The following is a 243,793-nucleotide window of genomic DNA, read 5'->3' as shown; positions in this document are numbered from 1 at the left end:
AGCAGAAGGTTTGACAATATCAAAGGGAAAACCAGATAGGCAGAACTGGTAATTTATAAGATTGGATAGCTAAAAGAAGGATCACAGGATAGCAATTAGAGAGGAAGGGTACTAACGCAAGAATCTACACAGACAAAGAGCTGTTGGCACCTTCATCGAATGTTAGGTTGATAATGTCCTAGCCATCCGTTATCTCAACTAAGGAGGCCATCAGTGTGAGAACTGAATTTGTATATGAATTGTAATTCCAATGCCTCTCTGGGTACGTCTAGAGTAGACTATATCTCTCTGTCAACAGAGAGATGTAGATTAGGCACGTCGAAATTGCTAATGAATCAGGGATTTAAATATCCTGCACTTCATTAGCATAAACATGGCTGCTGCTTTTTTCTAAACAGAGCTTTTTCGAAAAAACAAACAAACCCAGGCAGTGTAGATGAGGATCTGTCGAAAAATAAACCCAAAAATAAATGAGATTTACAGGATCTTTCGAAAAAGGGTTTATATTTTTGACAGATCTGCATCTAGAATGCCATTTTTTTCCAAAAAAGCTCAGTTTTGAAAAAAAGTGGCAGCCATGTTTATTCTAATGAAGCAGGGAATATTTAAATTCTTGCTTCATTAGCAATTTCGACATGCCTAATCTACATCTCTCTGTTGACAGAGAGGTGTAGTCTAGACACAGCCTTTGTGTATTTGGCTTGTAGAACTGGTTTGTGACAAGACAGCCACTTGATGATCTTTTAAAGAGTGATTAGGTAGATTGAAGTGTTTTCCAACAGGTTTCTGTATGTTCCCTTTACATATATCTGATTTGTGTCCATTAATTCTTTCCCAGAGGGACTGTCCAGTTTGTCCAATATATATAGCAATGGGGCATTGCTGGCATTTGATGGCATAGATCAAATTACTGGATGATCCTCTGATTTGGTAGCTTATGTTGTTGGCTCCAGTAATGAATTTGCTTGTATAGATATGTGGGCAAAGTTGGCACCGCAGCTGATTGCAGGGCTGGGTTCCTGGATGCTTATGATGTGGTTGAGTAGCATGGTTACCGGAAAGAATTTGTTTCAGGTTGGGGGGTTGTCTGTAAGCAAGAATAGGCTTTTCCCCCCAAGGCCAATTCATCCACAAATTCAATTCTCACAGTGATGGCCTCCATTTTTTCCTTCCTCCCTTTTCCTTCTCCCCTATTTATTTTGGGTCTGCACATCCTAAACTCAAAACTCTGGTCATCTGAAGAAGTGGGCTGTGCTCACAAAAGCTCATGATAACATCTACATATTTTGTTAGTCTGTAAACTGCTACCTGACCATTTGTTGGTTTTTTAAGTTTATCCTGTCCAGACTAACTTGGCTACCCCCTGAAGCTAGGAAAAGGAAGAAAGACTCCTTTTGTGACAATGTTTGGGATAGACTGATGAGGAGCATAATTGGATTAAAATAGGCCCAGGAAGAGGAAGATGCCACTGTATAGATCAGAAACATCCAGAATAAAGGGAGAGTTTTAGCCACATAAGCATGAAAAGTAAAGAAATGTGGTGAATTCCTGGCCACACTGAAGTCAATTTCAAAACTTCAATTGCCATGAATAATATTTTACTCATGGATTTGTCAGATAGTATTTTTAAACTCAATCTGCACCACTCCAAAATTATATTCTGAATTGTGATACAACAGAGAACAAATTTGGTGTGTCCTATAACATGGAATAATCATCTGAAGAATTTAACCCTGGTATAAAATAAGTTCCTTTCCCACTCCTCATCCTTTATAGACCTGAGGGCATTCTCTACACTAGAATGAAATATTTGATACCAAAATATCAATGAATCATACAAAAAAGGCCTGAAAGCCCAGAGAGATACATGTAGAGAGAGGGCAGAAAGTGAAATATTAACTGTTAGATTTGAAAAGAGGAAAGGAATCACTTTTTGAACACACTAAAAATCACCTAGAAGAACAAAACAATTCATCTTCCAACTGTGTAAGAGTACACTCTAGAGACCTTAGGGGAAAGTAATTTTAATTCCTGCTCTTTTGTTTTTATAAAGGGCTGATCCCTGACAATGAATGAAATTCTCCCCTGTGCAGTGCAAATACAGAGTCTGTGCATGACATAAATCTCATTTAAACTTTCAATATTGGGTTTAAGTGGGACTATAAAGTGTTGTGGAACTATTATGAATTGTGCCATATAAGCACATTATCTTGGTTTCATAATGAGGTTGCAATATAAATCATTATTTTTTTTAAATGAGCAGCAAAACATTATCACCACCACAGGTCAGCAATGCCCCATTGTTTGCTATCACCTGCATCCCACAGACAAATATTTCACTTCATTTCCACTCTCTGTAATGCATATGTTCATTACCCAGAGATTTGTCTGAGTTAGGTTACATTTACATTTAAATGACAAGTTATGATTCATTTAAAAGATCTTTTGGTAGCATAAATAGCCTAATTAGAAATATATCATTATGGCACATTATATCATCCAAGTCTTTATGAGCCAACATTCAGGCAGCCTTTAGTGTTTATTTTCAGTGACGTCCAGAAACTGAATCTGATGCCAAGCTTGGTCATGCAGAGAATGGAAATCTGAGGAGTCATTTTCATTTATAATAAACATTCCCAGCTGGGAACACAGCTGCTAACTAAGGAAGCAAAGCTCATGCTCTATGCTACCTGGGAAGGTCTAATTATTAAAACACCTAGGTTGGGTCTCAAGACTATAACTGAACGAGATTGGTATTCATTTAGGAGTATCCCTGAACACTGGAAAAACAAGACAGCTGAAACAACATCATAACACTTAGCAGTGGGGGTTGTTTTATACAGTGTTAAAAATTGAAAGATCAGTCAAATGAAGCTGAAGTAATAAGCTTCCAGGGGTATGTAACTTGAAAAACCTAAGCCCTGGTCTACACTAGGGAGTTATTCGAAATAATCTCCCTCAGGTCAAAATAATAAGTGGAGCATCCACACTACCAAGCCTTATTTCGAACTAAGGGGCTGGTTATTTTGAAATCTGTACTCCTGCTTTCCTTGGGAAATAACATTTCTTTCAAAATAGTTATTTCAGGAGTTATTATTTTGAATTTAGTTATTTCAAAATAATTTCCTAGTGGAGACATGCCCTAACTGACGTAGTTTGTCTGCTCTCCTTATACAAAACCATTTAAAACCAATAGTTGAGCAAAACACACAAAACATTTCTGCTCCTACCTATTTAGCACTTTTAAGTGAGGACTCAGAAGAGCAGGTGGAAAAGAACATTTATGAAAGTGGATCCCCTTTGTCCTGTTTCTAAAAGCAAATGATGTAATACATTAGTGAGGGAAACAATTTTGTGTCTGATGGCAATAAAGAAAATAATCTCTTTAAACACAAGAGTTAATGTTTCTGTGTTCTTTAGTGGAAGTATGGACCTAAAGCAAACAAATCCAAAAGAAAATAAGGAATTAGGCTCAAATTCGATCAGAGGAATAGCTGGCATGGTACAACAAAACTGGTCTTATATTTACCTATACTGCAACCATTATTTCCCCAAGTTTCATGCCTTTGAATATCTAGAAGGGAGCTGGTCCCCCAGGTTTTGAAGTCTGCATGCAGGATACTTGCTGAGCTGATTTCTCCAACTACAATGCACTTGCTATTTAGCATAAGACTTGAATTGCTGAAGAGCTTTGGTTTTGCAGATCTCAAAAGCTGTGCAAAAATCACAGCTCCTGGGCCTGGCCTACACTAAAGGGGAAAGTCAACTTAAGATATGCAACTCCAACTATGTTAATTGCTTTTGGGCCATCCACACAGTGGGAGGTCAAAGGGAGCAAATGCTCTTCTTGACTTCCCTTACTCCTTGTGAGGAGCAGAATAACTAGCACTGACGGGGGTGTCCTCTCAGTTTGAATTAGCGGGTCTTCACTAGACCTGCCAATTTGAATGCTAAAAGGATCAACCTCCAGAGGGTGAATATTCTGTGTAGTGTAGACAAGACCTTGGAGACCTCATCAGTGGTTAAAGAAGTAGGAGATTAGGATAGAAGGGGAACTTACTAGTTCTGGTGGCTGCCACGATGTCTCAGAGGAAGCTCGGCATCATGTTGCTGTGATGAGTTGTTCCATAGGGAAGAGCATTGGGACAAAAGAACTATATCTGAAAATCATTTTTGTCTAGGGTGATGATATGACTCATTTTGGCCAAGACAGTTCCTTCTTTAAAGTCTCAATCCATTTTTTTTTCAAAAGGAGGCATTTGTCCTGTTTGCTCTTGCCTACCCTGCAACAGGAAAAGAATTAATTAGCAGGGCTATTTTTTTGCATCTGTGTTTTTTTGTCCATGTAATAGACAGGTTGCTGGTGATACTGGTGAATTTCTTCCTCTATCCCTATCTCCCTAAAGACTGGGGAGCAAAAGAGGAACTGTTGAGAGGTCAGCTCTTCATGCAGAATCTTCTCTCATTACCTCCAACTGTAGCTTCACTTACATGCAATGTAACTCTGTGCTGTGCAGTTCAGTTCTAGAACTCTGTGAAGCCCAGTTCTGCAGAGCTCCTAACCTCTGCAGGATGGATGTTCATCCTATGATATATTAGATTAGACATTCAAGAGATCTGCAGGATCATAGCTTTTGTACAGTTTAGGACATATCAGAACTTCTAGACATCCTCAGGGAACATTCTAATCTTTGCATAACAAAGATTTGTTTAAGTAGGATTTTGATACTCCTATTTAATTGCATAAAATATACACACAACTATAGACACATAGGGCCAGAAGGTACTTCGTTAGGTCATCTAGTCGTCTAGTCCATCTCCCTGCAGTGAGACAGGACCAAGTATATTAGAACATCCTAGACAGGTGTTTAAAAGAGACAAGATGGGCGAGGCAATATGTTTTACTGGACCAACTTCAGTGAGTGAGAGAAACAAGCTCTGTAACATGTTCTTGAAAAACTCCCTTGGAAACCTGCTCCAAAGCCTAACTATCTTTATAGCTAGAAAGTTTTTCCTAATACACTAACCTAAATCTCCATTGCTGCAGATTAAACAAGTTCTTTCTCATGCTACCTTCAGGGAACATGGATAACAATTGATCACTACCATTTTTAAAATATCTCTTAATATATTAGAAGCCTTATCAGATACTCTTCAGTCTTTTCTCAAGACTAAACATACCCTATTTTTTTGAACCTTTTGATCAGGTTTTCTAAACCTTTTATCATTTTTGTTGCTCTCCTCTGGATTCTCTCTAGTTTGTCTAAATCATTACTAAACTGTGGCTCCCATATTGGACATAGTACTTCAGCTGAGGTCTCACCAGTGCTGAGCAGAGCACACAATTAACTCCCTTGATTGACATACAACACTTAAATTAATACATCCTGGCTGCCTTCCCACAGCCTCCGGCCCTTGACTGATTTTTCTGTGGGTCAGTGGCCCCCGACCCATAAAAGGTTCTGTACCTCTGTTCTAAATTATAATAATTTCCTTTGACCCATCCCCGCTTGAAGTCAACTAGCCATTTTATAAACACACTCTCCATTCCATTGTTCAAGTCGTTAATAAAAATATTGGCTAGTTCCAGACCCAGGACAGAGCTTTGAAACCACATGACTAGATTCATCCCCCAGTTTAACAGTGAACTATTCTTTGAATACTCTCTTTCAACCACTTTTGGATCCACCTAATAGTAATTTAATCTATATCAGAGAGGCAGCTGTGTTAGTCTGAATCTGCAAAAACCACAAGAAATCCTGTGGCACCTGATAGACTAACAGATTTATTGGAGCATAAGCTTTCGCGGGCAAAGACCCACTTTGTCAGGTGCACGAAAATGTGGACTTGCCACTGTTTGCAGGGAGCTCATCTCAAGTGTGGTGGCATTCTAGGAGAAAGCATGAAGGGGCTTGTCAGTTCTAAATTTACAGCTTGTAAGTGCTCTAAGGGTTAAGGGAGAAGACTCCCGTAGATATTAATGAGAATTATGTTTACTTACTTGCAGTTGTATTGATTTCTTTGTACAGAAACTTTTCCTTCCTGTAAATATTCTAACTGTAATTTCCCAGCCCCAAAGAATGTATTTTAACCCCTTTTCCTTGCTATATTTTTCTGTGGTTTGCATTATTAGTAGCTAAATAGAATACAGTTTTATATTTACTCTGGTATGCAATGTTGAGACCACTCTGTGTCTTCTGCTCACCATTATGCATTTCATAAATCAGTATCTAATCGTTCAAGAATAGATACCCTTCCTTTTCTTTTCTAAAGATGCTATAGCACCAGAGTGACCGACCCTATGTTCAAGATTTTCTCTGCTTAGTGCCAAGGTCATGTTAAACCCAAGGGCTAATCAACACCTTTTAGTTCTCAATCTATATCCATTTTAGTTATTTAGAGTTAATATTGCCACTTGATGGTCTAGCATGAGTAAGGGGCAACTCATAACCATGCTGCCCAAAGAACAGATTAAAGAGAAAATTATGACTTTGACCGTCACAATTTGGTCTCTGCTTTTCCCCTGGCTTTGGAAGGAGGGAAAATGTCAACCTTTATCAGGCTCAAATTATTTTTCCCTCTGCACTGTCCATAGTATTGGTAGGGAGGATTTAAACCTACATCCTTCCCTCCCTGCTACTTCCTGCTTATCTGTGTGGGAATGCAGATAACACCTGTGTTGAAGGTAATGCACCTAGAGGAATACATCCCCTTAATCCCTTGCAGAGATGCATCAGACAACCTTCATTCTTGTCCTTAATGAATGAAAAATTGAGAGATAATGCAAAAATAAAATCTGAGCAGAGATTAAAAGGCAAAGAACCAGGCCAATGGGACTTTAAATTCTAGAAAGGCTGCTACAGCCACACATATCTGTATTGTAGAACAATAGATAACTGTACAACAAATGTTTCATACTGCCAAATTCTCAGTAAAAAGCCTACTTAAATTACAATGAAAGACTCAAGTCCTAGCATAATATTTATTTGGAACTGTGGCCTCTTGTGTTGTAAGATAGAAGGAATTTCCTCTGCTGTTTTGCACTAGTCTTACCCTGTGCAGATGCAAATGTAACTAACAGTACCAATTTGGAGAAGGTGAGTAGGCTGAGGAAGAGACATGCAAATAAAAGGCTTAAGACTGGGACCTAAAGGAATCTATTTAAATGGCACAAATTATTCTTAAATTTGAGGAATCTTTTCTCTTTTAATTTGGGTGTTTTTTTCTAACCAGATGGCTAGTCCCAAGTTCTCATAGGGTATGTCTAGAATACATGGCTCTGTTGATGGAGCCACGTAGATTAGTTTATGTGAAAAAGGGAAATAAAGCAGCAATTTAAATAATCACCGCTTTATTTACATCAAAATGGCTGCCGCGCTGTGCCAATCAGCTGTTTGGTGGCACAGCATGGTAGTCTGGACGCTCCGCGGTTGACAAGGGAAGCCCTTGTCGACTGCCTCGTTATGCCTCGTGGAATTTCCCTTGTCGACCGCAGAGAGTCCAGACTATCGTGCTGTGTTGCCAAACAGCTGATCAGCACAGCACGGCAGCCATTTTGATGTAAGTGAAGCAGCGATTATTTAAATCGCCGCTTCATTTCCCTATATCTAGAAACCTAATCTAAATGGTTCCATCGATGAAGCCATGTAGTCTAGACATACCCATAGGTATATAGTTTGAAAACAAACAGCAACAACAACAAAGAAATTATCTATGGATTTTGTGTTAAACTAGTAGGGTTTGTGAAACATTCTTTCTGGTTTATCATGCCAATGCATTTAATATTAATTTCTGTACAATTTTCCTTTTTGCAATAAGAGGCCATTTATTTTGAAATCTGTATTCCTGCTTTCCTCGGGAATAATGCTAATTTTGTAATAGTTATTTCAAAATAGCATTAGTGTGGATGCTCTGGTGCTTCTATTTCGAAATAACTACTCTCAAGAATAATTTGAACTAATTACACCCCAGTGCTTCCTGGGGCTCTATATCGAGGTAGCACATCCTCATTAACAGAGCCTGCCTCAGACTAATTTCAAAGCTTCCTTATAGTGGGGGCACACTATTTCAATTTTATTAAATAAGGAGTTTTTAAGTCAAATTTAGTTGTTCATAATAATTTCTTAGTGTAGACATGCCCTAACTCTTGGGCTGTTACATCAGGGCTGAAATCTTGAGGCAGTAGCTGGCCCAAGGAATGGGACTGGATACTGAGCAGATACACTGGGAAAGGGAATGAGGTGTCTCTAATGGAATGGAATGGCTATGGAGCTGTTCCAGTCCAAGAGAAATTAAACTCTTGGGGTTTTATCTTAACCTCTAGCCCTGGGCCACCTCTAGTGCAGCCGTAGCTGAATTTATCTTTGTTGTACAGCTAGTATCAGTCTGCAGAGAGGATTTGCATCCAGAAGCCATCCACTTCCTCTCCACAGAAATATCTGTAAAAATCTCTGACACATCTCCATCACAGCTGGTGAGGGGCTAGATTTGTCCTTTGGGTTCTGAGCACAGACAATCTTCTCACCCATTTAATAAAAGGAAACATTTCGTAAAAGAAATCAAAGGGGATGCTTTATTTTTATTATTCCATATGCAAGATGGAGTGCAAAGTAAATATTATCAAGAGAAAGTGAAGCCTTTGTTTCAAACTTGGCTGTTCCAGGAGACTATAACCTCCTCTACAAATAAGCTGGATATTCATGCCACTGTTGGGTGTTTTGGATCCTGCCCCTTTCCCTTATTGTTTCCATAGAATCATAGAAGATAGATGTAGGGAAATCTGTTTAGGTCATCTACTTTGTCCCCTGCCAGGAATGGATTATGTTCACTGGTGTTGCGCCAGCTCCCCGACTACCTCCAAAGCAGCACTTATTTTTCTTCTGTGTCAGGGGTAGAGTCTTACTAGCAAAATATTGTGAAAAAAATACTGCAGTATTTTCAGTGGAGGCCAGCCAGCAGAGGGAAATAAAGTGAGGGGAAGAGACAGATGGGGAAGAACACAAAGGAGAAAATAATGGAGCAAAAAACAGAAAAGAAACGTAGTAACCGTACAGAAGGGAAAATAAGCATAGAAGATGAACAGAAAATAAACAAGTGTATAGGAAACATTTTAAAAGGATAACCCTCCCTCCCACTCCCCGCAAGATTAAACTGAATGAGTGAAAAGGGAAAAATAATAGAAGTCATGTGGAATGAAGTCAAATGATGACAACTAATCTCTGGAAAGAAAACAAAGGAAGAACTTTTACTTTTTAACCTCAAGGTTTTTATCTTGGAAGCCCAATCAGCCAGGGCAGCTGCAAGATAAGACAGGTTTATCAGCCTTTTCCCTAGCAATTGAAAAGAGGATAGTTTGGGTCAGCTAAGGACACCAGAGTCCAATTAAGGGCTGCCTGTAACCTTTAACCACTATTCCTCCCTTCTTCCCTCCCCCTCTCTGGTGAGAGAATGTGAGGAGAGATGGGAGATAAGTTGCAACATGGAAAAAGGCTTCTCCTGAGGGGAAGTTTGCTCCCCACCACATAGGGGAAGGACTGGAACCTAGAGGTCAGCATAATGAGGCAACATCCCATAGAGGATGCTGGGAAATATATTCCCTTCTTTGTGTTATGAATTTATTTCTTTTATTGTGGCTGAAAAGTACTCTTTGGGCCTCTCCTTATAAATAGGGAAAACCTGGGGGCATATCTGCACTAGGAAATTATTTTGGGTGTGTCTAGACTACATGGCTCCATTGACGGAGACATGTAGATGAGTTTACTCGGCAAAGGGAAATGAAGCAGTGATTTAAATAATCACCGCTTCATTTACATCAAAAAGGCTGCCGCGCTGTACCGATCAGCTGTTTGTCGGCACAGTGCAGCAGTCTAGATGGGGATCTGCCAACCACAGAACCCTTCATCAGCAGATCTTGTAAGTCTTCGCATGCTTTGCACTAGACATATATTGTGAAAGCTACCAAAGTCAGAGAACAAATGCAAAACAAATGTTTTTCCTAGTTAAAAATGAAATTTTATGTAAAATATAATTCATGATTTACCTAATCATGGGATCCCTACAGGGCAGCCTGGACCCCACCAAGGAGCACTTCAACATCAGACTGAGCAGGTACTGCATGGTAGCGGAGTGTGCAATCAACCATTTAAAGGGGAGGTTCAGGAGTTTCCTCACCTGCCTGGATCTCAGCAAACACAACATCCTCTTCATGGTAGCAGCCTTCTGTGTGCTCCACAACTTGCGTGAGAACAAGGGGGTAGACTTTTCTGCTGGGGAGGGGGGGAATAGTAGCTAAATGACTGACCACGGAATTTGAAGAGCCAGACACTAGCACAATCAGGAGAGCACATCAAAGAACTGTGCTCATCAGGGAGGCTGCTAGGGAGAGTTTCATCCAAGGCCAGCTGTGACCCTCTCCCTGCACCTCTCTACAAGCAGCCCCTGCATTGCCATCTGTCTGCCTTTCCTCCTCTGCCCCTCCTTTCCTCCCTCACTTCCCATGTTCCTCTTCCCCTGTAGAGCAAATAATAAAGCCTTTTCTGAAAACACAGGACTGTTTATTGGAGGGATATGCTATAGGGGTGGGACTGTGGAAAGAACCTGCAATGGAGGAGATGGAAGGGGGTTCAGGGATGGGGATGAGAGTGGCACCTGCCTCCAGGAAGTTGGGAGGCTTTGGCTGCCCAGGAGATCACACCACTATATGATCTGGGGCCCTGGCAGCCCCTGGTGGGGAGGCTAAGAGAGGAACTCATAGGGGTAAGGACAGGGAAGTGGATGGTGGCCCACTCCATGTGCAAGGCCATGTGCTCCATCACCAAGGTGAGGGAGAGCATATGGCCTCATGCTGATACACCAGCTAGTCCCAGGCAGCCTCCCTATGCTCATAGCCAGTGGCCCACTCCAGGCGCTCCTCCTCGAGCCCCTGGATGAGGGTCCTGCAGTATCTTTTTCACCTACATATTCCATAGAGCCATGCAGATGGCATGGGAGGTGGGGGACACTCCAAGCTCACAACTGGCCCAGCTGTGAAGAAACGTTTTAGGGGCAGTCATCTCAGGAGATATTGTGTATAAAGCCTAGCCCTAATCTCTGAGCTGACACCGAAAGTCTCATTTCAGATGATGGTGATGTACTTTGAGAAGGCCATCTGTTGCCTAGACAGCAGGCACTTTCCTATTGGGGCATAGATGTCCCAGGGGAGCATCACTACACCCACAGCCAGGAGACAAGTAGGCATGGGAAGGTGACAGCTAGGCCTGGAGCCTGCGGGCCAGAGGGGGGGAAATGGGGTGGCTTAGCTCCTGTCTGTGTCCCATACCTGCTGAGTTTGGCACTGTCAGCATCCTGCAGAGAGAAAACTTCTATCCCTGCCTGCTGGAGAAGGGGTGGGTATTGGGGGAGGTATGTATGTGTGGCAGACACTGCTTGCTGGAGAGAGTGCTACTGGGTTCCCCTCCTCTTTCTCCCCCAGTAGGTTCCCATGCACAGCAGGTTCTCCTCCAGAGCACCATGCTTGACCGGGAGCAGATGCTGCTCAAGTGCAGGCATACCCTGTGCCGTGAGCAGCACTGCTGTGTGGTTCCATGACCCCAGACTACTTAGTGCTGGCTTGTCATGGGAAGGTGTCCCACCACAGAGGCTGGAGTAAGGCAGGCCTCTCCAGGACCCTTGTAAGAAGGTTCGAGGAGGTCCTGCGTGAGAGCGACATGGGGCTGAGTGCTCCAGACTGGTGCTCCACGTGCACCCACGAGCACAGGCTATTGTGTGACCCCCCAGGCTGAGTTGGCCAAGTGAGTAGGATGCAGACCCTTGCAGCCTGCCCCCATGCATATATAGAGAAAATTATAGAACTCACCTCAGGTTCCTTCCCCGGGTTCATCCAAAGCCTAGGAGACATCTGGGGAGGGGAGAGGAAGAGGAGGGAGCAGGTTGGCTCCAAGGTGAGGAGCAGATCCCCTGGCTGGTAGGCATGGTCACCAGGCTGGCCTCCTCCTCCACCTCCACCTCATCTGCAACCCTGCACAAAGATTCTGGAGGTTGGTCTTCTCCCCTCAGACCTCAGTGAGGTCTCTGCATCAGTCCAGGCCAGAACTCTTCTGCATCCTTGGCCAGTGGCAGCCAAGGGAGCAATAGGAGTGCTGGCAGCCATGAGAGGCTCTGAGGCAGCATTGCGATCAGTCATGGCTCCCTGAGATGCTGCTGTCTCACACAGGTATTGCAAAGCTGGCCACATATGAGAAGCCCTTTTCCTACTGCCTGGAGTTATAAGCTCTGCAGGAGAAGAGGAGCAATGGAGATGTCAGGTGTGGCCAGAGCAGTCAGAAGTGCAGCTGTGAGAAGCCTCTGGAAGCAATTATTTCAAATTAGCAGCACTGAATCACCCACACTAATGCTATTTTGAAATAACAATTTTGAAATTAGCATTATTCCCTGAGGAAAGCATGAGTGCAGATTTCAAAATAACTAGTTCATTATTTTGAAATAGTCTACATCTACACTGAAGTGCTATTTCAAGATACCAGAGGTATCCCAAAATAGCTCTTCTGCATTTTTTGGGCATGCCCATTATTTTGAAATATAATGGGCTTGCTATTCCTACGTCTGGAATGTAAACCTCATTCCACGAGGAATAAGGGACTTTTTGGAATAGTGATTTATTTCGAAGAAAGTGTTGTGTAGACAGCTATTTCAAAATTAACTCAAAATAGACTATGCAACATGTGTAATTCAAACTGAATAGCTTGTTTCGAGCTCCAGGTGCAGTGTAGACACACCCATAATGGGCTTGGTAGTGTGGACACTCTGCTTATTAATTTGACATAAGAGGGGTTATTTCGAAATAACTATTAGTGTAACCCATGGCTCAGAGAGGAATACAAACTCTCCAGCTCGGAATTGGTTTACTCCAGCTTTCCCCATCCTTCCACCCACCCAGCAGATGGAAAAATGCTGTGCCTGGTATGGCAAAGAAGTTTCCCTGCCACACCCACACCAATCAGATCTTAGAGTTAGCAATAAGACAAAGAACATTTGAGGAAAATATTCCTGTTTTTCACCATCCAGGCCCTTTTTCTTAAACTAGATGCTTTTTTAGCAGACTTATAAGATTACTGGGGATCTTTTTATTTGTTTTCATGTGGCATATTTATCCTGGAGCCTTTCTATCCATTATTCATCAGAGGTATTGTGTTTATTCAGTGATGTAAAGCTGACTTTAATTTACCTTTTTAGTAGGATCTTTTAGGATGAATATTCTTCTGCACAGTGGTTTTTCTGTTGCAATTAGATGGGAAATAAGGAGCCAAAGAAGGCTGGAGAACAATAATGTGATCTGCATTACAAATGATATTCAATTTCTAAAGCACACATTAATTGTATCTTGTTTGGCTTTAGATTTTGGAAATAATAGTTGTAATAATTTATTAAGTCATTAGTAACAGTACATGTACAGGCAATAATGCTGCATCAGCCAGCTGTTATAAAGCCATTAATTAGTACAGAGAAAATATAGCCCTAGTGCATAGTTGTCAATATGTATAGTCAACATCATTAGTAAATACAGTAAAAGTATTGGCTATGATTAAGATTTTCTAAATTAAGTAGTAATGTTAGGTACTTCAGTTTTTGAGTGTCCAACATGACACACTTTAATGGGGGGCTGATTTGCAAGAAGTGATGTTCAGCACCTTCTGCAACACAGACCTCTTTGAAGTGTCCCAAGTTGGACCCCTAAATCACTAGTCAGTTTGAAAATCTAAGGGAATCCCAGCACCACTGCAAACAATAAATAGGCATGCACATACACTGAGGGTATGTCTAGACTACATGGCTCCGTCGATGGAGCCATGTAGATGAGTTTACTAGCCATAGGAAAATGAAGCAGGGAGTTAAATAATCGCCGCTTCATTTACATCAAAATGGCCACAGCGCTCTGCCAATCAGCTGTTTGGTGGCACAGCGGGGCAGTCTGGATGTGCCATGGTCGACAAGGGAAACCTTTGTCAACCGCTCTGGTAAACCTCATTTACCCAAACGTAAAATGTCAAGTTTAAGCATGAATGACAGTTCAAAGGTTTCTCTATCAAGTCTGGTGTTAAAACAGAATTATTGGACCTAACCAATTCAGTTATAAGATCAAAAACACATATTCCTGCTCATCCAGAAATATAATTTATACCATCATGTGCCGACAGTGTCCGTCTGCTATGTACATTCGACAAACTTCTCAGACACTTCGCCAAAGAATTAATGCACACAAAACGTATATCAGACAGTATCACAAAGAAAAAAACAGTTTCTTGCCATTTCAACCAGAAAGAGTATTGTCTCAATGATTTGATTACCTGCATCCTGCTTCAAAGACATTTTAACACCAGATTTTAAAGAGAAACCTCTGAACTGTCATTCATGCTTAAACATGACACTTTACGCTTGGGTCTCAACAAAGATACTAATTACCTTACCCATTACAAAGATAGCTTTCCCAATTATCACCTCTAATATCATTAGCTCACAGACATTCACTTCTCCCTCCATCCCCCCTCTGTTCTGAAATTTGATTTGTCCTTTTTATATATGTTCACTTTTTTTATTGTATCCCTTTGGTATATATGGTCATGCTAATTTTCTTCCACAATTTGATCTGAGGAAGTGGGTCTGGCCCACGAAAGCTCATCACTTAATAAACCATCTTGTTAGTCTTTAAAGTGCTACATAGTCTTGTTTTTTGTTTCAGCTAAACTAGACTAACACAGCTATATCTCTATTACCAGTCTAATGAAAAGAAGAATGTAGTCCTGACACAGGTGTGGTGCTCATACTATTACCTAGCTTCTATATTGACAGACTTGGTGTTAAAACTTTATGTAAAGCAAGTAAATAGATAGATCTGTGGTAACAGGCTGAGCCCACACTAGAGCAGAGTGAAGCGCTGAAGTTCTGTTCTTCAGTATCTTCTGCAACATATATGGAAAAAGAGGAAAGAAAGGCAAAGTGTATAGGACACTTTTCCCACACTGCAGACTGAAAACATTCAATACTTGTCCTGTGTCTCTACTCAGTGGATATCCTTCCAAGGTGTGTCTACACTTCAGGGCTTAACTTGAAATAAGTTCCGCAAATTGAGCTACGTCAATAGCATATCTTATTTAGAAATAGCTTATATCAAAATAGAGAGCGTCTATATGGCACTTATTTCAAAATAGAGCACTCTTCCTCCAACTTCCGTTATTCCCCATACAATGAGGGTTACAGGAGCTGGAATAAGAAGACCTCCAGCTTGATGCTATTTCAAAATGACTGCCTGCTGTGATGATGCGGACTAAATTATTTCGGAATAGCACTAGTTATTTTGAAATAGTGTTGCAGTGTACACATATCCTCAGGGGCATAGTGGGAATGTTGACACTGAAGTTATTTCAAAATAACTCCCCTTATTTTGAAAAAACAAGGTGAGTTTCCACACTGCCATGCTCATTATTTTGAAATAAAGGACTTCTTATTTTGAAATAATAAATCCTGCTTGTGAAGAGGAATAGCTTATTTCGAAATAGTTATTTCGGGAGTTACCATTTTGAAATAACTTATTTTGAAATAACTCCCTAGTATAGACATAGCCAGTATGTCCCCCCCAAAATAGGATTTATTTAGGAAAAATATATGAGTTCTATTAACTGATTTTATCTTTGTCAATATTTTCTACTCTAGAAAATATACAAATATCATATTTGTATAGGGATATTTAATACTTCATGAGAATGAAATCATAGGTCAAAATCAAGATTTTCTTCCAAAGTTAGAGTAAATTATCTTAATAATAACAAGTGGCATGAACTTCAATTCCTAACATGGAACATTTAGGGTACTTCTAGATAGCAGGGCTACTTTGAGATACCGGAGGTATCCCAAAATAGCTACACTGCATCTTTAAAATGCACCCGTTATTTTGAAATTGTTTTGAAATAATAGGTGTGCTATTTTGGCAAGCCTCTAACCCTTGAAGGCTTAAGGGGTCTGTCAAAATAGTGCATTATTTTGAAATACAATCGAAAGAAGATGTACAATTTGCAAAATACAAATTATGTATCTTATTTCGAGTTTAGGGTGTTGTGGAGACACACCCTTACATTTCAATAGTTCACATATTCCATTCAGAATGTCCAAATTGTAGTTAGTGAACTTTGCTTTTCTAAAAATAGATGCTATTCTGCATAGGGATTAGATTGGTTCTTGCCATGCCCTTTCCTTAGTAGAAAAATGAAAAAAGCAGTTTTGATTTGTGGTCTGCTTTGCTAATATATATAAAAAAAGTAATTTGTTTAATTTCATAGTCTCAATACTTAATGACTAGGAACAACATATATTAAACCAAAAAAGTTTGCACACAAGCTGACAGTTACAACAATCAGGACACAAAAGTGATGATGACACACCACATACACTATGTAGAATTTTGCAATAATTCTATTCTATTGAACAAAACTAATCTATCACTATTCTACACAAATTACTGCCTTTTGTTTTGATTACTGAAATTTAAGCTAACCTTTTTACTTTATGTTTTGACCATCCCAAAATACTATCTTTCTGAGGCAGTTTTTCACATCTTTCAAATGATTGCTGCAATCATTTTTTAAAAATGTAGATATTTACAGTGGTAAAACTAAAATCAATCTAATTATCCACAGCAATTCTACCTTCCATCAATTTGCATTATAAAGGCATAAGAATTGGCCATTATTTAGCACTTCTGACTACAGTTTCAAAGAGGTATACTTATGTACACATACCATTTGTTAGAATTCTGAAAGCAATTGTTTCATCTTTTAGTGCACATTTTGATAGTAGAAAATGGAGAGTGATTACTGAATAAGAAATCCATCATAAAATACATCTGTAAACTACATAGCCATTATAACAGGATTTATTTTCCTTGAGACACACACACTGAAAAATTAGCCCACAATATGTCCCAATCTCAAGCAGGGAGGTAGACCTGAAAGGCATGGAATATTAACGGGAGTTGCAATGAAAAGAATCAGGGCTTTGGGGTGGCAAAAAAAGTGAATAGTGATAGAAATGTAGCCATGTTAGTCTGGGGTAGCTGAAGCAAAATGCAGGACAATGTAGCACTTTAAAGACTAACAAGATGGTTTATTAGATGATGAGCTTTCGTGGGCCAGACCCACTTCCTCAGATCAAATAGTGGAAGAAAATAGTCACAACCATATATACCAAAGGATACAATTAAAAAAAATGAACACATATGAAAAGGACAAATCACATTTCAGAACAAGAGGCGGATGCGGGGGGGGGGGGGAGGAAGGAAGGTAAGTGTCTGTGAATTGATGATATTAGAGGTGGGGAGAGTGGGATGTTTGTGAGTTAATGGTATTAGAGGTGATAATTGGGGAAGCTATCTTGGTAATGGGTAAGATAGCTTTGTAGCTGTTTATGGTTGAATCACCAAGTGATTATTTTATGTTATTGGATAGCAATGGCCAACTTGAGGTAGACATTACTGAGTGAGATTTTTTGGCCTATGGCAAGAGGTCAGACTGAATGGTCCCTTCTGTCCTTAAACTCTATGAATCCATTAATTTTATGTATTGAAAGGCACAATATAGGAGCCTATTACATATTCATCTTTCATAAATAGAGGCTCCAATTCAGGAAAGCATTTAAGAGCATGGTTAAGTTTGACAGACTTTGATGCTCAGACATGGGCTCAAAGTTAAGCACGTGCTGAGGTGTCTTTCTTCAGTAGGGATATTTTTGTGAATCAGGGCCTGAAATAGTAAGGCTAAAAAAAAAAGAAGACAATTATAATATAATGTTTGGACATCAAAATAAAACATTTTGATGACGTCATTTCAGTGTTTCCATATTGATTGAAATATTTCTGAATATTTTGAGATTTTGAATTTTGTCCTCATTTGAGATTAAAAGAAACAGATAGATGGAAATTCTGTTTTCTGACTAGCTCCATTACACCTATCTTCATGGTGGGTTTTAACTGATGGTTAAAGTTATCAAGTTGCAGTATGTGCTTGCCATGGAAAAAGGCTATGTAGAACTCCACACCACATAACTCACCATCTTCTTCTGGTCTCCCGCTCTATGTTTGCTGGGTTAGCTGGGCAATGTGTAGGCCCTACTTGAAGAAAGTTTTGCAGTATTTGAGCCTATATAAAAATAAAAGATGCTTTATCATTAATTATTATTATTTTATTTTATGATTATAAATTATTGCAAAGTCTATTGACAAACATTGGCTCTTCTCCACTTCTACTACACATGGGACATAATAGTGATGGAAAGAAAATAGAAGTAGTGCTTCTAATATCATAGCTTTTTATCAATGCAATCATTCTTTTATAGGATGCAATGTTTGCTAAACTTTATTTACTTCCCTAATTAAAAATATGTTAATGTATGGTACAAAAACATGCAAAAATATTTATATGAATTGAAATTGGTATTCTGTTATTATTCATGGTGTGATTAAAATTGCAGTTAATAACACTTTTTTAAATCTTTCAGGTATTTGTGATTTTTAAAAAATTTGACAGCCTTAATATATATATAATTAAATTAAATAAATTTAATGTCCACGCAAAGACCACCTAGGTTGGCTGCAATCCTGTACAACATTTAACAATGAAACACGTACTGCATAGGATACCTCTGCCCTTCACTACCTACCGATGTACCTCTAGCATGAACTGCTGGGACTGCTAGGGTAATCAATGCAAGAAAATGGATTTAACCTTATGATGGCAAATAGTAACAACTACTGTTTAAATGGGAATTCATTAGTGTTTGTTCACTTTAATGAGGATGCATTTAACTAAATAACAGTTAAAAAGCAGTTAAATAGTATTTACTGGATTTTAAATACATGTGAAATACACACATTACAAAATAAAAAACAAGAGTTTTATTTTCCTGGCTATTCAGCAGGCCTCGGTAACAGTGCTGAGCTTTCATAGGCACCAGCCTATCAGCACAGTGGTGTTTCTTTTGATAAAGACAAATGTTCACGAGGACCTTCATCAAGAGAAACAAATTCATTTCCAATTAGTTCTCAGCCAGCTATTCAGTTGGCTAAACCATTGGGCTGGTTTTTGCATCAGTTCTGGGAACTAGCAAATCCAGCACAAACTCAGCTTTAAATTACAGATAACACAACAAAACTGTTCACAAACCTTTTTTTAAACTCTGAACCATTGTTTGCACCCTGTACTGTTTATGAGACTTCATGTTAAACTTTTTTTTCAACAAGCATTTGGGGAATAGCTGTTCTTCAAACTGAATTTACATAAAAAAGGGGAATTTATACATCATCAGAAGTATTTGGTACGCTTTACTATGTATTGGAAATTTATCTTTCATTACTCATTCATGGTCACACACTGTGAATAATGAATAGCAATCAAATAAAGGCCCCAATTCAGTAAGGTCCTTAAGCATATGTCTAACTTTAAAAATGTGAGTATTTCCATTAAAATCACATACTTAAATATACCTTGCTGAATCATGGGTCAAGGAAAACAATTTGCAAACTCTTTATAAACTGACATTTGTTCTTAAATAAAATACACAAAGGTTTGCAAAAAAATACTTTCTCGTGAATTGTTCACAAATACTGCTTTTTGAGAGAGAGAAAAATGGGATGTTTGTTGGATATTTATTCACAACAAATAATTTGACCAGTTCTACTTCTCAGGGCAACACTTGCCTTAGTGTATTCAATATACTATACAATATGTTATATGCTAAACAAAGGCTATTCAACATGCGGCTCGTGGGCTGAATGTGGCCTGTGGACCGTTTGTTTGTGGCCCTCAGTGTAGTTTGGGTTTACACGGGGCTCAACACATGGCCCACGGATGTTCCTTTGAACATGGTCTCCACTGGGAACACACTTCACAATGGTGAGTCAATATAATGGTCTTCTGTTGATAAGCATTTTAGTAGTTAAATTCCTGGACAGTCATTGCTCATTAAAAGTACTGTCACATGGATGGAAATTCAGTAAATATTGCATTTTATTAATATCAGCAGAACTGACTCAAATGGGGCCTGTGTGTTGTGTAGTCTTGCCTTAATCTTTATATTCGTGCCCATTAGTGTGAAATAAGCTATTTGCATATATTTTTACATGTTTATATAACCACACTTAAGTTGCGGCTGTCTGCACGTGCTGTGAGTATCATTGTGGCCCCTGGGGCTTCCAAAGTTGAGTAGCCCTCCTCTAACTACAAAGCATCTTAGTTTTAAAAAAAGACTTCTAAGCAGTACTTAGATACCACAGTGATATCACTGGAAATACTATAGATGGGAAAACAACAAGGAGCCTTGTGGTACCTTAAAGTCTAACAAATTTGCCCATGAAAGCTTGTTGGTTTTGGAGATACATACTATAGATAGAGAGACAGGATGGTTAACAGTACTTTGCACAGTCAGATACTTGTATTTGTTTTTAAGACTGAAGTTTGCTGTTAATTTTATAAGAAGATTTTTTGTTCCAGCTTAACTTTGTTTTCCTTTCTGAAATGTTAGGCACTACCAATGCCCCTTGGTATTGATGGAAAGAGTCCAAATGACTTCAGTGGACTTTGGATCAGACCCACCGTTATGTTTCTTTTAGAATCAAAAAATAAAGTGAGAGTCCCCTGTTGTGTGATCTTGGCCAACACTGGTATGGTTACTGGGGACTGATTTGAGGAAGCTCCAGACAAAAACCATGAGACTCTGTATCTAGTGTTGTGTCTTTTGCTCTTTATGCAAAAAAGGTAATAGAAAGCAACTACCTCGGTACAGTGGAGTCCAAATAACTATGCAAACTATATACAGCATTCAAGGCCTAAACACATAAATTCATTACTGTTCTGGCAAGTTCCTAAACAGAATATAGAGGGCTTATGGACTTTTTAGAGGAAAGCTATTCAAGTCCTAAACACAATACTCTTCTCACTTTAATGTAAAAGAACATTTAAAATGATGCAAATACATAATTATCACTAAATATGTGATCTGTTAAAAGTTAAGTCTGAGAAGTGGATTATGACTTTCCTCTGGATACTATCTTTTAGACATCATAATAGCCCTTTCTGGTGTAACTGTAGCAGCAAAATCTTCCTTCTCTGTAGTGTTAGGGTCACTTGTGGTAGAACCAGAGACATGAACTCACTGGTAACATCACAAGTCAGTATATGATATGTACTGTAGGCTCAGTTTTTTCAACAGGCATCAGTGAAGTAGAACATCCTGCTGAACTTGTGCTCAAAAAGATGGTTTATGTATCTTCTCCATGACATGTGCGATGCCCCCTCTACCTAATGAAAAAGGGGACCAGTCTGTGATTCAATCACTCAACGTTTCCATAAATTATCTCAGCAGGTATCTTGAAACTCTTGGGAGGCGTTTTGAATTCAACTGTCACAATCTATTCAGGAACTCTAGTCCTTGAAGACAAGAGTCAACACTACTACGATCTGTGCTGAATTAGTTTAATTTATACAGAACATTTCTGTCCATTTAGAATAGGCATCTACTGCAATCAAAACATGTGTCTCATAAATAGTCCAAAGTAGCCCATGTGGACTTTTTGTGTGGGTTTAAGTCACCCCCAAGGAGGCAAAAGGAGCCCGTTTAGGCATTAAATTGTAATTGCTGATAAGCTTGATGTTCTTTTGCTGCTTTCTGTATTTGTGTATCTTTCTCTGGTCAGTAGCTAGCACACAAACTCATGGCAAGGACATTCATTTTACACTTTCCAAGTGGCCCAGATGTAATTCTTAAAGAATGCAATACTAAGATTCATAGAAATAATCATATTGGTACCACACATTGGATAACTTTGGTCAGAAAGGACTGTTATGTATGTATCATACAGTTGTTTGAACCTCCACCAACTCACTATGATCCCATCCACCATAACCAGCACTGGATCATTTTTAATTTCACATTATACCATGGCATTTATCATCAGAGGAGTGGGGAGACAGGAGTCAGTTTGTGTCAAATAGGACATAACACTGGTCTGATCTCCTTCTTATCTTCTACTTCCAATAGCAAGCAACCAACATTTGCATGTTGGTTGGTACTTTTGAACTCATTACTATAAAAGTGAACACACTATAATATTACCCAGCTCTGCACCCATGCTGCAAGAACTTTTTTCAATGAAAATTAGAAAGTAGAAGTTGATGATCTGTAATAAGAATAAACTGTTTCCTATACAGATATTAGTGAAACTCTTTAACTCTCCAACTGAATTCAAATCTTGCCTATCAATTTGAACATAGTTACCATCTGCCAAGGTAAGAGATTTAGAAACAAAGGCAATAGTCCTTTCGATATGAACTTCCATCACATGGGAAATTACTTTTTCTGTTACACTGGGGGAAGTGTCAGAAGATAACTTTATAGTAAAAAATATGTTGAAACATGTAGAGGTCCCTTCAGAGAGTTGCAGCTTTTTGGTATGCTGCGTTGAATCAACAACAATTCTGTCCAGTATGTGAAAGTTATTGTACCAGATGTAACACTGTTGGTGTAGTGGCCAGAAGCCCTGGTAATAATAGAACATCACCAAAAAGTAATGCAATTATGAGACATTAGCTTTGTCTTGTTGTCTTCATGGATTGGTATTACCCATAGTATCACAGACCATCACAATGATGAGTGCTAAGGACTCAAGCTCCCATATATTTACTGTATCAGAATTACCAGGTGAGAATCACCAATAGGGAGAGCATTTGGTTTGGAGACTTGAAGAGCACACGATGAACCATGAACATAAGTAATGACCTCACAAGTTATCAGCTGTCACAGCTATTGGAACATGTGCAAGGTGTCACGCGTCAGAATTTTCAACAAGGTTTCATACTTACACCCCCTGGAGAAACATTGCAATGAGTGAGGTGATTATCTGGTGGCTGTCCTGTTGGATGTTTCACACTATGGTTCTTTGCTTATTTAGACTAGGCAACCATTTTAAATAGAGTTTCTTTTACATCATCTACGATCATAAATATGAATGAGCATGTCCACTCCTTTTTCTTATTTTCACTTCCACACTATGAATGTTTCAGTGCCCCATTTCTCATAGGGTACCACCTTCATTACCCTTATTCTTATTAGCATCTATGTCAATGAGTTCCCATAGCAACTTCAGGTTATTACAGAATTCCACACAATTTTACTATTAGGCATCTTGCAGTATTAACTCATACCATACAGTATATTTTCCAGCATATTGCTGCACAGTTTCCAGAACATCAGCACTTAAATCTTGTACTATATTCTTGTAATTTACTGACCCAGGGTTATCCCTCAGTCAACTAGTCAGGTCAAACTGTTTCAGGCCAGAGGAAATTGCTCAAAGGTCTAAAACCTATACCCTTATGTTGCATCCTTATCTTACTTATCCTTAACCCACAACTTATACCCATTAACCACACATAGATTAACTGCAAGCAAGAAAAATTCTATGAATACATAATCCAGTCACATAATTATAAAAGCACATCAAATTATTACCGTTTTATGATTTATGCAACTTTTTATTTTAATGATAAGGCTACAATATGTAACTCCAACTTTAAACAAAAAAGAATATGATTTTTTTTTCACTCTGAGCCCATACCTTAGGCAGCTTCACAAGTGACTTTCAAAGGCTCTTAGGTGCTCTTCCCCACTAGCTCCAATGAGCACTATAGTGTGAGGAGTATCCTGCAATATGTTGGTCATGGCTCATTGCCAAATAGAAAGTGTAATAATGAGGTACTTGCTGTCTGTCATCAACCTTCATATAAATGTTGGCTTAAACTAGATTAGTCTTGGAGAAATGGAGTGAATGAAGTAAGCACATCCTATATCTAGATGCAAAACCAAGTTAATGGTAACCTTTAAGTCACTTCAGCTATGGACACACATTTTCATTACAGATAGGGATGTTCCCTTTTGCTCCAGTTACATTTTGATAAAGTTCCAGAGTCCAGAAAATGCTGAAGTTCTACCTCTAACCTTTGGGCATATCACAAGAGGTACTGCACAAACTTGTAATATTTAGAAATTGTACCACATTCTTTGCTTTAACATGAGTTAAGATTCCAGTGTCATCCTGAAAGACATCAGCTGCCTTGTCCAAAAGTTCAGCTAATTTTTATTTTGGGTAGGATTCCTAATTATTTTTAAAACCTACAGCATTTTATGCTTTGTTAATCCCACTGAATCTCTCAGCCACTCTCTACCAAACAACAGCAGGACTCCTTTCTTTGCAACATAGAGGTTTAGCATATATCCTTGCAGTTATATGTTACATTCACTATAATAATGCCCCAGAGTGCAACACTCTTCCCAGTACGATTTTAGTAATACTGAGATTTTCTGCAACTTCACCTCTTTAAAAGTCTCTAATAACCCTGCTGTGAAATTACAGAAACAGCAGACTCTGACTTAAGCTCAATTTTAAATCTTACTTCTTCTACTTGAAAAGAAACCACCTAACAACATTGCATTTGTCTTCTAAATAAAAAAAGAAAGTTATAGAATTGCAGTCACATTCTCATACTCCATGTTGTCATCCAGGAGCAATGGGTGAACCTATGACTGGGGAAAGCAAATCTCCCATTCTCATCTGTAATGGATCCACCCATTTGTAGGCACCCCTCTGTGGCTGATTAACTACAAGTTCTTTGCCTGGTCATTTGGTACTTTGTAGCTCCCTTGGTCACTTCCCCCAGATGTTGCCCTGTCTGATCATCACAAGGTTCTGAGGCTAGAATCTCACTAGCCCTGTCTGCGGTACCATCAGTTCTTGTATTCAACTGGTGGCCAGTCTTCAGGCACTGGACCTGGGCCTCACCCAGGTCTAGAGTTCATCTTGCACTTGGAGCTGTCCATAGTGCTGCTGTTATCCCAGTCAGTATATAGAACTACCTGGGTCAAGCTCCTGTGAGGAACTGCCAGGCCCTAGCCCAGCAGCTTCTTTTATACTGAACTGCTGGGCCCTGATTGGTCGCCATGGAGACAGCCACTCTATCCTGCCTGGAGGACCTCTCTTCTGCTCCTCTCGCTGGGATGGAGTGTGGCATGGCCTCCAGCCTCCTGTAGGGGGTACTGGGGTCTAGTCCACCCCATCGCACCATCCCTTCCATCCAAGGCAACCCCCAGCTGTCCAGGGCCCTGTAGGAGCCAAGCACTCTCCACTGTATGGGCAGGCCACCCCTCCTCAAGCAGGTGGCATGTGCTCCCAGACTTCACCCCTCCCCCCAGCCCAGGAGGATGGGGAAGAAGGAGAGCAGGCAGCATGTTGCCCCAGCCTTCCTTGGAGCATGGGGAGGGTGGACCCCCTCAGTCCTGGAGGGCAGGTAGTTCTCCTGGATCTTGAGCATGGGCAGCACCTGGCCCCAGCCTCAGGAGGGCTGGTGGCATAAGCCCCAGTATCAGAGGAGCTGAAACCCAGACAGCCCTGTAAGACTGAGGAAGATGCATTGAAGAGGAGCAGCAGCTGGGGCAAAGTGTGGTTAGAACTAGGCTGGCAGTTTGGAAAGGCATTGCCTTTCCCTGTCTCTCATACCCGCCGCCCATGTTGCCATCTGCTAACTCAAGATATTAAAATCATGAAATAGAAAGAGGAGTGGCTATCCTAGGAGATTGACACTGAGGGGCATCCAGATGCCCCCGGATGGACAGAAATAGAAAGGCCATGTTCTCTACACTGGAAGCAGAGGGGCGGCATAGGAACAGGAAGTATAAAAAGGTGGGTCTGGAAGCTCAGCTGGGTGCCAGCTGCTGAAGCAGTCAGATGCCTCTTGTGTGTCCCTGTGTTGGAAGACTGCCACAGGCTCTGTGATTCTGAGGATACTGACACTGCTGGAGCCACCTGTGTACCAAACTGCCAGTGGCCTTCTAACCACAGCCCCCTAGATTGTGCTGAGTGTTCAGCCCCTTTTCCAGAGTCTCCTAGAGTTTGGTGGGGGCTCAGCTGCTTTGCCAGAGCCCCAGTTCCTCAACCCTTTCCTGCTCTACCTTTCCTGAGGGTTTAAGCCCTGGAGTCAGCTAATTCCCTCCCTGTCAAGGCTGCTGGTCCTAGGTGTGACAGTGAAAAGGCATGGCCACCCCGGAGATTGACAGCAAGGGCCAACCCCACGATATATATGCTGACATATGCTGTTGCCACTTATGCTAGAAAACTGTAGCGAGGACTCTTAAAAGGGCCGGGGGATGAACAAGGAAGTCTAATGTGTATTTTCCATTTCTTACTTCTATAACTCTCCACCTCTATGAAATACAGACTGAGAACTAATCACTCTCTGAAAATGGACCAGGAAACTCAATTTAAATTAGCTTTTGTAGGGTCATTTTCTCCTTCGGGGAAAAAAACAAAACAAAGCTGTAAAGGCCAACAGTTAAACTGGCTGCACAATGCAGAATCTGTCATTTGTTCTTCCCCTTTCAGGGAGAAAGATGTAGTGATGAGAAGAAGCAGAAGTTGAGATTTTTCACCTTTAATGAACGTGCGGTCCCTGAAAGGAATCCAACGCAAATCCCAAAGCTCTTAGGATGTCTATGTCATATGCCTGCCTTCCTCATGCTGTCCTGTTCCCCACCCTCACATTTCTAGGTATATGACTGACATGGGAGCCAAGCTGACACAGGCTCCCTAATCACATCTCGACAGTAGAAGAGACTATAAAAAGGGCATTCATGCTGCAATGAACAGTGTTAATTTATGTTGCAAACACAAAGATTGTTGCTATGGGAACATGTCATCCCCTTTCTGACTGTCCACTTCCTGCAACAATGTAATTTAATATTATGTTGCTACCTTGGAGGGGCTGCTTCCGGCTACATGGAAGGAGGTACAGGGCAGATAGGGGCTGTTCCTTGGGACTGCACTGCTGTGAACAGCGTGTGTACTTGCCCCTGTGCCGTGAAGAGAAGGTAAGCACATGGTCCATATTTTGAAGTTTCACATTAAGAAAAATCAAGCCTACAGAAATAATTCAAGGTTCATGCTCACTGTGGTTGCAGATGCAGTGAAAGAATTGGGTTTTCCTAAATAGGCTGCACCTATATTTCTATTTTAGAATGTGCTTCAAATAATCACTTTCTATCATGCTGTATAGAGGGAGATATGTAGAACTATAGCTCTTGTGTCTAAGTCTTTGCACTGATCATTTATCCACAGAAAATAAGAGTACACAGAAGGCTTACCTTGATAGCAGGTGGGCTGTGCCAACCCCTCCTTTGCTGGACACAAAGGATGGCAGATATCCTATGGTCGTGAGACTGCATCTGTTCCTTTGGATTCAGCATTGGTTCCCTTTCCTTAAATGGACACTGAGATCCTTTACACAGAGAAGAGTTTGAAACCCATTTATATAAAGCAATATTAGAGGTACATGCCAAAATGGGGATAGGGAACAGTAATAGTTAAACAGTAAAACAATAGCACAAACCCTTTTTCCACCTCCAAAGAGACCAAAACTTTCCCCCATATCCCTGCCTTCTCCCAAAGCCTCTAATCCTACCCATGGCATATACAGAGGGAGGAGATACACTACTAGGTGTGGTAGCTGGGCCCCTTGCCTGTAGAGGTGCTGCTCCTTGACCATCTGGCCTTCAATTGCCATCAGAGCACCCATGCATCTAAGTCCAAGATGCTCGCAAATTCCCATCTAGCAATGTCCATTATAGTCCTTTCTCCAGGCTTAGGTACCCTCACCTAAGGTGCATCTACACTGCACCCATAGGTCGAAATAAGATATGCAATTGAGCTATGAAAATTGCATATCTTATTTCAATCTAATTTCGAAATAGCTTATTTCAAAATTTGGCACTGTCTACACAGCATTAAATTTCAAAATAAACCACTGTTCTGAAATGTCTCTTAACCCTCATGGAACAAGGATTTCAGGGATGTCAGAATAGCGATCCTGTTATTTCAAAATCTGTTTCAAAATAACGAGCTGGTTCAAAAGACGCGGAATAGCTATTTCAGGATACCTCACGTATCCCAATATAGCGTCATAGTATAGATGTACCTGTCGAGAGCAACAATGTTCTCCTTTTCTCCACAGAGCCCCACCCAATTGTGCACACTACAGCCAAGAGGACTGGACTCCTCCAACTCTTTACCCATCTGGATTGTTGAGCCTCCGGGAATAAGTTGGTCACACTTAAGCTCCATCTGCTGATTTGTTATAATACACCGGTCGCAGAGAAGAGTCTAGGTGGTTTTTCAGATCAGTCCATAGGATAGATTTTTCAATCAAAGCAGAATTCTTTGGTAGGTAAAACTACAGCTTCTGAATTTAGCATGCATCTTGTGTACTCTCAGTGATGAGAAAGCTTAGTTTTGAATAATGAATTCTGCCCAAGCCACAAGCTCTCAGTCTTTTCCCTATAAATTACTGATAAATTGGTACTACAGATCTAAACAAAGAGACAGAGAAACTGACAACTTCTCCTCACAATGTTGACCTCATTTTGCAGATGCTAAGACTCGCAAACTAGCCACATTCTTACTATTTTAATTAAGGACAAACATTGTTTTACTTCTCATTACTATTTATGGCTTTTCAAGGACATGTTTGGGTTCTAACTCCAAATAAAATCATTTCCCTTAAGGGGTAGTGCTGATTTGTGACCTCACGAAAGGGTAAAACATTGGAGAAGAATACAGCATAAGTTAATTTATTTACAAGTCCTTGCTTCAAGTGATTAATATCCATCTGAACCACAAGGAATCTGCTTTCAAGTTTTTTTGTCTATTAAAAATGTGGCAACATTTCTTTCAACATACACTTGTCAGATATTCACAGTAATTCTCCCGTCTACAGCATGTTTGAAAACCAGTGTTTTACTGCTCTTAAAATTATATGACTGTCTTTCATCACATTCAAATTGTCTTCGAGCCAAAATCTTTGGTCTTTGATGTTCCATCCTTAAGATCCAATAGTGTGGTTTACTCCCTTAATCCAAATTTACTCTTTTAGGGTACGTCTACACTACAGCGCTAGTTCGAACTAACTTAGTTCGAATTAGTTAATTCGAACTAAGCTAGTTCGAACTAACGCATCTAGAACTAAAAACTAGTTCGAACTAGCGTTTTGCTAGTTCGAACTAGTAAGTCCACATTGAGTGGACTCTGGACAGGGCTTAAGGATGGCCGGAAGCAGTGCCGGCAGGGCATAAAAGGAGGACTTAGAGCATGGAGATACTGTCTCAGGCTAGCCGAGGGCTGCGCTTAAAGGGTCCCGACCCCCACCCCGGACACACAGTTCTAAGGGGTGCCCCGCTTGCAAAGAAGTTCTGGCTTGGAGTGCCCTGAGTGCCCACACTGGGCACATCACACCACTCGGCCATCAGCCCGGCTGCACTTGCCGCAGGCTGCCATCTGGGGAGAGGGAGTAATTGGGGGGCTGCAGGAGAGCTTCCACCCCCAGAAGCCCGCAGAGCCAGCCCAGTCCTCCCCATCGGGGGCTCGTACCCCATTCCTCCCTCACCTCCTTCCACTTGCCCTTCCCTAGCCCCCCTTCTTATTGATGTACAAAATAAAGATAACGTTTCTTCCAACATTGACTCTGTCTTTATTGAACAAAACTGGGGGAGACTGGGAAAAGGAGGTGGGAGAGGGGAAGAGAAAGGCTGGGAGAGGGGAGGGCAACTAACATGATCAGGGGTTGGGAACAGGTCCCAGATGAAGAGAGGCTACAGAGACTGGGACTGTTCAGCTTAGAAAAGAGGAGACGGAGGGGGGACAGGATAGAGGTCTCTAAAAGCAGGGGTTGGGTGGAGAGGGTGCATTCAGAAAAGTTCTTCATGAGTTCCCATAAAGAAGGACTAGAGGACACCAAAGGAAAGGAATGGGTAGCAGGCTTGAAACTAGTAAGAGAAAGTTGTTGTTCTTCACAAAGCAAATAGTTAACCTGTGGAACTCCTTGCTGCAGGAGGCTGTGAAGGCTACAACTAGAACAGAGTTTAAAGGGAAGTGAGATCAAGTCATGGAGGTTGGGGCCATGGAGTCCTATTAGCCAGAGGGTAGGAGTGGTGTCCCTGCCCAAAGTTTGTGGAAGGCTGGAGAGGGATGGCACGAGACAAATGGCTTGGTCATTGTCTTCGGTCCATCCCCTCCAGGGTCCCTAGGGTTGGCCGCTGTTGGCAGACAGGCTACTGGGCTAGATGGACCTTTGGTCTGACCCAGGACGGCCATTGTAAGCTCAGGGCTCAGTGTCGGGGGTCTCAGTGGACCCCCTTGATTTTCATGCACACCTGGTCCTGGGTGGCCAGGCTGGCAGCTCTCCTGCCCTAGACGGCCACTTTCCTGTGCCTAGTGCGGAGATCGTGGACGAGGTCCACGATGTCCGCACTAACCCAGGAAGGTGCCCGCCTCTTGCGGTCCAGGGCAAACTCCCGGGAGCCGCCAGCCTGGTCCCGGCAAGAGGGGGTGGGCTGGGGGGCATCGGGTGGGTGGCTCTGTGCTGTGCCAGGTGCAGGGTCTGCTAGCTGGGTGCTGGCAGGCTTGCACCTGGCACGGGCACCGTAGCCAGCCCGTGCCCCTTTAAGGGGTCCGGGGCCGGGAGGGGGGCATAGAGTTTCCCTGGTGTTGGCCAGAGTGGCCACCAGGGAAACCTGGGGAGGGCTAGCCTCCCACTAGTTCGAACTAAAGGGCTACACAGCCCTTAGTTCGAACTAGCTAGTTCGAACTAGGCGTTAGTCCTCGTAAAATGAGGTTTACCTAGTTCGAACTAAGCGCTCCGCTAGTTCGATTCAAATTCGAACTAGCGAAGCGCTAGTGTAGCGCATAGGAAAGTTAGTTCGAACTAACGTCCGTTAGTTCGAACTAACTTTCTAGTGTAGACATACCCTTACAGAGCTAAATCAGGACCCTATTTCCCTAGTTCAAGCACAAGCAATTGTGTTTAATAGTGTTCGTGTATATAGTAGGGGAAGAATAATTCTTCAGAAATCGCCAGGTGAAATTCTATGGCCTGCGTCATGCAACAGGTCAGATTAAAATGATCACAGTAGTCCTTTTTGTCATTAGAATGTGTGTGTCAGATCTTCAGCTGGTATTGTTTGGTATCACCCTGTTAGAGTCACCAGCAGGTCACATAATCTTCATCTGAGTGTTTACAACTCTGAGCAGCACAGTAGAAGATAAGGGACTTTGCCCTGTGGCATGGAGCTTTCCTCTGCAAGGACCCTAAGCAGGAGCCCAACCCACTTTCTCAGACATTGTTATTTTACAGGAACTGTGGGCTCATCTTAATATGCTGTTTGATCAGAACGGAGCTCTTCAGATCCAGGTACAAGCTGAAGCAGCATCTGCCAGCTCTTGCATCCACTCTCTGAAAGCCTAAGCTGTCCCTACCTGATAAGTTTGATGGGGATCATGCCAAGTTAACCAATGTTGGCTCCAAGTCCTGTTGGGGCCACAGTCAGTACTGATCCATAGGGTATGAATGGGTTTAGTACTGATTATGCTCAATGGAGATACCTTGAAAGTGAGTGTTTCAAATGGGTCCAGTCCAGATGGATCCAGTCCTGTCCATAAATAATTTAAGAACTTTGTACAGACACTGACAGATATTCTTCAGTGTCTCTTCAATTACACTATTCAATTGTTGCTGGCCAGAATTCTACCATCTCACGGGGCTCCCAATTGTGCTATGAGGTCCCAAATCAATGTAAGTTGAACAAGCCCAGCCAGGCCCCACCTTTGCCCTGACAAAGAGAAAACTCTCACTGAGCATTGTGGTTGGGCCTGAATTGTTGCATGCCCAGGCACATTTCAGCAGGGTGCCTAACCAAAGACTAGGCTATCTCTGGGTCATGGAAGGCCCGAGTACATTAAGTGGGCTAAGGTTGGTTTACACTCCACTCCTCCTCACAGCATACCATGTTGCTGCCTGCCTGCCAGAATCTTGGAAATCCTTAACCAGCACACTACCCTGCTGTGTCTCCCCCTTCCACTTAGACATCTTTTTTATTAACAACTAGGAGTTCATTAAGGAGCATAGATTTCCCATTCTTTGCAAGGATTCCCCTACTCTTGTCAAGGTCACTGATGAGTCATTTCTGTCTTCAAGCCCCTTCTTACATCAGACAGTCCCCCTTGGAGATTGCTACTCTTGGTGGTCACCAAAAGATCTTGCAACGTGGAATCCTCCATGCTCACCAATTATCGTTTATGTCCCCTGGTTCATTATTCATGACCCCAAATCAGCTAATACTTCTGTAGCGATTACTAAAAACAGCCACAATGTGAATCTGCAGGAGATGTGGTCATGATGAGAAAGATACAGTTCTTTCAGTTATGAACCACACAGCCATACTACAGTTGTGTGCACATACACTATGTTACATACAGCAGGGCTGACAGTCTCAGTAGGCCGCTGAGCAACGTGGGAGGGGGCCCTCTCCATGTCTCCAGAAGGGGAGGGGCCTTGGGCAAAGGAAACAGAACTGGGGGCATCCAGACCTCAGCACTGCCCAAACTATGGTGCACCCCCACAGCCCTCCGCACTGCCTGGAGTGCCCTGTGCAGCACTCTGGCAGAGGTTTAAAGGCCCCAGGGCTCTGGCCACTGCTGCTGCCGCAATAGTAGCAGTGGTATTGGGGAGCTCTGGGGCCCTTTTATATCCCCAAGCAATTGCCCCCTTTAACCTCCCTGTTGGCAGGTTTGGTTACATATAACAACCACCAACAGCCGGGAAAGATTCAACAGCATTATAGGTGTTACCTGCTTCAGAAAACATCTTTGCTATTTTCTGTACTTAGCACAAGAAAAATTGATGCTATGATGATCATTCCTGTGCATTGTGCCTTTGCCTTTTCACCTGGTGATACTCTGGAAAGGCAACTCACTGATTGAGATGTAATCTATTCATGGGGGCACTTCTGGACGATTGCTCTTATAGGCTGATTTCTAATTCTACTCCAGTGGAGCCACTGAATAACTTAACCGGCATCCTGCAAAGCGACAGTGCTCACACATAGCCAGCATGTAAGTAAGTGACCATATTAAGGGACTCAGTGCAGCAACCTGTGAAATACCAGACAAAACATATATAACCCTCATTGCTGCTCTCATAAATTTGCTGTCCTTTGAGGTGAATTTATTTTTTCAGACTGGTGGTCCTTGCATAGGCAGGAAGTCTGATGGGTATTCCAATTTTAATCATGGGACTACTTATGCCATGCCAACAATTATTCAGTACACTCTTTCCTATGGAATTTTAATGCAGGTGTAATGAATCACTATGTTGCTACTCTGCAATGCTTTGCAGATCTATATGCACCATATGCACAAAGGATGAAAAGTAAATAAATGTATGCTGTACTCATTCTTATTTGTGGATATTAGTGTTATTTAGTAATATCTTCCCCTGGCAAATTGACTCACTGCGCAAAATGCACAAGAGTACTTTAGAATAGATCCCATTATCACGCCTACTGCTGAAAATCAAAGTGCTGTTACTGCTTTTCACAAGGAATAACTGCCAGTAGCATTTTCCATTCTCCAGTGTATCAAAGATGTACTCCCACCATGGGGCTGGCAATTCAGACAAGCTAATGAACATGAATGCATGACTATCATATTACTCTATAACAAATACATACAATGTGGTGCATCAGTTTATGACCAGAATATTGTTTCATGGGACCTTTTCACTTTAATAGGCCATTGTACACACCCTGAACAATAGGATTCTCAATTTTGTTTGGTACCTTTAAGCACTATTGTAATACAAACAGCACCCGGATTCATATTTACAAACAGGTGAAATTTTTCAACCAACATTTTTGATTGAACATTTTAAATTCAGCAACACAAACATTTTGTGAATTCAGGTCAATTTTGCCAAATTATTGGGGTCAAAAATTCTGAACAAAAAATTAATTTGTGATAGATATGGTAATCTCTGTAATAGCCTTGAAAAACCTTAATGAATTAAATTTAATTATCTTTAAAGCCCACTCTAATAAATGAATAGTTTATGCATTATTCTGGTTGGGCTTGGACTTGGTGGGGCTGATTTGTGGTGTAGGAAACTCCATGAGGGCAGGGGAGAAGCAGAGTTGGAGTGCATTTGGGAGAGGGGAAGGGATGAAATGAGCGGGGGCTGGGACAGAAGGGGGAGGAATTAGGGTGGGGTGGGACAGAGCAAGGGTGGAAAGAAGCAGGGAAGGTTGGTATATTGAAGGGGCAGAGTGGAGGCATGGGCTGGGGTGGAGGAGTGGGTCCAACACCCCTCAGTTAGAGAGGAAGTTGGAACCTATGATTGGGCATATAATCTCTTTATTGGGGAGAGACATGATGAGAACCCTGGGAAGTCTTCTGAACTTCAAAAAACTATAAGAAACAATGTGCCAGGATTTTCAGGACAGTGTCAAGACAATTGCCTGGGGAAACTCCATAGGGACATGAATGCAAACTTTCCTACCTCTAGTTATCACAAATTCTGTCTTTTGAAGTCACATACTGAGGAGAGGGCCACTGTCTGCTGATAACATGTTCCCAGAAACTGAAGATCAAAGGTTCCATCTGAATAAAGGAAAGACTGAACTGCTCCATGAAGGTGCGAGTTCTCAGCATAGGTTATTATAAGCATGCAACCATAGAGGAAAACTAGCCAGCACACATATACCCTATTGTAGTGTTTGGACAGCTGATTCCTACCAAGCCTCAAGTTGGAGGTTAATCTCCAATAAGTTTTTAATGTTTATGCAGGTTCTTTTACTATTTAATATGTTCTCTCTAATGATTTCATCTTAAGAATAAATGTACATGTTTATAAGTTACCACATAGCCCTGTATAAGTGCTGGCTATTACAGCTGTTCATAGCCTTCAAAGACAAAGCAAAACACAGACGCAGGATTGTTTAGGCAGTCTGTCTTGCAGGGGATATCACAGCATTGGATGAAATTGTGCATTCTGAAAAAAAACCATCAGAAGGGAGAGATTTCATAATTGAGGTAAAAAGCTGGGTGTCCCAAGAGTCTGTACTGGGACCTGTGTTGTTCAACATATTCATAAACAATCTGAAAAATGAGGTACAGTAATTACTCGTTTAACATGTGCCCGCTTAACACATTTTCACAATAGCACGATTTTTTATTAGGGAACGTTTTCGAATAACATGATCATCCCCGAAATAACACGAAAATAATCAAGTGGCGGACTACTTCACGCAGTGATATTCGTTGGTGAAAATCGTGGTAATACACATGAGTGGATGAATACGTGTGGGCACAGCACTCCTCCACTCACTCACGTGTTTACAAACCTCTGCGACTTGTGTTGCTAGATATCTTGCAGTGCTAGATATCACCAAGGTGATCAGCAGTGAAATCCAATGATCTGGATGTCACCAGGCCCACTGCTGGGAGGTAGCAGGGTTCGGGGACAAAACAGGCAACTTCCTTAGGGCCTGGTGATTGAAAAGGGCCCAGGGCTCCCAGTCACTACCGTCACCACTGCTGCAGCGCCCCAGGCTCTTTAAATTGCCACTGGAGCACCAAACAGCATGCTCCATGTGGTCCTGAAGGCTGCCTGGGGGAAGCCCCCAGCATGGCATGCTCTGGGTAGCCCTGTGGCCTGGCTACCCCCATCCCTTCTGCCTGAGGCCCCTCCCTTTCCAGGATCATAGAGGTGGGCCCCACCCATCTTGCCCAGGCAAGGCTGTTGCCCCCTGAGTGTCACTAAACCTCTGATTACCAGATGCTAGAACTGACCTACAGGGAATGAGTTACTTGACAATGATTGCCCTGTTCTGTTCATTCTCTCTGAAGCATCCGGTATTGACCAGTATCAGAAGACAGGATACTGGGGTAGATGAGCCATTGGTCTGACTCAGTCTGGCCGTTCTTATGTTCTTATGAGAGTTACACAGATCTCTACCCAAAGAGGTAACAGCTGAGAGCTGGAAGTTTAGAAAAGGGTCTCCTTAAAAGATGACTGAGAGGGAATACAGATGCAGTGGCCCTGAACTGTGACACACATAAGACAGCACATGCCAGATCTATGACAGTGTGAATTGCTGTAAGTGCCAGTAACAGGGAAAGCAAATACTGTCAAAGGTAAAAGCAAGGACAAGAGTGTCTCAGAAGAGAATAGCAAAAAGCCAAGAGAAAATGAATTCTGAACTTCTGAACAACAGTCAGTTAGTTGAGCTATGCAAAGAAATGCTACTCAACACCAAGGAATGCCTGATGCTGATGCAGGTTGATTTGCTATATTCCGATGACCAGAAGAGAAATGATAGTCCAGGTTAGGCAGAGGGAATCTTGGCCTCAACTCCCTGGATGGAATAGGCCACAAAGAAGCTGACAGGCAGAAATCATGTTCCATTGCAATCAAATGCACCATTGCAATCGGGGCTGTGTGCTGATTGACAGGGCAGGAGAAACTGCAGCTGGATAGGGACAGAGTATGACTGGAAACACAGCTGCACAATGAGAGAAAGGAGGACAAGGAACATCAGCATTAGCACAAGACAGACAAACTGTGTTAGGACTGCAATCAGGTATCATTCTCAGTGGGTGGCAGAGACTCCAAATAACTCCTATATTTTAGGAATGGGGGCTGATATGTATATGTTTCCATTTGCTTTTGAAATCTGGCTTTAGTGCTGACTGGGATAAAAGCTTTGGATATTTCCACTCATATGGACAAAGATTATGATTCCAGTAAACCAAGCTTTGCTAGAAAGTTTAACAGCCCCTTAAATGTATGGAAGCAGGTTTTGGGCATTCAGAAAAAAGACATGACCTATGCTTAGATGTCAACTCAAATTAAGGGTTAACTAAGAAAATGAGTTACCACAGTCAGTGAGGCTTATGAATTAATAGGGTTAGAAGAATTCTATAAACTCTGCCATCCCACCCCAGATTAATGGACAAACCCCCTAGAGATGTGAAATCTAGCTGAGAAATCGGCAGCCCTTATGTAATCAGAAGGCCTGAGTTTGTTAGAAAACTTAATAGTGGTTGAATGAGATAATGAGATTGGAGGACAAGGATTGGGCCAGAGCTTGCGGTTGGGGGAATATCTACTCCAAGAAGTCCTGGAGCATGTATTCTCTAGGTTGCCAGCAAGCTCACTTTCTTTGGGATTGCTTATTCCACCCATTGAGGCCAAGTGCAGTGCTGGGAGAGCCAGCTGCACCCCATTCTTACATAATTGAGAGACTAAATGTCCACATTGAGGGCTCACGCATCCAGTCTGTGGAAGGCATGCAGTGCCTATATGAGCCATTCACATGGGCCTCCTCCCCCACATTTGTACCTACGCTCCAGGGTGCAGATCCATTGGACCACCAATAGGAAGACCGGGTGGTAGCTAATGGGGAGATATTCATTAGGTGGAGATATACTGGGACTGCTAAGACTGTTCAGCTCCATGTTGTGAAACCCCCTCAAGTCTCTCAGGGTATGACTACACTACAGGACAAAGTCGAATTAAGATACGCAACTTCAGCTACGTTAATTGCATAGCTTAAATCGAAGTATCTTCACTCGGCTTTGAAGTAAGGTGATTATGAACTGGTAACCACAGAGAAAGTCCTTGGCAGGGTATAAAGGATGGACTGTGACCAGAGCCCTTTTTGGAACTGGGAGGTGACCTCTGGTAAACTAATGCACATAGAGAGAGAGAACGTATTAAAGAGAGTAAAAACGTAGGCTGCGTCTAGACTGGCATGATTTTGCGTAAATACTTTTAATGGAAAAGTATTTGCACAAGAGAGCGTCTATACCGACATGTGCCTTTGCGCAAAAGATTTGCTTTTGTGCAAAAGCATCAGTGCCAGTGTAGATGCTCTTTTGCACAAGAAAGCTCCGATGGCCATTTTAGCCATCGGGCTTTCTTGTGCAAGAAATTAACTTGGCTGAATACTTGTGCAAGAGGGCTTATCCCAGAGTGGGAGCATCAGAGAATTTGCGCAAGAACCACTGATTTTGTACAGTACAAAGTCAGTGTTCTTGTACAAATACTTGCGGCCGGTGTAGACAGGCGGCAAGATTTTGCTTAAAAGCGGTTGCTTTTGTGCAAAATCTTGCCAGTCTAGATGCACCCCTAATGTTTTCACTTTATGAATACATGTGGTTGCTCTCAAGGAGCTGTGTGGTAACTTAACTTCTGTCAGTTACAGCTCCATAGCCTTAAAGAGAGACCAAAGCACAGCCAGTTAGCAGTCTGGCTTGCTGGGGACAGCAGTGCAGGCATGAAAGAAATCCCAGTCAAAAGGGAGACAGATGTAACCCACACACTTTCTGTGTGTGGTATATTGTCCCATGTAGTGGCAGAAAGAATGAGAGAGCTCTACAGCCTTAACTGAGAGCCAGCAGGCTTTTAGCTCAAGTTGTAAAGGGTTATGCACTAAGCCCGGGAGCTCGTAGGTCCGGTCTCCCTGTCAGCATTTCAGAGACATAGGTGTCCAAAAAAAGAAAGGAGACCACTAAGGAGACAGGAGGCTCAAAAGGCTGCCATTGGTGGAACTCAGAGAGATGAAACATGGGTGCAACAGCCCTGATTAGGTCATTTTCATTTTGACATTTTCAAAACAAAATTTTATTTTATTTGAAATGACTTAACTTTGAAGTTTCCTTTCCTTTAATTTAATTTAATTTTTTTAAATCAATATTCAATATAAAACCAGGGCTTAGCTTCAGTTTGAACAAAAACATTTCATTCAACCTTTGAGTTGCCAAAACGTTCACATTTTTCCTAAAGTTTTGACACAAACATTTTTTCCAGAAACCCCAAGGAACTGAAAAATCCATTATTCACACAGCTGTCCTCAGAACATAGGTTAGATTAGAGGCTCTAGGAAGCACTTCTGCTGGCTCCCTCTGCATTCCTAAGTGCACCATCTGAGGAAGAGAACAGCTCCTCTCTGCCAGTCTCAGGGTCAGCTGCCAATTTAGAGATAATTGCAACTGCTAAGCACTGGCAGGGGGTGTTACTTGGTAACTATTTTTTTATCTTTCTGAATGCTAGGCTTTCTGCAAGTTAGTGGAGGTGAATTAAAAAGCACAAAGGAGCATTAGGGTCCCCACCGCCCACCAACTTTCACTAGTATTTAGGCACTTATCTGCCCTTTGTACCTTTGAAAATCTCCCCTTAGTGGCTATTAAAAGAATTCAATTTACTTCTACTTTTATGATTGTGCTTAAAAACTGTGTTTTGTATTTGTGTTCTCTTTTTGCTCAATACCATTATATTTGTAATTAAAGAAAAGAATCGTCATACTTATTTCTCCATAATTAAAGATAAAAATCTTTCCACTGCAGTGTGTTGTTCAAAAACTTTATTACTGCATTTGTGGAGAGGTTCGGAGAGCACTATGAACTGCATTGTTTATTAGTTCAGTGATGCTGCATCAAGGTCACTGGTTCTAAGTTAATCATAAAAACCATAACGCTAGAAAATGTGCATGGAAATCACAGGATTGCCATGTGTATATTGACACAGACATTCTTCTGAAATCATTTAGGGGCATCCATTATCGAGAAACTACAATAATTGCGCACTTCATTGACTTCTCCTAAAGATGGTCCAGCAGGAATCAGCATGCAAGTAGAAGACCGTTTAAACAATTAAGGCTTGTAGCTAGAAAATCACCACTTCCTCTTGGACACTGTGGCCGTGTCTAGACTACATCCTTTTTTCAGTAAAGGGATGTAAATTAGGCACGTTGATATTGAAAATGAAGCCGGGATTTGAATTTCCCACGCTTCATTTGCATAATGGCGGCCGCCGCTTTTTTTCAAAACAGGGCTTTTTTGAAAAAAACTGGCAGTTTAAATGGGGGCATTTTCGACAGAAATGCCCCATTTCAAAAGATCCTATACGGGATCTTTTTTGACAGAAATGCCCCATCTAAACTGCTGGGCTTTTTTCCGAAAAAGCCCCATTCTGAACAAAAAGTGGTGGCCGCCATTAAGCAAATGAAGCAAGGAAAAGTCAACTCCTGGCTTCATTTGCAATATCGATGTGCCTAATTTACATCCCTTTACCAAAAAAGGGATGTAGTGTAGACGTAGCCTGTTGGCCCTCCCTTCCTGTATAGCATTTCTACCTTCATTTATCTCTAGTGAAAACCTGTCCATCACCAGTCCTACAGAGAACAGTAGCTCCTACAAGTCTTCAGTTAGAAAACAAGAAAGTGGGAGAAGTCAGCAGAGGAGCAGTCATTTAGTATTAGTTATTTGATGACTATAGCTATTTAGGGTAGCAAACAATTAAAATGTGGTACTGTTCCCAGGTTGCTACTCAGAACTAACACATCTCCTTAAACAAGGCTAGAATGCAGCTTTTACTGCCCTACAAGCCCTCTTGCTGCTCACTCTAGGAGTGTCAGCTTGGTGGGACCAGATGCCCATTGCTGTAAATGGTGTCCAATCTAACTAATTTGACACTCCTTGCTCACTCTGCAGTGGTCTTTTTTTACTGGTAACATGTCTCTCCAGTCAGGTTACCATGTAGCCTGCTCCTTTGAGGATTAGGAAGTCCAACAGGACAACTGCCCAAGTGTTCTTGTCAGATAGCATTCAGCCCCTCCAGCTCTGTGTCACTCTGCTAGTGACTGGCAGGGGAACCCAGGCCTACCTGTTACACCAGGTCTCAGCCCAGGGACCATACAGACAAGAATCCAGACACTCTGTGCCCATCCTTCTTGCTCTTTTCCTGGGCATCTTGGCTACATCTAGACTGGCATGATTTTCCATAAATGATTTTAATGGAAAAGTTTTCCGTTAAAAGCATTTGTGGAACATCTAGATTGGCATGGACACTTTTCCACAAAAGCACTTTTTGTGGAAAAGCGTCTGTGCCAATCTAGACGTGGTTTTGCACAAGAAAGCCCCGATCGCCATTTTCGCGATCGGGGCTTTTTTGCGCAAAACAAATCTGAGCTGTCTACACTGACCCTTTTGCGCAAAAGCTTTTGCGCAAAAGGACTTTTGCCCGAACAGGAGCAGCATAGTATTTCCGCAAGAAGCACTGATTTCTTACAGTAGGAAGTCAGTGTTCTTGCGGAAATTCAAGCGGCCAGTGTAGACAGCTGGCAAGTTTTTCTGCAAAAGCACCTGCTTTTGTGGAAAAACTTGCCAGTCTAGACACAGCCCTTCTGTCTAACCCTCCTTAGCTTCTCTTCCTTTGCTCTGGATTTACCATTGGAGCCTTGTGGCTAACTTCACCTCCCCTAGCCTCTTGCCAGACTCCTTACTACAGGGCAGAATCCCAGTGCTTATACTCCCAGCCTATGTCTATACTTGTGGCTTCTTGCACAATAAATATGCAAATGAGGCTAAGTGTGGAATACAGGCAGTCCCCGACTTACGCGGATCCGACTTATGTCGGATCCGCACTTACAAACGGGGCTTTCTCGCCCCGGAGGTTGAAGTGGCGGATTGCTACCTGCGAGCTCCGGGGCGAGAAAGCCCCATTCGTAAGCTGCTCCGGTGCCTCTGGTCTGCTGGAGACCATCTCCAGCAGACCAGGGGCACCGGGCGGGTTCCCGCGCTTCTGAGGCTTTGCCAGAGCAAAGCCTCAGAAGCGCGGGGAACTGCCGCTGCTGCCGCTTCAGTCCCGGTGCCTGTGGTCTGCTGGGGACCGTCCCCAGCAGACCACAGGCACCGGGACTGAAGCTGCAGCCGCGGCGGGGTCCCGCGCCTCTGAGACTTTGCCAGAGCAAAGCCTCAGAGGCGCGGCACCCCGCTGCCACTGCGGCTCTGCTCCCCATGTCCCTGGTCTGCTGGGGGGAGGCGCAGCTAGTGTGCCCCCCCCAGCAGACCAGGCTTTTGTTTTGGACCCTGGGGCAGAGCAGCTGGGGCGCTGCCGATTGGTCCTGCAGCGCCGCTCTGGGCACTACTGGACCAACCCGGCAGCACCCCAGCTGCTCTGCCCCAGGTCCTGATTCAGCCGCTGCTGGTCAGTTTCAGCAGCGGCTGAATCAGGATGCCTGGGGCAGAGCAGATGGGGTGCTGCTGGGTTGGTCCAGTAGAACCGAGGAGCAGCGCTACTGGAGCAACCCAGCAGCACCCCAGCTGCTCTGCCCCAAGCGTCCCCAAGTCAGCTTCTGCTGAAACTGACCAGCGCTGACTACAGGAAGCCCGAGGCAGAGTTGCTCTGCCCCGGGCTTCCTGGAATCAGCTGCTGATCAGTTTCAGCAGCAGCTGACTTGGGGACGCCTGGGGTTCTTAAGTTGATTCTGTATGTAAGTCAGAACTGGCGGTCAGTTTCAGCAGCGGCTGAATCTGGACACCAGTTCCGACTTACATACAGATTCAACTTAAGAACAAACCTACCGTCCCTATCTTGTACGTAACCCGGGGACTGCCTGTATTGCTGAGCCTCATTTGCATACCTCATGAGCCGTCATTTTTGCAGAAGAGGCTCTTGCGCCAGAAGAGCATCTACACTGCCCCTTCTTGTGCAAGAAAAACTCTCTTGCGCAATGCCGTTACGCCGATTATTTTCAGGAATAGCCACATTGCGCAAGAGGGTTTTTCTTGTGCAAGAAGGGGCAGTGTAGATGCTCCTTCTGGCGCAAGAGCTTCTTCTGCAAAAATGACGGCTCATGAGGTATGCAAATAAGGCTCAGCGATATTCCACATGTAGCTTCATTTGCATATTTATCACGCAAGAAGCCACGAATATAGACAGAGCCCCAGAGATTTGTTCCAGATAACTTCCTTCCTTCCCGGGAATCACCATGGACTCCTTCCTCTATAGTCCCTACCCCCATACTCTTGCAGTTACTTGGCTTTACATTGCTGGCCCAGTTCTTATAAACAGCACTCGTCATTAACCATGACCCTCTCTCAAGTGATTCTGGGTGACCTCTAATTGGCCTCTCATGCCCTCATTACCTCTATCAGAGCTGGCAGGGGGAAGGGAGCTATGCAATGTCACATATATCTCACACATTACAGTAGTGATCTGGGCTGGCTGTTAAGTTCAAATGCTCTAGTTTTGCAATTATTAATATTTTTCATGCATAATGCACAGTTACACAGGCTGTTTTATTTACAAATTCTATAATGAGAAAACAAATGCAGTTTTCTTGGAAGGGGCATGCAAGAGGTCAAATTAATATGGACTCAATGTGAGGCATGTGGTGCACTTTGCCCTTCTAGTCAGTGGTTGCTGATCCATAGCATTTAACAGGGTACTTCACCCTTTGTAATCCTGATGCATGATTGAGCACCTGCATGTCACACACTTACTACTTACCGCAGATTCCTATAGGCCTAATTTCAGAGTGTAACCCACACACCTAGTGCGTGTGGTTCACTGTCCCATGTAGTTGCACTTAGACCACTTACAGCAAGAAAAAAGAATGAGTGAGCTCTATAGCCTAAACTGAAAAGCAGCTAGATTTATAAATCAAGCTGTAGAGGCTCCTACACTGAGGTTCTGAATTTGAATCCACCTGTGCTCTTCATTGGCTTGCACCAACACTCCTTTTATGCTTTGCAGAGTTATGTATGCCTAGTATAACACAATGCAGCATCTAGGCCAGGATTGCTCTGAATTAGAAGGCAAAATAAAGGGAGCTCATGCACATTTAACTTCAGCATGTTTTGGTTTGGGGGTTCTTAACTTTGCAACCTAAACATTTGCTCACTGTAAGTTTTGGTTTGTTTTTTGTATGTCTATTCAAGGCTTTTGTTAAAGCCTTTAAACTTTTTAAAATGACCTTCACTAGGTAATTTGGCTAGGCAGCACCATGAAGTCAGAATTGGAGCTGGCTTTGTTTGCCTTCACACTGAAAACATCTGTTGTATGCCTGCAATGGACAGCAGTGCCAGGTTCCCATTACTTCACATGAAAAAAAATTGTGAAGGAATCAAGGTACTCCTATTTTATAGATTGAGCACTTAATTACGGAGGGTAAGAGATAAATGCCTGGATTTGCACAAGTAGTTATGCACTTAAGTCACCTATGTCCCAGTTTTAGGTGTCACTGATCTGCCACTTGGCTGCCTCTTAAGACCATAGGCACTTAAACTCACTCAGCACCTATATTCTTGTAGTAAAAGTTTCATTATCACTTCAGTTCCTGCCCCTGGGCATGTCTACTATAGGTAGACAGGCACCTATCCTTTGCCTAAGACCTAGCAATCCACAAACCATGGGGAAGAGAGGTATTCTTCTACTTAACTCATGTGTAGGGCCCAATGCAGAAGGGGGAGCTCAGAGGCCATTTCACTCCACACAAAATAGCCAGAGTGTGGGGAAGCTCTCCCTCATAGCCTTTCATCAAGTGTTTTGTACCTTCCTTTCCCTCCTGCCCCCCAGAAGGTGGGAGACACCAGTTCGATTTCTCCCCCTCCCCCCCACACACATTTCTTGATGAGTAGAAGGAATTTGACTAATAGGTCTCCCCCTTTTCAACAAGTGTCCTAACCACTTAGCTAAGAAATGCTCTGAAATGGGGCTCTCCTATGGAGGTTTTTCCATTGTAGTCAACTAATTAAATCATATTTGAACCAGACGAGTAAAAATGACTCTATAGTCTTCTGGTTAGAGAGCTCACCTAGAAGTAGCACATTCCTAGTCATATCTTTTCTGCTCATCAGCCAGAGGGGGACTTGAAAAGTTGTAATGAAATCCTTGCCCATTAGAGTTAGAGAGTCTCCAAGCGTACTTACTGGATTGGTCCTTGGGACTTACCACATGACAGAGGTGGTAGAATGCCACTTCTAGTTTGTGGGTTGCTAACAGAGACAGGTGCTTCTCTGTTGCTTAGACTTACACACGTATCTCTAGTGAGGGGGTGGAGCTTAGAACTTACACCTCCCCTCTTCATCTTTCACTGGCTAATCTGCTTGCTTTGGGGATCACATTGTAAGTTGCCTTTCTAGCTACATTCCCTGTACTTGGAGCATAGACACCTGACAGACTCTGTGGGCTAAACTTTGCAAAGTTGTTGCAGACGTAAATCTTAGGCACAGTAACAGCTAAGCCCCTTTTTTGGATCCAGGCCAATCACTATTGCAGAGCTTTTGCCTCATTCATAGAGAGTGCATTTAATTGTATATTTAAAACTCCTGGAAATATGCATTGAGTTGCACAGGGCAATCAGTGAACAACACCTACAAGTGCATGGTAACCAAAGAAGGTGTAGGACCTAGTGAGCAACAAACGTTGCATGCTTTCAGGTTTTTTTTAATATGCAAAAAAGATGTCATATACTCCCTGCAGCACTCTTCCGTTGGTATTGGTGGTTATTAGAAAGTGCTATTGTCATTAATTTACTGCAGACATGCTAACTATGATTTTCAAACCTCCCTAATTTGGCAAAGTCAAATGGACTTTCATTATAAAATGAAAGGCATTTCTCTCTCTTTAAGGGTTATGATCTTTCGTGTCATTTCAACTTTTTTCTTCTTCAACTGGTTCAAACCTAGAAGTATTAAAAAGGTTGCAAAATGTGTTTTGAGTGAGAAGAGTGTGCTCCAAAAGACCCGAACTGTTCTTTGTCAAACTTGCAAAAAGTAAAATCATGCAAGACCAAGGACCTTTTATCCACTACTACAAGTGTTTTACATTCACTTTTCTCTCATCACTTTACACAAGTGCAATTGATCACACAAGGTTTATGGCAATGAAGAAGCAGGCCCAAGTCCTAGACAATTTCAGCACAATGGCTAAAGTTTCAGAAAAGAATAAGCAACTGAAAGAGGGTGTTAGAATGAAAATGTTTAGGCAACCTTAGCTAACGCCAAGGGGTACTGGAACAATTTTTTATAGTGGGGATGCTGAGAGCCATGGAACCAAACTGTAAACCCTGTATACAGTGGAAACCCCTTTGAACCAGCAAGTGTTGCAGCACCCTCTACACTTCTAGTTCCAGCACCTATGGCTAAAGCTGTTGCTCCAACTGTTATTTTTATCCATCTATTATACTCACACACCAATAAATAAACAGGTCAATAAGAAAGCAGGACATGTTCTATTGGAGAAGCAATTAAAACACAGAAGCTTAGAACTTCAATTTACAAGCTAATTACAGAGACACAGAAAACCCTCTATATTATTTAAAAACTAATTACGCTGTATGAGATTGCAGAAGTTCACTGAGAGTATGCAGGTAAATTAACATTAACTGTCCAGTAAATATGGATCAGATTTTGTACTGATATAAGCTGACAGGGTTCTTTGAACTCAATGGCATTTTCTCAATTTACAAAAGCAGAGAATTTGGCTCTATGTATAGAAAGACTAGAAAACAGTTCACATCAATAGCAGTAGAGCTCACTTTCTTTACTGACATCAAGTTGTCTTTCAATAGCCTTTTGTTAATAAAACCATAGTCACTGTGATCTGAAACATGATAGACAGACATCGCTCAAGGGGTTTCTCTCATTTATCCGCTTGGAGCTATTCTCTAGATTCTCTTTATGCTCCACTCTGTTTTAGAGGAGTCTGTGGCTTCCTGATGGGAAAACATAAGGACACTCCAAAGCATCAACTGTAACAACCTGTTCACTTTCTGGAAATGGCAGATAATCTGCTCTGAAGTCTCCCACTTTGTGGCAATTTCTCAATCTAGTAGACCATACCTTCCACAGAACCATCTGGAACATTTCCTCCATATCTCTGTAACAGGACTGCCAATTTGCTTCTTATATACTACGTGTGCACTGTTGGAATCATTTTTGGAAGTGTGAGAACAGAAGCTAAATAACAGGCTTTTTGTGTGTGCAATTTGTAAATATTCAGGGTTGAATTCTCACATTTATGGATACGTCAGAAATCAGCAGATACTAACTTCTTTTTAAAAGCTAATGATTTTTAGCCAAATCTAATGATTGGCTGGGTTCTAACTCACGATTGTTGAACCAATGGAGTTGGCAACGGAATGAGGAGAGGAAGAACCATACATTAAAAATCACACAGTGAACAATTAGTATTTTATAATCTTCTATTTAGCAACATGAAACTAATGGCCTAGCACAGTTTTCTTCAATCTTTCATGCAGGGATGTGGGGGAATGAAATAGCATGGCACAAATGGAAAAGTACAGTCATCATGATTTGGTTTTGGAAGAAGTATATCCAAAACAAAGCAATGTGAAGCCTGATAATTTTTAGCCTATTGTCTCTTTACATTTAATTTAATTTATTTATTTATTATTTATATATTTAAAATATTTTACCCCACCTCTCTATTTAAAATATTCAAGCCAGCTTATATTTAAAAAAAACACACAATATAAATATGTATAAAAAAATTAAAATAAAAAACAAAAAAATTTGGTTCCACTGGTGTTATATATATAGGAGAGTAGCAGAGGGTTGTTATTACAAAAATAACAGCCTATAGAATTCATTTTGGTCATACTGACCAGACAAACAAAGAAGCTGAGAGAGGCTAAAGAAGTGCTGTCACCCTGGAATTCTGCTTTCAGATGGAAGAGATCTGAGGTATCATGAGCAAAGTAGGGGGTGGCCATAAATGTATGTGTTTTCAGTCCCAGCCTGTCCCGATCTGTAGAACCCCTAAATCCATGGACAAAGAAGCTTCTGCAGGTTCAGAGGGAAGGTGAGGATTCTGCAGAGTCACTGCTCCTACAACATACATCCATTGGCTTCTGGTCACATTGGTAAAGAGGACTGTAGACCTAAATATGCAAAGTTATGAAGCACACTGAGGGTATGTCTACACTACCCCGCTAGTTCAAACTAGCGGGGTAATGTATGCATACCGAACTTGCTAATGAAGCCCGGGATTTGAATTTCCCGGGCTTCATTAGCATAAAGCCGGCGCCGCCATTTTTAAAAGCCGGCTAGTGCGAACCCCGTGCCGCGCGGCTACACGCAGCACGGGCTAGATAGATCGAACTACGTAGCCATTCCGAACTATCTGTACTCCTCGTTCGGAATGGCTACGTAGTTCGAACTATCTAGCCCGTGCCGCGTGTAGCCGCGCGGCACGGGGTTCGCACTAGCCGGCTTTTAAAAATGGTGGCGCCGGCTTTATGCTAATGAAGCCCGGGAAATTCAAATCCCGGGCTTCATTAGCAAGTTCGGTATGCATACATTACCCCGCTAGTTCGAACTAGCAGGGTAGTGTAGACATACCCTGAGATAGATAATGACTCACTGTGTTATAAACACACTAACTCCTCTAACAACACACTTTTCTTTGTTTGCTTAGCCAACAGGGATAACAAACACACATAAACACAAACACCAACTTATGTTCTTTCCTCAGAATCCCATTGTCATCTTCTGCATGTTTTCCTTTGGAAGTAAGAGCTTTGGGATATGTTTTGTTTTCACTTTGGGAAGCACATATTGGAACTTAATAAGGAGAATCAATTAATAACAATAGTTACATCACTTTGCATCACACATTTTCTCTTCAGTCTGTATTTACTATGTTGATAGTCCTTTGATGGCAAAGTTGTAAGATGTCCATTATTTCCTTAAATTATACTTGTTTATTAACATAAAAACATAATATAGGGGGTTTGATTCATTGCTGCCCTGTACTTTCTGTAATCATTTGCCCTAATGCAGAGTGAGTGGAAAGTGAATATAAAATACTGCCACATCAGAATAGAAGCTTTTTACACTGGTATTGCATTGGTGGAAATGGCTATACAATATGCAGGACAAAAGTATCAGGCGTTGAATGTATCATTTTTTAAAATGAAAAACATTTAAAACTCTCATAAAACATAAACATAACCCTTAACTATTTATTTGATTTGTCTTATTGATATGTTGTGGAAAATAGGGGAAGCTCTGTATGAATCTTTCCCGACTGAGGGACGTGGATGAATACAGCAAATATTTTTCCAAAATAATTAGTGGAATTACTAAAAGCATTTGGTCAGGCCATGTTTGTATCCCTTTTGTGTTTTTTTCCCAACAATTCTAATGTGATCAAGTTGTGCTGAAGTTCAGCAAAACCACATTTCAGAGCTGCCCACACAAGCATTCAGAGCTATCAGCTACTAAATTTGCACAGGCAACTATTTGTGCCATAAGTGCTCATGGAGCTCCTTCAAAAAGGGAATAGAAACATGCAACATGTAGCTTATCTGAGCAATCACAACTAGCCCAAGTCCCTACCTTGTAAAGATTTACAAAGATTATTGGTTTTACACACTCCAAGTAGCTTCATTGAGGTCAGTGTAACTACTCACACAGCACAGAGTTTAATGTGTGGAAAATTCTTTGCAGGATCAGGGCTCTAGTCAGTTCTGATAGTGAATACAGAATACCTACACACAACTATTCACTATCAATCCACAAAGGTAAAATATTTAGCAGAAAATTCTCTGAATAGTTTTGAATCATGAATACACTGAAGAAAATCAGTGACAATGCCTCAAAGAAAAAAATGTGTAAAAACACTGGTTAAATGATTTGCAGATAGTTTAATATTCAGTTCTGCCTTTACACGGTTGCGTTTCGAGCCTTTTTATGACTACATACTTCTTTCACTAATCCAAGATTCCGCCTTTTACAATGTTAAGCATGCCACTACATCCTTATGGCCTAATATCCCAAATAGTATATTTTGAAATATTTTGTGCAATCTCTGCTCTAGCACTGTTAGAAAAATGTTGCTGTAATACTAACAACAGTAAATTGATTTTTTTTTCTGTACACAAAATGGGGGAGATTTGTACTTTGCCTGCACAAATGCAGTTCTGCCTTTCAGGAGACATATTTAGTAGTTACCTTTGCTTTGTGCAGTGTTTTTTTCTGCAGTGACAGCAGGTAGTGGTTTAGTGGCAATTTTAGACTCTAGCAGTACTGTACATAATGTACAGTACAATGGGGGTTTGCAGAGCCACATTTCTTAAAAAAATAGAATGACGTTCCTAGTTTGCTTACTTTGTACTGTAAAACTTGCTCTTGCTGTCTATCTTTGGCAATTCTTCATTATAAACCAGAGGTGGGGAACCTTTTTAGGTTCACTGACCCACAGAAAAATCAGTTGGGGGCTACACACAAGTGAGGAAAAAAAACCCCTCACTGATGTACCCCTGACTGAGAAGGAGAAAGACACTCCCCTTGCACACCGGAGCCTAGGGGGACCCAGCCTAATAGATATTGTGTGCTTCAGCCCCACGGTGTGGCATCAGGGCATCTGGAGTACCGGTGTCAGCTCCCAAATGCTGGGGGAGGGCCCAGAGCTTCGGGGGCCCGATCTAGTCAAGCCTGGGGACACTTTCGGCCCCCAGGCCTGAGGTTTCCCACCCCTTTATAAACAAAAAGCAATCAACCTTTTTAAAAAAAAATCATATAAAATATCAAACTGAGTATATTTAAAACAATTAAATGTTTCACTTGAGTTACTAAACCCACAAAACACTGCATTGTTATTGCCTTTCACTTAGCCCTTTCACAATATAGATTATCCCCAGAGAAACACTAAGTACACAATATCATTTTTAATTACATTTTTTGCATATTTCATGCCTAAGATGTCCTACTAATTTCTGAGATAAATGTTTTTAAGATCTGAGACTTTTAGAATGTCATTTTTAAATGTATTGTCCTGTTTTTATTTCTTTATCCATCGTCCATTAAGCAAATAAAAGGTAAATCATCCTCTATTTTGCTTAATGGAGTTTAGTGTGAATCGAGGAGGACTAAAAGTAAGAACACCCAAACAAAGAGACTATAGTCAGGCTGCTACAATGTACATTTCAGAAAACAGTCAGAAGTGCAAAAAGTCCATAAAGTAGAGCACAGGGATAAGCCACGAGAAGCTGCTGGCCTTCCATCGCCAATGCAGAGATAAAAATTTTGGAAGCTGACAAGCTGCACCATCCAATAATAATCAGAGCTAACAAGGTACCAAGTATCCCCCTAAGAAGCAAAAATAAAACAAAAAGAATCCACTGGTTAATATGTGCAGAATAAAATCTTACCGAACTCTAATTCATCTCTAGGATCTTATTGTTAACAAGACAGTAGTCACAGGGACAAATAAGAAATGATTTATGTAATGAAAGTCAAGGTTGAGCAGTGAATTAGAATACAGCATCAGGCAAAATGGCATTGCTCCATTTCAGGTGGAAACAGCTTTGTCAGTGATATTACTTGGAAAACTAGCAAGCTTCCAACTACTTTGTTTAGGGCTGTAAGCAAAACAGGACTCTGAGCTTTTACATTCCAATCTGAATAAAGTCCTTGCAGCTAAAATTAACATGGACGATATGTTATGATTAAATGGGACTGAACAGATTTGCCCTTTTTGCCAAAGCAGCCTGATGATCTAGACTGAGGACATTGATATGAGCGTGCTCTGACCTTCAGAAAAGACAATGTCTTGTATCATGTATCACTCGCTTGTGATCATTACACGGGCTCACACATCATTCCTTCTCTGTCTCATTGGCATAGAGTGCTTACTAGAGGCATGTCAGATGCATGCTGTGCAATGGCAATTCCCATCTAGCAACATCATACTTTGGGAAACAATGAGAAACTGATGCAATTTAGAGTAGGACTGTGGCTGCTCTACCTGGCATGGAGGGCCAAATTGGCCACCTCAGGCTGGCTCCAGGATTGATAGCGATGGCATCAAGTCACCATTGGTTGGCCCAATGAACTAAGAACTGATTTGGTGCACTTCAAGATTCAGCTGTCAGTCTAACCGCATATTTCTGCTGGAATAAATGGGTTAGCTACTATATGGGCCTGGTACCTGTAGTGTCCATGACAGCCAAATTCTCAGGCACATTGCAGGAGTATGAAAGTATTTAAAATCAATTTTGTGCTTATAATGCATCGATGGCCTGGACAACACAGCCTATTCAGGTAGGCTGGATTTATGTCTCATAGAGCCAAGCTCAGAGGTAGCAATATGCACAGGAACATGGAAGGGGATTTGTGGGATAGCTAGGTTAGTACCAGGTTTGCAGCTCTATTGACCAGAGCATGAAGTTGAGGAATAACTGCTGACCACAGCTTCATATATCCTGCACATGTGCCCATAGAGCAGTGTCTTTTCACCAGTTGATGCAAACTGGGAACAAGGAATCCATTTCTCAGTCTCTTACCACTCCCCTTCACAGACCAAGAAAACAGGATATTCACTCTGTTGAAGGACTTTGTGTAAAGAAGGGCTTTTCTGCTGAAGGGGGAGATCTGCAAACTATGTATTTAAATCTATTCTTATCGGACACTATTTATGTCCAGACTAATTATTCAAGCAACTTGTGATCAGACATAGTGCCATTTTATACTGACACATGAAAAAATAAATTTTGTTTCATAAATTTTTGCATGAAAATATTGGCCATTTCTTTTGTTTCATTTTGCTACCTCCTTGTCTCAAATTTTGATTCATTCAAAATTAAAATGAAATGGCTGATTTTGTAAAAAAAATATGACAGCTATTTTTGGTAAAAAAAATTAGTTGTTTTTAATAACATAATTCTCTTTCTTTGTAACATGTATGTTCTTCAACTTAGGTAAATTTTCTGTGGAAAAGGACCAAACTAAAGTTATTCACAAAATTTAAAATTACAAATTGACAAATTGTTTCATCAAAATTTCAAGCTTTGACCAAAACAGATTTTTAAAAAAATCACAAAATATATTCTACTTCTTCTCTGCTATTTTTGATCTGCTCTGTTAAAAAAAAAATCTGAAAACTGCCAGTTGCTATTAATAGCTGTCAGTTAGATGACCCTCACTATTTGTTGTATTTAAGGCATTTCCTATAAAGTATTCAAGGACTCACAAGGGAACATTGCAGAAACTGATGTAATCCTATCTATTTCTGATAAAACTGGCAAGTTTTAAGAGCTACCACTGCACAATATATTGAGATTTCTAAAGATAGACTTTTAGTAGGTTTACAGCATATTACAAATGTACTGTATGTGCTTGGGAATTTTCTGAAGCAGACACTAGCATCCTGATCAACTGTAACAGCTGCTTTGAAGTTAGCTCCATATGTCCTGTAAATACATATGTGCACCTTTTATAAATCCAAGTGATTAATCAGGTTAATTGAGTAAATATGCATATTACTGAGACAACAGAGGGTTCCCTGACTGTCCATCATGAAACTCTTGAATTCATGGCTTAAGGCCAGGATAGACTATAGCAGCTCCATGGAAATGTTGAGTAAGGGCACTAAGTCAGCGTGCTAAAAATACTTATGCCAACACAAACATTTGCTGAAAAACAATATTTATACTTAATTGCTGCTTTTCTAAATAAAGTTACTGAGTATAGCGTTACATTTTTAGCTGCAGTCGTCTAACCATGCAAGGCACATTCCATACCTACCATGCAAAATAGAAAAGTTTAAAAAGCAGAGAGGTATTGATTATTATATGCTAGAAGATTTATCCAGTATTGCTTGGATCCTTAACTCAATTAATTTTTGGTTTTTGGAAAATAAAATTAAAATGTACATGCTTCATTTAAATCATTGCTCTGGGATGGGGATGGGGATGAGGGGTTCAGTGTGCAGGCTTCTCAGGGAAAAGAGAACTATCCCAGTCCTCTCTGACTGCAGCAGGTTGGGGCCAAGTGAGAAGTGCCTTGCCATGGTTACTGCAGCTCCAGCGGACACACCTTGGAGAGGGATGCATGTCCTTTGGCTGGGGCAGGTCCAGGTTCATCTGCCCCCCACACTCCACAGCCAGAGTGAGGAAATGCAGCAAACTGAGCACTTTCCCCTCACTCCCTGATGAAGGGGAATAGCCGGCAATGTTCTCATACAAATTGCTGAAAAATTGTTTCAGCTCCCCCCTCCAGCCCTCTCTAAAGGAGTCTTGGGGCTCAGGCAGTCCCGGACAGGGAGGAGTGTGTGCCCCCAGTCAGCCCCTTTCACCTGCCTGAAAAGTCTGTCTCTTTTCTGTATGGTTAGATGAATAGCAAGCCCATTCCAGGTACATCCCATTTTCCTGGAACAACCAAGCCGTTACCTTGCTTAGTAATAATAAGACTAAATATGCATGGTCCTAGCTCTTACCATTTAGGAAGAGTTCTTGGACACACAGACAGAGGGCATGTCTACACTTGCACCCTCTTTCAAGAGAGGAATGCAAATGAAGACATTTGAAATTGTAAATGAAGCCGGGATTTAAATATCCTGCACTTCATTTGCATATTCATGTTATGGCGCAATTTCGAAATAGCGCTATTTCGAAATAACAGACGCTGTTAGGACGCGATTATTTCGAGAGAAAACCCTTCTCTTGAAATAACTGGTAAACCTCATTGGGAAACAGATATAATGCAGTCTGGAGTGGCTCACAACTGTGAGCGTCAACCTCATTGCATGGTGGTTGAGGTCAGCTCTTTTATTAGACCACCTTCTGTTGGTGAGAGACACAAGCTTTTGAGTTTGCACAGAGCTCTTCTTCAGGTCTGCGAAACATAGGCACTCTAAGTACATTTCCCAGACCTGAAGAAGAGCTCTGTGTAAAATGGAAACTTTATGGCTACGTCTACACTGGCCCCTTTTCCGGAAGGGGCATGTAAATTTCAGGAGTCGTCGTAGGGAAATCCGCGGGGGATTTAAATATCCCCCGCGGCATTTAAATAAAAATGTCCGCCGCTTTTTTCCGGCTTTTAAAAAAGCCGGAAAAGAGCGTCTAGACTGGCCCCGATCCTCCGGAAAAAGTGCCCTTTTCCGGAGGCTCTTATTCTTACTTCAAAGTAAGAATAAGAGCCTCCGGAAAAGGGCACTTTTTCCGGAGGATCGGGGCCAGTCTAGACGCTCTTTTCCGGCTTTTTTAAAAGCCGGAAAAAAGCGGCGGACATTTTTATTTAAATGCCGCGGGGGATATTTAAATCCCCCGCGGATTTCCCTACGACGACTCCTGAAATTTACATGCCCCTTCCGGAAAAGGGGCCAGTGTAGACGTAGCCCCCGAGTCTCACCAACAGAAGTTCGTCCAATAAAAGCTACTATTTCATCCACCTTGACTTTCTAATAACCTGAGATTAACACAGCTACAACCAGAGCTGAAACTAAGGTTTTCTGCACCTGGGGCAAGCTACTAAACTGCTTCCATCCCTCCCCTCCCCAAAATGATAAAATTCTTAGTTTTTTGTATTAATTTTATTCATTGCACATGTTGTTGTTTGCACATATATTGAGATTGCAAATAGATGATAGTAAATATATAAATGAAATAATATTTTAACTTTCTAATTTTTAGTGTTGTGCCCCTAAAGGTACTGTGCCTGAAGTAAGTGTCCCACTTGCCCCACCCTTGTTACAGCTCTGGCTACAACTATACGGCAAACCACAGGGCAGACTGTTAAGATGTAGGACTGAGACTCTAAACTGGTTGTATCTATCATTATATTCCACCAACTCAATAACAAGTGTGAACAAGTATAACAGTCTTACTATGGAGTCCGAGATAGTCCCCTTAGGCATTCAATCTATCTTGCCACCCAGAAAAAGTGGACTTATTGATAGATGGTTGCTCTACCTACACAAAAGATCACAAAATATTCCTGTTATTCCCAGTCCCAAAGGGCCACCCATTTACCCCAGGTCAGACTGTACCTTAGATCTCATACTAAAGACAACATGTATTGACAAACAATCTAAGAATGTATTAACTAAGAAAATAAATGAAAGGGTAATTTCAAGGTTAAAGCAAGAAAGCATATATGCACAAATGAGCTATAGGCTACAGTTTTAAAAGGTGACAGTGTTAAAGCAGTCTGTCAGCTCTGAATGTCTTTTAGGGCTAACCCAGATTGCCTCTGGGGATCTATGCATCTGTTTTGTAGTGCTGGCCCCATGAAAGTCCAAACAGCAAAAAAGATTTAAAATGTTCTTGCCGGTTATGTTTATTTCCTTCCAGAATTCAAGCTGATAGGATGAACCTTTTACAAGTAGCCTCTCATGAATGTAAGAGGGAAAGTAACAATGTCTTTGCAGTGTGATGTCTCACAATGGCCCATTCAGTTTTGATAGGCCCTTTTGATGGGCAGGAGACAATCTCTCCTGACTGGGTTCACAATTTCAGACCAAACATCTATTATATATAAAACAAAAACTTAAACATTGCTTTATAGCAGGTGATAAAGAAATTATAAGCAAGATTAACATGTGCAGCAACTTAGAAGCATTAATAAAGGCCAAATACCAAACATATTGCTAAAAGGCCAATACCAATGTAAAGCATACCAACACATAGGTGAAACATGCTGGTTCCAAGCAATGAATTTGCCAGGGCTGGGATAAGGCATAAAGCCTTGATAAGAGTTGGCACCTGGTCTGCCAGCATCACAGAAGTTAAGGCAGGTGAAATTAGAGTTAGACCAGTGTTAAAATCATTTATCCAAACCCATGCAAACACCGAGTGTTGGTACAAAGATCTGAAACCTGGATCTGAACCACAAAGTAAAGGAGATCTGTTAAATCAAAGCTGGTCTCAGTTTTGAGCATGATTTTATTTTAAATAAAGATTGTTCCAATTGGAATTATTTATCACATTCACCACATTTTGAGAGTTTGTATAAAGTGGGACACATCTCTGAACCATTCTAGAAATAAAATCCCACATACACCCTCTTGTTCACATACATGCTTTGTCCATTTCCACATGAAGATACTACCATTTTTTTTAGATCCTTCTTTTACTGATATTTTTCTTCCATTTTTGGCAATATAAAGCATCCCCTAATCTTAGCATTAAAAAAATCTGTATAAAACTAGACTTAAATACAGTAATCTTTATGAGTTCTGCCCTAATACTCTGATACTTACTGTAATGAGAAGAAGATTGCACAACTGGACAGGACCACCATGGGTAGCAGGCAGTAGCCCAATACACTTGCAACACAACCATAGGAGACTCCTGCTATGCTCATCAGGTTCAGTAAAACATGCATTCCTAGGCACCCAATAGCACTGATGCCGTATACATAGCCAAAGTGAACTTTTCCTGCCTGAAATAAATATGAGTAAGTACAAAGCAGCATACATGTACTATAAATCATGAAACAGTGGGAGGAAAAGGAATGAAAGCATGAGCTATGATCCTCTGGACCCAATTCTCCATTGCCTTGTACTAATCATGCTCCAGCAGGGACAAGAAATGTTATGGAGACTCGGGAAGGCACTTCAAGTACTGAGAAACAAAAAAGGAAATTAAACTTTAGGTTGAGTACCAGGAAAATCTTTCAGACTAGGAGCTGTGAGGCTATGGGTCTCCCAAGAAAAGTGGTGGGAGCCCTATTTCCTTAAAAATTAATAAGGCCCCAAATCTGTTTGCTAGATAATAAGGAAACAACAAACCTGGTAAGACTTGGTGTCTCTTTTCTCTACAGACCCAAAACTCCAACCAGGCTTGCTAAAAGTTTGTTAACATTTGAGTACCTATGTTGAATTTATCCCTTTATTACCTTAGCCAACCTGGGGAAGTCACAGTTTACTCTTAAACCTAAACCTAGCATGTGTGGCACAAAATATTATGATTCTGCTGCTTCATGGTATATGTTCTTGGACACATTCATCTTTCTAATAACTATCAGCAAATCTTTTTTCCCCTCCACTTAGTGAGTGATTCTCTAGCTCTTTTTCAGATAGCCTGACAGCTCTTGTGACATATATATTATAATTTATCCACAAAGCAAGTACAAGGTATGCATCAGCCATAACACAAATTTACTCGTGCTGTTCCAACTCTAATTTATATAAATCACCTCTAGATGTGAGGGGTCACTCCATACCTATTCCCCATGAAATCTTTTGGCTTCTCAGGCTGCAAACAACTAGACTGAATGCTGGCTGCAGGGGCAGTATAGAAATTTTGACATCTGCTTCTTTTGGAATGAATTAGAGTTCTGGGATGTTACCTGAGATCATCAGCTTTGGGCCTCTGGCACAATGGAACTTCTTACTGATCATGGTAAAGCTTGTCTATCCAGGAGACAGAACTTTCTCAGAGGCCAGCTCATGATAGTCCAACTAACTTCTCCAGGAACTAAAGACCTTCACAAACTTCACCATCTTCTATCCAAGTGAAAGGCACATTTCTTTGACTTAGTTTTTTTTTATACAAACATATAGCAATGTGTGTGTGTGTTCTAATTCATGCGCGCGTGCACGCACACACACACACACACACACACACACACACACACACACACACACACACATTCTTTTATAGGTAGTAAAAATAATCCCAAACAAGGCCTTCTGTTGCATACATAGTTCTCTCCCTGGAAACAGGATGAGAGAAAAAACATATGAGAGATATTAGTTATTTTGCTTAACATATTACTGTACTGGAATGTGCTCAGATACTATTGTGATGAGCATGAAATAAGAACCTATGTGGATTAGACTAGACTAGTGTTAGAATATAACTATTCAGGCATGCCTTTAAAAACCGATGCTTTAAACATTTATGTGTATTGTTATCACTTAGCTAGTTATGGAGATTTAAAAAAACCAAAGAATCAAACTCACAAGTCTGCCTGTGTATGGGCCTCCTCTCTCTACGATAGTCTGAGGCTCCTTGTTCCTTGGCTCAGCAGCAGGGATAGCCATAAGCCTTTGTCTGCACTTCAGACTTCTGGTTTTGTGGCTCTCTCTCCACATAAGAAGGGAAGTGGGGGGGGGGGGGGAAGGTGAGGGGAGTCAAGGGAAACTCCCTTAAAAATCAGAAGTTGCACCTACACCGCCACCACTATTCCAATAGGCCAGTCAACAGTCTTTGCATTAGATAGCAACAAACTGCTGGCACCACAGATCTGGGACAGATTTGAAATGGTGAATAAGAAGTAAAAAGGTATAGTTTCCAGTTCAGTTAGATATACCCATACTAGCTCTGATTGTGCTTGTGTGTTAAAGGTAGAAGTGTGGCTGCCAGTGGCACAAGCAGCTAGCCTCCCAAAGTCTGATTCTATCCAACAAGTTAGGCACAGACATGATCTTGCCCAACTTGCCACTGTGGCTACTCTGCTATTTTTAATGCAATTGCTCAGAAAGAACTACTGCAGATACACCAACCCCAGCTGGAAAATACACTTCCAGTTCCAATGCAGAATATTGTCTTTCTCCATCCTGAGATAGACCAGGCTGATATTAGTTAAGGCACCTTTCGTCTTCTCAAACATCTGTTCAAGCCTGTTAACATTAACCTAAAAACTATGCATATTTTTAAAACCCTAATTACAACAGATTACTAATAACCACCATTGCAGTCATTCCAGGTTTTTAATAGGTTTAACATTTTCAGTTGTTTTTGGCAATAGTTTCTACAGATCAGTTGACATGCTGTATTGCAGACAGATGCAAAATAATAAACTAATATTTTATATTGTTTGTTACAGAGTATTTAATTAATTGACACAGCCCTACTTAGATGCTTAATCTAAGATTAACAAATTACTGTACTGTGACAGAGACAGAAAATAAATGAAAATTTTACTTCAAGCACTATTTGATTTACAGAGAGTTTATGCAATAGAAAGGGGGAAAAAAGAGGATATAGCTGAAGAGGATGATTTTCTTCTCATACCATTTTTGCACCAAAGAAGTTTCCTTGAATTTAGTGGAGATACTCCTACTGTCCATGAGATCAGTCAGGCCCAATTAGTTTGACAGAATTTGAATAGGGATGTGTTAAACTTGCTGAATTCAATCTTGTGGAAGGAACAAAATAAAATAAAGATCTTGGGCCTGGATTCTCCATTGTCTTTCATCCTGTGTTTTCAGTTACACCTGTATAAAGTGGGTTGAAAATGCTACCACTTGCAGAAATGAATGTATACATTTGATTTGGTGACATTTTATACACATTCTCCATGGATGTGAGTATACAAAGTGAAGAGCAGAGGAGAATCAAGGCCCGTGGGTCTGATTATGTTGTCTATTATGCTAGTTTTATTCCACCAGCGGAGGCAACAGCTTCTGTGAGGCCCCCAAGGTGTGTGTGTGGCGGGGAGGGGCGGGGGGGAGGCTGGCTGGCTCCTCACTCCTGGAAGGGGCGGAGCCTTAGGCAGAAGGGGTGGGGCTAGAGGCATCCAGCCTTCAAAGCCAGGCGGAATGCATGGTGCAGTGCTCCGCTCCAGTAGCTAGAGCTCTTGCCACCACTGTTGCCACAGTAGCAGTGGTGGCAGCCAGAAGCTCTGCACCCCTGTGATTCACTGGGCCTTGAGACAACTGACCCCTTTGCTCCCCTTTGTTACTCCTCCTACTGGAATGAAATTGCCTGCATGAAGAGAATCAAACATTGCTGTCATTCTCACAATTCCTTCCTTTTTTCCTATGCTTTGAAAGAAAGGTTACCTTATGAAAAATATTTACATATTTTTCCATAATAATATGTTAAAACAAAATGCAATTTATGAATTATTTACTGGAACAAGTCTTCAGTTAAATTATGTTACTATTGATATTATAAGAATTATTTAATTAGGATTATACCACAGCTTGCAAGACTGAAAAGCCAATGCAGTATTCAAAAATACTGGAGATAAAACCAAGCAACTTGAAATTGTTAGCTGGCATATGAAATCCTACATACTGGTGAGAAGTTTTGACAAGAGCCTGGTGAAACCATATGGGTTTGAACCATTTTTTATTTATTGAACCTTATCAGTATTATTTGCATTATTGTAATTTTTATGAGGCTCAGTCCTGGAACAGAGCCCCATTGTACTTCGTAAACACAGCTTGTGCTTCAATTTGCCCATTGCCCCTGATTCGCTATTGCATTATCAGTTTCACTCACTCATTGTAGTCATCCTGAGGGTAACAGTGGTGAATTAGGCTGCATATTTCTATACCTCAAGCTGAGTAATCACAATGTCTATATTTCTAATGATGTTTTAGAACATACTATTTTAGTAACTTTTGTTATAAAGAAAAGGTGGGTATGCAATAACTGAAAAACCAACAAAATCCCTGATATTTTCTCTCCTCTTCTTTTTTTCCCCTAGCATTTCCCACCAGTATAATAATAAGAATTTAATAGCATTTCTCTTATGGCTTTCTTTCTCTGGAAGCAGAAACCTTTTTTTCCCTGGTTCTTACTTTTTCTCCTCCCTCTTCTTCTTCAGCTTTTTTATTGATAAAAATAAAAATAGTCGATACTTGTATTGCAGTTTGCATATTCAAGGCACTGCACAGATATTCCTAGGATCTGTAATATTCTTCTGATTCACCACTTTATCATTGAGGAAACAGAAAATTAAAGTTTCCCCAAGAATTAGAGCACCACATTGTTAGGGGACAGACCCACTGACAAGCCACACCTGTGCAGATATGGTTCCCCTGGCATTTGAGTTGTGCTACACCTGTGTTGGCTGGTGCTGCTGGCCGTGCTACCGGGCACACTCTTCTGGCTAGGGCTTCTACATGCCCATCTGGAAGGGTTGCCAACTGTTTAATCGTGCAAACCCTTTTACTGCGCCATGCCTGCCCTGCCCCACCCCTCCTCTGAGGCCACACCCTGCTCCACCCCTTCTATGAGGCCCCACCTCCCATTCACTTCATTCTGCTCCCTCCATCTCTTGCTGTTCCTCACTTTCACCAGGCTGGGGAAGGAGGCTGGGGTGTGAGGTTCTGAGACAGAATTTGGCTGTGGGAAGGGAAGCGGGGTGCAGGTTGTGGGAGGGAGTCTGGCTTTGGGATAGAGCAGGGGGTTGGGGTGTAGGAGGAGATCAGGGCTTTGGCACTTATCTCAGGCATCTCCCAAAAGTGACGTGCACACTCCTCTAGCAGCTGCTCCTATGCAGAATGGAGGAGGGGCTCTCCAAACACTGTTGCCTGCAAGCACCACCCTCACAGTTCCCACTGGTTGCAGTTCCCAGACAATGGGAAATACGGAGTCAGTGCTTGGGGGAGGGGCAAAGCATGGATACAGTGCTGGCCACCTCTGGAAGTGGTGGGAAAGAGAGAGGGCAGGAAGCCTGCCTTAGCCCCATTGTATTTCTGGTAATGGTGGCCAGGGGCTCTTGGGTCTTTTAAATTGTCCAGGCCCCATGGCAATTGCCCCACTTGCTCCCCACTCTTGGTGAACCTGCTAGGGAAACATTCCATTCTTCAAAATTGGGGCACATTTTCACTCTCTTTCTGATAAACACTTTCTGATAAACAACCAGTGCAATGCCTTCCTAGAAATGGGGTGCCCCCTTGTCTCTCTCCAATAGTTGAATGAGATGTCTTTAAGAGTCTTTAGCTTTCTTGCTATCAAAAAAGATATGTTAGTAGAGAGGGAGTGGGAAGCAGGAGGCTGGGGGGCGGGAGGGGAAGGTTGAGAGTAAGAAAAAAGGGAAAAGTTTAAATACAGGCCTTTTTTGTCTTTGCAAGGAAATCTGGAAAAAAGTACTATCAACATTAATTGAGAAGTATGCAAGTTTTGAGAACTAAGCTACTTTGAAGATTGTTTACATTTTCTTTTTGTACTGACTTCTAGCTGCACAAAGAGATTTTTAAAAAATCTTTCCTTCTCCACAATGATGTTGACAAAGTTTCATTTTGTAATAGCAACAAAACTGAGGGCGCGTGTCATACTGGAATATCTTCCTAGGGTCATTTCAATTTCAATATTGCCAAATGCAACAGATCAAAAGTCGTGAGTCAGATTTTCAAAACTCATGAGAGGTTATCCCAAAAAAGCATTCTATTTTAAAATAATAATCATAATCAAATCAAGTTTTTTCATCTGTCTTTTGACTTTAACTCTCCTCTATTCCTCTGCCAATGTGTATGAAAATTGAAGGTTCAAAAGCTAATCTTTAATGCACACAAAATTACATGCCTCTCTGACTGATCAGTTATAGACTTCACTTACCTTTTCCTCAACCCTGAGGTAAGGGAACTGTCCTACATTTCCTCCTGCTGCCTCATGACTTCTCTACCTGGGAGTCACCACCTCTTCTCTGACTGCACCCTTCTGCTCCCTCCTGCTACCACAGGACCCTCTCTTGTGTCTAGACTATAGGGTTTTTTCGAAAAAAGTGGCCTTTTTTCAAAAAAAACTTCCCCTGCATCTAGACTACTGCCACATTCTTTTGAAAGTAAATCGAAAGAACGTGGCAGTTTTTTCGATCACAGAAAACCTCATTTTATGAGGAATAACGCCTTTTTAAAAAAGTGTTCCTTTGAAAAAAGGTGCTATTGAATGCAAACTGTGCTTTTTTGAAAGAGCATCCAGAGTGCATGGGTGCTCTCTTTGGAAAAAGTGGCTCACTTTTTTGAAAGTACTGTCTGTAGTCTAGACACTCTCTTTCAAAAGAGGCTTGTAGTCTAGGCGTACCCTCTGTTATAATCTCACACAGAAAGGGAGAACTCAGTGATAGGACAGTTCTGTGTCCTTAGCTCCCAGGCTTTTACGCACAATTCTGTCCAGCACTGAAAATCATGGAAACAGAGGAGTTTCTTATGTTATCCCTTCAAAATACTGTGACCTGTGAAAAATTTCCAAAGGTTGACAAAGCTGCATTCCCCTTTGGCTACACGGAGGGGACTTCTCTTACCCACCACTGCCACCAGGGTATGGGCGCTATCATTCTGTCACCTCACTCTCCCAATCCATCACTGTCCTCTGCACTCCCCCCAGCCTCCTCTTTCCTCTCCAAATCCCCTCTTCCCTGGCAACCCTCTAAACCTGCTTCCTTTTCCCCCCAGTGCTCTGCTCTGCCTTACGCTCCCCATCCAACTTTCACAGTGTCTCTGCTGGGGATGGCTTCAATCTCACTGGAAAAAGAAGGAAGTAGCAACCAAACTTATCTCACTTCCACATGCAGACAGAGTGTAGGGAAATAGAGGCCATCTTTCCTTTTTTTAGCCTCTTTGACAATAATAAGAAGTGGTGCAATTTTGCAGTAGGGGAAATCATAACTTGGCACCTTTCATCATATTTTCATGAAACAGATAAAAACACCCCAATAACACTAGAGACACATTAAAATTGCTAGAGTTGGTCATACTGCAGTTTAGGTCTTGACCTGTAATCTGTACCACATTGAGTGTGTCGAGTCTCCTTGACATATACCCTGTATAAAATATTTCTCTCCATATAGGCATATATTAACTTTCCAGAAAATGTGCCCTGTTGTTATCCCTTTACTGAAAACATTTTACATGTGGTACATCAAGGTGTAATTTAAATACTGTACATATAAGCTGCACAGCAAAGAGAGGTTCTTATATCCAGTCTCAATAGATGCTAAAAGCAAATCTACTTAGCATCTTCCAAATCTGCACACAGTTGTTATTTTACAGTTATAAACTGCCCTACTGTACCAGTAGCAGTGTAGCTCCAAGGGCCAAACAGAAAACCATAGGTCCAGTCAGGTCTGTCTCATTCATAATGCTGCCATCCGCTGGTTTTATTGGGTTTAGAACTGTCAATGTTTTCTGCCATATGTGATCAAAATTAATCCCAAGCTCTGCAAAGGAAAGTTCCATAATTATGCATGATTTTTAAAATCCTTTATATAAAAATCCACTAGGTACTATAAGCTCAAAATACCAGAATGAGCCTCTCTGTTTTTTTACTAAGAAATAAGAGTGCAATAGAATGTCTTCTGATTCCACCTACTCATAATACAGGTATTCAGGACTGCGTTCTGACTTCAAGCTGGGATGATTAATATACTAAATTGAATCTTCTATGATAGAGCAAAAATACTGCCAACACTGTCCACATAATATTTGGATTTTCCTATTTTTACAATAGATATGTTTCTAAAACCTTATTAATTAGGACCTCAAATAATATGCTGATCAGCAGTAACTGCAAAATTCCAGGCTTTTTAGAACACTGAGGACATCAGAGATACATGCTTTGTGAACATCTGACAAGAGGTATATCTTAATGTTGTACTGCTAGAGGAATTTAAAAATGACACATTTTTCTTTGAGAAAGAGCAGAAGTAACTTATGTAGTGTTTTATGAGCTTTTTGCACTTTAAGTGGGTTTTACCCATGAAAGCTCATGATACAATATGTTTTTGTGAGCCTCTAAACCTGGTCTACACTAGGGATTTATTTCGATATAACCCCCCCTTTATTTCAAACTAATAAGACAGGTGTCCACACTACCAACCCTGTTATTTCAAAATAACAGGCTGGTTATTTCGAAATCTATACTCCTGCTTTCCTCAGGAAATAAGCTTATTTCAAAATAGTTATTTTGGGAGTTATTATTTAAAATTTAATTTATTTTGAAATAATTGCCTAGTTTATACATGCCCTATGGTGCCACGGGACTACTCTATAATTATTCCTGTGGATCACTGGATATTGGATGAAATCTTAGCCCATTGAAGTCAATAGTTTTGTCATTGACTTCAACGAGGCAAGGTTTTCATCGCTAATCTCTGCAGAAAGATTCAAACTCCTCAGTAGGGATGTTAAATTTAAATTAATTAACTAATTGAATGGTCATTGGGATTATTTCCTGCTGTGCCTCTACCTCCCTTGCCCCTCTGTGGAGACGGTTCTGGGGGGAGCCGGCTCCCCCAAGCATGGATCCTGCTCCTCTTCCCCTTGATGCCTCTCTCTGATACAGGCAGCAAGGGGGGAAGCAATTAGTCGCATCACTAGTTGACTATCCGATAAGCTTCTGCCTATAAGCTTCTGCCTTTCAACTAGTCTCTTTTACATCCACACAGGAGTAACTTTTTTCCTGTGATGCCCCAGTACTGGTTAGGGCAATATTGGAATTGGATAGCCAGAATTTGTGGAACCAACACCCAATTCAAATCTCCAAGTTTTGCATCTTTCCAGCCCATTTTTTTGAGAGATAACACTGAGGTTTGACATTTTGCATACTATTTCTAATTATGTTACTGTACATATACATTTTAACTGGAAATGGGCCTACCCCTCACCCCACATCTGTGGGACTTTGTGGATCAAAACCGCCTTGTCACTGGGTGAACTGCACATGGTGCTTGTAGGGTTGGAACTTAAGTTTTTACATTCTATATACAATAGGTACAATAATCTGCCTCTTACTGAAGTCAATGATAAAATTCCCATTAACCTCAATGATGCAGGTTCAGGCTGAATGTGCCTAGAATTTACTTTGCTTCATTATGTTAAATCAGTGACAAACAAGTCTAATTTTATTTTTATCAATTTTTTATTTATAAAGCAGCAATATTTCTGTAAATAGAAATAATCTTCACCTGTTTATTTGCTTCAAGTATTAAGACTTGAGCATACTATGTTTATAATAAACAGTACCTTTTTTACAGTCTAACAGCTGAAGATATACAGGGTGCACAAACTTTCTCAAGTTTTCCATTGAAATAAACAGCATTAAGTCTTTTTAACAAGTAAATTTATTGCTAGAAATGCAAACTTTATTATAACACATGTTTGTTGGTATTATAATATTAGTGGTAGGTACCCTCACATGGTATCTTACTGTGAGATATAAATACAAAGGGGAAAAATTGTTATGAAGTTGGAATACAAAATTTATTGTTTTGCTGTCACCTAGTGGTAGTAAAATATATGATCTATGTACCATAAAAATGAATTAATACTTTTCTATGCAAATTGTGGCACTGCCCTTCCAATCATAACATGGCCCCATGTTAGAAATACCAGATAACAAATCAGCAGTTCATTTTTCTGATTTGACAGCCTAGGATTGATGATTATTTCTTAAAATGCACAAGTAAGGATTTTGATTGTGTGTTGTCAATTAGCTAAGAGTTAGTTTTTATTAGGGCTGTCAAGCGATTAAAAAATTTAATTGTGATTAATCGCGTGCACTGCCCATTTGAAATGCTGCAGTGGCGTTTCTAAGGGGGCAGTTCTGTGGAAACTCGGGATCAGCTGGAGTCACCAGCTGACCCCGGTTCAGTGCAGCACTGCCCTTTGGAAAGGCCGCCCCAGTGTTCCACGAGGCAGCACTGCAGAAGCCCGTGATCAGATGTAGTTCTCAGCTGACCCCAGGCTCAGTGCAGTTGACCCTTGGAAAGGCCGCCCCAGCGTTTCCAAGGGTAGCACCATGGGATGCCAGGGTCAGCTGGAATCCCCAGCTGACCCCGGCTCCGTGCCTCGCTGCCTCTTGGAAACAATGCCCCAGCATTTCCAACAGGCATCACCACGGGATCCCGGGGTCAGCTGGAGTCCCTAGCTGCACCCTGGCTCCATGCAGTGCTGCCCCTTTCAAGGGCACTCCAGCTGATCCCAGGCTCCTAATGTGCTGCCCGTTTGAAATGCTGGAGCGGCACCTCAAAGGGGCAGTACATTAGGAGCCTGGTGCCCAGTTGATCCCTGGCTCCATGTGCGTTGTCTCTTTGAAGCGCCGGAGCAGCACTTCACAGGGACAGGACAGCATTAACACCTGCGATTAATACATTAAAAAAATTAACGCGTTAATCCTTCCCTGCATTAATCACGGGCATTAACGCACATCGATTGATAGCCCTAGTTTTTATACAAAAGCTTACCAAATGAATTTAACAAAAAAAAGGGGGTGGAGGATCTGGTTTTAAGACTGGATATGTCAAACAAATGTAAATAAGGTGATGTTTGGTTGTTTGTATTCATTTTGAAGAAGCTAGGAGATTTAATATTATTTCCAGTTTAGGACAATACCTAATACCTATTAGCATGTGCCTTGGATTTAGTCCTGATACAAAGATATGCCTTAATGAATCGAATGAAGGACCTTTGACACACTCTCTCTTTTTATTCTCTAAACCTGATTCTGAAATTCCCACTAATGAGTATTTGGTGTGTGCAAGAACTGCAGGATCCATCTCCTGACAGAGATGCATCCTGCAGAATCCAGGGATCTTGGTTGAAGTGATGGAGAAGAACAGGACAATATCAAGTCTCACTATTGGAGCAGTGGCTCTGCTGGATGTTACTGTTTCTCTAGTGACTTTTATGAGTTAGCAAAGAGAACCATATTTACAGCTGGTAACCACACAAAGTTAATATTTTAATTTTTTACCTTCTAGCAAAGGAGGCTCTTCATCAAAATTGTCAGCATAACCAGAGTGAGATAAAATCCCTGGATTGTAGGTTGGTTGCCAAATCTGGCCTAGGTAATTTTGAGAAGATGAAAGCATTTCTAGAGGAACAAAAGCACCAGCTTGAGGCAACTCCTGTGTCTGCCACCTACAACAATAAGTACAGTACATATGGGTAAGTAGTCAATCAAACAGGTACCTTGTGACAATGTATCTCACAATATCTCACTAGTGTATTTAATCTGTAATCAGACTCCCAAGTTCCTCCCTACTTAAAAACCCTGCACTCCTTCCTCTTTCATTGTATACCTCACCCAAAACACTAATAAGGAAGGGGCCCTCAGAGCAAAATTAATTTTAACTTCATTTTTACAAATGACAATAACACAGGCACACATTAGAGCATTTTAGGTTGCAAGGTCAATCTGAGGGTTTTTGTTCTTCCTGCTTTGCAGCCTCAATGACACCCTAGAGTTATGAATCTGTATTAATGAAATATATACATGATCTAGAGGCATCTAGATAGACTTATGTGTAGTGCTGGGGAGGAGCCGGTGGTCATGGTACATGTAGGTACCAATGATGTAGGGAAGGGTAGGAGAGATGTCCTGGAGGCCAAATTTAGGTTGCTAGGAAAGAGACTGAAATCCAGAACCTCTATGGTGGCATTCTCGGAAATGCTTCCAGTTCCACGTGTAGGGTCAGGTAGGCAGGCAGAGCTTCAGAGTCCCAATGCGTGGATGAGACGATGGTGTAGGGAAGAGGGGTTTGGATTTATTAGGAACTGGGGACACTTTTGGGAGAGGGGGAGCCTATACAGGAAGGATGGGCTCCACCTAAACCAAGGTGGAACCAGACTGATGGCACTAAACATTAAAAAGGCCGTAGAGCAGTTTTTAAACTAAGAGATGGGGAAAAGCCAATTGGTGCGGAGATGCATGAAAATCGGATGGAGACTTCTCTTAGAGGAGAATCCATTGATAGAGATTCTCTAAGCTGTAGTCAGAAAGGGAGGAGAGGAAAGGACAAACCATGGGCCAGCGCAGACAAACAACTGCATATAAAGGAATCCAATGCATCAGGGAAGGGCAGACAAAACGGCAGTGGCAAATTTCTAAAGTGCTTCTACACAAATGCTAGGAGTCTGACTAATAAGATGGGTGAACTAGAGTACCTTGTATTAAAGGAGAAGATTGACATAATAGGCATCACTGAAACCTGGTGGAATGAGGAAAATCTGTGGGACATAATCATACCGGGATATAAAATATATCGAAAGGATAGAACAGGTCGTGTGGGTGGCGGAGTGGCACTGTAAGTGAAAGATAATGTAGAATCAAATGAAATAAAAATATTAAATGAATCAACATGTTCAATAGAATCGCTATGGATAGTAATTCCATGCTCCAATAATAAGAAATTAGCAGTAGGGATATATTACTGACCACCTGACCAGGACAGTGATACTGACATTGAAATGCTGAGGGAGATTAGAGAGGCTACCAAAATAAAGAACTCTATAATAATGGGGGATTTTAATTATCCTCATATTGACTGGATACATGTCACCTCAGGAAGAGAAGCAGAGATAAACTTTCTCAATGGCTTAAATGACTTCTTCTTGGAGCAGCTGATACAGGAACTCAAAAGGGGAGAGGCAATTCTCGATTTAGTCCTGAGTGGAGGGCAGGATCAGGTCCAGGAGATAACCGTTGTAGGACCGCTTGAGAATAGTGACCATAATATAATAACATTTAACATTCCTGTGGTGGGAAGAACACCTCAGCAGTCCAGCACTGTGGCATTTAATTTAAAAAAGGGGAATTACGCAAAAATGAGGAGGTTAGTTAAACAGAAATTAAAAGGCACAATGACTAGAGCCAAAACCCTGTAAGCTGCATGGAAACTTTTTAAAGACACCATAATAGAGGCCCAACTTAAATGTATACCCCAAATTAAAAAAACATAGCAAGAGACCTAAAAAAGAGTCACTGTGGCTTAACCACCATGTAAAAGAAGCAGTGAGGGACAAAAAGGCATCTTTTAAAAAGTGGAAGTCCAATCCAAGGGAGATAAATAGAAAGAAATATAAACACTGTCAAATCAAGTGTAAAAATGTAAAAAGAAAAGCAAAAAAAAGATTTTGAGGAACAGCTAGCCAAAAACTCAAAAAGAAATAACAAAATGTTTTTAAGTACATTAGAAGCAGGAAGCCTGCTAAAAAACATGTGGGTCCCTTAGGCGATTGAGATATAAAAGGAGCAATCGAGGACAATAAAGTCAGTGCAGATAAACTAAATGATTTCTTTGCTTCAGTCTTCACGGCTGAGGATGTTAGGGAGATTCCCAAATCTGCACTGTCCTTTGTGGGTGATGAATCTGAGGAACTGTCCCAGATTGAAGTGTCATTAGAGGAGGTTTTGGAACAAATAGAAAAACTTAATGTTAAGAAGTCTCCGGGACCAGATGGCATTCATCCAAGGGTTCTAAAAGAATTCAAATGGGAAATTGCTAAACTATTATCTGTGGTTTGTAACCTATCCTTTAAATCGGCTTCCGTACCTAATGATTGGAAGGTAGCCAACATGGCACCAATATTTAAAAAGGGCTCTCGAGGCAATACTGGCAATTACAGACCGGTAAGTCTAACTTCAGTACCGGGCAAATTAGTTGAAACAATAGTAAAGAATAAAATTGTGAGGCATGTAGAAGAACATAATTTGTTGGACAAAAGTCAACATGGTTTCTGTAAAGGGAAATCCTGTCTTACTAATCTATTAGAGTTCTTTGAAGGGGTTAACAAACATTCAGACAAGGGGGATCCAGTAGATATAGTATACTTAGATTTTCAGAAAGCCTTTGACAAGGTTCCTCACCAAAGGCTCTTGTGTAAATTACATGGCCATGGGATAAGAGGGAAGGTCCTTTCTTGGATTGAGAACTGGTTAAAAGACAGGAAACAAAGGGTAGGAATAAATGGTAAATTTTCAGAATTGAGAGGGGTAACTAGTGGTGTCCCCCAAGGGTCAGTCCTGGGACCAATCCTGTTTAACTTATTCATAAATGATCTGGAGAAAGGGGTAAGCAGTGAGGTGGTAAAGTTTGCAGATGATACCAAACTGTTTAGGATAGTCAAGACAGAAGCAGACTGTGAGGGACTCCAAAAAGATCTCACCAAACTGAGTGATTGGGCAAGAAAATGGCAAATGAAATATAATGTGGATAAGTATAAAGTAATGCACATCGGGAAAAATAACCCCAACTATACGTACAGTATCAGGGGGCTAATTTGGCTATGACAAATCAGGAAAGAGATCTTGGAGTTATCGTGGCTAGTTCTCTGAAAACTTCCACACAGTGTGCAGTGGCGGTCAAAAAGGCAAATAGGATGCTAGGAATTATTAAGAAAGGGATAGAAAATGAGACCCAGAATATCTTACTGCCCCTGTATAAAACTATGGTACGCCCACATCTTGAAAACTGTGTACAGATGTGGTCTCCTCACCTCAAAAAAGATATTTTGGCCTTGTAAAGGGTTCAGAAAAGGGCAACTAAAATGATTAGGGGTTTGGAACAGGTCCCATGTGAAGAGAGATTAAAGCGACTGGGACTTTTCAGTTTAGAAAAGAGGAAACTGAGGGGAATATGATAGAGGTATATAAAATCATGAGTGGTGTGGAAAGGGCGGATAAAGAAAAGTTATTTATTAGTTCTCATAATAGAAGAACTAGAGGACACCAAATGAAATTAATGGGTAGCAGGTTTAAAACTAATAAAAGAAAGTTCTTCTTCACACAGCGTGTAGTCAATCTGTGGCGCTCCTTGCCAGAGAAGGCTGTGAAGGCTAGGACTATAACAGAGTTTAAAGAGAATCTAGATAATTTCATGGAGGTTAGGTCCATCAAAGGCTATTAGAAATGGTGTCCCTGGCCTCTGTTCGTCAGAGGCTGGAGAAGGATGGCAGGAGACAAATCGCTTGATCATTGTCTTCGGTCCACCCTCTCTGGGGCACCTGGTGCTGGCCACTGTTGGCAGACAGGCTACTAGGCTAGATGGACCTTTGGTCTGACCCAGTAAAGCCATTCTTATGTTCTGTTATAATATCTGAATGTATGTTTTTCTTAAACACTTGTAGAAAGTTCTAACACTATGTGATTAAAATCAGTATTAATAACACAAGGCCCAATTATTCCCTATTATTAGCATACAGTCTATTTGTATTCTTATAGTACGCAAATAAGGGTATGTCTACACTGCAGAGGTTTTTTTTGGGAAAACGGCTATTTTTCCAAAAAACACTTCACTTACATCCACACTGCAATTGCGTTCTTTCAACAAAAAGCTGAAAGAACGGAGGGGTTTTTCCAACAGCGGTAAACAGAAAGAAGCCTGCAGTCTAGACGTAAGCTAAGACTAAACCATCGTTGGACTTAGCATTGCCAGAGACCTAATACTTTAGATAGAGAAGACAGACAAAAGGTAGGAAAAAGCCATGTTGCTGACATGGAATGAAGTCCAGAGAGAATAAAGTGAATGGCTGAAAGCCACCCAGGAGGTAAGTGGCAGAGTTGGGAGCTGATCACATATCCTCTGATCCCCAGTGTTAACTCACAAACCATTTTTATTCCCTGTGGTTTTCAACATGAAGGAAGCTTGATCCTTGGACTGCTTGTGCACAGCGAGAGGATTAATTGTTTCACTGGCATCATTCCCATTTAGCTGAAACAGTGTTGAGGATATGCTGCTGGTAGAATGATTGGCTGACAGCATCAGGGAATGGGCTTGATGGTGGGGGTCCCAGAGGTGTTGGTGGCTAGGGGAAACCAAATGAGTTGTGCAGTCAGGCAGCCCAAAGGGAATGTACGGGGGAAGTGTCTCTGGACTACCCTGGCCTTAAGTGATCACCCTGCCTATAAATTTGCTAATTAAGGGGCTGTGAGCAATATCCCATCTATTATGACAGCATCATTTTTGGAAAATTCAATAGAACTTCCCAGAGGTTTCCTTTATCCAAGCCCCTCCCGCTAGGAAAGAGTAAATAGTCCTATCTGGGAGAGGGCTAAAGGGGATGTTCTCTGTCTTTCTATTGCTATTGCATCCATAAAACCTTAAATGCCACTGAACATTTTGACATTATTTCTGGCAATTCTACTTTGTACTTTGTTGCTAAATTAAAACCCTTTTTTCAAAAATAAATCAATATTTTCTTTCCACAGGGAGTACTTACTTTTGGCTTCCATAAAGATTTTCATGGACTCCCGAATCACTATAACCTTGTTCTTGAATATCAGTGGCATAGTTAGATGGATAAAAGTCTGATTCAGATTGCTCAAAGTTTGACATTCTGGAAAAAAAATATTTATAAGACTAATGAATTAATATCCATTAAAGTAAATACCTATTTTTTTAGAAGGACTAAATTGAAATAACAAATGGTAAAGTCTAGAGCACCAAACTTAGAGATGTAGTTTCTCTGGGTAAGCTAGCATTAATTTGAAGTGACAGAAATAAATTGAATTTGAGCTCACTTTTGGTATCACCACAGAAATAATTTCTTGCCTGCCAGCTCTCATGTGTGTTAGTGAGTATTACTTTAAAAACATATGGAGATGAAAACAATTGCTAATGCTGAAGAAATCTAACATGACTGTCTGCCTGACAGTATTATCTAAAGTAACTCAGTAATTAGTCAACTTCATAGTCAGCATCTCAGTAAACATTGGTTGAAAGGGGTTCATTTTCCTATTTAAAACAAAATGATGGCCATGCCTGAGACTTTAATAGTAAGATGAGCTATTGTTTTTTTTAAAAAAATCAGTGGTTTGGGAATGGAAGACAATGGCTCATTGACTTATGGCCAGAAGGGATCATCATGATAATCTAGTTCAAGGGATCTCAAAGTGCCACCTGCGGATTGAGGCTCAGAGTCCTCCCACCTTGTAGCAGGGAGCCCGCACTAGCGCTTCAGCACCATGGCCCTCCTCTACAAGGTTGGAGTACCCGAACTGACTTCCTGCTATGGGGTATGGGGATGGGGAGGAGCCCTGACCCTTACGGGCCAGATGCAGTTTTCAGGGCAAACAAGTGGTTCCATATGCTGCCGTTCCTCCCAACCTGTACCCTCCCTCGCACACAAACCCCCAGAAGAGGCAGACCTGAGGGCAGTCATGAAAGAAGCTGGAGTTCCTAGAATGAGAGGGCTGACAGGACGGGAGGACAATGACAGAGACACCACCAGAGAAGGCATCAGCAGCTGGAAGAGATAATCCCAAGAATCGCCAGGAGGAGGCACCACTAGCACTGAATGGACCCATGGAATGGGGCCATGTCATATTTGTTCTGTAAATTGTCTTTCATGTTTATGGCATTATGGAAATTAAATACAATATTCTACACACTGCTCATGTCTTGAATTAGTAAGTCGGTAGCATTCTCAAATTTGACTGAGGTGCTTCCTCGCTCTATTTACAAGTAATGATGGTCCCACATACTGGTTCCAAACCTTCCACTCCTAGTCACATATGTAATCCCATCTTCTTTATTGGGCCCACTACAAGATTAAGGACTGAGTCCTTTATGTACAATTAGAATGAATATGCTGTTACCCAATGACTGGCAAATACATTCGCCCTTGTGCAGCTTCCTGAAATCTTGCAGTTCTTACTCAGAACTGCATTAGTTCTGCTGCATCCAGGGACTTAGGCAACGCAGAGCCAGTAAGTGAACCGAATTTTCTTCAAATGTGTAGATGAATGTACTAATTTGGCTAGCAGTCTAGAAAATGCCAGCATTTACGGAGTTAAACTCTTTCAGAATATTTATAGAAGTTAAGCAGTGTGAGTCATAACCATGACCATGTCTAATTTGTTTGACTTCATACTGGCTTTTAATGTTTGATTTAGATTCTGTATTATTTCTGCACTCTTCACTTTGTACTGCTTTCTTCTGCCATCCTGCAATCCTGATTCAAAAATTTTCAACTAAATTACAATTGCTCCCTAGGCTTTACATATATCAAGCACATCCTGTTCACAGAAAAGCACTTTACCTAAACATCTTAATAAAATTAAAATTTAAAATATTGTTTTATGCATATGGCATATTCAAAAGTTTCATATTACATCCCATAATCAGACTACTCTACAAGAACCTGATTCCTTCGTTTATCAGAATCATTTAAAGTAACAATCACACCAGTCTTTTCTTAACACAAAACAAATCACACAATAAAATTGATTTTATGTTTTGTAATTTGAGTACTACATATTTATTAGAAATTTGACACTAGCTCTGAGTTATGCTCAATAAAAATTAGAAGCTCAAATGTAACATATCTTATTAAAATTTAGAATATTTAAATTAAATGTTCTTTCTAGCACATCTTATGCACTGAGATTCTTTTCACATTCCTCTGAAGTATAAAATAACTTCACAAGCCATTATTTTTCATAGTATACTAAAATGTGTGTATTACACAAGGTGTAAACTCAATTTCTGAAACAGTTTGAAGCTAAATGTAGGCTACATACCTCTTAATATATTAAGTAAAAAATCCTCTTGTACACTGAACTTACATGTTGGAAAAACAACTATGATATCCTATTGCATTAACAGATGATCTTGTGCTATTTATAATGTTCTAAATTTATCCTTTGGGCAAATGCAAATGACTGAAAAGAACCTGTCAGTATCATGGACAACATTTAATACCACATGCAAGGGTTCACTAACAGGAATACTTAGCAGAAAAGATCAGCAATCACTGAATAAAAAACGTTCTAGGCTTTTAAAATACAATTTCAACCTAAACTATAAAATATTCAGGATAAAGGTTCTGTTTTTTTACTACACGATTATATAAAATTCAGTAAAATGAAGTTCTCAACCAAGCCTCCAGGTGCTACTGTAATAGTTATAATAAATAGCATGCATATAACTTTCATAAATGCTGAATAAATGAATATACATGGATGTGTGTTCTGACTGCTGAGTGCCACAAAACTTCTAGTATGGTAAGGATTTAAAAATAGGATACTTCAGCAATTCCCACATATAACTCTTGAATGGCATGCATTTTAGGATCAGATACTTAACCAGTCTTAACAGTCTCTGTCTTTCTTGAACCATTTACCTGATTGTGTCTTGAAGAGCACTTGGCCTGATTAGAGAATGGGACATTAAATGAGATGTATTACTGGGTCATTAATCCATGCCTCAGGTGCATTTCAAACTATTCAAGGCTAAAGGCCAGCTTACTTCAATTCCACAAGAGGTGTATTAATGGTCCATTAATATGTGCCCTACAGTGCTTTAAAACTAGCATATTTATATAGGTGCCATTTCATTTTTTTAAAAGAAAAATATGGTCATATTAAACTTTCACTGCATATATGCCTACAGAAAAAAATAGTTGAGAGGTGAAGGTTAGGAGAAAGTAAGAGAAAAATATAATATCAGTTTCAGCTCATTAAAAATGGTTTCAAAAGTAATTTAAATTTTAATAATTATGAGGGTTTTTATTCAGGGCTTGTCTACATTGTCTCAGAGTTCAGCTTGTAGGAGAGTGAATAGCAGTGCGCACCAAAGTACAGTCCTGTAAGTGCACTGCGTGGATGCTACAGATGTGATCTAAAAGATTCCTAGTTTAAGTAATCCTTAAACAAGGAACTCACAAGTAACTGTGAGTGAATAAGGATCCTTTTAATTTTTGCCTCCACCATCCACGTGAGGGAGTTACAGCACAGGGCAATTCACACTCCCAGGCTATTTCACACTCCCAGGGCAATTCACACTCCCAGGCAATTCACACTCACACTACAAGATTTTGGCGCAAAACCTGGCAGAGTGTCCACAACACAAGTGCGTTTTTGCGTAAGAAAATCGACAGAACAGAGGGTTTTTGAGAGTAGAATTATTCCTCTCCCCACAAGGAATAATGCCTTTTTGTGCTACAGCTTTTGCGCAAAAAGGCAGGCATGAACGCTGGAGGGGGTTTTGCGCAAGAAACCCCTATTGCAATGTTTCTTAAACTGACTCCGAGGCAGTCAGAGGTGTGCCACGGAGACCAACAGAGTTCAAAATGACCTCCCTTACAGGGACAGACGACCTTTTTTTCTTCTTCTCGATAACTTTTCCCTGACCCATTTTTTTGTCAATAACCCCCCCCCCCTTTTTTTTCCTCAACAAAAAATCCTTGGTGTTCCTCATAAAAAAAATTAGTGTTTGGTATTCCTCGGTCCTAAAAACTTTAAGAAATACTGCCTTATTGGAAAAAGCACAGGTGCTCTGAAGACCATTCTGTGAATGGCCATCAGAACTTTCTTGCACAAGAGTGTCCATGCAGTGTGGATGCTGTCTTGTGCAAAAGCACATCGCTTTTGCAATGTGCTTTGAGGTCTGGATACTTTTTTGTACAAGAAGCTTTTGCGCAAGAACTCTTCCACAAAAGGCTTCTTGTGCAAAAACCCTTCAGTGTAGACAAAGCCACATAGTCTGAACTGTGGAGCAGTGTAGGCATTGCCTTTCTGGACGTCCCTTTTGTGCTGCTCAGCTCCTTTTCTGCCCTTGGTGCACGAATAGCATTCACTAGAGCTTCAACTGGCAGCAAAGTGTCTTTTCAGTTTCAGAGCAAAACAGTAAAAAAGTGAATAGGAATGCTCCAAACTTTGGTAGCATGGACTTGACTCTTTTAATATCTAGTTATTTTAAGAAAATGTGTTGTGATCTATTTTGTTAAACAGTTCTTTATCATCATCTGTTAGGGCTGCAGCAATGCTCCCAAAATGAGCTGTTTTCCAAAGACAGTGACAGATAATGCAATCTAACCAACATTTGTTATTGTCTGCTTGTAGGAAAGTCACCAATCATAGGTCAACAATCATAATCTTAACACAATTGAGTGAAGGAAATCTTTGCTTAAACTTTCTCTGGAAAAAAAAAATCCAACAACAGTGTTACAAGAATCAAACTGCTCTAGACAGACAGGATCCTTCAAGTCATCCCTTTGAAATATCTCTAATATTTATATTTCCCTCTTTAGAATGTTCAAAAGCATTTCCTTTACTTGCAACTCATATCTTGGATTATCAGCAGTATGAGATTATAATTGCCTGCCACTCTACCATTGGATAAATCTAGCTGTGTAACACAATTTACTCAAGAGGAAAGCAATTAAAATAAGGATTAATGACCTTGACCTGATCTGTGCCCGAAGGGAATTAAATGGAAATAGCAGGGAACATGGATTTTATTCCTTCACACATGGATCATATGCACTCATAGATTACTGATTTGATCGTCCCAAATGTCCCACACAATGTGACCCCATTTACAAGCAACAAAATGAAAATTTCTGACCATATCGTAATTTATTTATCATTTGTGTTTCCATTTCAAACACAGAGGGACTAAAGAAAAGAATAACAATACTTTCCTCTTCCAATAACTTTGGCTGGTGAATTACTTGAAAGTTGTATTTAATCATTAGGTATAGTGACTATATTATAGAAACCAACGTTCAGTTGTCATAAATTTCAGACACTGTTTAGTTAATTTATGTTTTTCTCTCAATACATAGAAGGGGTACACAGAGAGAGAGGAATAATATAATTTGAAGAGCAAAGCTATTGGGACCAACATGCAAAAATGTTGCTGACAAGTTTCTGCACCAGAGTTGTAGGATTGATAGGGTACTACTAAATGCATACATATGCAGTCACCAAGCATGGCTATTGATAAACAAACTACCATTAACCAGTCCAATGATCATACACTTCCATATCAAAAGTGACTGGCCTCTTGCCTTTGGCTACTCCATATGAACATGTCTCAGTTCGTTTGTCCTTTTCCTTCACTGCTACCAACTCAAAGTTAGCTATTCCTCAAGGATCAGGATCAATTGCAGCCAGACAACACCACCTGTGAGATTCATGACTTTGTAATATTCCCCATCTTTTTCTTTATGACATCATTTATCTTGTATCTCATTGATTATTAGAAGCCCTTCCTGTAGCATTGACAGCAAGTGAACGAACTCCCTATATTGCTCTTTTCACATATTGTGTGCCACCAGACCTATTCAGAAAAGAATATTCATTTTATTTATCTCCTTCACCATGAAGATGTTGCACTCATAACTAAAACTGAGATTTCTACACTTCCCCGTCTCTGAATTCTTTTCAGTTTGATGGAACACAACTGGTAGAGAACCATTCTGGATTGTTCTTGAATTCCTGCAGGGAGAGTATTGTGCAACAATGGATTCTCTGAGAGGCCAAATGTATGCAGAGCCCTGGATGCTTGCTCCATATGCTCTTTCACTTACTGGGTGTGTCTAAACTACATGCCTCCGTCGACGGAGGCATGTAGATTAGCCAGATCGGCAGAGGGAAATGAAGCCGCGATTAAAATAATCACGGCTTCATTTAAATTTAAATGGCTGCCCCGCTCTGCCAATCAGCTGTTTGTTGGCAGATCGGGGCAGTCTGGACGCGACGCGCCGACAAAGAAGCCTTTCTTGATCGGCACAGGTATGCCTCGTGAAACCAGGTTTACCTGTGCCGATCAAGAAAGGCTTCTTTGTCGGCTCGTCGCGTCCAGACTGCCCTGATCTGCCGACAAACAGCTGATCGGCAGAGCGGGGCAGCATTTAAATTTAAATGAAGCCGCGATTATTTTAATCGCGGCTTCATTTCCCTCTGCCGATCTGGCTAATCTACATGCCTCCGTTGACGGAGGCATGTAGTTTAGACGTACCCACTATGACCTGACACGTATAGGTGCTGCAAAGCTGTGGGATCTAAGCAGAGTTTGCAACAGCAGCATGCAATGTGTTTACATCTTTCACTAGGAAATTGCATCATTGTTTCACAGCTAAAGACATTGTCATACAAACTTTTATGTACAGCTTATGACAGTGATTCTCAACCTTTCAAGACTACGATACTCCTTTCAGGAGTTCAATGTGTCTTGCATACCTCCAGGTTATACCTCTCTCAAAAAGTTCTTGCTTATAAAATTACACATACAAAAGAGTCACAGTGCACTATTACTAAAAATTGCTTACTTTCTCATGTTTACCATATAATTATACTAGAAGATTTATTTGGCATTGCTTGGGTCCTTAATTCAAATAAGTTTTGTTTTTCTTCATTTCAATCATTGTTCTGGTCTGCTTCCTAAGTGGCAGGACAATGACTATAGAACTTCTTGCCAGTAGATGTCAAATTGATCTCAGGCCTGAATTTGTTTATGACTATGCTACCTTTTAAAGAGAGAATAGTATCTGTTATAGTGTCCAAAGAATAGCACCTAAACACAATATTACTGACCTCCCCTCCCCCAATAATATAAAATCTTACCATTTATACTCACACACTTCGCTATAGTAGAAAGAAGCACATAATATCATTTTCTCCAGAGACTTGTTAATCTTAGATATTGGGAACCATGGTGACAGGCATTTTAGAAATACCTAAAGTAGATAGATCTGTAGATTAAATTAATACAGGATGCATCACAGAGCAGACCTCTGGCATCTTCATGATACAGCTTCAGGCCTTGCATACTGCTGATAGTAATGATACTCAAAAAAACAATAGCCCAGCAGAAATGTTTGCTTTCGCTGAAGGACAGGTAATTACAATCAGTATGTTCACTGACTGAGCCATCACTTCTAAGGTTTAATATTAAATGGAAATTTGAAACAGCAGCATCCATATTGCACAGTGAAATGAGATTCATATTGTAGAAGATGTTTTCATTTTGTTGAAGATTCTGTGCAGCAAACTAGAGATCTCCTTACCAAAACATTTTTAACAGATTTGGTCCTCAATTTCTTCAGCTGCAGGGCAGTCTATGGTGCTGTCACTTTATTAATTAATGCTCTCTGAAGCGGGATGTGATAGGACTATTAACTTTTTTAAAAAATATTTATTATTTGTGTAATAAGGCTCCAAAATTTTTTATAAGTTTGACATGTATCTATTAAGTGGCTAAAAGAATTGGCATCTGATAGATAGGGATGGTTTTGTGGTCTTTAAACAAGATACAAAGTAGTATTGTAATTCAGGCCCTGGAAATGAATTTCCTATAGTGCTGAGCAAATAAATTGACTTGTCTACCTCACTTTCTCCATGGCTACGTCTACATTGGCCCCTTTTCCGGAAGGGGCATGGTGATTTTTGAAATCGCAATAGGGAAATGCGCGGGGGATTTAAATATCCCCCGCAGCATTTAAATAAAAATGTCCGCCGCTTTTTTCCGGCTTTTAGAAAAGCCGGAAAAGAGCGTCTACACTGGCCCCGATCCTCCGGAAAAAGCGCCCTTTTCCGGAGGATCTTATTCCTACTTATTTGAAAGTAAGTATTTCAAATAAGTAGGAATAAGATCCTCCGGAAAAGGGCGCTTTTTCCGGAGGATCGGGGCCAGTGTAGACGCTCTTTTCCGGCTTTTCTAAAAGCCGGAAAAAAGCGGCGGACATTTTTATTTAAATGCCGCGGGGGATATTTAAATCCCCCACACATTTCCCTATTACGATTTCAAAAATTACCATGCCCCTTCCGGAAAAGGGGCCAGTGTAGACGAGCCCCATATGTAATAGCTGTACTCTTTCTCACAGCTTTCTTATTGTAACACTAACACGTAACTGATAATCAACAAACAGCACATAACTTAAAGCATACAAGTTTTAATAAAGGAAAGGATAAGAACAAGCTAAAATGATTCTATTATAAGTACATTGAAATAATATTTCACTCCTTAAATGCTCAATTGTCTGGTTAAGGAGCTCAACCCTCACCCCAAACTCTTAATTCTATATCTTCCCTATCCTCAGGATTATTCATAATCCTGCTAGTTTTACTATTTGTTTTCCTTTCACCATTCTCTAGCAGTAATTCAGTCTCTGGACTGACCTACCTATTACTTCTATTAATGACTCTAAAAAACAGAACTAAAGGCATGACGTTTTTTTATAGTTTCTTATTTTTAACTAGTCCTTAGAAGAGGCTGCATTCTTTCCCCCATCCCTATTTGTAACAGTAAAAAGATCTACCCAAGCTAGTCAGACTCTAAAGCATGTACTCTAAAGTTAGTTTTAGAAATTTGAATTTTTTTCTGGGGGGAAGCAGAGGCAAGGATAAACATTAAATTAAATTAAAATAATAATAGCAATAATAAATAACTAAAAATGTTTCATACTTAACCATTAGCTGTTTTTCTTAATAACACCTATAAACAAGAGTATAACTCACATAGACCTAATGAACAAAGTTCTCATTTCAGTTTTTTCAAAGTTTGGGAATGTTCAGATCCTGGATTTTGGTTTATTGCCATGTCTTCTATATAAGACAATTTACTTTGTTAAAGTTCTGATTCCCTATGTACCACACCATATGCATCACTTGCAAAATATCTGTAAGTTTTAGAGCCTCCCTGAAAGATGAATCTGATAACACTAAGGTGAAAATTCATTTTAAAATGTCACTATGCAAAAGAGGATACATTCCCTCTAAAATTCTTCTCCTCCATTACTGGTCAAATAGTCTCTTCAATATGCTGTTTGTTAAACTGAAGCAGGTATAAATAAGTTTGAACTATTTAGAAATCATAGATCCAGGAGACTGTGCCAACACTCATCAGGCACACCCAAATACTTTGAACCAATTTTAAATGAAACTGGTTAGGTCATATAAAGCCACTAATTAAACTTTATATCCTAAGAACTTAATTTGGCTTCTGGGGGAAAAAATAGCCTTCCAAATGGCTGAGTAGGATGTGCTAGAATTATGAATACTGGAAAGTAAATTACAAAATAACTCTGATATGCTGATATTCCACCAAATGGACCGTGGAAGATGAATGCTACGTAACAAGAGTCCTTCCTGACCTCTCCTTTGTTTATCAAATATCTGATTGTCTTAATTTTCGCTGGTGCATCCAAGAGGAACTTTGATATCTAAAGAGTAAAGATTCTGCATTTAGGGATATTACCAGGGCTCCACAATTATGGCAATCTACTCGCCCGTGGCGAGTAGATTTTAGCCCAGAATGGTGCCGCAGCGCAGTCTGCACATGCGCAGCGTGCCAAACCATGCGGCTGGCGAGTGGGGCTCGCTGCCGCTTGTCAAGCCCTGGATATTACAATATCTGTTGATGGTCTCCAATGTGAGAACTTGGGAAAGTCCTTTTATTTATAAGTAGCTAAGGCTACGTCTACACTGCAGCGCTATTCCGCGTCTTTTGTGAGCGCCCATTATTTCAAAATATAAACCTCATTCCATGAGGAGTAAGGGACGTTTCGGAATAGTGATTTATCTTGAAATAAGTGCTGTGTAGACAACACAAAATTTCGAAATAAGCTATTTTGAAATAACATCAAAATAAGATATGCAATTTGCATAGCTCAAATTGCGTAGCTTATTTCAAGCTATGGGTCCAGTGTAGACGCATCCTAAATGACAATCTCATCCTGGAACTCAAGAGATTATGCCACACCCCGCTTTTCACATATGTTCACTATTCTCATTGACTTCCTTTAACTCAAGGTGGCATATTCATGCTGATCTCCATGATAAAAGACTTACAGACTTGTCTTGCAAATTTCCACTCATTTACCTTTCATAATGATAACTGGGTTATAAAAATCACGGCAGCACACCACGACATATCCTCCCCCACCTTCCATGGCTCTGGTCCTATGATCTTATCCTACCACAATGCCCTTTACCCCCAAAAACTTACCCAACAGCCAAGTCGTTGGTGCTGGGATAGGTGAGTCTCACATTGCATTCTTCTCTTTCTGCCACAAAATGTTCTGTTAGGATGGCATTGACATCTATCCCCACACTCCAATAACTTTTGGGTGTGGTTAATGTCCTACTAAGATGCCCAGGGCAGTTCACATCTTCCAGAGTGACTGTTTCAGGTTGGTTACACTCATGTTTTCAAACATATCTTCACAACCACAAGTGTTAGAGAACTTACCTGTTTTTTTTAAATGAAAGCTCACATTCTTAACTTCACCACATGACTCCAGAAGCTGGGGCTTTAGCACAGGTCTATATTATCTATACTGTATTCTGGGCCTGCTGATAAATATACCTTTTACATTGATCATGAAGCATCCCGCCTTTAATCCCTAACCTAAAATATGGCAAGAAAGTGATTCTGTGTGGTGAGCCTTACATTTTAACTGGAAAGAACAGGAATAATTAGACTTACTGATTGCCACTTTGTGTGCTTTGAAGCAGCGCAAAATTGCAAAGCAGCTTCCAAAGCATCACTTTCCAAATAGATTTATTGAACGCTTCTTGAAGCACAATTTATTGAGAGTGTCCTTTATTTCCTATTAATCAAAGCTCATCAAACCAAGGGTCTTGATCCAGAGGGGTGTGCCTCTGTAAAAGAGATTTTTAAAGTGGTCCTTTAGCATTCCACCTACCCATATATTAAGAATTAGAAATGAATGCTAGTGCCTTGTCTCACGTGCTGCTTGGCCAGTTTTCTAAAGCTCAAATTCAGTAGTTGATTCTTCCTCCCTTCCTTCAGTCAAAAGGTATATTTTCTCCCCACCTTAATTCAGCTCCTTGGCAATGCTGCTTAAAGCCTATGAATGTGGATTTTGGTGAAAGGGGGATTTCCCCTTGACTGTTACGTCACTTCTCAGTAAATTAGTTCAAGTTATCCTTATGCTAGCCCAGTTGTTATTTTGAATAGCTAACATTTGATGTCAACTCATTCTGTGAGTGTTAGTTGTAGAGAAATCACTTTCTTCTGTGCTCAGCACTAGTGATCCCATGGGGAGAGAACAGAATCCGTTGCTATGGCTTATTAGAGAGAGACAAAGAAACCCATTGACAGATTAAAAAGAAAAGTACTTTTCTTTTTACTGGCATCCTGGAGACTATTTCTATTTTTCACCTTCTTCATCTCCATAGTCTCACAGTACCATTGCAGATTGCTCCCAATGCTTGTATCTGACTGAATTGAAAGTGGCATGTTTTATACTATTCTTAATGGATACTATCTGTTACTGATCTGCTTCTTGTTGTGTATTCACCTATATTATGCTAAGCAATTTTGACTGCATTTAATAAGCTTGTACATTACCATCAGGGGAAAAACTTGTTTACTTTTTATGTTATGTACCACATTACAATATGCTCTTTTATCTCATATACTCTTTGAGTAGTTGCACTTGTGGGTATTTTGTGGATGAATAAAATTACTGGCTTATGTAAATGCTTACTCTAGGAATTTGGTTAACAGATAAAAAACAATACATTACACTTCCTGTCAAACCTGAGGTAATTCAGGACATGACAGCATTTCATTTAGGAGACAGATTTGCTTCTGTTGCATTCAATTGCCTATATTTCATGAAAATGAAATTGCACTGATGAGCACAAATTGAATGCTAATTAATATTAAACTCTTTGATAGCGTTTCATTAACCCTTTGATTCAAAAAATTGACAGTCTTTTCAGCATTTCATCAATGTGTAGTTGCATGAAACATTTACCTTGTAAATTACCTAGGAAATTAAATCAATGTACTGTATATTTGCATTACTTGGTATGGAGCTAATTAATCCTAAATGTTATGAGTTTTACATTTTAAATCCCAGTGATCAAAAAGTATCTACATTTTTTAACATAATTTGCTGCTTTCATGTTATTTAACATAAAGTAATTTGCATAGACAAGTTTTATTCACGGTACTTTCATATCCCAAACAATGGCGAATGCAGTACACAGTGCACTAACTGCTGTGGAATGCACATCAAATTTAAAGAACCTAAATTCAAGCAATGTACCACTTGGTCATTTATATTTAGGGAAGCATTTTGCTATCTGATAAACAGTTCAACATTTTTATTTTCCTTTTGAATGGGGGATATTTTTGTTATCTTATTCATGGCTTGTGTGTTGCTATATTATGACTGCATATTAACTGTCATTAACATTGCCTATATATTATATCATGAGTTTTCATGGGCACAGACCATTTCTTCAGATGACCAGAGTGTTGTATGTCCGGTTATCTGAAGAAGTGGGCTGTGCCCACAAAAGCTTGTACATATTTTGTTAGTCTTTAAAGTGCTACCAGACAATTTGTTGTTTTTTTAAAAAAAACCACCAGGAATCCTGTGGCATCTTATATTCTAAGGGTGCATCTAGACTGGCATGATTTTGCACAAAAGCAGCTGCTTTGGGCAAAATCTTGCCGCTTGTCTACACTGGCCGCAAGTATTTGCGCAAAAACACTGACTTTGTAATGTACAAAATCAGTGGTTCTTGTGCAAATACTCCGATGCTCCCGCTCAGGGCTAAGCCCTCTTGCGCAAATATTCTTACGCAAGGACACCAGTGTAGACACCCACATTAATTACTTGCACAAGAAAGCCTGATGGCTAACATGGCCAGTAGAGCTTTTTTATTTATTTATTTATTTATATTTTTTATAATGGAGATTGCCTATCTCCTAGAACTGGAAGGGACCTTGAAAGGTCATCGAGTCCAGTCCCTTGCCTTCACAGCAGGACCAAGTACCATCCCTGATGAATTTCTGCCCCAAATCCCTAAATGGCCTCCACAAGGATTGAACTCACAACCCTGGGTTTAGCAGGCCAATGCTCAAGAGAGCGCAAGAGAACACAAGAGAGCGTCTACACTAGCACGGATGCTTTTGCGCAAAGGCACATGCCAGTATAGACAAAATCATGCCAGTCTAGACGCAGCCTAACAGATTTATTGGAGCATAAGCTTTCGTGGGCAAAGACCCATTTGTCAGATGCATGTAGTGGAAATTCCAGGGGCAGGTATAAATATACAGGCATAAGAAAAGAGTACCAATCAAGAATAAGGCTACATATAATGAGGTATCAGGTGGTTCCTCAGTTTCCTTGAGAGTGTATGGCATAATCTCTCACCATAGTCTGTGCAGTATGTTGATTGCAATGGCTTTTTCACCTTCAGTCCATTTGGTATGATGTCCATGGGTTTGCATTTGGAGATGGAAGAGAGAAACTCTTCCATTGCTTACACTTCCCTAAGGCATAATTTCTGTTGATATGAGAGAGAGAGATTGGTGGTTGATTTATCAGGTTTTCACTAGACCCACTGAATCAACTTCCAGGGGAATTGATCTCTGTAGCCCAGATCTCCTAGTAAGTGTAGCCCTGCCTTTATTCATCTTCTCTTTCTGGGGAAGGATTGCAGTCCGGAGCCAGGGGTGGTTGATTTAGTGGATCTAGTGAAGACCCACTAAATCGACCCCCAATGGATCGATCCCAGCAGCATCTATCCACCCTATGGTGGAGGTTACACCCAGGAGTTGCTACCTGTACAACTGATCTTAAGTGGAAGCCTCTTCCGCACATGCGCAGAACTAGCTGGTCGTTGTCCTCCTGCCACTGGGTCTGCCCTTGTACTTCCGGGTCAGGCTCTTACTAGTAGCCGCCTGCCCGCGAGGGTCTGACGGGAGCCGGAAGTGCGACTGTGCCCTGAGCCACTCCCTCCTGTTGCACAACCCGCCTACTGGTAGCGGGGCCCAGCTACGGCGCGCGCCGCCGGAGGGTGGGGGGGAGAGCACCGCGCTAGCAGGCGTGCGCCGGCGGCCCGGGCTCGCGCTCCGTGTCCCCTGCCGCTGCCGAAGTCTCCCCCTGGATGGATCCCGAAGGGCGCCCGAGCCGGGCGGACCGGAGGCGGCTCGGCGGGGCTCGCGGCTGATCCCACGCGTGGCCGACCGCCGGAGCACGGGGCAGCATGTTGTCCCTTGCGCCCCGGGCGGCGGGGGGCTGGGCCAGGCTGCCCAGCGCCTGTGGCGCTGCCGCCGTGTTACGCCCTTCGCCGTGGGTGGAGAAAAGCCCGGCGGATCATGCTGCCTTCACCAGACCCTGTAGTTCCCAAAAGAAGGTGACGCGCGTTTGTGTTCGGAACGGATACAGCTTCGGCAGACTAGACCTGCTGGGGCGGAGGGGAAGCCCGTTAGCCCACGCGAGTGTCTTTTGCCCCTTTAACTTGCCTAAATACAAGGTACATTCGTAAGGGAGTTAATCCTCTCGGATAGGCTGAGTTAGGCCTTCTTGTTAAACAAGGGTCGGGTAGTGACCCCTGTTTCGCAGTGCGAGACTGGCGGGAGAGCTGCGGCTTGCTGACCTATTCTTGACAGACCCCCCACTCTCTTCATTATGAGAAGACCTTTTAAAAAATATACTCACACAAATAGCATGGCAGTACCATTGGCATTGCCAGTAGTATCTGTATTGAGTGTCCAGCAGATGTTTTCTTTTCTCTTACCCGACCCCCAGTATAAAAGGCCAAGTCAACACCAAAACTTAGGTTAACCTAGCTATATTGCTTACCAGGGCAATACAAATTTCAAGCTTCTGTGTAGATAAGTCAACCCCCACTGTAGACACTAGGGATGTAAGTGACTAGTTGACTGCCTGTCCTGGGGGGAGCTGGCAGATTTCCCCCAGCCCTGTCTCCATGCAGGGCAGGAGAGGTAGAGGCACAGCAGAAACAGCACAATCAGGGACTGAAGCAATCTCTGCTCCTGCCTGTTCTGTTGTGATTCTGATTTTGAAATGTACAAGAGCCCTGCTGGGGAGGTGCCCTTATCACCCAATTGAATACAGTAGTTGATGGAAATCCCATCGGCTATTTGATATAAATTTAACATCTCTAGTAGACACAGCCAATCATTGATCTAGCTACTACTTCTAAGAGAAGCGTATTCCCTAAATTGATAGAAAAACCTGTTATGGGGACCTATGAAGCATCTGTAGCAGCACACCTTCAGCATAGTTGTTGTGTAGATACTGAGGAGATACTTAAGTGAGGAGCTACCATTTGTGGTCCTTGGTTCAATTTGCAATGTCATCTTTAAAAAGTTTATTGTCCCTTTTATAAGCGAATGAGAAGGAACTCCCATACAACTCAAGCTTTTACTTTCATGAGGAAGAGAGTGGGGAGTATTAGTGATTGGGGTGGCACTGCTATGTATATCAATTTTCTATATTTTCATTCTTACCTTAAATTACATTTGTTGTGGCCAAAGGTGGTTTATACAAAATCTTACAACTGTTTCAGCTCTGTCGACTGATCTTTCAGTACTTCCATAAACCTACAATATACATTCTGACTAGCTGATTATTTTATTAATGAAGAAAACAGGCAACTGTATTGTGTTTGTACAAATTTAAATGTGAATTAGAGTATGTAATTGTCACACCAGGGGAAAAATACTAAAGTATCAGGTTTTGTATTTTTCATGAAAGTATAGTATGACCAGTATATTCATAGCAAGCTTAATGACTGATCTAGCACCTTTTAAACATTAAGGAGGCTTACAATAATATACCAAACACATCTAATTTGATTGGAATACAGAATAGTACAGGCAGTCCCCGGGTTACGTACAAGATAGGGACTGTAGGTTTGTTCTTAAGTTGAATTTGTATGTAAGTTGGAACTGGCGTCCAGATTCAGCCGCTGCTGAAACTGACCAGCGGCTGACTACAGGAAGCCCGAGGCAGAGTTGCTCTGCCTCGGGCTTCCTGTAGTCAGCTGCTGGTCAGTTTCAGCAGCGGCTGACTTGGGGACGCCTAGGGCAGAGCAGCTGGGGTGCTGCCGGGTTGGTCCAGTAGCGCCCCTCCTCGGCGCTACTGGACAAACCCAGCAGCACCCCAGCTGCCGGGTTGGTCCAGTAGTGCCGAGGAGTGGCACTGTGGGACCAACCGGGCAGCGCCCCAGCTGCTCTACCCCAGGCGTCGCGAGAAAAGCCTGGTCTGCTGGGGGGGCGGGGGGGGAGGCGCACTAGCTGCGCCGCTCCCCCCCCAGCAGACCAAGGAGACGCGGGCGGCGGCACCGCCGAGACGCGCCGCGGTCCCGCCTGCATCCTCCGCGGCTTTGCTCTGCGTCTCCCTGGTTTGCTGGGGGCTCCTCCCCCCAGCAGACCAGGGAGACGCGGATCAAAGCCGCGGAGTACGCGGGCAGCAGGACCGCGGCGCGTCTGGGTGGTCCCGCTGCCTGCGGCCTCCGAGGCTTTGCTCCGCGTCTCCCTGGTCTGCAGCTTTTCTCACCTGTACACGATATCTAACATGCCTATTTTTTGTAGCTGAAAGAAGACTAAAAGTTAGCTGCAGAACAAGGTTTGCTTTAGAAATGTATAATAGTAGGACATTCTACCAAAGACAATTTGATGTACTTTCATGGCCTGCTGACATTCAGATTCTGCAGAATTTTTTTATTCATGTAAAAATAAGGTTCTGGTGGTCATAGTTGTGAATGTATCTTCTAAATGTAAACAGATACATTCTTGTGTTCCTGCAAAAAGTTTGAAACCATAGCTCTAAGGTGTGAACGCCCTATAACTCTAGTTAAATGTATTGGGATGTTAAGACCAAAGACTATCACTTTAAAAGGAAGTATTATTTTATTTTGCATATGTTAAGAGATAGAATGGTCAAAAAGTTGGGTGGGGATAAATTGGTGCCTAAAAGCAGATGTAGATGGGGGAAAGAAGGAGACAAGTTAGTGACCCACAGGAGTATGAGGAAGGAAAGAAGGAAGAAATAGGAGGTTTCTTGAAGCTCAGCATATTTTCTTGCTCATGTGTCAATAAAATATAGAATACTTAATATGTAGAGGCATAGCCTTTTCTGAATCTTTGCATGCTACTTGTTGATATTGATAATTCTACTTCGTACTTTTAGAATGCAGGCTTCAATTTATACCCTGGGATTCAGTTGGACATCTGTTCACTAATATATACACAGTACCATAAGCAAGAACCATGTGCACAGTTGTGTTTATTTTGTTTTAGGAAATTTGGCCCTTTTCCAGCTGTCACTTCTTCCAACTTTCTCCCTCCAGTGCCTGAACTAGCAAGTTGGCCTGTTTTGAAAAGCAATTTGTGGGTTTTTCTTTGTCCTCTAACCCTCCTTCATCTTTGTGGTTTCTAATAGAATTTATTTGTAGTGATTATTGGGGGAACTGATCCCAAAAGTCTAATTTATATAATGGAATTAATTGCTTAGCTTAAATTTCTGTAGCTGGAAATTAAACTTGACAGAATGAAGAGTGAACTATAGCCTGATCTCAGCAACCTGATGTCTGAAACACTTACCCTAGTTATACTTTTCCCTAGCTTGTCCTCAGAATTATTTTAGAATGCTAAAACATTTGCAAAGCTGCTTCAAAATATACTAGTGATTGTTCTATCAGGACAAAAATTTGAATAGATTTAATAGTAGCTGTTCATGTATAAACATTTTGTAAGATTAGTACAAGTAACTGAAACACACATCTATGGTAATGCAAGCCTTGATGGGGAAAGAAAGAGAAAGGAGATGGGGGAGAAGTAAGGATTAAACTATTTTTCTCAAGTTCCAAAAAACATAAAGGAATGGAAAGTCGGCGGTTTCATGTATGCAGATGGCATTCTGGTTTGTGAAATTACACCCTAATCTCTTTGTGAATAGGAATCTGCACATTTTATGTTTTTCAGGGAAAACTGGATATGTCTCTATTTCCTGTTGAAAATATTAGAAATTTCAGTATCATAGCTCATGTAGACCATGGCAAAAGCACTCTAGCAGACAGGCTGTTGGAAATTACAGGTAAGCAATATGATTTTAGACATTATGGTGTTTATGGTTGCCTTTACTTCTCCTGTGGGCAGGCATTGTGGTAGAACTATAGGAGGAAGTCTGTACAACATCTTACATCAGAGTTAAGCCTCCAATATCCTTGCTGTTCTATTGATGGGCTTTTCATGCACATACACAGCAGTTTTACAGCAGTATAGATTTTGGCAAATGGCAGACAAATCTCAACTACAGAAAACAGAGGTGAGAGGAAGGTGGAAAATGAATGAGGGAGGCATGTGTTGGGGTGTAGGATGAATATATTATATTTAGAAATGTAGCATTCTTTGTGCAACTCATGGCAAACAATTACTAGGTCAGTACGTAGAACAGGGGTTGGCAACCTATGGCTTGTGAGCCAAATATGGCTCACTAGGGAGTTTAGATGGGGCTTCAAAAGAGCCATAACTTAGTCCTCTGTAGCAGGGAGCCAGTGCTGGTGCTACAGCCTTATGGACTCCCCGCAAGATTAGAATGTCAACGCCAGCTTCCTTTGAGGCAGGGAGAGAGAGCCCCGAGCCACCCCACCAAATCCAGTGTGCAGGGAATGTGCCCTGCCCTTTTCCTTTCCGCGGCATGTGGGAAACCAGGAACCAAAAATGTCTCCGTGCACATTGCCATTTTCTTTCCTGCGGGACACACTTCCTGCAGGCTTCTCCTATGAATCCTTCTTGGTGAATGGGAGCAGCATCAGGCCGTGTTACATGCAGCACAAAGCAAGTAAGTGGTCTTCCCAACCCTCATTATCAGACACCCTGGCCCTAGCCCCACTCCTGCCTCCTTGCCAGACATCCTGTCCCCAGCCTGCTCCTGCCCCCCTCCTCCTGGCCAGACTTCACCCCTCACCCCCTCCTACATCTTACGCCAAGATCCTGCACCCCCATTCCTAGTCCATTCACTGGCAGCCCTGTCCTGTACACGTAACCCCTCATTTTTGACCCCACCCCAGCATCTGCAGACCCATCAAAACTACTAACCCTGAAACCGCAGAAGACTAAATCTGGCTGAGGCCTTGAAACACAGTTTTCCTTGCTCTTGCAGCACCAGTGGAGTGTGCTGTTTCAATTGGGAGCCATATCAGTGAGGGTTGGGGGTTTTGTAGGGTTTGGGTTTTTTTTGCTTTGCTTCTCACTTCTGTGGTCCCCAATCCTGCCATAAATAAAGACGATGTTGAAACCTTTTGTGTTGAACATAATATTTTACTTTATTAAAAATGAAGCCTTTTAACAAGCCTCCAATTGAGGCTCAGTGTCACCCTGCACTCCTGCACCCTCCACGCACCAACCCTGAGCCCATCACTTACCTGAACATCCTGCCCTGAGCCCCTCATAGCCCCACATTCCCAGCCTCTTGCCATAACACTCCTGCATCCCCACGCACCCCAACCTTGTGCCCTGAGTCCATCATACACCCCCCTGCCCCTTGCAATAAAATTGACAGAAGACAGCCTGAATGTGTATGTGAAGCTGGATTTTACCAGTTCTGATGTAAACTTCAAGGAAATGTCTGAAAAGATGTCATAGAAGCCCCATTAAATAAAGTCTGTGAGTACATTGATATTAATTGTATATTTTCAGTCATGCAAATTGGCATTCTTATATGGCTCTTTGTTGACCTCTTGTTCTGAATTTTGAGGTAGTTTGGCTCTTTGGTTTGAAAAGGTTGCCGGCCCCTGACCTAGAATATTTATTGTACTTAAGCAAGTGGAGTTTGAAGGGTACTGATTGTTGGAATTTGAGAAACGCATACAATTTTAGGCAGTCAGAAGGGGACTGTTGAAACCTGGAAAATTAAGACAATGGTTTTGGGGATAAAACTTAGCATAGATGTTTCAAGGTTATCCATCCCATTTCAATGATGAGAGGTAGTTTACACTAGACCTGACTGACTGGTGCAAAAAAAATCTTCTGTATGTTTTTGTGAAAATGGAATTGTCAGGGGAATGTGTGTGTGTGTGTCACCTAGTCCATAACTTAGTGGTTCAGATACTAGGTTGGGATGTGGGAGATCCAAGTTCATCTCTCTGCTCTGATTTACAGCAGACTATTTCTCTCTTAAGTGCCCCAGGCTTAAAAACCATCCTGGCAGTTAGAGAGATGTAGTTTGAGAGTCAAGATGTGGGAATCTATGCTGGGAATGCACACCCACCTGTTGACCTGGCTCTGTGTACATTAACAATTAAATGCAGATTCTGTGGCGTCTCTGCTGTTATGCAGATCTGTTAACCTTTTCACGCCCCAGTAGAAAGGGTGCATGTAGTTGAGATGTTGCTTCATTTTTGAGGATGGATTGCTATTAGACATAGAGGAACTATTCTACTATTGAGTGATTCATGGGGGAAGGATTCCTTCAGCCCCACGCCAAAGGAACTCCCAGGTTATGGTCTGGGAATATGATATATGTCTTACTCTTAAACCTCCCTCAAAGTGTCTGTCGATTGAAAGATAATATGCTTGAATTTCTTTAATCTGGAAACTTTGGGAAATAGGCTCTGCCGGATTATGGAATTTTCTAGACCATGGGTGTTCACCATAATGAAGGGTAAACAAAGTCTATTACTAAAGCTTTTGTATGTACAAACCATTATAGAGTACTGTATATGTATAATATGTTATAAGCTAATTATTCAATGCACTGTATTTAAACTGTTCCTGGGAATGGAGGCGCGAGGTCTGGGAAGGAGGTAGTTTGCAGAAGTGTGCAGAGTGAGGAGGAGGAGGACTGGAGCAGGATGCAGATAGGGGTACAGAATCTGGGAGGGAGGGTGCATGAAGGAGATATGGTTACAGGATCTGGGTGTGAGGCAGATGGGAGTTGGGCATTGGAACCCCATTCCTGGGGGCACATGTGGTTCTGTACCCCCTGCCACTCTCTGGGAGCAGCAGGGGAAACATCTCCAGAGACATGTGCTTCATGGTGCAGTCCTTACCCCCAGCCAAGCATATGGGGAAGCAGCAATGCACAAAGCTGCTTCCTCTGCCAGGCATAGCCCACAGTCTGGATCCAGTCTATGGCCTGCCTGGATTCAGCTTCCCAGGCTCAGGACTCTCTCGCCCCTGCAACAAGGAGCCAGCACTGGTGCTCTTGCCATGAGGGGGTCCGAACCACAGGGCTATGTCTAGACTGGCATGATTTTCCGGAAATGTTTTTAAAGGAAAAGTTTTCCGTTGAAAGCATTTTCGGAAAAGAGCGTCTAGATTGGCACGGACGCTTTTCCGCAAAAGCACCTTTGCCGTGCCAACCATTTTCGCGATCGGGGCTTTTTTGCGGAAAACAAATCTGAGCTGTCTACACTGGCCCTTTTGCGCAAAAGTTTTGTGCAAAAGGACTTTTGCCCAAATGGGAGCAGCATAGTATGTCCGCAAGAACACTGACAATCTTACATGAGATCATCAGTGCTTTTGTGGAAATTCAAGCGGACAGTGTAGACAGCTGGCACGTATTTCCGGAAAAGCGGCTGATTTTCTGGAAAAACTGGCCAGTCTAGACACAGCCCAGGTGTTCCCTGATCACAGATACCCAGATTAAAGAGGTTCAAGTATACTATATTATTTCACATATAAAAAGTTCTTTTTGCAAGCACAAGATTTTGAAACATAATATTATTTTAATTGAAAGTTAAGATTCTGCATAAACAGATGCAGAAGCTCTCTCATGAAGAAAAGTGTCCTATGTGCCTTTGGAAAGTGGATTTGTCAAGCTTGCTCTTGTAGAAAGTCACCATTTTAGATCAATATTTAAATTTTGGGGGAAGGAATTCTTTCCTCTAGGATCACTAAATAGTTTGCAATGGCCTGTATTAGAAACTAAATGGAAACTACCATGCTCCTTTCAGACAATGTAAAATTGTTTTTGAGTAAAATATTATCTTTGTGTAAAATACAATTGTGTAAAATTCAATTATTAAAACATTTTTTAGGAACAATTGCTAAAACTGACCAAAATAAACAAGTGCTGGATAAACTGCAAGTGGAACGGGAAAGAGGGATCACAGTTAAGGCACAGACTGCATCTCTCTTTTACAATTATGAAGGAATAAACTATCTCTTAAATCTCATTGACACACCAGTAAGTTAAGTATAAATATTCGAAAATCACATGAACCTAAATGTCCTTACCTCACTTTAAAATGCTCTTACACTTTTTTTAAAAAGTTAGTTTTGTCCATTATTCTATGGTATTAAATTTTGTAAATTAATCCTGAATATTTTTCCCTCACACAAGCTTGAGCTCCTGTATTAATATCATACAGAAGAAATCAACCAGACACTCTAGTTAAAGTTGTACGTGGAGTTCTAAATATCAATTTTTCTTCACAGGGCCATGTAGATTTTAGCTATGAAGTATCACGGTCACTGTCTGCCTGTCAAGGTGTCATTCTGGTAGTGGATGCAAATGAGGTAGAGTTCCAAATTCTCATGTTCTACTTATGAAACCTCCTTCATAATTTGTTTACACTTTCATTCTTTTATTATCCTTTTACCCTTTGGAAAAGTGCTATTGCCATCTCACACAAAGAATACAAAAATGACTTGTGACATATCCATTAGATATGTGTTTGTGGATATACAGGCAGTCCCCGTGTTACGCGGATCCGACTTATGTCGGATCCGCAGTTACGAACGGGGCTTTTCTCGCCCCGGAGGACGGGAGCGGCGGGATGCCCAGATGCGCCGCAGTCCGCTGCCCCCTTCTCCGGGGTGAGAAAAGCTGCTCCCCGTCTCCCTGGTCTGCAGGGAGATGGGGAGCAAAGCCTTGGAGCACGCCCGCAGCGGGACAGCCCAGGCACGCTTGAGCTGTCCCCCTGCGGGCGTACTCTGCGGCTTTGCTCTCCGTCTCCCGACCAGCAGACCAGGGAGATGGGGAGCAAGCCTCGGAGCACGCCCGCAGTGGGACAGCCGCGGCGTGCCTGGACTGTCCCGCTGCAGGGTGCTCTGCGGCTTTTCTCCCCGTCTCCCAGGTCAGCAGACCAGGGAGACGAATCAAAGCCGTGGTGGACTTGGGCGGTCCCGCCACCCCCGTCTCCCTGGTCTGCTGTAGGGGTTGCAGCTAGTGCCCCCCCCCGCCCCCCAGCAGACCAGGCTTTTCTTGCCTACCCCTGGGGTAGAGCAGCTGGGGGCTGCCGGGTTGGTCCCGCAGCACCGCTTCGGACCAACCTGGCAGCACCCCAGCTGCTCTGCCCCAGGCGTCCTGATTCAGCCGCTGCTGGTCAGTTTCAGCAGCGGATGAATCAGGACGCCTGGGGCAGAGCAGCTGGGGTGCTGCTGGGTTGCTCCAGTAGCGCCGAGGAGCCGCGCTACTGGAGCAACCCAGCAGCACCTCAGCTGCTCTACCCCAGGCGTCCCCAAGTCAGCCGCTGCTGAAACTGACCAGCGGCTGACTACAGGAAGCCCGAGGCAGATTTGCTCTGCCCCAGGCTTCCTGGAATCAGCCGCTGATCAGTTTCAGCAGCAGCTGACTTGGGGACGCCTGGGTTTCTTAAGTTGAGTCTGTATGTAAGTCAGAACTGGCGTCCAGATTCAGCTGCGGTTGAAACTGATCAGTTTCAGCAGCGGCTGACACCAGTTCCGACTTACATACAGATTCAACTTAAGAACAAACCTACAGTCCCTATCTTGTACGTAACCCGGGGACTGTACTTGTCCTATGAAACAAACATGTAATAAGCTTAGTCAGTAAGGGTATGTCTACACTACAAAGTTAGTTCGAACTAACTTTCATAGGCGCTACACTAGCGCTCCGTTAGTTCGAATTTAATTTAATTTAATTCGAACTAACAGAGCGCTTAGTTCGAACTAGGTAATCCTCATTCCACGAGGATTAAGCCTAGTTCGAATTTACTAGTTCGAATTAAGGGCTGTGTAGCCCCTTAATTCGAACTAGTAGGAGGCTAGCCCTCCCCAGGTTTCCCTGGTGGCCACTCTGGCCAACACCAGGGAAACTCGTCTGCCCCCCTCCCGGCCCCGGACCCCTTAAAGGGGCACGGGCTGGCTACGGTGCCCATGCCAGGTGCAAGCCTGCCAGCACCCAGCCAGCAGACCCTGCACCTGGCACGGATCGAGCCACCCACCCGATGCCCCCCAGCCCTCCCCCTCTTCCCGGGACCAGGCTGGCGGCTCCCGGGACCTTGCCCGGGACCGCAAGAGGCGGGCACCCGCCTGGGCTAGTGCGGACATCGTGGACCCTGTCCACGATCTCTGCACTAGGCACAGGAAAGTGGCCGTCTAGGGCAGGAGAGCTGCCAGCCTGGCCACCCAGGAGCAGGTGTGCATGAAAATCAAGGGGGTCCAGTGAGACCCCCCGACCCTGAGCCCTGAGCTTACAATGGCCGTCCTGGGTCAGACCAAAGGTCCATCTAGCCCAGTAGCCTGTCTGCCGACAGCGGCCAACCCTAGGTACCCTGGAGGGGATGGACCGAAGACAGTGACCAAGCCATTTGTCTCGTGCCATCCCTCTCCAGCCTTCCACAAACTTTGGGTAGGGACACCACTCCTACCCCCTGGCTAATACCACTCCATGGACCCAACCTCCATCACTTTATCTCACTTCTCTTTAAACTCTGTTCTAGTTGTAGCCTTCACAGCCTCCTGCAGCAAGGAGTTCCACAGGTTGACTCTTTGCTTTGTGAAGAACAACTTTCTGTTACTGCTTTGAAGCCTGCTACCCATTCCTTTCCTTTGGTGTCCTCTAGTCCTTCTTTATGGGAACTAATGAAGAACTTTTCTGTATGCACCTGCTTTTAGAGACCTCTATCCTGTTCCCCCTCCGTCTCCTCTTTTCTAACCTGAGAAGTCCCAGTCACTTTAGCCTCTCTTCATATGGGACCTGTTCCCAACCCCTGATCATTGTAGTTGCCCTCCCCTCTCCCAGCCTCTCGCTTCCCCTCTCCCACCTCCTTTTCCCAGTCTCCCCCAGTTTTGTTCAATAAAGAGAGATTCCAGTTTTGAACACATTTGTCCTTTATTTTGTACATCAAGAAAAGGGGCTAGGGAAGGGTAAGTGGAAGGAGGTGAGGGAGGAATGGGATACGCGCCCCCAATGGGGAGGACTCGGCTGGTTCTGCGGGCTTTTGGGGTGGAACCTCTCCTGCAGCCCCCCGATTGCCCTCTCTCCCCAGATGGCAGCCTGCGGCAAGTGCAGCCAGTCTGATGGCCGAGTGCTGTGATGTGCCCAGTGTGGGTAGTCCGGGCACTCTAAGCCAGGACTGCTTTGCAAGCAGGGCACCCCTGAGAACTGTCTGTCCGGGGTGGGGGTCGGGACCCTTTAAGCGCAGCCCTCAGCTAGCCTGAGACAGCATCTCCATGCTCTAAGTCCTCCTCTGATGGCCTGCCGGCACTGCTTCCGGCCATCCTTAAGCCTGGTCCAGGGTCCACTTAATGTGGACATGCTAGTTCAAATTAGCAAAACGCTAATTCGAACTAGTTTTTTAGTCTAGATCCGTTAATTTGAATTAGCTTAGTTTGAATTAACTAATTCGAACTAAGTTAGTTCGAATTAACGTTGTAGTGTAGACGTACCCTAACACTGTAGGATTTGCCCCCTGCTGAATCCATCCTGTTGGACTTTGAGTGCCTTCAACTCTAGTAAAGTCTGTGGAGTTGAAGGCACTCAGCTTCTTCCAGGAAGTGCTCAGCCGCTCACAGGATAAAATCCCCAGTGTCAAATTGATTCTGGAACTCTCATGCTGTAACAATGCAAATCAGACCAGTATAAGACAACTATATCCATATTGTTTATTTTTGTGATACAGTTAGGACTTCAAATTGTTAGAGATTTTGAATTTGGAATTTTGCTTTGGTGAGACATTCCTACCTCTAGCAATTGTGTAGTATTGCTAAAAACATAACTTTGGTTACATTTGTGCTTGTGACTGTTTTGAGGTCAGAATAGTTATCTGGTAAACAGTTATTTACAAAAAACTCATCTTGTTAAAGCAACATCATATCAAATAACATTAGATGCTGCCATATTGTTGAAAGCATACCCAAACCAGTTACAAGCAGGTAAATAGTGTATATTGTATTTAATTAAACTTCAGCTTCATATAGGGATGTGCAATTGAAACCTAAATTGATTCCTACCAATGGATCTATAGAACACTGAAATAAGATTGATTTGTACAATTATATGTCACACATTATATTCAGTTTTCATTTACAAATAGTTTTATAGTAGGATTAATAAATGATTATTAGATCTTATAATCATATTTCAAATGTTAGAATCTGCAAATTTAAGTGTATTCTCTGTGCTGTTATCCAAATCATTTATGAGTATGTCGCATACATATTGATAGTGAATTATATTTTCTGTCTTATTAGCTATACTTTTTCTAATGGTTCCTACCATTCCATTAGGTTTTTGACTGTAACTGCACATTGAACAAGTGTTTTCAGAGAGCTATCCAATGTTTCAAGATCTCTTTCTTGAATGGTTATAGCTAATTTAGACTGCATCACTTTGTATGTATAGTTAGGATTGTTTCCTCCAGTTTTCATTACTTTGCACGTATCAACAATGAATTTCATTGTCTAGTCACCTGCTTTAGTGAAACGCCTTTTTTAGATCTTCAGAATCAGATTTGGTCTTAACTATTTTGAGTAATTTTGTATCATTTGAAAACATTTCTTCTTCCTGTTAGCCCTCTTTTCCAGATCATTTATCAATATTTTAATCAGCCCAGATCCCAGTACACATCCTTGGAGGTCCCTGCTATTTACCTCCCTTTATTGTGAAAACTGACTCTTCCTATCTTTTATTTCCACTTTTAACTAATTGCTGATCCATGATAGGACCTTCCCTCTTATCCCATAACTGCTTATTGTATTTAAGAGCTTTGGGTGAGGGACCTCGTGAAAAGCTTTCTGAAAGTCCAAGTATACTATATCTACTGCTATAACAGAGCTATATCAAAGCTCTTGGGTAAATGTCATCTGTTGCTGGTAACTTAAACGATAAGTCATTGGTTTCTTCCTAAACCTCCTGTGTTGACACCTCAGTCTGCGACTGTTCCTGAGATATGCCTGGGAATCTCTCCCTGTATCTTTTTCACTGAAGACCAATGCATTGAAATCACTTAGGCTACGTCTACACTGGCCCCTTTTCCGGAAGGGGCATGTAAATTTCACTAGTCGTCGTAGGGAAATCCGCGGGGGATTTAAATATCCCCCGCGGCATTTAAATAAAAATGTCTGCCGCTTTTTTCCGGCTTTTAAAAAAGCCGGAAAAGAGCGTCTAGACTGGCCCCGATCCTCCAGAAAAAGTGCCCTTTTCCGGAGGCTCTTATTCTTACTTTGAAGTTTTGTTTGTAGTGGACTTATCTTCCTTGAGTGTTTCTTTAGCACCTCAATCATCCAGTGCAGGCTTCCTGCTTCTGGTATACTTAAACTTTTTGCTGTTAATTTTTCTGTCCTTAGTCAGTTACTCTTAATTCTTTCTTATCCCGCCACCGTATATGTTTATGCTCAACTTACCAGAATTTATGCTGCTTTTTATTTTCCTGAGTAATATTTGACTTCCAATTTTGAAAGGATGTCTTTTTGCTTCAGACAGCCTCTTTTGCTTTGTTGTTCAGCAATGATGGTATTTTTTGGTCAACTCACTGTTTTTCTTTTAATATACATTTAGTTTGAGTCTCTACTTCAGTATCTTTTTTAAATAGTCTTCATGCGATTTGCAGGCATTTTACCAGTATGACCTTAACTTTTAATTTCTGTTAACGTATCTTCTTCATTTCAGTATAGATCCTCTTTTTGAACTTAAATGCTAGTGTAGTAAGTGTTTCATTTCTTTCCTTCCCTTTCCCCTAAAAAGATGTTTATGATTGTTATTACAGAGCAGTTCAGCTATATTCACCTTTTAGATTAGATCCTCTGCTCCACTTAAGATCAAAGCAAGAATTGCTTCTCCTCTTGTGGGTTGCAAGAGAGGCTGCTCCAAGAAGGAGTCATTTATGGTGTCTGCATCCATTCCTGAGGTGACATGTAAGTAGTCAGTATGAAGATAGTCATTTGTTATTGTAGGGTTTTCTGTTTTGTAGTCCCTTCAATCTCTCTGAGCATTTTACTCAGTCAGCCTGGTCAGACGATAAGTAATATATTCTTATAGCTATTCGGTTCATGTACAAGCATGACATTTCCATCTTTATAGATGCTATGATATAGCTTGAGCCAGTTAAGATTTTTGCTTTGACTGTTTTTTTTTAATGTATAGTGCCACTTCCCTACCAGAATAACCTACTCTCTCATTTGTGTATATTTGATATCTTAGTATTACTGTGTGCCATTGATTATCATCATTATTTCACCATGTGTTCAGGATACTTATTACATCAATATTTTCATTTAAGTTTACCCATCTTAGTACTTGGACTTACATAAGAACGGCCATACTGGGTCAGACCAAAGGTCCATCTAGCCCAGTATCCTGTCTGCTGACAGTGGCCAGCACCAGGTGCCCCAGAGAGGGTGGACCGAAGACAATGATCAAGCGATTTGTCTCCTGCCATCCTTCTGCAGTCTCTGACAGACAGAGGCCAAGGACACCATTTTATCCCCTGGCTAATAGCCTTTTATGGACCTAACCTCCATGAAATTATCTAGCTTTTCTTTAAACTCTATTATAGTCCTAGCTTTCACAGCCTCCTCTGGCAAGGAGTTCCACAAGTTGACTACACGCTGTGTGAAAAAATTTCTTTTATTAGTTTTAAACCTGCTACCCATTAATTTCATTTGGTGTCCTCTAGTTCTTCTACATAGGGAACTAATAAATAACTTTTCTTTATCCGCCCTCTCCACATCACTCATGATTTTATATACCTCTATCATATCCCCCTCAGTCTCCTCTTTTCTAAACTGAAAAGTCCCAGTCTCTTTAACCTCTCTTCATATGGGACCCATTCCAAACCCCTAATCATTTTAGCTGCCCTTTTCTGAATCCTTTCCAAGGCCAAAATATCTTTTTTGAGGTGATGAGACCACATCTGTACACAGTATTCAAGATGTGGGCGTACCATAGTTTTATACAGGGGCAGTAAGATATTCTGGGTCTCATTTTCTATCCCTTTCTTAATAATTCCTAGCATGCTATTTGCCTTTTTGACTGCCGCTGCACACTGTGTGGAAGTTTTCAGAGAACTGTCCACGATAACTCCCAAAATCTCTTTCCTGATTTGTCGTAGCCAAATTAGCCCCCATCATACTGTACATATAGTTGGGGTTATTTTTCCCGATGTGCATTACTTTACACTTATCCACATTACATTTCATTTGCCATTTTCTTGCCCAATCACTCAGTTTGGTGAGATCTTTTTGAAGTTCTTCACAGTCTGCTTCTGTCTTGACTATCCTAAACAGTTTGGTATCATCTGCAAACTTTACCACCTCACTGCTTACCCCTTTCTCCAGATCATTTATGAATAAGTTGAACAGGATTGGTCCTAGGGCTGACCCTTGGGGGACACCACTAGTTACCCCTCTCAATTCTGAAAATTTACCATTTATTCCTGTCTTTTTAACCAGTTCTCAATCCAAGAAAGGACCTTCCCTCTTATCCCATGGCCATGTAATTTACAGAAGAGCCTTTGGTGAGGGACCTTGTCAAAGGCTTTCTGAAAATCTAAGTAACAAATCTAGCATTTGTATACAAGCAGTTATACATATTGTCAATATGCACTAGCTCTCTTTCCTGTACTTTACTAACATCTTTCCTGTCCTCTTTATTTGGACATAGAGTTTCCCCTTTAATAAATTGATTCTTAAAGAATGTCTCTGCTCACATAGTGTGTACCTCTATAACTGTTAACTTTCTTTTTGCCCTTAATTTAAAAAGTCCTTTACAGTTTTTTAATTTTACATGCCGGAAGTTTTGTTCTTTGGAGGTGTAGGTGAAGTCTGTCCTTCCTGTTATATACTCTTCTTTTCACACAAGATTCCCCAGTTACTAATACATCTAAACCCCTCCTCCCTATACTATCATCTCATCCATGTCTTGAAACCATGCAGTTCTGCCTATTTTTCTAGTTCTGTGTGTGTTGCTGGAAGCATTTTGAAGAATGGTACCATGGAGGTTCTGGGCTTACATAAGAATGACCATACTGGGTCAGACCAAAGATCCATCTAGCTCAGTATCCGGTCTGCCAACAGTAGCCAATGCCAGATGCTCCAGAGGGAGGGAACACAACAGGTAATCGTCATGTGCTTCCAGACAAACAGAGGCTAGGGACACCATTCTTACCCATCATGGCTAATAGCCATTGGTGAACCTACCCTCCATGCATCTATCTAGCTCTTTTTTGAGCCTTGTTAAAGTCCTAGTCTTCACAGCATCCTTTGGCAAGGAGTTCCACAAGTTGACTGTGCTCTGAGTGAAGAAAAACTTCCTTTTATTTGTTTTAAACCTGCTGCCTATTAATTTCATTTGGAGACCCCTAGTTCTTATGTTGTGGGAATAAGTCTATAATGTTTCCTTATTCACTTTTTCCACGCTAGTCATGATTTTATAGACCTCTATCATGTCCCTCCTTAGTCTCCTCTTTTCTAAGCTGAAAAGTCCAAGTCTTTTTAATCTCTCTTCATATGGGACCCATTCCAAACCCCTAATCATTTTTGTTGACCTTTTCTGAACCTTTTCCAATGCCAGTATACATCTTTTTTTGAGATGGTGACCACATTTGTATGCAGTATTGAAGATGTGGGCATCCCATGGCTTTAAATAAAGGCAATAATAAGATATTCTCTCTCTGATTCTCTGTCCCTTTTTAATGATTCCTAACATTCTATTTGATTTTTGACTGCCACTGAACAGTGAGTGGATATTTTCAGAGAACTATTCACGATTCCAAGATTTCTCTTGAGTAGTTGTAGCTAAATTATATTGTATGTGTAGTTGGGATTATTTTTTCCAATGTGCATTACTTTTAGGCTTAATTTAGGCTGCTTGGTAACAGATTAATTTAATTGCCCAAAACCAAATTTATTTGTTGTAAGTTGAATAGGATGTTTTGTTTGCCCTAAAATGTTTTCAATTCACCAGAAATTCTGAAAAAATTCAGGTATAGTTGACCAGAAATGACTTTTTTTATAGAACTGCCAACAAACTAACATCCAATTACCTGTACAACTCTATAGTTATTAGCATATCAGTAGACAGTGTTATTAGCAACCTATTGACTGCCTAGATTCTAGAACATCTGCTTTATTAAACCATCTATTTAACTTTTTATAAACCAAATGTTAATAAGTGCCATCCAGTTATCTTCTAGACATCGATTAGGTTCATGCTGTATTGTAGAGGGGAATTATTTTTAAGCATTAATAAATTTATTATTACTTTGAGTGTCCTCTGTTACCCTTATTGCCATATATTCTGTATTATCATTACCTGAAAGTGTTATTGAAACCAGTTAAAGGAAATAGGAGATGTGTGTAATAGGAAAATAAGCTATGTATGTGATAGTATCTCAAACGCAGAACTTAGTAGGATTGGGCAATAAAATGTTGTTTATAAATACTTTCCAGGGTATTCAAGCACAAACAATGGCGAACTTCTATCTTGCTTTTGAAGCACAACTGGCAATAATTCCTGTTATAAACAAGGTAATAATATTTTAGATTTTTCTGTTAGTAAAAATCTTTAAAAGTTCTCACTTTCTTATTTACAGTGTCACCTGAATCAAGCAGCATTATCTCCCATGTCTTAGTGATTGGTTGAACAAGTAGTAGTACTTGTAGACTCTTAAGATTTACATATTTTTTTGAGTGCAATTAAGTAACAAAGATTTAAATTTTTAAGTTGCACTCACAATAAAGAGTTTGCCCTACAGTAATTGTATGTGGTGAATTGAAAAATATTATTTGTTTATAATTTTTACAGTGTAAATATTTGTAATAAAAACATAGCGCTGCACTTTTTGTGTTCTATGTTGTAACAGAAATCAGTATTTGAAAATGTAGAAAAAATCCAAAATTTTTAATAAACAATAAAATACCAATTGAAATTTAACAGTGCATTTAATCAGAATTAATTTTTAGTTATTCAGATGAATTAATTGTGATCAACACCTCTAATTTTTACATTATCATGGGACAATTATGAAATACAAGAAATGTATTACCAAATTGAAGAATGCAACAAAGATGGAGTGAAGTTTACTTGTGTTTTATGCTGATATAAATATGGTTGCAAATAGAGAGTTACTTTGTGTTTAGTGTTTTGAGATATTTACAGTGAATTTTAGTTTCAGTGAAAGTTGACACTTTTATATTGTATGATAGGTAGAAACTTTACTGTTGTGACAAAGCTGAAAGATTCCCCATACAATAGGCCAAGGTCCAGGTCAGATATGGTATGTAAGTAACCTGTTGGTAAATGGATCTGCAAATTTGACTTGGTATAATTGATAGGCTAACAGACTATAAGGGCAGCACTATAGTAAGAAAATCAACTAAGGATTTGTCTTGGCTAGGATGAAAGGTATGGTGTTAGAAAATATTAGCTAGCTGACTTCGAATCAGGGAGAGAAGAGGAGGGCTAAGTTTCAACTAGCTTACAGGATATCGCGCAACAAATATTTTGGTGGCCTCAGTAACAGATTTTCCAAATAAATATGAATGTACAAATATTGTAATTTATTTGTGTAGGTCTTTTATTTTTTTCAGACTCCATAATAAAAATAATGTACAGTTGTGTCTATTCTTTACTGGACCTATGCAGTATAGCACAAGTAAGGTACTTTGGATGATTTTGTTCTGTTGCATTTTTTAGACTTGTTAGCTTGTATGTCTGCTGTTGGGAAATCACTTTTTATAGCTTCCAAGTTAACTACTGAGTCTGTTGTGAAAAGTGTTAATAAGCATACAACTATCCCTTCTGATGACAGACTTACTCAGCCACAGTAAGCCTGGTAACAAATAAAGTCTGGTATAGAGAGGTGGATAGAGAGACAGTGGGAGCAGGCGCCATGAGAGGCTGGATAGTGGAGCAAGGGAGACAGTGGGTACTAGGAGAGATGTGATGAGGGGCTAGGGTAGCAGTGGGGGCCAACACTGGCTGCCACACAGGTAGCAGGGCTTTGGCAGTGTTGTGACTTGAGTGACTCAGGTTGGAGCCTGAAGCCCCACCACTGTATGGACATAGGCCAAAGCCCTGCAGCTGGCACCTGCTGTCTGTCACCCCAGAGCTGAAACCTGATCCCACCTCCATGGGGAAGTGGGGAAATCATTGGCTGCCTGCTCCTCCATTGTTTGTGTCTCCAGAAGGGAACAGGGGCCAACCCCTGCTGGTGTCTCTGAAGGAGAGGATGCTGCTTTGTCTGCCTCCCTCAGATTCTCCAGGAGGCTGTGACTGCAACAAAAGCCCCTGATGTCTGCAGTTGAAAATTGCTGGGATAGAATGTGTTATATTTATACAGCCTTGTCTATGCTAGAATTTTAGGACACATCAGAGAGTTCTAGCTAATGTGTACACCCTTTAAACACTGGTAAAGGCAAAACCAAACTGGGGGCTGTAAGTTACACTTTAAAATAAGGGGTCAGTTTATCTTTAACCCATTGGGATGTAAGTTGTGCTAATGTACGGTTCTTGGGAAAATGTAATGTGCATCACTTCTGAGCTTGACTCACTCTGAACTAGGGATGTTAAAATGTATGATTTGGTAACCATGTGACTATTGAAATTTTCAATAGTCACACTGTTACACATGGGGCGGCAGCCTGGGAGGTGGTGCGCACTGGGAGCTGGCTTTTAAGCAGCATCAGTATGCAGTATCAGAAGCAACCTCATGGAGTGGTAGGTGGCTCCCTGGGAGCTGGTGTGTGCCAAGAGATGTACTGGCTCCCACGTGCTGCTCCATGCTGCTTCACTTGTTTAAATAGCTACACTCTTACATCCCTACTCTGAACCGTAAGTTGGAGAAACCAAAAAATTAGCTTTGTGGGTGAGATGATGTTCCCTTATTCTGTACAGTTCCTTAACTCTGCTGAAACGATGAAGAAAGTTGAAAATTAATGTTAAGTGTGATACTATTTCCTTTGATGGAATAGCTCCATAATATTGTAGCCCATCATGATGAAAATACACTTGTTTAAAAGACAGTAAGTGTGTTACATAATTTTGTCTTTATTTGAATTTCTGGTAAATCATAGAACTTTCTGCAAAGATCCCTAACTTCCAATGTGAAGTTCATTGCATTCCAGCATGCACTTCAGTTCCCCCTCACTTCCATTTTCAAAGGTGATACATGTGTGAGTGGTTTATCATCTAATCAATATTCAATATATATACTTAAAAGAGATTTTTAAGAGAAAAATGCTCCACAAATAAGATTTACCTGTCAGGTTGTGTGGGTGAAAGGCAGAAGATAGGGTATTGATTATCTAGATAAATTAAATTAAATGTATATATGTAAAATTTTCTCAATATCTGAGCTGGAAAGAAGGCTGGGTAGTGTTTACCCTTTTTGCAAGTCTGGATCTGGCACATCACATGATTTTTTCTAACAGAGGTACAAAATCTACTTGCCTTTTTTATATTAATCTATTTTGGTTATATAGTAATAGAGAGGTAGCCGTGTTAGTCTGATCTTGCTAAAACAAAAGGAAAAACTATGTAGAACTTTAAAGACTAACAAGATGGTTTAATAGGCAGTGAGGTTTCGTGGGCCAGACCTACTTCCTCAGATCATATTCTGGAAGAGAATTGGCATGACCATATATAAGCATGCCCCTCAAAGGCACGACAGTGGGGGGGAGGGGAGGGAGGGATCCTGCGAGAAACGAATAAGCAAATAGACTTTTACAGTGCAGTTTATAAAGCTATTTTGAAATGCACACTCTCTCTCTCTTACTAGAAATCTTATTAGTACTAGTCTACAAGAATTTCTGTTATAAGCAGATCTCTAAAAGATGGAAGTACTGTATTAAGACTAATTTTTAGGGGTTGCATTAATATGGATCTTTCAGCTAAAGATGGCTGTTTGTTTACTTGCAGTATTCAAGATCCAATTTTTTTTTGTTCCGTTTTGGTCAACTAGAATTCTGACAAATGAGAAGGGAGAGAGACTAATATTTCAAATGTGTAACAAGAAAATTGTTTTGTAGATTGATTTGAAGAATGCAGACCCTGAAAGGGTTGAGAAACAAATTGAAAAGCTATTTGATCTCTCTAAGGAGGAATGTATTAGGGTAAGATCTTTTACATTTTTAAAAATCTTGATGTTTAGCAACTAACTATTCTTAAAATCCTGTTTGAAACACACATGAAAAAATTGCACACAATTTTGTAAAGAGTGAATAATTCCTGAGCTTTCATTTTTCTTGGACATTTAGCTAAATATTTTAGAATTGTGTATCTGTCCACGTGAATCCATTTATTAAAGAACTCCTAAATAAGAGCTAGGACCACCAAATTTTGTATATAGCTTATCCTAACTTAAAGGAAGGTCAGGGTTTGGTTATGCCAGGACAATGTGCCTAGACTTTGATTTTTCTCATAAAATGGAAAGGGAGGGGTCTGGCAAAAGGGAGTTATAATGTGAAATGACCACAGAGGGGCAGCAAGTGCCCTGGTGGGAAGCTACTGGCTAGCAGCAAGCAGCTGTGCAACCCCTGCTATCCCTGGAGAGCATTGGTGGGTGGCCTGCACTGCTCCCCTGTCCCTGGGCCAGGCCTGGAAAGTGCCAATTAACTGATAAGGAAAAATATACATTTCTCCCCCCCCCCCCCATCATCTCCCCCAACTAGTAAATTTTTTAGCAGGCTGGCCAGCAGCCCGGCTCAGTCCTGGCATGCGCTGGGTCCAGGAGCTCAGACCCGTCCCTGGACAGGGGCTGCTGCCACCCCATGCTACTGCCTCTGTATCAGGCAGCAGCATGGCATGACAGGCAGGCACAAGTGGGGATGGTTTTTAAACTGGCTCCCCTCACGGATCAGTTCCCACCTGGCCCCCCCCAGGCTGCTGCCTCTGATACGGAGGCAGCAGCGTGGGGTGGCAGGGGGCTCCTCAGGAGTGGTGCCAAAGTACACTGGCTGCCAGCCCTATCTCCAGGGACTATAGAATAGTTGAGTAACTGATAGGAAGTCATGAGGTTAATAGATTATTCAATTAACTGATGTTTAGCATCCCTATCCTTGACCCTGGGGTAAAGCCAGTGGCTAAGGTGTACGGTCCCCTCCCCACTCAAGCTGACCCAGAGAAAAGCCAACAGCCAAGGTTCATGGCTTCACTCCTTCCCCGGGCTGAACCCATGCAATGATGGGTAAGCCTGCTAATGCAATATATGTTTCTTCTTGCTGTGTTATGATGAGGGAAAAGGTACTTTTTAGAGATTCATGTCCATCTAGACAACAGAGTAATAAAAATACTTTATAATAAAATATCAATTTTTGGGACTAATGGACAGAGGCTTCAAGGAAAATTTTGACATTTCCTGTACTTTGTGTATACCAGGTTATATCATGTTCTTGTCTCTGACATCTTTTCTACTGCTTGAGATATCTCTGTTTCTCTACTATGGAATGTGATAAATCAAGTTCCTTTTAATAGCGTTTAACAGAGGCTTGAGTTAACATGCCTAGCAGCTTGTCCTCTGAGTCTGTAGCTGGCTGTTGTGCTTTTAACATGTCAAAATTAAGACAAGGTTGTCACTTTAATAGTTAATGCATATCAGCAGATTAATTGCTAGTGAATTTTTTTCTGAATTTGTTCCAGATTTCTGCTAAACTAGGAACGAATGTGGAAAAGGTACTTCAGGAAGTTATTGAAAAGGTTCCACCGTAAGTATTGGTGTCTTATGAGTTTTATGGTACCAGTACGAGACTTTATTTATGATGGTAACTAGCCCTTTGTTAACTAGTTAGATTTTTGACCTTTACTATTAAATTTCTTATACCAAATCCAGTCTGCATGAAATGTACTTGTTGTTTCCTGTTACCTATCAAAGTAGGAAGGCAGGAGTCATATTTTTTAGGTGAATAGAACAAGATTTCATTTCATTTTAAAGAATGAAATTTATAAAAGAGAAACTTTTCATTGGCTGCTAAGTCCTTTAAACTGCGTGGCTACGTCTACACTGCCAGTATTTTTGGCAGAAAATATGCTAAAGGGGGGACTCATTAGCAGGGCTCGACAAATAATAGTAGATTACACCCCGGAATAGCCAGTGGAGAGCGATCTGCGCATGCATAAAGCAATATGCGCAGAGTGCAGAACCGCACGGCTGGTGAGTGGGGCTCGCCGCTGCTTGGCAAGCCATGCTCATTATTATAAGTCGCGATCTCCTTAGCATATTTTCTGCCAATCCATTTTTGCGCTGGGGTTTTTATGCAAAAACAAGCAGTGTGGATGTTTTCTTTTTGCTCAAAAACCCCTTTTTCCACAAGATCGATATACCTCCTTTTTTGGGGCATAAGGATCTTGTAGAAAAAGGGTTTTTTGCACAAAAAGAAAACGTCCACACTGCTTGTTTTTGCGCAAAAACGGATCAGCAGAAAATATGCGAATGCGATTGTGACTCATGCAAATGAGTCTCTGATTTGCATATTTTTTGCTGAGAGAACTCGTAGTGTAGACGAATCCTGTGTGTATGTGTGTATTTACCCTCTCCCGACACTGAATGCACAGGAATTATTAAAGATGAACAGAAGATGAAAACCATTAACATAGGGAACATTATATGAAGTGTGGAGAGATCAAATCAAATATACTCTAGCACTGCTGGTGTAAGCCTACAAAGAAGGAAGCAGAGAGAAAACAAGACAATTTTTGTGATGGGTTATTTAAATTTCCTTTTTATAAATAATGTACTTTCCCCAGATGATATTTTGTATGTAACTGGATCTCAATCTAAATATAAGTTAGGGAGCTCACATTTTGGAAGTATTTATGTTTAATAAAATGTTCTAATTTTTTGTTTTGTTTTTCTAAGCATTACATTGTTTTAGGCCTCTGAGTTACCAATATGTATTTTCAGCATTTACGGCCTGAACTGCAGTTTAATCAAGACTTTTATTTGGGAATTTGACCAGTGTCAGCATGACAAGAATGCCTGCTAAATCCCTGTTCAGCTGTAGCTTAGTATTTTGCTTTTCATTTTGTTTTGTTTCTTATTAAGTAATACCTACAGTGATAAATGCCAAACAATAATTAAGTCAGTTGGGGATGGAAGACTTATATCAGTGTGTTGTTCTTGATGAACAGAACTTTAGTGGAAAAAACGTTTTAATGGTTTAAAATTGTTTTCTGCTATCATGAAATAAGGTTGAGGGACAAGAACAAAATATACATTTAATTTGGTACATTAACAATATTAGGAGATCTATCTGTTGCACATGTTTATTATTAGAAATGGACGTGTGGAATATCTTAAAATCTTATATCTGTGCAATGAATAGCAAATCTGTGTCACACAGCTTCAAGATTTGTTTGTTGCACTTGGGACACTTAGACTAGTGTCTGTTTTTGTATGAACGTTTTGTTCGATTTGAAACAAATGAATTTACATTTTACTTTCATTGAAAAATAGTCTACAGTTCATGTGCTTATTTAATAAATACTAACTGTGTTTTGTGTGTGTTTCTTAATAGACCTAGTGTTAACATTGATGATCCACTGAAAGCCTTAGTGTTTGACTCCACCTTTGACCACTATAGGGGTGTGATAGCTAACATTGCACTCTTTGGTGGAGAGATTCAGAAAGGACATAAGATTGTGTCTGCTCACACAGGAAAGACCTATGAAGTTAATGAAGTAGGAATTTTGACCCCAAATGAAAGGCCAACTCATAAATTGTAAGTAAGAAGTTGTATGGGAGAAAATATTTCAATACTCATTTATTATGTAATCAGATATAAAGTCTTGACTCTCTAGATCACCTGTTCAATTTTAGCTTTGGATGTTTGAGATTGTGTTAAAGGGAGATTTTGGAAAGCACTCAGCATTGTTTCTCACTGTTCCACTTAAAATTTCTCCACTGCTGAGCATTTTGAAAACCCAACTCTGAAATTTTGTCTAGGAGCTTCACTCCTTGAGTTGCAATTTCTTAGTGCAGTTCTAGTAAGCAAGTGTCCACAACACCTACATAAAGCCACTTACTTCACTGTTGGGACCCTTTGCAGTGTGAGCAGAGAGGAATCAAGGACAAAATGGCTGCGTCTCCACTGGCATGATTTCGCGCAAATACTTTTAACGGAAAAGTATTTGCGCAAGAGAGTGTCTACACTGGCATGGATGATTTTGTGCAAAAGACATCTTTTGTGCAAAAGCATCCATGCCAGTGTAGATGCGCTCTTGCACAAGAAGGCTCCGATGGGCATTTTAGCCATCGGGCTTTCTTGCGCAAGAAATTAACTTGCCTGTCTACACTGGCCCTTTTGCGCAAGAATACTTGCGCAAGAGGGCTTATCCCTGAGCGGAAGCGTCATAATATTTGCACAAGAACCACTGATTTTGTACAGTACAAAGTCAGTGTTCTTGTGTAAATACACGAGGCCAGCGTAGACAGGCAGCAAGATTTTGCGCTAAAGCAGCCGCTTTGGCGCAAAATCTTGCCAGTCTAGACGCACCTAAAGTGTTTGGTAACTGAATTAGCCTTTTATCTATAGAGCTGGTCTTCCTACCAGTCTGACTTAGGCACAAGTTTACATTAGGAGCTTACTGCGTAGCTGCTGCTCATTGTCATACCTATGCTTCAACTAAAATGATTATTTAAAATAGGAATGTTAAATTTAGATTAATTAACTAATCGAATAGTCGATGGGATTTCTATTGACTATTCAATTAGTCTGTAAGGGCGCCTCCGCCTTTGAACTGTAACAGGAGCCCTGCCGGGCTCTTGCTACAGTTAAAAAGTGGAAGCCTACCCTGCTTCCCTTTGAAATGTATAAGAGCTCCAGAGGGCATGGGACCAGAGGGGGAATCTCTGTCACATTGCCGTCACATTTCAAAAGCAGAATCGCAACAAAAACAGAATTGCTGCAGAAACCGCACGAGCAGAGACTGCTTCAGTCCCCACTTGCACCGTTTCCGCTATGCCTCTAACTCCTCTGCCCCCCGTGGAAATGGTGCTGGGGGGCGGAACTGGCTTCTAAGCCAGCATCTCCCCTCCCCCAGCACTGGGTCCTGCTCCCTCTCCCTGCTGCCTCTCTCTGATAGAGGCAGCAAGGGGGAGAAAGCGACTAGTCACATCACTAGTCGACTATTGGATAGTTGACTAGTGTCTTACATCCCTAATGTAAAAAATACCCAAGTGACTTAGAAGTGAAAGCCATTGTTGACTTCTAATGAAACTTGTGATCGTATGTCACTAGGCACGTCTGGAAAGCTTTGTCAGCCTCCTGAGTTACCCATTTAGTACCTTTTAAAGGTCAACTAATTCACACACTTTTAATGTGTAATATATGATAAAAGCTTTATTACCAAGGACACACAGTCCCTCCTATTTAGTAACATGATGCATTGCTGTCACACCAACACGTTTGGCATTGTGGTATCACATTAATGTAATAAAACTGACAGAACAAAATGAAATGAGCCACCATCTAAAAATCTTGATGTCTTTTTTGTTTTTTAATATAACAAATATGCACTCTGAATTCCTTTTAAAACTATAACTACTCCTATGTATGGTGGCGAATCACACCCCTTGAGATCAAATGGCCTTTACTCCCTTCCACTTTTTAACTGGGAGCCTCCTGCCGGCCACTTTAACAATTATTGGCATCTACTTGGAATTGGAGACTGTCTGCCTGCGAGGGCCGTGGTGTCCAACTATTTCTGAAGCAGTAGTCGCTACTGCTACAGTGAACTAGCCACACTCAACTGGCCAAATAGCCATATATGGCTAGTGGCTAGCATGTTGGACACCATGGTGCTAGGGACAGGAGAAAGGAAGGGGAATGGCAATTTTAGGTATAAAAATAGGTAGAGGTTTTATTTAAAGTAGGGAAACCTGATTTCTTTTTAAATTGTCTAGAGCTAAATGGGCAGCCTAAGTGCTGATGACATTTTAATCATAATTCTAGTGTTTGCACTTGTTATGGAACAAATGTAAATTGTGCAGTAGGTTTTTTTTATTAATTTTGTTATTGTCCAGTCCCTTTCTACCTAAATTTTCTGGGGGAAGTGATCTGATATTTGGGACACAGAAGCTATCAGAGCAGTGCTTGAGTTCACTGAACATTCATTATGAGCCTCCCGTTCACCTGTAGGAGCTGTTTTGGATAAGCATAGAAGATGTCTCATCTAATAGATACTGCTGGGACACCTATTGAAGGTCTGTACATAAATGCAGTGCAGAACAGTATGGAGAGGGATGTGCATTTGATCCTTGGAACAAGTGAAGCTGGAAATTATTCCTTTACCAGAAGAGGGAAGGCATTTAGTTTAAGTCTCCAGGTGCAACTGCTCCTGGAAACTCATTGAAGGAAAATAGGTAGCCATAGTCAAAGAGGGAGGATAATTTCTGAAAAATTTGCTGCTGAATGCTTATTAAAGGCCCTTCTCAGAGATTTTCAGTGAAGGTGGGAAAAGCTGAATTACCTGTTTTGCTAGCTGCACAATTTTGCATTTAACCATTTGCATTGGATTCCCAGGTCATCGGCAACATATGATGGTCATCAGCAACATATGATGTTGATCCTCCTTGCTCAACAAGCCTGGTAGTTACTGGGGTTTGAGGGCAAACAGAGGGGTGTCGTTGCTCTTTGCCCAAAGCATTTCTTTCCTAGTATTTGAAACTGGCTTTTTAGAGTGTGAGTACTGCTTTGGCTTCTGTGTCCTACATGTCAGAAAATTACCTTCTATCCTCTGCCTTCAAATTGGAAATGGGGCAGGGCTGGAAATCCAAAAACTCATCCTAAAATGGACATTAATCTCTAATAGTAACTAGATCCTCCATATGTAAAGAATATCTTTATGAACGCATAAGGGAGGAATAATTTGGGTATGTGCACTTTGGGGATAGAACTTGTGCTCTTATTCCTAAGGGGGCTTAACTGCAGAGGGAGAAACTTGAAATATTGCTAAATATGATAAACATTTCCATATCATGACAATTTTATTTAGATATGCTGGCCAGGTGGGCTATCTCATTGCTGGGATGAAAGAGGTTACGGAAGCCCAAATAGGAGACACGCTGTATTTACATAAGCAGCCCGTGGAGCCTTTGCCTGGCTTTAAATCAGCGAAACCAATGGTCTTTGCAGGTGAGGAGTATACCGCTTCAAGAAGTAGAAGCAATTTTATTTACAGGAGTAGGAGAGCTATCCAGGCAATTGAAATTTAAGAGCATGCACCCACGTTAAGGGGATGTGAAGATGGTGCATAGCAACAAATTGCCATAGAGTGGTATGTGATGCCTATATCGCCTTGTAAAAATTTCCTGTGTTTGACTTGGATAGACAAGACTAACAAAGCTTGCAGATTACTTTTAAATAAGAGGCTAACACTTATTTTCACTATATGAGGATCATCTTAGAACACGTAGGCCTTTCATGGCAGAAAATAAATTTGTACATCTTCAAGAATCATGTAGCTAATTTGGACTTGTTCCTCCTGATAAGTAATTTATACCACTTAATGTGAAATATTTTGCAAGGGAAGAGCTTTATTTTATCATTAGCAGCCCTTGTTTTACACCCTTTTATTTAAAAAAAAAAAAAAAAAAAAAGTGACCAAAACTGGTTGTCAAAATGATCCTGCAAAACATTTAAGGATGTGTTTAACTTTAAGTATGTGAATAGTGTCATTGATTTCTGCTCTAGTAAGTTCACAGGAATCAAAATTTCTGCGTATAGAAGATGGGAAAATAATTGAAAGGAAAAGCAGCAGAAAGAAAAAGCTACACTAATTACCTAATGAACTGGTGTTGACAGAATGGAAAAAGTTCACTTACTTACTCAGATGCATGATCATGTTGGAGGCTATACAATAAAATAATTACCTTAAGATAATTTATAATGTGCTTCTGCAGTCTCTTTTCTGTTTTGCAAGATAAAACGCTAAAACATATCTTTATGAAAAGATTGAATACAATATGAAAGTAAAAAAAACAAAAACAACAAACAGACAAACTAGTCCCTCCTACCTCCCTGAATTTCAGGATTAGGCAGTTCGCATACAAGTCTTCCTTTCTTTAAAATCTTCAGGTCAATCTTTCCCTTTTGGCAATTGCTTTCTTTTACTTTCCTCTATTCTTTGCATGGGCCCTTTAGGCTTGTGCTAGGCTGCTGCTTGACCATTTGCATCTTTACTGTGTTTGAGGGAAAGGAGTGGTTTACCCATCTGAAACACAAGGGAATGGAGAAGGAACTCCTTGATATATATACTATTAGGTACCAAAGATAAAAGAATAGGACACACCAAAGGTCTGCAGTGCTTGAGGCTCCTCCAGGGTCAGGAAACTATTAAATGGGATATACCCAGATAATCCTGGTAAGTGACCCGCACCTACGTGCTTCTAAGGGAAAAAAAATCCCAAGGTCGCTGCCAATGTGACCTGGGGGAGAAATTCCTTCCTGACACCACTTAATGGTGGTCAGTTCGACCCTGAGTATGTAAGCGAGAACCATCCAGCCAAGCTCCTGAGATGAAATGCTAGGTGCCAACTCAGAGCCCTAGCCCACCCTGCCTAGTATCACATGTACATCTGTGGCCATCCCTGATGCTTTATAGGACATAGATTGAAAAACCCTCCCAGAATATATGGGCACAGGGAGGAGATGAGGTTGAAGGGAAGAGAAATCTCCTTATGATCTCTGCAAGCGGCTGGATGTAATCACGACACATGAGCTTTTGGAACATAAACTGGAAGTAAACCACAAGACTCCTGCATCCCATCATCACAGGTAGTCCTGTCATGCAATTGCATATTTAAACTCTCTCTCTCTCAAAACTAAGGAGTTTGCCGTCATAGTTGTTAGTGGGAGGGTATTCCATAATCTCACCCCTTCAATAGTTGAAAAACCTTTGAATTTCCACCCTGCATTTGTTCATGACCATTTTGTATTGTTTGTTTTTGTGCCAATGTTATCCTTTAGCTTAAATAGCTGTTTGCTGTCCATAAATCTTAAGGGGATAAGTACCTACATTTTATATACACTCTCAGTTTTCTTTTTGTGAGACTATGAGAGGGGTAGCCATGTTGGTCTGAATCTGCAAAAGCAACGAGGAGTCCTGTGGCACCTTAGGGTATGTCTACATTAGCCACCCTAGTTTGAACTCAGGAGCAGTAACGGTAGTCCGAATTAGGGGCTTTAGTTCGAACTACCTAGCCTGTGCCGCAGGGAGTCCGAACTACCAGGCATTTAAAAATGGCAGCGCCCGGGAACATGCAAATGAAGCCCGGGATATTTTAATCCCGGGCTTCATTTGCAAGTTCGATTGACTACATTAGCCACCCTAGTTTGAACTAGGGTGGCTAGTGTAGACATACCCTTATAGACTAACAGATGTACTGGAGCATAAGTTTTCGTGGGCAAAGACCCACTTCGTCAGATGCATCTGACGAAGTGCGTCTTTGCCCACGAAAGCGTATGCTCCAGTACATCTGTTAGTCTATAAGTTGCTACAGGACTCCTTGTTGCTTTTGTGAGACTGAGCAAGCTAATACTTTTTAGTGTCCTCTCATGAAATGGAAAGTCTGTTTTTCTGTTCATCATAGTAGCTCTGATCTACCCCTCTTCCCGTTTGAATTCATCTTTCAGGTGGATGGGTGACCAGGATTGTATACAGTATTCCAGATGAAGCCTGACCGATGCCTTGTACAATAGCATTATTATTTCTCAATCCCAATTGGAAACATCTCACCAAATATGTCCTAGGATCACATTTACGTTTTTCACAGATGCATCAGGTTGATTGCTCATCCTCTAATTGATCTCCACACCAAGGTCTGCCTCTCTTCTATCATTTCCAGTTGTTGATCTTGTAAGCAGAATATGTGATTATTCCCTAAGTACATGACCTTCCATTTTAGATTATTGAATTTTATCTTAATCTTCAAGGTCATTTGGATTAATTTGTGGAATAGTCTGATCTACCTCCCTATGATGATGCCTCTAAACTTTGTCTCAATAGCAAATGTCATTGATACATTCCTGCCTTTTGAGTCAAGGTTTTTAATAATGGCAGGGAATAAAAGTTTAGTGCTTATACTGATCCTTGAGGAACTCCACTACTATCCTATTTCCAGTCTGATAATTTACCTTTCATCACAACCTTTCTCCCTTTTGGCCAGTTCCTTACTCGCTTTACAATGTTTGTACCAATTTCATAGTCCCTAATTTTACTAATTTTCTCTGTGGTACCATGTTTAATTTCTTACTGAAATCCAATTATATTCAGTCTTTTAGATAAGCAAAATGCAGTAAAAGTTTTTCTCAAAGGACAAAATCAAGTTAGTCCAGCATGATCTACTATTGGCAAATCTATACTGCTTTAACAATATAGAGCCCAGTTGCACCTTAAAGATTCCACTTTGTCAGATGCACAAAAGCTTATGCCAAATAAACTTGTTAGTCTTTAAGGTGCCAGAGGACTCTTGTTTTAGCTGAAACCAATTAATATGAATGCATCAAGCTCTAAGTTTTTCATCCATGTCATTTGTGGTGATTTTCATTTCTAGATACTCATTTCCATCAGTCATAGTGCCTTCATGCATATGTTCTCTATTGTCATAATTGAAAACTGAGGCAAAGTATTCATTTAGTATTTGGGTCATGCCTAGATTATCTTTAGTCTCCTTCCTATCATACTGCATAGCTGTCAACATCAGCCTTCCTTTTTCGCTCTTTATATAACTAAAAAACGTTTTAATTTCTTTGGTAAGGGTTAATTCAGCTTGATTTAGCTATTCTCACTTTATTTCTGCATTTTCTAACATCCATGATGTATGTATCTTTGCAAAGAATCTATTTTTGAATACCTTGGTGGTCTTCACTTACTCCTAATATGCTTTGAAGTGGCTATTCATCCAGCTGAATTTGGAGCCTTTCCCTACAAGTTTTTTCCTTTCTTTTCCAATGCAGATTTTTCAGTTTTTGTATAGCTTACTTGAAGAAATACCAAGCTTTTTGCACATTTGTCTCTGATTTCTTTTGTCCAATTGCCTTCTTTGAAAAATTAAGGCAATTAGTTAAAATCTGCCTTATTGAGATAAAAAACAGTAGTTGACTACCTGACTTTGGTTATCCTTCCATTTAATGTGTTAATTTGTGAACACTTGATCCAAGGCTGTTTCTTATAACCAGCTCCTCTTATTAAAACCAAGTCTAAAATTGCATCAACCCTTGATGAAGAAAATTGTCATTTATCACTTCACGGAATAACTGGACTTAGCTTTTATTCTCCAATCTGTACCTGGAAATGAGGCTTCCATTATGACACAATATCCACAATATTTATCATTGATATTGAAGAGATTGCTATCTATATCTGAATCTGTTCTAGTTGTAGGTCTGTCAGTTATTTTGAGTATAAAGAGCCCAATCACATAGACCTGTCTCTTCCTGGAATTTAGTATGAATTTTTATGTTCTCACACATTTATCCTCAATTTTCCTTAGGCTCCAATCTCTTGCTATGTCTATCATCTATCTCTATCTTCTGCAGGTATTGGTTTCCCTTCTTTTCTTCCTTTCTCCCCACCTGTCTTTCTCAGTATCTGGAGCAGCAAAAGTGTTAATGAAGTCAGTTAATCATTATTAGCAGGTCTCTTCCTCTGCTTTGTCATTGTGATTATGTTTTTCCATGAATCTGACAGTCCACCCTCCAGATCCTTTTGTTCGGCAGGTGTTGACAGATCTTTAGTTGCTGTGCCACGTTCTCTATCCTCTTCTGCATGACACCGGTCAAATCGCTTTTTAAATTGCATCATCTCTAACTTCATCTCTGCTTCTTGGATCTTCTCTGCCATGAGATCTGTCAAGTGATGTTTTAAGCACTTATGGCCCATAAGTGTGCCTAGTCCTTATTTGGGCATGTGCAAATAAATGAAGTAGTAACATCTCACTTCTGCCATGTGCAGTCTGGCATTGTGCATCGGAGAAGGTGGGCCATGTTTTCAGTCCTCTGCATTGGCCCTCAGACTGGTATCAGTGCATGGGAAGTAATACTGTTGTGGAGGATAGCAGAGGTTGGATACTCCCTGCATTGAGAAAATATCAAGAGATAATCTGCATTCAGGAGGGAAGCTTCTTGGTCCAGAGCAATTTACACTATTTCCAAGACATGGCTGTGCACAACAGATCCTGTAACTAGCACTAATTATGTTAACGGTTTGTTTTTCTGGAAGTTTTATTATTTAAATATTTTCATTTTTGATAATTTGATGTGACACATTACTTTCTTGCTTTTTGTGCTACACAAAAGGAGCATCTTATCAAAAGGCATTAATTCTGTTTGTATGGTATAAATTGTGTATGCAGGGCAAGATACAGGATTTGTATAAAACTACAGAGGTGGTTTTACTGCTTGGAAGGCATTTGAGTATTAATCTTTTACAATGATAGATGTTCTGCAGTAATTCTGCAACTGTGTTAATAGACCAAAAATGTGTGGGGGTACCTTTCAGAGCCATTCAGTTTTCTATAGAGCAGCAATTCTCACACATTAGTAGCACAAGGACCCCCATTTCGATTTAAAAATTTCTGGGAACCTCCTATCCTGCACATTCTCTGAGACCCCCACCTATACTCACTCCATTCCCCTTTCCCTCTGTCACTTACTCACCCCAGCCCAGGGACAGTGCGTGAATGTGGGGGAAAGGAGTTGGAGTGCCAGAGGAGGTTACACTTTTGGTTCAGGATGCGGGCTCTGCAGTGGGGCTAGGGAGAAAGGATTTGTGGTGCAGGTTGGGGCTCCAGGCTGGGACACAGGATTGGGGGTTATTCAGGAGGAGTTATTCAGCAGAGCCCATGACTCCTTTTGGAGTTCTCTTGTGGACCCCAGTTTGAGAAATGCTGTCATAAGTAATCTTATTTGTCGGGTTTGAGTTTTAATTATTTTTCATGATCTTTCTATCTGAAGTAGTCCTAAAACCGTGAAGTTGCAATTGAAATGTAATCACCTCTTCCTGGTGAATTTTTCAGATTGTGACCTCTGGGCATTCAGTTCTTTTGAACTCTTTTATAGAAGATGAATATTTCTGTAGGACAGGCAAATTGGGATGAAAGGAAAGTATTTTTAATTCAGATTTCCTTATTCATTGCTTTACTTTGTGGTGTATATGAAAGATAAAACCCTGTTTGTCAAGAAGTAGCTAAATCGCTCAAAAGGTTTAAATTGGTTCAGCTAGATCAGGATCTTTGTGATGTTGTTTGACAGAATGTGAACAGTGTAATGTGTTGCTACAGGAATGTATCCAGTAGACCAGTCAGAATATAACAACCTGAAAAGTGCTATAGAAAAACTGACACTAAATGATTCCAGTGTAACTATTCATCGGGATAGCAGCCTTGCTTTAGGAGCTGGATGGAGGTGAGACTTACTACACTTACTATTCTCTTCAATTTTAGGTAGTATCTTATAATATTGTTTTTTACTTCTGGGGTTTTAAATTCTAATTCATAGTAAGCCTAAAGTGAGTGGCTGATCTTTTTTGTAATCCATGTTCATGTACAGCACACAGTTTGTCTTGGTTAGCAGTCCTTGTTCAAGAGAAGCCTTGCAGTAAAGTTGGGAGAAATTTCTCAGATTTGATTTGCCAAAAGAGATGAGGTTTTGGGGGGAGGAGGAAGAGTGGGTGGGAAAGAGCGCATGTCTGTTTCACCAACCACTGGGTTAAGGTAGTATCCCAATTGGGCAGAAAGGAGATTTGAATTTGCATCTCTTACCTGCAACCCAGGTGAGTGCCTTAGTTGCCAGGTTGTGGAGCCATTTTCACTCTGGCTCAGTGAATATTTAGTGAGCCTAGGCTCATTGGTTAACCCTCTAGGTTACAAGCAGGAAATGGGAGCCGATGCTCACAGGGAGCCAACTTAAAAGCGGATATGCATTTACACAAATAAATGAATTTAAACATCCCTATTCTGTGCTTGACATTGCCAGATGATTTAATCTTTTAGAACTTCATTAAATAATGCATAGGAATACAGTACACATTTGTGAATAGCAAAAGGTGTGTTTTTTTTTTTTCTTCAGATTGGGGTTTCTTGGTCTTCTACATTTGGAAGTTTTTAATCAGCGATTGGAGCAAGAATACAATGCATCTGTCATTTTGACTGCACCTACAGTTCCATATAAGGCTGTTCTTTCCTCACCAAAACTGATAAAGGTATTTTAATTGATTTAATGGAGCTTGAAATGAATAGCAGCCTACATTTTTTTTCTAAACCAGTAAAATACATTTTAGATCAGTATCTTATTACAGGTGAAGCAGCAGCAGTCCTCTCCTTTATTTGTAGATTTCTTAGTACTGTACATTAAAAAAAGTATTTGGGCTCTTTTTTCACTATGGACTCCAGTGTGTCTATGACTTGGAGCACAACTTTAGAATTTGACAGGGGATAGTTCTGGGAATAAGAAGTTTTTTTTTTTTTTTTTTTTTGCTGTCTCTTTTTGTACATGTTCAGAATTGGTTGAGTTATGAGCTCTTGAAAATTTGACTATATCTCCTGCTGTGACAGGGTGGAACTTCACTCTGGTGCCTCCTGCTAGTTATCATGGGAAGTAGTCTTCTTGCCAGTGTGCCCTCTTCTGGTGGTGCCTTGCTGCTGTCACTTCTGCACTGGGACCCACCTCACTCCCAGGACTTGCAGTGTCCTCTTCAGTGACACAGCTGTGTTCTGTGCTCCCCCGTCCTGGGAGAATGTCGCAGTCCCTGAGCCCAATTACTTCCTCAGGGACGAATGGGGGCCGGAGGAACTACTTTGGGTACACCCCCTCTGCCTCCTCAGTTATACTTTCCTGGGCCACCTTCCTCTTTGCCCTTGCTTCATGGCCTCAGCCTGCAGATCCTTGCAGCCCACCAAGAGCTTCTCTTAGTTCCCTGTGTCTCTGCCTGCAGCACTGCTCTGTCCATGGTACTTGTTCATCCTGCCAGACAGCCAGTCCTTCTCCCTGCTCAAGTTTCAGCATATGACTGAAGCTGCTCTGTTCTGCAACCCTTCTTATATGGGCCAGCCTGGCCCTGATTAGTTGCTCCTTGCAGTGCCTCTCTTATTGACAGAACCCTTGAAAGCCATGCAGGAGGTAATTAACCCCTTTAGAGTCCAGTGTGTGGCAGGCACCCCATCACATCTGTCTTTGTCTTGCTGTGAAACCTACATGTTCTATAGTTGCCTAGTCATAACTCCATAATAATGTCTGTATGGGCATGCAAGCCTAATCTGTGGGAGTGGATGCATGCAAACCTGATTTGAGGAAGACGGATGCACATAAAGACCTCTCCACTTGGAGAGACACTCTTCTATTAGATTTTGTGCTGCACTGGAGAAGCTTTCATGTGGAGCTGCTGACAGAACAGAATCTTTCCAGTGCCAACTTTCAACTGAGTTTAACAAAACAAGGAAGTTAATATACAGACTTTGTTTGGAAGCAGTTAGGGTTGCTAAACACCTAGCAATCACAATTACTATACACTATAGACCATACATCACAATCATTTCTGTTCTTCAAAAGATGCCAACCTTCCCTCACTCCCTTTATCGACTCTTCAACACTTATCGCTCCTTGCTAAATTATCCTCTAGCATATCAAGCATCCACAACTACTAATGTTGGAGAAAAAAATCTGGAAAAGGAATGTGTGCAGAAGGGTACAAATAGGGAAGAATTAAGGCTGCAGTAGATTGCATGTGGTATTACACTAGGGCTTTGTCTAGGCTCTAGGCTTCTTTCGGAAGAAGCTTTTCTGGAAGAGATCTTCTGAAAAAACTTCGTCCAAAAGAGACCATCCAAACTGCCAAAGCACATCAAAAGATAGTGTCCACATTGAATGGACACTAACTCGCATTTCATCTGTGATTACTATGGATGGAGTGGTCATCAGGGTACCTGTGCTTTTTCCTCTTTCCTCTTCTTTTGAAAGAACTCCCTCTTCCCTGTTCACACACGCCTTTTTCTGAAAGAGCTCTTTTGGAAAAAGGCTTTTTCCTTGTAGAAAGAGGTTTACCAATGTTGGAAAAACCCCTCTGTTCTTTCGATTTTTTTTTTTTTTCGAAAGAACACACAGTATGGACGTAACTGTTTTTTTCGGAAAAACAGCTGTTTTTCCAAAAAAAACCAAAACCAAAAACCCTCTGTAGTGTAGACATATCCTAGTTGTGTAATGGTAAGTTGTATGCCTATGGGTGGAGGGGCAAGCTGGTCAGGCCAGAAGTGAAGGTATTTATTCTATTTCTCCTAGATTGTGTCTTAAATTTGCATCTTCTAGCTTTTATAGGTTTGTGCTGGGATGTGTGTGAGTAGCAATTTTAACTCCTTCACAGATTAAAAAAAATGTATATTTATTCTGTGGGCATGGCACATATGCTCATGTGCCACACTTAGAATACTACTGCACAGAATACTGATAATACAGATTCTGCACTTGTTGCTATTGGGAACCATAGAATCATAAGCTCAAGTCTCATTTGTTCTACTGAGTTAGTGTTTTGCGCTCTTCAAAATATTTATTGTTGAGCAAGGCCTCATATCCATTGAGAGCTTATGTAAATTAAGATTAGAATCTATGTTCGTAATATGGTGGGACCCTAGTATCAGGTAAGCCATTAAGTAGTAGTAGCCATTAAAAAAAATTTATAAAAATTTGTCAAATCTATAAACACAGCTAAGCTGTCTGTAAAATGGGACTACTGCATATTTAACCCACTATTTGGAAAACATAATTTGTAATCATGTAACTAAAAACCTATAACACATCAGCATAAGGGGGCAGAGTTAGTGTAGTAGAAGCAACATTAATTCTGGCACTTCCTTACTTTAGGCTAGGAAACCCAGCACTGAAAATAACATATTATTTTTATATACAGGCAGTCCCCAAGTTACGCGGATCCGACTTATGTCAGATCCGCAGTTACGAATGGGACTTTTCTCGCCCCGGAGGACGGGAGTGGCGGGACGCCCAGATGCGCCGTGGTCCGCCGCCTCCGTCCTCCGGGGTGAGAAAAGCTGCTCCCCGTCTCCCTGGTCTGCAGGGAGACGGGGAGCAAAGCCTTGGAGCACGCCTGCAGCGGGACAGCCCGGGCGTGCTCCGTGGCTTTGCTCCCCGTCTCCCGACCAGCAGACCAGGGAGACGGGGAGCAAAGCCGTGGAGCACGCCCGCAGTGGGACAGCCTGGGCGCGCTTGGGCTGTCCCGCTGCGGGCATGCTCCGCGGCTTTGCTCCCCGTCTCCCTGGTCTGCTGGGGGGGGGGGGGTGCAGCTAGTGCCCTCCCCCCCCCCCCCCCCCAGCAGACCAGGCTTTTCTTGCCTACCCCTGGGGTAGAGCAGCTGGGGGCTGCCGGGTTGGTCCCGCAGTGCCGCTCCGGACCATCCCGGCAGCACCCCAGCTGCTCTGCTCCAGGCGTCCTGATTCAGCCGCTGCTGGTCAGTTTCAGCAGCGGATGAATCAGGACACCTGGGGCAGAGCAGCTGGGGTGCTGCTGGGTTGCTCCAGTAGCGCTGAGGAGCCGCACTACTGGAGCAACCCAGCAGTACCCCAGCTGCTCTTCCCCAGGCGTCCCCAAGTCAGCCGCTGCTGAAACTGACCAGCAGCTGACTACAGGAAGCCCGAGGCAGAGTTGCTCTGCCCCAGGCTTCCTGGAATCAGCCGCTGATCAGTTTCAGCAGCAGCTGACTTGGGGACGCCTGGGTTTCTTAAGTTGAATCTGTATGTAAGTCAGAACTGGCGTCCAGATTCAGCCGCGGTTGAAACTGATCAGTTTCAGCAGCGGCTGACGCCAGTTCCGACTTACATACAGATTCAACTTCAGAACAAACCCACAGTCCCTATCTTGTACGTAACCTGGGGACTGCCTGTAATTATGTCTACATTGTGCTCCCTGTGGGATCCTGTTTCTAAATTACTTTGGATCTTAGTTCTGAAAGATTGATGCTATATAGACAGTAGATCCTCTCAAAAGCCTCATATCTTTCTTTGAAAAGCTGTAACAAGATTTCAATTAAACTGAAAAGAATTTTGTGATTCATATGTATCATTTTTGTTTTGGCAGGAAACACAGAGGGGAATTATTTTAATTAGAATACAGTCAAGAATAAAACAGCAGTTCTTTCAGTTTTTCATGACTTTAGTGCTGTCTCATGAGAAAACGAGCACTTCTTCAGCATGCCATTCAAAAACTCGTAAATTTCCTGTTGATTTTAATTGACAACTAGAGTATACCTGTTCCATGGGAACAATGTACCTTTCAGTACCCTTCATCATGGGTTGCAGTGATACAATTATGCAGAATGTTGAAATGTCACTTTCTTCTGAGCTGTAGATTTTCAGTTACAGTTTAACCCAAATCATTGCATGCTGTCCTGTCTCACTTTCCTGAAAGTGACTAAAACTGGCATTCACTGATGTTCAAAGATGAGAGAAGAAATGCAGTCATGCTATGAAGCAATTTCTTATAGACCATGTGGTTCAGTGAATCCCTTTAGATGCACACAGCCCCTAGATTAAAGGGTAACTTTCAGAAAAGTGAAGCTGATCAGGCCAATGTGACTTTTAATCCTTAAATCCACAACTTTTTGTAAGACCAGTGCTAAAATAACACTCCTTCAGTGATGAGACTAGTGACTGATTTCAGGTCTAGTGTCTTGTAGACCATTCACACTATAAATGTTATACAATGCTGGACAGCTTGAAAATGATCTAGTAAGCAAAAAAATTAATAGTACAAGAGATCTGACTTTAAAATAACATTTTTGGAGAATCATCTTTCCTTTTACCAGAATCTTCAATTGTGAGTGTTTTTGGTGGCTCCTATCTCAAATTGTTTAAATTAGAAACAATTTTATACCACCTAAAAGTCTGGGATCCCTGCAGTCAAATGGTGTAAAGCATTAATTTATAACTCTGTTTGATAATGTTGACTCCTGATCCTTGTAGCAGAATGTAGTCAATATATAGTGAATAATGAAAGTACCGTTTTTCAGTGTTAGGTTGAATGTATTACAATGACTAAGGCAACGGCACTGTACCAAGATTGTGACTTACCACTATAACGCCTCGTGCTGGTCACTCTGGGAATTAGCTCAATCCAGCCTTGAGCACCCTCTCCTGGCGGTCTCATCTACTCTGTAAACTTTATGTGCATTCTTTACTACTTGTCTGGACCCGTGTCTCTCTCCGACCACAGTGACCTTCCCTCGAGGTACTGCTCTGTGGCAGCACCCCCAGGTTCTGGGGGTCCTTCCCTCCAAAGGAGTCCCAAACCTTTATATCAGCCTTGCCTCAGTGACCCACAGCAAGTTGTCATCTAGCCCCTGCCTCACGGGCAAACTTCAGTCTGAAAGGGCTACTCATTGTCCAGTGTGTTTGGACTTGCTGTCTTCTCTTGCCTTGGCTGCTCCTCTGCAGCTCAAGTACCTCGTTGGATCCCTGTTGCTAGGTCTCAGCCTAGGATTTTAGGCCTGAGCTCCCGTCTCACCCTGCCTTCCCCTAGCACTGCTCTCTCCAATGTACCCCTGCTAGCAGGAAGCTAGGTCCCTTCAGAGCTGGAGGGAGAGAGAGCTCTCCATCCTTTTTTATACAGTGCTGCTGGACACTGATTGGCTGCTACAAGCCCTATCCCAATTGGCTCCTAGTCATAGCCCTCTCCTAAGTCTGTTTTAACCCTTTATACTCCAGTGTGGGGTTACTTGCCCCCATCAAAGGGACCTCATTGAACAATGAGGATAAAAAATAAATTGGGCCAAATGTCTTATTCATCGATTTACCTTTAGAACATAAGGAGGATCTTATTAGGTCAGATCAAAGGTCCATCTAGACCAGTATCCTGTCAGTGGCCAGTACTAGGTGCCCCAGAGGTAGTGAACAGAACAGGTAACCATAAAGCAATCCATTCCCTGTCGCTCTTTCCCCACTTCTGGCAGACAAAGACCAAGAACACCGTCCTCCGTCCATAACTATTTTTGGACCTATCCTCCTTGAAATTTATCTAATTCTTTTGTGAACCCATTTGTAGTCTTGGGCTTCACAACATCCACTACACAGAGTTCCATGGGCTGACGGTGTGTTGTGTGAATAAATACTTCCTTTTTTTTTTCTTCAAACCTGCCTATTAATTTTGTTTGTTGACTGCTAGTCCTTGACAGGGATGTTAGCGTGTAATTGAATAATCATCTAACCACATCAAATTTTAGCAGTTACACATCCATTCAATAGTCCTTGGGGGCGGGGAGGCTACCAGTGTGCTCCAGCCCCTCTCCCAAGGAACACCCTACCACACTGCACTGCTCCCTCTTTATCAGAGGCAGCAGTATGGAGTAGCATGCAGGAACTGGTCCAGAAGGGGAGTTATTTTTAAAACCAGCTCACCGCAGACAGAAACTGCTCTGTGGTAGCTTGGGTCTAAGCTTCCTGCGGACAAAGGCTGCTCTGTGGCAGCTTCTGTCTGAGCTCCTTGCGGAGAGAGAGCAGCCTCTGTCCGTGACAGGCCAAGGCTCACCACGGAGAGAGGCTGCATTGTGGGATGCCAGAGCAGCCTCCGTCCACAGGGAGTTGGACACCCCACAGACAGGGGTTGCAGCTGCGGAGCAGCCTCTGCCCATGGTGATCCTGGGATCACCGCAGACAGAAGCTGCTTTTTGGCTGCCTTACACCTCCCCTCCTGCCTCTTATAGAGGCAGCAGTGCAAGGGTTAGGATACAGGTGGCACCATGGAGCCAGCTTTTAAGGCAGGCTCCTCCCAGCTCCTGCCTGCCCCCTCTCCTCCCCCCATTGCCTCTGTAGGAAAAAGCAAGAGGGACAGGTAGGTCTGCGGAGCCAGCACTTGTGGAGAGCCAGCTTAAAAGGCGGCTCCCCACACACATTGGTTCCCGCCTGCTCCCCTCACCTTTCATGCTGCTGCCTCTCTATCAGAGGCAGCAGTGTGTGTGTGTGTGTGTGTGTGTGTGTGTGTGTGTGTGTGTGGAGGGGGGGGGCAGGTGGATTTGGTGCTTATGGGAAGCTGGTTTAAAAGCTGGCTCCCCATGGGCACCAGTTCCCACCTCCCTCTCTTTCTTGAGGCCTCTGATACAGAGGCAGCAAGGTGGGGAGAATGCGTGTAGTTGACAAGATTAATTGATAAGCCCAGCCTTATCGGTTAATTGTCTATGCATTTACATCCCTAGTCCTTGAATTATGTGCTGTGTTTCAGCCTTAATGACCTTTAAATTTAGTTTGCGTGAAATTTTCATTGGTATTTATGAATACCTTTCAACATTTATGGCTTAGATGGAGCATGAATTTTCATAGGGAAAACTTGAAAGGATTTTAAACTTTTTTTTTTTTTTTTTTTAAACAAAGGTATAGTGCTCTTGTATGTCAGTTCCTTTAACTTACTGCTATTACAATAACCATTGACAATAGATAAGGCTGCATGGAATTTAGGCAATTCTAATTATATTGTGTTTTTTATTCCCATATTTCTGAATTGATGAGAATTCAGTATTTAAGCGTACTAATCCAAATGACTGACTTTTTTAAAATTTGCCAGTCAGAAACTGAAATGTAATGTTTGGTAGTGCTTTAGAATCGTACTTGCCATGAATTTGGGATAATCACATCACTCACAAGTCTATCCTCCAACAATTGCAATAAAATGTATATACTCTCACAGCGTGGAATTTTGTTCAGCTTCCCCCCTTTTTCATGTGTTGTTTTAAAAGGGGAAAATCTTCTAGAAATACTGTGATTGACACACACAGGTTGGAAATTAGTGATATTTGTAAGTGCAGTATAAAAACTCATTTATATGTATGGAGGTCAGACTAGATGATTATGCCAGTCCCTTCTGACCTTGAAGTCTATGAGTATATATGTTTTATGTGTCAATTTTTCATTCACAATGACATCCTTGTAGATTTTTTACAATTAAAACTAACACCGTTTAATAAATTGATAAGTTCTCACTTCTTCATTCCCCTTTACTTTCTGTGGATTCAAATGAATCAAAATTATATATTGGTTTGTTGTAAGCCAGCACAACATTCTGAAGAGAGGTTATAGCTGCTCTGCAGCATAGTTTGTTTGATTGAAAATAAACATTGATTTAATTCTGGGGTGACAAAAGGCTGGATTTTAAAGGGAAATGCTTGCAGAATTGGGACCATAATCATGATGCCTATTTGTTTTTTGTTTTTTTAAAGTAAATACTCTTTTGTTCCACTATATTTGGGACTATATTAAGTTAGAGATAAAATTGTGCTTGTGTGTATGGTTTTTAAACTACTGATATTGGACACAATAAGTGACTTGCCTTACTAGACCAAACAGTGATTAATATCTGAGGCTGCAATGATAGCTTTACAGTCTAAGGATGCTGCTTCTTTATACTCAATGAGCATCAAAAATTTATGAAACAAGAAATAATAATGTAAGTGTCATTTTCTGAAAGATATTTCCAAAAATGTATTTACTCTAGTCAGTGACTTGAGAATAAAGTTCACTAGAAATACTTGTAAAAGGATTCTTGTGGAAGCAAGTTCTTGGTTCAGCTGGTTTATGTATACTTTTGCAGGAACACAGAAAAGAGGAGATTACTATTATCAATCCTGCTGAATTTCCTGATAAATTTTCAGTATCTGAATATTTGGAGCCAATTGTTTTGGGGACTGTCATAACACCTGATGAATATATTGGAAAAATAATAACTCTGTGTCAGGTTTGTATAGAATTTTAATTTTGTGAATACATTGTTAAACTACTTGTGGTATCTAGATAACACAGTCATGGGCACCATAGAAATATTTAGTAATAACAACTCTCCCGATAAAATCAAAATTAAAAGCTCTCTGATCTGATTCATCACTTTTCTGATTTACAAGATCATCTAGTGTGGTAATACCTTTTATTGGACCAACTTCTGAAGAAGAGAACTGTGTAGCTCAAAAGTTTCTCGCCAACAGACATTGGTTCTGTAAAAGATAATACTTCACCCACTTTGCCTTTCTAATGTCCTGTGCCTGACATGGCTACAACATTGCATACAAGATCAAGCAATGAAAGATGCTGCTCTGGCTCAACCATGGAGAGTACTTTTCAACAACTCCAGCTCCCAATAAGAGGGAGGAGATTTTGCCAGTTTGCTTTCCTGCTGAAGACTATTGACAGCAGGAGATGCTGGAAGTATTAGGTATATCATATAAAGGAGTACAGTAATGAAACTAGGGATGTAAAATCCCATTTCAATGGTTAACTGATTTATGTAGTGTCTGACCAATTAAAGGAGGCACCGGTGGAGAGAGCCCCTCCGCCTCTCTCTGCTCCCCTCTAACCCCCGGCTGGAGCAGCCCCTGACTGCAGCACACCAGGGCCCGCCATGGACAGGAGCTGCTCTGGCTGTGCTGGAGTACCTCTGTTCATGATGGGTCCCACAGGGCTGGAGCAGCCCCCCAGCCTGTAGCAGATGTTAACCTTTCACATCTCTAAATGAAACATAATTTTTAGTCGCAGACCTGAACAGCAGCAGTTTCTATTGCTTGACTTAGGGAGTCTTTCAGTTTCTTGTATCTCTGACAAGTATATTCGGGATGTAAAATTCTGTTTAAGTAGTTAACCAGTTAAACGTTATGTTTACCTGATTAATTGATTAAACAGGGACAAGTGGGGGAGCCTTGTCATGACTGGGCTGGAATGGCAGCCCGGGAGGAGGACTCATGGGCTCCCAGGCTGCTACTTCCAGCTCTGCTCAAGGCTGCTGATTCCCAACCCATGTGGGCTGGGAGCCAGTCTGCCGCAGACAGAGGGCTGCCCCCAGATAATGGTTCGTCATTACCTGGTAATGGTGATGCTTACTGGATAACTGGCTAACTATTCACTTCCTTAGTAGATACGATGTGCTTCACCTGACTCTGCCATGTATAGTAGATGTAGGAAAAAACAGGAGGATGGAAATTGTGGTCAGCTATTCAAACAATTCCATTTAAGAAAACTAACATATTGCTTCCCTTAATAACACAATACATGTTTTAAAACCCATTTTATTTGCAGTATTTTTTTTAAATTAAATTAAAAAAGAATTGTACCTAAATGCTATATTTTATGTACTGTTGTATGTACAAACTTTTGTTACAAAACACTTTTATGTGTACAAATAACAGTGTATACAATTCAGGATCATATGCTATAGGGATGTGAAAGTGTCACCATGTACATAGTTAACTGAAGAGTCTAGGCTCATTGGTTAGCTTTCAGTTACGCAGAGGCTCCCGTTATGCATAGGGGACTTTCAGAAGCAGCAGTGTGTTGCAACAGACTGTAGTCAACCTGAAACTTTTAGTAGTTAAATGGTTACTTAATTATACACATTTCAACATCCCTAATATACTACTACATCTATTACATTTGTGCCCAAAGTATGTAGTATGAAGGCATTTTGTAATAAAATAAATACATATATAAAAATCAGACTGTTGAATCATAGGAATAATAGCCAAGAGTTGGGCGTGATCTTAAAAGCCCCCGAGCATGGCTGGTTTCCTGTGTGTGAACAGAACCTTGTCTTTGCTGGGGCTCCTTGAATGTGTAAGGCTGACCCACAAAGAACTACTTGCAGCATTAGGTAGCAACAGCAGAAGCTCTTAAGATTTTCAATGATGAGGCAAGAGGCATTAGAAAATATGTGCATGAAATGGATTTATGGACCATTTGTCTTAAATAGCCACTTATTGAATGCTGTAATTCTCCATGAATTCTGGGCATCTAAACAGAGCTACTAAAAAAAACTACTCAAAACTGTGTCATGACTGGTTGCCAAAATCTGTGTAATAGTAGCCCCAAATTGCCTGTTTTTTTCTTTATAGTGTTGTGAGACTTTTCTACTGAAGAGAGCATATTTTTTAAAGTGTCATATTTATTAGGCTCGCAGGGCTGTTCAGAAGGACATGGTATACATTGATGAACACAGGGTTATGCTGAAATATATCTTCCCGCTCAATGAAATTTTGGTGGATTTCTATGATGCTTTGAAATCACACTCTTCAGGATATGCCAGGTGAATTTTTCTCTTTCAAATTATAGTTTAAGAATTTTGGGTGAGATTTTCAAAGGCATAGTTGTAAAGTAAATGCTCTACTGTCATTATCTTTAAACAATATATTGAGGGAAGAATATTCTTGTGTAATAGCATTTCATCAAGGAGTTTGTAATGTAAATTAAACATAACAGAGAAGGTGATGACGGTGGGGATGGGGATATGGAAAAGGGCAAGAGATTCAGTGGGAGATCAGATTTACTGTTATGTTCATGTTGAGCTAAAACAAATACATCTTTGCTCAGATGCGCATGAGGAAAAAAAAGGGGAAAAAAAAGGGGGGGAGAAGGTTTTAATTGTTGAATGTTTAACCAAAATTGAGATTTTGTAAAATGCAAGAAATCTTAATTATCTGTAATAGTGTGTGGGGATTAGGGATATAAAATCCCATTTAATCAGTTAACCTGTTAAACATAATATTTAACCAGTTAACTGCTTACTTAGGATCCCATGGGCAGAGATTCATGCAGGGCCAGGCCAGATGCATCGCAGGCAAGGGATGGCCGGGGCTGGGATGGCCATACTGTGTCACCTTACTAGGTGGTATTTACCAGTTAACAGTGGCCCAGCCGAGCTGGACCAGCCTCCAACCTGGGCGGGAGGGCTGCTCCTATTCGGGCTGGGGTGATGCTTACCAGTTGAACTGTTTACATCCTTATTTTGAGAGAGAGAGAGAGAGAGAGTGTGTGTGTGTGTGTGTGTAGGATAATTTACTGCATGTCTTTAGAATTTTTTTATACTTAAGGGCAGTGTATTACAATACAGTAGTACCAATCTATAAAGGAAATACGGACAACCTGGGATATTAGACTCATCAGCTTAACTCCTGTAACCAGAAAGATAATGGAGCAAATAATTAAGCAATCATTTGCAAACATCTAGAAGTTAAGGAGGTGATAAGTAACAGCATGGATTTGTCAAGAACAAATAATGTCAAACCAATGTGATGAGTTTGACTGGATAACAAGCCTTGTGAATGGGAGGAAGTGGAAGATGTGATCTATCTTGACTTTAGTAATGCTTTTGACACTGATTACCACTTTCTCATAAACAAAATAGGTAAATACAACTAGAAAAAGCCACTATATGGTGGGTGCATAACAAGCTGATGTCTCTGTTCTTGATTCCTGGCACTTCCTTTTCTTGTAAAGCAATTCTGAAATAACAATGACTAAATAACACACATGTTGTAGAGAGGAAATCTTGTATAAGGTTGAAGCCCTGTAGCTTCCACCCGTTTTGAGTACTGTCATCATTATTGGGCATGAAATAATCCTATTATCAGTTTCTTCATTAAGTTAATCATACCTGTAGGCAGGGATTTTTAGAGTTTGGTGCTGAACTCTTCTAACTTTTTTCAAAAACCCCAGCCTAATAAATCAAATCGGGTAGTCATCATAGAAATCAGTTCACATAATTTACTGTCATATATGACTCTCTCCCCTTGCCAGATGTCCATTGTGCAAGTGTCCAGCATACTCTGTGAGAAATAGCATTATCTATGTATCCAAAGGAATAACGTATTTCCACTTGTTAGTTCTTTGTTCCAGTGTGAGAAGGAAACATTTCAAAATGTTAATCCACGTTCTTAACTTTATTCTGGCAATTAAGCAAATAATTCAATCAGTGTGCAGAAAATTATGTTCTTTTAAGTTAAAAATCTTTACAGTGGGTGGTTATAAAATGTGCAGATACTTATACAGCCTTTGGGAGTTGAGCTGAATAGAATATGTTGCTAGATGGATGGCCGGCAAATATAAGTGCCTCATTATGGAAACCTGATCCCAGAAGATTTAGTAGTAAGATGCTTAAATGCTTTGATGCTGGGATCATGATTTATTTTTTTGATATCCACAATTGTGTTAGATACATTACTGTAGTAAGAATGACAGTTCCCTGCCAAATGAGATTGCAATTTAATGGAAGTTCCTATAATTCAGTGGGTAGCAAAAGAGAACTCTGTGGCTTATGTGACAGGATTGAAAATTTGCTGTGGTGGTTCTGCTTGTTGTAGTGAAGTGTTTTGTTTTGGTTCTTAAAATGTTTTATGAATATAGTATTAATATTGCGGAGACAACACCCAATCATATGTGGCTGAACTGGAAGAGGGAGAGAAGATGGGGAAGAGAAGAGCGTGGATAGAAAGAAAGAGGAGAATGGGGAGAAATGTGGTGGCTGGAGAAAGAAAGGGGTCTGGCAGCAAACTGAGTGTAAGAACCTGACAGGAGTAGAAGGAAAGCAAAGGTTCTGCATATAAAAACCAGTCCAGAGTTTGTTTTGAGGTTTAGGATTCTTATGGCATCAGAATGTATAAAGGCGCTGCTGCTGCTGTGACATGGAGGGAGGAGAAGCTTCAAAGGAATGAGGCTTTTAAGGTTGGTCCAAAGAAGCTCCTCACTGCTACTTTCATGCTGAGTTGTTGGGAAACAGATTTCTTATATCTGGCATCCCTGAGGGGATCCTGAAGTATCCAGTGGAGATAATGGATCCTGCTCAGTGGGTAGAAGAAAAGGTGCTGCCTGCCTGTGTGTTAGAGCAAGGTTTTGCTTGCAGTGTACTTAGCATTTAATTTTGGAGAGAGAACAGATAAATTAAAATACAGTTAAAAATGGCAGCATACCTTCTATAATGAAAATCCAAATGTTTTGTATGCATATTTTAGTAAGACAAATACTAAAAGCCTAAAAGGGAGAGAAAATATAGTATAAGTTACAACATAGCAGTTGACTTTAAACTTTTTCCCTTTAGTTTTGATTATGAAGATGCAGGGTACCAGACAGCAGACCTTGTCAAAATGGATATTCTTTTAAATGGGAACTCTGTGGAAGAATTGGGAACTGTAGTACACAAGTAAGTATGTTAGCTGAAGAATATTTCTCGGTAAATAAAAAGGGCTTCTTATTTATTTATATTTTCACAGTATTTTAGTGAAAGAGCAATCAGGATTTTATCATGCAGCCACCTTTCAGGTATCTGCAAAAGAAGGGAGACATTTTGTAATTAGGAGGGAACTAAGAATCACATGTTTGACTTTAGAAAGATGCAAATTCTTAACTAGAAAAAGGGGAAGATGATAAGAGGAAAGGGTAATTGCCTACAAGCAAAGAGTTCACATTAAGGAAAAATTTGTCAATCATTTGAAGAGCACTTAAAATAGGTAAAAACTAAAAAGGGGCCCATAGACTTTGTAGAGAGAATCATTGAAAATAAGGGACTCAAACTTACAAAGATATACAATTAACAGTTGTCAATTGTTTTATACTCTAGATTACATCAATGCCATGTAAACTTGCAATTATCTAAATTTAATTAGTTAATGAGGTATTAGATACAACATATGGAACTTGCATAGGAACATGTAAAGTCAGTCATTTGGTTGCAACTTCCCGCAGTACATGATGTTTTGGTTGTTTCCCATGAAGAGTGTCTATCCTATTTTAGGACAATGTCTCTAAATTTGACCCTTTATTGGTTTTGGACCCTGAGGGAAGTTCACCAAAAAGACTTAAAAATGATTTAAGTTTGAAGGCCTCAAAGGTGAGTAGAGAAGCCACAGAAGGCTGAGAAAATGCATCATATTGGGGGTAAACTTTTACAAAATGAAGGCAGAAACAACCCCATTTCAGAATAACATTTTTGTAATACGAGATTCATGAATTAGGTTTATGAAATATAATGATGACAAGGAAGATGGTGTTTCCAGATTTCTGCATTCCTCAGTGGACTCCTACCTTTCTATTTGGTGCTTTTTATTTCTACTAGTCTTTACAATTTTCCACTTGTTCTTCCAATTATTATCTTGAGTAGTATCCTTAGTTCTCTTCTTTTAGTTTCTCTTCCTTCCAGGATGTCTCAATTTCAATCTGCAGTTACTGAAAATCATATTTACACTTTAGTTAATTTCTGTCATGACAAACTACAGTCTTTTCTAAATTATTGGATTTTTTTTTTTACTTCAGAGTATCAGAATAACAAAGGAAAACTGTCTTACTCTAAGAAGATTGTTTCATTCATCTTTGCAATCAACTCTCTAATTTAATCTGGTTTTCAGAATTTTCCATTGGTTCCCTAGCCTCTCTTATTAAACCTATGCCTATTTGTTGCTCCATTTGTTCACTCTGTTCCTAAAATCTTGGTATTTTCTCTCATCTGCATCTCTTCATAATTGGTTATTACTTCTAAACACGCACTTCTCTGTGGCTATGTCTACACTGCAATGCAATTTTGGGATTCACAGTAAGCCCATTATTTCGGGCTTGCTATTCCGACATCCCTGTAAACCTCATTCTACAAGGAGTAAGAGACATTTCAGAATAGCGCTTTATTTTGAAATTTGGCACTGTGTAGACAAATTAATCTATTTCGAAATATCATTGAAATAAGATAGGATAAGCAATTTGAGCTATGCAAATTGCCTATTTCAAGTTACGGTGCAGTGTAGACACACCTTCTGTGTTTGGGAACTCACTCCTGAATTGCTTCCTTTAATCAAAACTAACGTTAAAAACATTAGAAACTTCAGGGGGTAGCTGAGTTAGTCTATAAGTGCTATCAGCCCATTTGTTGTTTAAGTTTATCCAGTACAGACTAAGAAAACATGTAGATGGTATCATGAGCTTTCATGGGCACAGCCCACTTCTTCAGATGACCGGAGTCTGAATTCCAGTCATCTGAAGAAGTAGGCTGTGCCCACGAAAGCTCATGATACCATCTATGTTTTGTTAGTCTATAAAGTGCTACCAGACCATTTGTTGTTTAAGTTAATCCTTAAAAACATTTTTTCTTTTACTCTTAAATCGCACTCAGTATCATTTTCCCTTATGGCTGTATCTTTTCAGGCTCTCCTCACACTATAGATTGATTGCATATGTTATAATGGAAAGAATTAGGTAACCTAAATTCTTGGATTCTACCAGTATCTCTTACCATAAATATACACACCTATCTCTATAGCATTAAACTGAAGCTATGTATTCTTCAGATAAAGGGAATCTCAACTGTTGCTGTATTAAACTCTGTAAAACATTTTCAGCAACTGCTTGCTATCAAATGTTTTGCTACATGATAATATAAAATTTTCCTTTGTTTTCAGACCATAAAAAAACAGTACTTTCAAAATCTGAAATAAGGGGTGTTTGTGTGTATATATATATATTTTAAAAAAGATAAAATGTCTACTAATAAATTAAGAGAAACTTTTAAAAATGTTGCTGAAAGCAATTGATTTGGGAATAAAAAATACAAATGTAAACAATAGCGAATTTGTCTTTCAGAGACAAAGCATATGCTGTTGGTAAAGCTATGTGTGAACGTTTAAAAGATGCTATTCCTAGACAGCTGTTTGAAATAGCCATCCAGGCTACTCTTGGCAGCAAAGTCATTGCAAGAGAAACGTAAGTTACATCTTTTTTCTTGTCTTTGGCTATCTTTAAGATATGAGGAAATGTTTATCTAATTTTCTTACATATTTTTTAAATTTGTCCATGCAGCCATAATTACAGATTTTGTTGTAAAATCTACCTACTTGAGGGAAAACAGCAGGAAGTTTTCCCCTTTGGCATCCAGTGGAAAACTTGTGTGTGTTGGTCTACATTTTTTTTTCTCATTTATGTAGAAGACTAATATTTGATCTTCAGATTTGAATCTAGTATTATTTTGATATAAGTAAAGTTACAGAAGAAAATTGTCATACAGGCAGTCCCCGGGTTATGTACAAGATAGGGACTTTGCCAGAGCAAAGCCTCAGAAGCGCGGGAACCCGCCGCTGCTGTGGCTTCAGTCCCGGTGCCTGTGGTCTGCTGGGGACCGTCCAGCAGACCAGGGGCACCGGAGCAGCTTACGAACGGGGCTTTCTCGCCCCGGAGCTCGCAGGTAGCAATCCGCCACCTCGAACTCCGGGGCGAGAAAGCCCCGTTCGTAAGTGCGGATCCGATGTAAGTCGGATCCGCGTAAGTCGGGGACTGCCTGTATTATAAACTTATTCGGTATAAAACCAGACAATACAATGTTGGATTGAGCACAGTGAATCACAATAGAGTGATTTCTGGGATGGGTAGAATAGTTTCCCACCAACAAAACAAGTAGATGGTGAACACTAAGACCCTGGGAATTGAGCAAAGGCCCACTCCAAAGAAAGTGTAATGCATGCTATACCAGCCAGCTGTTCACTCCAAAGCAACTATGGTTTCTTGGTGTGATCCTTGTGCAGTCAGCTTTTGTTGCTGCAAAGGATTGTGGGATTTGTGCTGTGGTAAGTAACCCGAGGTGGCTTTTGAGTGTCAAGTGGAAATGATTACGAATCACTGCTTAATATACGCTAAAATATTAATAATAGAAATCACAGCACATTTAATAAGCTAATCATATAGATGGTAGCCCATTTTTATCAGTTCATTTGCAATAAAATTGTGCTACTGGCTCCATTAGGTTTTCTATTTTTGCATAGTGACATATTGTAAACTTTCAAGTGTGAAAGTCAATTTGAAATATCTATACATGCTTTGATAGATGCCTCCAGAATTCAAAAATATCATAGTTTGAGGCTTAGCTCTCTAAATGACTTGGACTAGAAGATTTGAAAAGAAACGGTGATCTGTATACATACCATCCAAGCAACTTAGAAAAACTACCTCCAAATATTTTGCCACCTATAGATTTGGGGCTAGTACTGGGTACTTCATGAAATAAAGTTGGTCTTGCATGCAGGAAATGCACTGATATATTGATATATACAGATATATGGTATCTTCTCTCTTACAGGGTAAAAGCTTACAGAAAGAATGTTCTGGCAAAATGTGTAGGTATTTCTCAATTTGAATATTGACTGCTGAAGTGGCTCAGATGGGGGATATAATCTTATTTCTTTATTCTCCCATGGCCCTCTCCTCCCCCTACCACACAGTTTCATTTTTTGCACTTAGTTTCTCTCATGGCTCACTTCTCTCTCACTCTTTCAAGCCCCAGTGACAAGATAATCTTATTTATCCCATTATATTTAGATTTTCATTCTAAACTAGTTTCCCCTTTGTAGTCTGTTGTAACTACTTTCATTGTACTTGCACTGTGGTTCAGAGAAACTGACCACTTTTTCAAAGCTGCACATCTATTATACACAGAGTATCATTCATTATCCCACAGTTTTCCCAAATGACATGGATGAGCAGATGGTTTGAACATTTCCCTGTAGAGACTGGTTGTGACTAGGCTTGAGTTTGGCTGTCAAGATTATACAGATTAAAGGATGTAATGCTTAAACATGGCAGGGGGTACATCTACACTGCACTGCTATTTCAGGATACTAGAGGTATCCCAAAATGGCTACTCCCCCCCATCTACACAAGTCTCTTGCTATTTTGAAATATTTTTCTAAGTAACCTGCGCACTATTTTGATATCCCGGAAAAGTTACACAACACAACTTTCCTTAGTCATAGCAGGTATCAAACCACTATAGCCTCTCTTGACAAGCTTGTGTGATAGATGAGATAATGGAAGAAATCATCTCCTGCTTGTATGAATGCCTAAATTATAGATTGTTCACTGGCGCCTCTTCTTCTTTAAATATTGTAATTTGGGGTGACTGTTGGGAGTTGAACTGATCTTAGGTTACATCATTTCAAAAACTGATTTCTGTATAGCACATCTTTTAATGTTTTTAAACTGTAGTATATATAAAAACCTAATGCAGCTTTCCTATTTAATAGTATGGTGGAGATATTACACGGAAAATGAAGCTTTTGAAGAGGCAAGCAGAAGGGAAGAAAAAGATGAGGAAAATTGGCAATGTGGAAGTGCCAAAAGATGCCTTTATAAGTGTTCTTAAGAGACAATCTGAAAAATAAGTGGCAATAAACTCTGCAACTATGATGCTTCATCTAGTTTTTGCTGGGCAAAAGGCAGGATGACAATAATATAACTTATGGCTTGGGGTATGTTAGCATGACCTGTCATGTTTAATTGTACATTTTTACATAGGGCCAGAGCTATAATGAGAACACATTTTAATTGGAAGAATACTTGAAGTCTACATTTCAGATTTTGCCATACACTATTTTGTAATATGTTCAAATGCTTGTAAATGTGACAAAGTAGAATTAGAATTATTTTGGGTTACATGAAATCCAGGCCCAGCAGGAGCTTGTTTCCAGATACTGCACTCTTAACCAACCCCCAACTTCCTTTTCTGACCACCTTCCCCTGAAAGTGCACTTTGGCTCTCAAATTCCTGGAACTACATTCTTTGGAGTTTAGGGTAATAATTGTTTTATGTATGTACAAAGAAAAGGGCACACCAGTTCTACATTAGTGAAGCAATAGAACCTAAACACTTACTGCCTCAGCAAGAATAAAACAATTTAGGAATTGATAATTAGAGAAACAATACAGCTCTCCACTTGCACATAGATAATTAGCCCAGTAGTAGGAGATTATGTAAGGGACACTACTCATCGTATTTTACTCCTTTTCTGATCATCTACCTCCTGGATACAGGTAAATAGCAACTTGTAGGGCATACTTCTTGTCTAGGTCATATTGAAGATATGCACCTAATTTATGGCAAGAATTTGAAAAGTTTGAGATGCTTCTGAAGTATCTGTCTGTTTTGAAGTGTGTGGTGGGGAGGAGGGGAGGGCACAGAGTTGTTATACATTTAGCTTTGTTTTTTCTTGAAGTCAGGGTAAATACCTGTATTTTGTGTTTATTAAAAGAGCCAGATCCATGATAAAACAGCATGGCATGGGACAATCAGAAATACTCCACTACAAACAAGGGCACACAGTCATTTAGAAATGCCGTAGGAAATGTAAAGAAAGAAATCCAGTTATGAGCCTCAAAACAAATGTCTCTCACCTACCCATGTAAATCCTCTCCCCAGCAGAGCACAAACATAAACCAGCTGAACTGTATTGGTCCCAGAGCCCAAATCATGCCTGTCACTACCCCGCTGGTGACCTACTATTTTTTCCACCACAGCCAGCCACCTAACAGCTACAAAAATCTGGTTAGCTTCTACAATGGGAAAGTGGGATTGCTACTGAAGATGCTCTTGGCAACCGCTTTGGCAAGGTGATAAACACTATGGCATTTATCAGGCACAGCATGTCCCTTGAGACTTATCCATTAGAGGGTGGTTCTTCCTGCAGCTGATGCAGCCTGTTCTGTGGCTGGCCCATGTTCATCTAGGAACAACCCTAAGGTTACCTACAAATAATCCTGTCCGACCAACTCCAGCAACTGCCATACTGAAGCCAGGAGCCCCCACACCTGCCAAGTAAAAAACCAAACCATCAGACAGTGGTCTATAGTTTTAAGAGGTGCTGAGGCCTGACGGTGATAGGCAACTCATGAGCTACACCTGCTGGTCATGCACTCTTGAATGGACATAGTTTCCCTGGAAGATGTGCCATCACACATCTTGATACTTAAAAGGGCATCTATACTATTTACAAATGCTTTAGGTTCCAGTCAGTAAGTTCTGGGGACACTTACCTTTAGGGGAATCTTCCAGAAACTGGCCTGCATCACCCACTCATACAAAGACCTACACACAGACTGCACCCCGGGGGGGGGGGGGGGGGGAGAGGAGAGAGAGAGAGAGAGACTCTGCTCCTGTGAGGGAGCCTATGGCTGTGGTTAAAACCATCCTGCCATTACTTTCCACTGAGCCACCCGCTGAAAGAGTAGGAGTGGATAGCCTGTTTTGCTGGCATAGAGGGAAGCGGACTAGTTGAGGCAGCATATCCATTCAGAAAATAGTAGGATATACGCCATGTTATTGATCATAGGGTTAGGAACAACTTCTAGAACAGTTTAGTAAACTATTGCACATACAGCAATGAATTCCTTAACATCCTTTAAGCGGGGCAGACAGGCTGCACAGCTCATCACTTGCAGAGCCTTTTCTTACTGGTGAAAAGCCAACTATTCTGTACTTAGCTCCAGCTAAATATTGAAGTCCAGACAAACACAGATAAGTGTCCTTTGAAAAGACTGTAAACAAGCTGGTGCAATTAGCAAACTTGTTTTAGAGTGAACAGTTTAGAGGAAGATTACATATGGCTTTCTGCTTTAATTCAAACAATACCAAAAGATAGATCAGGCTTAATTATAGCTATAAAGCAAACATATCAAGTTACTATTACTCTGAGAAAGTATTGTCAGATGTAAAATTAAAATTAATTTAGTTCACAGCATTACACAGCTTGTCTTCACTGGCTGTGATTTTAGGAAAAAAGTGTATGTATGTCAGCAGCTCTTTGACCAGTAATAGATTTTTTTTTTTTTTTACTATTGCAGCATTCATCTACTAAGCATGTGAAATCCTGAAATCTCTCTCACACAGGTCATCATAGGCTGGATCACACTGATAAGTCTTTCTGGAAGAGTTAGTAGGATTCTTCAGTCAGTCCAGTAAACAGAGAATTCAAAATATGAAGCACTTCAGCAGGAAAGGTTATTTTGTGTTTAGTTTCAGTATAACTATGGCTAACAAAGCTGATAAAAATATCAAAAAGGAAAATCAAATATCAATATCCAGTTTTTACTTAGGTATGTGTTTAAAGGAGACAGGTAGAAAAAAATTACAGCTCAAAGCTTATTAAACAAATCCACATTTATGGTAAGTTTATGGTTAAATAATGGATTTCACTTTTTTCCACTAAAGAAAATGCTATTTTGAAAGTGAAGACTTCTATTTAAATGTTATACTACACAAAGAGGAACATACCATCATGGTCAGTCCATCTCTTTCCATGGATTTTTAAAAGGGAATTTTACTGCTGGCATGAAGGAGCTGGTTTGGCACAATGTTAATTTTGCCCACACCTATAAAAAGGCACAAAATACCCTTTCACCAAACCTGTTTTTGAAACCTGAAATGTTTATTCTCAGACCACAGTTGACATCAAAAACAAAACAAATGTAATCTTTTTGTGAATTTCAACTTTACTTGGTGTAACAGTAGAAAAGAGTAGCATTCTTAGTTCAGCATTTATACCAATCTCCGATGCAAAGTAATGGCTAGTAATCTAAAGCAATTGTTTACAATCTCTTGTTTCAACTCCAGCCATTTGGATTTTTAGGTATTAACTTACTGCATTTAACTCCTTTCCCCTCTTTACAGTTTTTCGATTACAACATCATTAATGTAACTAGACAATCACCAAAGAGGAACATATTGAATGTATTCATTATCTATAGAGCTCAAATCCGAGCTCAATTCCCAAAATATAAATTCTTAAATAAACTTTAAACGTGTAACAAAAGTGCTATGGCAGAAGTACAATATGCACATAATTGAAGAATAAGTTATTGTAACAGTTTGAAGGGGTCTATTTCAGTTTTAGGCACTGTTTCCATACCATTATTTGCTTGAATATTGTACAATCGGACTTAAATGCCCAGAAACTATTGGCATAAGATTAATTTAAGGCAACCAAAATGCAAAATGTGTATTAGATATAAACAGTGCACTTCATAACCAAAGTTGTGCATCTGTTACAAGTCCATAATGTTTAACATGTGAAAGGCCAAAAGCATTGTGCCTGTACTGGGATACAGAAAATGAGAAGTGTATTTTGCACTGTTGGAGCCAGAGAATGATGCTTAAGCTAAAGTGTAATTTTCTTCCATGTAAACCATACATTGCTGTGCTAAGAGTATGCTGCTGATTTTATTATTTCTCATAGTATGCAACTTCCCTTTATATTTGCTCTGTTCTTGTTTACTTACTGTGGCTGCCAATGAAATCACAACTACAAAATATTAAAACAAAATGCACAATACAACACTGATTCTATGAATACAACACTGCACAGATATGGAATGTGAATGTACAGATACTGGATTGTTTTAAAAAAATACAGTACTTAAGATTCCCCATTTTAGCCAGCTTTCAGCATATATGCATAGCAGTATTTTTGTCTGCTACCTAAAAATGTTGTTTTGTTTACCCACATGGAGTACCTCCTCAATTCCTTCTTCAGTTTTCTTCTTTCATACTGTACAGTGGGTCCACAAGTTTATTGTGAACATGCATTAAACCTTAAGGGGGGAAAAAGCAACAGTGCCAGTTTTACTTAGTTATCAGCATACATTTTCTATCTGGATTGTTTATTTGCTGATTTTACTTCACATAGGTATATTCATTAATACTATGGATTGAAATAGAGAAAACACAAATGGGCGCTCATAAGGCCAAATAAGCTCTATACAGGCAGCTAGCTATTAATTCAGTTAGGCAGAAGCAGTAACATGCTATTCCTGAGTTATTCTTAGACATTATCCCAGTAATACTTACAAATGAACTAAATAGGGCTATGAATTGGGAATGTAACAATTCTGTAATCAATTATTAGATATGCATGCAAGTCCATTATTTAAAACAAAGTTCCAGTTTCAAGTAGAAACTTATAAAAAGACCAACAAAAGCATCTGTGTATTTGTGTTTAAGTTAACGAGTGTTTGCAATATTGTCGCATGAGTCTCTTAATCCAAAGCTTTTCACCACAAGAAATTCAGATTACACAATGCTTTGATATGTTTATAACAGCCTGAGTTTTAAGATTACTAACGGAAGATGTTTATTACTACACCTCCATGATCTCAGACTCTCAGAACAAAGACCAATGACCTGAAAGATCAAGAAATATACAATACAGGCGGTCCGGTCCCCGAGTTATGCAGATCCGACTTATGTCAGCTCCGTACTTACAAACGTGGCTTTTCTCGCCCCGGAGGATGCGGACGGCAGGACCGCCCAGACGCGGCGCGGTCCCGCAGCCCGCGTCCTCCGGGGCGAGAAAAGCTGCTCTGCGTCTCCCTGGTCTGCTGCCCGCCCTCCCTCCCTCTCCCCCCCCCCCCCCGCAGACCAGGGAAACGTGGAGCAAAGCCGCGGAGGACCCAGGCGACGGGACTGCAGCGCATCTGGGTCCCGCCACCCGCGTCTTCCCTGGTCTGCTTGGGGGGTCCCGCCACCTGGTCTTCCCTGGTCGGGCCCCCCCCCCCAGTAGACCAGGCTTTTCTTGCGGACGCCTGGGGTAGAGCAGCTGGAGCGCTGCCGGTTGGTCCCGCAGTGCCGCTCCTCGGTGCTACTGGACCAACCCAGCAGTGCCCCAGCTGCTCTGCCCCAGGCGTCCCCAAGTCAGCCGCTGCTGAAACTGACCAGTGGCTGACTACAGGAAGCCCAAGGCAGAGTTTCTCTGCCCCAGGCTTCCTGAAATCAGCCGCTGATCAGTTTCAGCAGCAGCTGACTTGGGGACACCTGGGGTAGAGCAGCTGGGGTTTTGCCGGGTTGGTCCCGGCCGCGCTCCAGCTGCTCTGTCCCAGGTGTCCAGATTCAGCTGCTGCTGAAACTGACCAGCGGCTGACTACAGGAAGCCTGGGGCAGAGAAACTCTGCCTCGGGCTTCCTGTAGTCAGCCGCTGGTCAGTTTCAGCAGCGGCTGAATTTGAACTCCAGTTCCGTCTTAAGTACAAATTCAAGTTAAGAACAAACCTACAGTCCCTATCTTGTACATAACCCGGGGACTACCTGTATATTATGTGCATATGAAGTGCTCAATTAACTGTTACTACAGATATAGTAACATGAATTTCCTTTAATGTTCTATTATGCAAAAGGAATCATATTGAAGAACTCCTTACACAGCATCTGCTCCCAATGTCACTCAGAGTCATCTATTCATTTAATAGCAAATTTTCATTTATGATAACTTTTTTCACCAATACAATTAGGACACAGAGTGAAAGATCTAGCCTTAAGAGAATTATTTACTCAGCTTCATTTGGCTCTTTATGTGTAAACCCAAGGAAGGCAGTATATATTTTACATTGTCTGAAGACAGTGGAGGTGAGAAATGGAAAAAGTCAAGCCCACAATCAAGGCTACAGGTTGTAGGGTAAGCAGCTAAATAAATAAATAAACTAGAAGCATGGTAACTGAATACATTTGGTACAAAAGATGCATGATACAGAGGGAAACCCGCAACGGCAGACAACCACTTTTAAAAACTTAAGAACAGTCACACTGAGTCAGATCAATGGTCCAACTAGTTTAGTATTCTGTCTTCTAACAGTGGCCAATACCAGGTACTTCAGAGGGAATGAATTGAACACGCAATCATAGAGCGATCCATCCCTTATCATCCATTCCCAGCTTCTGGCAAGCAGCTAGGGACACTCAGAACATGGTGTTACATCTCGACCAATAGCCATTGACAAATCTATCCTCCATGAACTTATCTAATTCTTTTTTGAATGCTTTTATAAATTTTGGTCTTCACAATATCCCCGGTAATGAGTTCCACAGCTTGACTGCGTGTTGTCCTTTAGAACAGAACCATACTTTAAAGTTGCATTTATATTTTTTGCATTTGACGTCCTGGTTTCCTTTTACTAAAAAAGTGGGGAAAGAACACACACTCATCTGTATTTCCTGGAGGCACAAATTTTGGTAAGTACTATACCGGTGCTTTTATGAAGCATATTCAATTTCCCCATTAGTAGATATGCATTTCAGTGAGAGTACATTCAGAGGCACAAGTCTTATATTTACAAGCTTCACATATCAAATGAGAGTAAATATCCATTCTCCACAGAGGAAGGAGCAAGAGTTTAGCATCAGGATCACCCTCCCAACAGGTATTGGCTGGGGACCCACTTCTTGATGATAGATTTCAGGTTTCCTAGATTTTACAAGTCCCACTGAATTCTGGGATTCAATGCCCAATGTATTTCAAACAGATGATCCAAATGGTTATGCTTTTAAAACATTACCTGGAGTAGGAGGAAAGGCCTACATTACTGGGTAGGTTGGATTATGTCCAAGTGAAATATAACAACTGGATAGTGTACTGCCTGTTAACCTCTTTTGGAAAGAATAAAATACCTTAAATTGTGCAGGCACCTTCCTCCATCCTTCCTAAAGTGTGTATCCCACAGATGCAGATGGTACAAATTTTAGAAGTGCTCTTAAAAGTTTAAGAACTTGAAGCATTCACTCCACTCCTCTGAAAATTATTTGCTGTCAGTTTTCACAGTTTAACTGATGTTGCTGTATCCAGATTAAAATAGTCTGGTTATTTGTTTTGGGCATACATCAAGTTTTTTCATTCTACAGAAAAAGCATATGAAAGCTTTCCTTTCCTCCTACACATGTGCTTTCAACAAATATTGTTAGACACCAAGTATGGAAGATAGCAGGCCAAAAGGTAAGGTACTGAAAAGTTATGAATGAGTGAAAAGAGGATGTGGGGCTACAATAAGATCTAGCTATTCCAGTTACTGTTAACTACTTCGATACACAATATTGGCAGAGTTACTGTGCTAGAGTTTGCACATAGCTGAAATTTTGCAAAATGTCTGAAAGCTTTGAAGATGGTGAAAGAACGGTAGGTAACTAAAACAGGATAGTCATTTTTTAAACATATCTTGAGGCCCTGAAAAGAGTTAATGATCTGAAGATCAGGACTCTAATTACTAATCCTGGCTGACACTGCCTTTTCTCAGTGGCCTGAGTCAGAAGTCTACCTGTCTCTTCCCATACTAGTTGAGGTTACGACAAGTAGTAAGTTTAACATGACTGATGTTTTTTAAAAAATACTTAAAGAAGCAAATACATTATAGTGTAACCTAACAATTAAGTATGAATACATATTCATACATATATGTGCATTTTTAAATATAAATGCAGTGTTTTCATTAACATCTTAAATTTAGTTATAAGTTTGTAAGTGACACATTTATCAAGAGCTTGCTCTAACTATGGCTTTGAGTCAAGTTTTAGTATTCATTATGTGCCCAAGCAATCTTGACTAGAATTCTAGATTATAGACTAGTGATAAGAAATTACATTCAATAGACGTTCAACACTGTTAAGCACTAAATTTACTTTTTCAACATATAGCCAAAATATACTCAGAGCAACGAGATACTCATAAATTAATTCAAAAAACGAGCTACTGATGATAACTGTGGTAAAAAGAAAACAGAGTAGTGTGTGGAAATCCCAAAATGTGGCCTTCTTTTCTTAAATTGACAGTATACATAGAATTATTTGTTTGGAAGAAGAAAAAAAGAATATTTTCAATTCAAGTAAAAAAGCCAGTAGCCCAGATTTCATAGACATCTCAAAATAGTAAGTGTCCAAGAAAGATGTTCAAAAAATAAAGAAACTTCAGTTTCTATCTACCATAAAATTAATTACATGAATGTCTTATCCTCAAAATCCATAGCATAATAAGAGAGAACAATAAAACAAGCCTGATTGGTGTGAAACAATCTTTGTTAGCAGCAGCAGTTTATGTAATTAGTGTAATTTTTAAAAGGCACTCGTTGAAAATGCATTAAGGCTCATACAAAAACAAGGCAGTGAAATTAGTGATAAGAAAACAACTTTAAACTCAATATACTTGATATAATTATTGATACATGTAAAATCAATATAAGGATCTCATTAGATTACATACCAGGTCTGAACAATAAGCAGCCAACAGGCTGAACGCAGTTCACCAAAAGTATCCTGGGAGCTGTGGGAAGCAGAACAGCCAGGCCACCACTTTCCACAGCTCCCATTGTCTGGGAACAGCAAACTACAGCCAATGAGAGCTGCGAGCAACCAGACCTGTGGATCAAGAGGTCTGTCAGCCCACCGGGGGCTAACCCAGGTGAACTCTGTCCAGCCCATGAGTCACTGAGGCTACATCTACACTGCAGCTGTTTTCCGGGATACCTCTGGTATCCTGGAAAAGCTATGCTATGTCCAAGGAACACGTTCGCTTTTCGAAAAAAAAATTCAGAAAAGGGGACACGTTCTTTTGCCATCCCTGTAAACCTTGTTATATGAGAAAGAAGGGCTGTGCCAAAAGAGGACATTTTTCCGAAATTTGGCACCATGTAGATACACCAAATTTCGAAAAAGCCTCTTCTGAAGGAAAAGCAGAAAAAGATATGCAAATTGCAGATTCTTTTCTTTGTAGTGTAGACACAGCCTCATTGTCCACCCAATTTAGAGTGCACAAGATTCAGTTATGCAAAATATATGGTAGCCAAAACGTCTTCACAAGTGATTTCAAAGGCTTACATTTTGGCCTTAGAAACTTCCAAAATTCTAGTTCACCGAACAATGCATGAGAAATAAGTTAAAATGGCAAATACAGCAAATCATAGCAGAAGCAGCCGTTTGAAATGATACAGAATTAACCTTCATTATTTATCAAGTTTTCTATAACCCAAATTTTACTTTCCAGCAATTCTAAAATCAACACTTCTGAAAGCAACAAGCTATATCCTCTAAAGTCACATTTCCAAAAAGTGCTGTTGAAGAATATATGGCCAATAGAGCAAACTGCAAGTGACAAAGGAAACAGTTTCCATTCAAAGAAAATGTACTGTACATGAAGGATCATGTACTTTGTTTCCTGCATGAAAGGAATGAGGTTAAGTCCATTAGCCACTGTAACATATTCAAATACTAAGTTCAACATTTCATATTTGAATATGGTAACTGTTTTTAGTTGTACATGGTGCACTTGGAGACAGGGATTTAACCCCCAGCCATTTTTAACTGATTAGTCACACAGAGAACCTATTCTGTTTCAAATCAGTGCTCACCTTTGAAGTATTTCACAGTTTTAACTCTTAATTCTAAAGTAGCATCTTCATCACATACGAAGATAGTTCGGGGGTGCTGTTGAAAAGCAGAAACTGTCCACATATGATTGACCCCTTCTTCAATTGCCTTGTACAAGGCAAAAGCTTTATGGGCACCTGTTATGAGAATCATAACCTGGTAGATAATACAAACACACATAAAGAGGGTGAGTTTTCAATTTACCTTAAATTCCCAAATCAGTTATTACTTACAGATTGAACCTCCAAAATCTGGGACACTCTGGTCCAACATCTGCGGTCTCGCAGGACCACGGATCTTGCTGGATCAAAGAGCCCCGGTGCCCAGGAGCAAAATCCCATACCCGAGGAGCCCTAGACAGGCAGGGCAGGAGTGGGACTGGCGAGTCTCGTCCCCAGGGACCCCCGGCATAGCGCAACAGAAGCGGGGCAATCAGCAAGCCTCATCCCCGAGGATCCTCGACAGAGCATGGCAGAAACAGGCAGTCAGCAAGCCCTGTCCCTGGGGATTCTTGGTCAGGCAGAGGAGAAGTGAAGCTGCAGCGATTGCAGGGAAACTCTGCTCCTGGGGAGCCACAGTGGGCCAGTGCCCAAGTCCAAGCTCTGCAGGCTGGAGCCAGTGGCAGTGGGGCCGGAATGGGGCCAGCCACAGGGAGAGGGAGCATCCTGGGATGCTGGTGGCAGGGACTTCCCTTGATCTGACAAATTCTCTCATTCGGGATGGGTCAGGTCCCAAGGGTGCCGGATGAGGGAGGTCCAACCTGTACTGCTTAGCTAATGGAATCCTATAGTATTGAAAAGATGAACAGTTCTTTTACATATTCTCTACTGACCACCTACTACTTTTAACAGAAAAAATATATTTACCTTCATATTTTAACATGTGCACCATAATAGCTAATATCCAAGCACCAAAATGATTCCACTTGATCCCACACTTACGAGATATCAGCCAAAAATGGTGATACCTAATAGTCAACAACTTCCACAAGCGCACCATTCAAGGTGACAACATACATGCATTTAGATACCATACAACATAACACTGAGCTACTCAAAGTATTCATTGTTTATTATTATTATTTATTATTGTGTGTAGTGAAAGCCAGAAGTATGCCAGAAAATTCCTTTGGTTTAGACTTTCAAGCAACTCCAGTCATCTGAAGAAATGGGCTGTACTCACAAAAGCTCATGATACCATCTACATGTTTTGTTAGTCTATAAAGTGCTACCAGACCATTTGTTGTTTTTTTCTGTAACAGACTAACTTGGCTACCCCCTGAAGCTACTTTAACTATACAGTTACTAAAGCTGATCTGTAAAAGCTGATCAAGTTCTAGTAACCCTACCAGTAATGTACTTATTGTCTCAATAATCCATGCCAACAAGGACATGGAACACATTACTGGACAACACTTAATTCACAGTTCCAGAGATCGCTGTACAAATCTTCCTTGTAACAAAAAATATCTTACAGCATTTTTTTTATAAAATAAAACTAGATGGGACTTAAAAAAATACAGAAACTATACATATGATTAGTTTAGTCATTACTGAAACGGCCATCCCGAGGAAGAAACGATAACAGTTGCACAAGAAATCCAAGCAACAGTTTCAGATGTTACAGGAAGGACCAATGTCGTCAGTTACAGTTCTATAACTTCCTATTACAATTACAGGGTAAATTTAGGTAAATCATATACATGAAAATATATCCAAGACCTTTAGACATTTTTGAATGAAGAATTATACAGGTACTATAGTTATATATAAGTGATCAGGATCTCAATTTAAAATCTCATCTGCAAGAGATCTCCAAAAAGCACAGTGCTCTCAATATGACAATTTGATTAATTATACAGATTAAAATCATACCAGTATAACTGTTATACTGACATATTCTTTCTGCTGTAAGTGTGCTACTCTGTGGTATAGAGTAGACTAAACCTCTTCTAAAGTTACAAAAGCTAAACTGAAAAAAATCCCAGAATTCTATAATATGTCGGAGTGATGCCAGTATTATATTGGTTTAAATTCTCTATCAAAGAGAATACTTTCCCCACATACACAATCCAATAATGGAGAATTGGTTCAGTACTGCTTTGGAAGAGCACAGTATTATTAGTAATGGCATAAATAAAAACCCCAAACTCAGAAAAAATCAGGCACTATTAAAAAAGATCCTTTATTCGCTATGGGCCTTCTTAATGGATCACCTAAATGTTGAGAGTCTACTGTTGACATGTTTCACTATAAAGAATGTACACTACTCCCACTATTAAGAAATGTATTCATTCATAATAATATAAAGCAGCCACAAAAACTTGTAATAATCACTTACTACCAAATGCCTAGCTGAAATAAACCTCTAAATAATAAATAAAAGCTTATTAAAATCAATTTCAAGAATGTATTGTTAACTGGTTATTTATTCCTTCAAGATCTTTGCATTAATTCTAATTATGATTGCATGTAATTATACTGATGAAGCTTTGCTTGGTGTCCTGAATATGGACACGTGCAAATTAAACTAACAATGACTTCTTACCTCTCTAGCGTCCATCACCGTACCAACACCAACTGTTAGTGCCATAGTTGGAACTTTAGATAAGTCTCCATCAAAGTACTTAGCATTTGCCAAAATAGTGTCCATTGCTAAAGTCTTTAATCTTGTTCTTGAAGCTAAACTTGATCCCGGTTCATTGAAAGCAATGTGGCCATCTGGACCAATGCCTTTACAAGACACACAAAAAACAGAAACAATTATTCAGGTTTCCTGAGAAGACTACAAAATATTTAAGAAAAGATTTGTGGTTGAATTTTCTAACTTACAAATGAAAATAAAGGCAGGAGTCAAAACTGGTATATTATTAAATTAATTAGTTATTAAAATTTGGATACTAACAATACTATAATTTCAGGTTCAAACTGATTCTCCATGTTAGTGTAAGACAGGGAGGTATCTAATACTATCTGCTTCAAAATAAAACACAATTTTAGTTTTGGAAGTGACGTGAAATGATTCAATAATGTATTAAAACAGTGACAAGTTATCACTTCTACAAAGGTTTCTCCTACCTCCAACAAATAGATCGATTCCCCCGGCTTCTTCAATTTTTTTTTCAAATGCATCACACTCTGCTTGTAAGTCTGGAGCATTCCCATCAAGGATGTGAGCATTATTAGGATCTATGTCAATATGCTTAAAGAAGTTATTCCACATATAAGAATGGTAACTCTCTGGATGATTTCTTGGAAGCCCTGGAAACAACATTTAAAGCAAAATGTAAATAGATTTTACTAAAACTGAACTTCCAGTTTTATAGAAAAACATAGTGGGCAAGAAATGTACAGTGCATTTCTTAAATCTAGTCTCACCAATCAAATAAATGGAAGCATTTTATAGACTGCATATGATTTTCCATTTCCATGCACCTTATGAATACACCAGTGTAGAGTGAATAGTGTTTTAAACTCACTTGGCATAGTCACATACAACTATACAAAATATAATAAAGAAAAAATTTGGCCCAAAAATCCATGCTGAAGAAGTTTTCATAAGAAAGTTTCAAAACACTTCACAAATACTGAATTTAGCTTCAACATCTACTCAACTATTATTCTGATTTTGAAGATAAAGACACTGAGATATGGAGGCTAAAGAGACTTGCCTAGAGTAGGGATGTTAAATTTCAATTACTGAGTTAATCGAGTAGTCGATGGAATTTCCTTTGACTACTCGATTAGTTGATAAGGGGAAGGTGGGGCGCTCGCTATTCTGGCTGTGCCTCTGCCTTTTAAATGTATTAAGAGCCACTCAGGGTTCTTACTACATTTCTAGGCAGAAGAGCAGCAGGAACACAGGTCAAGTGGGGACTCAAGCAGTCCCTGCTCGCCCTGGATTCCAACTGCTGCACTTCTGCCTTTAAAATGTAGCAAGAACCCTGTAGTGCTTTTGAGAGACCCGGCACGCACAGAGACTGCTTTAGTCCCCATTCGCGCCATTTCCCTGCTGTACCTCTGTCTCCCCTTGCCCTCCTGCGGAGACAGTGCTGGGGTGAACCAGTTTTTAAGCCACTTCCCACCAGCACCACCGGCTCCTGCTCCCCCCCGCTTGCTTCCTCTCTCTGACAGAGGCACTAAGGGACGGGGAGAAGCAAGTATGCGAGACACTACTCGACTACCTGGTAAGCATATGCTTATTGGGCAGTAGACAGCTTGCTTACATCCCTAGCCTAGAGTTATACAAAACTTGCAGCAAAGCCTGAATCTCATAACTCTCAGTCCTGTGCTTTATTCAAACCTCAGGAAGATGATTTATCATTTTAATGCAGAAAATAGTTATCAGAATAGGCAGTATTTCTTAATATTTGAAATATAACTTACCTACATATTCATCCATATTGAAAGTCTTTACATATTTAAAAGAAAGATCTCCATTCTTGTGATACTCTATCAATTTTTTGTAGCATCCCAAAGGTGTGCTCCCTGTATAAAATAAGCTTATTAGTCTGATGTTTTGTATGCCACTAAGCCATTTTTAGATGTATTTGCAAAGCTGAACAACATAAACCAGGGTTTCTTAAAGTTTGTTCCACGGCTCACTAGAGTGCTGCGAGGCAGTTGGAGGTGTGCCGTGGAAAGCAGAGTTCAAAATGGCCGCCCTTAAAAGGGTAATGACTGCTTTCCTGATAAAAGGGCAAACTGTTTTGGTTTTTTTTTTTTTTTGCTTAACTTCTTTTCCACGTCCTTTTTTGTTTGTTTTGCTCTGCTCAACAACTTTCCCCTGGGAATGGCTGCCCTTAAAGGGGCAAGCCGCTTTTTTTTTGGTTCAACAAAAAAATCCTTGGCGTTCCTCATTAAAAAAATATTGTTTGGTGTTCCTCAGTCTTAAAAAGGTTCAGAAACACTTGCATAAACCCTTCATAAGTCGAACTCTGCTACCATGTTACAGAAGAATCATAGAATCATAGGACAGGAAGGGACCTCGAGAGGTCATCGAGTCCAGTCCCCTGCCCTCATGGCAGGACCAAATACTGTCTAGACCATCCCTGACAGACATTTATCTAACCTACTCTTACATATCTCCAATAGTAAAACTCCAACAGTCCAGCACCCAATTGTCCGTCACTCCTGATAGTCCAGCATCAAAATGGCAAGCGCTCCTGATGGAACCGGGACATAACCCGAAACTGTTCAGGTCAGCCACTCTCAAGAGGGTTATAGCAGGGAAGAAGGGTGTTTGGGTCTGGGAAGGGGGGGGAGGGAAGGGAGATTGGGTTATGTAAAAGCCTGATTGAAAAGCCGGCCGCTCAGCAAACGTGCCCCTGCGCCTGAAGGGAGACATGCGGCTGCTCCAGGACCCGAGCATAAGGTTCGGGGGAAAGGGGGAAGTGGGCTACAGCAGGGAGGAGAGGTGTTTGGCTCTAGGGAAGGGGAGGGAGATTGGGTTACAGCAGAGATGGGAGGTGATTGGCTCTGGGAAAGGGGAGAGGGAGAGAGGGATCGGATTATGCACGTCCCAGCCAGCTGATTGAAAAGCCGACCACTCAGCACACGTGTCCCAGTGCCTGGAGGGAGATGCATGGTTGTACTGGCAGCTCCGGGGACCTGAGCATAAGGCTGGGGGAGAGGGGGTGGAGGGGACTGGGTTGAGAGTATGCAGTACTTCCTGATACTCTGGCATATCAGATAATCTGGCACCACCTAGGTCCCAAAGGTGCCAGACTATCAGAAATCTACTGTAGTTTGTAAACTCAAGTGTCCATTCCATATTACAGTTGTAAAAAACCTTACCTTCTTCTCAGAAGACCCAGTGAAGTTTTTTTCACTTTTTAAAACTATGACATACTGAAATACACAATATTACAGGACTATAACGTTTGAAAGTTTGAATTAGGCATGTTTGAACTTTTATGCAATTAAGTACCTACTTAATATCTAAGATCTTTATTGCTGTGGCTAACTAGACACCAAACATTTCTGTAATTAATGAATTACATGAGTTTACAATAAAAAAAAAAGTATTACCTGTTGGTAAACCAAGGGTAAAATACCTTCCTTGACTTGGTTTGAATTGGATAATACAATTACAAATGTATTTTGCTGCCCATTCACTTGCCAAATTATAGTCATCAAGAATTACCAGTCTCATTTTGATGAACAGTTTGCAGGAAAAAAATGAGGTTAAACCTGTGAAAAACACAGAAACTATTTTTTAAAGTCTCGTAACACGGAAAAATAGAGTGAAATATTAGATAGGTTTAGTTTACCCTTACATGTTATTTTAAAAGACCATGAAGATCTAAAAAGTCAAGCTTCATATTTCTAGAATATAATGCAGGGTAGTTAAAAAAAGCATGTTTTTATGTGTTTATGCACTCAGTTAATGACTTTAAAAAATTATTTCAAGTAATTTGTCTTCCCTCAGGTTCCAATTAGACAACTAAATGGAACATTTTGGGTGACTGAAAAGGCTACAGAAGACCAGGAAACACAACTAAATCAGTAAATATAACCTATTGATCCATTAATTAAAAAAAACCTCTAAACCACAGGGCAAAATTGTGAAAGAGAATGAGGATAGACACTTTACTTTTAAAACACACAACTCTCTATCCCAAAGTTTTAATGCCTTGATGTTGCACACACAGAATTTTATAAATGACTTCTGATGAACTCAAATGAGTCAAGGGAACAACTCACAAAAATAAATGCTTTTAGGATTGGAGACTTAATGTGTGTTCTACTGGAAAATGAGGACATGACCAGTAGCTTGTTTTAAGAAAAAAAAAATCAAGAGTTGCATATTGTCGTCAGTATAAGGAGTGCTACATTACCTTTGTTAAGTAATTTTTACAAAGCATTTTGTTATAACTTGTTCTTCCGTAACTGATTGAACTTGAGTGCTTAAAGAGTTTACTAACAAGTGAGATGCGCTATCTCTGTTTCTAGTTTCCCTATCAATGACAGGATGTGGAAACAAAAGACTGGCAGGTTTAATCACAATTACATCATTAAGGTCCATTAGCACATGACCTGCTAAAGCTAAAAAATGCTTCACCCACTGAAAGATAAGATTGAAAGGTGTGTTATAAGATCTTAAATCTCAAAAATGTCACTTTTTGATCTGTAGCAGTGTTTTCTGGCATTGGTTCAGGAGTAAATATAGCAAGTCCTGGATTTTAGACAAATATAAGTTTCAATTCATGACTAATATACACAGGTTTTCTTCTCTGACTTGAGAAAGAGATTGTGCTTGGAAGAAGACAATATGTTGTAAATGAACCTCTATTCCATCTAAGGGAAAAATTGTTCCATATATTAGGTAAATATCCTACCATGTGTGGCAACTGAGTGATTATAGTACTGGACTGCAATCCTGAAAATTGTGGGTTTGAATTAGGGATGTTCAATATCGGTTAGTGGAATTGTCAAGTAACTTCATTAATTCTTATCAGTTAGTGGACTATTCTATAGTCCCTGGGAGCGGCACTGGCAGCAGCGCAGGGTGCCAGGTGAGAGCTAGTCCACGAGAGGAGCCAGTATAAAAACCAGCTCCTCTTGCAGACCGGCTGCTCGTCGCCCTGTGCTGCTGCCTCTGATAAAGAGGCAACAGTGCAGGGTGACAGCAGCCCATCTGGGGGGAGGGTCTGAGCTATCAGACCCAGCGCTAACTGGAACCGAGCCAGGCTGCCTGGCCACCCACCCAGCTCCTAATACACTTCAAATACAGAGCCACAGAAGGGGTTAGGTCCCAGAGTCGGCATGAGCCAGAACTGAGCCGGGCTGCTGCCAGCCTACTAAAAAATTTACTGGTTGCCGGGGGAGGGAGGGTGAGGGAGGAGGAGGGAAGAGGGAAATGCGTGTAGTCTATAGCATTAACCTATAAGCTTTTGCTTTTTGGTTAATTGACTACACTATTACATCCCTAGACTGAATCTTGCTCACACTGAAAGGCTACCTCCAATTCACCCTCTTGCAAAATGGGTACCCAATCCCAGGTTAGGGCAGTCAACGACATGATGTTAGCCATATCCCTCCCTGTGTACTGTTGATTATGAACCTATTGTGCCTTAGTCACGTGCTCGGGGGAATTCTTATTATTAACAAAGTTAATTATCCACTAACTTTGCATAACTTGCAGTCACTTAACAGTCGGGCGGTGAGGGGTCAGGGATAGTACAAATGTAGTGAAGAGCTTCTATACTAATTTCTCCTAGAAAATGGTCATATGGAAAAGCTTTCACAGCTGCATTACCTAGATCTGTAGAGCTTTAGCAAACCAATCTGCTCACCCAAATTCAAGTCAGAATAATTCAAACTGACAAATCAGAGAAGGGCTACTAAGGAAGATTGGGGGTTGGAGGTAGAGAGAACAGCAAAGTTATCTTCTGAAGACCAAAAGAGCTCAGGCTTTGAAGCAAAAAAGGTCTGAGAGGTCTGATATGAATATATCAGGGAAGGAGAAGAGATATTTAACAGCAATGTTAGCACAGGACAAATGAATATCAACTGTGACGTTCTGGAAAAGCATCCTAATGAAGGGAGCACAAACAACTTAGCTAGTTGTAAAATGAACCTTGATACATTTATGAATGGGTTGTCTTTGAGAGTAAGGGACTTGGACCCACAAGACCTAAGAGGCCTCTTTCAATCAATCATATGTTCTTAAACCAGGGATTACCTGTATTGATCAATACAGACACTTCCACACTAGAAATGCTAAACAGAAAATGAGATATCTCTACCTATATTACTTGAACTATAGAATTTTCTATGAGAGCAACTACATAAGTTGCCTACAGAAAAGCCAAAATGTTTACTATTTCTCAGTTTTGTAATACTAGTGAATGCCACAGCTAGGAAGTCTCAGAGGAGTAGCCACATTAGTAACTAAAAATGAGTAGTCCTGTGGCACCTTAGATAGTTAGAGGCTAGCAAAAATATATAGAATTATGAGCTTACATGGGTACAACTCCAACTCATCTATGTCTTTTTGTTATCTCTAAGGTGCCACAGGACTACAGGTAGGAAAATATGTTTATGCTCACCATCAGTTTCCTCCCGTCATTCATTAGTAGCCATGAAAACATACACAGTTTATGACAATGAGGTATCAAAACTTACTTCCTCTTGTTGAGCTTAAACAACAAGTAGTCTGGTAACTTTAAAGAATAACCAAACATGTAAATGATAGTTTTGTTCGTCTTTAAAGTTCTACCCGACTATTTGTTGTTTTTTAAGTTTATCCAGTACAGACTAACTCGGCTACCTAACACAGAACGTTAACTCCTCTACCCCACAGTACTCAAGAAAGTTCAAGTCCTTTGTGGAGCAGATACACGGTTGACAAACCATGGACTAATATACAAACACACTTGACAATATGGAATCTTTCACGGTAGAGTGATTTAAATCAGCACTTTAGATCAAGGGAAAAGCCTTCATTAAAGAAGAACTTTTCCATTTTTGTATTTCAATTATTTTCTAAATCAAGATGCATTCACACTGGTTGTTATAACCATAAAAATATACTGATTTATAACTAAATTGAACACATACTAGATTCTATACATCTTTTTGTTACCTTAGATATATATACTGTAAGTACATATATTTAAGCAAGGCCAGGCCTGGTTGTAAACAGTTAATTAAACTGATTATTTCGTGTCAGCCAGGAAAATTCTCAAATATGCAAAAAATCAGAGATTTTCAAACTGTTTTCATTTGCAAATCCCTAAACAATTTTAAATGGAGAAGCAGAACTCTGGAAATCTCAAGACAAGCTGCAAACCCCCTGGGGTCAGGCTGAAAACCACTGGTCTAATCCAAGATCAGGCCCCCCTCGCCCAGCATTGAGGAACCCATGCTAATATTCCAGTACCCTTCACTGCCCTCTCCCCACAGGGCAGGAGCACACAAAATCTACTAGCCCCTGACCCAAAAGAGATTCCCCACCCCTAGCCTAAATGAAAGTGACTTGAGCATAAGTTCCTAGATGTCAGAACTCTCTTGAAAGAAGACAGTATTCTAAGTTATTGTCCTTCAAACTTAGGCTGTCCTTCAAACTTTTAAAAGTAGAAGATCTCATCTCCACCCTCCTTTTAATTCATAGACTGGAAAAGAAAGACATTTATCTGCTTTTTCAAACTCCCGAATAAATTTTCCAAGTAAGAATATTTTCTTCATTTGGTCTAAATCATTCTGTTCCTGAAGAAGAAGCTACTTCTTTCAAAATCCGGTTTAACACTTCCACAAATTCTAGTTTCACACTGTACTATTTTAGTGTGTGGAGACCAAGAGAAGTGTTTGAGAAACTAGTGAATTTCTGTTTCAATGTATGTAGGGAAGCTGACAGAGGAAGGCTATTTACTTGAATGCCCAGAACTATCCAAAAGCAAGGGCTGGCACTTACTGGGAAATCAGTATTCTTCCATTACCTGCAAAGTTTCCATGATGGGTGGAATTATAAATATTTATAGTTCAAGAACTAAGTCAATCAGGGCTTAGGTAGTGAAAAAGCCATAAAACAAGATTATTAGCTAGCTCACTGAATGAACTTGTTGAGCTACATAATGGTCTCTGGAGTCCCAGACTAGGTTGTGATGTCTTTGTCAGTCTCTTGCACCCAGTAGCATAGTTTCTGGATCTTCTTCAAGATGAGGCCCTTAATAAAGCACATGATCTACTGTTCCATATTCATGAAGCTTGCCCTCAAGGGTTAAATATCCCCCTCGATTCTTTTTACAGGCAAGAAACCTTTAAGTTTTTGATAGAAACTCATGGATTCAGCATAGGATTTTTTATTTCTTTGTAAGCAATCATAGTAAGTGTAGGCCTTATCATAATTTACATTAAATGCAGATTTAATATAAAACAGATCTGTGAAAAGAAAAAAACTTTAAACAAATTTTAAAAAACCCCGATTTTCCCCCACAAGGTCAGGTGTGACTCGTCCTGGAATCTTTATCTTCAAAGAGAGGCGGCAGCATAAGGTAAGTGCCCAGTCCTGTTCCCAGCGGCACCCCACCCCTCATTTTCCTCCGTCCCAAATCAAACCACTGGCCCCGACCAACAACCCCACGCGCCCCGTGACTCACCACAGCCCCCAGCACACCCAGGCTACCCCCTTCCTGCCCCACGTACCCCGTTCCCCGCCACAGCCCCTGCCCCCACCGCGACACCGCAGGGGGCAGCACTCACGGGAGCAGGGCGGCAAGGCGGGCCCCGGCAGCGATCGGAGCCAGAACCACGCAACTCCCCGCGCGCGCGTCGAGCCACAATTCGCGCAGATCAGCTGAACTTGCAGCGGAAGCGCGCTCTGAAGGATCGGAAGTGAGCGCGAGGGTGCAGCCGGTTACGCGCATGCGCTGCAGGGATTCTTTCGAGGGCAGTCCCGCGCGTGCGCAGACAGTTCGCAGTTCAGGGCGGGGCGGGGGTAGTGGATGCAGCGGCTGTGCTGGGCGCGGGGCGCGGCTCGCGGGGGAGAGGAAGCGGGGTCCGCGTGTGCGGTTCAGGGCGCTGCCGGAGCGGCGGGGTGCAGGCGCCCACCTGCTTTCCTGGGATAGCCCAGGGCTAGACGCTGCGCCGCGGGGGGGCGGGGTGTAAAATCCCCCTGAGCCCAGCGGGCGGCAGACGCGGAGTTAGATACTCGCCGTGTGGCGGGAGGCATCTTGCCCCTGAGGGTATTAGGCAGGGTGGGGAAGTTCCTGTCTTGTAGCGGGCCAGCTTCTGTAGGTAAAAAAATGCTGAGGTGCATAGAGCCCTTCCGCCGCTGGGGCAAGGCAAAGGCACCGTATCACCCTGGGGTGGAGAGTTTTCACAGGCTGATCACGCTGTTCTCAAAACCCGTCCATGAATTCATTGCTAGACGTGAACTTAGAGATGGGGATTGTCGTGCCTTAGACCAATATGAAACACACTAAGCTTCCTTTGCCCTGTGACTGCAGCTGGCCCATTTCACTTTGAGCTTTTACAACCTTATTTCAAAAGATCTTGCCTTATCGGTAACAGTCTGAATGAATATATATATATAAATAAAACTTTCTGTTATAAAAAGGATTGCAAAATACTTCGATTTATTAAATCAGACTGTGGCTATCAGTAAGCAATCTGTTACTTCAAGTTAGAATGTTAGACCTTTCAAGCATTGGTTCATACCTGTGTGTGTAATTTATCATGCGCTTTTGACTTCTATCATGTGCTTCCTGCTGGATGCCCACTCACAGGATCCCATTTTGTGCCATCCACACACACGGTCTTGAGGGGGAGGAGTTTTAAATATTTCATCTCACTTTGGGGAGACTCCAGGAAGAGTGATTTGGGCTGTTGATTAATGCAAGTTAATTAATATTAAAAATGGTGATCATACCATTGAATACCAATTGAAATTTAAATATTTTGGACTTTTTCTGCATTTTCACATATAGAGATTTCATTTACAACAATATAAAGTATACCGTTTTCACTTTTTATTACAAATATTTGCCCCATAAAAAAGAAAAATAGTGTTTCAATTATTCTCTTTACTAGTAAATAGTTATTTTTACAAGTACTGTAGAACAATCTCTTTACTAGTAAAAAGTTATTTACATGAAGATTTTTTGTTACATAACTGCACTAATAAGTCAGTGTAAAATTTTAGAGTCTGTCACCTCAGTCCTACTTCATATAATAAGACAAAAATGTTTATGTACATTATGGGTGATAATGCTGCCTGCTTTTATTTACAATGTTACTTGAACAGACATCTGCATGTCACTTTTCTAGCTGCCATTGAAAGGTATTTACATGCTATATATGCTAAACAAACCTGTACCCGTTTATGCTTCAGCCACCTTTTCAGAGGACATACTTCTATGCTGATAATGCTAATTAAAAATGTGTTAATTATATTTATGACTGAACTCCTTGAAGGAGAATTGTACATCTACTCTGTTCTACCTGTATTTTGCCACATATTTCATGTTAAGGCAGTTGTGGATGATGACCCAGCACATGTTCATTTTAATAACTCTTTCATGGCAGATTTTACAAAACATAAAGAAGGTACCAATGGGAGATTCCAAAAAAATAGCTACAGCATTTCATCCAAGGTTTAAGAATCTGAAGTGCTGTCCAAAATCTGCAAAGGATGCGTTAGTGAATACAGTGAATTCAGAAGCCTTAAAAAAAATCAACACTTTGATTTTCTTCTCTAGTGGTTCAGGGTCTATAGTTATCACATCAATCTCCTGCTTGTAGCATCTGACTCAGATGGCAAAAATGAACATGCATTGGTCTGCTCTGCTCTGGATTGTTATCAGGCAAAACCCATCATTGTGTCCTTTGGAATGGTGGTTGAAGCATGAAGGGACACATGAATCTTTAGCACATTTGCAACATAAATATCTTGTTATGCTGGCTATAATAGTGCCATGCAAATGCCTGCTCTCACATTCAAATGGCATTGTAAACAAGAAACAGCATTATCTCCTGCAAATTGTAACCAAACTTGTTTTTCCTGGGTGATTGGCTGAACAGGAAGTAGGATTGAGTGGATTTGTAGGCTCTAAAGTGTTACGTTGTTTTATATTCGAGTGTAGTTATTTTTATACATAATTATACATTTGTAAGTTCAACTTTCTTGATAAAGAAATTATATTGCAGTAGTGGTATAAAGTGAATTGAAAATTACAATTTCTTTTTTATTTTACAGTGTAAGTATTTGTAATTTGTATACTGTATTCAATTCTTATTGAAATCAATATACAGATTGAACCTCTCTAATCCAGAACTCTCTCATCCAGAAACATGTGTCATCTGGAATTATTTTAGTTAGCTGGATGTCCACTTTCCATGGGTGTGGCCAAATTTCCCATGGTCCCATGAAGTCTGTTTACAGCCACCAGTCCTAGCTCTCAGTGTTCTGTGCTGTAATTTAGCTCTAATTTACCCCTAAATGTCCTCTAGCAGTACAGTAAGCAGTGGAAGTGATGGTAATGCTGTTTGACAATATTGACCACCCGTACTCAAGAAAATTCTCTCATTCGGAACCAGTCAGGTCCCAAGGGTGCCGGACTAGAGAGATTCAACCTGTATTTGAAAATATAGAAAACATCCAAAATATTGAAATCAATGGCATTCTGCTACTGTTTAACAGTCAGATTAATCTCATGATGAGTCATGATTAATTTTTAATCACTTGACAGCCCTCATCTGTACATAAATTATGTTCCTAAAGCATATAAAATGATATGACTTAGAATGGTTTTATTAAACAGGAAATATACTTGAATAATGTATTGTAAGATTTTAATAGAGGCACATTTAAATACTGAATCAAATGCTAATCAAAGGATATGAAATCATCTTTAAAGATGCAGAAACAAACTGCTGGACATAGCAGCAGCCATATTAGCTCAGACCAAAGGTCCATCTAGTCCAATATCCTGTCTTCCAACATAGGCCAATGCCAGTTGCCACAGGGGGAATTATCCAGTGATCCATCCCCTGCTGCCCATTCCCAGCATCTGACAGAGGCTAGGGATGCCATTGATGGACCTATACTCCATGGCTACATCTAGACTACATCCCTTTTTCGTAAAAGGGATGTAAATTAGACGTATCGCAATTGCTAATGAAGCGGGGATTTAAATCTCCCCTGCTTCATTAGCATAAAAATGGCTGCCACTTTTTTTCGGCACGGAGCTTTGTCGAAAAAAGCGCCAGTCTAGACGCGGATCTTGAGGAAAATAAAGCCTTTTCCGAAAGATCCCTTATCCCTTATTAAAAGAGCTCTTTTTGGAACCCTGTTAATGTTGGACTTTACAAGGCAAGGCGTTCCACAGGTTGTGTGTGTGAAGAAATACTTCCTTTTGTTTTTTAAAACCTGCTACCTATTAATTTCATTTGGTGACCCCTAGTTTTTGTGTTATGGGAAAAAATAAATACATTTTCCTTATTTACTCTCTGCACACCAGTCATAACTGTATAGACCTCTGTCATACCTCTCCTTTCTCGTTTTTTCTAAGCCCAAAAGTCTCAATCTTATCAATTTTTAATCATATGACAGCCGGCCCATTCCAAACCTCTAATAATTTAGTTGCCCTTTTCTGAACTTTGTCCAATGCCAAGATATCTTTTTTTTTTCAAATGAGGTAACCACATCTGCACACAGTATTCAAGAAGTGAGTGTAGCATAAGGTAATGAGATATTCTCTATCTTATTATCTATCCCTTTTTTATGAGTCCTAATATTCTGTTCACTTTTTTGACTGTTGCTGCATGTTGACTGGTTGTTTTCAGAGAATTATTCACAGTGCCTCTAAGATTTCTTCCTCTTGAGTAATTTAATCCCCATAATTGTATATGTATAGTTGGCACTCCAACATGCATTAATTTGGATTTAACAATATTAAAATTCATCTGCCATTTTGTTGCTCAGTCACCTAGTTTGTGAGATCCTTCACACTCTTCGTTGGATTTAACTAACTTAAGCAGTTTTTTATCATCTGCAAATATGACCACCTCACTGTTTACCCCTTCCCCTAGGTCATTTATGAATATGTTGAAATGGATAGATCCCAGTAAGGATCCCTGTGGGGCACCACTAGTTACCTGTCTCAATTCTGAAAACTGACCATTTATTCCTACACTCTGTTTCCTATCTCGTAACAGTTATCAGTCCATGAGAGGACCTTCACTCTTATCTCATGACAGCTTAGTTTACATAAGAGCCTGTGGTGAAGGACCTTGCCAAAGGCTTTCTGGAAATCTACATACACTGTATCCACTGGATCTCCTTTGTCCACATTCTTGGTGACTCTCTTAAAGAATTCTAGTAGATTGATGAGACATCATTTCCTTTTATAAAAACCATTTTGACTTTCCCCCAACAAACATCATCGTTTTCATCTATGTTTCTAAGAATCTGTTGTTTATTATAGTTTCAAACAATTTGTCCAGTAAGTTGGACTTCCCAGCCTGTAATTCTAACGATCATCTCTAGAGTCTTTTTAAAAAATTGTCGTCACATTAGCTATCGTCCAGTCATTTGGTAGATGACTTAAAGGACAGGGTATAAACCACTGTTAGTAGTTCTGCAATTTCATATTTGAGTCCTTTCAGAATGCCATCTGGTCCTGGTGACTTATTACTATTATGTTTATCAGTTTGAACCAAAACCTCCTCTAATGATACTTCAGTCTATGATGGTTTCTCACATTTGTCACCTAAAAAGAATAGCTCATGTTTGGGAATTTCCCTCACATCCAATGTAAAGAATTCATTTAATTTCTCTGCAATGACCTTATCACTCTTGAGCATTTGCAAACTAAAACAAGATTTGGGGGATTATTTCTGAGGGTGGTGGTGCAGGTTGAACCACCAATTATTCCTTCAATCTGTGATGATAATGCTTCTAGTTGGTGTGTAGTTATCAGGTAGGAAATCATCAAATCATAGAATACTAGAACGGGAAGGGACCTTGAGAGGTCATCAAGTCCAGTCCCCTGCCTTTATGGCAGGACCAAGTACCATCTAGATCATCCCTGATAAACATCTATCTAACCTGCTCATAAATATCTCCAATAATGAAGATTCCACAACCTCCCTAGGCAATTTATTCTAGTGTTTAACCACCCTGACAGGCAGGAAGTTATTACTAATGTCCAAACTAAACCTCCCTTGCAACTCTTGAAGCTCATTACCTATTGTCATATCATCAGAAGTCCTGCCTCTTTGTAACACCCTTGGAGGTACTTCAAAACTGCTATCATATCTCCTCTCAGTCTTCTCTTTTCCAAACTAAACAAACCCAGTCCTTTCAGTGTTCCCTAAGAGGTCATATTTTCAAGGCCTTTCATCATTTTTGTTGTTGTTCTCCAGACCCACTCCAATTTCCCCACATATTTCTTGAAATGTGGTGCCCAGAACTGCACACAACACTCCAATTGTGACTTAATCTTTGCATAATAGAGTGGAAGAATTATTTCTTGTGTCTTGCTCACAACACACCTGTTAATGCATCCCAGAATAATGTTTGCTTTTTTTTTGCAACAGTGTCACACTGGCGATTCATATTTAGCTTGTGGTCCACTATGAACCCTTGGCCTCTTTCTGAAGTACTCCTTCCTAGATGGTCACTTCCCATTCTGTATGTGTGAAATTGATTGTTTCTTCCTAAGTGGAGTACTTTGCATTTGTTTTTATTAAATGTAATCCTATTTACTGAGACAATTTCTCTAGTTTGTCCAGATGAATTTGAATTATGACCCTGTCCTCCAAAACACTTTCAAGCCCTCCCAGCTTGGTATCATCTGCAATTTTTATAAGCCATTTCCTAAATACTTGATGAAGATACTGAACAGAAAACCCTTGTGAAATCCCACTTGTGTTTCCATTCCAGCATGACTATGAACCATTAATAACTACCCTCTGGTTACCAAGCCAGTTCTGCATGCCAGGCCATGATAAATGCTTTACTAAAGTCTAGGTATACTATGCATATTGCTTCCATCTTATCCACAAGACTTGTTATCCTGTCAAAGAAAGCTATCAGATTGGTTTGACATAATTGCTTCTTTACAAATTCATGCTGGCTATTACCTATCACCTTATTATCTTCCAGATGTTTATAGATGGATTTCTTAATTATTTGTTCTATTATCTTCCCTGGCACAGAAGTTAAGCTTACTGGTCTGTAGCTTCCTGGGTTGTTCTTATTTCTCTTTTTATAGATGAGTCCTATATTTGCCCTTTTCAGTCATCTGGAATCTCTCCCAACGTCCATGACTTTCCAAAGATGATAGCTAATGGCTCAGATACCTCCTCTATCAGGTCCTTGAGTAATCTAGGATGCATTTCTTCTGGCTCTGATGCATGGAAGTCATCTAACTTATCAAAATTATTTCTAACTTGTTTTTTTCGTATTTTAAAGTTTAATCCTACCCCATTTCCATTAGCAGTCATTATGTTAGGCATCCCTTCATCATCAAACTTCTTGGTGAAAACCAAAACAAATAAGTCATTAAGCACCTCTGCCATTTCTTTGTTTTCTGTTATTAATTCTCCCTCTTCATTGAGCAATGGGCCTACCTTGTCCTTGATCTTCTTTTTGCTTCTAATATATTTGTAGAACATCATCTTGTTACCCGTTATGTCCCTAGTTAGACTGAGCTCATTTTGTGCCTTTGTCTGTCTAATTTTGCCCCTACATACTAGTGATATTTTCTTATATTCATCTTTGTCATTTGACCTGGTTTCTACTTTTTATATGACTCCTTTTTGATTTTTAGATCATTTAAGATCTCCTGGTTAAGCCAAGATGGTCTCTTGCTATACTTCCTAACTTTCCTCTGCAGTAGAATAGTTTGCTCTTGGGCCCTTAATAATGTCTCTTTGAAAAATTGCCAACTGTCTTCAATTGTTTTTCCTTTTAGCCTTGCTACCCATGGGACCTTAGTTATTAGTTCTCTGAGTTTACTAAAATCTGCCTTTCTGAAATCCAAGGTCTTTATTTTGCTTTTCTCCCTTCTACCATTGAAAACTTGTCTTCTACCTGACTGTCATGTGTTTGGATTGACCCTTGTCTCACCCCAATCTGAAGCAGCTCCCCACTGGCTGCTGGACTGGAAACTCCCTCTGCCCTGCCACAGGACCACTATTTTTGTTTTTACAGCTCCAATTTCTCGTGATCATAATTTTATTTTCCCTCACTATAACTTCTTAAAATTATCTTCATTGACTATTTACACTCTTTTAATTGCTAAAGTATATACTTATATAAGCCTTATTACTGTGTTTCCCTTTCACCAATCCCATTTAGCTAATTTACATAAAGCAAATCTGATCTTGTCTCTGTTTCAGTTAACAGAGACAGATCAGCACCACTGAGGCTGGATAGCACCTAATGCTGAACATTTTTAAGCACACAGGCGAGTGCAAGGAGGGGGGAAAAGGTTAAAGTTGAGACTAAGGACCTCTATCAAAATCCATCAGGTTCAGGTTTCCCTGAATCAGAATCTATCACCTGTTTAATTGCTGACGGGAAGGGAGAGAGAATATAAGATGAACTCACATCTTATTGATTAAAAAGGAAACAGCTTGGTAGCTTTGTGTTTATGAGGCATAAAGCCCACGACATCTTTTCCCTTAATGATAATTAAAAGGTACTATACTTTAGAGTAAGTTCCCTCTGATTGCCAAGAACTGACAATCTATGGTAATCAGACCCAAACCTAAACTTGCACCTGGTGTCTGTGTAATCCAGTATTTGTCTCAGAAGGACCCTTAAAATTAGAACTGGAATTGGAACTGTATATATTTTCACATCTGAGGTTTTCACTAACCAGCAATTTGTTCTTGTATGTGTTTTTTGAGTGTACCAGCACCTTCATTTTTTCCTCCTAACAGAAATTGGAACAGAATGGAAAGAGCAACAGGCAAATCCTACTCATTACTTTTGTAATCTGACTTTTAAATTCAGGATCTGATGACCACCAATCTTGAAAGCAAATTGCTTGTTTTGATTTATTTTTGTACAGTTGTTATTTCTTATGCATGCTCTTCAAATACAATCACCTGAACACCAATTCAAATTGAATGACTTCTCTGAAATAAAAATTATCTTATGTATGTAGTATTCTGGGAAAGAGTTGTAGTTTGAGATATTTAAATGCACATGAAATACAATTTATGTGCCAGTTCCCTCTTATTTTCTCTGTTTCCTTCTTCCTTTATTTTTACCACTGACCTCTGATTGACAGAGAAAACCACAATACTGCCAGATTTGTGATATGACAAAAGATCTCCCCCAAAAGTGCAGAATGATAGTATATTCTAATGGATTACCTATTCTTCCAACCAAACACTTTACGGACTGAATATGTCTGCTATGATTTCCTGGGCAGATGCTGTGACTTTCTTTAAAATAAGACTTATTCATGTGAGTTAGCAACAGCTTCATCAACTTGTGCCCAAGATAAAAGATCCGCTAATCTGTGCCATTACCAGCAATAGAGCAGGGCTCTCCATATTTTGAAACCTCTGCACCATATCAACTGGACCATGGTTTTTGTCACTTTCCCTACATTACTCTAGGGGACATTTAAACCTGAAAGAGAGTGCTATAATGAAGATGAGTAATGATGATTTTTATGTAAGGTTGTAAATCACTACATTCAAAAGGTTAATCTATTTAATGGTAAAATAATTCAAATTTATGGTACTTTTATATGGAAGTATGTCAAGTCAGAGATATTTTTAGTATGACAGGTGTAAGTAATTTAACATAATTTTTAAAAGATTGATAATACTGTCTGAGAAGTAGGGATGGGATGTGAACTCGAACTAGATTAGTGGTTCCATTAGACTACACACTGTTTGGGGCAAAGTTGCTCTTTTTGTTATGTTTATGCAGTGCCTGGCACATTCACAGTCCTTATCTCTGTTGGGGGCTCCTACATGCTATCACAGTATAAATAATAACTTATTGCAATACAGTAATGTTTCTGCTATTGCTAAAGCTGGGTATTTCTGAGGAAGACCTGTTTTCTCATAATAAACCAAATTGTGTTATGCTCACTAGAGATGGTGATCAGTTTATGAACATAAGTGTGGCAGTTGTAATCTTTGTGATTTTGTACTTTCATTGCTATCATCATGCTACTTGCTATTGTCTATGTTGTAACTCTGTCATAACTTCTCATTTCAAACTGCAGGAAATGCACCAGGCCGGTTTGATTTGTCCAGCTGGTGAAGTAATTTTGGGGAAGGAAGTATATTTGCCAAAAGATGCATGCACTCTCTTTCTCACCGTACTTATGGATGTGTGTGTGGGAGGGGGGCAATGCTATCTTTCAATAGGCAATAGAAGTGTGGTATCATCATCTCCTGTAAAGATCAAAAGTCAAGTGAGATGTAGCAGCATTTACATAAATTAGTGTGTGAAAAGGGAGAATGATTGTTGTGGACATGGATCTAAAGACAAGGCTGAATCAAAAGAGGGGAATTATATCTTAACTAGTAGGCAGCCTCCCATAACTTGCTAACAAAGAAGCACCTGGACGGGCCAGATTTTGGCTAGATGTGATTGACACACAATTCTGGGATTCTGCCCACTACAACCATGAGTATCACATGTGTTGCAGACATCAGTGATCTTTGTAGAATAGGTTCTCTCTTAAAATCCTGTACTAGAAGAACTGAGGTCATTTTCCAGGAATTCCAAAAATATAAGAAAATGAATCTTATAATTAAGCCTATATAGTAGCTTAAGCCAAACAATGATACTAGCTTTTATTTATGGCATTTCCACTGTTATTTGAGTTCTAGGGTGAGGACTTTAAAGAACATCATAAAACTGACGTTGTGAAACATGCAATGGTGAAGTAGTAGAGTGAATGGCTTTGTTAGGCTTTACATTCTTTTGATGAGATTTGTAAGGGCTCTTAGGAGACAATATGCAAAATACACAGATCCAAGGGTGTGGGATTCACAGTTTTTGCCTGTGAATGGCTTCACAGTCATAACAAGAGTCTTGATTTCTACATCGACTGCTTCTGCAAACATGCTCGAGCTGACATTGTCAGCAAACAACAACATATAACATATAACCTCAGTTGTGCAGAACGCAATGCTATACGCAGCCTCAAAAATAATTTTCACATCATAATCAAAGAGGCTAACAAAGGAGACACTGTAGTCATCAAGAACAGAACAGATTATGAACAGAAGGCAACCAGACAACACACAAACACCAGACTCTACAAGCCTTTCTCCTGTGATCCCACTAAAGAATACCAAAAAAACCCTCAAACAACTGCTCTTGAAGCCCCCTGATGCTGCTCAGGACCAAATGTACACTAACACCCCTTCTAATCCCCGACCAGAAGTTTTCTATCTGCTACCCAAGATACACAAACCTGGAAATCCTGGACAACCCATCATCTCAAGCATTGGCACACTTACAAAAGGATTATCTGGCTATATTGACTCTCTCCTCAGACCCAATGCTACCAGAAATCCTAGCTACCTTTGCAACACCACCAACTTCCTGAGGAAACTACAAAACATCAGTAATCTACTTGAAAATACCATCCTGGGCACCATGGACGTAGAAGCCCTTTACACCAACATTCCGCATGAAGAGGGATTACAGGCTATCAGGAACACCATCTCCGATGACAGCACTGCACACCTGACTACAGAGCTCTGCGAATTTGTCCTTACCCAAAACTACTTCTGATTCAGAGACAATTGTATCTTCAAGTCAGTGGCAAAGCCATGAGCACCTTCATGGCACCACAATATGCCAACATCTTTATGGCTGACCTTGAACCACGTTTCCTCAGCTCTCACCCCTTACTCTATTTATGCTACATTGATGACATCTTCGTCATATGGACTCATAGAAAAGAGACCCTTGAAGAATTTCACAAAGATTTCAACAACTTCATCAACCTCAGTCTGGATCAGTCCACACGAGAAATCCACTTCCTTGACACTACAGTACAATTAAATGATGGATATATTTCCACCACCCTATATTGGAAACCTACCGACTGCTACACTTACCTTCATGCCTGTAGCTTCCATCCCAGACACATTTCTCAATCTATTGTATACAGCAAAGCCCTAAAATACAACTGGATTTCTCCAATTCCACAGACAGAGACAAACACCTACAGGATCTATATAGAGCATTCTTAAAACTGAAAAACCCACCCGGAGAAGTGAAAAAACTGATTGTCAGAACCAAAAAAACACTCAGACATGAACTACTTCAAGACAGGCCCAAAAGAGAAACAACAGATTCCACTTGTCATCACCTACCGTTCACAACTTAAACCCCTCCAACACATTATCAACAATCTCCAATATATCCTGGAAAATGACCCCTCACTCTCAGAGTCCTTGGGGGAAAGGCCAGTTCTTGCCTACAGACAACCCCGTAATCTCAAACAAATTATTTCCAGTAACCACACAACATACCTCCATCATAATCATCCAGGAACCCACCCCTGCAATCAGCCCCGGTGCCAACTCTGCCCACACATCTACACAAGCGACTTCATCACTGGACCCAACCACATCAGCCGCCAAATCAGAGGCTCATTTAACTTCACATCCACTAATGTGATCTATACCAATGTTTCTCAAACTGTGCTCCGTGGAACCCCAGGGCTCCGCGAGACATCTCCAGGGGCTCCGCGAGGTTGACAAACTGGAAACATCAATCGGCACAACACATACAATCAATAGACCACTGGGGCTCTGCATACATTTTTATGCATGTAAAGGTCTCTGGAGCCCAAAAAGTTTGAGAATCGCTGATCTATACCATCAAATGTCAGCAATGCTCCACTGCCATGTATATTGACCAAACTGGACAGTCTCTATGGGAAAGAATTAATGGACACAAATCAGATATCCAAAAAGGCAACACACAAAAACCTGTTGGAGAACACTTTAATCTTCCTGGACACTCATTAATGGATCTCCAAGTCACTGTTTTGTTTCAGACCTATTCCACAAGCCAAATACACAGAGAAGGATTGGAACATAACTTCATTCACAAGTTTAATTCTTATGCAAATGGTATGAATAAGGATATGGGATGGCTCGCACATTATCAACCAACCAAACAATGAAGCTAATGGTTCTTGATGTCTGTGTAGAATCTGGTGTTGGTCATCTTCCTTTCCAAGTGCAAACTAATGGTTCTTATCAGCCTCTTGTAACTATTTAGTCTTTAAGGTGCTACTAGACTTTTGTTTTTAAGTTTTTCCTGTTATAGACTAACTGGGCTACCCCTATGAAGCTTTTGTCATCCCTGTTTGAACTTTGTTAGGCTTTGTTTAAACAAAGTTAGGCCTGTGACCAGGGGACACAAGTTGCTGCAAGAGGCTCTAGGAAGCAAAGGTAAGATATCCAGTTAGCCAGGACAATGCTCATCCTAGCATTCTGAAATGTCTACCACCATGAAATCAATGAGGTGATAAGTAGCTACATAATATCTTCCCTGGATCTGAACATTTTACTAGGTAGCATACCACTGAGAGTTTGTCCATGTGGTATTGAACATGACAGGACCTAAGTATTTCTAAAATCTGTCACTTTATGATAAAAGTTTAATTTTGCTCATAAAGAACACTTTAAGAGATGACAAATCTTTAAGAAAAACAAGAGCGAGAACATGTTCAGAGAGCAAGGTAGCATGAAAAATTCTTCATGATTTCCTGGAGTGATTTATAGCATCCTACTCAGGATATTTGTTCTTATTATGAGTATTGGTATCATCATATAATATTAAACTTATATATGAATCCATTTAACAACAACATAAAGATCCACATTTTCCAGAGAGGAACTGTTGAATCCTTATACACCGTATTGTAAAATGTCAGAAGTAACTTACATGGTGTCATTACACAATGGAGTCACAAGATGGCAGCATTGTGTCATTCTTTAGGTGCTTGCTCTTCAAACACTCCTACAATTTCAGATACTTCTAAAAAGTAAGAATTGACATAAAGTTAAGTGGTCTATCTGCAGAGGCCAGAAAATGAATTAGAAACTGGATGACCAGACATCCAGTTTTTAAAGGGTACAGTCCAGTGTTTAAGCCCTACAGCAGATGTCACAACTTTTTCTTAAAAATGGGCAAAGTCACACATTTTCTGTCTCCCCCATGAGTACTGGCATGTCCTGCTGCTGGCTGGATGCCCCCTTGCCAGTTGCCCCCCCACCAGTGTTAAGTGGGGTGTCCACCGGCTCACCATGGGGCAAGGTGTTCAAAGCTGTGGTAGGGCAAAGATGCAATGTGTGGGGCTGGCTGCTTCCCTTTCAGGTCCATCATTGCAGCCCCCACTGCATGCTGCCTCTCAGTCCTATCCCATTTCTGGCCAACATTGCATGCTGTGGGCTGCAATGGCTGGTGAGTGTGACCAAGTGCCAGACAGTGGCTGGTTACATGTTACCTCTGCTTCTCACCCATCCACATTTTACATGCTCCCCCCTCTCACTGCCCTCTCCTTGCTTCGTCCCATCATCTTATCCTAGCCCTGCTGCTCTTCCATATCTCTCCTGGTGGGTAGCCCTTCGAATAATCTGCCAGACAAATAGGGAAGATTTTTTCCCCCTATTTGTTAGTTTCTGGTTGAATTACATCCTGAAGAATGAGGGCTTATATTCCTTACTTGTTTTTCTTACCTAATATAACAATGGATGTTTTTATTATCCATGTAAATAATAATCATTTTGAACCCTATTTAAGATTCAGTGAATCCTATTGGTGTTTGAGTTCCACAAGGTTGTTGAGAGTAGTGCACGTGTGTTTTTTTCTTCTTAAAGAACATTCTTTTTCCTTCTAACTGCTTTTGTTGCCCATTTTTGGACCCCTTCTCAATCTGCTATATCTTTATACATGGGTTCTTACTAAAAATAGTCTCTTAGGTAACATGAACTTCCCAGTGTTGTTTTCAAATCATTTCCCTATGTGGCTTAAGATTTTGTTTGCCTTTCTTACTGCACCTTTTCTAATAGGAACCAAATATTTAGAGAGAGGATTTTAAAATAGACTACACATGTCTCTCTTTACCTGTAGGCTTACCATACCCAGGTAGTATGAGCTGTCCAAAATCATGTCCTCCATAGTTTGTCTTCTGAGTTGTTATAGCAAATTTAGAAGTTTATAATATGTGTAAGTAATTCAGATACTTTCTCTCTGTGCACATTACCTTGCATTTGTCAACACACATCTCATCTTCTGTCATGTTGACCTTTATTCATTTCGGCCAGATCGGTCTATGGTTTAACTAGGAAGTTATGGCTTTACAATGTTAAATTCTTCAAAAAGTCTGTGAAAATCAAGTAATTTATTTACACTGGCCTAGCCAAGTCAGGACATTTCCTGTTTCTACTCACACAGAATTTGCCAGGAGCTACAGAACATGTTGGAAAGTGTGCACATTTGAGTAAATGAGAGATGGTGACACAACACCCTTAGTCAGGGTGACCACACTCCCCAAAGAAAAAAATGGAACACCCCAGCTGATTACCTGAACCCCCCTGCCCATGCTGTTGCAAATTGCTGGATCCCTATGGAGGGCCCTCCCAAGAGGCTGTAGCCCAGTTGTGGGAACCCTGTGGGGGAATTCTGCTCATCCCCTGGCCTGTCTCCCCGCTTTGGGGAGCTAGCCGTCTCCCTTTTTGACAGAAATAGAGATTTTTTTGCTCTGCCCAACTGATCAAGGCAGCAAGAACAAATGGGACAAATGCTTCCTTTTGAAAAAGATGTTGGAAAAACCAGGACAGGGCTGAAAAAGGGGCACTCCCAGCCAAAACGGATGTACAGTCACTGTACCCCTGGATATGCCTTGGTTTGCTGTCTAAACTCAGAGCATTGTGCAGACTAAAAGTATAAATCTCAAGAGTTGATTAGCCTCATTGCTGTGAGAGCAGCCACATCTTGCAATGGTTGCTATTGTAGCTGCAGTTGTCTTAGGTATTTCCATCTTATGTCATGTCTCTACTATTATGCAGCCCTTTTCGTTGCACTACCTCTGGTAAGGTTTCCAGCTCAGGGAAAGAATTTCCTGCTGAGATGTGTATGTGGCAAATTAAACTAAGGAGTCCTCTGGACTGAAGTGATGACTAGAAATATGGTCATCAACTGCTGATTTAGTTTGCAGCTGAAGCCATTTGTGTCTATACATGCCACCTGCTGTTGCTTACACTCTGTAGTCAATCTGACGCTTGCGATGCAGCAGACATCTGTTGCAGTAAATTTGCAGCCAATGTTCCCAGTGTGTTTCTGTAATTGCTGCTGGCAACTGAAGCAGCCACACAGTGTATAGGAGTGGCTATTCCTGCTGACTTCAATTTAGGCATGACATGAATCCACAAATGAGTCACCATAGAAACTGCAAAGAAAACTGACTCAGTCCTTCACTGATGATCACCTGCAGGTAGTAGAAATGTACTTGTAATGGGCCCAAACTCAGTTTGACATGAAGAGAACCACCTTTACATAACTAATGCATTCTCTGCTGACCCAGGAACAATTCAGACTCTGCGCATAAATAATGAAAGGTTGCTCCCATCTCTCCAGCTGCTCCTCCATGAATTATATAAACAAATGAGATTAAGCAGCCGACAGAATACCAAATTCCCTTGACCCTCATAAGCCTGATTCCCCCTCAAAAGCTCACCCACCCAGCAGCCTGTGCAAATAATTGGACCTTACATATAGGAAGGAAAGGCGGTGGAGGGGTAGGCTGGGGAACATGCTCCCTTTCCTGATTCCAGGGACTGTGGCAGCAACTGCTCTAACTCCCCTAGGACCCACTCTCACCTCTGTTCCCTCCAGGTGTACATATAATTACTGTCTTCCCATTGGTGGAGCACCTGCTTGGACTCTCAAATTTCAAATAATCATGTTTTGACCAGTGTACTCTACCCTGAGCAGCAAAAGGAGCAGCTCACATCTCCACCAATGGGGAGACAAGCTCTGAAGAAGGGCAGGAGTCTGAGAGACGGTAGAGGCAAGTGGGAGTAGGAACATCGATTAGCCCCAGCTGTATTTCCATTATGGAGTTGCTGCCCCTCCTTGCTCTCTGACCACTACCACTTCTTTATTCTGCTGCTCCATCAGTTTGCTCTGGAGGTCAACAGACCCTGGCTATGTTAGATCACAGCAGCTGAGGGGCTCACATACAATGATTACTCTACAACCTGTCACTCAGCCTTAAACTAAGGAAGATCCATTTAATCTACCTCTGCCAATCACAACTGAGACAGGATGGCAGTAGAAAAGAGGTTGTCTCTAATAGGAAGGTCCTAAAACTTAAAACTGGAATCTGATAGGCAGACAGTATATAGATCATGGTCCACTGGTGACATGCTGCCCTTGTGTAAGAGATGGGACATTGCTTTTTACACTCTGAAGCATGTTATTAAACTGCAGAGGAAGATTCAGTGAATGCTTGAGGGGTGAAGATTATTTTCAGTTTATGGTTTTCCAATTACAGTAACAATAACCCCACTTTTAATGGTGTTTGATCTGAGAAAAGGAAATAAGAAAGCAGAGCAGACCATATATCACATGCTTGGCTGATTATTTCATGGAGACCTAGCCATCTGGTAGGATAATGGGTTTATGATGATGAGTCTGGGTTCACATTAGTGAGGAGAGCAAATTGTTTCTGATTGGGGACATGGGGAAAAAGCTATCTCTGTGCTTCATTATTCAACAGGCAATGACAAAGATTTTGTACCAGATTTTAATGAGATACATGCCAGGAGACATAACAGGCCCATATTTATAATTTTAGTTTTGTTTCTTTTAGCTCTGTCAGGAAATAATGTGGCAGCATCTAACGTGAAAGTAATGAGGTTTCTAACAGGCATATTAAATTTCTGAAGTATTTCCATTAAGCAGTCAAACAAACCCCATTTGGCTGCTGATACACATCAGGAAATGGCATTACAACCTTTGTTTAAATTCCAGACACCTAGAAGAATAAACTAATCTAAGTAATGTGGTTCACGTAAACACAGATAGGAACATAACAGACAGTTGCCACCATTCTGGCACCATAGCCAGGGGTACATTGATTGCAATGTGTCTTGCTTTAATAGTCAGTTGACTTCAGACTCTCTTTTGTCTCCCTTGAGTGTACTATTCCTTCATCTCTTTCTGGAGTAGAACCGTGCACTTTTAGGCCTGAATCTCTGGACCCCAGCTCTTCTAGTGCCATGACTCTTTCTCCACCTTCCTGAGAGTAGAGCCAATAGGAGGGAAGTTAGATCTTACCTATGGTGGGCTACATCTGGCATTGCTGAGCAGAACTCTTGCCTCTCTTCAAAGCGCTTGTTTGAAAGCTCCACACTTCAGGGATGTTTGGGGACTCGTTTCCGCTGTGGTACATAACATAATTTTCTGGAGAGACCAGCCTTCCAAGCACCCATGGAACCAGACAAAAAAGACTGGGGAGAAGCAGGAGCTCCCAGAGATCTGGAAAAGGAAAGGAGGGGGAAGTGCTGTGTCTGAATATAGCATTTAATTTAACTCTTGGAACTTTGGAGGGATGTGTATAGGAGAGGGAATAACCCACTATACCATGGAACCCCAGGTAACTTCTGTCCTTAGGGTACGTCTACACAGTAAAGTTATTTCGAAATAACTTTCCTAGCATCTACACAGCCAAACCACTATTTTGAAACTAAATTGAAATAGCGGAGCACTTATTTCAAAATTGGCAAACCTCATTCCACGAGGAATAGTGCCAATTTCGAAATTGCTATTTTGAAATAAGCACTGTGTAGATTCTTATTTTGAAATAGGGGGCCTCCAGCCCTTCCCAGGGTACTCTGAGCATAACCAGGAAAATTCCTCTCCCTTCCCAACTCCCCGGAGTCCTTAAAGGGGTAGAGTCTGGCCACAGTGCCTGTGCCAGCTCCAGGCCTGCCAGCCCAGAGCCAGCAGTCACTGCCCCTGACCCAGTGACCCCAAAACATGAGCCAGCAATCCACTGGCAGCCAGCCCTCCACTGCTCCCCAGGAGCAGTCTGCCAGCTCCCAGGAGCCTGCGAGGGGCCGGAAAAGGCGGGCGCCTTCCTGGTCCAGGGCGGAGATCATGGACCTTATTCAGGTTTGAGGAGGTGCCCCCAACGTCCATGATCCACACTAGACAGAGGAATGTGGCCGTCTATTGCAGGATAGCTGACAGCATGGCCAGCAAAGGCCACACCTGCAGGAGCAGGATACAGATAAAAATAAAGGAGCTTTGGCGGGCATATGCCAGAGCTACAGCTCCCAAACAGGAGCAGACCCACACACCTGCCCCTATTTTGATGCCCTGGACCGCATCCTTGGGAGTGGGACAGTCCGTGCCCCCCAGGTGGTCGTCAGCCCTGGGGCAGACGGCCCTGACCAGGGCATTGAGGAGGAGCAGGAGAACCAGGAGCCAGAGGAGGCCATCATCACCACGCAGATGAGCCAGGACCCCATAGCTGTCCCAGTGGACCTGTCGCCGGTGTCATCTCAGGTCAGGGAGGCAACAACATGTGAGTGCCATCACTGACCCTTGCTGTCTATGGATCATGCAGCAACCTGTGCATGTGCAAACATGTGCCATGCCACCCCTGGGCATGTGGCCCCAGCTGGCTGCCACACAGGGGCCTTACCCTATTAGCCACACGTGTGTGTGAGGAGGCATGACATTCTCCTGACTCCGGGGTGGGACACAGCAGAACACCCTCCCTCCATGAGGCCACTTTACACAGAGGCAGGGGACATCTCCCCTCCCTCCCCCAACACACACACTTTATACACCACAGGGGCATGGGCCTGGTCTCGAGGCAGCTCCCACTCCCAGGGATAGCAGGACATTCTAAACGTGGCCTGTGTGGAAGCACATAGGCTTTGATGGTGCAGGGAATGGTCATCCTCACCTTGCAGAGAGGGGCTGGGCTTCACTCACTGTGTCCCCAGGGAGAACTGACCACTTCTCCTCTTTCTCATTTCCCACACCAGCTGCGCATGCAGGGTGTACCACCCCACCCGGGACATGCTCTCGCACCTGAGGGCTCTGCAGGCCCACCCGTGCAGTGGAGGGGTACCAGCAGCAGCACCTGGGGGTATTGCAAGCCCTGCACCGCACCCTCCAGCACTGGGTGCAAGAAGACCTGCAGCTCCGGCGGGAGCAGCTTGTCCAGGGCTGTGCCATCTGCCAGCACCTGCAGACCTGGTGTAGAGCATGCTGCCTCCTGCTACTCCAGTGCCTGCTGCTTCCCCAGCTACTGCTCCTCCTCCCACTCCTTCTCCCCTTCCTGCTTCTCCCGCCACACCCTCCACTCCCCCCCCCCCACCGGGGACTCCGAGGTCCCTGAACCTGTGGTGCTGGGAGACAGTTGGCCCCATGAGACCCCCCAACCCTGAGCCCTGAGCTTCCCCTCTCCCTTCTTCCCCTTGCTTCCCTCTTCCAGCTCCCTCCTCCCAGGTTTCCCCCTCCCTTCTCCCACCCTCTCTCCTCCCTTCTCCCACCTCCTTTCCCCAGTCTCACTAGAGTTTCATTCCCCTTCCCCTAGTTTTGTTAAATAAAGAGAGTTTGTGTTCATGAAAATACATTTATTTTATTTGACATCAGGAAGGGGGGCTAGGGAGGGGTAAGTGGAAGGACATGAGAGAGGAATGAGGCACAAGCCCCCAGTGGGGCAGACCAGGGTGATTCTTAGTGCTCCTCAGGGTAGAAGCTCTCCCACAGGGCCTCCTGGATACTGACAGCCCCCCGATGGACCTCCTGGATGGCAGTCTGCAGAAAATACAACCAGGATTGCTGCAATGCATCCAAAAGAAGCACCAGAGTGCCTAGGGGCAGCTCTGGCTCCATGTTGCAGAGTACTGTGGGTTCCCAAGTAAGGGCAACCAGAGCACACAGAGATAAAAATGCTTTGCTGTCCCTCATCAAGGTAGGCAAGCAAGCAGGCAAACCTGAGAACTGCCTGTCCGGGGGAAGTCCCTTTAAGCACAAGGCTCAGATAGCCTCAAGCAGCAGCCACACAAAGTAACTTCTGACCTGATGCCCTGCCAGAACTTGTTCCAACCAGCCTTAAATGTGATTCAGCGTCCACTCAGTGTGGATGTGCTACTTCAAAATAGCAAAATGCTATTTTGAAATGCATTTTGTGTGTAAACGCATTATTTCAAAATAAGCTATTTTGAATTAACTATTTCAAAATTAGATATTCAAAATAACGCTGTAGTGTAGACATACCCTTAGAGATGAAGCACTTCTAACAAAGGGATGACCGTGTGGGGCAAAAAAGATGCAGCTCTTGCTTTTGTGATGTTTTTGGGACTGCAGGGCAAGTAAACAGCCCCAAGATATGCAGGAGTTCTTACAAAAAGGATGGGGGAATTTATTACACTGGCCTTTTGTCATGACCTTCATTACATTTTCTTCCTTTCCATCTGTTGACTAATCAGTAAAAGTGCAGCAGAGAGAAAATACCACAAGGCAGAGATAGAAGGTATTGGGCAAGGAAAGGAGAGAGAGAGGCCCTAGCTTGTATCACCTTCTATCGGGAGAGGTTTTTTTTCAAATGCTCCCCACAAGCCAGTACAACCCTTTTTTATTCTAAGTTCCGAGATTCTAAATAGCAATACCAAAGTATGATCCTTTGAAGCATGTCAATTTTCCTAATGTTGGTGGCTACATCAAGTAGAAGCAAATGGTTTATGGTAGCTAGAAATCTGGAAAAAAATTAGTAATGTTCAAATAAGAAAAGAGAATTCACCTGTGTGATCAAAAGAAAGCAGGAACCCATTTTCACCAATAGACAGCATGAAAGAGGCCATGATTAAGTGTTGGAAAGAGACGATGAATATTTTATTTCCTATCAAGATACATGATAGCATCTCTCTGTCAAGTATGTCAAGACAAAGTGTAGTAGCTACCTGAGCTTTTTGATGGACAACTCTGCAAAGTGGCTGAATCTAGTTTTAGCAGAAAATTGAATGTTACAGAAATAAGATCAATTTAGAAATAAAAAATTGCTCTTCCAATAAAACAACAGAAATAGCTCATCACCAACAACTGAAAATTTTAAGTGCCTGAAGCAGACTGAAGGGGAGGACTGATCTAAAATATTGATTCTGTATGTCATCAGATAGCCATAGAATACATTATTGGTTTGGCCATTTAAAAAGCACGAATCTACCATCACAAGTTAAGATGGCTGCTGATTTTCACAGATAATCTCAAAAGCAAGAGTCTTAAATTATTCTGTCCCTAGAGCTAGTTGATGCACATTAGCTGCACTTTTGGGTAATCTTGTGCTAGTATTGCAGATGGCTTCAGACTTCAGGGCTGTTTGTTGGGCATCTTTTATGGAGTAAGTATGGCTTTTTATTTTAAATATTTCAACAACAATTACTCACACTTTTAGCATGCCAAATTTGCCAGGGACTTGAACAAGTTCACTTCCAGGATAGGAAAGAGCCAGATGAAAGCTGCACATAGTGGTAGGAAACTTTTTTATTTTGACCCTCTAATGGATCAGACCCCAGTTGATGACAATGTTATAATGATGATAAAAATGGCACAAGGGATCACTTTGGATTGGATCCTACTTCAATATAGATATACTTTACCATTATGCTAATGACATTATTGTAAATGTATAGGAATGGCAAACATATTAAAAGTGTTGCATATGAAAAAGGAGGAGAGGAGAGGTTTGCATGAGGAGAGTGTTTACTCTGCGGGGGAGAGACTGATAAATGTAAAGGGCAGTATAGAACGGAAGCTGGAGGAGGATACGAAGGTGGCAGTTTAGAAAGAGGGTTTGAAAAGCACAAAGGGAGTTCAAGGGAAGAGTAGGTAGTAACTGAACTATAAGAAGCAGAGTTCTACAGATTGAAACAGAAAGCTAAGCCCACGGCAAATTATATTTAGCAGTAGCACTTAGAACGGATTGAAGGGGCAGCAAGGTGAAAGAGCCAAGGATATCCACCAGGAAGGGACTGCAGGGTTCCAGGCAAAAGAGACAGCTGATATCCTTTGATTATACTACTTGTGTGCAAGCGTAAACGAGATCAGGAGAAATGAAGCATATCCTTCCCACACTTTAGCTTTTCATTTTGTTGAAGCATAGACCAGATTTCTTTTCAGAAAGCACTATACAGAACAAAACCCAAGACCACTGCATATAAATATTGAATTTACATCATAATACTTAGTAGAAACTGTGATATATATCATAAAATTACTTAGTATACAAATATTTACATTTTGTACAAAATGTTTTGAAACTAAGTTCCAGTCCTGCTCTTTTACATACAAATGTAAGAAATACCTTAATTACATATCAAACATGGTCCATTTTGCCCTATATCATGTCCCCTAAAGTGGCCCATAATAGAACTCCAGGGGGAAATGTACAGAATAATACAATTGTAAAGACAATGAGCTACCACTGTCTCCCACTACTAATAGTCAGAGGGTTAGGGTTGCACTGAGCAGGGGGTTGCATTTTTTACCATCTTGGCTACTTGGCATTGATGGGTGTATATTTAACAACACTTATTCAGTTATTTTTTGAACCCAGTTATTTCCAGGAGATGCCATGAAGACAAAAAGTATGAGTTTCACTGGGTAGGTATGTATTGTGTGAAAAATCACTTTTCTTTGTTTGTATTAAACCTCCTGCCTCTTAATTTCACTATGTAACCCTTGGTTTTTGTGTTGTGTAAAAGAGTAAAAAACACTTCCCTATTAATTTTCTCCATACCATTTATGATTTTATAGACCTTTATCATATCCTCCTAAGTCATCTCTTTTCTATGATGAATAACTCCAATTTTTGTAGTCTCCTGGTCTGGAAGCCATTCCATACCTATTGAATCTTTGTTTATCAATTCAGATAATGGCATTATTTTTTCTGTTGTATATTCTATCCTTTCTTAATGTTTCCTAACATTCAGTTAGCCTTTTTGACTGCCGCTACTCATTGAACAGAAGTTTTCAGAGAACTAGCCGCAGTGACTCCAAGATCTCCTTCCTGGGTGATAATGGTTAATTTAGAACCCATCATAGTATATGTATAGTTGGGGCTATTTTTTCCAGTTTATATTACTTTGCACTTATCGATGCTAAGTTTCAGCTGCCATTTTGTTGTCCTGTTTTGTGAGAGCCGTCTGTCACTTCTTGCAGTCTGCTTTGGACTTAGCAATCTTGAATAATTTTGTATCATCTGCAGACTTTGCCATTTTACCTTTTCCCCCTATTCCAGATCATTAATTAATATGTTGAACAGCACATATCTCAGTATAAATCCATGGGGGATCACTCTGTTCATCCCTCTCCACCATGAAAATTGTCCATTTATTCTTAACACTTTGTTTCCTGTCTTTCAGCCAGTTCCCTCAAGAGTCTTTAGTGAGAGCTCTAGTCAAAGACTTTGTTTAAATCCAAGTACACTATATCAACTGGACCACCCTTATCCCCAGGCTTACTGTTAAGTCTCATAGATTGGTGAAAATTCAAATAGATTCTTCCACATAAATCATGTTTATGTGTGTCTGATAATTTTTTTCTTACTTCCCAGAGTTGAAGTGATAGCTCTTAGATATGGATTGTTACTAAAGCAATCTTGTACAGCTAACAAGGGTGAAGGGCTCCAAAAGATTCAGGCAAAGGTTTAAATAAACAAGGTGATGAGCTAGGGGCTTATCAGCTTCTACCACTCTCCCTCTGGCTGGACAAGGAGGTGGAGACCTATAGCGGGTGAAAGGCCCACCCCTGTGTTCCTCAGCATGTGCTCCTCCCTCCTTCTAGAGCTTCTGACCACATTGCAAATTTGCAAGTCCAAATTTCCCATCCATTGAGATGAGTGTATGGCAATTGAGCAATCAGATAATGGATTTCATCTGGAATAGTATGGCCTCTAATAGTTGAAAGCAAAGGCGGCTGGGGCGGAGACAGCAGCTGTGCACTCCAGGACAGCTTGTTTTTCATCCCATTCCCTGTATAATCAGGGAGCGAGGGGAAAGTACTTGCATTCTGTGCAGGCCTCTCACACCTGGCTGGTGAGTTCCCTTCACCAGCCAGTATGAGAGGCCTGCACAGAATGTAAGTACTTTCCTTTTATTCCTTGATAGTCTGGGGAATGGGATGAAAAGCAAGCCACGAGTCGGAGCACCTGGCTTCTGCCCCCTCTTACCTCCTCAATCTCCACCCTTTGTTAAAAGAAACAGGCTGTCACTCAGGAGAAGGCAGGCTAGGAGGAAAAGTTTACTGTCAGCTGTGACTAGGGTAGATCATGAGAGGATCTTGTCTAAAAGAATGTGAGTTGGCTCAGAACCGTTGCTATAGGTGACAAGGAACACTCATCTAACTTAGCATGTAGTGAAATGTAAGATTGGATGTCATTAACTATGGATGTAGGCTACTTATTGTTTTAGAATATTTATTTCTAATGCTTTGTCCCCTCTACTAAATAAAATGCCTTATTTTTTTTTTAGACATCTGGATATATAAGCATTGAACAATGCACCTCCCCCACACACACGAGGCCTGATAAGTGAGAAACAGATGGTACAGATGTCCTACTGTGTTAGTCGATTGCACTAACATACGCAGTTTGTCATGGACCTCGAGTGGGAAGTTGGGGCCCTAAGACTGCTCCATGGGAGTAGGCAATGCTGGTAAATTCAAGTAATCTTATCCCCAAAATTAGCAGTGGTTTCCTTTCAATGGGAATTACTCAAGTTGGCCCAAAAGCAGAAAGATTTTGTATTCTCAAAGCAGTCTACTACCACCAGAAGGTGTTCTGTCATGAAGATGTAGACTTCTCTTTAATTTTCTTCTGTTGCAGTAGATTTGCTTATTCCATATTAATTTAACTTTAATTTCTGCTAGTACATGGTTCGCTATATGAGGTTGCATCTTGATTTCTGAGGACTCCGTATGTCATAATGTGCATAAGAAGTGCCAGAGTTTTTTCCGTTCTGTAGATTTGCCCAAATGAAGATTTCAGGAATTGCATTTGTGCATATATAGACAAACAGCTTTACACAAATGTGTGTGTGGTTAACATTGAATCATTCAGGCAAGCAAGACAAAGCACATTTTTCAATTTTTAACAAGCTTGTAAATGGCATAACCAACATGAGTAGTAAAAAGAATATGCAATATTGAGGGAGTATTCAGAAGCTCTTGAGCAAAGCCTTCATCATTTAAATTCCAAAATAGTTGTCAATTTTTGCTATTTTTTTAAAGTTTGACTTTTTAAATGTTTTAATGGCTAATTATTGAATCTTCTTATTTTAATTTAGTGCAGATTATAATCTGTGTACTCTTCTGCATTATCTTTGGAAACAGTAGTGGTTAGATAGCAGGGAAAACAGTAATGATTTCTTCCGAAAGGTAAGAATAAATTCACTTACTGCCATCTGCAAGCCACATCACCATTTTTTGTTTGAAATTCTATTAGCATGCTCAACTCCTCTTAGAAATGTAATTTGCAGTGATCATGAGTGATTGACATAGATCCACAAAGACTCAATAAAAATCTATGAATATAAATCACATTCAACTCTATCAGTGAGACTTTGTCCCTGCTGGCAAGGCTTCTGTCTACAGCATATAGAGATGCTGAGACATAAAAGGTTGTTTTGCAGTTGGCTAGATACTTGGTAGATACTTTCAAGGGAGAGCTGTCCCTTGAAAGAGATTTTTTTTGGAACACTCTTGTATCTTTTGTTTCCAGTCTCTGGATTTCTGGCATGTTGTGAAGACTATACAGTTGATATCAAGTGAGTAGACAATGACTACTCATTACATGGGAATCTGTTGTAAACAATCGATACAAGACAGTGGAAATTTAGCATTGTACTAAGAGGAGGCTAATCTATCACATCATATTCATAGTAGATAAAAGGGAAAGAGTTATTGATTGATTTATAGGCAGTGGAAAATCCCACTAGGAGGATTCAAGTAATAAGAGCCATAAGAACAATGTGGGTGAGAATTTAGACATACCTCACAATACACATACACTAGCTGCAGTTTGTTACCTTATAAAAACACTGTAGTTGTAGTATGGTTCTAACCATTTACATGTCCATAGAAGCACTGACATCAGTGAGAGGCAAAGAGAAATGGATGGTGAAGAAAGTCCTCACTCTTGCTCCCATCGCCTCTGGATGTATAAGGAGAGGTGACATAAGAGGCAAGTGCTGTGGCTGGGGGTATTTTTGGCATTTGTCCTCTTCTTCAAGGTCCAGAAATGGAGGTCCAGACTATCTCCTAAAAGTCCTGAATGTAGGAGCAAACAAATACACCCTGGCTGCATCTAGACTGGCATGATTTTGCGGAAATAATTTTAACGGAAAAGTTTTTCCGTTAAAAGTATTTCCGCAAAAGAGCGTCTAGATTGGCACAGATGCTTTTGCGCAAAAGCATCCGTGCTCGGTATAGATGTGCTTTTGCGCAAGAAAGCTCTGATGGCCATTTTAGCCATCAGGTTTTCTTGCACAAAAAATTAAGGTGCCTGTCTACACTGGCCCTCTTGCACAAGTATTCTTGCACAAGAGGGCTTATGCCTGAGCGGGAGCATCAAAGTATTTGCGCAAGAAGCACTGAATTCTTACATTAGAACGTCAGTGCTCTTGCACAAATTCAAGCTGTCAGTGTAGACAGTTGGCAAGTCTAGATGCACCCCCTGAGTCCAGTGTTGTTAAAGACCCAGAGCTCATCTTGCTTCCCCAGCATCTTTGTGCAGAAAGATGGATTCTCATGGTCAGTGGCCAGATGCCTCTCCAGTTTCATCATCAGCACCTTACTTTGGAGCAACCTTTGTGCTTATGGCTGTCACCTAAGTCATGATAACAGTGTGATCAAAGGAATCCACTGGTAGGATGACAAGATAAGAACTAGCAAGGATGAAGACAGCATCTCAGGCACTATCTCCTTCCTTTAGGGGTGTTGCTCTGTTTCCTTCTGCTCTAAGGATGCCCTGATCCCCCATTTAACTAGGAACAGAGGTGTGACTTACAACTCCAGCTCCAAGTTAAAACGGACCAAAGGCCAATAAAAGCTGTGGGTGTATTTGATTATATTTAGGGAGTCCCACCCATTACAAAGACAAAGAGTCTTCCTCCCCCAACAAAGAAGAGGATATTAAAAAATACAGTGGTCTGCTGGATATCCTGAGACAGAAAAAAAAACCAGGAATGAGAATGAGCTCAAAGTTCTCAAATAATGGATCTGGAAAAGGACATTGAGCAGAGAAACCCAGCCAGCATCCATTTCTCAGAAAAAAAAAAGTTGTGTCATCAGGCAGTGTCTAAAACTCTGCCTCCATGTGTGATCTCATAATGTCAAGGAAACAGGCCTCTAGAGCACTTAAAATCTCCCTTCCTCTGCCACCTCCAGCTATGTCCTTCTTGACTGAAAAGTGGCAGTTTTGGCCAGTCATATATCTATTCATCCTCATGTGCAGGTGGAGGTCTCTGGGCTATGTGGGTCAGGGAAGAAGATGAACATAAATAAAAAGGTCAGGAGGAAAGTGCAGCAAAATCATTAATAAAAGACTAGAGGAGGATAGCAGAAAAACCGCAAAGCTGGTGTGCTGCAGTCTTCCTCTCAGACCAAAAGGGCAGGTGTCAGACGACTAAGAAATGGACTACAATCACACCCTTGTTTATTACTCCATTAAGAATTCATCAACCCATGCCCCAGGCAAGCTGTAGAATCCAAAGTCAAAGGCAGGTTGGCCCACTTGGGAATGTGTGCCTCAGGAATTTGCAATCCCTCTCCCCTCCCACACACAAACATTTGTTATCAGGGTGGGACATGAAGGCAAGAAAATAGGCAGTTGGGAGCAGCAGCATGTATGTACAGCTGTTTCTGAGGTGCAGACTAGGTGGATGCCATTAAGCTGGTTCAGATGGAGTGTGTCTGAGGCAGAAAGAGTGGCTCATTAGGTAGGGGTCTAACATTGAGTTCTGGACCACCAGGAGATACAAGCAGTTGGAGACCACCATCTACAGGGCCTGCTTGAGAAAAAGAAGAGATGAGAAATGACAGCTTTCATCCTCCTGGAGCATGTAATGGGGTTCACAAGGATGACAACACTGTGCTCCTCCACTTTGAGGACTCCATGTGAGTAGGTCCAGGTGTGTGGCTTACAACTAAAGCTCACAGTTTTAAAGAACCCAAGGGCATCCTATAACATATACATGTACCTCATGGCCCAGTGCTCTTGCAGTTAATATATACTTTAACTGCAATTTAATGAAAATGATGCAAACTTGAATAAGAAATAAGCCAATGTTTATATTAACTGAGCTTTTTAACATGTATGGAAAACAGTATTTACTTGCTAATAATGCATAAGAAAATAAATCTACTGTTCATTTTTGTGATGAGTTTCTTAATCCTACAAGTCAGAGGAAATTGTGTCATACTAGCAGGGACAATCCTGTGTGTTATATTCCACATCTCTTTCTCTTTACTTCAATTCTTTCCAAATAGATATAGTAAATTAAGGCATTTACTGCAGCTATTAATTATCCATTACTCTGGCAAAATCACTAATATATTATGGGTTTTATCACAGCAAGACATGAAGATGGGAAATGGGTTTTGGCTCTATATTATACTTGAATACAACTCCTACAATATGGGAAGCAGACACAAATGCAGGTGGAATAAACCAGACATCCAAATTGTGAGGCATATTTACCAATACAGATACTGCAACTGTTTGATGTTGATCTGGAGGGGAGGAAGTAATACTGTTTTAATTACCTGTTCAAAGTAAGAAGTCACTTTGGTTAAGTGGGTGAGTGCAAAGCTGACATCCTTGTGATGCAACAGTTATGTGTTTGAGTGAAATTGTAGCTGTAGATGAATCAATGGATCAATGAGGAATTTCACAGAAATCTGTAGTGCAGTTGCAGATGTAGGTACATGGATCAACCAGGCATTACGTAGAAACAAGGACGAACTTTAAAGTATGATACGTAGTTCTTACTGAAGTGGCTGTGCCTAAGAAATTTGTCTGAAAATAAGGTGAAAGAAGAACACTATTTATACGGCAAAGCAGTTTTTAAAGGTCTTCCTTCCTTCACTTAATCTTTCAATCAGTTCTGAAGGTGGATATAATTTCACCTGCTACTGTAATTATCTTGTGATTAGCTTTGCCAGTTTTTATGATTTAAAGAAAAGCATTTGGTCTTTCTGTTGCTTGACAAACTGTAGGAGCAAAGGGCACAGCACATGTGGGAAGCTAGCAATATGGCTTTTTAAAAATTTTGTGAAATAATGTGTATGTGGGTGTTGATTTCTGGGTGTGATGTGTAGGTTAGGAGACATCAAGCTAGCGCTGGCTAAAATAAATGTCTTATTTTTGTATTCACATGTCCATTTCTAATTGAATATTAATTTTAAATAGTCTATGTCTAGATTTCATGTTAATGGAAGGCTTAAAATTACATTGCAAAACAAAAAACTTATTGTTTTGAAGGAATATATTTATATTGTAACAGAAGTCTGAAACGACTCCATATTATATAGATGAGAGGATATTTGTATGAATTGTCTGAAACTGATATTTTGTTAAATGTATGCTGCATTACATAGTGCAGGTTCACGTCTTGATGTCTCAGTCTGAGTACACAACTACATTGTAGTATTTCATGGTGTGCAATGGAGGACAGGTCCGACCAGACAAAATAAACAGCTTCATAGTTGTCACTGTTCTACACAGCATGGCTGCCTGGAACTCCATGGTAACAGTGGGAAAAATCTCAAGCTCTCTTACTCCAAAGGCACAAGTTCCTTCTTCTGTTGTTTTTTTTTTTTTTTTTTTTTAAAGCTAAGTTGTATAATGCTGTTTAGCCATTGGTGGCACTCTGTATAATATACCTTGTTTAATTAAACCTCATCTATATGTGCTGACGTTTTAAATCTGAGCTGGTTGAGCATTAAGGGATCTCATGATGAACACATCTGATGTATATAAGCAGGAGCTGTAGGCAGTCCCTTCCAGTTCTATGATTCTCATATTAAATCTGGGTATTTATTGTCTAACTATGAATTCTGTGAAAAATGGGATTATAGCCCTTTAATTCTTGCATTTTCTTTGTGCTAATTGATGTTCATATTTGCACTTAAATACAGCATCTGTAGGCATTTTACTTTGCTTTTGGATACTGAAACTGAGCTCTGCTTATAGTACATGGGTGCTTTCCTGACTTTCACCCTAATTGATTCTTTGGGTTATCTCCTCCTCCTTCTCTGCACATACTATGACATTACTTGCTTTCCATTACGGTAGCCTACAGAGCAACAATTGTGCAGTCTGTTAGTTTCACTGGGTTGTAATTGTGCTATTTCAGAGAAGTATCAGGAGAAGGGACTACAGGCAGTCCCCAGGTTACGTACAATATAGGGACTATAGGTTTGTTCTTAAGTTGAATTTGTATGTAAGTCGGAACTGGCTCCAGATTCAGCCGCTGCTGAAACTGATCAGCGGCTGACTACAGGAAGCCCTAGGAAGAGTTGCTCTGCCCCCGGCTTCCTGGAATCAGCTGCTGATCAGTTTCAACAGCGGCTGAATCTGGACTCCTGGGACAGAACAGCTGTGGCACTGCCGGGTAGGTCCCCGCAGGACCAACCCGGCAGCACCCCAGCTGCTCTACCCCAGGCATCCCGCAACAAAAGCCTGGTCTGCTGGGGGGGGGCGCACTAGCTGCGCCCCCTCCTCCCCAGCACACCAGGGAGACCCGAGCAAAGCCGCATAGGCGACGGGGTCCCCCGCCTCTGCGGCTTTGCTCGGGTCTCCCTGCTGTGCTGGGGAGTCCCCCCCAGCACACCAGGGAGACCCGGAGCAGCTTTTCTCGCCCCGGAGGACACGGTGGCGGGACCGCTGCGCTCTGGCGGTCCCGCTGCCCACAAACTCCGGGGTGAGAAAAGCCCTGTTCGTAAGTGCGGATCCGACATAAGTCGGATCCATGTAAGTCGGAGACTGCCTGTACATAATGTAAAGCTAATTTTACCACATGCGTAGGAAAGCTTCATGCAGGCTTTCTTTGGAGGGGAGAAATATTAAGTCCCACACTTAAAAATGACACCCTAATTCACAATATCCAGAATACTGACTGGAAAATAGTTTTTGTGTTCTAGACTTTGGTAAAGACTCCATATATTACATGCTAATTTATTTTGGAACAGTATTCTGATTTCACACACAGAAATAGCCAGAGCTGCTAATAAAACTGGAGACAAATCTTAAATCATCATCAATGGTGCAGGCTCATAATAGTGCAAATGACCCTGTAAACGAAAGGGCTGAAAAACCTGAAATTTGCACTGGACAGTAATTATTTCAATCACACTTGAATGCACAGAGACTGCCCAATCTCTCTACTCTTCAAGACTGCCTTGCTTCGGCATAATGTCCAGGTAGGTGGCACAGTGCACCTGAGGTGTCTGAACTTTTCGTATGTATGAACTTTCCTCGACCCCATGCAGTGACAGCAGTTATTTGCCACCTTCCCTAGTTCCAAAAATTCTTCTGGGGGGTGGTTAGTTTTAGGGAGTTTGGCCATGTGGTGCCGTTGAAGGTGATAGTGCAAAGGTAGCCTTGCAAATCTTGCTCATAATTTAAATAGACAAGATATGCAAAGGATGCAAGGATGAGGGATACAATATAATGCAAAATACTGGAGTGATTTAAATGTCTTGTTAGTTACATGATTTAATTAAAAAACACATCTCCCTCTCTCTATCTTTCCAGGTATCTCAGCTCTTCATTCCAGCATTGCTGTCCCATAATAAATATACCTTCAGCCCGTCTTATCCATCCTCATCATAGAGTCTATGCCCAAGCAGAACTTCTATAAGGCAGGAAGACAGCAGAGGCTGTACAAGGGGACCTTACTATGTACATTTAGCTTACCTGGGGGTTTTTGGACACTTCACTGATGATTTTATAGAAATAAAGCAATTTAGGCTACAGCTTAAATCAACGTAAATTATGGGAAATAGCCTCCCTCCTGTGTGACATAATTTATGCCAATTTAATTGCAGGTAAGGACAGTGCTTTGTCAGAGCTCTCTCCTGTATCTTTGAGCAGCCACACAGAGAGCTTATAGTGGTACAGCTGCATCGGTGTAAACTCTTTAGTGTAGTTTAGGGACGTTAAAATGGTTAATGGGTTAAACGATAGAACTTAACTGGTTAACCATTTTAACCAGGTCCCACCACCCAGACTGTCATCTAGCCTGCCATGGCCATGGGATTCTGCAACAGCTGGGTTCCTGCCGCCTGACCTGCTGGTCCCGCTGTGGCTGCTCTGTGGCTCAGCATGACTGGCCACTGCCAGAGTTAACTGTAGCCTAGTGCACCTGTAGCCTAGTGTCAGAGACAAATCAGATCAAATTTAAATCTAGGCATCCAAACCACTGGGACAAGGGAGTAGGAAGATTTAGAAATTATCTCTAGCTGCTAGAGCAAAAGAGACAGACCTAGCATTATAAACTTTGCTCACTTTTAACAGGATTTTCTCGTATCCATGCCTGAATTACTTTTGCCGCACCAACCTGATTAACTACAGAAAATGGCATTTTTTTCCTTGCCTCCTTCATTTAATGCTTTGGTTTCTTAGTTTCCCTTCCCCCGCAACAATAGCAATATATTCTTTCACCTCCATCTAGGGGGCAGATAAAACTTCCATTTAACTACTTCAGCATTAGAAGCTTTGAGCAGTTTGCCTATCTAGGATCATATACAACATCTATCACCATGGCATCTGACTGCCTTACATTTGGAGCCTCATTACATAATGTGGCAGAGTCCAGTGTTTTATGCTTAGATAGAGGAAATACAGAAAGAATTGAAACACAGATTTGAGAGAAAAATCTCAATGGCATTTGGAAATACATTTTGCAGATTCACATTGGTCATGTAGTAATACAAGAGTTTAGAATCAAAATCAGTTGGAAAATCAGTTACACAGTATTTGAGGCACTACAGCCTTCTGTAAAGATTGGCAGAGTTCCCAGAAAAAGCATCACTTTTTTTTAAACCAATTTTGTCTGCAATTTTCTATTGGCCTTGCCAGTGATTAGATGCAATAATGGGCTGTCTGGGATGTACCCTAATGGGCTCCCAGACTCTCTGATGATCCTTTTACTCTAGTAAACCAGAATGGAACCCATTTGTCACACAACTGTCATTTCCAAATACAGGGTTGTTCCTTTTGCTGTCTCTTCCTACCTCAGCCTTCCCATTCCTTCATTACTGCCCTCTTTTTTTCCTGAGACTGACCAATGTTGAAGAGCTTTTTTTGTGTCTTTTATGAGTTCTTAGAAATTAGAGAAGGAAAAGGGGAACAATAATGGAATAATCCTGAAACTCGTGAGGCAAAAAAAGCCAACTCATAAAGCACATCATGCACCAGCACCAGGTAACAGAGGAATTTAGGACTTCATGGTAAATGGGTTATTAAGTATATTACTATATGTCTGCCTTTTCCTGCCATTTCTTAGTGCATCACAAGAAGCATTTTCAAAATGCTTATGAAGGGCACTCCATGACTTTCAGTTCTTACGGTCCTAAAACAACTAGCTACTCAGTGTACATCAAGGAATTGTCCAATATGTAGATTTGGTCCCTACCTCTACTGATATTTCCCTGAACTCCAATTCATGTTTGTGTGACAAGCTGTAAATTCTGCGAAGTTCTGAAATGTTTCATAGTGGTGGCCTCATCAACAGTATCTGCCACTGATAATTCAAAGACAAGTTAGAAGGTGTCTGCAACACTCATTTAAAAGTGTGCTTAGATCATTCATCTTTGTCTCATGAATTCACATCATTTACACACATTCACCTGTTCTGTCCTTCCAGTTCAATCAAGGGTACTTTACCTTTCTTAAAGCCACAGTTTTAATTTCAAATATCATGTCCAAACTTAGCTCGTAAGGTCCGGAATGCTCTTTCACATTCTGGTGACCATCATATATTCTTTGGCTCTGAACCCTTAGTTAGATCAGACAAAGGTGCAAAGTCAGGCACAAAGCGGCGGTAGTAGCCCTTAGAATCAGTGTACCTGCTTCTTAGTCGTTGACACTTTACATTCCTTCAGGGCTTGTACCTTGTCTACTAGCGGGCACAGGGTCCCCCATACAACTGTGTACCCCAAATAGGTCACCTCCCAGGGTCCCAAATGACATTTCCCTGCATTCTCCGAGCATCTTCAGCACAGCTTCCAAGTGTTGGAGGTGTTCGGGCCACATACAGCTATAGACCACTATGTCATACATATATGTTGTGGCGTATAGGTGGTGAGGGCATAGTAGTTGATCCATCAATCACTGGAATGTGGTTGCGGCACCAGGTAAACTGAAGGGCATGATAACAAACTGGTATAGTCCAAAGGTGGTAGGAAAGGCCGTCTTCTCCTTTGGGGCTGGTATCAGGAGGATCTGCCAGAATCCCTTCGTCAAGTCCAAAGAAGAGAGGTATCTTGCATTGCTTAGCCTTTGTAATAATTTGTCAACCTGTGGCATCTGGTAGGCATCAAAACACGATATAGCATTCACTTTCCAAAAATAAATGAAAAATCAGATCGTCCCATACGGTTTTGGCACGAGAACAATGGGGCTCCTCCATTAGCTATGGGACTCCTCCACCCTATCCCTATCATTGCTTGAAGTTCCTTCTGGATCACCACCCACATCTTCTTAGGTAGTGGCCGGTGTTGGTCTCGAACCTTATATCCTGGGAGGGGGGTGATATGGTGTCTGACCACACTTGTTCACCCAGGTTGGGAAGAAAACACATGGGAGTAAGTCTGTACCAAGTGCTGTATCTCTTCCCGTTGTTCCCGGCCCAGCTTCTCTCCCATGGTGACTTGGGGGAGCATAGGGGAGTTTTTGATTAATGGTCCTAACTCTGAGTCGGGCAGGTATGGGGCAATCAGGATGCCCTCCTGCATCTTCCATTTCTTTAAGAGATTTATATGTTATGTCCATACCTCCTTCTTCCTCCCTGTCAGCCTCATTTCATAATCTACTGGCCCCACCTCAAATGGGCCCTGCCACTTCATTAGGAGCTTCATGTGGATGGGGAGTCTGTTCCCTACCTCGCTGTGGGCAGTCAGTTAATAGCCTTTTCAACCTCTCCCTAGGCCATGGTGGCCATGTACCACCTTTAGGGTTCTGGGGTTCCTGCCGGTGTGGGAAAGGTCCCCTCTCTGTAGCACTCTGGGTTGGTGGGCCCCCAATACACTTGCCTCTCTCTCCTACATCCTCGGCAGCCAAGTAGTCTTCCATCAGGGCCACTGCCTCCCTCATTCATTGCCCAAGGATGGTGTTGCCTCACCCACATTTGTCCCCCGAGAGACAAATCATTTAATCCATCTGAACCCTATCTACCACCAACAAAGGTCCCGGAGCTTCTGAACCACGGTCCATGGCCTGGCCCTGGCAGGTATCACTCCTGGTGGAACCACTGGTGGTATGTCTCCAGACCGACGCCCACCTTCGAGGATAGCCGCCTTCATCTGAGGATAATCTAGGGCATTGTGGGGATCTAAATTCCGGTAGGCCAGTTGAGCCTGTCCTGTCAGATATGGGGCAATATTGCCGCCCAATGCTCTCCTGGCCACCCAGCAGCCATGGCAACCTGCTCAAAAATTACTAAAAAGGCCTCTGGATCATCCCCCAGTCCCATCTTGCTCAGGAGGATGGAAAGGCATTGGGGTTCTTGCAGGGTTCTTTTTGTGGCCACACTGGTATCTGGAGGAAGAGCCGTCTGCCCCCTCATCATCAGTTGCTAGAGCCACCAGTCCTGTTGGGCCTGCTGCTGAGCGGCCAATTCCCTGAGCAGTTGTTGTTGCTCCAGGTACTGATTTACCTGCAGCTGTTGTTGAGCTGTGAGTTGCTGCAGTAATTGGCTCTGCTTCTCCTGCACTTTTGCTGTCTGCTGTCATTGATTCTCCAGCAGCCATTCAAAGAGCTTCCCAGGATCCATGTCTGCAATTGTATTTGGGCTATCTTACTATAAGCCCTCCCTAAAGGCACTGGCTCTTTAATGCCCTTTATCTCAAGGACTGGATCGAACACAATGCCCACGTTCTCTCACTTTGTATTTTCAGGGGCCCAACTACAGCCATGTTATTGCAACACACTAGACATTGTCATTTGTTATCCTTTTTACATCCCTGGGTTTTAACCAGTGGGATAGCTAGGATTTGTAGGAATGACTACATGCTTTATTCCTTAAATGAAACAAAGGCAAATGACAAATGTGAAGTGGGTAAACTCTGTCTAAATACATTTACCTTTGCCTAAACTACTTTACAGTCTATCCTGAGCTGAAGTTAATAGGATGCACCTGATGTGACATGGAAATAATCCTACAGAATAGTGCAGATTCTCTATGTAGGGTTCTAGAACCTGCTAACATGTAAGTCATCTACTCCATGCCTTCCTAGAGAATGCAGGACTTTCCTCTGAAACTAATATTCTTATTTAGTAGTATTTCTAGCAATACAGACGTACATGGAATCTCTGGCTATGTCTACGCTACAAAGAAAAGTCAGAGAAAGATATGCAAATTGCAAGCCACAATTTGTGTAACTTTTTTTGACTTTTCTTTTGAAAGAGGTTCTTCTGAAATTCAGCCCATATACACGGGGCCAAATTTTGGAAAAACCTTCTTTTTTGACACATCCCTTCTTCCTCATACAATGAGGATTACAGAGAAGGCGAAAGAACATGTCCACTATTTTGGAAATTGTTCCGAAAAAGCAGACGCATTCCTTGGACACAGCATAGCTTTTCTGGGATACCTTCCGTATCCTAGAAAAGCTCTGCAGTGTAGACATAGACTTTCAGAACAAATATAAACATTGCTTAGGCAGAACAACATGGGAAGATATTACAGAAAAGAAAACCATAATGTGTAGGAGAGTTTGGAAAAATAACAAAATGGGAAAAGGTTCCGTTAGAGCCATAAAGTTTAAGGTCAAAAGGGACCATCAGGATCATTTAGTCTGACCTGCCTGCCACAGAGCACCAACATCATCGTGCAAGAATGGAGAGGCAAAGCAGCAATGGCACAAGGGGATTTTGGGTGACTAGCCATAATGAAGAGATGCTTGCCACTTTGGTTTACATACTCCTGAGCGCTGTCTGTGCTTTCCAAAAAGTTTTTCAGACAGACATTACTGAAGCACAGTTGCGAATATACAGTGTTGTTCAAAACTAGACTTCCACAGCTTTGATTTTTGGTTTGTGTATTTTTCACAGGTTTATCCCTTTTTAATTAGCTCTTTATTATCATCTTTGTAACATCTTATGTCTCCATAACCTCTCTACCTGAATATTTTTCCATTCTGTGATATATCTATGTATATGCACAATTTATAATCTAGCTATTGACTTCAGTTATTTGACATGCATGTCTGTTTAGGCCACTTTTTTTTTCAAGCATTCCACACGCTTTTAGTTCGATGATTAACAGCTGAAGACAAGGGAGTGAAATGGCTACAGCCCTGAGAAATAATATAAAAATAACCCCCTACTATACTCTGTACATCCCACAATGTTATTCCATAATCTGGGCACGATGCCCGTATTTCATGCTGTCTGTTTATGGTTAAAACCCTTTTGTTCTAAGCCTCTAACGATTTGCTGTTATTAGATTTGCAGCCCTGAAATGCACTGAAGGAATATACATCATCTGGGGATTTTCCCCCGGAGGTAAATTTCCCAGATGTTTGTGGTGTTTTATGAGAAGGGATGATCTATAACTGCCCTAAGGATATTTTCATAAAGCTAGTTTCACCCTGCTACCATATATAAAACAGTTTTATTTGAATGTCACTTATATTCAGTTCCATTGTCACAACATGGGAGTGCTATCAATATCAGTGGACATCAGAAGCAATATCAAAGATTTTAAGACAATATGCAAGATATGCTGAGAGAGAAGCAATAGTTCCTGTCCACACAGTCCAGCCTGCTGTCTCTGCTTATTCTCATCCACATCCAGAGTCCTGCAGCTCAAAAGTACTCAGGTCCTTTCTTCACTTAATTTTAATTTCATTCTTGTCTGTCTGTCTGTCTCTTTCTTTATAGAAAGAGAGTTTCAAGATTTGTCTGACAAGTGATCTACATGTGAGTGTTAAATGCTGTATAAAGTCAATAAAGCATACTCATTTCTCTCCTGCAGAATAAATTACTAACTTCTAGTTCCCTTCAATTTAGGGATATGTAAATTTGCACCCCCCTCAAATTACAAACCTAAATATGCATTTTAACCATCTGATCCCAGAAAATCAGAATCAAATGTTGACGTCTGCATACATCAGCATATTCCTCAACCCCCCTACTTCTTTTCAAAGGCAAAATGAAACAAATGGACTCTTGAAGCATATTCTGAGAAAAAAACAGAACCACTTATAGATGGTGGAGATAGGTGGGAGTGTCCAGTGGTACAGATCTGGTACATTGCTACAGATCTGAAAGGAAGAGAGAAATCCCAGCACCCTGATAACACAGGCAACTAACATCTTCCTTGCAGCAGTTCTGCTCAATTTGGAGGTGTCTCCAGCTAACTGAATGGACAGGCATCAAAACCACCAGCAGATTCTTAGCTGTGGGGTGGGATTTTATCACTTGAAAACCTAAATGTGGTGATAGCCATTCAAGAGATTAATTGTCATCTGACCTGCCTAGAAGGCACCATTTGCTTGGCATACAAACCAGTTCTGGAGGACACGATTCATATGCTAGTGAAAGAGAACTACTTAATTTTTTTTAAAAAAGCATTGGCGATAGATCGATTAAAATATCTTTGTGGTGCCTTGGTTACCATTCATCTGCCAGTACTAGGATAAGAAGGAAACACTTTTAAATATGATCTAAAATATGTATGTTTAATGTACATGTTGTGTGTGTATAACATACACATTTCAAGATATTTGGCTGACAGGGGGTCTACATGTGAGTGTTAAATGTTTTATAAAGGTGGAGGAGCATACTGCAAAGGAGGAAGATGAATCATACAGAAGTTGTTGCCTTCTGTGCTTACACTGTTATTCAGACCTCAATTTTCGGTCAGCTCTTGGGCTACGTCTTAACTGCAAGCCTCTTTTGAAAGAGGCCGTTTTGAAAGATACTTTTGAAAAAGCTTCTTTCAAAAAAGAGCATCTAGACTACAATCAGTACTTTCGAAAAAGCAAGCTGCTTTTTTGAAAGAGAGCACCCAGGCAGTCTGGATGCTGTCTTTCGAAAAAGCAGTTTGCATTACATAGTGCCTTTTTTCGAAAGAGCGCTTTCAAAAAAAGGCGTTATTCCTCGTGAAATGAGGAGTACCGCCGTCGAAAGAAAAGCTGCGTTCTTCCGATTTAATTTCGAAAGAACGCGTCTGTAGTCTAGACGTAGGTGAAGATTTTCGAAAAATGGCTACTTTTTTTCAAAAAAACCCTGCAGTCTAGACACAGCCTTGGTTATTTCTTGATAATGCTTGTTAAGTGAGAAAAGTACAAAGTAATAATTTCCATGACAGTATTAAAGTGTACTCCTAAAATAGTAAAGTGCTTGTGAATTACTGATATTTTAACAACCACATATATCTGATTCATCATTTTTATGTTTGCAGCAAGAAGTATACAACAGCTGAGACTTTTCCTATTCACAGTGCTATAGCTTTATTTTCCAATCTTCTGGAAATAATAATATTATTCAAGAAAGCAGGATCAATGCAGCCTGTCTTCTTCCTATGCTGGCTTGAACTTGTTCATTTACATTTTCCTTTTAACCAGTCTGTTAAAGATATGCTAGGTGTGGCAACTGAAATTTATAGTCACTTCAAATGTTCTGTCAGAAAACAGAAATCTTCTGATTCCTGATCAAATTGCAGTAGGAAAACAAATTGCTTTAATTTCAGCTGAAGCAGGTGATTCCAAATAATTTTCACTGTACCCATTATGCGTTTGAGTGATGCCTGTAACAGCGCTATGCTGTCCATTAGATCAGGCATAGCCAAGGCAGATCAAGCCACATGTGTATAACCTTCCCTAAATGGAACGAAACAAGATAGTTGGCTTCTCTAGTGCCTTAACCTTTTTAGCTCTAAAAATACCAAGCAAATGTACAGTACAGAGAAAGAGCATGATGTTTAATTCTAATAAAACAATGTAATGCATATACTAGGTAAGTATCAATAATATACAAACATTTGCAGCTGACAGCAATGTTTACATATAATCTTGATTCATAACTTGTTTTAGAATGATCAGCTATGTAAAATCTAATATAATAGCATATGTGGTTGTGTTTTATTGTATTGGTTTACATTTAGTAACACTGCTTTTAAGTCATTTAAATCCTAACTGATTGTGACAGTGCTAACAACTGTGTAATAAAAATTGTGAAATCATAGCAAACGTATTTTGGGATTGTACTGAAATGTTGGCAGAGAAGGAAATTATGGATCTCTCGTAACTCATGAAGATCACAACCAACTGCCTATCTTGAGTGCAGGTATTTGTCAAAAGAGCTGTACCAGTTGTAAGGAATTAATTAGATCCCCACATTAGCAGAGGAAGGGACCATGCATTTGTGGATTGTGGGTTGAAAGTCTGACAGTAAGAATAGTGGAGTAAAACGCTGTAGGAAGAGAGAATAAGGTACAAAGGAACCAGCATTTGTTCATTTTTTCTGCACCTCTTAAACTCTCAGAAACTGATTTTTATTGTGTCTTGTTCATTTTGAGCTTTCGAAGTATGTCATTTTCAGGCTGAAAATGAAAGATTGCATCACCTCCTCCTCTACAAGAGAAATCAGAAAAATAAGCATAACTCAGGGAAAGGCTGTCTGACTTGTAATTTGATTCGGTGTGTGAGGAAAACTGTGCAAGAGCCACAGAATAAAAAACCAATAACCAACCCACCCATAACTCCTTGGAAGGAATATGCCATTGAATCTACAGTTAGTAGCACACTGTTCAAAAAAGATTTTTCTATCATATATATATGTACTCTATATTAGTAGTATTTGTATAAGCCAGGGTGTCTAGCCCCTCCGTTGCGTAAATATGGATTTAAAACTTCTTCCAGCATAAGACTAGGCCTCTGTCCTCTGTGTGTCAGTGTTGACAATTTTATTGTAAACCAATGTTCAGGGCTGTGGTTCTTTTAATTTAGTTGATAAATCTGCTAAAGCTTGTGAAATAACAAATGACTCTGAGCCTATTTGAGGCTTAGAAAAAATGAAGTATTTCATTTTGAGGCCATTCGATTTTAAAGTCACCGAATCACTTATGAGATTTTCAACTTAGCAGATTTGATTTAGCAGGATAGAACTATGAAATATTGGTTTTTATGGCTCTGGCCTGAATGTATGATCTGGCAGGCCATGATTCACCTGATAATGGCAATAGTTTAGCAAAACTGATTCTGGCTCAGACAGGATGCTTGAAAAAGATGCTAGCATTGCCCCATTATGAGAGACTGGCTAGACAAAAGGAGTCACTTGGCTCCATTTATAAATTGTGACAGGCAGTGGATTGTAAGGTCATGGTCGCCGTACAACCATGGGGCTTGAATGTCATTCCTGCCACTAAATTGTAGACTTTAACAAAACTCATCACAGCAAATCATTTGAGATTTATTTTAATGAAATCTAATCCTATTAAGATGTATCCAGGCTGCTAAACTCTGAAGATTCATTTGTTCTCTTCTGGGCTCAAAATACTATTAATTTAGCACCATCAATTGTGTAGAGTTTATTCCTTTCTACTACCTCCAAGATTAACAGAATTGACAGCACTGGGTTCAAATTCTGGTCTTTGAAGTGAGAAGTAGTCCTGAGAGGACTGTCACTGTAAATTGCATGCATAAATGGCATAACCAATGAGATGTGCATATGGATATTGGCACAAACAATCATAGTGTGTCCATAAGGAAATATTTGCATGCATAATTAAATTATTCTGATTTAAAAAAAAATCAGGCCCATTATCTTCGCTGAATTCTATTGGTTAAGGAAACAATTATTTTAACATCATCATAAGGTACAACCTACTGGGAAGAAGGTTATTCCTAACATCAGATGGTGGGCATCGAATTGGTCCCTACTAGGGTACAGGTGGCCTGTGTACGGCTTCATCAGCCATGGCATGACGGCGTCGGACACATCCCCCACAATGCACAGTAGCATCTAAACATCCCCAACCCCAAAGTGACACTGGGGGAAGAATGTGCCAGCCTCCAGTTTCTGGTAGAGGCTGGAGTTTCTAAATACACGGGTGTCGAGTACCCTGCTCGACCACCCAACAAAAATGTCTGTAAACTGTCCATGGGCCTGCAGCACCGTTGAGAAATAGCCTTTCCTGTTGATGTACTGGGTGACTCGATGATGTGGTGCGTGGATTGGGATGTGGGTTCCATCAATCACTCCTCCGCAGTTGGGGAACCCCAGGGTGGCAAATCCTGTGACAATTGGGTCCAGGTCTCCAAGGCGGATAGAGACCACAGCAGGACAGAGTTGATGGCCCTCACAACCTGCAGAAGGAGACAAAGAAACACACAAAACAGAGAATGAAAGGAAGTTCCTGAGCCCTTAGGAGGTGCCCGCCCTCCCTCCACCCCCAGCCCACCTCTGCACCTCCCACACCCCCTTTCCCTAGGGTCCCACTTTCCAGGACTTCTCCCTCCTCCCCCCGCCTTGCAGGGACTGCAGTCCGAGAGTGCCTTACCTCCATGAGAAGGGCCCCGATGGTGGACTTTCCCACTCCAAACTGGTTGCTTACCAACCGGTAACTCTCTGGGGTGGCAAGCTTCTAGACTGCGACTGCGACCTGCTTCTCCAGGGGGATGGTGGGCCGCAGGTGGGTGTCTCATCATCAGAGGGCAGGGGCGAGCCAGACACACAGCTCCATAAAAGTGGCCTTCCGCATGCAGAAGTTTTGGAGCCACTGCTGGTCATCCCACTGCTCCATGACCAGCCGGTCCCACTAATCCAAACTGGTGGCTAGCCTCCAATATCGTCTCTCCAATGTGAAGTGTGGTTGCAAAGGCATTGCTCCTGCATACAAGGAAAGTATCTTAATGATGAGCTCAGAGTCGAGCTCATGCAGGGCCAGGAAGGCAACCTACAGAAACTGCAGCATGGCAGAGTGGGGCCATCGCATGCCCTGAGACAGCTCCGGCTCCATGGCAAGGAGTGTGCTGTGGTCTCCTGAGGGCAACTAGAGCACACACTGATGAAGCTTTGCTGTCCCTCAGAGAGGTAGGCAAGCATGCAGCAGAAGCAGAGAAATGGCTGTTCAGGGGGGTCCCTTTAAGTACGTCTCAGCCTTAGGCAAATAGCATTCAGAAGCAACTGCTGACCTAATGCCATGCCTGAACTGATTCCGGGTAGACTTATATGTGAGAGAGTGTCCAATAAATGTGGACACTACCTTTCAAAAAAGCAGATTGCTTTTTCATTGAGCTTTTGCTATGTAGATGCTCTCTTTCAAAAAAAGTTTTTCCGAAAGAAGCTTGCAGTCTAGACGTAGCCTTAGTGAACTAAAATAGAGAGGGAATTGCTTGATCAATTTATATAGCAGCATAATATTTTCAGAATTATATCTGGTTTGCTTGGTGATCAAATTTTTTTTTCTTCTGAGCAATCCACGATGATGCCTAGGTCTTTTTAAAGAGGTTAGTCCACATAGAACTCCTCAGTACCATGTTATCAAGTTGTATAGCTTTGTCAAGTCCTACTCAAGTCCCCTGCAATCCTCTGCAGACTTGACTAATCGCAATAATTTTATCACCTCTTTGCTTGGTACCAGCATGTGAACAAAGACATTGTCGGGGACTCGAACCCGGACGGCCTCTGTTCGTTGTCTGACCGCAAAGAGACAGGCAACACCAGCAAGATCCAATCACAAGCTCTTTATTGAATGGTGCACACAACAATAGAGAGCGGCCCGTCTCCAAAGTGAACCAGCCCCGATTTCATTTACAGGTAGGCTTATATAGACAGTTCCGTCGCGTCATAGACTATTCGCCCAAGCAACCAACCCCCCTTTATTAGTTAGAAACCTCTAATACCCATGCATACCTGGCCAACTATACATCATGGCCTTAAGCAATTCATAATGCATCAGCAATTTCTTATCAGCCCAAAAGACAGGTACTGGGCAATAAGGAGACAGTTCGTTATGGCCAAAGGAGAACAGAAACAGGGAGTTTGGAACAAATGGGGAGAGCAGAAACAGGGAGGCTCCTTATCAGTTCTCAAAACAAACTGTTCCTCATCACAGCAGGTACAAAAATGCAGCTTCTTGCTTATCTCATTTTGCAACTTGAGCAAGCGTGTAGGGTGCGTCCTTGCTTGAACCTATCTCCAGTTCTGTCCAGGGACTACCCAGAAACCTTTGTTACATTTGCTTTAGCATAACTGCACTAGGCCTATTTTTTTTAGGGCCTAACAGTCCCCCCTTTGTCCCTAGAGTACCATGAAGGGACTCTTGGGACACAATGTAACAACTTACTACTTGGTGGAACACACTTTAGTGCCTATCCAACATCCACGACGAATTAGGACATAGAGAACTACCAAACTACAAATAACAATGACAGCGCTACGAAGTAAGTTATGGAGCCAACCACCGACATTTGGAAACCAGCTAAACAGGTCGCTCCACCAAGAATCCCCTTTCTTTCCTCCATGATCTTTTGCTACCTGCATAAGATGATCCGCTCTTTCCCAAGTGGCGTTATAAACGTCGGGAATATACACACAACACTCTTGTCCTATCAAGGCGCATGTTCCTCCTTGAGAGGCTAGTAGAATGTCTAGTGCTAAGCGATTCTGGAGAACTATCTGCCGGATCTTTTTCTGCTCGGTAGCCAGATCAGTTAAAGCATCAGCAGTGGTATTAGCCATTATTTCCAAGATTTCTTGAAGCCTCATTACTCCTTCTCCTATTCGATAAAAGGCCCCTCCACAAGCATTGGGAAATGCCGCACAAACACCTGCCCAGTCATTCACAGCTCGCCAAGTAAGAGGGCGAGATTCTTTAGCATCTGTCTCAGCGTCCCTCATATTCCTAATCTTTCCAGTGGGGAGATGAGGGCCGTAAAGAACAGGTGGCTTCAATTAGGCCAAGTAGCAGAATCCACTCCATGAAGGAGGAAGGGTCAAATATGCTTTGTTACCGCACACTGAGTACACTCTAAATAAGGGTTGGTTCTACAGACTCCATCCTACCGGTCCGATGGGTAGGGTTGGACCATTCGGATAAGAGCATAAACAGAGAGACTTGTTGCTAGGTCCAGGAGAGCGCTGAGTACAATTTAGAGAGGAGCAGTTATAATGGGTGTGTGTGAAGGAAGGTACGCAGGACGATATATTTACTTTCATCCACCTAGGGATCAGAAAGTCAGCTGTACCATTGATAATTTGGTATTTATCCTCAGAGTATAAGCAGACCCGACATGGGAAATGTCAAGTGCACTGACTGATTCCAACAAGCATACCAGAATCAGTAGATGACCTTTTTAATAGGCACCAATGTCCGGGTTTTTCCATACATTCAGGAATCCTCTATTTTTAATCTCAGTCTTTTCCTAAGTAATGTTTAGATTTCCTGAGGAATCCTTCTAAGATGGGGTCCATGTCATGTTTATTGCACAAAGGGAAATGAGAACTATAAGCAACCCTCTTTGACTATCCACTGGGACTAGGGAACACACCCAACATGATGTATTATGTAATTCTGGCATTCGAGCTTTCAGCTCATATGCAAGATGAACAAAGGTGTTAGAGCTGTTAGTTTCTACAGCCTTTACATCTTATACCACCAAAAGAGAAAGATAACAAATAATAAAAGTAAAAACATAAGAACCCAGGCCAGAAAACGAGGCCTTCCTTCCGGGAAAGGACACCACCAGTCTAAGGTTTCCTCAGTCGAAGTTGAAGCTTCAGGTCGCCCAAAGGGGTAGTAGTCTATTTGCCCTGGGCACAGATGTCGTCTGCTTCTGGTTCACCTGGTTCGCGGTGGGGTGAACGTGCGTGGCTCCCTTGAAGTCTGACGTCGTCTGTTTCTGGGCCTGGATTGCCGGTACCAGGCCTGCGCTGATCCCCGTCTACTTCTGGACCTGGGTTTCTGGTACCAGGTCTGCAGTGCTCTTTGTTGGGGCTAACTTGTGTAGGCACTGGAACTGGTTAGCGGTGGGAGGCGTGAATCCAGGCGGACAATTCCTCACACTTTACAGCAGTATGGGTGGTCAGAAGGACTTGGTAGGGACCCTTTCACCTGGGTTCCAGGGCAGTCTTCCACTGGTGAACCTTCACGCAAACCTAATCTTCTGGTTGTAGTTTATGGCACGGCACAGTCAGGACCTCTTGGAAGGCGTCCTTAACCTGAGAATGATAAGACTGTACACACCTCATAAGTTCCTGACAATACTTGACTATGCTTTCTTTAATAAGTGTTGCATCAGCCAGGTCAATTTTTTGGCTGCTTAACAATTTCATAGGTCGGCCACATGCAATTTCATGTGGACTGAGTCCAGTTTTCCGATTAGGAGTCACTTTCATGCTCATTAGGGCAATCGGGAGTGCTTCTACCCATGTTAAGCCAGAGTTCTTACATATTTTTGCAAGTTTGTTCTTTAAAATTCTGTTTAATTTCTTTCCTGCTCCTGCGCTCTCCAGGTGTCGTGCGCAGTGCAGTGCTTGTCTGGTAGAGTGGTACTTTGCCAGTTTTTGTTAAACAATTTGTCCAGTAAAGTGGGTACCTTTATCACTGGAAATCACAAAATGTATTCCCCATGATGGGATGTAATGATTTAGAAGTTTCTTTGCCACTGTGATGGCATCAGCTTTCCTGCAGGGAATAAGCTTTTACCTATCTTAAAAACAAGCAAGCAATAACCAACACATATTCAAAAGATTGACATTTAGGCAATTGAATAAAGTCCATTTGTAAATTCAGCCATGGTCCCAAAGGCGGAGGTCTGGTTGCCGGAACTGTCTTTACAGGTTTACCCACATTGTGGGCTTGGCAGACAGGGCAAGCTAAGCCATAATCTTTGGCTGCCTGGGAGAATTTGGGAGCAAACCAATTTTGTTTTACCTTTGCCAACGTGCAACAATCCATGGAGCACAGAGGCAAGGTGAAGTAGCAAGACCACTGGGGCAACAATGTGGCCATCAGAGCTGCACCAGTAGTGGTCTGGGTGCAAGGTGCACCCTGCCAGTCTCCACTCCTGCTTTCCCGATTCTGGGGCTTGGTCTTGCAGGAGGGCCAGTTCCGAAAGAGATGGCAAAGGAGCTGGTGATCATAGGAGAGAAGGGAAAAAAAAACAGCAGGTAGAGGAGCAGATTCCTCTACATTCCAGACAGTACAAACTGCATAGTCTGATACTAAAACTCCACTAGAATTAGAAAAGCAAAATCCATCTATGTAAAGCACAAAGTTAAAATTATTTAAGGGATTTAAATTATTCTTTCATTAAAACAACAATATTGTACACACAACAATGTTTGAAATACATATATCACAATTAGGACACACAAGACAAATTTGGATAGAACACAGAACACAAACTTATTATGTCATGACACAGAACCATGTTTTTTTTCTTCAGTTACTTTTCAGCTAATATTAGTGCTTTTTGATAATCTGAAAGACAAAGAAAACATTTCTACCCACACTGGGGTTGTGCATTATATTTTAGAATACTTTTTCTTTACCAATGTTTTTTGCTAATTTTTGATTAGCCTGCTGTTACCTAATGGTATGCTTTTGTTTTGCACAGTAGCTTCAGAGGGTTTGAGTAAATTACTTCATTGTTCAATTATTAAGTTAAAGATGACATGCCTTAGATTCCTTCTTGTACTGCAGACCAGGCTCTTTTTTTTTCTTTAATGTGTGAAGCTTCAAATAATTTACTGCCACAGAAACTTTTTCTTAGAACAAGACCCTTGCTAGTTAATATTTCAGCAAGCAAAAAGGTTTTCTTTTCTTGAAAAGAATCATATACAATGTTACAGGCTTACTTATGGGGGACAGTGCCCCCCCTTTCCAGAACAGAAAGGCAGTTTGAAGACACACACAACCTTGGATCTGAAAGCAAGCCAAAAGTGCTATCAACTCAGCTTTGAACAGAAAAACAGTGAAGTTTCTGGGCTTGGATTTCTTTAAAACAATAATTAGTTTTCTTGGAAGACACATTTAACCTTTAGGGTGCAGGTTTTACAAATTTACAATGTATAGATTTTATTCTTTTATGCAGTTAACCAATTAAGTTTCAGTAGAATTCCTTATTTCTCTTTAATAAGTTTAACAAAGTGTCTGTAGCCAAATGTTTAAACTTTATTGTTTCTTTGCCAAGATAATTAAAAGAGGCTGCAAGAAACAAGGAGTCATTTTTAAAGCAGGTTTCCCTTCATATATAACAACAACCGCTTAATTCCTTCTTTCTCTCTCTCTCTTCTCTTTCTCATTGTACACCCGCGTCACAATGCTAACCACTTCAGGTAAACTTTTCCCTTGCATCCCGTCCGAATTTGGATCTCAGGTAGGCTCAGCGGTGGGCATACCTCTCCAAGCTTGATTCTGGTGATATGCTACAGCCTTTTCTTTAACCTTTTGATGCTCATTTTCCGTGAGGAGGGTATTTAACAATTGAATCACATCAGCCCAGGTTGGCAGATGGATAGAGAAAATGGTACGGAATATTCTTTTTACCACCTCCGGGGCATAGGGTGGGGGAAGTTTAACAAACTCCTTCTACACAAATGACCTGCAAGGCAATCTCTCTTTCTCTCTCTCTCCTATTTTTCTACACACACAGCCTGCAGAACCTTTTCAAACTCCTTTGGTTTGTAATTATACCATACAAATAAATATTCCATTTGTCCGGGTCTAAGATTTACCAGTATGTCCCTCAGGGCATTCATTCTTTCTACGGAAAACGTCCCGCAGTCTGGCCAATCATTATCCGGGGACAAATTAGCAGTGAGTGAAGGCCATTGTGTTTGACACAAATCCTTCATTTTAGATTTTGCTTGACCGGCCGTTCCAGAAATGTTCTTCCAATCCCTTAGGATCAGGGTCAACGGGGCGTCCCCCGGGCACTTACTGCCGCCCTGTCCCATCTTTACCAGCCAAAGGATCCTTAACTCAATTTCTCAATACCGAGCGCTCGCTTACCTCTCCAGGGACTTTAACCCCGAACACTCCAGGGACTTTAACCCCGAACACTTCAGGGACTTTAACCCCGAATACTTCAGGGACTTTAACCCCGAATACTTCAGGGACTTTAACCCCGAGGTCCTGGATCCTACACAACGGGTAGGTGATGTTGCTGGATTTCTGCGGGCCTCAGCTGGTTCACAGGACACGCCTTATCGCCGGAGCAGGGATCAGGCCACCTGGCAAGGCTCCTCAAAACCGGAGGATGCGCGCTGCGTTGCTTCGGAGTCCGATCCTCTGCACCGGAGAGTCAGACGGGTCCCATCTGGGGTGCCAAATTTGTCGGGGACTCGAACCCGGACGGCCTCTGTTCGTTGTCTGACCGCAAAGAGACAGGCAACACCAGCAAGATCCAATCACAAGCTCTTTATTGAATGGTGCACACAACAATAGAGAGCGGCCCGTCTCCAAAGTGAACCAGCCCCGATTTCATTTACAGGTAGGCTTATATAGACAGTTCCGTCGCGTCATAGACTATTCGCCCAAGCAACCAACCCCCCTTTATTAGTTAGAAACCTCTAATACCCATGCATACCTGGCCAACTATACATCATGGCCTTAAGCAATTCATAATGCATCAGCAATTTCTTATCAGCCCAAAAGACAGGTACTGGGCAATAAGGAGACAGTTCGTTATGGCCAAAGGAGAACAGAAACAGGGAGTTTGGAACAAATGGGGAGAGCAGAAACAGGGAGGCTCCTTATCAGTTCTCAAAACAAACTGTTCCTCATCACAGCAGGTACAAAAATGCAGCTTCTTGCTTATCTCATTTTGCAACTTGAGCAAGCGTGTAGGGTGCGTCCTTGCTTGAACCTATCTCCAGTTCTGTCCAGGGACTACCCAGAAACCTTTGTTACATTTGCTTTAGCATAACTGCACTAGGCCTATTTTTTTTAGGGCCTAACAACATCATTTAGGTTTATAAGATACAAACTGTTCTTCCGAGACCCATGCTGGTTGCTGCTTATTAAGCAATTGTCTGTCTTGTGCTTCTAGGTTAATTTTGATAATTTCTTCCATTGGTCTTACAAGTATTGATGTCTGTCTGAGTGATAATGTTGTACTCTTTTTTTCTTCTTTATTACACCGTATTTTCTCGCTCTCAGCTTCTTGTAATTAATTATACATACATTGGCACACATATACACACTTACAGTCATTTACTTATGGTTTTTCTGTTTCCTCTGTTATTACTTCACTTTTGTTGTTGTTGGGGTATTAAACAAACAAAAAACCCATAACAAACTAAGTACAAATTTGAAATCCTGTGTCTTTCTATAATCTGGTCTTTTCATTTATATGTTTATCTTTTCTGGATTTTCATTTGCTAAATCAGTCACTTTCTTCTGTTTAACCAAAAATTCTTTGCAATTTTGAAGTTTAGTAATGTAAAACAAGTAAATATATTTTATTATTTTCAAATCAAGCTAAACTGAACTGCTGAGTGACACCGAATAACCCATAAATTGTCAGTATTTAAAATTATCTGGCTCACCAGCTGGAATTTGCTCACCTCTGCTCTAAACTGCAATCCTCTGACATTTCACTGGTTAATGAAAATAAAGACATTTAGCAAATTGTTTAAGGCACATATTTCTCTCCTTACTAATTAGCACTGTATTAATATGCTGCAGCCTAGAATGCAGATTTTATTCTAATTGAGAATTATGAGCTGTCAGATTAAGTATGCTACATATATCTCTGAATTATATTGAAAAGCAATTGTCTTTCAGGCTTTTATGCAATATTTTCTTTCCTTTTTAATTAAGTTACCATGAAAAAAATTACACTTTTCCTTTGCTTCACCTTATATCCATAGTTCCTTTCCTACCCACCCATTACAGTTTGTTCTCAATCTTTTGCATTTATTTAGACTTGAAAGACATAGCAGCACTTTTTTATGTCACCAGGCGCCTTTATTCTGTTTACTTTGTATCTAAGCATTTATTTTTAAACCATTCCTTTCTGGCATGAAAGGAGCATATTTTAAGAAAGCAGTGGGTGGATGGAGCATTACTGATAGAAGAGGAAGGCAGCTTAGTACTTCACACCATACCACTGCCTAGGGCTCTGCAGAGTTAATGAACTCAGTTTCATTGTGGGGAGCCAGGAACTATTAGCTAGCAAGCCATTCTAATATTAAACAGAGGGTCGGAACAGTGGCTCCCCATAGAAAACACTATTTTTAGATACTTCAAGGCTTCTATAGGTTGCCTGCAGGTGTCAGGAGGGAGGTTTATCTTTCCTGGATGTATAATTGGCTATGTTGGGTGGGGGGAAATAATGGAGATTCACTTTCCTCAGAAACATCAGAGATTTGCCTCTGCTGCAGATGTGACACAGGATGGAGCGGAGTAGTATTTCGAGGTAGTACAGAGAATCCATTCTAGATACCTGGCTGGTGGGTCTTGCTCACATGCTCATTATCATATTGATTGCCAGATTTTGGGGGAGGAGGGAGTAGGAATTTTGCCCCAGATTGGATTGGCAGCATCTTTGTTTGTTTTGCCTCAGGTTGGGGAATGGTTCGCTTGCCGGGATTACCCAGGCCATATTTCACATAATCATTTCCCAGGTAGTACATCCTCTCCCCCGCCCCCCTCCCCAGCACATAAACATCTGAGGACTGAAAAGTTTTAGTCTAACTAAAATCCCTGGTCTTAATACAACACAATCTGGGTGAAAGATAATTTCCCATGTGCTGTAGGAGGAGAGACCAGATGACATAATGGGCTCTTCCAGCTCTAAAGTACAAAATCTGACAAAGTGTAAGGACTCTGTCCTTATTTTACAAAGATTGAATATCTTAGGCCCAGGATACCTAAACAACATCCTTACCATCCAAGAAACACAGCAGCACAAGAACTGTTCTTCTGAGGTAAAATACAACTGTCTCTGATAAAATAAAGGTTGCTTTGAACTTAAAGGGTATGTCTACACTACAGCACTAATTCGAACTAACTTAGTTTGAATTAGTTAATTCGAACTAAGGTAATTCGAATTAGTGCATCTAGACTTAAAAACTAGTTCGAATTAGCGTTTTGCTAATTCGAACTAGCATGTCCACACTGAGTGGACCCTGAACCGAGGTTAAGGATGGCCGGAAGCAGTGCCGGTAGGGCATCAGATTAGGACTTAGAGTGTGGAGCTGCTGTCTCAGGCTAGCCGAGGGCTGTGCTTAAAGGGACCCCACCAGACAGTTCTCAGGGGTTCCCCGCTTGCAAAGCAGTCCTGGCTTGGAGTGCCCTGAGTGCCCACACTCGGCACATCACAGCACTCGGCCATCAGCCCGGCTGCACTTGCCACAGGCTGCCATCCGGAGGGGGGGTAAATCAAGGGGCTTCAGGTGAGCTTTCACCCCGAGAAGCCCACAGAGCCACCACAGTCCTCCCCATCGGGGGCTCGTACCCCATTCCTCCCTCACCTCCTTCCACTTACCCCTCCCTAGCCCTCCTTCCTCATGTACAAAATAAAGGACATGTGTGTTCAAAAATAGAAACTCTCTTTATTGACCAAAACTCGGGGAAACTGGGAAAAGGAGGTGGGAGAGGGGAAGAGAGAGGGTGGGAGAGGGGAGGGCAACTAAAATGATCAGGGGTTTGGAACAGGTCCCATATGAAGAGAGGCTAAAGAGACTGGGACTTCTCAGCTTAGAAAAAAGGAGACGGAGAGGGGATATGATAGAGGTCTATAAAAGCATGAGTGGTGTGGAGAGAGTGCATAAAGAAAAGTTCTTCATTAGTTCCCATAATAGAAGGACTAGAGGACACCAAATGAAATGAATGGGTAGCAGGCTTCAAACTAACAACAGAAAGTTGTTCTTCACAAAGCAAAGAGTCAACCTGTGGAACTCCTTGCTGCAGGAGGCTGTGAAGGCTAGAATTAGAACAGAGTTTAAAAAGAAGTTAGATAAAGTCATGGAGGTTGGGTCCATGGAGTGGTATTAGCCAGGGGGTAGAAATGGTGTCCCTGGCCTCTGTTTGTGGAAGGCTGGAGATGGATGGCACGAGACAAATGGCTTGGTCATTGTTTCGGTCCATCCTCTCCAGGGTCCCTAGTGTTGGCCACTGTCGGCAGACAGGCTACTGGGCTAGATGGACCTTTGTTATGACCCAGTACGGACATTTTAAGCTCAGGGCTCAGGGTCGGGGGTCTCAGTGGACCACCTTGATTTTCATGCAAACCTACTCCTGGGTAGCCAGGCTGGCAGCTATCCTGCCCTAGATGGCCTCTTTCCTGTGCCTAGTGCAGAGGTCGTGGATGAGGTCCACGATCTCCGCACTAGACCAGGCGGATGCCCGCCTCTTGCGGACCTGGGCAGGCTCCCGGGAGCCGCAAGCCTGGTCCCGGGAAGAGGCGGAGGGCTGGGTGGCAGCGGGTGGCTGGCTCGAGCCGTGCCAGGTGCAGGGTCTGCTGGCTGGGGGCTAGCAGGCTTGCACCTGGCACGGGCACCGTAGCCAGTCCGTGCCCCTTTAAGGGCTCCAGGGCCGGGAGGGGGGCAGAAGAGTTTCCCTGGTGGTGCTCAGAGTGGCCACCAGGGAAAGCTGAGGAGGGCTAGCCTCCCACTAGTTCAAATTAAGTGGCTACACAGCCCTTAATTCGAACTAGCTAATTCGAACTAGGCGTTAGTCCTCATAAAATGAAGTTTACCTAGTTCGAATTAAGCGCTCCGCTAGTTCGAATTAAGTTCGAACTAGCGGAGCGCTAGTGTAGCGCCTATCAAAGTTAATTCGAACTAATGTCTGTTAGTTCGAATTAACTTTGTAGTGTAGACATACCCAAATTGATTTAAGCCTAGTATTAAGGGGTCTGCATCTTCTAACTCGTCATCATATTTCTTGTCCTTTTAATGTCTGATAAACAAATATATTGTCAATTATATCTTCATTTATTAAAATGTGAACTACTTACATATTTAGTTTCCTTTTAGATCTAAAACAAGTTTTCTCTTGATGAAGTTGACAGTGTTCTGGTCAGAAGAAATGTGTTTGATTCCCTCCCGGTCTCTGACACCTGAATACCATGACTCCAAAATTACGAAGTCTGTAACTTTAAAAACACTTTAAATTTTGGCTGACCTCAAACAATATTTCCTCAGCTCTCGTCTCCTAGCATTCTTCCTGCTACACTGATGACATTTTCGTCACATGGACCCATGGGAAGGATACTCTTGAAGAATTCCACAGGTATTTCAATAATTTCCACCCCTCTATCAACCTCAGCCTGGCCCAGTTTGAGCAAGAAATTCATTTCCTTAACACTACAGTACAAATAAGTGATGGTCACATAAACACCACTTTGTACCGGAAGACAGCTATTCTTACCTACATGTCTTTAGCTTCCACCCAGTTCACATCACACGGTGGATTGTCTACAGCGAAGCCCTAAGATACAATCAGATTTGCTCCAATCCCAAAGATGGAGACAAATGCCTACAAGATCTTTATCAGGCATTTTAAAAACTTGGGCAAATGAGGAAACATTTGTCCAGAAGTCAACTACTTCAAGACAGGCTCAGCAAAGAAAATAACATCTATAGCCCACATGTGACCAAATGTGCATACCCCGCACTGAAGCAGGTGGGGGTAAGACTCTGTGAGCAGAGGAAGTCCTGTGCCCTCATCCACATTGGGCAGGCCCCAAATGCTGGGGCAGCATAAAAGGCAGCAGAGCAGCTCATTCTGGCCTGGCTAGCAAAGAAGAAGGACCTCGAGCTGGGGGTCCTGAGCTGCAGCAGCTAGTGACTCTGACAGTGGGAGTTGGAGTCCCAGGAGATGGTCATGACACAACCCCCGTGAAGTCCCGGGGAGAAGCTGCTGCTGGAAGATCTGGAAGACTCAGCTACTACGTGGAAAGTTGACCCAGCAGAAGCTGTAGTAAGTGACCCAGGGAGGGTGCAGGGGTGGCCTCTCCCACCCTGCTACACGTGGCATGTTTCAGCTGGATTACCTGCAGAGGGAATAGCAGACCATTCTGCTGCTCACAGGGCTTTGGGTTGGGACCTGGTGAAGCAGGGTGGGCCTAGGTACCCTTACCAGAGTGCTTGCCCCAACCCACTGGACTCTGGCTGCACAGCCCTGAACCAAGGGCTGCATATAGATTCGGGCCATTAGGCAACAATGCCCTGAATCCAGGGCTGTATATAGGCTCTGGTCAATAGGACATACTGCTCTGGGCTAGGGGTCACTAATGGACTCTCTGGGTATGTCTAGACTGCATCCCTCCGTTGGCAGATGTGTGCAGATTAGGCAGGTTGACATTGCAAATGAGGCAGGGATTTAAATATCCTGTGCCTAATTTGCATAAAAATGGCCACTGCGTTTTGCCGACTCAGCACTTTGTTGACAAAAAGCAGCTGTCTGAGGGGGGATCTGTCGAGAAAGAAAGCCTTTTCCAACAGATCCCTTATGCCTCCTGCAAGGATCCTGCAACTACAGGATAGTTTCAGTTTTTCTATGCATTGTTCAGCAGTTACGTTTTGCACGTGGGATGTAATGCTTACAGGTTGTTCAATAGTGCCAAACAAGTTGTGTAATTCAGAGTGCCATTGTAGATAATATATATATATATATATATATATATATATATATATATATATATATATATATGTTTGAGTTTTTACTGATGTAAATTTCAGTCATAAAAATACAAATACTGTATACAAAAATATTACATAATATATGTAAATAGAAAGGAGTGGGGAAAATTTTAGTATCCAATATTTTTCACTACATCTGTTTGACTATCCTCCTTCTGTATTTATGATGACAGAACTCCACAAAAAACTGAAGTTTCTGATTTAAAAACAACACCATAGATATGTGATAATTATCACTACATCTTGCGCTATGTGGACCATTAATTTCAGTTTTAATACATGACACACATAATTTAGATGGCCAAAATGAGTGATAATTTGGACATACAAACTATTATTTCTATGTCTAATTTTGTCTTCAGTTATGCTTGCATGTCTTTATGTATTTGTCATTAACTTAGAAATTAATATCTTAAATATCATTAGTTATACATCATTAAATATAAATGGCCTTCTTAATGGATCATGACCATTGCATATATTATATTTATTATTACAGTATGTTTACTCTTTACTTACAATAGATCAAGTAGAATTATTATGTGTCTTGTGACTGCTCTGTCTCTCTTTCACTACTTTTTATGTACTTTGGGGGATTGAGTGCATTCACTGGCAAAATAATCACCAGTTTTCCTAATTAATAATACATTTGCATACTACCTCCTACCTAGTCTGTTACCAAGAAGAATCTAGCATTTTATTGTATTTATTTATACATTTCTTGAAAACATATTTATATTATAAACATATGGAACACAATTATTAAGAAGGAGCTATTGCTAATCGTATTTTAATTATTTTAATTAATTAATTAATTAATTGTTATTACCTGCTTTTAAAGGATGCTTAGGTGAACTTTCAAATTCCTGAGTTAAGCTACGACAGAAAATAAAGTACTGCAATATATAAATCTTAAAATGTGTGTACACTACACTTTTATCCTAAAACTCTGCATTTTCTATTACTAGCGCAGCTTCATCGCTGTTAACAATGGTGGGAAATCCTAGGGGGAAACATATACAGGTTAAACCTCTGAAATCCAGGATTCTCTGGTTTGGCAACATTTGTGGTCCTGCAGAGAGCCCCGGCACCCACAAGTGCAAACCAACTGGGTGCCCTGTCCCTGGGAAGCCCTGGCTGGGTGGGGCAGTAGTTGGGCAGCCAGCAGCAAAAGTGGGGCAGCCGGCAAACCCCATCCTCGGGGATTCCCAGTTGGGAAGGAGAGAAGCTGGGCTGCGGTGGCTGGGGAACTCTTCCTTGGGGAGCCCCAGCAGGCCAGAGCCCAAGTCCAAGCCCTGCAGGTTGGGGCCCAGTGGCAGTGGGGCCGGAGCAGAGTCAGTTACAGGGAGGGGGAGCTTCCTGGGAGGTTGGTGGAAGGGCATCTCCCCATATCAGTCAAATTCCCTCATTTGAGATGGGTCAGGTCCCAATGGTGCCAGACAAGGGAGGTCCAACCTGTAGTGTATTTATGGCCCTTAGTGATAGGACAACATAGATTACTGAGTCATCTACACCATCTTTCAAACAGAGCGTGGGAACCATGGTTAAATTCAGTTTCAAAAAGGTTGTAGATAAACCAGGTCTTAACACAGAGTTTGGCTGTGTCCAAAGAGACCAGCCAGCCACTTTAGAATTGTTTGAAGAGCTAGTCTATCTAAGCTACCTGTCAGTACATTTCTTTGGCTAAAACAAAGTGGGAGCCCAAGGACATAATGGTAGCTCAATTATTTAGTCTTTCAATTCATATTCAGAGATGTTATTTGTAATGCTGTGGGTTTTTTCAGTTAGTAGAATTACTTAATGACTCTGCTTATATATGGTCTAGATAACAGTTTTGACAAATTAATACTCAGGGATTAAATTATTATATCAACAAATCTTGGTAATGAAAAAATATTGTCAATGACTAAGGTCAGTTTTATACTTTACATATTTAAAACCAAATTAGACTAAACACTAGACAATATCATATTTATTTAAATGTATCAAACATTTCCCCCAAAATCCTTAACTGTGTGTACATAATACTAGTCATAAAATTGAAAATCTGAACCACAGATTCTTCAGTACTGAATGTCTAAGGGATGTGGTTCAAATGTTCTTCTTTGTTCCAGCTAAAGAAGGCTAAGACACCTTTTTATTATGACTGCACAATCATAATGGCTACGTCTACACTGGCCCCTTTTCCGGAAGGGGCATGTTAATTTCAGCTATCGTAGTAGGGAAATCCGCGGGGGATTTAAATATCCCCCGCGGCATTTAAATAAAAATGTCCGCCGCTTTTTTCCGGCTTTTAGAAAAGCCGGAAAAGAGCGTCTACACTGGCCCCGATCCTCCGGAAAAAGCGCCCTTTTCCGGAGGCTCTTATTCCTACTCTTATTCCGGAGGCTCTTATTCAAAGTAGGAATAAGAGCCTCTGGAAAAGGGCGCTTTTTCCGGAGGATCGGGGCCAGTATAGACGCTCTTTTCCGGCTTTTCTAAAAGCCGGAAAAAAGCGGCGGACATTTTTATTTAAATGCTGCGGAGGATATTTAAATCCCCCGCGGATTTCCCTACTACGATAGCTGAAATTAACATGCCCCTTCCGGAAAAGGGGCCAGTGTAGACGAGCCCAATATGTTTTGAAAATGAAAGTGAACTCCTTTCAATTATTATGTGGTCCAAAGGTTTGCACATACAACATTTACTTTTCTGATTCAATAATGCTGAAAATGAGGAAAAATAAAAATAAAACAAATTATACAGAAATGGCACTATTGCAGAACTAAATGATGGAATAATAATGCCAATGGAAGACTACATATACTTAAATCTTCCAACGTAGCATTAAGAATCTAATGATATCCTATTCAATTTTTATGCCTTCTAATTCCATTCCTCTGCTTAGGAAATTTTAAACTGATCTACTGGTTAAATACTATTACTCCAAACTGGTTTTGCATAGAGACTTCCTTATTAGGTTTCTGATTCTAAAGATGTTTTCGCGTTACGTGTAGACTTGAAATCTATGATGTCACAGTATACTTGGTACATGAAGAAAACCAACATGTCCATATCTACATCAATCCCAATCTAGTTTTTACTCCAACTAGCTCTCTTAGGATCAACAAATAAACCCTATCCACAACCCACTTTAATGTAAGACCAAATCTGCAGCAAGGTTCAAGCTGAGGTAGGTTCTATTTCATAGAATCATAGAATCATAGAATAATAGGACTGGAAGGGACCTCAAGAGGTCATCGAGTCCAGCCCCCCGCCCTCAAGGCAGGACCAAGCTCCATCTACACCATCCCTGACAGATGTCTATCAAACCTGTTCTTAAATATCTCCAGAGAGGGAGATTCCACCACCTCCCTTGGCAATTTATTCCAATATTTGACCACCCTGACAGTTAGGAATTTTTTCCTAATGTCCAATCTAAACCTTCCCTGCTGCACTTTAAGCCCATTACTCCTTGTCCTGTCCTCAGAAACCAAGAGGAACAAATTTTCTCCTTCCTCCTTGTAACACCCTTTTAGATATTTGAAAACCGCTATCATGTCCCCCCTTTGTACTACAACTAGAACCAAGTCTGGGGTTCTAGTTATGACATTGTTGAAATTTTTAGAGTAGAAAGATCATGACTGTGTTCCCTTAACTAGTCTAAAGCATTGCACAACACAGGAAACTATGAAGCCTGGGGACTCAGACCTTGTGGAGGATAATAGAATGCTGTCAGGACATGTTTGGCTTGGAAGTTATGTTGCCAGTTAGCGGCTCAAATATCTTAATCCATGTTTTAGAAACCTGCACTCCATATCTGAGGGGAAAACTCAGCACAGAAGGTATGGAATGTAATTTAGTGCAACTGATATTTTGATTCTATTCAATAAGTGCGCTGACATTTTTGGTATTATTTTAAAATCTGTTGTCTAATGGTGTGAACAGAGAAGTACTACATTTTTCATGGAAAGCTACAAAGGTTTCTTGAAACCTTGGGAAACAACAGGCTGCATCTCTGTTTCTCAGCACCATCTGTTCTTTTGGTTTGAAATGATTTGTAGGAGTTGAAATATTCAGTTTTTTACTATTGATATAAAGAAAAGGCGACAGTTCTACACGGGCAGTATATGAATAGAAGACAATGGACTGTAAGCACATGCTTTATGAGATTCTGATAAATTTGTCTTTATTTCAGCCTGACCATGCCTCAAGGTGACAAATTTTTCATGTAAAATCTTTCCAGCACTCTTCTGAATTATGTTGTGGAATGAAGAACTCCCAGGAGGAAAGGTTGCAGAACAAGGTTCCTAAATATGCTTAGAACATGCTTGTAAAATGTCTCTTGCAGTCCCCTTTAATGAGTAGTTCATACAAGATATATTGTTGCTATCAATGTGTGGGATCATGACTTTCAGTCAAGTGGTAGATGTCTGTGCTTTGGTGCTGAAGGACCGAGGTTCAAACTCTGCTCACGTCTTGTGATGGGGACCACTTCATATGTGTTCCCACATTACTTAACCATTGCAAACTTTATAGCAAGATAAAAAACAACAAATAGTCTTGCAGCACCCAAGGGTATGTCTACACTAGCCTCCTAGTTCGAACTAGGTAGGCTAATGTAGGCATTCGAAGTTGCAAATCAAGTCCGGGATTTAAATATCCTGCTCTTTATTTGCATCTTCCCGGCCAGTCACCATTTTTGAAATTTACAAATCCAGACTAACTGCCCGCATCTACACACTGCAGGGACCCGGTAGTTCGAATTAAAGCCCCTAGTTTGAACTACCTGTTAAACCTCCTTGCAGGGCTTTAATTCGAACTACTGGGTCCCTGCCATGTGTAAACGTGGGCAGTTAGTCCGGACTTGTAGATTTCAAAAATGGCGACCGGCCAGGAAGGTGCAAATCAAGCACGGGATATTTAAACTTCAAATGCCTACATTAGCCTCCCTAGTTCGAACTAGAGGGCTAGTGTAGACATACCCTGAGAGACTAACAAAAAATATAGATGGTATCATGAGCTTTCATGGCTATGCCCACAAAAGCTCATAATACCAGTTACATTTTTTGTAAGTTGCTAAGGTGCTGCAAGACTACTTGTTTTTTTTTAAGTTTATTCAGTTACAGACCAAAACGGCTACCCCTCTGAAACTTTTATAGCAACAAGTTTCCTCACTCCTTATTTCTTTTTCAGTCTCTTTTTTCTGTTTTTAAGGAAGCTTGAACAAAATGCTGCGTGTTTTATGCACAGCACATTGTCTGAAGATAAAATGACTGCATTAAACAGTTGTCGTACTTAGTGGCAGATGCTGTTTATAGCTGCAAAGTATACTAGAGAGAAATAGCTCACATCCAGTGTTAACAGTAATTGAAACATCATGTGTTTTAAATTAGACATACATAATATGTAATGTGTTACACATTGAAGAGATTATGAAAACCTAATCTAATCTCTTGATAAATGAATTCTTCACCTACTGAAAACAACCTGTAATAGGATGGTTGGTTCTGCACAAGACTAAGTGAAATACCTACAGTACACACCATTAATTCTTCTATTGCAGTTACATAGTTATTATTATTGTCATTGTTAAATGAATGTCTGGTTGGATGAGTGGATTTTTGGGAGGCTGTTATATATTTACATTTTATCAGGAACTGGCCTAGCATTCTGACAATGTAGAGATCTGTCCCTTAGGCAGCAGGTAGGAAAAAATTGCATGACATTTTAGTGATCCCATCATGATAACTGCGTGAGCAGTGTCCAACTCTCCTTTTTCCAGAGCAGAATCCTGTTGAGGGGCTGTGCTGGGATGAAGGGAGGAGGAATACATGTAGTGCCTTTTCCCAAATTATGAGGACCCCACCACATCTGTCTGCTTCCATTGAAATAGAAACCTTGAAAAATCTTCACATTGCCAGTGTAAACATTATTCAAACTAGTAATTCAAAAAAAAAAATTACAAAAGTGAGTGCTTGAGAATCATTCTGCCTCAGAGTTTAACCTACATCTGGGCACCCCACCTCCTATGGAATGAATGGAGGTTGATGTGGTTTTTTTTAATTCTTTTTCCTACTGAAGTTGGGCTGCCAGGGTATGTCTACACTAGTTATTTCAAAATAACTTATTTTGAAACAATAACTCCCAAAATAACTTTCAAAATTGCATGCCCATATGCTACAGGAAAGTCTCAAAATTAGTCAAAGGCAGGCTCCCTTAAATGTGGACATGCTACATCAACTTAGGGTGCTAGGAAGCACTGGGGAGTAATTACATTGAATGACTCTGGGCAGTAGTTATTTCAAAACAGCAGCAGTGGAGCATCCACACTACCACTATTTCAGAACAACTATTCTAAAATAAATATTATTTCTTGTGGAAAGCAGACGTTATTATTTAAAAAATAACAGACTTGGTAGTATGGACACTCCACTTGTTATTTTGAAATAAGGGGAGTTATTTCAAAATAACTCCATAGTGTAGACCAGGGCCCAATTTACTTGGGTAAGGCTACAGGATCTGCAGTGTAAAGCACAAGTGGAGTAGTCTTTGTCTTCATGGCCCCTCACATGCATATTTAATAAACTACAAATACTAATTGGAAATCCGTAATTCACAATGTATTGTAATGTTTTTAGACGTTCTCATACTGTACATAGTTGCCGATAAACAAACTAGCATGGGGAAAATTGATATAAGCATGGTTACTAAAAGGTTACTACCAAGATTAGTTGGAATTCAGAGTTTAAAAATGCATTGATGTGTTTTTGGTTTATTCTAATTCATAATTTTTAGGCCTTTTTTCCTAATCAGAAAATGCATGGAGTCATCTTGGCTTCATCAGCTGTTTGCTTTGGAAGCTCTCACCTGACTGGCTTTATGAGGAAATAGGGCTACTCAATGGTACAAATATTTGCCAAAGGTGAGCAGTAGGCTAGTGCTATTTCTCCATCACTATTTAGGTTAAAAAGATACCAAGCTTCTTGGAATAGTTGAAGATTCACTGTAAATTCTAACCTAACTGGCAGTTCAGTCTTCATGAAAAGTGGAAATCATTAATTCACATTCCCTTTCTCGAAACAAGCTCCTTTAATAGTATTAGAAAAAGTTAAACTGCAGAAAATTCCTATATTGCTGTCTAGGATAATCACAAATTACTCAAGAGACCTGTCACGGTTAGGAGAAATCATTGCCTCTACACAAAAAGAAATGGCAGAGCAGAATTCAGAATATTTACATCCAATTAAATCTTAAAATACAGTTGATGTGTTACATGTTGGCAGGTCGGAGGGCAGGAGAAAGTCATTATATCATCTCATTCCTCTACTGTGTTATCAGATTGAAAAATATCTTTTTGCAGTCATGGCAGATATAAGAGACTAGGTTAAAATTAGCAATGGAAGTGAGAAATTCTACTGGCGTGATTCCATGCAACAATCTGCCTTCAGCCGCTGCTTTCACCTTGGAATTTTACCTTTTGATGCTATTTTCATTCGTCTCTGGGTACTGACATTTGTTCTGCTTCTAATATATGAGTGAGTGAGTATTCCTCCAAAGAAAGTTAAGCAAGCCTGATGACTTAGCTGAAGCATGGTCTGTAGAAATAAATAAGACTTTAACTCCCCTGCACAATGTCTCTCCCCAACAATGTGTTTCTTATACTGCCGTGAGCCAGCTCTTTTCCCTTATATACCCAGGAGCAACACTCTGTCAACCAGGGGATAATGCCTAGTTTTTTTTCATAGAAATACTGGTAAATATTTGCTTTGAGATGAGTTAATGGAGCGATAGGGGAAATCCCTCTTAGGGTACATTTAGACTGCCACGTCCAGGAAATGCGTTTGCTCTTCTGCTTTTTTTTACAGAAGAGCAAACATGCTCTTCTGGAGAGCCCTGTATACCTCGTTCTACGAGGAATAAGGGCTCCTCCGAAAGAGGAGGCTTTTCTGCCATTTGGCTCCGTCGAGAAAAGTCTCTTCTGGAAAAGCAATTGGAAAAAACTACGCAAATTGCAGAGCATAATTTGCGTCGCTTTTTCCGAAAAACGGCAGCAGTGTAGATCAAGCCTTACTAAAGACGTGAATCCTCTTCTCTGATATAAGGGTTTACCTGAACCACCCACTGTTGGTTTTTCTTTTAGTGACACTGAAGCATATGAAGGAATTCCTCCTCCTGGATATTGCCTACCTAGCCAGTTACATCCACACATGAGAAGTCTTGTTACATGGCAGCATGAAAAGCATCTATGAATACTTAGACCATTTGGTTTGCACTTAGTTTTAGCTTACTTAGGTGACATATTATTCCTGGAATACTCAGTAGTAGATGGAGAAATATAAGGTATGAAAAATGTCTATTTATCCAACATCTAGGGGAAAAGCACATTATTATAGCCTCAAGATATATGAAAGCCCCAAGAAATAAATGCAGTGGTAAGGATAGACACTTCTTGGACTGAGCCATCAATCGATGGATCTCATCTTCTATGACGCCATTGGTGAGCGACTAAACCAATTCTTGATCAGCAGAGCCAATTACAGATGTCACATAAAAAGCCGCCAACTGCAGGTGCTGTATGTTCTTTTCGGATCCTGTGGTTTTCCTGCAATGCCAGGATACGCTGACTCTCAAAGTAATTCAGAGCCTGTACAATGGTTTGTTGCCAGGACAATCTGTCCCAAACTAGGGTTTCCAGATCATTGGGAGATATGCCGCATGACTTCATATTGGCCTTTAAGATGTCTTTATAGTGCTTATCCTGACCACTGATAGAGTGTTTTCCATGAGCAAGCTGGCCATAAACACAACACAATTAAACCATAATGTTCACTGGTCACTGTATATAATAATTGCAAAGATACATCTAAAATAATGACATATATGTCTATGAAGTTTCAACTGAAGGGAGTAATACATGATACCAGTTGCATCCAGTGTGTCCCCAGGAACACATATATAACTTTGCAAAATTCACACTTGGAAACAATCTGAAGCAAAGTAACTTGCTGAGCTTCTGGGTTTACACAGTTATTTGATACCCGACAATACTATACAGTAAACGACAGGGGAGGCAGGTGGGGGGAGCCCAAACCCTCTACACAAATGATTGCATTGTCTCAGATACAATTACATCTAATGCCAAAGTGCAGAACAGAAAGGATAGGAAAAAGCCCATGTGTTATCAGTAGGTGCACTCAGACTGCTAATTGGAAAAATAGTTGTTTATAACATTAGAGCACACATTAGGAGCTCTATTGCAAGGAGATGGCTATTGTAGCTGTGGGTGCTTTACTGTGGTATTCAGGTTTATATACAGCCCAAAGTATTTCAGTGCCTTCCAGTTGTGCATTAAGTACCATGAGCACCATGTCTCAGAGCTGGCTCATTCTTTCTTTCATACCCTTCCAAGGAGGGAAATTGTGTTCAGTGTGTGGGTTTGTTTTAAAAATTGGTACAGAGTACAGAGGAGTTTATCCACACCATCTTTTTTTCTTTCCTCAGAACCTAAAGATCCTTTCTAATTTTCATAGCCTATAATCACCAGATATTGAGCCATTACTATTATAGAGCATCATGGAATAGAACTGCCATATAGCTTAGCAACCATAAATCATATACACTTTCAAGGGAGAAAGGATAAGCTGACCATTGATATTGTGATGTGCTCAGGTGTTCATCTGCAGAACCCATATAGCTACCTGAGTCAGACATTTGGCTTACTTTCGAGCCTCTGCTATTAAAAAAAAAAAAGACCCAACCCAATATCAGCATAGAACACATCACATCACAATATTAGCTGACTAGCAAGTTATAGAGTAGTGCTTCCTGGCTAGTCCCCTTCCTCCTGAGGTTTCTGATGTTTTACTTCAATTCACATGTCCTCTAGCAGTGTATTGAATTCTTCCCCACAGTGAGGACATAGACATTTGACTTTGCAAACTCAGGTAACCAGAAATTGACCATAATAGATTGGAACTTATCTTGTAATGTGGCCTTGCTTCCCAATTGCTAACTTGTTGCATCTGACTTTCCAGGATATTGGAAACTGTCAAGAGTAGTTGAAATGTTTGTCCAGAAGTGCAAGTGTTTGCCTATTTATTTATTACTAAGATGAGAGAGAGAAAATGCAGCAGCAATTAACAGAAAGTGGGCTGAGCAAGCCTGGCAGGAGGGCATAGCTACTGCCTCCCACTGGAGAGAAGCAAGGGCCCAAGTTACAAAGCATAGCAATAGGACACAGAACACAAAAGAAATAACCCAATGAAATGAACAGGAGACAGTAAAACACAGTCCACCACCATGTTCTCTCTTTACAAACAAGGCAAAAGCAAAAACCTCCAGGTCACAGATTATACATCTATTTGCCCAGCCAATAGAGTGAGTCAGTGGCAAAAAAAACAAAAAACAAAAAATCCCAGGGCATTCCAACTCCTACTCACATACTTTATTTCTTTAAATGCTAATGTTTATGGGCCTGCGAGACCCTGTGATCTCAAGATCAAAGTTTATGGGAAACCAGCAAATTCAAAGGTCTGAAGAGGAATTAAATTGATCACGATCAAGCTAAATCAATCTTCTGGTTTACTTATAGGGAGACACAGTTGTTACCAGTGTTTATGGTATCATCAGAGTTATTACTTGCCTATGTACTCTGCAAGCCTATCTAACTGTAATTTTTTGTAGGTTTCTGACATTTTTTTTAACACATCGAAGCAGCAGAAAACAGACATCTTTGATATTTACCCCAACATCAACTAGATTTTTCCAATCCATTAAACCATAGTAAATTATCTTAATAAAATCATAATAACAAGTTCAAGGCTGTTCCTCAAAAGGGTTTCAACTGTCCTAGTCCTAAAATGCAGCCATTATCCATTCAGATAAGATAATAAATCTGGGGTTAATCTTGAACATTTATTACTTTGTCAGAGATCAAATGTAGAAATCAATAGCTTTGTTATAAAGGATTAATTCACAAACAGGAAAAACTGTAATTGTATTATTACATCCACTCTAATATATTGTGAGGAGTTTCTTCTTGAAAGCTGGATATGACATACACTGAATCAGCAATTAAGAGAGTATTTATTAGTAGCAGTTCAACTGTGGTCCTATTAATGTTGGAGCAGGATGAATTCATCCTCTTAATCACTTACACTCCCAAAACTATTCATCAGACCTTGCTGCTCAAGTTCATTCTTCATAGCCAAGTGACATTTAGCTCCCTGAAAGCATCAGTCATCAAAAAATGCTCCTAGCAGAAGTCACACATGCTTTAGAAAAACAGAAATTTCAGTTTCAGAGGGGTAGCTGTGTTAGTCTGTAATGGAAAAAACTCAAAACAACAAATAGACCTGTAGCACCTTAGAGACTAATAAAAACTACAGCTACAGAGAAAATAGCAGAGAAAAGAGAGGATGGGAAAGGAAAGAGAAAAGGAGGCTGCCAGACAAGTCACCAACACCAGATTCTAAAGGCTTCTCTCTTCTGATCCCACTAAAGAATACCAAAAAAACCCAAAACCAAATCCACACACCCTAAACCACCTGCTCATGAAACTTCCTGCTACAACTCAGGACCAAATTTATACAAACATACCCCCAAATCCCAGACCAGGAGTTTTCTACCTGGTAGTCAAGATCAGGGCTATAACAGAGTCGAGTGAGGCACTTGCCTCAGGTGCATAGTTGAGGGGGCACAGAAAAATAATATAGAAAACTAATTATTTTAAGGGCCTCATCCTCCTTGATTGGATCCACCTCATCATCTCCAGCCTGATCCTGGCCTGCATATTTATTCCTGCCTCTGGAAATTTCCACTACATGCATCTGACGAAGTGGGTCTTTGCCCACGAAAGCTTATGCTCCTACACTTCAGTTAGTCTATAAGGTGCCACAGGACTCCTCGTCACTTAATTATTTTAAGATAGCTACTTATTATAAGATAGCGCCGCTTCCCTGCCCAACCAATTAGCATTGGCCAGCCCACAGTTTACATGGCAGGCTGCACATAGTCACTCCACAATCCAACAGTCACCAGCTCTGGTGGCTGCCCCAGTGTGTCAGCTGCTTCCGAGTGGCACGGGAGGCCGGGCACCGGCTAAGCTGTGCCAAGCGCCACCTTAAGGTGCCCTAGCGCAGTTCCCAGGCGCGAGATAAGGGGCCGGGAGAGAAGGGGCTTAGATTGCCCTGCACAGGGGCAGAGGTGCAGGGGGTGAGGTGGGGGTGTCAGGCTGGGAGCCAGGACTCCTGGGTCTTGCCTCACCTCTGCTAGGAAAGTGTCCCTAGGTATGTGATTAGAGCTGAGGATCTGGAGCTATGATCCCTGGGTTCTATGAGTCAGGGTCCAGGCCCTTATCCTGTTGGAGTCATGGTTTCCCCTCCAAAAACTGAATCCATGCTTCGAATGTGCTACACAAACCAAAGGGACAAGGCAGTGACTGTGGCTTCTTGTGAAATAATTTTAGTAAACTAAAGTTAATTAAGAAATATCTTGACATGGGTCAAGAGAGATTATCAAATATGTCCATCTTATCAATAGAACACTAGGTAGAGAATAATATTATTTTCAACTGAATTATTGATGAGTTTGCCTCATTAAAAGCAAGCAAAGTACAATTATAAACAAATACCTAATAGTGCCTGACATGGTGATATTTTATAATTATATGTGTATATGTATTAATTGATTGTTTATGCAAATCTCATAACTATAATAAATAAACTTTGAATTTTTATTTTATTTTATTACTGTTATTTATGTATTTTCCCCTTTTCTACAAAATAATTACTATGGATATATACACATGAGGGGGCACAATTTTATATTCTTGCCTCAGATGAAAAATTAGCTAGTTACGGCACAGCTCAAGATCCACAAACCTGGAAATCCCAGACAACCCATCATTGGCACATTCACAGCAGGATTATCTGGTTATATTGACTCTCACCTCTGACTCCATTCTGCCAGTACACCTAGCTAACTTTGAGACACCACCGACTTCCTGAGGAAACTACAGATCATCAGTAATCTTCCTGAAAACACTATCCTGGCCACCATGGATGTAAAAGCTCTTTACTCCAACATTCCAGATGATGATGGATTACTGACTGTCAGGAACACTATCCCTGATGACACCACTGCACACCTGGTTACAGAGCTCTGTGCCTTTGTCCTTACCCGCAACTACTTCCGGTTCGGAGACAATTTGGAGACAATTTATATCTTTAAGTCAGCAGCACAGCTATGGGCACCAGCATGGCTCCACAATACGCCAACATCTTTATGGCTGATCTTGAACATTTCCTCAGCTCTTGCCCCCTAGCACTTTTACTCTACTTACACTACATTGATGACATTTTCATCATATCAACCAATGGGAAGGGGACCCTTGAAAAATTCCACCGGGATTTCAACAACTTCTACCACCCCATCAACCTTAGCCTGGACCAGTCCACACAAGAGATCCACTTTCTTGATACTACAGTACAATTACACGATGGCCACATTTCCACTACCTTATACTGGAAACCTGTTGATCATTACACTTACCTACATGCCTCTAGCTTCCATCCAAGACACATTTCCTTATCAATTGTTTATAGCCAGGACCTAAGATACAACTGGATTTTCTCCAATCCCACAGACAGAAACAAAAACCTACAGGATTTATCAAGCATGACACCAAGATGGACAGCCCTTGGAGGGTAAAGAACAGGTTAGGAACTATTTAGAAAAGCTAAACATACACAAATCCATGGGTCTTAATGCATCTGAGGGTTCTGAGGGAGTTGGCAAATGTCATTGAGGAGCCTTTGTCCATTATCTTTGAAAAGTCGTGGAGGTCGGGAGAAATCCCGGATGATTGGAAAAAGGCAAATGTAGTGCCCATCTTCAAAAAAGGGAAGAAGGACGATCCAGGGAACTATGGGCTGGTCAGTCTTACCTCGATTCCTGGAAAAATCATGGAAGGGATACTTAAGGAATCCATTTTGAGGCACTTGGAAGAGAGGAAAGTGATTAGGAATAGTCAGCATGGATTCACAAAGGGAAAGTTGTGCCTGGCCAATCTGATTAGCTTCTATGATGAGGTAACTGGCTCTGTGAACATGGGAAAGTCAGGGCCATCCAGGGAGGCCATACTGGGTAAGTGCCAGCACTGTCCCCTGCCCGGAGGGGAGGCGGGGAGGGAGACCGGAGACCAGGGACCACGCACGTGGGCCATGCCTCCCACGGATTACGCAGCCACCTGTGCACGTGTGAGCAAGTGCCATGCCACTCTTGGGCAGGTGGATCCAGCTGCGTGACACCCAGGGGCCATGACCCAATAGGCACATGCGTGTGTGAAGAGACCTGACACGCTCCTGACCCCGGGTGGGACCCAGCAGGACGCCCTCCTTTCACACACCCCCTCTACACAGAGGCAGGGGACATCTCCAACCTGCCCCGGCCACACTATACATGGCACAGGGCATGGATGCGGTCTTAGGGCAGCTCCCAGTCTCGGGGAGAGCCAGACATCCTGACCATGGCCTCTGTGCAAGCACAGAAGCTCTGATGGTGCAGGGCACAGTCGCCCTCACGTCACGGGGGAGGGGAGAGGAGGAGGGCTGGGCATCATCCACTGTGTCCCCAGGGGGAACTGACCACTTCTCTTCTTTCTTTACAGCTGCACCAGCTGCTCGTGCAGTGCGCACCACCCCGCCGGGGACATGCTCCCGCACCCGTGGCCTGCTCTGGACCACCACCAGAGTACTGGGACCAGCACCTGGGGGCCCTGCGAGCCCTGCACAGCACCGTCGAGGCCTGGATGCGGGAAGACCTGCAGCTCCGCCGGGAGCAGCTTGCTGAGGATCGAGCCAGAAACGCTAACCTGCAGGCCCTGCTGCAGAGCATGGTGCCCTGTGCCGGTCCTGTGCCTGCTGCCCTCCCAACAACTGTCCCTCCTCCCACTCCTGCCCCCCCTCCTCAACCTCTGCGCCCTCCACCCCAACCCCCCGGGGATGCCGAGACCCCCTCCCTCTCCGTGCTGAGAGGCGGTTGGCCCGGAGAGCCCCCCACCCCTGATCGCTGACTTTCCCCTCCCCCTTCTTCCCCTTGCTTCCCCATTCCAGCTCCCTTCTCCCAGTTTTCCCCCTCCCCTCTTCCACCCTCTCTCCTGCCCTCTCCCGTCTCCTTTCCCCCGTCTCCCCACAGTTTCATTCCCCTCCCCAGTTGTGTTGAATAAAGAGAGATGTTATTTTTGAAAATATGTGTCTTTTATTTGACTCAGGAAGGGGGGGCTAGGGAAGGGTAAGTGGAAGGACGAGAGAGAGGAATGGGTCACAAGCCCCGAGTGGGGCAGACTGGGGAGACTGTTAGCGCTCCTCAGGGTGAATGCTCCTCAGGGTGGATGCTCTCCTGCAGGGCCCCCTGGATCCTGACATCCCCTCGATGGTCCTCCCGGATGTCAGCCTGCAGACAGTGCAGCCAGGCTGCCGGCAACGTGTCCACGAGAAGCAGCAGAGTCCCTTGGGGCAGGTCTGGTTCCATGTTGCAGAGTGCCATGGTGCCCCAAGTGAGGGCAAGCAGAGCACTCTGAAACACAAATGCTTTGCTGTCCCTCAGCGAGGTAGACCAGCAAGCAGGGAAACCTGAGAACTGTCTGTCCAAAATGGGGGGTCGGGTCCCTTTAAGCACAGCTCTCGGCTAGCCTGAGGCAGCAGCCCCACACACTAAGTCCGACCCTGATGTCCTGCTGGCACTGGTTCCGTCCAACCTTACCTTCGATTTGGTGTCCACTCAATGTGGACATGCTATTTCGAATTAGCAAAATGCATTAGTTTTTAGGTTTAGATGCACTAATTCGAATTAGCTTATTTTGAATTAACTAATTCAAATTAAGTTTGTTCGAATTAGTGCTGTAGTAGACATACCCTTAGAGATGTTGCACAGAAAGTGACAAGATATAGATGTAGCCTGGATGAGAGGAACAAGAGCAGGGGTGGGGAACCTCAGACCCAGGGGCCGGATGCTGTCCCCATATTGTCTGGATCTGCCTCCCCCACCCCCGAGACTTAGCACTGGGGACCGTGTACTAGTGTTCCAGCCCTCCTGCCACCCATCCACAGGGCTGGAGCACACAAAATCTACTATCCTGAGCCCCCCGAGTCTCTGGTGTGCAAGGGCAATGTGAGGAATGTCTTTCCACTTCTCAGTCATGGGCTTCTCACTTTGCTTTTCACTTGTGTGTGTGGCCCCTAACTGATTTTTCTGTGGGTCAGGAGCCCTCAACACAAAAAAAGTTCCCCACCCTGAACTAGAGAGATAGCAGTCGACGAACAATATCCAAGTCATGGGCCTGAGTGATGAAGCTAATGGTAGTGTTTTACTCCATAACTGAGAGAGTGGAAATTGAAAGCTTGTGTTTCCCATGTTGAGTCTAAAGAATGTGTCAGAGCTGCAGGCCAAGATTTTAATTTGAAAATAAGTCTGGATTGGAGATGTAGATCTGCATAAAGATGATAGCCTAAACAGTATTCATGAAGAGATCGTCGAGTAAGAAGTAGATGGAGTCCTGTGTAATCCTCAGACAAAGTTGGGGGAGCAGGGTAAGGAAAATGAATCCATGAAGGAACAATCCAAGAGCTAGGAGGACAACCAGAAGATGATAGAGTCCCAGCTGAAGGCAGCAGACATGTTGAAGACGATGAGGATACTGAACAAGATGTCATTAGAGACTCAAATAGTGATAGAAATGTAGCCGTGTTAGTCTGGTGTAGCTGAAACAAAATACAGGACTATGTAGCACTTTAAAGACTAACAAGATGGTTTATTAGATGATGAGCTTTCGTGGGCCAGACCCACTTCCTCAGATCAAATAGTGGAAGAAAACAGCCACAACCATATATACCAAAGGATACAATTAAAAAAAAGAACACATATGAAAAGGACAAATCACATTTCAGAACAGAAGGGGGATGTGGGGGGGGGGGGGAGAAGGAAGGTGACTTGAGTGAGGGATGTTTCAGGGAAGTGCAGAGGCAGAAACTGGATTACAGTGGAACTGGAAGAGAGGAAATCCAGGTAATAAATCATTGTTGACTGTACATTCAATAAGGCAACTCTTAGAGTCTGAATTGTACCCACAAAACACTGAATTGACACTGTATATCAGAGAATCCAAGTTCATCCTTATCCAGTTGTTAATAAATTTTTTTACCCTACATAAGGAGGTGAAATGTCTGTATCCCTAGTTTTTGAAAAGGGATAATAATAATTAACCTGTTATAGATAAATGGGCTGTCTGCTTTTAGGAAAGCAACTGAGTTAATATGTCATTCCCTTCTACTCCTTCCGGGTATGTCTACACTACCCTCCTAGTTCGAACTAGGAGGGTAATGTATGCATACCGCACTTGCTAATGAAGCCCGGGATTTGAATTTCCCGGGCTTCATTAGCATAAGCGGGGAGCCGCCATTTTTAAATCCCCGCTGCTTCGAACCCCGTGCAGCGCGGCTACACGGGGCTCGAACTAGGTAGTTCGGACTAGGTGCCTATTCCGAACTACCGTTACTCCTCGTGAAACGAGGTGTACCGGTAGTTCGGAATAGGCACCCTAGTCCGAACTACCTAGTTCGAGCCCCGTGTAGCCGCGCTGCACGGGGTTCGAAGCAGCGGGGATTTAAAAGTGGCGGCTCCCCGCTTATGCTAATGAAGCCCGGGAAATTCAAATCCCGGGCTTCATTAGCAAGTGCGGTATGCATACATTACCCTCCTAGTTCGAACTAGGAGGGTAGTGTAGACATACCCTCATTTACACAGGGGGGACATTTTTGTCAATGATTTTCATGGCTGAAGTCTAAGATGCAAGATTTAATACAAATATATGTATTTTTCGTGGGTGACTTCTCTGTTATATAAATGTGACTAACATTGGCATCTCTGTTAAGTGTAGCTTTGGCAAAGAGAGTTTGGAAGGTTTCAAGTTATGTAGGGCTTTATCGGGCAAAACTGACAACTTAAAATCTATCTGGATGCTTCCTGGTAACCAGTGCAGATCTTGGAACAAATGTCATGTCTTCTTTATAAGCCTACTTTGGTTCTAGCCTGTCTGTATCTCAGTTTTCCTTCTCACAGGATGGATCTTTCCATTTTGCAGCCTGGTTTGGTTGACAGTGACTTGAGTATAATGACTTGGTCAAAAGGCCAAGTCATAAAAAAGTTCATCCTTTCAAGGGCATCAAAGTCTAACTTAAAACACAAAATAATCTGTCTTCCGCCCCCTTTCCTTCTCTCAAGCTGAGTTCAGCCCCTTCTTTCTGCCGATCTGTCTTCTATTCTAGAAGAATCTTCCACTTCTCGTGGGCTCTACTCAGTCTCTTAATGGTTGTTATAGAACACCTGCTCCCAGGCCTTCCTGCTTGGATCTTCCCTTCCACCACACCCTCCATGCTAGAAAGCCTCATTAGCTACATGCCCTACCTGTCATGTGACTTTGCTCATTTCTGCACCTGTAGAAGCAAATTAAGTATATCACAAGTAGAGCTGTCCTGTCATCCTGTGATAATGCCCCGAAGTCTCTGTCTGTACCATTTCGAGCTTCTGAATCCAATTTATTCTCTCTTGGCCAAATTAAAAGAGAGTCTTGTGGCAAAGGACAGAAGATATTCCAAATTCTGCCAGAGACTTCCTGTGTGACCTTGGACAAGTCACTTCTCTTTGCTTCAGTTTTCCCACAGTTTGGATAATCATCCTTCCCTACCTTGGACAAGGGTTGCAAGGATAAATTACTTAATGTTTGTTAGACTCAGAAATGATGGTAATTGATCAACAAATTGTGCATGTCATTTCAGCCCATCAAAAAGCCAAAGATCTTAGGTAGAGAGTTATTGGGTAGATATGATGACTGCAATTTGACCAATAATGCATTTTTAGTGTACAAGTGTTTTGGGGAACAATGCACAGGGATCGACAAATTATACAATCTACTCGCCACTGGCGAGTAGATTGTAACCCGGAAGAGCTGGGTTCGGGCGATCTGCACATGTGCAGAACGATCTGCGCATGCGCAGATTGCCAGACAGCGCGGCTGGCGAGCGGGGCTCATCACAGTTTGGTGAGCCCTGACAATGAACATTTATTAATCTTGGTTTTCATTATAATTGTGAGGTGAATTTTCAAAATGATCTTTTTTTCTGCATCCCAGGATCTATCCCAAGTTGCTGCATGGTTAAAATCCATTTTCTACTCCTCAAAGTAATTTTTTGCTATTTTGAAGTTTCATTTTTCATTCTTCAATTTATTCCTTTCATTTTTCTTCATAAGGCTTATATCACATGAAAAAATCTTTAGTGGACTAATTTTGCACCTACACAGTCTTAGCTCTTGTTCTGTGTGAAAGCGATAAGCTCCTAGGAAGAGGTAATCTGCAGTCATACTATAAAAATTCAGCTAACCTGCTGAGACATTTTATTGCTAGGAAAATGCATTGAACAAGTCACCTTGGGTGATGAATATTATAAAAAGTGTTAAAAATAGAGTGATGTTTTAATTCCTAAAATAATGGATCTCACAGAGGAGAAAATGATATTTTTCACAAGATTTAACTTTTGAGATTGTACGCTGACTGTATTAGAACATTATTTTGTATTGAGTGTGACTACTGAGTACTGACACCACTGAGCAGTGACAAGTTCATACATATTGTACAAATAAAACATTGTACTAGTTCCAGCATAACTATAAAGAGTACAGCAATATAACACAGGCACTTATTAGACAAACTGTCTAGGCAGTGGGATGAGAGTGCTTGGTTACAGCTTTGTTTAACAGTTTGAGTTTTTAGGTCTGCTTTTGAAACCATTCCAGAATACTAATGTTGATTAAATGGGGCTACATTATTCTTTCCTGAAGCCTGCATAGGATATCTACTTCATTCCCTGCCACAAAATAATTGTACATCTCTATTTATTTTCTAGTGCTTTCTCCAATCCAGGATTAAATGTCCTTAATTCGAGCCAATTCTCTGAACCCTTGTTCTTCTTGAGTAATTCCAACTGATTTATGTAGAACAATGACTGACACTTGACTATGAGTGTGGATAGGGCTTGCAGGCTTAGACCTGTAGTGTACAAATGACTTATGTAAAGCCTGGTCACACAAAGTAGTGAATACTTCCCATTCTTAGTACTTCGTGTTACTGATCCCTTAGGGTATGTCTACACTAGCCCCCTAGTTCGAACTAAGGAGGCTAATGTAGGCATTTGAAATTGCAAATGAAGCCTGGGATTTAAATATCTCAGGCTTTATTTGCATATTCCCATCCAGTTGCCATTTTGAAATTCCACTAGCCCGAAGTAACTGCCCACGGATACTCATGGTAGTGAAACAGTAATTCGAACTAAGTCCTTAGTTTGAATTAACTGCTACTCCTTCTGGAATGAGGTGTAACAGTGAATTCGAACTAAGAACTTAGTTTGAATTACCGTTTCACTGCCGCGTGTAGCCGCAGGCAGTTACTTCAGGCTAGTGGAATTTCAAAATGACGACCGGACGGGAATATACAAATAAAGCCCGGGATATTTAAATCCCACGCTTCATTTGCAATTTTGAATGCCTACATTAGCTTCCCTAGTTCGAACTAGGGGGCTAGTGTAGATGTGACGGACCCGGCCGGGTCCGCACTAGCTGCAGGGAAGGAACTCCCGCTCCCTGCATGGGGAGCGGCTGCTGCAGAAGGCAGCGGCGGGGCCGGCATGGCACGGCCGGAGCAGGGACGCTGGGCAGCGCAGGCGAGCGCGCGCCAGGGAAAGCGTCGGCGGGCTTGAGCCGCGGAGCAGCGTCCAGCCGGCGTGTCACGGCTCTTCCCGGGCGCATGCCAGGGAGAACGCAAAGGGGGAGGCACAGTGGGTGCGGGGCCAACCTCCCTGACGTCACTCCCTGGGGACTTCAAACACGGCTGCCAGATGCCCAGGACAGGGGGAGCTAGGAATCAGCCACCCTGGCTTCCAGGGGTACCAAGCCCCCAGCCGCACGGACGACGAGTAAGGACAGCGCCAGCAGTTGGCGGATCATGTTGGGACGGACCCGGCGTCTCCGGCGGGGTGAGTGACCCCACGCACGCCCTGCCGCAGGAGCCGGCGGGCGGGAAGTGGAAGGAGCCCGAGGCGGGGCCTTTCTGGCGCCCATGGGCAGATGAGTTTAGGGCAGTGGCCCCGTCTGCTGTGGAGAGCGGCCAATAGGTGCCGAACTCCACTTAGGGCCTCGGGCTGGGACCAAGAGGAGAGGGCGGGCCCGGGTCCCCCACTCCCCACACGCACCCGCACACCCCTAACCCCAAAGCACCCCCAGGTGACCAACCCCCCCCCCCCCCCGTGGCGGAGGCACCGTGAGGACAACGGTTACGACCCAGCCCTACAGACACCCAACTGCCATTTGGGAGGGACGAATAAGGGGCCGGGACCCCAAGGCCTGCAGTCGGGCCGAACCTTTAGCCCCGCTAGGGGCGACGCAGTGATGGGTCCGCTGACCCCCCTCTGCCAGCTGGGGTAGAGGGGTGATCGCACCCAGCCCTCATATCAGGCAGACCAAGGCGGAGGGTTCGCAGAGCCCCCTCTAACCTTCGTGGGAGGAAGTAGGGGAGCAGTGCTCGCACCCGTAAACCCGCCACAGTAGACATATCCTTAGACTTTAAGCACTTCGAGATACAGATCTTGCCTTCAGAGCAGTCTATAAATCACCAGTGGTATTTTACTACTAACATGTTACAAGCAAATTTTCTTTTATACTGTACAATTTTCACTTGGAAGCCATGTTTTTCTGCCAACATGTATCTAAACAAGTGGATCTGGGCATGCCATGTTCAGGATTCCATCCAGACTTGCAAAGATGTCTCTTGTCAATGCTCCAGAAAGACAGCTTATTATCTTGCTGACTTCTGCCTCTGGAAGAATATTCTGTCCACTTCCTTAACAGTATGTCCCCATTAACAATAATCTCTGAGCTTTTGAGCATGTTTGACAGATTGCTGTGCAGATCGCTGTTCCTTTCCTTTCTAGAAACTTTTGACACATTCCCTGCACCCTGAGTACTGGATAGTGATTAGATAGATAACTGTAGGTAAACAGAATTTCTCCTGGTTCTCTTCCCTTTTTTGTGGTCACATTCTCCTATCTTCTGCCTGTATCTGTGTATAATGGCTCCTGTATCCCCTTCCTCATGTTGTAACAAACTGCCAATCTGCCATTCTAATGTGTGCTGTCTACTTGTGTCTCTCTGCCATTTTCTTCTCTTGTTGGCGGTGCTGTCTGAACCCCAGTGCCCAAGAATTCTTCCTCCTGTCTGGTGTTATGCTGGGTCAATAGCCATTCTTCAGTTATAGAACTTGCACGTCACTGCACAGGAATCTTCTGTTTTCAGACAGGAAACACCACATCACATCATAAGCTTGGTTTGTATTTGGTGTATATATATATCACGCCTAGCTAATCAGCATTGTGACAGTGTACAGTCCCAGAAGACCCCTTGGGGGAGTCCCCCCCCGGAGTGCTGACATGGCCACCACCACTTGCCCATCTGCTCTCTGAGGCTTCTCACCACCCAGTCCCGCTGGGCCAGCTCCATTCGTCTCCTCCACCAAGGCCCTGAGCTGAGATCCCTGCCCACCCTGAGAAGCAGTAGATACTGAACCTCTTCAGGTCCAAGGAGAGTGCAATTTAGGGTCCAGCTTTCTGGGATACCACTCCCCAAATGGGATCAAACTCCAAAGAATTAGGTATGGCACCTTTAACAATGAAAGGGAGAATGTACACACTGATTGCTTCCCCAAGTAATAATTGATTACACTGGGGTTGATAGAAAATAAAAGTGATTTTTATTAAGTAGAAGCAGTAGGATTTAAGTGGTAATAAGGGTGAACAGGCAGAGCACAGTAGGTTATAAAACAAAAGAACAAAAATGCAACACTGAAAAAATGCTAATGCAACATTGAAAACTCAGTACAAACTTTTCTAAACTCATCCTAAAGCCTCTTTTCCAGCTGCCCTTCCAAACTGGGGCTCTCTCCCCCTGGGGTCTTTGGCTCCTTTCTTCAGGTGCAGCCCAGGCAAAAGACCAAGGCTTTCCTATTCTTTTTTATGGACTTGAGACCACTCCCTCCCAACCACTGCTCAGACTAAAGGAAAAAAGAGATTGTTTACCAGTTACTCATCAAAACATGGAGGGTGTTTCTGGGTTTTAAATGTGTGAAGGAGAGTCAAAGTATTCCCCATTCCATATGGTTGATTTTAAACACGAAAATGATATACACATCAAAGTAAGATAAACAGAACCAGTGGATCATGACATGAAGATTGATAGGTTATATGAAATTTGCTCAAAGCTCCTCTGAGTTATGTACATTCATGTTCAGGGGTCACCCTCTCCTCTTTCAGAGGGAGGAATCAGTCATTCAGAAATTTCAAATAGGTAGTCTGGTCAATGGCCTTAAAGCTCAGTCATGAGCCCTTTAGACGCCCAACAAACAGATGAAATAAGCATGTGGGTTGGTTTGATAATGTTAAATATTAGCTTGAGGTCACTATTGTTTCTATTGCAGAGATAATTACTATTCTTCATATTGCAATAGTGTCTCATGGACACAGTCAGGGGTTAGGACCCCATTGTATTAAACTTGGAATAAGAAATCCTCCGGAAAAGGCTTTATTTTCTGGAGAATAACGTCTAGACTGACGCTTTTCTCCGGCTTTTCCCCAAGCCGGAAAAAAGTGGCAGCCATGTTAATGCAAATGCCGCGGGGAATATTTAAATTCCCGACGGATTTGCCTATTCCAACGTGCTACATTAGCATCCCTTTTCCGGAAGGGATGCCAGTGTAGACGTAGCCCAAGTGTGTAAAAAGGTAAAAAAAATACATACATAATTTATAGAAGTAGTAAGAAAACTGATGTAAATAAGGCTTTTAAAATTTGCTGTCACTTTAAATCATTTAACTAAATAGCCACTGGATGGCAGCAAACGATAAATCTGGAGAAAGGTTCACTATATTTTTATAGTGTTTGACTTGGAGATTTGTTTTGATATTAAGGAGATGCTTTTTTTTCTAACTTTTTGCATGATAAAGTGTTATTCTACACTGCCAAATCCTCATCTTCTGACTTCATTAAATTGATCCTTAATCTAGAAAAAAGCCAGTTATTTCCTCTGCAAAAGGAAGGGGAATGTGTTTTCCCCCCACTAATAACCTCAATATAAGACCTGAAGAAAAGCTCTATGTAGGCTTGAAGGTTTGTCTCTTTCACCAACAGCTTTATTCCAATAAAAGATATTACCTCACCCACCTTGTTTTGCTAAACTCCCATATAAGTCTTTATTAGTGCCCTAATAGTTTTTTTTAGCCTTTCTGTAGCATTGTATTATTGCTCAATTGTAGACAAAATTCAGATTTTATAGAGGAGGTGAAAATAGGCACCGTCTATTTAGTTAGCAGATTAGAATGGAATGGACATATGAACCCACATAATTCTTAAAATTGGGTGATACCAAAGGTTAATTTTTTTCTTTTCTCTTTTTTTTTTCTAGAACAGATAGATTTCAAATGTTCTTTCCTCGTTTTAAGATTCACTTAGGATGTTTGAGGCAAGGGCCAGATTTTGAGAAACGCTGAGCACACAACAGCTCCCATTGAGAACAATGGGGACGTGCTGAGCAGTTTGAAAATTAAATTATTGTAATTGGGTTAAATGGAAGTTGAGTTTAATTGAAAACCCAGCTCTGTTTGGAGGTGTGGAACACTTAAAAAAAATGACACTAAATTTATCATTGGCACTGCGTTCTGACTGCTGTTGGTTGCATGAGCTCTATTTTTAGGTCTTTACTGTACAGGTTCTTGGACTGTATTCTGTGACCCCTTTGATGGTCTGTAGAGGAATCACAGGTCACTTGATGCTGGCTTCTGTGCCTTACAGACTCTTTGTTGCAAACTCCCTCTTCCCTCCTCCCCCATAAAGTACACATACTTATTTCATTGTAGAAACAGGCTTCTAGTATTTTTCCATGTTAGCAGTTTCTGTAGTTGCCATGGGG

The 243,793-nt window shown here is 41.4% G+C and overlaps 3 protein-coding genes and 1 long non-coding RNA gene across 26 annotated transcripts; 1 reads left to right on the top strand and 3 right to left on the bottom strand.

Annotated features, from left to right (window-relative positions):
- Positions 1-666: 666 nt before the first annotated feature.
- On the bottom strand, positions 667-87,675 carry YIPF7 (Yip1 domain family member 7). 11 transcript variants are annotated; one of them, XR_012904309.1, is made up of 9 exons: positions 75,481-75,574; positions 74,107-74,204; positions 73,179-73,295; positions 67,933-68,099; positions 64,254-64,399; positions 18,094-18,182; positions 11,855-12,016; positions 10,171-10,265; positions 667-4,283 (listed from the first exon to the last, which is right to left on the bottom strand). XR_012904309.1 is itself a non-coding variant. In XM_075930494.1 (8 exons), exons 2-7 carry the CDS (start codon positions 74,196-74,198, stop codon positions 11,875-11,877), a joined length of 753 nt encoding a protein of 250 aa, XP_075786609.1. In that variant the 5' UTR covers positions 74,199-74,204; positions 75,481-75,574; the 3' UTR covers positions 667-4,283; positions 11,855-11,874. The 11 variants fall into 11 exon arrangements, 9 of the variants coding, with proteins under 9 accessions (XP_075786609.1, XP_075786613.1, XP_075786608.1 ...); XR_012904308.1 differs by having other exon boundaries at positions 10,171-10,262; XM_075930494.1 differs by lacking the exon at positions 10,171-10,265.
- Positions 87,676-87,717: 42 nt separating this feature from the next.
- Positions 87,718-141,621, top strand: GUF1 (GTP binding elongation factor GUF1). Of its 5 annotated transcripts, none has more exons than XM_025187372.2 (17): positions 87,718-87,867; positions 91,466-91,577; positions 95,524-95,672; positions 95,924-96,004; positions 105,122-105,199; positions 108,701-108,784; positions 110,310-110,374; positions 112,184-112,387; positions 115,662-115,801; positions 121,948-122,071; positions 122,735-122,867; positions 131,243-131,386; positions 133,584-133,717; positions 136,505-136,606; positions 139,030-139,149; positions 140,516-140,552; positions 141,459-141,621. In XM_025187372.2, the coding sequence occupies exons 1-17, from the start codon at positions 87,718-87,720 to the stop codon at positions 141,594-141,596; spliced, it is 1,995 nt and encodes a 664-aa protein (XP_025043157.2). In that variant the 3' UTR covers positions 141,597-141,621. The 5 variants fall into 5 exon arrangements, with proteins under 5 accessions (XP_025043157.2, XP_075786603.1, XP_075786604.1 ...); XM_075930488.1 differs by having other exon boundaries at positions 87,718-87,987; XM_075930489.1 differs by lacking the exon at positions 112,184-112,387 and having other exon boundaries at positions 87,718-87,987.
- On the bottom strand, positions 136,593-162,752 carry GNPDA2 (glucosamine-6-phosphate deaminase 2). Of its 9 annotated transcripts, XR_012904310.1 has the most exons (9): positions 162,588-162,751; positions 157,413-157,574; positions 155,769-155,870; positions 154,461-154,643; positions 153,931-154,115; positions 151,365-151,539; positions 144,482-144,579; positions 137,488-137,628; positions 136,593-136,729 (listed from the first exon to the last, which is right to left on the bottom strand). XR_012904310.1 is itself a non-coding variant. In XM_075930502.1 (8 exons), exons 2-7 carry the CDS (start codon positions 157,534-157,536, stop codon positions 144,515-144,517), a joined length of 834 nt encoding a protein of 277 aa, XP_075786617.1. In that variant the 5' UTR covers positions 157,537-157,574; positions 162,588-162,751; the 3' UTR covers positions 136,600-137,628; positions 144,482-144,514. The 9 variants fall into 9 exon arrangements, 7 of the variants coding, with proteins under 7 accessions (XP_075786617.1, XP_075786618.1, XP_075786620.1 ...); XM_075930502.1 differs by having other exon boundaries at positions 136,600-137,628; XM_075930503.1 differs by lacking the exons at positions 136,593-136,729; positions 137,488-137,628 and adding an exon at positions 141,778-143,019.
- Positions 162,753-206,820: 44,068 nt separating this feature from the next.
- Positions 206,821-213,050, bottom strand: LOC142829653 (uncharacterized). The gene is made up of 2 exons (XR_012904307.1): positions 212,109-213,050; positions 206,821-210,224 (listed from the first exon to the last, which is right to left on the bottom strand). It is a non-coding gene; the product is annotated as an uncharacterized LOC142829653 (long non-coding RNA).
- Positions 213,051-243,793: the final 30,743 nt, after the last annotated feature.

The sequence above is a fragment of the Pelodiscus sinensis genome, chromosome 5, assembly GCF_049634645.1.
Source record: "Pelodiscus sinensis isolate JC-2024 chromosome 5, ASM4963464v1, whole genome shotgun sequence".
NCBI classification, from domain to species: domain Eukaryota; kingdom Metazoa; phylum Chordata; order Testudines; family Trionychidae; genus Pelodiscus; species Pelodiscus sinensis.
The sequence above is the reverse complement of the archived record's forward strand: the minus strand, read 5'-3'. Positions and strand labels throughout refer to the sequence as shown.

Bases quoted from the DNA above. Each gene is read 5' to 3' on its own strand.
- GUF1 (XM_075930488.1), top strand. From the start codon at position 87,718: ATGTTGTCCCTTGCGCCCCGGGCGGCGGGGGGCTGGGCCAGGCTGCCC. The intron at 95,673-95,923 runs GTAAGTTAAGTA...TTTTCTTCACAG, and splicing joins TAAATCTCATTGACACACCA to GGCCATGTAGATTTTAGCTA. The intron at 110,375-112,183 runs GTAAGTATTGGT...GTTTCTTAATAG, and splicing joins GTTATTGAAAAGGTTCCACC to ACCTAGTGTTAACATTGATG.
- YIPF7 (XM_006111920.4), bottom strand. From the start codon at position 74,198: ATGCCTTCTCTGGTGGTGTCTCTGTCATTGTCCTCCCGTCCTGTCAGC. The intron at 73,296-74,106 runs GTCTGCCTCTTC...TTTTTTTTCCAG, and splicing joins TCTTTCATGACTGCCCTCAG to AATGTCAAACTTTGAGCAAT. The intron at 50,870-56,759 runs GTAAGTATCAGA...TTTGCTTCTTAG, and splicing joins GCAATCTTCTTCTCATTACA to GGGGATACTTGGTACCTTGT.
- GNPDA2 (XM_075930502.1), bottom strand. From the start codon at position 157,536: ATGAGACTGGTAATTCTTGATGACTATAATTTGGCAAGTGAATGGGCA. The intron at 154,116-154,460 runs GTAGGAGAAACC...TGTCTTGTAAAG, and splicing joins AATCGATCTATTTGTTGGAG to GCATTGGTCCAGATGGCCAC. The intron at 151,540-153,930 runs GTAAGAAGTCAT...ATTATCTACCAG, and splicing joins CGGTGATGGACGCTAGAGAG to GTTATGATTCTCATAACAGG.